Source organism: Oryx dammah, unplaced genomic scaffold (genome assembly GCF_014754425.2).
Source record: "Oryx dammah isolate SB20612 unplaced genomic scaffold, SCBI_Odam_1.1 HiC_scaffold_6, whole genome shotgun sequence".
In the NCBI taxonomy this organism is placed as follows: domain Eukaryota; kingdom Metazoa; phylum Chordata; class Mammalia; order Artiodactyla; family Bovidae; genus Oryx; species Oryx dammah.
The window spans coordinates 7,309,985-7,598,342 of NW_024070190.1; the positions used below are offsets into that span (position 1 = coordinate 7,309,985).

A 288,358-nucleotide genomic window follows, 5' to 3' on the forward strand; every position below is an offset into this window, starting at 1 on the left:
TCAACAGACATTTCTCCAAAGACACACATATGACCAAAAAGCACATGAAAAGAGGCTCAACGTCCGACTCTTTGCGACCCCGTGGACTGTAGCCTGCCAGGTCCTCTGTCCATGGGATTCTCCAGGCAAGAATACTGGAGTGGGTTACCATTTCCTTCTCCAGGGGATCTTCCCAACCCAGGGATCGAACCCAGGTCTCCTGCATTGCAGGCAGACGCTTTATCCTCTGAGCCACCAGGGAAGCACCTCTAATTATTAGAGAACTGCAAATCAAAATTATGAGGTATCACCTCACAGCTATCAGCATGGCTATCAGAGAGTCTACAAACAGGGACTTCCAAGGTGGTCCAGTGCTTAAGAACGGGCCTGGCAAGGCAGGGGACATGGGTTTGATCCCTGGTCTGGGAAGACCCCACAGGCAGCAGAGCAACTAAGTCCATGTGCCACTACTACTAAGCCCATGGGCTGCAACTAATGAGGCCCACACACCCTAGAGGCCATGCTCTGCGACAAGAAAAGCCACTGCAATGAGGTCCATGCACTGCAACTGGAGAAAGCCCACAGGCAGCAACAAAGACTCAGCACAGCCAAAAAATAAATAAATATATATATATTTTTAAAGTCTACATACAGTAAATGCTAGAGAAGGTATGGAGAAAAGGGAACCTCCCGACACTGCTGTTGGGAATGTAAATTGGTACAATTATAGAGAACAGTATGGAGTCTCCTTTAGAAAACTAAAAACAGGCCTATCGTATAATCCAGCAGTCCCACTCCTACAATGTATCTGGCTGTCCTCAGTCGTGTCTCTTTGTGACCCTATGGACTGTATAGCCCACCAGGCTCCTCTGTCCATGGGACTTCCCAAACAAGAATACTGGAATGGGTTGTCATTTCCTCCTCCAGGGGGTTTTCCTGATCCAGGCATTGAACCTGTGTCTCCTGCACTGGCGGCAGATTTTTCACCACTGAGCCTCCTGGGAAGCCATGTATATGGAAAAAACTATAATTTGAAAAGATATATGCACACAATGTTCATAGCAGCACTATTTCAGTTCAGTTGCTCAGTTGTGTCCAACTGTTCATGACCCCACGGACTGCAGCATGCCAGGCTTCCCTGTTCATCACCAACTCCCAGAGCTTGCTCAAACTCATGGCCATTAAGCCAGTGATGCCATCCAACCACTACAGTCGAGACATGGAAGCAACCTAAATGACCACTGACAGAGGAATGGATAAATAAGATGTGGTACATATAGGCAATGGAATATTATTCAGCCATAAAAAAGGATGAGACAACGCCACTTGCAGCAACATGGATGAACCCATATATCATCATCAGTTCAGTTCAGTCGCTCAGTCGTGTCCGACTCTTCGCGACCCCATGAATCGCAGCACGCCAGGCCTCCCTGTCCATCACCAACTCCCGGAGTTCACTCGGACTCACGTCTATCGAGTCAGTGATGCCACCCAGCCATTTCATCCTCTGTCGTCCCCTTCTCCTCCTGCCCCCAATCCCTCCCAGCATCAGAGTGTTTTCCAATGAGTCAACTCTTCTCATGAGGTGGCCAAAGTACTGGAGTTTCAGCTTCAGCATCATTCCTTCCAAAGAAATCCCAGGGCTGATCTCCTTGCAGTCCAAGGGACTCTCAAGAGTCTTCTCCAACACCACAGTTCAAAAGCATCAATTCTTCGGTGCTCAGCCTTCTTCACAGTCCAACTCTCACATCCATACATGACTACTGGAAAAACCATAGCCTTGACTAGACGGACCTTTGTTGGCAAAGTAATGTCTCTGCTTTTGAATATGCTATCTAGGTTGGTCATAACTTTCCTTCCAAGGAGTAAGTGTCTTTTAATTTCATGGCTGAAATCACCATCTGCAGTGATTTTGGAGCCCCCCAAAAAAGTCTGACACTGTTTCCACTGTTTCCCCATCTATTTGCCATGAAGTGATAGGACCAGATGCCATGATCTTTGTTTTCTGAATGTTGAGCTTTAAGCCAACTTTTTCACTCTCCTCTTTCACTTTCATCAAGAGGCTTTTGAGTTCCTCTTCACTTTCTGCCATAAGGGTGGTGTCATCTGCATATCTGAGGTTATTGATATTTCTTCTGGCAATCTTGATTCCAGCTTGTGTTTCTTCCAGCCCAGCGTTTCTCATGATGTACTCTGTATATAAGTTAAATAAGCAGGGTGACAATATACAGCCTTGACGTACTCCTTTTCCTATTTGGAACCAGTCTATATCATCATACTAAGAAATACTATATCCTATAGTCTATGTGGAATCTAAAAATAAAATGATACTAATGAACTTATTTACAAAACAAAAACAGAAATCCAGACTCTGAAAATAAATTTATGGTTACCAGAGGGGAAAGGAAGGGGGAGAGAGAAAGAATCTGAAAAAGGACACATGTATAACTGAATCAGGTGCTATACACCTGAAACTAATGCAACACTGTAAATCAACTAAACTCTTATATAAAATAAAAATTTAATTAAAAAAAAGAATAACAGTAGTTGACACGGGGAAGTCCAATTCCAGTGAGCCTATTCACCCGTAGGTACTGATTCAGTTACCACATCTCGTACTTTGTTTAGCCACGAAGGGATCCAAAAAGATGTTTGATGCCCAACAGAAAAAGTGAGAACACTGGCACTCTGTGAATTAATTTTAGAAAAAAGCTTTTTACTATGTATTGTTACGTTTTTAAACGTATTTTGCTTTATCCTTCCTGCTACTTGTTCAAAATTGTATTAAAATAATTTAGCATGAGGTCTGAAGATTCATTCACACACTGACACTTATCAAGTAGAAAACAACATCAACAGGAAACATGCTTCACTGAGATTCAGGAGCTCTAGGCAGTAATCCTGGCTCAGGCACTTACAAGCTATGAATTCTGACACTCATTAACCTTTCTGTCACCAGGGTTATAAGCAAGTAGAAGACAGTCTCTTGTAAGGAACTTAAGAGTTTAATTAGGAGAGAGAACTAACAGCAAACAATTAAGACCTAGAATTAGTAATGTAAGGATCAAATTCAGTAACTGTGAAGAAGCAGGAGGGTTAAGAGTGAGGCAGACTCCATGTGGAAACCATTCTGATTAAGCTGACAGAAATATGCAGCAGAAATTAAGAGAACAAGCTTTCCAGGTCGTGAAACCTCACAGGGTTTCACTGATTGGACATTCAGGTTGGGAAACCACAGAAAGTGGGAATACAATACCTCTGAATAGTATGGGCAGAAAGGACCACCTAAAATGTAACAACTTCTGAATTTTAATAGCTCAATTTTAAAGAAAGCCACCTGTGGTCCTTTTTAAAAAGAAATTTAATTGTTGTAAAATACACACACCATAGAATTTATTACCTTAACCATTTCTATGTGCACAGTTCAGTGGCATTACACACATTCACCCACCCCTGTGCAACCAATCACCAAAATTCTTTTGTCTTGCAAAACTGAAAATCTATATCCATTAAACAACTTCCATAGCCTCCTCTCTCCAGCTCCCACCTTCCATTTCTATTAACTTACCTACTCTAAACATGTCAGAGACGTCAAAGCATACAGTCATCTTTTGGGGACCAGCTTACTTCACTGAGCATAATGTCCTGCTGTCCTCCATGCACATCACACCTGCTGTCAGAGACCGTGTCAAGGTTCTACAGCCCCACAGTATTCCTTGGCCCTCACACACTGAACTGTCTCACATCATTTTAAGTAGTGCCTCCAAAAAGCTTTAGGTTTTCTGAAGAGGCTGTAGACATGTTTTCTCTCTCAAACACCAATGACTTAAATCCACACCAAACCTACAATTTTTAAGACACAGCTATACAACTATATGAAACTAATAAAATGAATGAACCAGGTTGTGCCTTTTCTCCACATACTTTCAAATACCACCAAATCTTCCATATAACCCTTCCACAAATTCATTCCATCTGCTCCTAATAACCAGCAAACTGTTAAAATTCCCTTTCTGGAAGTCTCTACCTACTTTCTAGGCAATATTCATTTCATAATATTACCTACCATATTTTCTAGTGGACTCTTTTGCACATTTCAGAGCAAAAAGGTAAGGGAGGAAAAGTATTGTATATTTAAAAACAAAACTTTGAGTGCTAAGTATACAGTAAATATTTTATTAATGTATATGACAAATTTAATTTGTAATAAACCAAAAAGGAAAAAAATGAAGACCACCAGAAAATAGTAACAACTACTAGTTTTATTGAACATTTACATCTTACAAAAATAAACACTGAGATGACCCAGGAAGCCTGATAAAAAACCAGTAACTTACAGGTAAAAACAATACGGTTTTGCAAAGCTTTCTGATTAGTTTCAATTATGCACAGTAAAATTAAAATTAACTACATTAATTTTAAACCACAATAAAATTAAAATTAACCACTATAAGAACAGAAATAAAGCATATAGAATAACATATCTTCAAACAAGTAGAAGGAAAAAGAGAAGACAAAACAAAACCTCAATTTAAAAAAACGCAACGCAAGAGAAAGAAAAAGAGCAGGAAGTACAAATTATAAAATGGCAAAAAAAAGGTTTTTCAACAATTATAAACAGCCCACTAAAAGCCAGGTATTGTTTTAGGCACTAGCTGTAAACAAAATACAGAAAAATACCAGCTCTTATAAATAAGATTCTATGGTTGTGGGGTAAACATTGCTGAGCCAGAGAAATAAATGAACCAATCCCACAGCAGGTCATAGGGTGATATGCAGGAGGAGGAGGAGTACAATAGAAATGTAAGGGAAGGCTATGCCAGGGAAGTCCTCACTGAAAAGGTAAAGTTAGACAAGACGGAGGTAAGGGATTAATCTGTGTGGACATTCAAAGGGAACTGCAAGTGTGAATATCTTGAGGTTAGGATGTGCCTGAGGCACCAGAGAAAAGGGGGAGAGGAGCTGGACATTAGATCAGAGATATAGCAAGGGTGGGATCAGAAAGCACCTTGAGGGTCATTCTAAAGAATCTGGTTTTCAATCTGAGTGAAATGGGAAGTCCATGGAGAGTTTTGTGAGAGCGAGATAATCTGATTTTTTTTTTTTTTTTTTTTTTAAGAATCACTCTAGATGTGATGGAAAGGCTGAAATAAGAAAAAGCAGACTGGTTAGGTGCCTCCTGAGGGAATCCAGGTGAAAGATAGCTGCAATTTCAATAAGGGGAGGTGGTGAGAAGGGCTTGGGCCTCTGGATAGATTCTGAAGGCTGAGTTCTTGGATTTGCTGCTGATAGATTAAATGTGTTCGAGAAAGAGATGAGTCAAGGATGACTCAAAAGGTTGTGGCTTGAACACACCTCAGAAATGACTTTGAATATAAGTACAGTAAGGCTGCCAGTCAAAAGGCACAGGCTGTCCACTTAGATTAAAACAAACAAACAAACAAAAAAACCCCAGCAATATGCTATTTTATTATAAAAGTATACAAAAAGGTTAAAACTAAAAAAGATGAAAAAAGCTGAGACAAATAACAAACAACAGTCCTCATGGCTATATTAACGCGAGCCAAAAGAGAAGTCTGTACTCTTAATCTGTCTACTCTTTCTGTAAGTTTGGCATTTGAGTCCGGTTTTCACAACGGGACTGTAGTTTCTTTAGGGACAGGGATACCACACCCTCATTTGGATCCACCCACAACCTAGAACAGTCCTCTTGTCAGTAGTGAACAGTAGGTAAAACTTGTAAATACGTTCTCCACCCACTTAACATTATTTTTCCTACATCATAAATGTTAAAGCATTTAAAAGGTCAGAGTTGGTTCTCTAACCTGACACCAAGTGGGTCGCCTGTACCATTTTCACCTATTTCCAAGTGACAAGTCAACAGGCTTTTCGGTGGAGTGCAATGCAGTGTGCCCCGCTCGCCCGCAGCTGGCCCAGGCCCGAGACCCCGCGCGGCCCCGCGAATGCAGGGGGATTCGGTCAGACTAAGTGCAGATGCATTAGGTCAAAGCCTCAGGAAGCAGACCACGCCCGGCAATCTGAGAAGTTTCTAAGAAAGGGCAAAAAGACCGAGAGCCCTGCAGCGTTGCACTGGTCACGAGCCAGCTAGCAATGCTTGGTTCCTCCGCTATCCAGACTCACCTCAAGCTCACCTGCCTGCAGCCAGCCAGGGTGGTCTGAGCGACAGCCCTGGGCACGCGCTTTGCCGCAAGGCAGCTTCCGGCTCTGCTCGGAAGTGCTCCTTTAGGAAGACAGGAAGTCCCGCCCCCGGGGGTGGGAGCTGCGACAGCTGAATCTCAGCGATCAATTATCAACTCAAGAGTCTGGGTAGCTGGAGGTGTGGTCAGCTCGCCCAAACCCAGCCAAACACTTGGCCCCTGGGCTGACCCCGCGACGCCCCCGAAACTTCGGATGACAGAAGGAAGGAACGCGCTCTTTACAGTTTACTAGTTATCACGGAAGCGAGTTACAAGTCCCGTATGAGATTCAGTTCCATATTCGTGGAGAATTTCCCACATAGGAAGCCTGTGGTGGTCATAGAAAAGAAACTAGTGTTGATACCTCAAACGCTAGGGGAAAAAAATTTAACGTGCTGAATCGTAAGGCAAAATGAAAGTAAACGCAAAAAAGAAAAAAAATAAAAATAAACGCAGTAATAGAAAAAGGAAATTCCATAGACATGTTAATTTCTAACAGTTTTTTTATATCTCAAGAGTTGTGAAGATCAAATGTTGCTGCTGCTGCTAAGTCGCTTTAGTCGTGTCCGACTCTGTGCGACCCCATAGACGGCAGCCCACCCGGCTCCTCCGGCCATGGGATATTCCAGACAAGAGTACTGGAGTGTGGTGCCATTGCCTTCTCGGGAAGATCAAATGAGATGACGGATAAATAAATGTTTCCCCCTCGCGGAGTCTGGTACATGAGTAAAGCGTATCATGTCCATAGTATAGTTATTGCTTTTAAAAGTCCTTTATTCCAACCAAAGAGAAACTGAATAACACTTCAGGGGGGTAGCCTTCAAGCTGAATGTCAAAATTAAACAATTTCAACACATAGAGATGCCCCGTATGAAGCTGTAAAAACTGCTTTTGTTGATTAATGAAAGGACATAGGCTAAGAAACCATGTTCCAAAAACAAACTTTCAGAAGCTTTGTTGTGTGAAATCATATCAGTAATCATGGAATATCGTATGTCTGACTGGCAGAGCTGAGTCCTTGGGGATCATTCTGACACTTTGCCAACCCAGGCATACTACTTCAAATAACGTATTTTCAAATGTAACATTCCACATTTAACTTTATATTAATAGTTTCCGAGAACACATGACCTTGGAGTCAACTTCATAGCTCAGGCTTGGGCCTGCTTAATTCTTATCTACACTCCACTAAGTTCTATGCTATGCCTGCTTCTTGTTTTCCCCCCTCCCCTTTTTTTTTTGAGTTAAACTCCTCCAAGTCCTCTCGTGTGTGGTTTTCCTTATTTCAGCAACTTAATAAATTTTGTTAGACTACAGGTTTGACACAAATGGCTTTATCAGATAGGCTTTATCACTGTTTATTTTGATTAAGCCTCCTGCACTCATGAAAGTTGGAGGATACCATTGACCCCAATTTAGACAAAAACTGAAGCAGAATAAAGATAAGTTATTTACTGACATTCATCTGTGTCCTGAGAAGAGCTGTGCCCTTTTTTAACTTGAGAGTTTTAAGTTGTCTTTTGCTAGAGAATGATCACAGTTTTTGAAAATTATTGGCATCCACCAAATTCAAAACAGCCACATGGATACGAAGCATGCATATTCCTTTTCTTTGTAAAATATTTCCTGTCTCCACTGAGTTGTGACAATAGTTGCCTGGTTTTGCCTAGAATGAAAGAATGACACTTCTCTGCCTTCAGTCCCTTTCTCTAGACAGTGATCCTGTACACTGCTCCCTCAACCATGTTATCTTTTTGAAATGTTTTCTCTGCTAAATTTTCCCCTGAAAGAGATCTCTACATTCTGTCTCATTCCTCACCCTCCTCTCACTTTAATCCTTTTTAGCCTGGCCTTCTGGCTTCTCTTTTCCCTCCAGTTCTTCCACAGTTATCTTTCAAATATCAACACTAACTTCAGGTCATCAAGGTGATTTTTTAGTCCTCATATCCCTTGATTTCTCAATAGAATAGTTTGATAGGGTTACTTACCCACCTTTGCTGTAAATATCATATTTAAAGCACTGTATCAAGAGAGCGCAAACTTAAAATATAAAATCTTTACAGTGCAATTCGAGTGTCATCAGTAAGTGCCAGTTCTGCACCAAACACTATTTTTAGACACTAGAGGTCTAGCAGAGAAAAGGAGATGCAATGTTCCAGTCCTGGAAAAAAATGTATGTCTTAATGGTATGAGGCAGATGACACATAAATAAAAAGAATAAGATAATTTCAGATTGTGTGAGGTGCAATTAAAAAAAATAGATGGTTCAGTGATAATGTTAGCAACTGAAAGTAGGAAAGTAAGGGGAGGATAACTTTCAAGGTGACATTTGAACTGACAACTGCAAGATAAGAAGGATCAAACAAGGTAAAAAAAGAAAAACTGGAAGATCCTTCTACTTCTATAGGATAACAGAAGAGGGAGGCAGCGTTGAGGGAGGGTTAAGAGGGTCATTTATGGGGAATTTCCTTGTGGTCAATGGTTAGGACTCGGTGATTTCACTGCCGGGGCCTGGATTACATCTCGTGATGGAGAACTAAGATCTTGCAAGCTGCATGCCCCCCCCAAAAGGGGGGGAGTCAGTTATGAGCTATTGTAGTCATTTCATCTAGGGCACAAAAGGAAATGGTGGCTTAAGCCAGAAAATGTGAAGCAGACTGGAAGACTATGGAGTCACAGCTACTGAGAAGTCATATAAAATGAGAAGACAGAACTATTCACTAGATTTCACAAAATGTCAGTGTCCTCGACAAGAACAATTTTGGTAGAATAGTGGCCTCAGAAGCAAGACTGCAGTGGAAAGGAGGTTGAGGGAGCACAATTCAATGACTATTCCAAGAAGAGAACTTCTAATTGCCTACTGATCAAACATTTTAAAGTTAATATCCTATTTCGTATCTCTACTGCATTATATCAATACTTTAATGGTTCACTTCTTGAAACCACATAGTTTCTTTCCAGTGGTTATTTTTTCCTTTTTCTTTTCTTTGTTGATGTTGTTGCTGTTGTTGACAGGGAGTGAAGTCACTTTGGAAATCTGATGACAGCTATCCACATACGTGCAAATTTTGTATATAATTTCAGGGAGTTAATTAATCCTTTGAAGATCGTTAATGGGCCCCAGAGAAGACAATGGAGTGCAGATTAAGAATGTCAACTTGCTGTTCTCTTCTTCCTTCATGGTTTCCTCATTCCATTAACTGCTCCCTCCTTGATAACTGTCCTTATGGTACATACTCTCTCAGTGACTACATCTACTTTCTTGATTTTTTTATTGGGACCATGATACCTATTTTACTTAAAAAAAAATTACTGAACTAAAGTTGATTTACAATGTTAATTTCTGTGTACACCAAAGTGATTCAGTTCTACACATATACATTCTTTTTCATATTCTTTTCCATTATGGTTCATCACAGGATATTGAACATAGTTCCCTGTACTATACAGTAGGACTTTGTTGTTTATCAATTCTACATATAATAGTTTGCATCTGCTAATCTCAAACTCCCGATCCAGCCCTCTACCAGCTTCCCTTCTCCTTGGCAACCACAAGTCTGTCCAGTCTGTGAATGTTTCTATGCTGTAGACAAGTTCATTTGCATCATTTTAGATACCACACATGTGATATCATACAGAATTTATCTGTCTCTTTCTGACTTACTTCACTTAGTATGATAATCTATAGACCCATCCATGTTGCTGTAAATACATGGTCCATTCTTTTTTATGACTGGCAATGGCACCCCACTCAAGTACTTTTGCCTGGAAAATCCCATGGACGGAGGAGCCTGGTGGGCTGCAGTCCATGGGGTCACTAAGAGTCGGACACGACTGAGCGCCTTCACTTTGACTTTTCCCTTTCATGCATTGGAGAAGGAAATGGCAACCCACTCCAGTGTTCTTGCCTGGAGAATCCCAGGGATGGGGGGAGCCTGGTGGGCTGCCGTCTATGGGGTCGCACAGAGTCGGACATGACTGAAGCGACTTGCAGCAGCAGTGTTCCATTGTGCACATATACCACATTTTCTATACCCATTAATCTGTTGATTCACACTTAGGTTGCTTCCATGTCTTGGCTATTGAAAACAGTGCTACTATGAACACTGGGTGAACGTATCTTTTTTTCTTTCTTTTTTTGGCCATGCCACAAGCCTTGTGGGATCTTAGTTCCCTGACCAGGGGTTGAACCCTGCTATGGCAGTGAAAGTGCCAAGTCCTAATCATTGCATGCCAGGAAATTCCCAACATTTAGTTTTTGAGGGACCTCTGTACTGTTTTGCAGATTGGCTACACCAATTTACAATCCCACCAAGAGTAGATGAGTTCCCCTTTCTCCACAGCTTCTCTAGCATCTATTATTTTTTGATGATGATTTTAATGATGGCCATTCTGCCCAGAGTGAGGTACCTCACTGTGGTTTTGACTTGCATTTCCCTAATAATTAGTGATGTTTCATGTACCTGCTGGGTATCTATATGCAATGACACCTACTTTAGTACAGAAGCCCCTTGGAGTTGTGGGGTAACTTAACAGAAAATAAAAATCAGTTAAACCCACTCAATAGCCATAGATTTATTTGACTTCACAGTATCTAACTGGACACCACAAGAGTTGAGGCTGTAAGTAATTGCTCATAAGGACATCCTGAAAAAGATTTTTATAAGAAAAATTAAATAAAAGGCTAGTACTTTTGCTGTAACATTTTACACTGTTCTTCCATATCTGTCTTCCTCACAGCTCTATCACAAGAAGTTAGATTTCCACTGGAAACTTCACAGTGGCAGATGTTTACCATGCAAAGTTCCCTCCAGCCTTCTTCCCACCTTCCTTCCTTTGGTACCTTCTAACGTGCAGCTTCTCATCCTAGCAAGTAGTTGTGAAGGTTAATTTTATATGTCCTCTTGGCTAGGCCATTGTACCCATATATTTCTTCTAACACCAGTCTCCATGTTGCTGTGAAGGTATGTTTTAGATGAGATCAACTGTTAAATCAGTACACATTGAGTCAAGCAGACTGCCCTCCATAATGTGGGTGAGCCTCACCCAATCAGTTGAAGAACTTATGTGATGAAGACTAAGCTCCCTCATGTGTGCACGCTAAGCTGCCTCAGTCGTTTCTGACTCTTTGCAACACTACAGTGGTAGCCCACCAGGCTCCTCTACTATGGGATTCTCCAGGCAAGAATACTGGGCTGCCATGTCCTCCTCCAGGGGATCTTCCCAACCCAGGGATCGAACCCGTGTCTCTTATGTCTTCTGCACTGGCAGGTGGGTTCTTTACCACTAGTGCCACCTGGGAAGCCCCCTCAAGGAAGAGAGAACTCTGTTTTCCCTGAAACACATGGCCATGCAACAGGGGGGAAATATCAGGGCTCTTTTCATAAAAGAATTGAGTAATGACTGTTCGGTAGATAAACAACAATATCTGCCATAGATTCAATTCAGCATCTTCTCAGATCTCTACAATGATATTACTTACAGATTATGGTTTGTCTTATTTTGTTTTAAGGTGTTTTCTGTTCCCTTAATTGTTCCTGTTTCCCCTAAATTAAGTTTTCCTGTATTTTTGCTTTGTTTTTGCTTGTTTTGTTTGGCTGCAGACTGCAGCATATGGGATCTTAGTTCCCCACCCAGGTATTGAACCTGCATACCCTGCCTGCATTGCAAGGCAGATTCTTAACTACTGGACCACCAGAAAAGTCCCTTTCTTTTTTTTTACCTTGGTCTTTTTCTGTCATACTGCAGGTATTCTATAAATATGTAGGCCTTTCTGGTTGTCCATTTATGTTTTAGACAGAATGAGGCAGGAGAAATGCTAAACATGAACTAATGGGAGCTCCGCTTACGCAGGCAGGGCTGGCTGGCTGACTAGTTAAGGGTCAATGTCACGTGAGTGGGAAGGGAGCAGCCATCCATCTTGCTCCAGGAAGGCTACCAAATGCCAGGACAGAAGAATGTAGCTCTTTGGCACCAATACCTTCCCTATTTACTCAAATTCTTCCTATAAACTTAACTTGTAGTTCTCTAAAAAGATAAACATCTGGCAGTGATGATACAGTTTGTCCACTGGAGTATAACAAAGAGGTAGTGTAGGGGGATATACCCTTCAATTTACAGACTACCGATTGTTCTCGTCCACATTTATCACTCCAGCAAGTACAGAGTTGTTCCAGTTAGTTTCCTACTACCACAATCTTAGTAGCTTAAAACAACATCTATTTATTATATAGAATTCTGCAGAAGCCCATCACTTCTCAAGGTCTCAGCAAGGCTATGTTCCCTTCTGGAAACTCCAGCGGAGAATCTGCTTCCTTGCCGTTAGTGCCTAGGAGCTGCCTGCATTCTGTGCCTTGTGGTCCCCTTCTTCCATATTCAAAGTCAGTCCTTATCACACCACTCTGTCTTTGGTTCCAACCTCACATCTCATTCTCTGGCTCTCCTCTTCTTCCTCCTTCTTCCACTTTGAAGAAACCTGTAGTTATTGATGGGTCCACCTGAATAACTCAGGATAATCTCCCTATTTTGAGATCATCACTTAGCAACAATAATTTCCCTCCAAACTTATTTCTCCTTTGCCATATAACCTAATATATTCATCAGTTCTGGGGGTGAGGATGTGAACATCACTGGGGAGAGGGACTCTTATTCTGCCAAGCACTTCTGGTTCTCCTGAGCCTGCTGGGTCCACAACCTCTTCTCAAAATAGCCTCAGCTCGGACCATATCCCCACGACTTTCATCAGTCAGCAGTCTTTCTGCTTTCTAAATTCCAGATTTTTTTTTTTAAATTTATCATCCATTAATAAAGTCCTTCCATTCTCAATGTTATTTTGATATTTTAGTCTTTATATTATCTTCCTTTCCTTTCAGTATTCTCCCAAGAGGGAGAAAAGATAACCACATACTCAGTCCAGCATCTTGAAAAGGATGATTGTTCTTTTGGCACTTTCTTCTTGCTGGAAGAAAATTTAGTCTCAGTCAGTGTTGGCACCTCCTTACCTCTCATAGTTAGAGCAGCTTCTAGGAGATTTAAGAGGTGCCTGAGGGCATCTTGACTCCAGGCATCACAGACACCACTGGCAGGTTTATTGTTGAAGCCCATAATGATCCCTCAAAGCCTGGCACCTTTCTGCTGTCCTGTCACAGGAATAGAGGGGGATTGTTATCTAGTTCATCTTTGGTGAAGTATTGTTTAACTACTTGAGTATCGTCAACAACCATGGGAACTTTTGGCTTTTTGTTCCCTTCCCAGGAATCTCTCCTCTCTCCCCTGTTCTGTTTGCCCTTAAAAGTCTCTGCTCCTTTTCTTTGTGTCTCCTTCCAGTATACCTAGCCTAATCTCTTTAACAGGCTCAGGTTGTAGAAAAATTAATTCAGAAAGGGAAGTGTCTTACAAGAGACTTCTTTTAGCTTTATCACCATAATATTTTCCTGAGGCAAGAAAGCACAAAATGGTTTGAGTACCTTCCTACAACTAAAGATTAAAAAATAGAGGGAAATGGTGGTCCAGTGGTTAAGGCTCCATGATTCTTTCATTGCAGGGGGCACAGGTTTGATCCCTGGTCAGGGAACTAAGATCCCACATACCACACAACAAGGCCAAAAAAAAAAAAAAAAAAAAAAACAGAGGGAGGGAAAAAACATCTTAAAAATTAGTTTGCTACTATATACTTACAGTATACAGTTGGTTTTGCTACGTTAAATCACTGAAGTGTGATTTAATCAATTAATTGTTGTTAGTTGCTAAGTCATGTCTGACTCTTCATCCCATGAGCTGCAGCACGCTAGGCTTCCCTGTCCCTCACCATCTCCTTGAGTTTGGCCAAGTTCATGTCCATTGAATCAGTGATGCCATCCAACCATCTTATCCTCTGTTGCCCTCTTCTCCTTCTGCCTTCAATCTTTCCCAGCATCAGGGTCTTTTCCAATAAATCAACTGTTCACATCAGGTGGCCAAAGCACTGGAGCTTCAGCTTCACCATCAGTCCTTCTAAAGAGTAGGCAGGGTTGATTTCCTTCAAGATTGACTGGTTTGGTCTCCCTGCTTTCCAAGGGACTCTCAAAAGTCTTCTCCAGAACCACAGTTCAGCACTCTGGCTTCTTTCTTGTCCAGCTCGCACATCCGCATATGACTACTGGAAAGACCACAGCCCTGACTATATGGACCTTTGATGGCAAAGTGATGTCTTTGCTTTTTAGCACACTGTCTAGGTTTGTTATAGCTTTCCTACCAAAAAGCAATCATCTTCTAATCTCATGGCTGCAGTCACCATTGACAGTGATTTTGGAGCCCAAGAAGAGGAACTCTGTCACTGCTTCCAACTTTTCTCCTTCTATTTGCCATGAAGAGATGGGACCGGATGACATGATGTTAGTTTTTTTAATATTGAGTTTCAAACCAGTTTTTTCACTCTTCTCCTTCACCCTCATCAAGAGGCTCTTTAGTTCCTCTTCACTTTTTGCCATTAGAGTGGTGTCATCCGCATATCTGAGATTGTTGATATTTCTCTCAGCAATCTTGATTCAAGCTTGTAATTCATCCAGCCCGGCCTTTCACATGATGTGCTCTGTGTATAAATAAACAGGGAAACAATAAACAGCCTTGTTACACTCCTTTCTCAATCCTGAACCAGTCAGTTGTTTCATACAGGGTTCTAACTCTCGCTTCTTGACTCGCATACAGGTTTCTTGGGAGACAGTTCGGACGGTCTGGTATTCCCATAAGAGTTATCCACAGTTTGTTATGATCCACAGTCAAAGGCTCTGGTGCAGTCAATGAAACAGAAGTAGATATTTTTTCTGGAATTCCCTTGCTTTCTCTATGATCCAGAAAATGTTGGCCATTTGATCTCTGGTTCCTCTGCCTTTTCTAAACTCAGCTTGAACATCTGAAAGTTGTTGGTTCATATAGTGCTGAAGCATAACTTGGAGGATTTTGAGCATAACTTTACTAGCATGGGAGATGAGCGCAACTGTGCAGAGGTTTGAAGATTCTTTTGTACTGCTCTTCTTGGGAATTGGAATGAGGATTGACCTCTTCCAGTCCTGTGGAACAATGTACCATATGACTCAGCTGAGAGTTTAACTTTCTTAGTTGGCTTGGGTTGCTGTAATAAAATACACAGATTGAGTGGATTTTACAACAGATATTTTTTTTTCTCATAGCATTTTTTCCCCCCCTCTGGACTATGAAATTCCAGAAAAACATCTACTTCTGTTTCATTGACTATGCTAAAGCCTTTCACTGTGTGGATCATAACAAACTGTGGATAACTCTGAGAGAGATGGGAATGCCAGGGGCCTGGTTTCTGGTGAGGGCTCTCTTCCCGGTTTGTGGTGGCTGCCTTCTTTCTGTGTCCTCACATGGTGTAAAGATAGAACAGGGCTCTCTTGAGTCTCTTCTTGTAAGAAAACTAATTCTATTGGATCAGGTCCCCACCCTTATGACCTCATTTAGCCTTAATTACTTACATGAAGATCCTGTCTCCAAATATAGAAATACTGAAGGTTGAGGCTTAAACATATAAATCTGAGGGGGACACAAACTTTCAGTCCATAATATTACCCAAGAGAAATGAAAATATATATCAACAGAAAAACTTGTACACAAATGTTCGTAGCAGCATTATTTATAAAAACCAAAAAGTAAAAATAACTCAAAGGTCCACCAACTGATGAACAGATAAAACAAAATATGGTATTTTCATACAATAAGCTAATTCAGACTTAAAAATGATTGAGGTTGTGATATAGTATGTATGAATCTTGAAAACATTATGCTAAGTGAAAGAAGCCAGTCAACAAAGGCGATATAGTGTATGATTCCATTTATATGAAACATTCAGAACAGGCAACTCTATAGACACAGAAAGTAGATTAGTGGCTGCCTAGTGTGGACATTGGGGCTTCCCTGGTGGCTCAGACAGTACGAATCTGCCTACAGTGTGGGAGACCTGGGTTCAGTCCCTAGGTTGGGAAGATCTGGAGGAGGGCATGCAACCCACTCCAGTATTGTTGCCTGGAGAATCCCTATGGACAAAGGAGGCTGGCAGGCTGGAGTCCATGGGGTCGCAGAGCGATGGACACTACTGAACGACGAAGCACAGCACAGAGTGGGCGTTAGGGACGGAGACAGGGAGATGGGGAGTGAATGCTAATTGTGATGGAGGTTTCTTTTAGGGGAAGCAAAAATGTTATAAAATTAGATTGTGGTGATGGTTGCTTAACCTCATGAATATACTAAAACCCACTGAATTGCATACTTTAAAAAATCTGTGATGTGTGAATCAATACAGCTGTTTCCAAAAAACAGGAGCAGCAGTGCCCAGGGGCCAGTGCTGACCCCCTTCTTTTCCTTATTCACACACTATCCCTAGGTGGTGAGCTTATTCAATCTTATGACTTCATGTCAATGGCTCACAAATCCAGCTTCCAGCCTTTCTTGATCTCCTCTCTGAACCCTATCTAAGTATGTGCCTGCAGATACCTTCTTGACATCTCTCTAGGATATCTCATAGCCATCTCTAATTCCCCTCTAAAAGTTGTTTCTCCCCTGCCTTTCTAAATCTAATTTATGATATCACTATTTATTTAATATCTTAAAAAAATCTAGCAGTCATCCTTGATTCCTCTTTTTATTAACTCTATTTTGCATGCACCAGTGATTCCTATCAGCTCCACTTTCAAAACAGTCCCCTCTTTCAAAACAGCTGACCCTCTTCATACTGTGTCCGGTGCTATCATCCTTATTTCAGCTAACATCAGCTCTCGTGGGATATTCTAACACACTCATCATAGGTCTCTTCACCTCTTCTCCTTCCCCTCTATAAACCCATCCACTACTCAGATGCCAGAACAATCTTTTATAAAGGTAAATTAAATCCAGTTACTCCCTTTCTTGAAACCTTCCACTGGCTTCCCAACTGTACTTAGATTAAAGCCCCAAATCCTTACTCAAGTGCTTTCCTACCTTAAGATCTTTGGATTTCTTTTGTTTCGATTGCTCTTCACCAGGATTGTGGTATAGGTTTTTTTTTTTTTTTTAATCACTCAGAGCTTAACTTACATCTGCTTCCTCAGAGAGGTCATCCTTGAACACTTAATGTTAAGTAGCCACCCTTGAAAAATTATCTGCTTAGAACTTTCTGATATTTCTTGCTTATTGCTTTTATGACTTTAAAAATGTTCAATATTTGAATATGTAATACAGTCCCAAGCTTCAAAAGTCAAAAGCAGTCAGTAGGTGTACAGTGAAAAGTCACTCTTGCTATTCTTTCAGTCTCTGCCCCTCAGTTCCTACCCTATCTATGCAAATACTTTTCTTTTATTCCATTCTTTTTCACACAATTGGTAACTTACTATAGTCTCTTAACAAACTTGTTTTCTTTTCCTATACCTTGGAAAGTTTAGTTGCTCAGACATGTCCAATTCTTTGTGACCCCATGGACTGTAGCTCACCAGGCTCCTCTGCCCTTGGGATTCTCCAGCTAAGAATACTGGAGTGGGTTGCCGTTTCCTTCTCCAGGGATCTTCCTGACTCAGGGATGGAATCCAGGTCTCCTGCATTGCAGGCAGATTCTTTACCATTGGAGCCACCAGGGAAACCCCCATAAGCTGGAGATCCGTCTAATTTAAGAACAAAGGGGATATATTGGGAGGATACTGGATAGCTCACACTGTAACAGGAGGGTTGGAGCACCAGGTTCAGCTTTAGGACAAAGAACCAAGATAGAACTGGAACAAGATAGAACCAAGAACTGGAACAAGACAGAACAAGAACTGGAAAAGAACCAAAACAGCAGGTGCTATTTAGTTGCTTGGTCAGATTCCTAGCAGGTGAATGAACTTCAGCAGTTTTCTCCACTCAAGAATGGAGACAGAATCCAGCTGGTTAAGATTAGGTCATGTTCAATTCAGTTCAGTCACTCAGTCATGTCTGACTCTTTGCGACCCCATGGACTGCAGCATGCCAGGCTTCCCTGTCCATCACCAACTCCTGGAGCTTGCTCAAACTCATGTCCATCAAGTTGGTGATGCCATCCAACCATCTCATCCTCTGTTGTCCCCTTCTCCTGCCTTCAATCTTTCCTAGCATCAGGGTCTTTTCCAATGAGTCATTTCTTCAAATTAGGTGGCCAAAGTATTGGGAGTTTTGGCTTCAGCATCAGTCCGTCCAATGAATACTAAGGACTGATTTCCTTTATGAGTGACTGGTTCGATCTCAATCAAATGGTCATGTATCACCTTTCAACTATAGCCAGGCAGTGGGCAGAAGGAGACAGCAACCTCCTAGGATCCTTTGGCTTCCATATTCAAAGGCAGGGTACCTTGGCTGTTTACATAATTCACCAAAAGGAAACAGGAATATGATCAGGTAGAATTAGGATAGGAGAATGGCTAATTAACAACAAAGGTGTCCCTGGTAGGAGCTTATGATTTTACACACATAACAGTATAACATGCTTCCCTGGTGACTCAGTGGTCCTAAGTCTAATCCTGCCCACAATACAGGATATGGGTCCAGTCCCTGGGTTGGGAAGATCACCTGGAGGAGAAAATGGCAACCCACTCCAGTATTCTGGCCAGGGCAATACCAAGGACAGAGAAGCCTGGCAGGCTAGAGTCCGTGGGGTCACAACGAGTCAGACATGTTTGAGCACAAAAGAGTGTTAACAGAAATAACCTAGGTTGAAAGCAGAGGCCCAGGATAATTTTCCTTTAAAGAAGATGGTACAGTATTCAAGTTGGAGAAACACTTGTTACATATCTCTTTTAAAGAAATGTTTTCCTGCTTCCCCACAGAGAAGTCAGCACCTCACTTACTATAGGAGAGCAATGGGTCTGCTGAGAGTAACAAAAAGACTTTATTGAGTCAATCATACACCATTTAGTGGCTATTTATTAACTTAATGACCATGTTTAAGCTTTGCTTTGGAGGATCTCTACCAAGTACTTGGGTAAGGCCATCCTCTGACTCATTTTTTATCTGAGTGGTGGGAGTGGCTTGTTTCATCTATTTGCATTGTTAATTAGTATAAAGACATTTTGATTTGGAACAAAAATATTGTTACGCTTTAGAGATACAGCAGATTTAATGGGTGGCAGGGGGACATTTCAGAAACAAGTATATGAGTACAAGCATGAAGGTGGGAATGTGTTTAATAGGCAAGAATGAACAGTCAGCTTAACTGAAGGGATGGTGGGAGATAAGATGAGAAACAGAATATTGGGAGCTTTGACTCTGAAACTAAAGTGTTTATCCTATAAGGAAATGACTAATGAAGAGAGGCACAAAATGAAACCAAATTAAGATTACTTTGGCAGTTGTGTGCAACATGGACTGAAAGGGGATTCCAGTAAAACAAGCTGGTAACATTAATTATCCGTATATGCTATAATACTCCAAGGCAAGAGGAAATTATTGATCTTTTGTTTGTTGCAGCATTCACTAGCTGATATTCGTCATGTAACACAGTAAACTTCTCAATCCTCCCGACGACGTCCTCATTAAATTGATAATCATAGGTGACTTGTGGCCTCAATAAATTGAGAATTTCTCCTCAATAACGGTCTTTATGGTGCTGAATCCTTAGTTCCTTCTGAACTATCAGCAATTAAATTCAAAATTTTTCTAAGCCTTGTAAGAGTGTCTAAAATTGTGCATTTTATATCTTTAGTGCTAAGTCATGTACTGAATGCTATTTTCTTTATTCATCTCTAATTCAGAGCTTTGTAAGCTTAAATGGCCAAGTTTCAAGATGCAATAAATTGAACAAACTTTAGAAAACTATACTTTCAGGACTTCCTTGTTGGTTCAGTGGTTGAGACTCCATGCTCCTACTTCAGGGGAGCACGGGTTCTATCCCTGGTAGGCGAACTAAGATCTCACATGTTGCATAGTGCAGCCAAAAAAGAAAAGAAAAAAATTACACTTCCATGTCTGTTATCAAATCACAAATGCATGTTCATAAAATGTATTAGAAAATCTGTTAGTTTGTCTCTTGGAATAGCTAGTTTGCCTTGTTTCAATAATCTTCTGCTTCCTTTCAGGTTCTTTTGGTTTTGTCTAATTCTTTGTGGTTAACTGACTTAATCTGTCAACTTCAATAAATCATTTATTTCTTGTAAAATATGGACAGCTGTTAGAATTTACTAAAGCTAAATCTCTTTACATTTTTTACTTTTCAAATATTTAACTATTCTAATTTTACACTTCATCCTATGTGACTTCACAAGTTTTGTTGAGATTTATAAATTATTTTGGCAGCTTACCATTAGTACTGCTTTGTCCATTGAGATCTAAATATCTTCCAATATTCATTATACCAATTTTCCAATCTTCAGATATATTCTTCTTTGTGTACAGTAACAAATATAGAGCAAAGGTAGCAAACTGGTTATTCTCCTAAAGCACAGAGTGCTTTATATGTGCATGCCATGGCAGGCAGTGCTGCAAATGCTTCCCAGGTATCTCTATGACAAGATGCCCATTAAACATTCTACACAATTAACTTTAACTAATGGGCTAATATCAAAATTTCTATTTCTATTGAAAATTCTAATGGGCTAAATCTTTGCTTATTACACTATTACAATATTTACCAAGAGTATTGTAAAATTCTGCCATGCAACTGTAAGGTCCAATATACTCAATCACATAAAACCTGAGGTTGCATTATTCTAAGACTTAATCAAATAATAAATCTGCAGTTAGCCAACTGGAGGTGGTGGGAGGTTAGGGAGCCAAATGCCAATTGTATTATGTCTGAGTTCATATTATTGGGTTCATCATCAGGAGTTCTTTTCTGTATTCCAACCAACAGATACCAGCATGGCAATAAAGGTTGTTGTAAGTGCCATAGTGAAAATGAAAAGGAAGTGAAAATGTAAAGAGATAGAGAAGAGACATCTCAAAGGACAAGTCTTGGGAGGACTGGATGGGAGGCAAGGTTAAGTAATAAGTCAAAGACATACTACTGGGTCACTTTAAGAATGGCAGTGGTGGACTTGCCTGGCGATTCAGTGGTTAGGATTCCGCACTTACTCTGCAGGTGGCCTAAGTTCAATTCTTGGTGGGGGAACTCAGGCCAAAAAAGCGGGGGCCGGGTGGAGGGTGAGGATATTTAAAAAAAAATGCCAATGGTGACAGAAGAGACAGAGGTAGAAGCAGTTTCATTCCGTCATTTTGGTTGGTAAAGGGATAGGAATAGAGGTCTAAGTTGATTTTAAATATGTTGATTTCAAGCTAACGGAAAACTCAGATGAATAGGTAGTTTAAAAATATAGGACTTGAATATAAGGTCAGGGTTCTGACACAATGGTAAGTATGGAAAAAACTTCAAGTAAACAGTCTAGAAATGCTTTCAGAAGGAAAAACATTCAATAAGAATCATTAGAGGAAGAATTAGAGGTAGAAGAACCACATTAACATAAAAGGTAACATTTGAAGTTTATGGTATCTTTTCACATACATTATATTTAATGGAACCCTTGAGAGGTGGGAGATTAGTTTCAAGTCAAGATTTATTCATTCATAAATATTTACTAAGTGCTACTGAGAATAGGAGTGTGCGTAAGCCACAGTCCTTGCCCTTAATGAGTTTCTAATCCAATGGGAGAAGCAGACATCTAAAGTAATTAAGGGCTCTGATTCCAATACTGTTTAGTAACTGGCTATTTACTTTCCAGTCTCCATTACAGGAAAATCACATGAGGCTAAGTGGTAGTATTTGTCACTCTTCTATCTCCAAAGCCTAACAAAAGATCTAACTCATAGTCACTCAAGAAATGTTCTAAATGAACTGAATGAAAAACAGGAGTATCTCAACAACGATGAGCATTATTTTCTGGCAGAGAACAAGATGTAGGGGAGAGTAAAATATTAGACAATATGGGTAAAGTTGGTTGGAGAGATCAGATTTTGGAAAGCCTTATATGCCAAGGAATTTATAGACGGCAGTATTGGGGATTCAGAGAATTTAATACATGGGAATGATACAATCAGATTTGTTTTGGAAAGACAGCTTTGGAGTGTACTGGATAGACTGGAGTGGGTAGAGGTTACAGTAAGGGAACTGTTTAGTACTTTAATACAATGGATCAGTGCTTTCTAAACTTAAACATATTTACGCGTGCATACAGAATGGGAAGCCAACAGAAGAGCAAAGTGCTTTGATCTGTATTCAAGGCCCTGGTTCTGTTCAATAAATGCTCGAAGAGAAAAACATAAAACAGGGGGTACCTAGTAGAAACTTCACAAATGGACATTTTCTTCCCTCTTGGTATAATGTTTAGAAAAGAGCCAATGGATAAATCTTGAGGATATAAGGCAGGGAATGAAACAGGCCCTCAAGAGACAGAAGAGGAGGGAATGAAGAACAGGAGAGCTTGTTTGGCTGAGGGCAGGAGGACAAACTTTTCTTGAGATGAAGGCAGACTATTTGAAGACAGACCTAAAGTAGTACAGCGGAAGAAAGGCAAGAAGAGTTTACATTTAAACGGGAGAAGAATGCAGAAGCTGGGGTGCTAGATTGGGATTTTAAGTCTTCATCAGGATTAGATGGAAAATAAAAGGGCTCTTGAGGCTTTAATACATTAACTTGCAATGGCGGCAATAGCAGTTTTGAAAACATCCCCCTAGTAGCACTAGGCAACATGGGAAGGGCAAAGCATGTGAACCTTGGATTCATCCTGGGAACTGGCAGGATAGTAGGGCCTAAAGAAAGGAGGAAGGTGATTGAAGAAAGCTCTTGAAAGGGTCCCTGAAGAGAATGACTACCAAGTATAGGTTAGGAAGAGAAGAAGTCAACTCAGGAAGCTGACAGTGAGAACTGATGCATTTAAAACCTTGCTGAGGTCAGAAAGTCATTTCTGTCAACATAACTAGCCTTCATTCTTTTGATTTTGCCAACAAATAAAATCAATTTCCTTTTCTTCTGTGTTAACCACCATGACTACAGTTCAAGTGAAAAAGATTTTTGATTATTTAATACACAACTCTTTGCCAAGCATTTCTGTCACTGAAAAGCAAGATAAAAATGACAAAAGAATTATTAGTTGTACCAGGCCTAAATTAATTTGATTAGGTAAGGAATAACTTACTTAAGCAGTCTTTATACTCACAGGTAATTTGTCAATATAGTTAGCATTAGATCTTTCTGAGTAATCCAGTTTAAGTTATAGGTTCATAAAAATAAAGTTCGAACATCTGTAGGGTAGCACAAATATCTGATTTTCAGAAGAGGCTTCCTTGGATCAATTAAAATGGAAGATTCAAATTTTAAGTTAGTAAAGGCAATACCCAACTTTTTCAAAAAACACTTAGGTTGAGTGCTTTGGTGAGAATCTCTCACAAAAGTATATGGTAATTCGACCTGACATAACATATTGCACTGAGAAATACAAACTTTGGGATGTCAGTGACACCTCTTACTACAGAAAATAAGAGTCTCTTTATCTTCATGACTCTTGGGCCGAAAGATTGCTCCAGGAGCTTAGGGTTTAAAATGAAACAAAGGGATAGTCATGGTTAAGGCACTATAAAGCTAATTGTGCCTGAGTCTAGCTTTTGGATACTTTGGCTCTCAGGTTAACTCTTTTCTTTCCTTTAATCAGAGATTAAAGATGCCTACTTCCTTTTTCCATTCAAGCAACTGATTGCCTTTACGGTGGGCGGGGGTAGGGGGTGGTGGTGGTGGTAGGGTGGTTAGTGATGTGTGTGGGAAGGAAAAGGTTAGTTGCCCCAGCTTTTGACTTGCAGTGAGCCAATCATTCTTTTATGGTTTTTACTACTAAGAAAGGTTTAAAGACTCCTTCCTAAAATACTTTTTGCATATACCTTTTCTTTTTTCCCAAATGGAAAGATACCACTATAACCAGACACTAGTTTTGAGGTGGAAGTTACATTAGGGCTTCCCTGCTGGCTCAGTGGGAAAGAACCTGCTTGCAACGCAGGAAATGCAGGAGACTCAGGTTTGATCCCTGGGTCAGGAAGATCCCTTGAAGAGGAAATGGCAAGCCACTCCAGTATTCTTGCCTGGAAAATTCCATGGGCAGAGAAGCCTGGCAGGCTACAACACAGAGTTGTAGAGTCAAGACACGACAGAGCACTGAGCACGTGAGGGTAGCAAGTTACATTAAGAGGAAAAAAGTATCTGGGCTAGTGTGTAAACTTCATCCAGTGAAGATTCCTTGGTTAAAACAGCAGAATTTGCTGGATAGGGAGGAAGGAAAAAACGAGTTGAAACAAAGGGCCAGAATGCTTACTTTCATGGTCAGCTTCTTCATGGAAGTAAGGGAATTTCCAGGGAGGAGAATGAGTTATTCTAAGCAACAACATTTAGGAAGAAAGAAGAGTTCCTCTGATCTTTGGGCCAGTGAGCTATAGAAACTGGTCCCAAGTAGTTGATGGCACAGAAATGGGGTAGATGAATTGTGAACTGCCCATGTAGTACAGTTAGGAAGTATGTGGATAAAAGTTCCTGGAAGCTGAAGTCTTCTTTTATTGACAGAATCCACAGAACATGTGAGGCAGAGTTGGCCACAAGGTCCCAACATAGCACATTCTGACATTCAAATTAGACTTATTTAAACGTGGCTCCTTTTGATTCCTACAGCTTTGTACTATGATGATTATCTGTACACAGGAATTCTAAATGGAAACAACCTTACTCACATCATCACTCAATATTTGGAGACTAACAGCTTGGTCCAATTTTTTTAAAAGGCCAAAAGACAAAAAAAGTCAACCAAGTATCAGGCCTAGTCGAGAATGGCTTAACATTATTCATTCTCTTCTTTGAACATTTTACTTAAGTGTCTTATTAGAGCTACTAGCTCAGGGTTTCCACCACGAGCATCAATTTGTTTATAGGCTTTAGATTCAAGCTCTTTAAGAGTATTCCGAGTGTATTCAAAGGAACCTACATTCTCAAGGTAATGTACACAGTATTTTTTAATATCTATGTTTTCGGTTCTCTGGCGCAAGATATTCTGCACCTGGGTGCTTTCCGGCCTCGACCAGATAGCATGAATAGTAGGGAATGAGAACTTTCCCTCTGTTAGATCTTCACAAAAGCTTTTGTTTTCACTGTATTCTTTGGAGTGTAGATTAGCGTAATCATCCCTAATTTGGAAAAAGAGCCCAAGTGTATCAAGTAGTGGTTTTAAATCTTCTTTGTAATCAGAGAACAACTGCATGAGACCTACTGCTAATCCAAACAGTCCACCTGTCTTTTGCAGCACCATTGCTTTATATTCTTCTTCTGTGGGACAAGTGTAATTATCCCTCCAGTAGATATCTAGGCCTTGTCCCTGATGGAGTTCTAAAAGCTGGCGGGTAAAGAGCTTTACTGCATCCGGGTGATTGAGGGTTAAGACTTTCTCTAGGCCAAGAAAATATACATAATTGGCAGAATTGATGACAGATGGAATTCCATAGATACTGTGTGCCACTGGAAAGCCACGTCGGAGTTTTGAGTTGTCTTCAATATCATCGATGAGTAAACTGGCATTATGCAACATTTCTGTCACTTCAATGATAATCTAGTAAAAAATAAAATTGAAAAATTTCATTTTATTTGAATTACTCAAAAAGCTTACCAATACTTATGATATAACAGATTATCAGTGTCAGATGTCTTAGTTTTTACAATTAATTACTACCTAGAGACATGAATAGAAATATGATCATTAAACTGAGTTAGAAATATGATCATTAAACTGAGTTAAGAGCTAGGAATATTTTTACACGATCTCTATTAATTTCTTGGGCTTAAAAATGAAGTTAGAGAACTTCCCTGGTGGTCCAGTGGTTAAGAATATTTCAATTCAGGATACGTGTGTTCAGCCCCTAGTAAGGGAAATAGGATCCCATAGGATGCGGGGCAACTAAGCCCGGGCCACAACAGAGCCCACATACTGCAACAAAGACGCTGTGTGCCACAACTAAGGCCTGATGCAGCCGTAAATAAACAGATATATACTAGAAAAACCCCCAAACAAAGAGTGAGGTTATGATTGCCTAAATACCTGTAGCTTGTCTTCCGGAACTTTTAGCCAATGATTAAACGCCTGTGAAAGTTTTGTTCTCACTTGTTTACCTGTATTTAAAGAATACAATTTGGCAATAAATTAATATTTTAATTATAAGAAACACATTCAGAAACAACTTCTAAAACTAATAAGACTTGATAAATCCAGCCCCAACAATTCATTACCTACTACAGAGCTTATCTTCTACTGCTGGGTCCCTACTGCCAAAACTCATATCCTAAAGACACATAACCTTTTAAAATTTAGGCAGGTGAAACAGATTTATAGTACTCCAGTGGCCCATCTGGAGAAGGCAATGGCAACCCACTCCAGTACTCCTGCCTGGAGAATCCCATGGACGGAAGAGCCTGGTAGGCTGCAGTCCATGGGGTCTCGAAGAGTCGGACATGACTGAGCAACTTCACTTTCACTTTTCACTTTCAATCATTGGAGAAGGAACTGGCGACCCACTCCATTGTTCTTGCCTAAGAGAATCCCAGGGACGGGGGAGCCTGGTGGGCTGCTGTCTATGGGGTCACAGAGTCGGACACGACAGAAGCGACTTAGCAGCAGCAGCAGCAGCAACAGTGGCCCCTCAGTGAACCCACTCCTTTCATCTTAACATATCAACAATTTTGGGATGGAATGGCTTTTAAGGAATTATGATCTAATTCATTCCTTTTTTGAAAAGGGAGACAGTCTAGTTAGTGGCAGTTAATTAGCCTATTTCAGAGACTGCAGGTATTTTATTTTTTTTAATTGAAATACAGTGGACTTAAAACGTGTTACCTTTCTATTATACTGCAAAATGATTCAGTTATACATATATACATTCTCTTTTTAACATTCTTTTCCATTATAATTTATCATAGGATACTGAATATAGTTTCCTGAGCTATATAGCAGGACCTTGTTGTTTATCCATTCCATACATATCTATAGGTATTTTTAAGTAAAGGTACTTTGCTACTGAATTACCTTATAAAATGACCTCTTAAAATTATCTACCTTTAAGATTTTAGAGACTGGACAGCTTTGTTTCTTTTCAAGCAAAAAGTAAGATTACTATCCCATGAAGTATTCCTTTTCAACATCCTGAATTTAATCAAAAATTAATTTATTTTGACTGGGGCTATTAGTTTTTCAATATTATCTTTTTCTTACACAGAAAGCTCAAGAGAAGTATTTGGTTAATAGTCACCTCTAGAAGCTGTTTTAGCCCAGATATAAAGAAATGGTAGCTAAAAACCACAATCAGTTCATTTAATAAAAATGTTCTACGAGCTTCCTGCTAAAGTGAATGCACAGTAGCATACTAATTTCAGATTAGGCTTCAGAGAAATAGTTACATAAAAAGTTTCAGTAAACAAAAATAGTATTTTCTGAGTCTTATCTGTTTTTCTCTGCACCGATCATCCAAACAAGTGAATACATACACCCTCATCACATACCCAAATGGAAAAAAGTTTCACTTTCTGTGAGAAGTCTAAAAGGGAAGGCTCTCTTAGGGTTCTGGAAGTAGTGTCCTCTATTAACCCTTAAGGTGAACATGGTCTCAGTAGCAATTATACCCTTAACATCTGATGTATTTTCCAGTTTGACAAAGGTCAATCTGGGCTACAATGAGAATGCACAACTGTGGAAAGTAACTTCATCACTTAAAAACCAAGCTTCATTTTCACTAGAAAATGAAGAACAGAGAAGCAATGTACAGTCACATTTCTGCTTTCATTTCAGGATGTATTTGGAAAACAGTCAAATGAATGGCTTAATATTCACATACTCAGGTTTTAATATTACAATAATGACTGTTTCCTCTTTAAGACCTTAAGATTACCGACTCCCTTTCTGCATGCTTACTTCTTCCTCGGCTTCCAACCGCAAAGGCCTGGGGACCTACCCTTCTGCATAGGTAAATAAACAAACATAAATACAAGTCATTCTATTAATACTTCACTAATTTCAGAACACCCTAATGTCAAAAATTATTATTATAGCCTTTTATTGTAAGAGTAGCTTTACAGTAAGTGGTCTCGCCCACCTTTAAGTCACTTCAGTAACTCTGAAGCTCTCTATGAAAAATATGCATAACAGTTTCCTGCTTCTTTAGGAAAATCTTTTGAGATTATAGTCTACCATGAATGCAAGAATATATTTGATTAAAAAACAAAAAGACAGGATACCTAATGAGTTTTAAATACGTTATCTAAAGGCCTAAAACATTACTTCCGAATAATGAGAATTAAAACAAAGCTACTGGAGTAGTTCATTAGGTAGGTAAGCATTATTATTAAAATGTAATTACAGGCAGTTCTAGCTTTGTATAGTAATGGAGTGGGAGACACTGGGAGATGCTAGCTAAGACTCCTATCATCACTGTTAACTGGCATATTTTACAGTAGCCCAGTTCCAACCAGTGTTTGCCAGCTCGTAATAAAATAAGCCCAGCAACAGGCGAGGAGAGTTCAGAAGAAACAGTGAGACCTTTCTCAATTTGAGACCCTAAAATAAGTGAAGCTACTGGCAGCTGAATAAATTCACCCAAAAGCAGTCTCTTAGCTTTTTCTTGAACAGTTGGCAAAGTTCCCTTGCATTCTCCATTTGTTTCTCCTCCATGCTTCTGAAGCATTGATGGTAGCAAGTGTGTCTCCATTATGGTCTGCTAGAGTAGAAATATCACTAATCATGATGGTTTCCAAGGTGGAGGTAGAGCTACCACTCTCTGGCTTTGGACCACACTTACCCTCCCCCAGCTCATAAAGAATAGAAATGCCCTAATTCCCACCGAGGTATGCTCATCAAGAGAAGTGTGCAGTTTATTCATTTTAAAATGTTTCTTTACTTTTGGCTGTGCTGGGTCTTGGCTGCTGCGTGAGCTTTCCTCCAGTTGTGCTGAGTGGGGGCTACTCTCTAGTTGTGGTGTGCAGGCTTCTCGTTGTGTTGACTGCTCCTGCTGCTGAGCGTGGGCTCTAGGGCACGACGGCTTCCGGAGCTGCAGTTACAGTGCTCCGGAGCACAGGCTCAATAGTTCCGGCACATAGGCTTAGTTGCTCTGCGGCACTCAGTTATCTTCCCAGATCAGGGATCGAACCCACATCTCCTGCACTGGCGAGTGGATTCTCTACCACTGAGCCACTAGGGAAGCCCACATGTGCACTCTGGAACCGAAATAAAAAGTTTTAATTGTGACTGAGTTGAGATCATCACTACACTATAATCGAGACACACTATGACCTAAATAGGTCTTCCTATGGTTGTCAACTCATCATCTTATTTTTTTTTTGGTCACACTGCACGGCTTGTGGGATGTCAGGGATTAAACCCGGGTCCTTGGCAGTGAAAGTGCAGAGTCCTAATGACAGGATTGCCAGGGAATTCCCAACTTTTCACCTGAGTAACTAGTTTGAATTTTTCTTATGAGAAGCCACATTTATCAAATGCATGACTTTTTACTTGCTACTATCACGTCTCAGAAACGCTAAGGAAAATAAATTAGCAAAATAAAACAAGCACATACGTATGATTAAGCCATGTCCAAGTGACTCATCTTTGTAGAGGAATAATTTAGGTTATGCTTCCAAGTAATGTGCTTTGAATGTATTGCTATTCGTCTCTTACAGGAAGTAGTAGTGTTAAAAAATGCTGTCTGGGGTTTCCCTGGTGGTCTGTGGCCAAGGATTCATCTTGCAATGCAGGGAATAATTGGTTCGATCCTTGGTCGGGAAAGATTCCACATGCCGTGGAGCAATTAAACTCATGGGCCACAACTACTGAGCCTGTGCATCTAGAGTCCACGCTCTGCAACGAGAAGCCCCTGCAGAGAGAGGCCTGCACCTCACTGAAGAGCAGCCCCTGCTTGCCACAACCAGAGAAAGCCCACATGCTGCAACGAGGACCCACCACAGCCAAAAACATAAAAAGTTAAGTGTAGCTTTTTGTTGTCACACAAATTGGCATAAAACCCCCTAATATCAAAACAGTAGGGAATAAAAATGTGTCGCATGCATAAAGGATAAAATTTCTAATGAGATACTCAAATGTTTTAAGTATTTTTATTTTTAGTTATAAAATTGGGTATTTTTTAAGAGGTGCCTTAAAAACGTCCCTTTTAAGAAAAAAAAATTGTAAAAGTTTATAATTATTTTTCTTATATGTATCTCCTTATAGAAAGTCTCAAGAGCTGGCAATTCTAACCTTTTCTGTACGCTAATATTTGAATGACCACTGCTGCTAAGTTGCTTCAGTCGTGTCCGACTCTGTGCTACCCCAGAGACTGCAGCCCGCCAGGCTTCCCCGTCCCTGGGATTCTCCAGGCAAGAATACTGGAGTGGGTTGCCATTTCCTTCTCCAATGCATGAAAGTGAAAAGTGAAAATGAAGTCGCTCAGTCGTGTCCGACTCCTAGCGACCCCATGGACTGCAGCCCACCAGGCTTCTCCATCCATGAGATTTTCCAGGCAAGAATACTGGAGTGGGGAAAATGACCCTGTATGTATTATGACTAAACTATTACCTGGTAACTGAAGTAAGTACTTGTAAGGTTCTAGAAGAATTCTTTGGACAGTTTCTTGAGTCTTCTCCATTGTTTTTAAATTTCAAAGCTGATCTGTAAAAAAGGAGAAACATAAACATGATGTAATTGAGTATCAAAGTGGAAAGGAGTTTGTATTTCGAGACGTTTTAGTAAAAGTAAACGTTCAGTTTGGTTTTAAGTGAAAATTCTACACCTATGAGGCCTTACAAATCCACAGAATTAGATACTTCTGTATTTCATTGATCATATAAATTAGAAAACATACTTTTTTTTCTAAGAGCATTAAAATGAGTATGTTTTATAATGTGACCCTTAAACAACACTGGAGTTTGGGGCACCAACACCCTCCCCCTGCAGTTGAAAATCTTGAGTACTATCAATACTTCACAGTTGAACCTCAGTATCCCTGGTTCTACAGACACAGATTTAAGTCTAACCACAGATCATGTAACACTGTAGTATATATTATAAAAAGAAATATGAATATAGGTGGAACCTGAGCAGTTCAAACTCACATTCTTCAAGGGTCAAATGTATATTTAAAACATAAGGAGAATACAAGGAGAAAATTCTTTGATGCATTTTCTTCACAATCCATTTTAGACACTCTGATTAAGACATGCACTCACGAGTGCAATTATAAAAGAAGCTTTTTAAAAAGTAGTTAATTTACTAAGTTTTGGCTGCGTTGGGTCTCTGTTGCTGCACGTGGACTTTCTCTAGCTGTGGTAAGTGGGGCATCCTCATCCTCGTGGTACATGGGCTTCTCACTGTGGTGGCTTCTCTTGTTGTGGAGCACAGGCTCCAGGGCATGTGGGTTTAGTTGTGGCACATGGGCTTAGTTGCCCTCTGGCATGTGTGATCTTCTTGGACCAGGGGTCGAATCAGTGTCCCCTGCACTGGTGGGCAGATTCTTATCCACGTACCACCAGGGAAGTCCCTTGAGTGCAATTATATTATTGAAAATATTCCCCTGAGGTGACTTATTATTCTGAATTTTACATTTACTTCAATATTTCCTAAAATTGCACTCACAATTTTACTAGAATCCTCCTTTACTGTTCAATCTCCACTATCTCTTTGTAAATATCTATTGCTACTTTTGTCCTCTTATTAAGGAATTTTCATTTCTGTTTTTGTTTTTTTCTGTTTCTTTTGTTTGGTGGTGGGGTGGGGGTGGTTGCGGGGAAGTCTTCATTCCCAATTTGGACATTTTAGAAGGTTTCTCACCTTTGTCTACTTTTGTTTTTTGAGACAATGATTTGGTCCCAAGGATCATGCTAAAGGATTGAAAGGTGTGTTTTCTGTAGTCTACTCTTGAATATCTAGGTGACAGGATCATAAAAATCTGCACTTCCCAAAGGAAATCCTTTTAGCGATATGAATCCAAAGAGAAAACTTCCATACAGAAAACTGCTACATCTGCCTTGAACAATTAAGTATGTCCCAAGGTAAAAAAAAAGTTCAGAAAATACTTTGGAATAATCCAAATACCAGTTTGGTAACCTGATGTGTGCTCAGTCATGTCTGATTCTTTGTGACCCCACGGACTGTAGCCCACCAGGCTCCTCTGTCCACAGAATTTTCCAGGCAGGAATACTGGAGTGGTTTGCCATTTCTTTCTCCAGGGGATCTTGCCTACCCAGGGATTTTTTACCCCTGTGTCACCTGGAAGTAACCTAATAAACACCTATACTGAGGCGTAACAAAGATTACCTTATTCTTAAGAGATTAAAAAAGATGATATGCAGGAAGAATAATCACTTAGGTAAAAGATTACTGAACAGAATTAAAAGTAGAATTTAAAAAATGTACCATACATATACTATTTTATTTAAACCAATTAGTAGCCATCTCTTCTCAACTAGGTTGAGAACAAATATTCTGTTTATCTTTTTCACAGCCTCCAGAACACATAATTTAAAAATCAATATGGACTTCCCTAGTGGTCCAGTGGTTAAGAAACCATACTTCCAACGCAGGGGGTAGAGTTTGGATTTCTGGTTGGGGAACTAAAATCCCACATGCCATGCAGTGTGGCCAAAAGAAAAAAAAAACTTGTAAGACCAACTCTGAATAATTCTGTTTTGTCTCTGTCTAGATTAGTAGCAACTATACACTGCTGGATAGATATCAGAGCTAATCTGTTTCAATTCTGTGGGTTTTGTTTGATGTTTTTTTCAACTGAAAATATGAGTTATGAATTTTTAAAAAAACATCTTTTCCTTTGATCATTCAAGAAAGTTTAAGAATACTCACCTAACAAATAGGTCAATTAATGTTCCTTTCCCAAATACGTTTATATGAAGGTATTGTCAACAATGGGGAAACATAGAAGCCTCAATTTTTTTAGGTACTGACAATCAGCCTGTTTCTTGTCTTGTGTAGTTTAACTGTTGCTACATTTCAACCCTGTGGCAATACTTATTACAGTGGCAACACTCTGACTGACCTTTTTCTTTACCCAAAAGACTGCAATTTATCACACCTAGAAATTTTAGCTGTCACATAGGAGGCCTGAATATAAAGAGGCATTACTGTGTTACATGCACTCTACTGATTTTTAAAATATTTTATTGATGTACAGTTCATTACCATGTTGTGCCTAATTTACTTTCAGAGTGAACAACCACCACAGATTGCCTCTGTTCAGAGTCTGAAACTACTCATTTTCAAAACTGAGAAACTGCCTTAAATTTGTTCAAACAATATATTATGAATATTAATTAACACAAAGTCAAATTCTCTTCTCCATGGAGACAATAACCCCCAGGCTGGACTCCCTAGTACCTGCCCCTCTCTTCTAGTCCTCTACTCTTCACCCTGTGACCTTTTCTAAATTCAAATCTGGTCCTATCTTCCCCCTCTGATTGGGAACCCTTATAAACAGAACAAAACTCCCTAACAAAGGGTGTCAGGTTCGCACAGTCAAAACCCCCAGCCCTCCAGCCTCAGTTCTTCATATTTTAAAAAGCTGCCCGCTGGCGTAAGGCTTTCCAACATGATACCGTTTCTGTCTGGAATGCTCTTTCCTTAACTCCTGCTAAACCTTCTGCTCTCAGCTCGATCTTTACTTGCTCGGGAAAGCCTTCCCTCATCTCCCTAAGGCAAATTCCCTATTTCCAATTCTCTTATCACCGTGACACTCTCTTTCGTAGCAATCACACCTGTTGCCATTTCACAATGACGTGTGTGTCCATCCTGTCCGTCTCATGCTCGGATTCAGGAAGGCAGGGGCCACACCAGTTTTTTCACATGGTAGGCGCTCAAATATGTGAAATGAACGACGGAACCAATGGCAAGTGCCTTCCAACGCGTTAGAGGATAAACTCAAGGCACACTCCGGCATGGAAAAGTGATAATATCATACAAAGTGGGTTTCTGTTTTTTTTTTTTTTTTCTTTAAAGGGAAGGATCTGGTTTCAGTATTGCCAAATCGACATACAAATATTAAGGGCGGCTGCGGAGCGCAGAGCGCATCCGTCCAAACTCCAGGAGATGATGGATGGGTCTGAAGAAAATTGCCGGAGAGATACAGGGAGGGAATTTAAATAACTTCGAGTCAGATTTTTAAGACAGGCATGGCAGAAGCGCTTCAGACGTCGACTCCCCTAGCACAGGGCCGGTGAGGTGCCCGCTTCCTCTCCGCCCAGAGGGCCCCTTCCGCCCCGCTGGGTCCCTTGCGGCCCCTCCCCTTCTCCAGCCAGAGGATGGAAAATTCATACACAATCCGGTTCAGCATCCGGGTCCTCACCCTCCTTTCTTTCTTTCCTCTCAGCTCCGCCTCCCAGCCTCCCCCACCCACCTCCCCATCCGGGTTCCCCCCAGCCGCCACCACAGCCACTCACGGTTCGAGGATGATATCACAACTTTCACGCCGCGGGTCCGGGAGTAAGCTGTACCCAGTATCAGCTTCCCACCTTATAGTTCAGAGTAAGGGTCCTTCCGATGCCTACATGAATACTTCCCCCTATTTCACCACAGAACTCTCCGCCCTCCTCGGCCGCCGGCGACCCCGCATTACTCGGTGCAATAAAATGCGCCATCCCGGTCACACTGCGCAGGCGTCGTTGCCACCTCCCCTCTGCTTTGTTGCTCCGCCCCCTTTCGTTCCCCCCCGCCTGTCTCACGGAGGCGCGGGGCATTGCGGGTCTTGCAGTTCTCCGGGGGGAGGCTTCGCGCATTGGCCCGAAAGGCTGGACTACATTTCCCGGGGAGCTTTGAGGCGTAACTTTCTGTTTCCATAGAACTGGTGGGAAAATGGCGTCGTTGTTTGTATCGCGGGGACCAATAGGAACAGGGTATAGGCGGGTTCTAAAGAAGCCTAACCAATCCGAGGTCGTCTAAGAAGCCATCCGGGAAAGAGGTAGGGGAGGGGAAAAAAGTCTAGGGGAGGGGAGAAAGGAGGGAAGGGGGGGGACTTGGGGTGGGGGGGGGAAGCGATGTTTGCCCGTCAGTCGAGTCCGGAGTGAGGAGCTAGGGCGCCGGAGCGGAGGGAGACTCTTCAGCTTAAGCTTGCCGCTGCCACGGCCACCGCCTGGACTTTTGCTCGGAGGGAGTCGCAGAGGGTCTGTCGCCGCCGTCCTCTGGAGGGCAGCGCGATTGGGGGCCCAGACCTCCAGTCCGGGAGAGATTTTTCGTCGTCCCCCCTCCCCCCAGCGAGGGAGCCCGAGCGGCCGCCAAACAAAGGTACCAGTCGCCGCCGCGGGAGGAGGAGGAGCCGGAGCTTCAGCCTCAGCAACCGCTGGACCCGCCGCCCTTCTTCCCCCATCTCTCCCCCGGGCCTGCTGGTTTTGGGGGGGAGCAGGGGAGGGGACTCTGGACGTGCCAGGGTCGGAGCTCGCCTCCGAGGAAGGTAGGGACATTTTCTGAGGCTTTCGCGGTCTCGTAAGGGGGTCTTTAAGGGAGTCACTGGGCCCGGCCGAGGACCCGGGGAAGGTCGCTTTGGTGGTCTCCCCGGGCACGGAAATTCGGGGCCTCGGCCTCCGTGGAGCTCCCCCGCCCCCCGCAGTTGCCGAGTCCGAGTCGCCCCCCAGCCTGGCGGCCGCACACTCAGCGCTTTAGCCGTCCCTCGGCCGCGGTGGGGGGCCCGGGTCGGTGGGGGAGCTCTGCCGCCTCCTGGCCCCCTCGGCGCTCTCGCCGTCCCCTCGGATCCCGCTCCCACTTGTCGGGTGTCCATCTCGGAGCGGGACGTGGGCTGAGGCTCTGCGGCTGGTCGGTGCACCTCGCGGCCCGCCCGGCCCCGTCCGTCGCCCCTGCTGTGCTCCCCCAGGCCCGGCTTGCGCCCGCTTGGACTTGGGGTGCGCGGCCCTTTCGAGGGGGAGCTGCCGGAACGGCGCGGAGGCCCTCGGGCAGGAGGGCGGCCGGCCCCGCGCCGGCCCCCAGGCTTGTTGTGAGTTTCTTCTCTGACAGAAATGGCGTCATTGTCGGAGACGGGAAACTCCGTCGGGTCCCGACAATGGGGACGGGAAGCTGTCGAGCTGTGTAGGTGGCCGGGTTTGCGGGGATGGCGGGGCCAGAGGGGACCCTGGATCGGCGTTTGGTGGTTTCGGGGGCTGACGCCTCCTTGAGCTCCTTTTCGGCGTGCAGGCTTCGCTGGAGTCCCTCCGCCTCCGCCAGTGCAGAGGGGTGCCCGTGATGTTGACGGGGTGTCTTTTGTTTCTTTTCCAGGTGCAGGTGAATCTGGTATTTTCGGGGAGATCGCGGCCCCAGGATCATCATGAAGGTAAGATCTCCAGAAGACGAGCCTCGGGGGCTAGAGAATCTAGGAAGTGGGGGCTTGGATTGAGTTCGGGTAGGGGGCCCCTCCGAGTTTTGCTGAGGAAGGTGTGTGTGGTGGCTTGGTGCCCGAGCTCGTCCCCGGAGACGACGAGGGTCAGCTGGTGTGGATATCGGTGGGCTTTGCTGTGGAGTTGGAGCCGGTTATAGGATATCTCGCTGAGGATGATTTTTCCTTATAGAACCTCTTTTTGCGGGGAATGAGAGAAATAGCTGCGTGAATTTAAGTGTTTTAAAAGCAGGTCAAGTAATCTGATTCTAGAAACTGAACTGTATTGTGGTTCTATCGGTTACACTGCTGAAAGAACATGTCATTTATTGTGTGAACAGTATTGTGAATTTTTAACAGAAGACCTCCTTGCTTAGGAGAATTAAATATAATCTTAATTGAAAGATTTTTTGAAGAGAATGTTGGTGATCTTTTCATAATTCAAAGACAGCAGTTTGTTGTTCCTTGTATTTCCAGGGATATAGGATTATATGGTGTGTTTTCCTCTGCTGATCCATTAGGTCTATAAATTATCAGATGCTGTATTGTATTGTGATAAAACCGATTGCCAGATTCCTTTTAAATGTAAACATGTTAACTGAATGGAGGATATTGTCTAAAAAAGTATGGTTTGCTTAAATGGTTGAAGAAATTATAGTCATAAACTTAGTACAGGTTGTTTTTTCACTTTAAAGAATATGTGATTGAATGCTGCCATATTTTTTAACGCACTTTAGGATGAAAAGCCTTAGATATCTGAAATGTTTAGATTCAACTAGTGGAACTTAGAGACTAGCAGGTAGTTTTCATCCATTACAAACTCAGAAGAGCTTGAAAAGAGTAGAGGGTTTTCACAGGGATAGAAATGCAACAGTTAGTATGTTAAAATGTAAATTCCAGCTACTTTTGACAGTCCTTTGAATTACTTAAAAAAAATCTTTAATTCTCTTCAGAATCAGGACCACTTTTATAGTACTGCATCCAAATTAAGATTTGGAGTACTTGCTCATGGTAGAAAGTGAAAGCTGTGACTACTTAAATATTTATTAGCTATACAAAGTAGTTAAATTCAGTCTTTTTTTTTTTTTAGGTTGTTTTCTTTTTGAGTTTGAGGTGCTATAAACTGCTACATGAAACAGTTTAAATCTGATGAATTACTATTTCACCTTCATGTAAATAAAAAAAACAGTGATGTTTCAGAAATGAATCCCTTTTGTTAACCATGCTAAAAATGCTAGCTCCGTCACCTTCTGTCTGATCTGTGTGAAACAGTGACAAGTAAATTTTTTAGGAAAAAATATCTTCTTTGGCATTGGACAGCAATTTCTATAGAAAAGTGTTGGGTTGAATGATTTAAGTTTATAGGGTGAATAATACAGGAGTTAGTTTGGAATAAATGTTGTAATCTGTCAAAGTTTCCAGTGGAGTGCCTGGCACATCTAGGGTACTATGTTAATTTTTGGTTAAAGGAAATGTACTAAGTTGAAAGTCTTTTAGATTTTCTTTTTCTCTCTTCCTTTCATTTTCTTTTTTTTTTAAACCTTTTTAAAAAATGAAAGTACGTTGGAAACTTCAGCTTGAAAGTTTCATAGTATTAGGCAAATGCAATTTTTATTGTTATTTTAGAACTCATTTTAAAGATTCAGCATTTCTGTTATTACTGCCTTTAAACAAAAAGTTACTAGTAATGTTAAAAAGAAAGAATTGTTAAAATAATCTCCTAATTTTATACAAGAAGAACTTCTGTTTTTATCAGTACAGTAAGTCCTCTCTTTGGGAATCTACTAGTAATCATAAGTTCTAAAAACTTAGCTTATTTCTTTCAACTTAAAAAGTTGAGAGGCTGCCCATGGTTATTTGCTTTAACAGAATTGTAATTCAAAAAGTATGTAGTATTGATTATATTAGACTTTAGATTTTCTCTTTTGTGTGTTCCCAGTCTCTATATTGTAATAACTAAGCCATGGAAGGACTTAGGCCAATTGTCAGATCTACCAAAGAAATTCGTACTTTGTAGCAAGCTTTTAAGTTCCTATTATTTGTCTTCCTAGTCACAGTAAATTTTATTAAGTGACAGCGTATTGAGGTAACTGAAAAAGTGTGGAATACACTTTTTTGGTTGTTGCTTTAGAGTCCCAAGGCAAGGAAAAATATACATATCATTTTAAATGTTGTATGTTTTAGAAGCAATTTTCCTGTAGTACTGCCTTTAAGAATTTATTTAAATAAATAAAGCCCCTTTACCATATCTCGTGGTTCTGCCCGGTGTGTTTTTGAGAAATATGGCTATAACAGCGGTTTTGTGCTTTAACATAGATCATGACGTTGCCGTTATGTTGGGCGTACTTTTCATACTTGTGATAAACCTTTCAATGTCATTGATAGCACATTGTGAGGAAATGATAGATTATTGAAGTCTGTAAATAATTCTAAGACTTAATTATGTCAGTTACATTTTGTGCTTTTTTCTAAATTTCTTTTTTTTTGCTTTTATATCATGCATGTTATTAACATTTCTCATTACACTGCAGTAAATTTTCAAGTGGATGTGGAATAGAGTAGGCATTTCAGAATCTTTAGGGGATAAGTGATTCAGATGGTTGTGCTTAGGATCTGGGGAGATGGGCTTTTTCAGATGTACCATTCACTCCTCAGTAATCACTGTCTGAGACCACATAAAAATCATGGATTGATTGCACATGCCTATTGAAATATCCTTTGTTTGTGTGAGTGTTCTCAGTCCCTCTCCCCACGCCACCCTTCTCCTTTCCTCTCTCTCCCTCCCTCTCTCCCTTCTACCTTTCCTTCCTCTTTTTTTTTTCTTCCTTCCTCTCCTCACTTGTCCTTCTTTTCTCTCTCCCCATTTTATAAATCTTTCACTTAACAACAACCCTTTCCCTGTGTCCGGGAGTGTGACGGGAAGGTAAATGACATCAGTCCTGTTCTCAAGGAGCTCGTAATTTAGTTGAAGACACAGAAGAATAAAACAAATGGTACCTACTGAATTATACAAATGTTTTTTTGCTGTATAGTATTTGTGATGAGTGCAGTGGAAGGACAGAAGAGGACATCTAAAGCAGAGAGCCACGGAAAGTTCTCTGGTAGACTTGGCCTCTAAGCTGAAAGTTAAAGCTTTCGCTAGGTAAGAAGAGTAGAAAAGAGTGTTTCAGAGAGGGAACAACATACTGGAAAATAAAGGAAAAATACAAGATGATGTATCTGGAAACTGTAGGTAGTTCAGTGTGGCTGAGGTTGACATAAAGTGTGATGCATTGGGGGTGGGAATAGGAGGGCAGTGACGGGCGATGAAAATAAGTCAGGGAGCCGAAAAAGTTCTGCAAAGCTACATGGACCCACTGAATGTAAGGATACTGGGCTTATACTAGAGAGAGATCACTTTGGTAGTATTGTAGTGAAATATCTAAAGGGAAATCTGAATGGAAAATCTGGAAATTCCAGGTGATAAGTCAAAGTGAGAAGTGAATAAGGAGCTGACTCATGGGAGACTTAGTTCCAGCTAATTCATGGGAGACTTAGTTCCAGGTGATAAATCAAAGTAAGAAGTGACTAAGGAGCTGATTCCACGGGAGCAGAACCATAGGGAATAGATGTGAAATATCCAGGAAGTGAAATTGAGGACCAGCAACTCACCCTGGGGTAGGAGGAAGAGGGAGGTTTCTGTCTTGGAGTATGAGATAGATGTTATTTTATTTTGAACTATGCTGTGACTGGAGTAAACATGAATAAGGTTTTGAGTATTCAAGGGACCTGTAGGAGGTCCGCATCCAAGTGGACTTAACTAATTAAGATATAAGAGTAAGGGAGCAGGTAGAATGAAGAGAAATCGGAGGCTTGGTTAATCCAGTGTGAGTGTTAACCTCATAGTTAATATTCATGATATTTCAGGGTACTTAGACCCATAATATGGCAAATGTATTATGTGCTATAAACTTGTGATCTTTTTGATGAATAATTTTGTAAAACACTGACTTGTTTCCTGTCCACATTTCTAATCCTTTGCTTATTGTAATTTTTTAAAATGTGGTAGATATTTCACAGAAGAATGTGTTTTTGCTAGCTTACCTTGTAAATTCAGTCACTGAAGAGATACCATGTGCCTTGTTTGTACTAGATGCGACTGTAGGTATTGAGGATACAGCAGTAAACAAAATAAGAATTTTTAACCCTTGTGGACTTCACAGTTGATGCTCAACCTGCACTTGTACGTGAGTTTTTGATAAATATTAGGGATAGCGATAGTGATAGTTAAGTCACTCAGTCGTGTCTGACTCTCTGCAACCCCGTGGACTGTAGCCCACCAGGCTCCTCCGTCCATGGGATTCTCCAGGCAAGAATACTGGAGTGGGTTGCCATTTCCTTCTCCAGGAGATCTTCCCATCACAGGGTTCGAACCCAGGTCTCCGGCATTGTAGGCAGACACTTTACCATTTGAGCCACCAGGGAAGTAAATACAGGTATATGTAGTATAAATGTATTTCCTCTTTCTTATGATCTTAATAATATTTTCTTTTCTCTGGCTTACTTTATTGTAAGAATACCGTGTAAAATACATATACAAAATATGTGTTTATCGACTTTGCATGTTATTGGTAAGGCTTTTGGTTAACATTGAACTATTAGTGGTTAAATGTGGGGGGAGTCTGAAGTTATACATGGATTTTCCCTTGCATGGGGAGAGTAGGGCCCCTAATCTTTGTGTTGTTCAAGGGTCGACTGTATTAGGGTGGATAGACACTAAACCAAAAGAAAAAAGTGGTAAGTTCTATGAAGGGAGATGAAGCAGAATCAGGATAAAAGGGTAGAGTGACCAAGAGTGTGACTTTAGGTTAGATGTTTAATCTTGAAATGTTTAAGGAGCAGGAAGGTGTCCTTTAGGGCTGAAGTGGGAGGAGATGAGGCTTGAGAGCTCACAAGGGCCAGAACAATGTAGGGCCATGTAGGTCATGTAAGGACTTAAAGTCTGAGTGTGCTAGGAAGTCGCTGAAAAGTCTCAAGCCAGACAATGAAGTGGTTGAGTAGGGGGTCAGCTGCAGGGGAGTGGGAGTGGAAGAAGGGAGACGAGCCGCCAGTCAGTTTGATGAGAGATGGAGGTAGACCAGGTGTGGGAAATGGTTGTATTGAAGGTGGGGATATAGGAGTGTAATGAATTGACTATGAGGTTTCTGCTTACTGCTGTTTATAGATGACTAACCCTCCCATCCCCAGTCGCTTTAAAAAAATCTTTTTGCTGTGATTTGTTGGTGGATAGATTCTTGGAACTGAGTACAGCCAAGAAGCCATTCCCAACTCTTTGTTGCTGTTCAGTCGCTCAGTTGGGTCCTGCTCTTTGCGACCCCATGACTGGAGCACCAGGCTTCCCTGTCCTTCACTGTGTCCCAGAGTTTGCTGAGACTCATGTCCGTCGAGTCGGCGATGCCATCCAGCTGTCTCATCCTCTGTCAGCTGTTCTTTTCCTGCCCTCAGCCTTTCTCAGCGTCAGGTCTTCTCCAGTGATTGGGCTCTGCACCACGTGGCCCAAATATTGACACTCCTCATTCTTAGTCTTCCATTGTTAGTGGGCAGTGAACATTGAACTGAGCAGTCCTCCCTGTTGTTTTGTTTTGCTTTTGAATTTTAGGGAATGAGGTAAAATTCACCCTTTTAAAAGGTATGCATTTATAAGTTTTGTTAGGCCAGGTCTCAGCTGTAGCATTGCAGGGTCTTCAGTCGCGGCATGCCATATCTAGTCCCGGACCAGGGGTTGAACCCAGGCCCCCTGCTCTGGTAATGCAGGGTCTTAACCCCTGGACCACCAGGGAAGTCCCGCAATTCATCCTTTTAAAGTACACAGTTCAGTACTTTTCACAGACCGTTTCCGTCACTGCTGTCTAACTCCAGAACATTTTCATCTTCCCCAGAGAGACCTGTTATCCACTAGTAGTCACTCTTTGTTCTCCCTTCCCTCTGTCCTTCCTCTGGCAATCACTAATCTACTTTCTGTCTCTAAGATTAATTTGCCTGTTCTTGACATTTTCTAGCAATGGAATCATATAATACGTGACCTTTTGTGTCTGACTTCTTACACCTCTCATAATAGTCTCAGGATTCATTCATTCTGAGGCCTGTGTCAATATTTCATTCCTTTTAATTGCTGAATAATATTCCATTTCCTTGGATATACCACATTTTGTTGGTTCATTTATTTCTACTTTTGCCTATTATGAGTAATGTTGCTGTTAACATTTGTTTCAGGCTTTAGTGTGAATGTACATTTTCCATTTTGGGGGTTCTTAGGAGTGGACCTTTCAGTTTTCAGAGGAGTGATGCTACCTCTGGTAACCCTATTGAGAGCTGAGTGTTTTGTGTTGTAGAAAGTGGCCACTGAAGAGTTGGCCATTTAAAAAATTCACTCAACATTTATTGAATCCTTGCGTGCTAGTCTCCAGTCTAGCCATTTAGGATATATCCAGTGAGCAAAACAGGTAGAAAGTCCTAGCCCTGTGGATCTTACCTTTTAAGATGAGGTGAGGGGCAGACAAGTAAGAATAAACATAATAAATCAATTCTCTAATTTGTTAGGTGGTCAGTAGTAGAGAAATAAGAGGGGAGCTTGGTAAGGAGGACAGAGAATATGAGGTGGATAGGTTGTAGCATGAAGTAAGGTGGTCAAGTAGGGTTTATCGAGAAGACGTTTGTGCAAATACTTGAGAGAAGGACGTAAGGGAGTTACTCATGTGGCCTCAAAGGCAGTTGGACGTGTTCGGTGACCTGCACAGAGGCTAGGGTAGCTGGAGCGGATGAAGGAAGGAAGGAGATCAGAAGTGGACGGGGTCAGGCAGGTAAAGGGGGCTGCACGGCGGGGATGGAGCACATCAGAGCCGATCACCTGAAGGCCTTTGTGAGGATTTTAACTTTCACTCTGATAGAAATAGGGAGCACTTGTGGGTTTTGAACAGAATGATGCAGTCTCATTACAGAGTGGCTGATTTTCCTTATGTTTTTAAAGGATCACTAACTGCTGTGTTAAAAACAGGCTGTGGGCAAGTCTACAAGACGGAAGCCGACGAGTTAAAAAGCTGTAGTCACAAAGGATGGTGGCTGCTCAACGAGGGAGGTGTGGAATGGTCGGCTTCTAGGTGTGGTTTGAAGATAGAGCCAAAGAGCCGAAAGGAGTTCTTGTCAGGTTGAATGTAGAGGAAAGTCAAGGAGGGTACCAAGATGTAGATGAATAACTGGAAAGCTGGGATTTTATGAGGAAATTAGGGCTGCATAATTTTTGGAAATAAACATTTATATTGAATACATTTATAAAATATATTTTACATTTGTGAAAATTGCTGACTAGTGTATTGCTTGGTGAAATATGACTAAACTCAAAATATGGATATGCTATATCGTGGACCCTTGAATAACATGGGTTTGCACTGCTTGGGTCCACTTATTCAAGAAGTTTTTTCAACAGATACACAGTCATCCTACACAGTGCCTGGGTAGCTGAATCCAAGAATGTGGATCTGCAGATACAGAAGGCAGACTGTAAAGTTACATCAGGATTTCAGCTGCCCCTCCAGTCCCCCCACCAGTGTTGCTTAAGAGTCAGCTCTGTTAGGTGTTTAGTTAAGAATATTTAAAACCATGGCAGACTTTCATTTTGGGTGAGTTGTTTAAACCAGGACTGGTGGCACCTTCATTTGAGTGTCACAGGACAAGGATGTCGCTGCGTTCGTGCAAAGCATGCACCGGTGTTCTGGGTGAGATGACGGCCACAGTCATCTGTGGGCCGGAGAGGGCCAAAATCTTTGTGATACTTAAATACTGCCGATTCTAGAAGGTGTGGATTTTGATAAGGCATATATTGCAAGTAGAATTACTTAAAATTTTTTATTGATACTTCAGTGCAGAGCTCTTTAGCTTGTAACTTATTTTGAATACAGAAGACAAAAGAAAATACTAAAAAGTCTTTTTCTTTCAGAAAAAGAAAGAAAAAGGAAAGAAACTTTGGGGACTTGTTAATACCTAGTGGACGTTAAATGAAACATGAGCTGTAAATAACAAGCTTTTGTTCCCAAGATGACTGAAATATTTTCATTTATTACTTAACATGAAAATAAGTCAGTATATTTGTTACCTCTTAAACTGCTAATTAGTATGTTTAATTTTAAAAGAGAGCTTTTGTTATAAAAATTGAGGAGTGCAGGAAATCTTGATGTTCACATTTCCCATGGAAGATAATGTGTTTCTAGAAATCTGATAATTTTCATACTAAAATTGGAGACAGCATTCAAGTTTGGGGAGGAAAAGTGAGTTTAAAGAAGTATGTAAACAGTTTAGCAGAAGATAAAAGACAAATCTACTAGGGTCCGTTCACAGAGACCGAGAAACCAACTTCTTCTTCACCTCACATACTAACAGTCATGTTTTAGGTTGGTTAATAGGACTAAGGGACAAAATAAAAGAGGCAGAAAAGAAAGTTTTAAACCAACACTTGGCTTACTCTGAGGATAATATCTAACTGTGAATAACTAGATGTACTGAGCATTATGACACTTGAAGATAAAGATACAATTCTACATTACTCTGCCTGGTGTATCTTTCCACCTTAACATTGGTGCTGGCAGTCTGGTGGTAGAGAGATTCTTTGGGGTGATGATTATCATTTGAAGGAAGAAAATCTTTACAGAAAGTAATGGATCACTTTTAAGTTATAAATATAGCTATCACTTGAGAGAATAATAATTTGTACATAGTCTTTTACTATTGCAGTGTGTCAGAAAACAGACTATATGGGACAGTGAGATAGATACTTTATGTAGACTTTTCTTATTTAAGCCATTTTTTCCCCTAATTTATAGATGAGTTTTTGGCAGTGTGACTTAACTAACTATAGGATATTTAAAGTCCGATGTCAAGGTTTTGACGAACAGTGGACTGCTGTCTCCTAGTTTGATAATCTTGCAGGGCATACTTGCTTAGAAGAATGTCATTGGTAACTATTCAGTAAGTTTCACTTAAAGTCACACTGATTTCTGTCATTTTCTTTAATAACAGAAATGAACATTATAAATCATCAAATCTTAGACCAAATGGCATTTAAAGAAAAGACTTACCTTATACTGATAGTAAAAGTTATACTTGAAAATGACTATAAAAACCATCTTTTTTTAGTTAAAAGTGCCCAGTAAATAGTGTAGCTTAGTGATTGAGAGCATATGGCTTGGAAAGAGAGAGGTCTTGTTCCCAGGGCTGTCTTTCTGTGTTCTGGCTGTTGAAGTTTGGGGAAAGTTGTTTATTTTTGAAGTGAAAGTAAACATCAGATTCATTTTCTTGCAAAGTGGGATAGTAATATTGATAGTTACCTTACAAGGTTGTGTAAGTATTAAATGAAATAACATTTAACTTAAACTGTACATGTTCTGAGTAGTCAGTACATGGTAGCTGCATTATTCTGGTAAAAGTTGTCACTTCTTTTATAAATGGGTAGAGTGAGGATTCTTTCATCGAGACTGCTTGGGATTAAATTGGGACTCTCACACTTGCCAAGTTGTGGGCAGTTTTCTTTAACTTTCTAGGAAGGCTGGTGTCCTGTCTTATGAGGAATGGTGGTAACGCTTACCTCATGGGGCTGTTAGGGGTGACTAAGTGTAATGACACGATCTACTCCATAAATTGAAGCTATTATTGTTAGTTCATGGAAAGAAGGTGTAAATGCTTATGAGTTGAAATGCTTTGGGGGTGATACAGTGACTCTAGTCTCTTTTAACTTAAAGGTTGATTTGGAAGTTGGGGGAAGAAGTTACAGTTTTGTGATTAAGATTGAAGCCTGTTATTACTGTCTTTGTGAAATCCTTAAAAAGACTGTTCAAGGGAAGGTGAAAACCAGATTTCTTTATTCTAAGAACTCTGCCTCCATTCAGACCTTTATTTATTCTAGCCCTTCCTGATGCAGAATCTTCTCTTAGTAAATACTTGACCTTTCTTCTAATTTGCTGCTGGCTTGTCTAGATGGGATTCTTTGAAGGGAAAGTAAATTTTACTTCCAAGCCTAGAGGTTTTTTGTTGGATTAGGTGAGCCACTGGAGATGTTCATTTTCTAAGCAAGCATCCACATCCAGCCTTGCTTATAGGAAAAGTCTTTTTTTCTTCTCACCATCTGATCTGATCACTGTTCGGATGTGGCGGTTAGTCACCTGAAGCTGCTCTGGCGAGGCGCGCTGTGGGGGTGGGGTGTACGAGGCCTGGGGCCCTGCCAAGCCTGAGTCTGTCTCTACCCGAGAGAGTAAAAGGAAAACTGAACAGGCTCAATGACAAAGAGCTACTATTGCTCCCAGAGTTTAAATGAGGCAGCTTGGCTTATACCTATTTGGGAGCTTTAAAAAATTTAGTTTTTTATATTTTCAGTTTTATCTTGCTAAGTGTATCTCATCCAAGGTCCCATTTCATTTTTTTAATCTGAATATCCTTGTTGAAAGTTGTTCAGTGATTTCTTTTTTTCTTGTCTGGGCCCCTTGGCTTGTGGCATTAATTCCCGGTCCTGGGATTGAACCCAGGCCTCCTGCAGTGAAAACGCAGCGTCCTAACCACTGGACTGCCAGGGCAGCCGTATGTTCAATGATTTTTTTAAAAAGTTGTTCAGTGTCAGAGGGCTTCACACTTAGTAAGTCACCTAATTTTGCTTTGCCTCAATTTGGAGAAATACTTTTCTAAACTAATCTGTCCTGTTCCTAGCAAAATTAAATATATTTTTTTAAAGTATGAAAGCAATTTCAGTTTGCTGTAAATGTTAAAAAATTACAGAAAGATAATGTATACAGTGAATAGTAAAAGTCATTACCTTCTTCCTGTTGGTAGCTTGATTTAAAAGTTTGGGGTATATTCTTCCATAACTTTTTCCTTGCACGGGTAAACTTATATATTTTTGGATATGTTTGGTTTTGCAAAAATGGGCTTATACTTTGCATATTGTTCTGTGGCTGTTTTTACATCTTTCTATATCAATTTATAGAAGATATATGTCACTCTTTTTTGATGCCCTTAGAAAGATTTTATTTGCATTCAGTATGCTATTTTCTCTACTACCAAATGATTTACTTAGGGCAATGCCATGTATCTTTAGCTTTACGTTAATGGCAGATAAGTATAGGCCTTGCTTAGTGGTGTTCAGCACTCAGTAGACATTCAGTGCATGCATGCTCAGTTGCTCAATTGTGTCCAGCTCTTTGTGACCCCATGGACTACAGCCTGCCAGTCTCCTCTGCCCAAGGGGCTTTCCAGGCAGGAATACTGGAGTGGCTTGCCATTTCCTCCTCCAGAGGGTCTTCTTGATTCAGGGACTGAACCTGCATCTCTTGCATTGATAGATGGATTCTTTAACGTTGAGCCACCTGGGAAGCCCAGGTATTCAATTCAGTTCAGTCACTCAGTCATGTCCGACTCTTTGCGACCCGTAAATCGAAGCACGCCAGGCCTCCCTGTTCATCACCAACTCACGGAGTTCACTCAGACTCATGTCCATCGAGTCCGTGATGCCATCCAGCCATCTCATCCTCGGTCGTCCCCTTCTCCTCCTGCCCCCAATCTCTCCCAGCATCAGAGTTTTTTCCAATGAGTCAACTCTTGTCATGAGGTGGCCAAAGTACTGGAGTTTCAGCTTTAGCATCATTCCCGCCAAAGAAATCCCAGGGCTGATCTCCATTAGGATGGACTGGTTGGATCTCCTTGCAGTCCAAGGGACTCTTAAGAGTCTTCTCCAACACCACAGTTCAAAAGCATCAATTCTTTGGCGCTCAGCCTTCTTCACAGTCCAACTCTCACATCTATACATGACCACAGGAAAAACCATAGCCTTGACTAGACGGACCTTAGTCGGCAAAGTAATGTCTCTGCTTTTGAATACGCTATCTAGGTTGGTCATAACTTTTCTTTCAAGGAGTAAGCGTCTTTTAATTTCATGGCTGCAGTCACCATCTGCAGTGATTTTGGAGCCCCCCAAAATAAAGTCTGACTCTGTTTCCACTGTTTTCCCATCTATTTCCCATGAAGTGATGGGACCAGATGCCATGATCTTTGTTTTCTGAATGTTGAGCTTTAAGCCAACTTTTTTGCTCTCCACTTTCAGTAGGTATTATTAATTTATTTGAATGTCTAGTACTACTAGGTGGTGAATAGACCCAGTCCTCTGTAGCATTTATGATAGTCTCTCATAACTCTATAGATTATTATTACAGCTGCTGTTAGTGAAATCTGATTGCATGAGATTGCTCTTAAAAGGTAAGCCGTGGGAGGTAGTGAGGGAACATCCCGTGCTATATGCCTGTTTCTGAAGAAGCTAATGTTCTTGGGATCTCTAGTAGCGTTTATTAGAAAGGTTACTTTGGGACAGACCACTCTAGGTAATGACCCCAGCAGATGCTTAGTCAGAACATGTGGTTTGTAAAGTATTTTTTTTAAGCACTATAGTTAGGTTTTTAAATGGCACATTACGTTTGTAAAATTTCATAATCATTAATTTCTTATAACGTCCCTTTGAGGCAGGTCAGCAGCATTTTTCCTTTTTTATGGTTGAAGAAGCAGATGCAAAGATGTTGAGTGATTTGCCCACGGGCACACTAAACTTATGGCAGAATCTGTTCTTCTGTTAGTAAATGGAACCATGCCGCTTTCCACTAGTTACCCGTGAGTTAGAAAGGTGTTATCATTCCGTGACCTTTTGATGGGCTTATGGAATAGCAAGTATAGCTTAGAAACCGTTTACCTACTTTCATTGAAAGGGACAGTTTTAAAGCTAAAACTTATTTGCATTGTGATAGTAAATATTTTAGGGGAATTTATCCTATTCTCTTAAATGTAGAAGAAATTATATGAAAATATATTAAAATGAACTACAGTGGACTTAGTTTCTCTGGGAGAACCTATTCTAGCTTGAAATTGTAAGTAAGAGGAAAATAGTACAAGGCTTGAAGATATTTTAAAGTAGGAGAAAAATGAATTGTCAGGGTATATTTTCATGAGTAATTTGAATTGAAACACTATGGCTTATAGAGTCAGAAGAGAATTTTAAAGATCGTTTGGACCTGTGGATTTAGACCCCAACTCTCCTGCCATGTAACAGCATGGAAGGTTATCTAGGCTAAAAAAGTGTCCTACACTTTTCCTTACTCATGCCCACCCAAAAAAAGTATCTATAACTTTGGTAACATTCTTTTAAGTTATAAGTTTACTTGTCTGAAATATCCTCTATTTACTTGTTAGGACTTGATTCTATTGATCTATAAATTGCTGGTATATTTTTATTTTATTTTATTTATTTTTTAAATTGCTGGTATATTTTTTAAAAATATTTTAAAATTCAGGATTAATTCCTATGTACTTTTTTTTTTTTTTAAGATGTAAAGAAACTATTATGTAAGAGTATACAAGTTGAATTTTGAAGCACTGAACAGGACAGAGGAAACAAATCACTGCTAAATTTTACTGCTACTACCTGTGTTGTTCACAAACTTTAGCAAATTCCTGCAGAATGGTGACAGATTTAGGCTGTGTTTGTTTCATATTGCTGCTATAACAAGTTGCCAAATATTTAGTGCTTAAAACAACACAGAGTTATCATTTTATAGTTCTGTATGTCAGAAATGTGAACTGGGTCTCAGTGAACTGAATTCCTTCCTTGGTCTCTCGGGGAGAATGTTCCTTGCTTTTTCAAGCCTCTGGAGGCTGTACACATACTGTTGGTTGTGTTCACTCCTCTGTCTTCAAAGCCAGCAGCTTAGTATCTTCAAATCTCTCTGGCTTTGACACTGCTTCTACCTCCCTCTTTCACTTATATTAGGGCCCTTGTGATCTCATTGGGCCCATTCAGATAATCCAGGATAGTCTTCCCATTTCAGTGTCAGTTGGCTAGTAACCTTAATTCTGTCTGCAACCTTAATTCCCTCTTGCTATTTCACAGATTCAGGGAATTAGGATACAGACATTTTTGGGGAGGCCATTATTCTGCCTACTGCAGACTCCTTAGTTCAGCAGGATCTGTTTAACCTTTTAGGCTGTTCCATAAAATGAGATTAATATTTACTGTTTGCTACAAAGGAATTTTATGGAATTGGAAATTATATGCCATTGCAGACAGACCATGCATAGAATACACTCAGAAATATTAACTGATGCTTTCTGGTTGGTCTTATGTATTAGGTAGATGCTTAACTTGTGGATAGGTCGTCTCCACAGTAAGCAGTGAGTGGGCTTGGTAAACTCCAGTCTGAAAACCTGGAGTTACACTTGGCCTCTGGAAGCAGAACAGGATGTCAGTGACTCACAGGCTTTCCAGAGAATGAGCCTTCTCTACTGTTGTTTACTTTTCATTTGACTCTTATAAAGGCAGGCTTTTGTCTTAGAATTCAGCTTTTCCAGACCTTTGTTTGTTGAGGATAGTGTTAATTTATAGCATAGAGTTGAAAAAAATAGATGACTGCTTAACTGTAATTTGTGTTATGCTTTGACTCTGTTTTAGTCTGAAAGATACAACACATTTTTTAAAGCAGTATGCTTTTCTACTTTCTTTTTCAAAGAAAGTTATGACAATAATTAATGGAGAGGCCTTGAGTAATTGTAGTTTTAAATCTCAACTCCTGATGATTGATTGTTTTGTATGTGCCAACTTCATATTCTTTTTTGAAGTTAAACTTGGAGAATTGCTGTGTTTAGTGTTGTCATTTCCTAAATTTTCTTTTAGTCTTTCAGCTCTCAAAACTGTGGTGCTGTGAGGCAGGATTCACAAACTGGAGTAGTAGATAGTGGAAATGGCTGTTAGAAAACCATTTTCTGAAGTCAAAGGGAATTTTAAGGGTAGATATGTCATCTCTGTTATTTCTGTCTCCAGATTAAAATTTGAGTTATATTTCTCTAGGGGCTCCCCTGGTAGCTCGGCTGGTAAAGAATCCTCCTGCAATGCAGGAGATCCCAGTGCGATTCCTCGGTTGGGAACACCCCCTTGGAGAAGGGACAGGCTACCCCCTCCAGTCTTCTTGGTCCTCCCTGGTGGCTCAGCTGGTAAAGAATCTGCCTGCAGTGTGGGCGACCTGGGTTCGATGCCTGGGTTTGGAAGATCCCCTGGAGGAGAGCATGGCAACCCACTCCGGTATTCTTGCCTGGAGAATCGCCATGGACAGAGCTGCCTAGTGGGCTACGATCCATGGATTTGCAAAGAGTTGGACAGGACTGAGCAACTAACCACACAGCACAGCTCTAGAATAAACATAACAAAACATTCCTGTGTGAGTGTTTGCTAGGTTATCTTGTAGATATAGATGGAAAGAGAAAGCCACTGATTGTCTTATTGCAAATATGTTTCAAGTAAGAAATTGAAATTTTCTCAGTTCTGTGGTAGGAATAAGTTGGCTTTTCTCTGCATTGCATTATCACATACTTCTTTGCACATAGCTGCTGACTATGATTTAAGTTAGAATGTTTCTGAAGATTGAGTTGTAACCAATCATTTGGCTCTTCTAGCATTAGCGGATCCTCTGATTCTGACCCTTCTGTCCTTTTCCTCTAGTTATCCTCTACATAGTTCTAGCAGTGCCCTTATCACACTCGAATGACAGGCAGTAAATCCTGGACAATTATTTTCATACAGCATCAGTACAAAATAAGTTGCACAAAGTTCTGTCTGCCCTGAGTTGTAAATTTATTCTCTCAAGGTTTCTATTTTACATATATCAACTATTTCTGTTTTATATATATCAAATAGTGTTTTGTAAAAGGTAGATAAATGAATGATTCAAGTTTGGTAGCACATATAGTACTGTATTCAAATTATCTAACTTTAAAAAAGTTAAATATCAGCACCTCATTTTAATGAAGGCGATAAATTCAAGCACCACCCTTCATTCCCAGATGTCGTTACAGGTGCATTAGAAGCACACAGGCGTGTGTTTCAGGATGTGCTGTTGCACGCCTCGCCACCCTTATGACGGAGCAGTAGTGGGATGGAGTCTTTAGGGTTGAATTCGGCGCTGCCCCTTGACTAGTCGCAGGACCTTTGGCAGTTACGTAAAATGGGGAGAATAATATTTGTTCCAGACACATTATACATTTAAGAACTGTGAGGGACTCTGAAGACTTCTGCTGGTCCTAAAAGAAGCCTTACACTCCTTTGCAAACTAAGGCTTTGGGCAGCTACCACCCATGGATAAGAATTATGAATTCAAACTGGTATAGACCTGCCTCCTCACTTGGCTCTCCTGACTCATAATCCAGTGTTCCTTTCCATTATATTGTAGAGAACTGCTCTACTTGTACACCAGTGCCAGGATTCGGATCCTCAAATGAAAGGGTGAATGGTGATAGGCAAGAAGTGCTTTTGTTTTGTTTTTTTTAAATGAGAAAATAACTCCTTGATGTATTAGTGTCTGATGTTAATTTTTGACGAGACTGGACGCTCAGGATTTGTTATCGAACGCTCAGGATTTGTTATCGTTATTAGGATATTCAACTTTTAGAAATTTTAAAAACACAGTTTGTCCCCTAGAAAAACACTGAAAGCTTCTTATACATATATACTTGGATTAAGTTCAAACTTTAAGATGTACAGTGAGAGACTTAGAAGACTGTAGTTTTTAATGAATGAAATGCCTCTGTGTGTGGATCAAAGCCAGCTTTCATGGTAAGTATGAACAATGTGGTTTAGTTCCCCATCTCCATGCCCATCCAGTTACAACTTAAATTGCCTTGATTGCATATTAGCTGAATTAAGTGTTGATGAAACAAATATGGGGTCCTAATTAAGCACAATGAAGATCTTACATTAGTGAAGCCAGTCCAGTGGATAGGCACAGTGACTATAATGCAGATAGTAATTTACATGCATGTTTAATATGATGTAGTAATTGGCATTTGGATTCATATAAATATGTTATTTGAAATATAATATTTTTAATTTTTGGAAAGTTGAATGATATTCAAATCTGGGGACTGTAATAAAAACAGATTGTTAGAGATGAATACACTTGAGGGTAGCAAGCACACTGGTGATACACACCTTTAAAACTTTATTATAGAAACTTAAAACATACTAAAATGAAGTTCAGTTAATTTTCCCATCCTTAGCTTCAGCCGTTGTCAACATTTTGCCTTTCTTGTTTTATCCTTTTTACTCTGCTGCTCCTTCTCTCCCCTCCCCATCACCATGTGGGATTTTAAAGCAAATTCCCAGTATTATTTCACAGAGATCTTTATCCAAAACATAGGTACAATGCCATTGTCACAACTAATAATATTAACAATTTCCTATTGATATCCTATCGGAGAAGGCAGTGGCACTCCACTCCAGTACTCTTGCCTGGAAAATCCCATGGACGGAGGAGCCTGGTGGGCTGCAGTCCATGGGGTCGCTAAGAGTTGGACATGACTGAGCGACTTCACTTTCACTTTTCACTTTCATGCACTGGAGAAGGAAATGGCAACCCACTCCAGTGTTCCTGCCTGCAGAATCCCAGGGACCGGGAGCCTGGTAGGCTGCCCTCTATGGGGTCGCACAGAGTCGGACATGACTGAAGCAACTTAGCAGCAGCAGCAGCAATGATATCCTGTAGTTAGAAATGTTTAGATTTTTCTGTCTCCAAAGTGTTTTTCACAGTTGGATTGTTTGCATTAAGTTCCAGATAAAATCCTCATGTTGCAATTGAAAGTTATGTCTCTTAAGCCGAGTCATTTATTCTGTAAAGTCTCCTCCCTGTTCATGCCTTACATTTGATGAAGGATCCATGTCATTTAATCTTTCCCTCATTCTTTGTTTGGCTCATTGCATCTTTTTGATTTTGTTTAACCCCTAACTTTCCTGTAAGCTGGTCATTAGTTCCAGAGGCTTTTTTAGTGAGCATTCTTCATAGTAGGTGAGGCATTCTTTCTACTGCATATCATTAATTCACTGTTACTAATGCTATGACTGGTCAGTGATTTTAGGGGTTGTCAGTCTTATCTGGCTATTACAAACATCCTGTCAACTTTCACTCTGATTTTAGCCCCTACTAGTGATTGTTGCCTGCTTCATTGTATAAGGACTACAAAATAGTTTTTTAATTATATCACTCCCACTACATTTATTAGTTGAAATTCTTTATATTTAATGACTCTGCAATACAGAAATGCAGAATAGATGATTATTTCCCCCCGACTTTGCTGGTGTCTAGAATAATGGGTTGGTGCTACAGGAAGCTCTTAAAATGACCAGTGAAGTCTTTTGTTTGTTTTTGTTTTCGTTGTTTTAGTGTCATGGGTTTTTATGTATTATTTGTGTCTTCATCCGTTGTGGTTGCTGTTGGTGATACTTTAATTGTCTCATCTTTGGGCGTTTGGAGTCTCTTCAAATGGACTCCTATGTTCTTTTGATAACTTCATTACTTTTTGTCACAAGGAATCTCAGGTTCATCTTGTACATTTCTTGTCCCAGACTTGGAATCAGATATTTCTTCAGGAAGCCCTGGTTTCTTCAAGCGAGAAATGGTTTTTAGAAATCACAGTCGGGATATTAGGGGTATTACTTGCTACTGGTTTCGTTATTGCTTCTAGATATTTTTAGTGCTTAGACTCAGGAAATGATTGTTTTTTGTTTTTAAAGAAGAGAAATAAATAGATGACTTTTACTGATATTTCCAATTTCCATAAAAATTACAGAGATTTAAATATATATATTTTTTGTTTTTTTACTTTTGGCTATGTTGGGTTTCTGTTGCTGTGCAGGCTTTTTTCTCTTGCTGTGGCCAACAGGGGCTCCTCTGTTGGGGCCAAGTGGGGTTTGTGGGCTTCTCATTGCAGCATCGTCTTCTGTTGTGGAGTGTGGGCTCTAGGGTGTGTGGGCTTAGTTGCGACTCCTGGCGCTGGAGCACAGGCTCAGTAGTTGCGATACATGGGCTTTGTTGCTTCACAGCATGTGGCATTTTCCTGGGCCAGGAATTGAGCCCACATCTCTGCATTGGCAGGTGGAGTCTTTACCACTGAGCCACCAGGGAAGCCCCAGAGTTTTGATTTTGACTTATTTTCTATTTGTATCTTTTTTATTTTATGCTAAAAATCCTTTATGCTAAAAATACTCCTAACAACTTAAGCATATATTGCATATAACATATATACATTTTGAAATAATACATCCTTACTAGTCATAAGAAGACTAATTAATGCAACTTAAGATTCCTTTATGTTATTTTTGTCCTTAGGCTATATTCCACTAGGGATATAAGAACAGAATACTTATTTTAAATTGGCTTGAAATACTTGTTCCTATGTGCTTATCCTGCCAACTTGAAAAACAGGTCATTTACTTCACTTTGCTTTTGATTTTTCAGGAATACTCTTAATTTTTCCTTATTAATTTTTTGATAAAAAATGTTTACATTGTTTCAAAATGCTAGGGGTATTTTTTTTAAAGATGCTGCTGTTTGACACATCATAATTCTCCCAATATTCTATCACTAACTAAAGCAGTGTATCATTTTACCATATGTTTTAAAATTTAATATCTGCTTGTATGAGTTTTTAAGGTTCAAATTTAAAAGTCCAGTGGATGGCTGCTAGATGGCAGTAAATAGTTCTTGTTTATATATTGCTTCTTAGAATTGCCAGTGTTTTACTGGATTTTGTCATGAGAAGGCAAATGGATATATAATTGCTTAAACGTTGTGATTGTGATGTTTGCAGATAATCAGTAGCTAATTCCACCCTCCTCCCTAGTCAGTTAACAACTATTTAAAGATGTCTTACAAGCTGATGTATTGAAATCACAACACAGAGCCAAACTTTTAGATTATGTGGCTTAAATTTGCCAAATGGGGCACTTTTCTATTGGAGGAGAAAGAAGGAATCTTATCCCAAAAGTTTTTTGTATGTGTAATTTTGCTGAATGCCTGGCTGCCATGGAAATAGATGTTAAAATAAGCTCTTGAGTAGGTAGGCGGTGACGAAACTGGCTGTGCTGCTGTGCTGGGCGCTAGACTTTATTTGGCCCTGCCTTCCTCTCATCCTTCCTCTTTGTTTTGTTTGTTTTTTCAGTATCTATGCTTTTAGAATATTCTGTGTGCTGGCTTACGTAAGTTCCATCAGTGGTTTGCTTTTGCTTACACTGGTACTATTTAGATAAGTAAAATATTTTATCTCATGTGTTATTGAATTGGCTTTTTTTGTTTTGTTTTTTTTTAAGTAAATTCTTACTGATTTAGTATACTTAAGGGGTATAGACTGGTATATTGATGGTGTTGGTTTTTTTTTCCTTTTAAGCAGTTTAATTGAAGTGGGCACATTAGGTGTTAATGCTTCTTGGAAAAGGTCTGGAAGGACCTGTATCAGGTTGTTAATGGTGGTGGGAGTATAGAAAATGTTTAGTGTCTACTTTGTATTGTTAAAATGTTTGGTTTTTTAAAACTCAAATGTGTACTGCTTCATTAACTGTAAAATTTTCCACTTCCAAAAAGTTTGTTAGTGATCAGTAATTCAAATGTATAAAAATCTGAGGAAAAGTAGAAATCCTCTGTTATTGCATATATATATCTTTGGCCTTGACTCTGATATTGAATTGTGTAATGTTGGTCCTTAGTTACTGTACCTAGATACCAAGGCTAACAGTATTTATGTCACAGTGTTGTCATGAGGTTAAATGGGATAATACTCAGTTCAGTTCAGTCCAGTCACTCAGTCGTGTCCAACTCTTTGTGACCCATGAATCGCAGCACGCCAGGCCTCGCTGTCCATCACTGACTCCCAGAGTTCACTCAGACTCACGTCCATCGAGTCAGTGATGCCATCCAGCCACCTCATCCTCTGTCCCCTTCTCCTCCTGCCTCCAGTCCCTCCCAGCATCAGTCTTTTCCAGTGCGTCAACTCTTCGCATGAGGTGGCCAAAGTACTGGAGTTTCAGCTTTAGCATCAGTCCTTCCAAAGAAATCCCAGGACTGATCTCCTTCAGAATGGACTGGTTGGATCTCCTTGCAGTCCAAGGTACTCTCAAGAGTCTTCTCCAACACCATAGTTCAAAAGCATCAGTTCTTCGGCACTCAGCCTTCTTCACAGTCCAACTCTCACATCCATACATGACTACTGGAAAATATTACTAAAGCGTAATGCCTGGCACATGATGAGTGAGCAGGGGAGTCTTTGTAGATGCTCTGTAGGTCTTAGGAGGGTTATAGCTGTGTACATATGAGGAGTGTATTGTGGAATCTTACAAGAGCTTTGTCTTCATTTGAGCTCACTACCTTCTCTTGGCACTTAAACTTTTCTTCCCTGTATGTATATTCCCAGAGGACTCATTTCCAGTTTTTCTGCCCAACAGAGATTTTGGGTCCACTTTATACCTGTTGTGTTACTGTTACCTACAAATTGGTATATTCATTTATCTTGCTCAGTAAAGTATAAGAAGTCAGAATTCAGGTTTTATAGGTATCCTTGATGAATTGACCTCCTCAATATCAAACTGGGTCATGTGATTTTAAAAAAGGATTTTTTGGTTTGTTTCTTCCAGATGTCACTGTAGATATAACCTGGGAAGTTTGGAATTTTCAAGAGCCTATGTCGATACATAAATCAACAGCTTTGGAAATGAATGTTTGGAACTATTCCCAGAATATTATGGATATGAGGTTTTTGTAGGCATATGTCTACAAATACTTCACAAAGGCAGACTCTTGGGGACAATCAGGATGACTGCAAAACTGTGTCACATATAATATGTAATGAAATACAGAAACATATAACTTATTTGTGGATATATTCATATTGTTGCAGTCCAAATATCTGTTTTTTTCATTTAATTTTCCTAATGGTTAAAACACTTATATGGCCGATAAGTTTTTTAAAATACATAAAGTAATATAGTAAAAAAAAAACTTGCATCCCATCTTTTCCCTCCATTTTTTTGAATTTCCTTCTTTGTGCTGGTGTTTATCATGCATCATCATCATTCCGGTATTTCCTGTGCAGAGAAAAACAAACACAGATTTGCCTTCTTATTCCTCTCTCTCTCTTTTTTTTTTTTACCTTCAGTTTTTAAATCATACTTACTATTCTGCGCTCTTCAGATGTGTCACTTAACACATCTGGGAAATGTTTCTATACCAGTACATAGAGAGTGCCTCATTCATGCGTTCTCTTATCACTCTTGTGAGGTATAATTTTTACATCAAAAAATTAAATCATTATAAATGTAAAACCCAATGATTTTAAAATAAATGCATAGAGCTATGCCTTTATCACTGCAGTCCAGTTTTAGAACATTCTTATCACCCCTAAGAAGTTACTTCCTGCCCGTGTGCAGTCAGTGCTGCCTCCCATCTTTAGCCTCAGGTAACCCTGGGGCACCACACTTGTTTCTGCCAGCTCGGTGCTAGTCAGTTTTACGGATGTGATGTAGTTTTTTAAAACCACTCCCCTATTTTTGGATGTTTGGGTTGCTGTTGACCTTTTTCTTTTACAATCAGTTCTGAGGTGAGGTAACTTTATACATACATTATTTCATACGTATGCAAGAGTATCTATAGGATAAGTTTCCAGGAGTAGGGTTACTGATTTAAAGGATGTATATACATTTTTTTAAAATAATTATTTCAGGCTTTTCCTCATATAGGTTATACAGACTTATATTCTCCCCTGCAGCATAATTGTTTGTTTTCCCAAACATAACCAGCCAAGTATGTTACCAGATTTCTGAACTTGTGCCAGTCTGCTAGTGAAAGATGGAATCTTGGAGTCATTTTATTTGCGTTTCTGTTATAAATGACTTTGATCTTCTTTTTATGCATTTAAGGGCCATTTACTTGTATTTATTTTTATGTCAGCTGTCTCTTCTCACGTTCATTTTTCTGTTCAGTAGTTAGTCCTTTTAAAAATGACCCATTTCTAGGTGTTCTTTAAAATCAGAGATTAACTCTTTGTAGAGATACGAATTATAATCCTTTTAGAGTTTGTCATTTGTGTTTCGATTTGCTTCCTTTGTGTAGTTTTTGTTATGTAGTTTTTCATTGCTAAATTTATCGATTTCCTTTTATAGCTTCTGAACTTTGAGTTTATTAATTATTTAAAGTAAGGCCTATATTGAATATCCTTTCAAGGTCATTAACTCATCACCAGTTTGAATTAAGTTAGAGATTTAGCCAGATCTACTGACTTGCATCTGTGACAAACACCTTTGAACATGTTATCTGACACATATACAAGTATATCTGTTGGATGAATTTTGGTGTATATTCTTGGGGCTGTGGATATGCATGTTTTTAATTTTGACAGTTACCATCACAATGAATCCATGTTTTTCCCAAGACCATTAAGATACATAATTGCTAATAACTGGTGAGGAAATCAATGGTGATTTGTGTTCAAGGTGCCAGATTGTGAGACTCCTGCAGTACTACTAGAAAAGCTTTGGTCAAAAATAGAATGTGACAGTGTGAAAGTGTTAGTTGCTCAGTCATGTCTGATTCTTTGCCACCTTATGGACGGACTGTAGCCCACCAGGCTCCTCTGTGCATTGGATTCTCCAGGCCAGAATACTGGAGTGGGTTGCCCTCTTCCCAGGGATCCCGGTGAACTAGGGATCAAACCCCTGTCTCTTACATCAGAGACGTTGGCAGGCAGGTTCTTTACCACTAGTGCCACCTGGAAAGCCCCCCAGAATAGAATACTTGGCTGCAAATAATAACTTTTTTCCATTATGTATTGATCTTCATGGCAACAGAATTAAATTTTAGAAATTCTTGAAGAATTTCCATTATCTCTTAAAGTACCAGTTCTGCATCGTCCTTCTTGACATTTGCCCTAGAGCCCCACTTGTACAGGTGCACGAGGAGGCATGTTCTAATTATGTTTATTGCCGCCTGTTTGTGATATTGAAAAAGTGGACACCACTTACTAGTAGAAAAGTTGAACCATCGTAAATTCCTACAATGATTATATCACAATAGTAATTTGATAGTATTTACTGATTGGAAAGATCTCCAGTACATTTTTTGTGTGAAAGAAACAAATTTGAAGGGCAATGTGTTAAATATAGTACCAATTATGAAAAATATATTCACAGAAATCCTATATATGGACACATAGACATGTATATAAATGGAAAATTCTGGAAAAAAAATCTGGGAAGACATATCCCCGAATGATAAAAGTGATTACCAGTGGGAAGTGGTTTGGGATTGTGTATGGTAATTTAGAACTCTCTTTTAAAGTTTTATTATTTATACAAGGATAAGATATTCATAGATTGTGTAGCTAAAAGCTAATTTTACACGTACTTTGGCAATAAAAGTTTGTGGTATTGTATACATGTATCCTTGTAAATGCAGAGTAAGGGGACTGGAAGGATAGTATGAAAAGAAGATAGTAGTCTTGTTGATGAGTGATGTGAGAAGAGAAATGAAGAAAAACAGCGTGTACTTTTGTGTACTTCTGTATTTCTGTATTTTCATAAAGCACATGATGAATTCATGTATTAATGTCTGTGATGGAAAAAGGAGTAAATTCTCTGAGACCAAGAATTCAATCAGAATATGATTTCATTTTGTCAGGCTCATTTAATAGTTGTTAATGAAAATACTAGCTGCTAGTTGAATCACTAGGTAGAGAATAAAGATAAATTTTACTGGTTTGCTGATTTATTTACTTGATATGATGTGTTTTCATCACTTTAGGGCAAATACAAGAATAAAAATAAGTAAACCTTTTCCCACATACCATCATGAATACTAGCTGTTTCTAATATCATGCAGGATGGTAAATGTAGCGTTGTTCTCTTCACTTACATCCTCATCTGAAATTTTCTCTTCTTCTCCTCTTTTCTTCTACAACTTCTCCTGCAGTCTGGATATCTCTTTAGTTCAGTTTTCTTAGTTTACTGGCCCAGAATCAGATCTATTCTTATGAAATGGGAATTAGCATTGATGTTTCCAGTCAGTCCTTCTTTCTCTATCTACCTTATATTTCGTTCCAGATTATGGCAAGAAATACCTGGAGTAACAGGGAAATTTGGCCTGGGAGTACAGAATGAAGCAGGGCAAAGGATAATAGAGTTTTCCCAAGAGAATGCACTGGTCATAGCAAGCACCTTTTTCCAGCAACACAAGAGAAGACTACACATGGACATCACCAGATGGTCAATACCGAAATTGATTATATTTTTTAAATCCAAAGATGGAGAAGTTCTATACACTCAGCAGAAACAAGACCAGGAGCTGACTGTGGCTCAGATCATGAACTCCTGATTGCCAAATTCAGACTTACATTGAAGAAAGTAGGGAAAACCACTAGACCATTCAGGTATGACCTAAATCAAATCCCTTAGGATTATACAGTGGAGGTGACAAATAGATTCAAGGGATTAGACGTGATAGAGTGCCTGAAGAACTATGGACAGAGTTTTGTGACATTGTACAGGAGACAGGGATCAAGACCATCCCCGAGAAAAAGAAATGTGAAAAGGCAAAATGGTTATCTGAGGAGGCCTTTCAAATAGCTGTGAAAAGAAGAGAAGCGAAAGGCAAAGGAGAAAAGGAAAGATATACCCATTTAAATGCAGAGTTCCAAAGAATAGCAAGGAGAGATAAGAAAGCCTTTCTCAGTGATCAATGCAAAGAAATAGAGGAAAACAACAGAATGGGAATGACTAGAGATCTCTTCAGGAAAATTAAGAGATACCAAGGGAACATTTCACACAAAGATGGACACAATAAAGGACAGAAATGGTATGGACCTAACAGAAGCAGAAGATATTAAGAAGAGGTGGCAAGACTACAGAAGAACTATACAAAAAAGATCTTCAACGACCCAGATAATCACTATGGTATGAAATCTCATCTAAGGCCAGACATCCTGGAATGTGAAGTCAGATGGGCCTTAGGAAGCATCACTACAAACAAAGCTGGTGGAGGTGATAGGATGTTGAGCTATTTCAAATCCTGAAAGATGATGCTGTGAAAGTGCTGCACTCAATATGCCAGCAAATTTGGAAAACTCAGCAGTGGCCCCAGGACTGGAACAGGTCAGTTTTCTTTCCAATCCTAAAGAAAGGCAATGCCAAAGAATGCTTAAACTACCACACAGTTGCACTTATCTCACACACTAGCAAAGTGATCCTCAACATTCTCCAAGCCAGGCTTCAACAGTATGTGAACTGTGAAGTTCCAGGTGTTCAAGCTGGTTTTAGAAAAGGCAGAGGAACCAGAGATCAAATTGCCAACATCTGCTGGATCATCGAAAAAGCAAGAGAGTTCCAGAAAAACATCCACTTCTGCTTTATTCACTACTCCAAAGCCTTTGACTGTGTGGATCACAACAAACTGTGGAAAATTTTAAAGAGATGAGAATACCAGACCACCTGATCTGCCTTCTGAGAAATCTGTTTGCAGGTCAAGAAGCAACAGTTAGAGCTGGACATGAAACAACAAACTGGTTCCAAATCGGGAAAGAAGTACATCAAGACTGTTTATTGTCACCCTGCTTATTTAACTTATATGCAGAGTACATCATGAGAAATGCCAGGCTGGATGAAGCACAAGCTGGAATCAAGATTGCTGGGAGAATTAATCAATCACCTCAGATATGCAGATGACACCACACGTAGAAAACGGAGAACTGAAGAGCCTCTTGATGAAAGTGAAAGAGGAGAGTGAAAAGGGTAGCTTTATAGCTCAACATTCAGAAAACTAAGATCATGGCATTTGGTCCCATCACTTCATGGCAAATAGTTGGGGAAACAGTGGAAGCAGTGAGCGACTTTATTTTGGGGGGCTCCAAAATCAGTGCAGATGGTGGCTACAGCCATGAAATTTAAAAATGCTTGCTTCTTGGAAGAAAAGTTATGACCAACCTAAGACAGCATATTAAAAAGCAGAGACATTATTTTGCCAGCAAAGGTCCATCTAGTCAAGGCTATGGTTTTTCCAGTAGTCATGTATGGATGTGAGAGTTGAACTATAAAGAAAGCTGAGTGCTGAAGAATGGATGCTTTTGAACTGTGGTGTTGGAAAAGACTCTTGAGAGTCCCTTGGACTGCAAGGAGATCCAACTAGTCCATCCTGAATATTCATTGGAAGGACTGATGTTGAAGCCGAAACTCCAATACTTTGGCCACCTGCACTGACTCATTTGAAAAGACCCTGATGCTGGGAAAGATTGAGGGCAGGAGGAGAAGGAGACGACAGAGGATGAGATGGTTGGATGGCATCACTGACACAATGGACGTGAGTTTGAATAAACTCCAGGAGTTGGTGATGGACGGGGAGGCCTGGCGTGCTGCAGTCCAGGGGGTCACAAAGAGAGACACAACTGAACGGCTGAACTGAACTGAAAGGTCTCTCAGTTCTGTGTTGTGTTCTTCTAGTTCTTCCATTTTCCACATGGCAGCCACAGTGACCTAAGACCTACATCAGACTGTGTCAAGCCTACGGACAAAATTCTGTGATGGCTCTGTCGCTGTCAGGTCCTGCTTGTCTGTCGGTGGCCAGAATGCTTCTCAGTATGATCATTGATAAGTGCAGCTGTGGCACTGCCACATTTCCGCTTGCACTCCAGTTCTCCGGAGTGTATTTTTCATTTCAGACTGTCTGAACATCTTGATTCCTTTTCCTTGACCACCTTCCCTGATACCCTGAGACTGATTTATCTCCCTTTATACAGAACGTGGTCACAGTAGTTTTCTATGTATATTGCTCACTTGTTTAACTGACGCCTCCACTAGACTTCATCTCAGATTGTGAACCCCGTTCCTATTCAGTTCCTGTATATTATCAGCTTTAGGTCAAATATGTGAATCAGTGGATAGTTAATCTTATCATGCATGCCCCTCTCAGCCATTTTCTTCTCATCCTTTGCTTGTTCTTTCTCCACCTAGCGATAGAGGGAGTAGAAGAAATCGGGAAACGGGTAGAGGAAAAGGAAACAGGAAAAGAGAAGGAAAGTTTGCTGCTGGGTTCTAGTATTCTATACCTAACCCTTTTTTCCCCCCCTCATACTTCAAGGATAAAATAATTTATTGTCATTATTACAAAGGATGGACAGTTCCTTTTTCAGTTTCAGATTTCTGGGCAAGTGATACGGCTTTTAGTTTGAAAACTAAAAAGGCAATATTTGTATGCTGCAGTATTAAGAGAAATTGCGCTGATACCTGCCATGTATTTTAAAGTCCCTGTCCTATAATTCCAGCATCTGCCACAGCTGAGTCTGGTTATGATACATGGTCTCTTTCTTCAAACCCGGTTAGCGTGCTTTGTAATTTTTATTAAAGGCTGGACATGATGTACTGCGTAAAAGGAACTGAGGCCTTTAATAGGTGGGTTTATGTTTATTGTATGAAAGCTAAGCTTTGTTTACGGTTGGTATAGCTGTTGATGTCAGGCTAAAATTTCCTTTGGTGACCTTGCTTTTGTCTTCGGGTTTTCCTAGAGATTTCTTCAGTGAGTCTGATACGTGCAGTTCTTTCATTTGTAATCCGCTGTTCCTATGCAGGAGTTCTCCGGGTATCAGCCGAGGTGTGGGGGGAGGGGATGCGTTCCATAGCCCTGTGATCAGGTCTTATTCTTTGGTGCAGTGGTGTTCCTTGGCTGTGACCTTCTCAGGTGCTTCTCCTTAGATGAGACTGGAAGGCTTGAGGGGGCTGGAGTTGGGTATTTTACTTAGCCAGGTCAGTTAGCTAGCTAGCTAAGTCACTTCAGTCATGTCCGACTCTGTGCGACCCCATAGTCGGCAGCTCGCCAGGCTCCGCCGTCCCTGGGATTCTCTAGGCAAGAACACTGGAGTGAGTTGCCATTTCCTTCTCCAGTGCATGAAAGTGAAAAGTGAAAGTGAAGTCACTCAGTCTGACTCTTAGCAACCCCATGGACTGCAGCCTACCAGGCTCCTCCGCCCGTGGGATTTTCCAGGCAAGAGCACTGGAGTGGGGTGCCATTGCCTTCTCCAAGCCAGGTCAGTCAGGCTCTAGTAAAACCCCAACAGATTAGGCTCTGATTGTTTCTCTTGAGGACAGGTTTTGTTAAGAAAAATAGAATGCTTTGGCCATGTTTCAAAACGGGTAAAAAAGTTCTCTCTCTCCCAGCCAGAGCATCAGGGAGATTTTTCTCTGATATTCGCTGTGAGAACCTCATTCCTCTGTGAGTCCTCATTTCGAGTGCCTGAAAGCATGGGGGCTCCCTGAATACTGAGTCCCCTTGGATTTTTTAACTCTCACGATGTTCACAGTGAGCCTCCAGCACTTCATCACCGACACCTGACTAGCTCCAGCAGGGGTTTCTTTTCCTGCGCTCCTGCTTCTCTGATAAATTGTGGCTTTCTGTATTTGCCTGTTTGTCTCCAGTTTTGGGGGCAGTGGTTGGTTCTGTAACCTCAGTTCTCTAATAGATCTAAGAAGACTGCTGCTATTTAGTTTGTTTTTTTTTCTTGTGGGAATGGGAGTGATGACTACTGATCTCCTTACAGGCTAGATGGGAAACTGCAAGTCTTAAGCCATTTTCTTTAAATATGAGTGGTTCACAGATAGGTGGAGGGATGGTGGAAAGATATATCATGAAGTAAGTACAGTAAAAACACTGATGGGAGAATCTGTGTGCTCTGACCAACAAAAGGTAAGACCAATACAGAACATTGTCTAGAAACTCAGAAAAGCCTTTATATTTGAGCAAAACTTTGTCAAGTGAATAGGAGTTTGCAGATGGAAAACTAGAAGACAGGATGCTCTGTGGCCAGAGGCCCTCTGTGCTGGGAGAATTGGAAGTGGTGAAAACCTGGCATGGCTGGAGCACAGAGGCTATTCCTGCCTGATTCTTGCTTCTGAATATTTGATTAGAATACGCTTTCCAGTACCCACACCTCTCTAGTTCCTTGCTTCAGGGCCAATACTTGCAGTTGGAGTGCTCATCTTTTACTTTGGCCTAACCCTCAGCCAATGGCACCCCACTCCAGTGCTCTTGCCTGGAAAATCCCATGGACGGAGGAGCCTGGTAGGCTGTAGTCCATGGGGTCTCGAAGAGTCGGACACGACTGAGCGACTTCCCTTTCACTTTTCACTTTCATGCATTGGAGAAGGAAATGGCAACCCACTCCAGTGTTCTTGCCTGGAGAATCCCAGGGACAGGGGAGCCTGGTGGGCTGCCATCTATGGGGTCACACAGGGTTGGACACGACTGAAGCGACGTAGCAGTTAGCAGCAGCCCTCAGCCAGGCATCTTGGTGGGGTTTTCATAAGGAATAAAAAAAGGTTCCAGGGGTATTACAATACAGTATAAAAGTCTTTCAAACTTTTTTTGAACACAAATTTTGTGTAATAGCCCCATATATACACACATAAACAATGGAAACACACATTTCACAAAGTAATAATTACGCCATGTTTATTTTACTCTGGTATTTTCTGATCTGTTCTACTTCATTTTTAAAAACTGCTAGTGAGGACCCACCAGATTCCATTCACAGTCTGTTAAGAGGGTTTGACTCACAGTTTGAAAACTGCTTGTGTAAGGGAATCGTGATACATCAGGTAGTACTCTCAGAGTACTGCCAGAATTATCCCCCAATTTTTTATTCAATTGTAAATGATATCTTAAAATTTTAATTTCTGATTGTTTTGTATATAGGAATACAGTTGATTTAGCCATGTTGATTATGAACCCTGTGATCTTGTTAAAACCACTTAGTATTAGTTAGTTCCATGGGTTTTTTCTGTAGATTATCATGTCTGTTTTAAATGTTTCATAGACTTCACCAGTGAAGCTTTTTGGGTATGGTTTTCTTTGTGAGAAAGTTTTACACTGCAGATTTAATTTTTAAAATAGATCGTCTTTTTCAGTTTTCATTTCTTACTGAATGTGCTGCTGTTGTAGTTTCTTTCAAGGGGTTTGTCCATTTTCTCTAAATTGTTGAATTTATTGGCATGAAATTGATCATAATATTCCTTTATTATCCTTTTAATATTTGTACATTCTGTAGTGATATCACTTCCTTTATTCCTGATAATGGTAACTTGCATCTTTCCTCTTTTTTTCATGATCCATTTGTCTAGATTAGCAATTTTGTTGATCTCAAGAAGTCAGATTTTGTTTCTTGATTTTCTCTATTTTTCTGTTTTCATTAATATTCATGTTAATTTTTATATCTTCTACTTACTTCCGGTTTAATTTGTTGTTTTCTTCCTAGTTTCTTAAGGTACAAGTTGAAGGTCATAGATTTGAAAAGTTCCTTTTTTTATGTACATGTTTAGTGCTATAAATATATGCCTAAGTGCTGCTTTAGCAATGTCCCACACTTTGCACTGCGTTGTATTTTTGTTTTCATTCTGTTCAGAATACTTTTTAATTTTCCGTTTTATTTCTTCATTTACTCATGGGTTATTTTGACATGTGTTACTAAATTTCCAAATGTTTGTAGACTTTTCAGAGATCTTTCTGTTATTGGTTTTTAAATTAATTCCATTTTGGTCATACTTTGTGTAACCTAAATGCTTTCAAACTTATCTGATACTTAATTGTGACTCAGAATATATTCTTGGTAAATGTTTTGTGCACGTTTGAAGAGAATGTATATTTTCTTTGTGTTGGGTTCAGGTTGAGTTTGTTGATAGCGTTATTTACTTTTCCTTGGGATTTGTTGAACTTCTTGGATCCCTGCTGCTGCAAAGTCACTTCAGTCGTGTCCGACTCTCTGTGACCCCATAGATGGCAGCCCACCAGGCTCTCCCGTCCCTGGGATTCTCCAGGCAAGAACATTGGAGTGGGTTGCCATTTCCTTCTCCACTGCATGAAAGTGAAAAGTGAAAGTGAAGTCGCTCAGTCATGTCCGACTCTTCGAGACCCCATGGACTGCAGCCTACCAGGCTCCTCTGTCCATGGGATTTTCCAGGCAAGAATACTGGAGTGGGTTGCTATTCTTGGATCCCTAGCTACATTTATAGTTTTCGTCTAGTTTGGAAACACTTTGGCTATAATTTCTTGAAAAATTCTTTATTTTTTTCTCTTTCCTTAGGGACTCCAGCAACATGTTTGTTAGACTTTTGAAAGTTGTATGGTACCTTCCTCATGCTCCTCTCATTTTTTGTAGAGAGATGGGGGTTCTTCTTTCTGTATATTTTGAATAATTTCTATTACTGTGTCTTCAAGTTCACGGATCTTTTCCTCATCTAGTGTTTTTTAGTCTCAGATTTTGTAGTTTTCATATTTAGAAATTTGAGTCCTTTAAAAATGGTTTCTATCGTTTCTGTTTGACTTTTTGAATATATGGAATACACTTACAAGTAATTGATGTCCTTAGGTGCTAATTCTAACATTTGTGACAGTTCTGGATCAGTTTTGAATGATCAGTTATTCTCACTGTGGATCATGTTTTCCTACCTCTTATGCCTTTTAATCTTTGATCGGATGCCAGATACTGTGAATTTTGCCATTTGGGTACTGGATATTTCTACAATTCTATAAATCTTCCTGGACTTTTTCTTAGGATGTAAAGTTACTTGGATACAGTTTGATCTTTTGGGATCTTACTTTTAAAATTTGTTAGGCAGGTCAGGAGCTCAGACAAGGGCTATTTAATTATTTTCTGCTACTAAGATAAGACCTTTCCCGGGTACACTACCCAGTGTCCCATAAATTATGAGTCTTTTTAGTCTGGCTAGCAGGAACAAACCCTTTTTTTGGCTTCATGTAAACACCAGGCACTGTTCCATTTAATCCTCTCTGGTTGTTCTTTGCATGGCCTTGGTTGGTTTCCGCCCAGGCACGTGCTGGTGAGTCCTCTGCTGAATTGTTGAGGGCAGCTCTTGCCCTTCTCCAGGATTCTCTTTCTGTGCAGCATTCTCCTTCCTGGTAGTCTGTTGTATGAATTCTGGCTACTTTGGCCTCCCTAGACTCTTATCTCTGCTTCTTCAAAGATGTCTTAGACTTTTGCCTCAGTTCCCTCTCATTGTTCCATGGCCTGCTAGCTCTCAGGGCAGTAAAGGAAAAAAGTGAAAGTCGCTCAGTCATGCCGACTCCTTGTGATCCAGGCCAGAATACTGGAGTGGGTAGCCGTAACCTTCTCCAGGGTATCTTCCCAGCCCAGGGATTGAACCTGGGTCTCCTGCATTGCAGGCACATTCTACCGTCTGAGCCACCAGGGAAACTTTTACTCACCTTATTTGTTTTCTGTCTTTTGAAGAATCTCTGTCCTTTTTTGCCTGAGGTTCAGTGACTTGAAAGCAGTGTGTTTAAAGAATTTTGTTTTTTGTTTTAGGCTGGAGAGTGAATCTGGTTGCTTGTTAATCCATTTTGGCTAAAAGAGGAGACTAATAAGTTCTTTAAAAGAAAATATCTTATACACTAAAAAAAAAATCAGTAAGTCAAGATTCCAGAAACCACAGAAATGGTGCATCAAAATTTATGCCGAATGCCTGTTGAAGAAATTATCAGTTTAGGGCATTCTATTCATGGGATTGGGGCTGATAATATTAAGTTTGTGAGTTAGACAAAAGGTCAGGTTGTCATTAAGAGTTTCATTCCTTTATGTATTTATTCCTCTATTTACTTGTACCTTCTTTTACGTTATCTCATTGAGACTATGGAAGCAGGTTAGCGTCATAAATGTTACTTTAGGATTTTATGCTGATGATAGTTAACAGAAGGTTTGCATTTTTTGGTGATAATTTGAATAGCTGACAGAGGATGAGATGGTTGGATGGCATCACCGACTCGATGGACATGAGTTTGAGCAAGCTCTGGGAGTTGGTGATGGACAGGGAGGCCTGGCGTGCTGCAGTCTCTGGGGCTGCAAAGAGTCAGATACGACTGAGGGCTGAACTGTATTGTACTGAATGACTATTACTTGAGGATACTGTAAAACTTAAGTTCTGGGGAACTTTTGGGAAAAGTGAGTCACTTCTAGATACTCAGTACATTTTGTACCTTTTTCTAACATCAGGCCTTAAACTTTTTGACTGGAACTCTTAAATAATGTCTTGGTATTTCAGTATTGTCTAAAAGATTGTTGTAAACTTAATTTGACCCTATTCTTGATGATAGTGACTGTATTATTGACAAACCTTTGTGCCCACTTAAATCCGAGATGTAAGAGTAAATACAGAAGTATTTATACATTGCCTGTTCTCTGGTTAACCAAATACAGCATTTTAATCTTTGTGGAAGAAGTGTAATTACTTTCTTTTGATAACCAGGGTAATGACAATATGGCCTGTTGACAATAAGGTTAATGACAGTAGGTTATGCAGTGAATAGGGAGATTTTGGCAAAGTTAAAAACCAAGTTGAGGTGAACGTGTAAGTCATTTACAACTAAATCACTTAATATTTAGTTAAAATAATGAGCAATAGTCACATATTTTTAAAGATATTCTTGTCATATAAGTATGAAAAGGTGAAAGCCAGTGAAATAACTAATTGAATTTCACTATCATATCATTTTATCACATTGTGCCTTAAGATGATTTTACATTGTACTTGGAGAGTGTTAGGCCTTATAGAATTTTTTTCTTATTTATTTATTTATTTTACTTTATAATATTGTGTTGGTTTTGCCATACATTGACATGAATCCACCATGGGTGTTACATGTGTTCCCCATCCCGAACCCCCCTCCCACCTCCCTCCCCATCCCATCCCGTCCCTCTGGGTCATCCCAGTGCACCAGCCCCGAGTACCCCGTATCATGCATCGAACCTGGACTGGCGATTCGTTTCACATGTGATAATATACATGTTTCAATGCCATTCTCCCAAAGGCCTTACAGAATTAATGGGGGATTCATTTAAAATACAGGAAGAATTTCATTTCCTTAGAGTCTAACTTAATTTTTTTTAAGAAAACAATATTGACAAGAAAATGCATAATTGATAACCTTAAACATCAAATACTAAAGTTTAATATTTATAACTTTATAATAAACATTTCACTTGGTTTCTAGTTATTATAAAAAAACTCATTATAGAAAATATGGAAAATTTAGAAAAGTAGACAGAAAAAAGGAGAAGGCGATGGCACCCCACTCCAGTAGGACGGAGGAGCCTGGTGGGCTGCAGTCCACAGGGTCACGAAGAGGTGGGCACGACTGAGTGACTTCCCTTTCACTTTTCCCTTTCCTGCATTGGAGAAGGAAACGGCAACCCACTCCAGTGTTCTTGCCTGGAGAATCCCAGGGACGGCGGAGCCTGGCTGGCTGCTGTCTATGGGGTCACACACAGTCGGACACGACTGAAGTGACTTAGCAGCAGCAGCAGACAGAAAAAAGATTACTCATAATTCAGACATTGTAGAGATAACTGCTATTAACCTTTTATTATATCCTTTTAAGTCTTTACCTGTGTGTGTGTCTGTGTGTATTTAGAATGGTTGTTACAGTTTTTCTTTTAACCATTTTTGATGGTGACTTCTAAATGAGTATTTTAATTTGTATTTTAGTTACAGATAAATTTTCAAATGGTTATAGATTGTTACTACCTGATAGCACAGAATGACATTGAGTAAAAATCTGAATTTAAGCTCTTTTCCTGCCTCTGATTAGCTGTGACCTTAAAACCACTTAAAGTTCTGCCTCTGTTTGCTTTATTAAACCAGTAGGTAATAGTAATTTTCCTATTTGCCTACATAAAGAAAGTGAAAGCATTAGTCACCCAGTCATGTCTGACTCTTTGTGACCCCATGGACTGTAACCCGCCAGGTTCCTCTATCAATGGAATTTTCCAGGCCAGAATACTGGAGTGGCTAGCCATTTCCTTCTCTAAGGGATCTTTTCAACCCAGGGATCTAACCCAGGTTTCCCGCATTGCAGGCAGATTCTTTACTGTTTGAGGCATCAGGGAAGCTGACATTTGCCTAAGAGGTTTTGTTTTTTGATGGAAATGAAAGTGCTTTTAAAAGATGTGTTGTCAAATGTATTATTTTGTTATAATATTGAATAATATCTAGGTAGTAAATATTTCCATATCTGGTTAAATCTGATTTAACGCTGAGGTTTTCTTGTTCTCTCCCTTTCTCCCATTTTAATTAGGTAATCTTTATGAAAAACCATGCCACAATAGAAATTCGTATTTTTTAGATCTCTTGGAAGCACAAGCTTTACTGTGTTTATGTCTATATATATCTAAATATATATATATACACACATATATATAGGTATATCCATATATCTCTAAAAATTCTGTCTTTAGTTGCAGGGTCTTCAGAGACCTACAGAAACACTTTTGTGACTTTCAGGGTAACTGTCCCTATATATAAAGTAGTCTTCATCCATTGTTTACAGCATCTTTGTTTGCCTACTTGTGCTTTCAAAATCTGACACACTCATTGAACTAATTTTCTGCTGACTAAATTTATATACTGTTATCCCAAAGTCTAAAGAGCAGAACGTTGCTGTTTGCTAGTTGTATCCGCTGGAGTAATCTAGAGCAAAATATTACCTTCTGTGAGTTAGAGACAGCAATGAGGGATAAAATCAGTACAGGGCTAAAGTAAGGCTGTTGAGAATATGAATAAGTAAAGTCAGGGTTGTGAACAGTTTCACGTGATGTCACAGTGTTAAGGGCAGACCCTTGTTACACCATTATGCTTTACTTAGTGATTGTGTTTTTGATGACTTTAATTCCTCATATGCCACCAAATTCTAGTATTTCATTGTTTGTCCTAATTTCATACTGCTGCTGCTAAGTTGCTTCAGTCGTGTCCGACTCTGTGCGACCCCATAGACAGCAGCCCACCAGGCTCCCCCGTCCCTGGGATTCTCCAGACAAGAACACTGGAGTGGGTTGCCATTGCCTTCTCCAGTGCATGAAAGTGAAAAGTGAAAGGGAAGTCGCTCACTCGTTTCTGACTCTTAGCGACCTCATGGACTGCAGCCCACCAGGCTCCTCCGTCCATGGGATTTTCCAGGCAAGAATACTGGAGTGGGGTGCCATTGCCTTCTCTGTTATTTCATACTAGATCCCCTCTTTCCTGAATCATTGTGCATGTCCCAAGGCTATTATTTTACCCAAATAGGAAAGTTTTTTTGTGTGTGTGATGCAAGAATATATATTTTAAAAGGCATTGTAAACTGCAGTACATTGGGAAAATATAAGATAACTGATCTTCAGTAAATAGTAAAACTCAATAAATGGTTTTTAAGTTTCTGATATATGTGGCACAGAGAATCTGCAGTTCCCATGTCAGCTTTACCAGGAATCACACAATATCTAGCTTTATTTTCATCTTGAAGTGTGCACATGAAACCCTTTGGACTTCCCTGGTTGTACTGCCAGTGACTTCTTCAGTCCAGCATGCTCAGGCAGGTTCAGTGGGCGCCGAGTGAAAGGTTTGTTGCCACCTGGAAACAGAGGCTTGGGAATACTGGAGGCCACTGCTGCGATCCCAGTCCCTCTCCAGCTGCCATTACTGCTGCTTGAAATTTCATTTTTACAAACTCGGGTCCCCGTGTGCCATGCCACCACCACTGCTACCAAATAGGAAAGTTTTAAGGATCATTTTTGTGCCTGAGAATTATTCCCTTATTGACAATACTGATACATAGCAGGGTTAGTAATATATTACTTTCTCTTTATTTATGTCTAGCTCTACTATTTAAAACATTTCTCCGTGGTCTTTAAATGATATAAAGAAAAGATTTGTTAGATATCACCCAGCTTTCCTAGAGTTGCTGACCACTGAATTAAATATAAAAAACTCCTGCTCGCTTTGTGGCATGCTGTATAGAGTTGTCTTGGTGAGAAGTAATCTGGTGGCAAGTTATCCCTTCAGTCTGTAGAGTCTGTGACTTTTTATTCTGGGCTCACATTTGAAACCGTATTTTTTTTTTTTTTATCTTAACATGTAAACTAACAATTAGAAGTTACTTAGGGCTCTCTGTAACTTAGTTCAAACTGTGAGAGGTCATGACTGTCCTCCTTGAAGTGCTTTCCCAGTGTCCTTGAAGTAAATTTTGCATGTGCCAAAGAGCCTGATTTTGGTGGTGATCCTTCGTTTGGTAACAGCACACCGCTTTCCCTTAATGCACTGACTGTCAGTGTAGGTGCCCTGCCCTTCATGGGTCAAGGACTCAGCGTGTAATTCAAGTTACACTTACTGGCTGTATTACAAAGAATAAGAAAATGAAGATGTAATAATATTAAAATCTTTTATATTATTAACGGATCAAGTAAGAATAGTATATACATGGCAGATTTGTTGGTCTGGTCAGTGTTTTTAACCCTGTTACGTTACTGTCAGAGAACTCTGAATTGAAGTAAGTGTAGTGGAACTCCTTACGGCCACTCTCAGGTTTGGTAATTGGTTGAGAGAACTCACAGGACTTGGTGTATAGTTGTACTTAGGCTTAAGGATACAAAGCGTAATCAGCAAAAGGAAAGGATGCTTGGGGTGAAGTGTTGGGGAAGCCACCTGCAAGCTTCCAGTCTTCTTTCAGTAGTCACAGGACACAGGTAATTCTTCTAGCAGTGAATTGTGACAACATATTGCAACTGTTGCCAACAGGAAAGCTTGTTAGGGACACAGCACCTAGGGTTTTTACTGGGGACTAGGAGCCTGGTGGGCTGCAGTCCATGGGGTCGCGAAGAGTCAGACACAACTGAGCGACTTCCCTTTCACTTTTCACTTTCATGCATTGGAGAAGGAAATGGCAACCCACTCCAGTGTTCTTGCCTGGAGAATCCCAGGGATGGGGGAGCCTGCTGGGCTGCCATCTGTGGGGTCGCACAGAGTCGGACACGACTGAAGCGACTTAGTAGCAGCCGCAGCAGTCACTTAGAAAGCCCATACCGGGCACATGGTGGAACCAAAGCAGATATTTAGCATAAACTATTATTTGTACATATAGTTTAGGCACAGTGAGCCACTCTTATCAATTAATTGTGAGAACCCTCCCGAAATTCAGGTTCCCACAACCTCCCAGATGCCATCCAAGGGCCAACCTTGAAAATAGGCCAAAAATAGCAGTCAGGCCTGCTGTGTTAACTCTTCTCATAGAGATATCTTAGCTTTCACTTTTCTTAGCTTTTTCTCTTTGTATTGATAACTTTATCTCCGTTTCTCATTTCTTCACTAGAATCTTCTTAAGACATTTTTCTATATTCTATATTCTATTATTTATTTTTTGGCCATGCCATGCCATGCAGCACATGGGATCTTAGTTACCAACCAGGGATCGAACCCATGCCCCCTGCAGTGGAAGGGGGGAGACTTCACCACTGGACCACCAGCGAAGTCCTGATACTATATTATTTTAAATACATATTTTCATTGCGTTATTTCATTCTGTGTCTGTTACCTGTTTTTTTTTTCATTATCACCATCATGGCATCTCTCAAGTCTTTAAAGTTTTAGTTGCTCAGTTGTGTCTGACTTTTTGTGACCCCATGGACTGTAGCCTGCCAGGCTCCTCTGTCCATGGAATTCTGCAGGCAAGAATAGTGGAGTGGGTAGCCATTTCCTTCTCCAAGGATTCTTCCTGATCCAGGGATAGAACCGGGTCTCCTGCATTGCAGGTGGAGTCTTTACCACTGAGCCGCCTGGGAAGCCCCAAGTCTTTAAATGGTAGCTGTGATTTCCCAAATTGCTTTCACCTTGAGTGTTCCTCCCATATTACCTCATACCGTATTAGTCAGGAAACCAAGTAGAGAGTCTGTTACTTGCTGAATATATCTAGTACAAGTTCCTAGAGAAATAGCCTCTATATCATTGGTTTTCAAACTGTGGGACATCTGAGTTCTCTGGAAAATTTGTTAAACCACAGATTGCTGATTCTGCCCCCCAGAGTTTCTGATTCAGGATGCCTAGAGTGGGGCCTGAGACTTTGCGTTTCTGACAAGTTCCTGGGTGGTGTCAGTGATGTTGGTCCTGGTGGCACACTTTAAAAACCTCTTTTCTCGTTTATGATAAAATGTAAACTCATGCACACCAGCATCCTGTGCTCTGTGGAATGTGTGTGTGCGCATGCCTGACACAGTACTGAGAGTGAGCAAACAGTTGATGACACTGTTGCCAACCTGTGTGTGTGTGCACTTTTCTTTCGAGACGTTCGTGGGACACGTGCTCATGTAGATCAGCCTAAGAAATGGTTACTAGAAAAGCATACTTTATCTATTTTTAAGATAAATCATAGAGCCCTCATATTTTTATGTGCTCAGGGAATCTTCCCCACATCACTTGGAATTTATCATGTCACCTGGGTAATTACAGTCCAGTGGATTCTTTCTTCAATATATTCTTGGGGACAGTCGGTTAGCAGGGGAAATGCTAGAATTTAAGAGCTCTATTGGCTTCCCTCTCCAGCTGGGAATGCTTTAAGGAAGGGAGTACCATTGGAATGTTTTTCAGGACTGCAGTTGTGTCTGAGGATCATAAAGTGGCAGTTTAGCTGGTGACAAGATGGGCATGGTCATCATAAAAGACAGCAAGGCGGGTTTGATACTTAAATTCTGAGAATGTACTGATCCACCTGGGGTCTTATTTTCACTGCAGTCTTTCAGGATTGTGAATCAAATTAGTTTGAGGTTTCTGAGATTTTAATTTGAAAGTTTTGACAACTCCCCAGCCCCCGTCCAAATCATGCTATCTGGAGTATATGATATTAAATGTGTCCAGTTAGTCTTCTCACTGTCACAGTCCTTGAAGAGTTACTTTAAAAAAAAAAATTCCTTTTGACAACATTGCTGAACTTGGAGAGCATTGTACTAGGTCAGATAAATCTAACACATATTAGATATTATCACTTAAAGGTTAGAATATTTTTAAAAATAAGTGAATATATAGATTAATTTGAACTTGTAGGGGGGAAATTCTTTTGTCTTTAAACATTGATTTGTTCTTTTGCTTATTATGTCCAATGGGATAATGAATTTTTGAAGACAGGAAAAATATATCTTGTTTTTTGCATATTCTGGGCACCTCACCAGGAACTGCCTACTGGTAGTTCAGTTTTGATCTGGTTTGATTGATTGATTGGTTCATTCATTCACTTAACTAGTGTTTTATTGAGTAGTTATTATTTCTACTTTATTTTTTTTGTACAGCTTGTGGGATCTTAGTTCTCCAACCAAGTATCAAACCCAGGCCCCAGCAGTGAAAGCGCCGAGTCCTGACTGTGGGGCCTCCAGGGATTCTCTGTCCCTTACTTATTCTTGACTAGCACTCTGTTTCTGTCTTCTGATTTGGCAAGATAGTCTAAGTTTTGAAAAATATGACTGGAAAAAGTAGAGAAGTCTGGTGAAAATAGAAACAATTGTTTTTTTAGTATAAATATATTTTAAATAAGTTGATAAGAGTGTAGAGCCAGACCTATAAAGGCCTGTAAGTTGATTTTTAAAAATTGAAGACCAGAAGTTGTATTTTAGTGTTGTTTTCTAATGCTGCTGTAATAATGACTGATGACTTTCAATAACTTCTTAAAAATGTTTTTTTCATAGGAAAGATAACCAAAATGCACATAATAGTTGTTTCCTTGTAGAGGAAGCAGGGTCAGTGGTGTTGGGAGTTTTACAGTTGGTGGTAATCTCAAGAGATGTTTTATTATGATATTTCTTTCACATCTTAAACATTCATGACAAATATTTCACATTAAATAATAAAGTTAAAATGACCATAAAAAAATCTGGTGTTTTACTTTGTGTGTCCATGTTTCATTGTTCCTTATTGGTCTTCTAGAATTTTATATATTGTGACGATTTCACTTAAAATTTGAAACGGGAATTGGTTTCCTATTTGTATGAATAGGATCTAAGTCCTAATTAGCCCAGGACGTTATGGATGCTCAGTAAATGTAGAGTTGATACAATATTTTATGTCTTCTTTCTGATGTGTTTAATTAAGGCTATTTTGGTTACAGTAATAGAAACCATCTCAATTATTGAAAGCCAAAAAGTGAATTTATTTTATGGATACTGAGTACCTGCAAGTAGAGAGTCCAGTCAGGTTTGAGGAGAGATTTAACTTTTGGAAGCTAGCAGAAACTAAGTCTAGTGGTGCTCTCAGTCACTTAACGGACACACACGCTCATATGTGTCCCTTTTTTTCTCTACATGTCTGTCCTTTTTTCTTTATTACTGTTTCTCTTTCTTTGCAGACTGGTTTTCTCTCCTCCCTACACATGCCGGAAAATGGCTAACACAGGTTTTTATCACCTTGCTCTACCAGAATATTGACAAGTCTTTCAGTTTTGAATTCTTAACAGGGAGAACCTGTTTGGCACACTTCATATCAGATTGCTGACAATCTGTATAATCAAATTCTTGATGGCAAAGCATATTGCCAGAACATACCTCTTTGTTAAGAGAAATAATCTTGGTGCTTTTCGCATTAGCAGCTTATTCTTTATAAAACTATATGGACTCTTTTTAACTGTAAAAATTTGATCATCTCATAAGTTAACTGCATTTTAGATTTATCAGCATATGACAATTTTATGTACAGTAGGTAACTTTATTATATGTTTTTTTATATTATATAATTTACTTATATATAAATACCCGTCATATGTTTACTTTATTACTGTTATCAATTCTACTTTGCAAATGTGAAATTAGGCTCAGAGAAGTTAAATAACATGTCCCAAAGGTCACATGCGGGCTTCTCTGGTGGCTCAGTGGTAAGGAATCCACCTGCTAATGCAGGAGACCCAGGTTCGATCCCTGGTCTTGGAAAGATCCTTTGGAGAAGGAAATGGCAACCCACTCCAGTATTCTTGCCTCGGAAATCCCACAGACAGAGGAACCTGGCAGGCTACTGTCCATGGGGCTGCAGAAGAGTTGGACATGACTTAGCAGCTAAACAGCAACAACAAAGGTCACAGAGATGTGGAGTTTGAACCCAGATACTCTTGATTCCAGAGCTCATGCTTTTGACCTCTCGGTATATAAGATTCCTCCCAATTTATCTGACCTTTGTTTTTGAAATGTGAATAATTTTTACCTCAAGGAAAATCCCATTTAGCAAGGCTTAACTAATGTCTAACTTCTGTGGTTCAATAAATGATTCCTGAATTCCTCTTGTATATAGGTACAATTCTAGGACTGGGATATCTGAAGATAGATAAATAAGATGCAGTTTCTGCTTTAAGACAGATACAAATCACTAAAATAGAATGTGAAATGTTCATCTTCACAGAATGTTTGTACCCATTTGGACCAAGCAGAGCTAGTATTGTAGTATGGCAGTGAGTATTGTAGCATTGGTTTACCAAAAGGGTTACCTTGGGCTCTGAAATTAGAGTGCATTCTATGGCTTAGAATTTCTGTTTATTATGTATTATATGGTTCAGTTTCTTTTGCTCACTAGACAAAGAATGGATAGATTTTCAAGCGATCAGAGATTATGGTTTGCTTTTGATGGCTTCTTTCAAGGTCATATCTGTGTATCTGTCTTGTCTGTATATATTTTTTTTGGCTATGCTCTGTGGCTTGTAAAAGCATGCAGTCCTAACCATTGGACTTCCAGGGAATTCCCAAGGTCATATTCTTGAGAATATAAAACCAGACAAAAACGTGGTTGGTGAACAGACAGCCATCAAGTGGGAAAATAGCTGTAGCTTCATTAGTGGTGTAATGAGTCTATCGCTGGTTGGCCCAGGACCCAGATCTCTGTGTGAGGCCCAGTCCTCTGGCAGTAGGAGTTGATATACAGAGGTGGAGTCCTGCAAGCTCCAGAGTGATTCGTCCTGCAAAGCTCTGTCTTGTGCATGGGCAATAGAGCAGAAACTGCATCTGAGCAGATAGTGGAACAGGACTGTTTTGTTTCTTGGGTGTTGGTCTTTGGTTTCCCAGCTGCTTAAAAGAAGTGGAAAAAATCAGTATGAGATTGAAACTAATATAAAATTGCCAATATTTGACCTTTTTGATTTCAGAAAAACAGCAATTTCATGATTTCATCTAATACTTGCTAAGTGTTTTACTCAGGACCTGTCAGTCTCCAAGTTTCTGAACATGCTACCTAATTTAAAACTCTCAAGCACCCTACACTATCAGTCTACAGAGCGGAAACCAAAAATCAAAGTGGTGGGGTGACATACACCCAAAGACATACCCAAAGTTATTCAGTAAATGTATTGCAGTCTCTTGTTCCAAAACCAGAGTGTGTTCAAATTTGCCAGGATCTTAATCTGTACGTTGAGCAGTTCAAGTAGACAGCAGCCAATCTGAAATCAGATAACAAATAAGTGATGGCTTGTATCCAGAGAGCTAGTGAACCAAGACCCAAACCCCAAGTCCACATGGCCAGACATAAATCATTACGGTGCCAGCTTATGGTTTTTCTTTATGCTTCTGAGTTTTGAACTGGCTGTAACCTTCACTTTTGAACTGTGGTGTTGGAGAAGACTCTTGAGAGTCCCTTGAACTGCAAGGAGATCCAATCAGTCCATCCTAAAGGAGATCAGTCCTGGGTGTTCATTGGAAGGACTGATGCTGAAGCTGAAACTCCAATACTTTGGCCACCTCATACGAAGAGCTGACTCATTTGAAAAGACCCTGATGCTGGGAAAGATTGAAGGCAGGAGGAAAAGGGGATGACAGAGGATGGGATGGTTGGATGGCATCACCGACTCAATGGACATGGGTTTGGGTAAACTCCGGGAGTTGGTGATGGACAGGGAGGCCTGGCGTGCTGCAGTTCATGGTGTTGCAAAAAGTCGGACACGACTGAGCGACTGAACTGAACTGAACCTTCGAGATTATTAAAGTTTAAACATTATAAATAAGCATGGTATGTTCTGAGTGATGTTATGCTAAGGTAGATTCATTTGAATAAGGTTTTGATTTCACTAGCAAGATAACAGATAAGTTTAACTTCTCTGAGGGCAAAATAAATCGCCTACCTTTATGTTACCTGGAGAAAGTGCCTTTGCTTTTTGGCGTGTGGAATAATGTCTTAAACACAGGTGGCGCTTGGTCAGTGTCCTTCCAAGTATCTCTCTCGCTTCTTTGCAGATGTTGAGCATTCTAGTTAGAATGTCTTTTCTGAGTTATTTAAGTTTCCAGGAACATGCAGCCAACCCCTCTGTGAATATGTAGGTCTCTCTCTGGTTAATAGACGTGGGTCTAAAATTTACTTATAAATAGTTTGTAGTTCCAGCTCACAAGGTAACTTAAACTTTAGGAAGAAAATTAATAAATACGTACCATCCAGAGAAGATTCTTGTGCTTGGAGGAAAGGGTTTTTTTTTTTTTTAATATGGAAGAACTACAGTTCAGTTTTTTAAAAAATGAGTAACTCTGATAAAGAACACATAATGAGGTGGATGAAACTGCAGCCTATTATACAGAATGAAGTAAGCCAGGAAGAAAAACACCAATAGAGTATACTAATGCATATATATGGAATTTAGAAAGATGGTAATGATAACCCTGTATGCGAGACAGCAAAAGAGACACAGATGTATAGAACAGTCTTTTGGACTCTGTGGGAGAGGACGAGGATGGGATGATATAAGAGAATGGCATTGAAACATGTAAATTATCACATGTGAAATGAATCGCCAGTCCAGGTTCGATGTATGAGACAGGGTGCCTGGGGCTGGTGCACTGGGATGACCAAGAGGGATGGGATGCGGAGGGGGGTTCAGAATGGGGAACACATGTACACCCATGGCAGATTCATGTCAGTGTATGACAAAACCAACACAATATTGTAAAGTAAAATAAATAAAACTGAAAAATAAAACTTAAAAAGAACACATACGAGCAGTTAATAGAAAAAATATACAAATACCCAATAAATACATACTGTTTAAAAATAATTTTTTTCCCTGGAGAAGGAAATGGCAGCCCACTCCAGGATTCTTGCCTCGAGAATCCCATGGATGGAGGAGCCTGGTGGGCTACAGTCCATGGGGTCTCGAAGAGTCGGACACAACTGAGCGACTTAACTAACTAATATATGGTTATGGATATAACTAGACTTACTGTAGTGATCATTTATCAATATACACAAATACATAAACATTATGTTCTACACAGCAAACAATATAATGTTATGTCAATTATATCAATTAAAAACTTTTAATAAAGCAAGTTTGGAAAATAAATAATTTTTTTCATGTATTTCAACTTTATAGTACGCAGAATTCATATAATCTCTATATATGTATACATATATTGGGTTGGCAGAAAAGTTCTTTTGGATTTTTGCATAACATCTTATTGCTGTCTTCAGATTTTGAGAGCAAGCTGCAGACATGATGTCCTTTCATCCCTAAATACTGCAGAGCATGCTGCTGCTAAGTTACTTCAGTCGTGTCTGACTCTGTGCGACCCCACAGATGGCAGCAGACACTCCTCCTTATCATGCATTCAGCTGTCTAAATCGGAAAATCAGCATTGGTATAATACTACCATCCTAGTCTCGAGACTGTTTCAGAGTTCACCAACTTTCCTAATAAGTCTTTCCTTTGCTGGTCCACACTCAGTCCAGGAATACACGTTACATTTGATTATCACATCTCTTCAGAGTGCTTCAATTTGAAAGTCTTTCCCAGTTTTCACTATATTTCATGTCCTTTATTTAGCGTGTTAAGGAATACAGACCTTATATTCTATGCATCTAATTTTTCTCATCGTCAAAATCATTCTTGGCATGTATATCACAGAAAGGATATGCTTTTGTTCTCAGTTTATGGCATCATTCCACTACTGATAATTGAATCATATGCCAGAAATATGTCGATATCCCGTTCTTGATCACACCTTCACTCATCAGTTTAGGATCTATTGACAACTCTATGAAATCAGTCACCTTCATGATGGTTGCTAAAAGATATTCTCTGTTTCCATCATTCTTGCAACATTTATTAACATTTTACTGTAAGGAAGAGCTTTCCTCCTTTTACATTTTTTTTAATTTATTCATTATTCATTCATTCATTTCCTTGTCAATATAGAATCATAGCTGCAAGTTTTACTGAGTGGGTTTTGATTTTTCACCTGAATATAATTTACTTACACACACACATATCTTAAGTCATTCACTTTTGATATATACATATCTCCCTAACAAGATTATGGGACAGCCAATACTTACTTTGATGCTGAAGGTTTCCCTCATTTGGCCAGTAGGAGCCCCTTCAAGGCGGCTCCTATGTCCCTTTGAAATGTTCCGATTATTCATTGAGCATTTCTTTACCTTCTGCCATAAGATATTTTAGATTCTGCTTGTACTTTCTCTGCCCAGCTTTGAAATTAGCTGTTTCTCCAAGGATCCTTGGTACCTTTTGATGTAGTATGGGTTCATCTGTTCGAATTATCTCCATTATTGTTTTAATGTCTCTCTGAGATCGTCGCATATAAAAAGATGGTTTTCATAGATTTATTATCACATTGTGTGTTTAAATACATTTATTTACTGAGAATTTTAGTATCAAATTTAATATCTTGATTCTCTTGGCTACACTGGCATTGCCTTAGTAATCAATTTGAATGATTAATGTTTTTAAAAAATACCTCAATAAAATGTCATCTAGCATGTTTTCCTTTTTGAAAAATATATCTTGAGTAACTGAATATTTCTTAGTGCCAACGTTAGTCATTTGGAGCATTGATTAAACTGTTACCTCTCTTAAACTTGCATATATCGTGTACTGTAGCCCAAGGCACATAAGAGATTATTGTTGATTCATTTGAGTACTTATATATTTCCATGGCATTTTGGCTTCTTGAAGGATTATTATCCACCAATAGCTAATTTAAAATTTGCTTATGCTTTTTAGTGTTTCCATGGAATTTAATGGTTTTTAGGTGCCAGTTAGGACACTTGGTAGATTGAGTAGAAAAATAATTGTTTAAGCAGTGCTGAGATAACTGTGAGGTAGCTGTTGCCTTGACAACTGGAAAACTGTTCTGTTTGCTAAACAAAGGGATGGTAATTTAGTCATTTAATTTCCTTTTTGGCATGGAGGTAGTTTAGAAAAACATTTTATTTTAGCCTCTGAGATGGTCTGTATTTTTTACCAAAAGCAGCAGAACAAAAAAAGAGGGTAAGAGGTTTTTGTTTTTTTTTTTCCTGGTGGTATACACTGCACACCTTACAGGGTTGGTGTTGGTCAAAAGTATCTTGGTAATTCTGACCTGCTTCTTTAAATAGCTCTGCTTTGGATCAAAGTACAGTAGCCTCAAAAGAGAGGTGTATAATCTTGGTAATCTTCCTGCTACACTAAAGGACTCTGATAGACTTTTTCTAGCATCCCCACCAACACTTAACCTCTCCTGCTACTAGAATTCAACATGATTGCTTTATTTCTGAATTGAACAGGGGGATACTATAAAAGATTCCTTATCCGTATACACAGTTATACTGGAATCTGTTTTATTTATGTGGAATCTCTTTTGTATAGGACTTAAACATTTTTTTAAACTCACAATTGTACCTCCAGAATATTGAATAATAACAGCCTTTATTTGGTATTGTATGCTGGGTCCTGTTCTAATAAGCACTTTAAATGTAGCAGTTCAAGCTTCATCCCTGTGAGATAGTCACTATTTATTGTGTCTAGAGGCAAGGTTATCTGGCTGCTCACTGGTAGATTTGAATGTAAGCATCTAATTCAAGAGCCTGTGCTCTTAATTACTATATTATACTGATTCTCATTAATAGAGTCACTCCAAACACACTGGAGAATATAGACAAGTATTACTAGGAATGTTCAAAATAAACCCTCTTCCCAGTGACTAACAGATTATAATATTTTGAGTATTATAATTGATAATTGTGGGAGCCAGATTATAAGGGAGAGTTATCACACAGTTATGTCTTCTTTTTTTAATATGTGTGAAATGTTCCTTAGGTTATATTTTAAAAAGTAAAGAGCTACATGCCAAATGTAAAAAACAAAAAACAAACTTTTTTTTTAGAGCAAAACAGGAAAACATACTTTGAATAAAGTGTTTTCATTTCCACACCCCTCCTTTCCAGTCCCTTTCTGATAGGTTAATCCCTCTTTAATAGTTGTCTTCAGCTTTAATGTGCATGTTTTTCTGTGTGTATACTGTATCAAATGTATCTTTGATTTTTCCTGCATTTCTAGAAGCATAAAAAGTATAACAGTTTAAAGATATGTACATATTACCAATTACTCTGTACTGTGCTCTCATTAGATTTAATCTGAAGAAATACTATTTTCTGAGGAGTAGTGACACTGGTTGAAAAAGTGAGAAAAGTGGTTTAACTTTCTTTTTGCCCTAATTTATGATGAGCAGTCATGTAAAATGAGGTTTTGCCTCTCCCATTTTAAAAAGAAAAACAAGGAGGGGGAGCCAAATTCGAATTTACATTGGTTTAATGACTTTTTTGCCCACACATGCAATGTTTCATAATAGTAATTGTGAATATTTAAATACTTTGGGCATCATAACTGACTACTTTTAATACTAGTCCTATTTTTCTGATATGGTGGACACTGAAGTTTAGGGAGGTTCTGAAGCCTATGAAGATGCACCTAGTTAGCATAATGAATAGAGCTGGGATTAGGACCGTGTCTTCTGCTTTGAGAACCTGTGCTGTTAGTCTCACATTATGCTAATTATAGAGTGATAATTTATGATGTGCTAAAATTACATAGTGGACATGGAACAACAGACTGGTTCCAAATAGGAAAAGGAGTATGTCAAGGCTGTCTATTGTCACCCTGCTTATTTAACTTATATGCAGAGTACATCATGAGAAACGCTGGGCTGGAAGAAGCACAAGCTGGAATCAAGATTGCCGGGACAAATATCAATAACCTCAGATATGCAGATGACACCACCCTTATGGCAGAAAGTGAAGAGGAGCTAAAGAGCCTCTTGATGAAAGTGAAAGAGGAGAGTGAAAAGGTTGGCTTAAAGCTCAACATTCAGAAAACTAAGATCATGGCATCTGGTCCCATCACTTCGTGGAAAGTAGATGGGGAAACAGTGGAAACAGTGTCAGACTTTATTTTAGGGGGGCTTCAAAATCACTGCAGATGGTGACTGCAGCCATGAAATTAAAAGACATTTACTCCTTGGAAGGAAAGTTATGACCAACCTAGATAGCATATTCAAAAGCAGAGACATTACTTAGCCAACAAAGGTCCGTCTAGTCAAGGCTATGGTTTTTCCAATGGTCATGTATGGATGTGACAGTTGGACTGTGAAGAAAGCTGAGTGCTGAAGAATGGATGCTTTTGAACTGTGGTGTTGGAGAAGACTGTTGAGAGTCCCTTGGACTGCAAGGAGATCCAACCAGTCCATTCTGAAGGAGATGAGTCCTGGGTGTTCATTGGAAGGACTGATGCTAAAGCTGAAACTCCAGTACTTTGGCCACCTCATGCGAAGAGTTGACTCATTGGAAAAGATCCTGATGCTGGGAGGGATTGGAGGCAGGAGGAGAAGGGGACGACAGAGGATGAGATGGCTGGATGGCATCACTGACTTGATGGACATGAGTCTGAGTGAACTCCGGGAGTTGGTGTTGGACAGGGATGCCTGGCGTGCTGTGATTCATGGGGTCGCAAAGAGTCAGACACAACTGAGCAACTGAACTGAACTGAAAATTATATACAGGCTTCCCTGGTAGCTCAGTGATAAAGAACCTGCCTGCCAACCAGAGAAGATGCGAGTTTAGTTCCTGGGTTGGAAAGATCCCCTGCAGAAGGAAATGGCAACCCACTCCATACACTTGAATGGGAAATCCCATGGAGAGAGAAAAGCCTGGTGGGCTACAGTCTGTGGGTTCACAAATAGTCAGGCACAACTTAGTGACTAAACAACAACAAAATTATATACACAAATCTGACCATGTATGTTGTGAGTTTCATTTGTTTTTCTGTAGAAATTCATGTTCTGGTTAGCATAGTTTCACTTCCAGACAATTAATGTGTCTCAGTATCCCATTCTGACCATCTGTGTAGCTCCAACTTGTATTAAAATGCAGGCTTGTTAAACAAATGTGTACAGAATTCAGATTATTCATCTGAATAATTAAGAGAAATTAGAGACAAAAAAGTAACTTACCTATGATGATACCAAAAAAAAAAAAGAGAGACAAATTAAAATCAGAGCATAGATCTTTGCTTTTCTTATGCTATTTTGAGAAATTAACACTGTTATAATAATGTATTTAGCAAGTTGTTTTAAACTTCAACTTTCCTTTGCAAGTATTTTCCTAATAGACATTTTCTTTATGTACTTTGCTAATTCCTTTTCTTGTGTTCTAGTGTGAAGGAAGGAAAGTATTACTCCCTGAAAAGTAATAATTTGCCCTCATGAAATCTGAGCTAATTATTACTCTTTTCTATCTACATGGATTTCCATGTTAATTACAATGTGGCTTTGATTTGGAGGAAAAATCACATGTCTCAAATTCAAGTTGAATAAATCTGCTCAGTAAGCATAGTTATTGTTTGCTAATGTTGGACTGTGACCAGTGTTTGATATGAATATTAGTGAAAAGAATACTTAAATAACTTATGTATACTAGTAGTCTAAATAATATTACTGTTCTATTTCACCTCCCGCCCTGCCTTTTTGGTTTATAATTCTCTATAATAAAAGTATCTAAAAAGCGTATCATTTCTTAAATATTTATTTGTTCCTGATTGGGCACGAACATGTACTTTTAGATGACCTCTGATTCTTTTCTGTATTTCACAATTTCTGGTTCCTCATTAATTTTTATTGAACCAGACTATTTATCTATGAAAATAAAATTTTGCTGGATAATGAGGCAGGAAGTATTAATGGGAGAGGTTGTGAGTTATGGAGGTTAGTGGGCCTTATGGTCATGAAGCAGCCCCTTTATCTGGGCTTCTTTAGCAATAACACAAAATTTATCAATTGAATTGATGTCTTTTTGACAATTTTTAGTGAAGTGCTGCAAATTCCTTTTCATATTCTTGCTAAAATAAAGCCACTAGCCTGTCTGGAATTAAATCAAAATTTTGACCAAGAAAGGTGATATTTTAAGAGGGCCCAGCCATAAGGTAGAAATGCATTTATTAAATTTAGGTGCAAAGACTAGTACAGAGTTATCAAATTGTAGTTCATGGTATCAGCATATTAAAAAAATAACAATGCAGAAATGATTATCTTTCTATGACGGTATACTTCTGCTATAGCATAAATTGAAATATAAGCATTTTCTTAAGTAGATTTAAGAAATCATATACTTGATATGTTTTAAGTGTTTATTTTAAAAATATGTGAGGCAAATGGCCATTAAGGAGGATGACCTGATATGTTTAGTTGTAACCCCTTGTTTTGGTTTCTAGTACCTCCCCACCTTTCAAAAAATTATTAAAATTATTTGCTATCTTTATGATAATTTTGTTATACCATTAGAATATTTTTTTAGAGATAGATCGCTTCTATGTGTATTAGCCAGAACTATTAGGAGTAAATTTATTTTAAGATCCAAATGAAATTTATGTTCTCATTAGTTATTACTATATGAGTATTTTTCCACCTTGTATTCTGTGGAATTTCTGCAGGATGTTAATAGATGTTAATTTTAAAAAAGGATTCTTTGGACAAATAGACTGGGAAATAATGAGACAGAATGGGAATTCATTCAATAAACTGATATTCCCAGACTCCCAACTCTTTTTTTTTTTTCTGATGGTGCATCTTGGTATATTAGTTTTTCTTGTAAAACATTTTAGGAGAAGTTACTTGTATAATGTTTCTTTGTCTGTGGAATTGATTAATGTAAGTAGAACCCCTTAGAACTATAGCTCCTGTGCAGAAAAAGAACCTGATTATAAGAAAACAGCTAGATTAGGACTATTAAAATTAAATCACAGTGAAAAAGCTTAGAATAATATTTATTGTAGATGGGAAGTAAACAGTGAATTCATGCCAAAGCAGTTGAGACATTTTGGCTGATTTTTACTTGAGATTTTTCAAATTGGATTTCTTTGTACAGATTTTAACAATAGTTTGAATCTTTGTGGTTTTCCCTACCCTCTTTTATACTGTTTTACCTTAGAGTCATTTTGATAGGGAGCTGTTCTGAATTTGGGTGGCTGCCAAGATAATAGCCTAAATATGAAAAGAAATTTTCTTTGAGCTTTAAGGATGTTCCTTTTCTTTCAGTGGTTATTTAGTAAAGAAAATTTGAATAAAAGAGTGGATAGAATGATACATACTTGTGATTGAGCTAATTCATATCATGGACCATGTGTGTTTTATGTACAGAAAAAAGATGCCTTTGTATCTTCTTTGATGTACATTATGGTACATGTAAATAGACCTTATATATTTTACTTATTTTTAAGTTAGAGTATTTTATAGATTGTTCTTGTTAACAATACATTCATGTATTATAACTTTTATAGCTGTAACAGGATTAGATCGGCCATTCTAAAGTCTGATTGGGGGAAAGAACTTGAAAGTTTAAATCTAATAATAAGTTTTTGCATTTTTAGGCGCTTGATGAACCTCCCTATTTGACAGTGGGCACTGATGTGAGTGCTAAATACAGAGGAGCCTTTTGTGAAGCCAAGATCAAGACAGCAAAAAGACTTGTCAAAGTCAAGGTACAGTATATGTAGATTTCATAATTATATAGTTAGTATTTGATATCTGAACTTTTATTTGGTGAATGTATTAAGAATTCTTTCTTCTGCAAGTTGAGTTCAGTTTCTAAGAGTAAAGATTGTAAAAATAACTGAAAACAAAGCATTATTTGTGATTCTTAAGTGTTCTAATTGGAATGAAATTAGATGATCATAATTGGTACTTTGAATGCCATTTCACTACAGACATGGTAATGTTTGTATTGTTAGCCTTTTAGAACTGGAAAGGACCTTAGAAGTCATGTAGTTTAATTTGTTAATTTTATCCTGAGGAAAATGAGGCTCAATAAAAGGTCAGTGATTTGTCCAGGGCCATTCTGGAAAATTAGTGACAGAATGGGAATTAGAATAGTACATAAATTTTAAGACCCTTCCCCATTTTAACCATGAAACTGAGATGTGGTTTATAACTGATGATAGTGGATCTCGTTGTTGATTCCTTATCTTCTGCTTTTCTTCAGAAAATCTTGCTAATTATTTATTGACTTGCAAACTGTGCAGGTGGAAAGGAGGATGGGGATATGAGAATAACCTTGTCTCTTTTCAAGAGATTTAGAATCCAGGTTAGCAGATACCCCATAAAATATTGTTTTGAACATCACTAGTAAAACAGCCATAGAGGTGTTGTACTTGAGCTGTCATAGCTTCTTCCATGCTTGTATGCCTTGGTTCCTTCCTTATGCATGGATATGTTGAAAAAAGGTTACGGGTGATGCTAATTGACACTGCTAGTTAAGAACCATTGTGACAGGGCCTTTAAATTAACTGTAAGCCTATAGGATGCTGATCTGGTCTCCCTCTCTGCCTTCAGGTTTCACATGCTTGGTGTGCCTAAGCTCCTGTAGTGCCTTTTCCTGTTCTGACTTCACACGCTGGTGTTCTCTGAGCACTCATTTTTGCCATTACTATCTTTTGGATGAAGAGAAAGTTTTTAAAATTGGTTTTCTCACTCTTTCAGGCAGAGCTACTGAGAGCACATGTAATACCTTAGTGTGAATTAGACAGAAATCTCTCCCTTTGGAGAGAAGTGGAACTTCTCCTCAGCAGAACTTGGCCTCCAGATAAGCACCTTCTAACTTGTGCTGGTTAGAAAAGGTGTTCCTTTGGGCAAAGACCCATGTGTTACTCCAGGAACCATGCTTCACTGGAATTTAGCCGTGATTTGTAATCTCACCTGGGTGTCTCTGTGTACTGTATGAATCTGCAGAATGACACACAGCAGTTCTGCCGTTTCTTGCTGCCAGCGAAAGGAGGGAAGCAGCCTGTACTACTTGTGCTGATAGCACAGAGCACCAGCGAGTACCTTGTGTCTTATAAGTAGTGGCTGTCTAAAATCCGTTCTTAGTTCTTTAGACTGCTCTAAAAATGTGTTTATAATTCAAAGCTAATGATTTTCTCAACAGATATGGTAGTATATTTCTGTATCAGTTTGTTTATGATTCAGAGTTAATACATTTTCAACAATTTGTTGATGTACTTCTTCCCTATCAGTTTTTATTTATTGAGCATTTATTACATGCTGAGCATTGTATCAGGTATTGAAACTCTAGTATTAAGACCTTTTTTCAATTCCTAAATGGTTTACTGTCTAAGTGAATGGCACAGATATGTAAACACATAATTTAAATAAAGAATAGTAGTGCCATGTGTGAGACAGAAATGTATGGGATGCTGTGAGTACAGGACAGCTCCTTTCGTAGCTGGTTTGTGAGCCTGTTTCATAACTGATTACCACATATCAGATAAGACCACAGTAATGGTTCAGTCCTTGGAAGCTCTTGTTTTATATAGGGGAAACCACCTTTTCTATATTGAGTATTGCAAAATATTTTGTTTTTACCAACTAATTATGTATTTAAACTTGATCCCTTTATTTTAACTTAACTTTATTTTACCATCTAATGTCCCATTCTCTGATGTCTGTACTGACAAAGTATAGCAAGTTCTGGATCCGGATGGCCTGAGTTTGAATCTCAGCTCTACCATGTACTTGGACCAGTTGCTTACACTTTGTGTTCCTCTGTTTTCTTACCAAAAAAATGAGAATAACCACACCTACCTAATAAAGTTTTTGTGAAGATTATAGGTTCAATGCTTGAGCTTGATGCTTGACACTCGGCAAATGTTTGTCGCTAAGGCTTATTATTTACCGAAGGCTTCACAAAATGGTAGAACACCTAATAAACTAAGATCACCACCTCCTTTTTCCTCATTTTTTAGGAAAACAAGTTATATGATTAAACTCATAACTAATAGTACTGAATAAACTATAATAAGTGAATCAGCAAGTAAATTAGTCTGGGTGTTGTCTGTTAAATAGTAAGTTTTTCAGTTTCTACTTAGGGATTGAGATTTTGTATAAACTAGGCAGCCATTTGTTTAGATTACTTATTTAAAAAAAGAATTAATGCATTAATGAGCTTGTGCTGCTTTTTTTTTCTTTTTTGGTGGCTAATTAAATTTATAATCTCTAGGTAACATTTAGACATGATTCTTCAACAGTGGAAGTTCAAGATGACCATATAAAGGGCCCACTAAAGGTAATTCATTTATTTATTCATAATTACTGTTTCCCACTGAAGCACTAGAAGTAATAATCTTTATCTTTTAAAAAATTCATTGGTTACTTTGCAATTCAGTTGATAAATATGTTCAGTTCAGTTCAGTTGCTCAGTTGTGTCCGACTCTTTGCGACCCCATGAATCACAGAACGCCAGGCCTCCCTGTCCATCACCATCGCCCAGAGTTTACTCAGACTAATGTCCATCGAATCAGTGATGCCATCCAGCCATCTTATCCTCTGTCCTCCTCCTCCTGCCCCCATTCCCTCCCAGCATCAGTCTTTTCCAGTGAGTCAACTCTTCACATGAGGTGGCCATAGTACTGGAGTTTCAGCTTCAGCATCAGTCCTTCCAATGAACACCCAGGACTGGCCTCCTTTAGGATGGACTGGTTGGATCTCCTTGCAGTCCAAGGGACTCTCAAGAGTCTTCTCCAACACCACAGTTCAAAAGCATCAATTCTTTGGTACTCAGCTTTCTTCACAGTCCAACTGTCACATCCATACATGACCACTGGAAAAACGATAGCCTTGACTAGACGGATCTTTGTTGGCAAAGTAATGTCTCTGCTTTTGAATATGCTATCTAGGTTGGTCATAACTTTCCTTCCAAGGAGTAAGTGTCTTTTAATTTCATGGCTGCAGTCACCGTCTGCAGTGATTTTGGAGCCCCCCAAAATAAAGTCTGACTCTGTTTCCACTGTTTTCCCATCTATTTCCCATGAAGTGATGGGACCAGATGCCATGATCTTCATTTTCTGAATGTTGAGCTTTAAGCCAACTTTTTCACTCTATCACTTTCATCAAGAGGCTTTTTAGTTCCTCTTCACTTTCTGCCATAAGGGTGGTGTCATCTGCATATCTGAGGTGATTGATATCTCTCCCGGCAATCTTGATTCCAGCTTGTGCTTCTTCCAGCCCACCGTTTCTCATGATGTACTCTGCATATAAGTTAAATAAGCAGAGTGACAATATACAGCCTTGATGTACTCCTTTTCCTATTTGGACCCAGTTTGTTGTTCCATGTCCAGTTCTAACTGTTGCTTCCTGACCTGCATATAGGTTTCTCAAGAGACAGGTCAGGTGGTCTGGTATTCCCATCTCTTTCAGAATTTTCCACAGTCTATTGTGATCCACACAGTCAAAGGCTTTGGCATAGTCAATAAAGCAGAAATAGATGCTTTTCTGGAGCTCTCTTGCTTTTTCCATGATCCAGCAGATGTTGGCAATTTGATCTCTGGTTCCTCTGCCTTTTCTAAAACCAGCTTGAACATCTGGAAGTTCACAGTTCACGTACTGCTGAAGCCTGGCTTGGAGAATTTTGAGCATTACTTTACTAGCATGTGAGATGAGTGCAATTGTGCGGTAGTTTGAGCATTCTTTGGCATTGCCTTTCTTTGGGATTGGAATGAAAACTGACCTTTTCCAGTCCTGTGGCCACTGCTGAGTTTCCAAATTTGCTGGCATATTGAGTGCAGCACTTTCACAGCATCATCTTTCAGAATTTGAAATAGCTCCACTGGAATTCCATCACCTCCACTAGCTTTGTTCATAGTGATGCTTTCTAAATGCGTAATTCTCTCTAAATAGGAAAAAGATAGACTTAATGTGCCATAAAACCTATATGACAGTAAAGCTTGTGTTCAGAAGTTAATTGAACATCAGGGAAAGATTGATTGCTTTTTATTCACTCATCTGTTTTAGTCTCACCATGTTTCACTTACTAAAAGGGTGGAATTTCCAGAAATATTAAGTGGTAAACGAGCGATCGAGTGATATTGAGTTCCATGATGATGTGAAAAGTGAGAAAAGAAAACATAACAAAACAGATCTTCAGAGCTTTCAATTCTTTGAAGCAACTGCTGGCCTATGAACTTTCTTAAGGGTCATCAGGCATTTATAAGCGATAAACATGTTCATACATACACACAGAGAGTCTACGTTCTTTGCATTGGTTTTCTTCATTGGCCAGTTATGAGTTAAGTGCTACTTTACTTTCCACTAGGGCTTCCCCGGTGACTCAGATGGTAAAGTGTCTGCCTGCAGTGCAGGAGACCCGGGTTCGATCCCTGGGTCGGGAAGATCCCCTGGAGAAGGAAATGGCAACCCACTCCAGTATTTTTGCCTGGAGAATCCCTTGGACGGAGGACCTGGCAGGCTACAGTCCACAGGGTTACAAAGAGTTGGACACGACTGAGTGACCTCACTTCACTTCACTTTTACTTTCCAATGGTAGTTCAGAGGGTAAAGCATCTGCCTGTAATGCGGGAGACTTGGGTTCTATCCCTGGGTCGGGAAGATCCTCTGGAGAAGGAAAAGGTGACCCACTCTGGTACTCTTGCCTGGAAAATCCCATGGATGGAGAAGCCTGGTAGGCTACAGTCCATAGGGTTGCAGAGAGTCGGACACAACTGAGCAAGTTCACTTCACTTACCTTCCACTAGTGAGCAGGCTTAAAGGAAATATGTAGGTAGCCACTATGTGCTGTTTGGCCCTTTTGAATGTCTGAAACAGACATTGGCCTAGCTGGGCAAATTTTAAGAAATGCTAACATAATTGAAGAAACATTTGTAGATGCAAGAAAATTCCTTTCCTAATGAAACAGTACTTTTCAGAGAATTTGATAGATGTCTTTATCTGCCAATTTTTGTTGGTGGTTGATTTGAAAACTTTTAATTGAATCCCCAGGGCATTAGTACCTTTCATGTATAGTAGACACTGTGGAAGACTTAGAGCTTCCCAAATAGCACTAGTGGTAAAGAACCTGCCTGCCAATGCAAGAGATGTGGCTTTGATCCATGCGTTGGGAAGATAGATCCCCTAGAGTAGGAAATGGCAACCCACTCCAGCATTCTTGCCTGGAAAATTCCACTGACAGTGGAGCCCGGTTAATTGCAGTCCGTGGGGTCACAGAGTCAGACATGACTGAGCACATGTGCACGTGGGAGACTAAACCTTGTGAGTTTTTAGTATTGCCTTATGAAACTTATTTCCCTCTTGTTCTGTTTTATAGGTGTCCTCTTTAATGTTGCATGCGCATGTGTATCACTTGTAGGGATAAGAGGACAAAAACATGTGCATGTATAATTTGATGTGGGGCTTTCCTGGTGGCTTAGATGGTAAGGAATCTCTGCAGAGAAGACGTGGTTCGATCCCTGGGTTAGGAAGATCCCCTGGAGAAGGAAATGGCAACCCACTCCAGTACTCTTGACTGGAGAATTCCGTGGACAGAGGAGCCTGGAGGGGCTACAGTCCATGGGGTCACAAAGATTCAGACATAACTGAGCGACTAACACACACACACAATTTGATGTTAACTGCTATTTATTTAGCATTTAGTATGTGTTAGTACTGTGCTAATTCCTCTGCACATAGTATTTTATATAATCCTCATAACAACTCTTTAGAGATGAGGAAGTTGGGGGGGATGGAAGGTAAAGTAATCTGGCCCAAGGTCTTACAGCCAGTAATGGGATGGCAAAAATAAAAATTCTCATGAACTCATAGCCTGTAGTTTTGAAGCATTGTGCCCCCTGGATGATCAGAACACATGCATCTCTATGCCTTATTTGTATTTTTGCCCTATGAGCACACCAGCTAGCTCTTCACTGCCTGACTACCTTATTTACCTGGCACATGCTAGCTGCTACCAGTTAACAAAAAATGCTCAGTGTTGCAGGGATAGGAAAGACAATTTGAATCCTCAAGACATCTTTCCTTTTGGTTAAGCCTGTTTGATTGTGGCATAGTTGGTTTATTTTGCTTGTTTGATTTGTCTTATTAAAATTTTCTTTGGTTTTGATTAGGCTTGTGATCATTTTGAATTTGACATAGAGAAGTGTATTAAATTACAGTCTCAAAATTGTTGAAATATTTCTCTTGCTTATGGATTTTTTTTTGTATGTAGATTTTCAGTTGTTTCCTAATATACTTTGTAGCTTTCTATCAGCTGATAGAGAGTATTAACATTTGGATAAATGTTTCTCCTAGAGAAAATAAAGTTCCTATTTATTTGTGGTTATTTGATTTCAGTATATTTTCAGTGAGTTGACATGAAAATAATACTGGAACATTTGAGTATTATATTTTAAAAAATGCACCATATATTTATTGACGGTAGTCTCTGGTGGTCCAGTGGTTGGGACTGTGCACTTGTACTCCAGGAGGCCTGTGCTTCATCTCTGGTTTGGGAACTAGAAGAGAGAGAGAGAAGAGTTTGCTTCCCTTTTTTGGGCATCATGTGGGGCTGACACTGTCTTCTCTAAACAAGTTTAGTTATCACTGTAAAGATCATATACATTTGCTTTTAACTGAGATGAAACTAATATTATTACTAGTTTCAGTATACAGCATAATGGTTCAATATTTATGGATCACCAAGTTGGCATTTGTCACCATACGTGGTTGCAGAGGGGCTTCCCAGGTGGTGCTAGTGGTAGAGAATCCACCTGCCAGTGCAGGAGACGGAGTCTCGGGTTCGATCCCTGGGTGGAGAAGATGCCCTGGAGGAGGGCATAGCAACCCAGTCCAGTGTTCTTGCCTGGAGAATTCCATGGACAGAGGAGCCTGGAGGGCTACAGTCAGTCGGGTCACAAAGAGTTGGGCACCACTGTATGAAGCAACTCAGCACACACAGTTGTAAAAAATTTTTTCTTGGGGTGAGGACTTTTAAGAGTTAGCCTCTATTTTCGATCTTATTCTCTGTGTCTTATAAAGTTGGCTTTTTGTTTGTTTTGTTTTTTAGACTTCACATATAAGTGATATCATGTGCTAATTGTCTTTTTCTGTATGACTAATTTCACGTGGCATAATGCCCTCAGTGACTGCCCATGTTGTTGCAGATGACAAGATTTCATTCTTTTTAGTGGCTGATTTATGTGAGCATGTGTGCGCGCACACACATATCTTTAGCATCCATTGATGGATACTCAGCTTCTTTTCATATCTTTGCTATTGTAAATAATGGTTCAGTGAACTTGGGGGGTGCATATATCCTTTCAAATTAATGTTTTCATTTCCTTCAGATAAATATCCATTAGTGAAATTATTGGATTATATGATAGTTGTCGGTTTATCTTTTTGAAGACCCTCTATTCTGCTTTCCATAGTGCTGTAACAGTTTACGTCCCAACCAGTGGTGCACAAAGGCTTCCTTCTCCACATCCTGGTCAGCACTTTTATTTCTTGTCTTCTGATGATAATAAGCCATTCTCAGTAGGTGTCAGGAGAAACCTAATTGTTGGTTTAATTTGCATTTCTCTGTTGATTAGTGATACTGAGCATATTTCCATGTACCTGTTTGCTGTCTGTATGTCATCTTGGAAAAATGTCTGTTCAGGCCTTCTGCTCGTTTTTTAAATGGAGCTTTTTGCTTTTCTGGATATTAATTTTGTGAGCTGTTTATATATTTTAGGTTTTAACTCCTTGTCATTTGCATCATTTGCAAATATTTTCTCCCATTCAGTAGATTCTATTTTTGTTTTGTCAATGATTTCCTTTACTATGCAAAAGCTTTTAAGTTTAATTAGGTCCCATTTATTCATTTTTGCTTCTGCTTCCTTTTGGATCTGGAAGACCGATCCGAAAAAACTTACTGCTGCGTTTTATGTCCAAGAGTGCTCTGTGTATGTTTCCTTCTAGCAGGCTTATGGTTTCCAGTTCTACATGCAAGTCTTTAATCCATTTTGAGTTTATTTTTGTGTATGGAATGAGAACCTTTGCCGATTTTTCAATTGGATTGTTTGATTCTTCTTTATTTTGTTACATTGTATGAATTCTTAATATATTTTGGTTTTTAACTCCTTACCAGATATGTGATTTGCAAATGTATTTTCTCCCATTTTGTAGGTAGCCTTTTCAAATTGTTGACAATTTCTTTTGCTGTGTACACACACACACACATACTTATAAACACCATATACATTTATAAACCATATAAATTATCAGCATTTTCTTGATCAGGTGAAAATATTTCGAATAATTTTCATTATTGGTACACTGTAACTTAAGGAGAACCTCAGAATTACTTGTTAATTTCTCCCCAGTATCTTTTAAAGAAGAGTTGTAATATGAGGTGAAGATACGCAATTTCCTAGATAGGGATCCCCAGACCCGTGAGAGTTCCCTCAGAGAGATTGTAAGGACAAAGCTATATATTTTCATAATAATACTTAGATATTATTTGCTTTTTTCATTATGTTGATATTTTCACTGATGATACAGGAACAATCGTGAGTAAAATTGCTGGCACTTTAAGACAAATCAGTAGTTACTTTATTCTTCACCATCACGAAATCAATTTGTCAAAAAAAAAGCCAGTTTTTAGTTTGTTCATTTCTCTTAAGTTTTTCTAACTTTTTTTTTTTAATACTTTAGGTTGGGGCTATTGTGGAAGTGAAGAATCTTGATGGTGCATATCAGGAAGCTGTAATCAATAAGTTAACAGATGCTAGTTGGTACACTGTAGGTAAGGGAATACATATTCTTCTTAAAATGTATTTTCAGTGATAATACAAATAAGGCAGAGTTTTCTCTTGATTTACTTCCTCTCTTAGTTGCCATAGTTGTTACTACTGTTAATAGTTTTTATCTTTCCAGATCTTTAAAAACTTTATTTCATAAATATGTACATAATGTATAATTTGAACTTAGTGTATATATTATACAGTGGATTTCTAGCTTTTCATTTCAAAGTGTATTTTAGAGTATTTTTTTCATCTTAACCATTTTTGAGTGTGCATTTCAATAGCGTTCAGTAAATTCATGTTGTCATGCAACAGATAAATTTTTTAAACTAATATTCATGCTGATGATGTTGCCAATTTTCTTGGTGTTATATAGTAAATTACTATATTATGAATTGGATGTCTTTTGTACATGGACATTATTGTAGTATTTCCCTAGTGTGTGCATTGAGAACTAGGCATAGATTGAAGGGAAATGTCATTTTAAAACTTTAGTAAGTTATGAAAACCACTTTCCTAAAAGACTATTAATTTACACTCCCATAAACAGTAGTGTATGAATGTACTTGTTTTCCCAACCCTTGTCAAATTTGATGTTACTAGTATTTTTAAATTTGTGCCCATCTGGACGCAAAACAGTATCTCAATTTTGTTTTAATTTGCTTCTACCATGATTAGTAGTGAGATTGGACATATTTTCATATATTTATTGAAAGGAACATTATTTCTGTTGTATTTTCTCTTCTTTTGAATTGCCAACGTATAGTGTCTTCCCAGTCCCATCTTTTCCTCTTGGAAAGGTTATCATCTTATTTTTAGGATATGAGTTTATATATTTAAATATATATACAAAGGGATTGTTAAACCTTTTCCTCTTCAGTTGCAAGTATTCTTCTATTGCTTTTCTCTTTCCTCTGCTGTCAGTTTTCATATGATAGTCAGTTTTCCTGTGGTTGCCTTTTCCTTTGTAATTTTAGTTTGAATCTTGTTTAAGAAGGCTTTCCTGCTTCATCTGGCCCCAAATGTTAGTAGTGCTGAGATTGAGATTAGAGTAATTTATAGGGGCAGTCTGAATATATAAATTTATACTCTTGTTTTTTGTTTCTTAAATTTGTTAGCATTTACCGGTAGAAAAGCTTGCTTTTTCTCTACACTATTGAGAAGGGTTAATCAGCATTTAAAAGTTTTCTTTCTGAAATACTAACTTCTTTTCATTTGGTGTTTTCTGTACCAGGGAAGATGTTTTCATTATATTATTTTTTCCCCCAAGAAATTGGATAAGATACTCTGCATTTGAAGTTGTTTGTTAGAAAACTTAAAATGTATAGTTATGTCACATCTAATCTTTTAAAGCAGTAGCTCTCTTTACACTGATAAAATTAAATGATAACTTATGTCATTTTGTTAATCTTTGAAAATCCCTTCAGTAGTTTCCTTTTCTACCACTTCTCGCAGTTTTTGATGATGGTGATGAGAAAACGTTGAGACGATCTTCACTGTGCCTGAAAGGAGAGAGGCATTTTGCTGAGAGTGAAGTAAGTAATCACTTAATGAACAAACATGTCGTATTTTGTATTGGGGGTGGCAAAGTTTTGCTTTCTTATTCAAGCAACTTACTTGTTAATCAGGAAAATTCATTAATATATAAAAGTATTAGCATGTAGTCTGAGAAAACTTTAAGGTCTTGTGTTTGAGTTATCAGGTTCTATATGCTCTTTTTTTAAAAATGTATTTTAGCAATTAGCATTTGTCCATGAAGAAAACACAGTGAAATTGTTCATTATCCTTAGGCGACTTTCATATAGAGTCCTTTAATTTATAAATAATTATAGAATAGAGTTTCCTCATTTGTAACCTATTTGAACCCCATCATCATTGCTAAAGGAACCTCCTAACTACTCTAACTACTGCAAACACCTCCTAACTACTGCTGCTGCCAGCAGCTGACTTTTATTATAGCCTTTCTTTGGAGAAGGCTTGCCTGGCTGCCCTTTCTAAAATGGACACTTCCATTCCTCATAATCTCCTTAGGTTAATTTAATTTTCTTCATAGCACATATCTTTCTCACCACTGTGTTTATGTGCTTATTTATTGTCTGCCTTCCTCACTACAGTGTGTCTCAGTGGCAGAGATTTTGTGTGTCTTTCTCAGTTCCTGCAGCAGTGCCTGGCACAGAGCAGGAGCTGAATAAATGTTAGTTGGATGAATAACTGAAGTGCCCATATCTGCCAGGGACTTTGCTTAGTGCTTTGCATATGTCCTCAAATTTACAGCATTATGAAAGAGATACAGTCCTTATTTTTAGCTTACAGTTGATGAAATTGATGGTCAGAACCATTTCTCAAACCAGCACTTCCTAGTACCAAAATCATGCTCTAAAATTGAAAGATGTTTTAATAAGCCTGCAGGCTTCACACAGTTTTGAAAGTCAATAACTTGCAATTCAAAATTTTTTTAATGGGCACATTGTTACAAATTGTGTTATATTCTATAACACTATAAATATTAGTTAATATACAGTGTGACCAAACCAAGATTTCTTTTTTCTAATAACTATTTAGAATGATGTTATTGTGGAGAATTTTAATATTTCTGTTAAATTATTAGACGTTATTTTTTGTTGTTGTTATTTTTCCTTTCCCTTAAATGCTTGACTTCCCATTTCAATTCCGAATTTGGGACAGATTCTCTGTAGTAATTCTGGCCTACCGTTTCAGTCTCATGCTTCATTATTTCCCTGTACTTCTCCTTTGTAAGACTTTCAGATTATGGTTCATACTTCCTTTTCTTTGCTTCTTCTGAGCCCCATTCCTCTCAAGACCGTGAGAAATGCTTCCTCCTTCATGATGTCTTTCATGAGCTCTCTAACCAAATTTGATCTCAGTATCCTTTGATCCTTTTCCACTTTGCTTACTTTTTTTTTATGGTCTTTTTTTGTTAACGTTTATCATTTCCTCTTTAAAATTGTAAGCTGTTTTGGTGGAATAGCCAAATTTTTGTCATTTTGATGAACTCTCCTTTTCCTAGTAGTGTTTTCTACACAAAAGCCTTCACTAACCATTTGGTGAATTAATTGTTAAGGTTTAAAGATAGGAAATATATGTAACTTTGGGACAAGTACAGTAAATTTGGCTTCTTTCACTGATGACATTAACAGAATTCTGAGTTTATGGAGTTCTTAGAAATAATTTCATTTTCCTTAGAATATGTGGTAATTATAGTGGGTTAATGAGTATGAGAACGTGAACACTTGATTTTTCACCTAAGTGAAGATATGTATATGTCTTATTTATTTATTTCAGTGAAGTATCTTAAGGAACTAATTTTGTCTTTGCCAGGAGAATTTTAAATTGGGATAGTTTATAAGATAGTTGTGGTATGAAGGCCAAAGCAGTGATATCTAGTAGCTCAGTGTATCCACCTTAATTTCAGGAGGGATCAGTTTTACTCTGTGTATCTCTACATGCTAAATTTCATGTTTTGCTAGAGGATATTAGAATATTGGTATATTGTTCCTTACCCATTGCCATATGCAGGTGCTGTACTAGGTACATGGATAAGCTAGATAGACATGGGATTTATCCTTGGCATCTGTTAGAGTGGTAATTTGAATAATATTCCAAAGTAGTTTTATCAGCTGGCATTCTCTTTGTGCAGTTACTACATGCAGTTGAAAACGCTGAAGAAAGTTTAGATGAAATCCCAGCTCCATAGTTCCTGCAGCATGTTAGATAACAGGGCTATCAGCATGTTTCCCCTAGGCCTGTGGAATTTTCTTCAGCCTTTAATACAGCCAGGAGTCTCTGGTTTTGCTCTACAAGTATTTGTTATAGTTGTTTAGTTGCTAAGACATGTCTGAAGGCAGGAGAAGAAGGGGACGACAGAGGATGAGATGGTTGGATGGCATCACCGACTCAATGGACATGAGCTTGGGCAAGCTTGGGGAGTTGGTGATGGACAGGGAAGCCTGGTGTGCTGCAGTCCATGGGGTCGCAGAGTCGGACACTACTGGATGACTGAACTGAAGTCGTGTCTGACTCTTTTGCTACCCCATGGACTGTAGCCTGCCAGGCTCCTCTGTGTATGGAATTTTCCAGGCAAGAATACTGGAGTGGGTAGCCATTTCCTTCTCCAGTTCCTGACCCGGGATCGAACCCACGTCTCCTACATAGGCAGGCAGATTCTTTACTACTGAGCTACCAGACAAGCCCTCTTAACTCTGACTATCCTTTACTCTTTTCTGTGAAGTGAAATAAAAGTGCTCCGGCTTTCCAGGATTGAGGCCAGGGACACAGGCCTGCTTTTAGCAATAAGACAATTGCTTCTTATTGTTCTAATTCTTTTCTCAATACTAGGGAAGGATTGTGGTTTATTTGGGAATTCCTATATGTGATTCCTAGATAACTTTTCAGAAATTCTGGATATTTTCTTTCTTAAACCAAGTAGAATAACTAGCCAATACTTAAAATAGAAATAAAATAGAAAGCTGCTAGTTAAAGTTGCTCAGTGGTTTCCAGCTCTTTGCTACCCCATGGCCTATACAGTTTGTGGAACTCTTCAGGTCAGAATACTGGAGTGGATAGCCTTTCCCTTCTCCAGGGGATCTTTCTCTACCTTTAAGAGAGTGGCCTTAATCTTAGGGGAGGGGCATTTAATTCTTTTGTTAGCTTAGGAGAAACTGAGCCAAAATAATTTATTTTTCCTATTTACCAAACAGAGTGCTTTGAAATATTCACACTTGGGAAGTATAATTAGGAGTTAATGACGGGTTACTTCTGAAAAGATTTGTCTGGCATATTATTGTATTTGGGCAAGCTTTTGCCTTCAAATATTTTTTTAAATGCCCAACTTACAAGCTACATTTGAAAGATTTATAGTTTTAGCCATATAAAAGTTATGATTTTTGTCGGTCATATCAAGGAATCAGTTTTTATTTAATGGCTAGTGCCTTTTTCCTATACTGTATTCTTCATTGTTAGACGTGTGTGTGTGTGTGTGTGTGTGTGTGTGTGTGTGTAGCAGGCTATAGTCCACAGGGTCACAAAGAGTTGGACACAACTGAGCAACTATCACGTGTATGTGTGTGTACCTTAAACATATTTACATATTCTAACAAATTATGTAAAATAAATTAATATGCCTCCTTCTTTCATGTTTTAGTACACTGTTTCAACAAAATTATCCAGTTTTAAGAATAAAAGTTAAATTTTTTCTTTTAAATATTGGCATTAGTTTATATTTAAATATCTGATCTTTAAAGTAATGGACACCCTTTCATATAACATTCTTGTTTGTAACTTTGAGATGTTTTTTATCATAACTAGTTCCTTGCCCTCACTTCTACTTTGACAGTTTTCCTGGGATCTTTTGTTCCCCTTGTGTTCATAAAAGTATCTGAAATAGCAATGATTCTATTGGAGGGATAAAAGGAACAGTAACTGGAAAATCTTTAAGATGCTAAAAAAGCTTGATTATTATCAAAGTGATACTCAGAGAATTAAGTCAGTTGGGATAGCATCTTCAGATTGATACTTTAACTTTTTAGATATAGAAACCTTTTAAGGAATTAATGGCACAAAACAATCCAAGAAGTCTCTGATATGGAGAAACGAAGGAATTTCAAAATCCCTTTTTTCACTGTGCTTTTAACCAACAACCAGTTCCTTCCCTGGAAATCAGTGTTTTTTTTGGGCAAGGTAAGAGACATGAATTGCCAGTTGATAACAAGAAGGAAATGTTCACTTACTGATTGTTGTCTTCATAGCAAGTATTGGATGTTGCTGTATTAAAAAGAAAGGGAAAATAAAAGTACTAACTTTAGAAAAACTAATTTTTACATTTTCTTTAAAAGTAGGATTTATTGCAGGAATTCCCTGGAGGTCCAGTGATTAGGACTTGGTGCTTTCACTGCCAGGGCCTGCGTTTGATCCCTGATTTGGGAAATAAGATCCTACTAAGTACAGGGGGATTGGGGTGTAGGTTGGGGGTTGTTACAGAAAATGTTTGCAGAGTCATAAGGTTGCCTGTCTGAAGCCCTTTTTTCAGGCAGTTGATAGTTATCCTGATAATTTAGTTTCCATTACTTATTAAGAATTCTGTTTTGTAGATTATAATTCCCTATATGCAAAGAAAATTTTGAGATACAGTTGGCCTCAATCTAGGGATTAGGTACTTACACATAGATTTCTCATCTCTCAAATCTGTGTTTCCACTGAGCTGTATTTGTTTTGTTTTATATTTTAATCACTCTTAGAAGTCTGTCAACCCTCAAGTAGATGATGAAATTATCTAGAGAGAACACTGAATTTCTTTTCACTTTTTTCCAGTTGTGAGCTCATTCATCTTCTAATAATTCTTTGAAGTGAAAGTTTTTAATCTTTAGGAAAGTTGTATTTTTGTCTCCCTTGGGAAGTTTTAAATCTAAAAATCTAAGGATATTTTTAAATTGATTTGATTTAAACAGGAAAAAAAGAACTTGCAACTTAATAACTTTTGATGGGTTTATGTTCCTACCCACAGACATTAGACCAGCTCCCACTCACCAACCCTGAACATTTTGGCACTCCCGTCATAGGAAAGAAAACAAATAGAGGAAGAAGATCTAATCATATGTAAGTCCATTTTCATAACTGTTAGTTGAACCTGAATTCATTTCTCCTTCTAGTGTTGTTTTATAGTTGTTAATTTTAACTTGTAATTTTAAATTTAACTGCTAACTGAATCTAAAAGTAACTTCAGACTCTCCTTAGCATGGGTGCTTGCGGTTCTCCATGCTCAGTCAGCCTTAGCTATATTATTTATCTGCCTCCCAGCTCTCCTTACATGTATCTTATGCCAGGGTCAAAATGGATTTAGTCAATATTTCCTGAGTATCCTGAGTAATACACCCTCTGTTTTCCTGATACTGTGTTTTTTATTCATGCTGTTTTTTTCCTGTCTTAAATGCCACCCTTCCATGCCACTGGCTCACTCATTCTTCAGTTCTCAGCCAGAGATGCCCAACCTTTCTGTGAACCGTTTTGTGCCTCCCCTCTCTTTCCTTGGGCTTCCCTGGTGGCTCAGCTGGTAAGAATCCGCCTACAGTGCGGGAGGCCTGGGTTTGACCCGTGGGCTGACAGACGTGTTTTCTTCTCCGCTGAACCCTCTAAATTCTTTGGGTTTATCTAATGTCATAGACGGTATTCCACCTGTTCCTATCATTGTCATCTTTGCTTTTGCTTCCTGATAATTTAAATCCTCCTGGCAACCGAACTATCTTACTTGTTTTTATGTCTTCTTACTGTTGTGACACATACTATACATATTTAACAAATTACCTTTGATGAAATATGCTTAGGCTCTTAAAGGCTTTAAATTAAAAGGGATCACCGGATCAAGGAGTCATGAAACTTCAAGTCATCAGAGATAAACAATCTTCTAACAGTTCCAGAAAGAAAAAACAGTTTATTGCTAAGGACTGAGAAGCAGAATGGCAGGCATCAGACTTCTCAGTGATAACACTAGGTGCCAGTCATCAGTAGACTGGAGAGTGGAGAAAGGAAAATTGCTATTAAAGGGAGGACTTGTTATCACGTATGATGGAACATTAGGGGGAAATTAAAGATAACAGTGGTAACAGATGGGAAAAAATAGCAAAGGCATTTAGTTACTCCTCTCAAAAAATTATATTAGAAACACTGCATTAGTAGGATGGAGGGTAGAGAAGTTACTTAAATATAAAAGTCAAGTCCTTATAACAATGGGAAATCGATAGAATAGCATCTTAAATAGATAAATATAGTGGTGTAAGAATCTTACCAATGAGGTTTTAACTGTCAGAGCTGAAAGAGTTGAAATTAAAAGCAGTTGTCTCTGCAGAAGAAAATGGGAAAGGATGCGGCAGTAAAAAGTAGTTTTTAATTTATTCTATTGGAGGTTAAATTGTTTAAAAACAGTTTTGAATATTTTACTTGGATAAATTTTTTAAAATATTAATGTGCCTGAGCTAAGTATTATCAGAGTAGGTACGGACAATATTTAGTTGAATTATTGAAACTTTTAAATGGAAGTGAATGCTTTCATTCAAAATAGAGTCAGGTATTAAATCTAATAGTGACTAAGCTTTGACAATAAAAATTAGGTAAACATGCTCTCTCATATAGCTTAGTTTCAGCCTGATAGCGAACTCATAAAGGTAGGTATTATTTTTATCCCTATTAAGAATTGGGGAAGTTGGTCTCCGAGACAGTAACTAATCCAAGAAACACAGGAAGGAAAGGACCAGGACTTGAACTCTCCCATGTGGCATAGTCCTTTTCCCATTCAGACTCTTTCTTGTTTAGAGTATCACAGTTAATTTTCCAAATAAATTTTAACAGGAAATGAATAGGGACTCATTTGAGGGAGGGAATGAAAAGACAAATCCTTGCATTGAAAAAATATTTAATATTGATTATATTGCTGCTAATGTTTGGACCATGCATTTCTTTTTCTTCCTTCTTTGAATCTTTTAGAAAATGTTTTCTTAATTAATAGGTGACAGTTTCTCTCACTTGTGATGTAGCTTGCTGGTGACTTGATTATTTTTAGGATACTGAGGTTGTGATTATTATTTACTCTTCTTTGTGTAACATTTAAAATTTGAGTATTCTAGCCAGAAAGAAAAAAACAAGTAAAAAATGTACAATGACATTATCAGTTTAGAAGAGTCCTGTTGTGATTAATAAATGTTATTGTGATCTAATACTGTTTTCAGGTTTTCAGAGGGCCATTATTTGCCATAACATATTCACTGAAGCACTTACAAGTTAAATATTTTGATATCCATTTGAAAATTAAAAATTTCAATTGTGAATTAAAATTTTATCTATCATTGATCATTATATTCTTCCCATAGCTTTAGAGTCAACTCTTAATTGTGATTGATGATGTTGAAATAGTGAGGTGTGGGTGTATTTAATGTAAAATTACTTTTATTAGCAAAGATTTTCCACTTTTCTAGCTCTTAAGAGTGGAAGTGTGGCTGAGTTGAGAGTGTGAACAGTGGAAACTTTCCTGTTAGTCCAGTGGTTAAGACTCCATACTTCCACTGGACGGGGCAAGGGTTCAATGCCTGGTCAGGGAACTGAGATCCAGCATGTCTCGAGGTGTGGCCAAAAAAAAAACAGAGATCTTAAGTGTGAACAGTGAAGCACAGTAGCATGGGTTTGAATCCTGCTTCTGCCACTTCCTTGCTTTGTGACTTTGGGCAGCATGCTCAGTCTTTTCATACCTCAATTTTCTCATCTGTAAAATTGAGGTAATAGTATTCCCTGTCTCTTTAAGAGTTCAGTTTGAAAGAAAGTGAAGTCACTCAGTCATGTGCAACTGTTTGCGACCCCATGGACTGTAGCCTGGCAGGCTCCTCCATCCATGGGATTTTCCAGGCAAGAATACTGGAGTGGGTTGCCATTTCCTTTCCCAGGGGATCTTCCCAACCTGGGGATCTAACCCAGATCTTCTGCACTTCAGGTAGACTGTATGCAGTGTAGACTGTCTGAGCCATCAGGGAAGCCCGTAGAGTTGTTTCAAAGGTGAAATGAATTCATATCCTTAAAAGGTTTATATAAATTACTATTACTAATAATAATCACTTAGTAATCAGTAAGACTTCCCTGTATCTCAGATGGTAAAGAATCCGCCTGCAACACAGGAGACCCAGGTTTGATCCCTGGGTCGGGAAGATCCCCTGGAAAAGGAAATGGCAACCGACTCCACTATTCTTGCTTGGAGAATCCCATGAGAGGAGCCTGGTCAGCTACAGTCCATGGAGTCATAAAGAGTTGGACACAACTAAGTGACTCTTGAGAAATCTGTATGCAGGCCAGGAAGCAACAGTTAGAACTGGACATGGAACAACAGACTGGTTCCAAATAGGAAAAGGAGTACATCAAGGCTGTATATTGTCACCCTGCTTATTTAACTTATATGCAGAGTACATCATGAGAAACGCTGGGCTGGAAGAAACACAAGCTGGAATCAAGATTGCTGGGAGAAATATCAATCACCTCAGATATGCAGATGACACCACCCTTATGGCAGAAAGTGAAGAGGAACTAAAAAGCCTCTTGATGAAAGTGAAAGAGGGGAGTGAAAAGGTTGGCTTAAAGCTCAACATTCAGAAAAGGAAGATCATGGCATCTGCTCCCATCACTTCATGGGAAACAGATGGGGAAACAGTGGAAACAGTGGCAGACTTTATTTTGGGGGCCTCCAAAATCACTGCAGATGGTGATTGCAGCCATGAAATTAAAAGACACTTACTCCTTGGAAGAAAAGTTATGACCAACCTAGATAGCATATTGAAAAGCAGAGACATTACTTTGCCAACTAATGTCCATCTAGTCAAAGCTATGGTTTTTCCTGTGGTCATGTATGGATGTGAGAAAGTGCTGAAGAATTGATGCTTTTGAACTGTGGTGTTGGAGAAGACTCTTGAGAGTCCCTTGGACTGCAAGGAGATCCAACCAGTCCATTCTAAAGGAGATCAGCCCTGGGATTTCTTTGGAAGGAATGATGCTAAAGCTGAAACTCCAGTACTTTGGCCACCTCATGCAAAGAGTTGACTCATTGGAAAAGACTCTGATGCTGGGAGGGATTGGGGGCAGGAGGAGAAGGGGACGACAGAGGATGAGATGGCTGGATGGCATCACTGACTCGATGATGCGAGTCTGAGTGAACTCCGGGAGTTGGTGCTGGACAGGGGGGCCTGGTGTGCTGCGATTCACGGGGTCGCAAAGAGTCGGACACGACTGAGCGACTGAACTGAACTGAAGTGACTAACAGACACACATGTATATGTACTAGATATCATCATCATGTATTGAATGAAAAAACTTGCATGAAATATCAGTATGTAACACGATTTCATTTACAAATAAAATTTAAGTATGTAAAAATTCTGCTTACTAGTGTTTATGTCTGACAGAAAGGACTGTTTGGGGCTCTATTTTGTGAATTTAACATCATTCCTTTGTTTTATATTATGTACATACTCTAGGGAAAACTGTTTTTGAATCAAGAATCCTTTTAATTTTGAAGCAAATTTCATCTAATATATAGACAATATTTTACCTTTCTACAGATGTCATCCAGGAGTGTAAAAATATTTTAAAATAAGGTAATTTATGGATTATCACATAGATTGATCCACAAAAATGACCAAAAAGGAATTCTGAGGGCCCAGATCCAGTTGGGAAACTTCAGATTCCACAAGCTGCGCAGCACACACACACACACACACACACACCCAGCATGCACACACACACACACACACCCAGCACACATACACATACCCAGCATACATACACATACACCCAGCACACACACACACCCCCAGTGTGCACACACACCCAGCACACACTCAGCACACACACACACACACACCCAGCACGCACACACACATAAACACACCCAGAAGACCAAAAATTTTAGTATATTATTTAAAATATCTGTTATGTTTCTTGGCTGAGGTCTCCCTTTCTTGTATATGAGAAGAAAGCATGCAGTTGTCACTGAGCAAATTGATTTTCGTTTTCTAAAGACTCTAGCAGGCACTGAATTAGTGATTTTCCTGTTGAGAATCTGTGTGTACAATGAAAGATTTGCTGTAAATATGTGAAGTGTGAAGGCAGAACAAAGGTCGAGAATCACGCTGTAGGAAATGACGTGCCGCCTGTCTCCAGTCTTCCTTCACTTGCTGCTTCCTCCATCTCACTACTGTGGCCATTCTTGGTGCCTCCTTGGTGCTCTAAGCGTTGGCATGTAAGCGCCACTGGCAAGCACCCCAGCTTAAAATGCCCGTCTCCCTAAATTACACTTCCTCGAAGTTCTTTCTTCCCTTTCTTCAGAGTGATTTTCTGCAACAAAATCTGGGACCTGCGTCTTAAGGTCATTTATCTGACCTTCATTTCCTCTTCCATTACTCAACTTGAAAAGGTCTTCATTATGGTTCTCTGATTGCCATTTAAAATTTCTACAAAGATAAATAAGGTTATCCTTCCCAGGATTCCCGGGACTCCATTGTTGCAGTAATATATCACTACGTTTGTTTTCTTTTAAGAACTGTTAATCCATGGACCAGTTAACTGGCCTCTAGTTATTCCAAAATTGATTATTTTTGACACCTTCCTTTAATTATTTTATTTATAGTCTGCTTTTAATCCTAATGTATTCAGATATGTTTGAAAGATTATCATCCTGTAGCTTAATTTTTTAAAAGCAAGTTATTGATCCTTTTGATAATGTATAACTTGAGTGAATTTTTCCCTTATAATTTATATTGTATGCAAAAGTCTTCTTTGATTCTACCTACATTAAAGAAGAGAATGCTGAAATTACAGAAATTTTTGTGCTCCTCCAAAAGTTTTTTCCAGTAACGTGGCCTAAGTATATATGCAAGACTCTTTGTAAGAAAGCACTCTAGGCTGTTATCCTTCAGAGAAAGGATAAAGCATAATAAGACTTGTAATGATACTTGTTAGGTATTATTTGTGGGTAGTTTCTACCCAGTAACATTGCTAAGATTTACCCAATAAACTAGTGATTTGTACCGGATATTTACAGGTCTACAGATCGATCTTGAATAATATTTTTATTGAGATATAATTCACATATAAAATTCACCCTTTTAAGTATTGTTTTCTTTTTTTTTTTTAGTATATTCACAAAATTTACAACCAGCACCACTACCTAAGTCCAAAAGTTCTTTTTATTATTAACTGCTTTATTTTGATACAAGAATTTGATTCTAGTTTCCTTCTTGATAAAAACTGGGAAAAAATGTTTTACTGGTTAAGTTCATACATGTTCGTATGATCTGTATATTTTAATCTCTTAAGAGGCTACACATTTTTCCTGATAACTAATACAGATTTTGAATTTGCAATACAAAATTTGAAGCTGAGTTAGTTGTTTGAAAGAGTAAGGATCACTGAAGTCCAAATTGCATTTTAAAGATTGAGCCTCTGAAGTTTCTGGCTCAGTTTTCTATTTGTACCTCATCATATGGTATTCTTTGGCACATGTCTAAGTTGCCAAATTCTTCCTTGATTTATAATTAATTTATAATTAATATCGATGTGTGATCAGCTTTAAGTGACTAGCTGTTCGTTTGTTTGGTAAACATTCCCGTGTAATTAGCATTGTTTCCAGTGGCATCATCACATGTCATTTCCGCTACACTAGTTATTTTGTTGTGGCTCTATAAACACATAGCTGGTACCAGAGAAGCAACAGTGCCAGAGGGGAGTAAACACCAAGCATATTCTCTGCTTATTCTGTCTTTGCTCCTTTAAAATATTTCCAATGCTCATTTATTTTGGTTTATCAGTTTATTGAGTACTCGTCTTATATAAACAATTTCGTGGGTACATTCCACTATAAGAAAAAATTACAGGAGTCTTAGGTATAAAGGTATGGTTTAAACTGGTTGTATACATTATGTTGATTGTATACATTGTGTAATTTCAGGAGAAATAGAAATCAGAAGTATCATAGTAGAAAGAAATAAACCTATTTAGTTCACTTATTTAGTCAGCAAATACTTGTTGAGCATCTGTGTTGTGGCAAGCACTGTTCAAGTACATGGGATATATCAGTGAACAAAACAGGCATTCATAAAGTCTCTGGGAGACTTCCTATGTGGTCCAGTGGTTAAGGCTCCATACTTCAAATGCATTGGACATGGATTCCATCCCTGGTCAGAGAAGTAAAATCCTGCATGCCATGCGGTGCAGCCAGAACACCTCCTCTACCTTTAGAGCTGACACTGTCTCATATGGAGAGAGATGGGCAATACAGAAAAAAAGAAGAAGGAAGTAAATTATATAGTATGATAGATTTGTTAGTGCTGTGGAAATAAAATAAGATTGGGGGATTGGGATGGGCAGGTTGTAAATTTGAATAAGCGAGTGAAGTTGCTCAGTTGTGTCCGACTCTTTGTGATCCCGTGGACTGTAGCCCACCGGGCTCCTCTGTCCATGGGATTCTCCAGGCAAGAGTACTGGAGTGGGTTGCCATTTCCTTCTCCTGGGGATCTTCCCAACCCAGGGATCGAACCCAGGTCTCCTGCATTGCAGGCAGACACTTCAACCTCTGAGCCACCAGGGAAGCAAATTTGAATAAGGTGATTGTAATTAAAATGACATTTGAACAGAGACTTAGAGGAGGTGAAAAAGTTTCCAAGTGTCTGGGGATAAAGCATTCCAGGCTGTTTCTCTGCAAAGAGTAGTAGCTGGTAGAGAAAATGAGGTCAAGGGGTCTTTTGTTGTTTTTTTTTAAGTGGAGGAAGTAACAGCATTTTCTTAGAAATAACACAGTACTGCTGCTGCTGCTAAGTTGCCTCAGTCGTGTCTGACTCTGTGCGACCCCATAGACAGCAGCCCACCAGGCTCCCCTGTCCCTGGGATTCTCCAGGCAAGAACACTGGAGTGGGTTGCCATTTCCTTCTCTAATGCATGAAAGTGAAAAGTGAAAGTGAAGTTGCTCAGTCTTGTCCGACTCTTCTCGACCCCATGAACTGCAGCCTACCAGGCTCCTCCGTCCATGGGGTTTTCCAGGCAAGAGTACTGGATTGGGGTGCCATCGCCTTCTCCAAACACAGGGCTAGGAGGACTCAAACTAGTAGAGGTAGAAAAACTGATAGAGGGGAGAGGTAGGAACATTGCTAGAACAAAAGCTTGAGGATGTGAGAGTGGAGAAGGGTGTCTAGTCCATGAGTGGGGAATGGTTTTGGAGTGGAACCTAGACAGTAAAGTGGATGGATGTTCTATGTAGCCAGTCAGTTTATAGTAGATAGATAACTGTCTCGTGTCTGAAGTCTTCACATTCGTTAAGTCTTAGGAAAGAAATTAGAACTTTTATACTATCGCAGATGATTGTGTTAGCCGAGTAAAGCCCAGTTTTCTCTTTCTGTGTTTTACAGATTTGATTAATGTTATTTGTGACATTGTGATTTTGTCTTGCTAATGGTAATGGCATAGAGGGCATCCGTAGCTGAATACGTCCTTTGTGACTATTTTGAAAAAAACAATAATTATGATTTTAAATTTGATTGTGTTCTATAATCATTAGAAAGTGGAGAAATAAAAGTCCTTGTCTTTGAGAAGTTCTTCTAATCAAGTAGAAATCAGACTTGTGAAGGTCTGTCATTACTGTTCCAAGCTGTGTGCCTATTTGTAAGCTTTTCTGCTCCACTAATATGAAAATATGTTGGTTTTTCCTGCTGCCTATTACCTGCTTTCTAAGTAGAGGTTGAACTGCTTTAAGTGCCATTTTGAAGTACAGTGTTCTCAGTAGCAAACTTTGAAGATGTGGTTTGTTCTTTATCAGGGGACAATTTTTAGGTCAATTGAATGATCACTGAAATCAAATCATGATATTCCCCTTATCACTATAAAATGTTTAACAGTGTTATAATAGGTTTTGCTTCCTTTATATTTATGTTGGAATATATAGATATAATGAAGCAGGAAATGGCAACCCACTCCAGTATTCTTGCGGGGAAAATCGCATGGACAGAGGAGCGTGGAGGGCTAGAGTCCATGCGATTGCAGAGTCGGACTCGGCTAAGCACGCAGCACACATAAATACGAGGGGATGACATTTGTGTTGTCAGGCTTTTCATTTTATAAAAATACCATATGTGTTTACTTCTCATTTTGTCGCAGTCTATTTATTCCACATTTCTTAATATCTTTATTCTGGGCATTTTGAACATAGTAATTAGAATAATTTTTTTTAACTGGAGTATAATTATTTTACAATGTTGTGTTAGTTTCTGCTGTGCAACAAAGTGAATCAGCCGTATACATATGTCCCCCTCCCTCCAAGCCTCCTGCACATCCCCCCATTAGAATCCATTTTCTTTAGTACTGACTGTGGGCTTTTTTAAAACCAGATTGAGAACTTTGTTTTGTGTGTTTGTGTTTTTATTTTTCCCCTCTCTTTTTAAGTTTTATTTTTTACTGTACTTACCTCTAACATCAAATGGATGGTTTGAGTTCCTTTTTCTTTTTAATTTATTCAGAATACAGTGTAACCAAAAGGAATTTTTCACATAATACAAAAGAACCATATTGTACATCTTATGAATACTTAGTTTTTATGTATCTGATATTAAGCATAGCAGTGGGGATATCTTATCAGATTGTCTCCTCTCTCTACCTTGACCCTCTGTTAGTAAAGATCTCCTCCCTTCCCCCTTTTAAAATTTGCTTTGTACTGGGAGTGCATTACCATTTCTAGAATTCCTTTAATCTGAGAGGAGAACGTAGTGTATTTTAGTGCAGTCCTCATATACTTAAAACGGGGCCTTCAGGTTTTGAGAATTTGGGAACCAGTGCCATTGTGTTTTGATCTTCCGTGTAATCTTTTAAAATAGTACTAAATAAATTCAGGACATTTTAAGGAAAATGCTGTGCTTTTCCTCTAGTGATAACCTTTTTAAAAAAAATTATTCTTTAGCAATTTAGAAAGCTATTAAAAATTTTAATTTAGCCATTTTGTAGGTTGTAGGAAACAGGATAGGATTTCTAGAAAACCTGTATTTATCAACTTGGCATGCTTATTCTTTGTGATGATAAACAGGAATATCTCATTTTTTCTCTCCCTAGACCAGAGGAAGAGTCTTCTTCATCCTCCAGTGATGAAGATGAGGATGATAGGAAACAGATTGATGAGCTTCTGGGAAAAGTTGTATGTGTAGATTACATTAGTTTGGATAAAAAGAAAGCACTGTGGTTTCCTGCATTGGTGAGTAACTTCAGTATAAGAGTTTAATTTTCAAGTATATAAGTTCATGAAGAAAGCAGTTGATTTTCTTAAAAATCAGTGTTTTTCATAGGTACAGAATGGGAAATGGTTTTAGCATCATTCAGTTCACACAGAATTACTTTGAAAATTCTTTCTGAGTACAAAGAACTTTTGAATTCATCCATGAAAAGCAAAATCATGGTAATTTTAGAGGCTTGGTATATTACACTGCTGAATTTTGGATAGAAAATTCCTTGTGCAAACTTTTAAAGCTTCTAAATGTACCATGCAGAAGACTGCTAAAGAAGAGCGGAATCCTGTTTTCTACTGTTGTCTGCAAATGGTATCTATTTGTCGTCATTTTTGTTGAACGTTTTGTATTCTGTATCCTGAGGATTAAAAGTGTTTTGCACAAAATAAGTGCCCAATAAATGTCAGCTCTTTTAATTTAAACTAATGAGGGCAATTATTTTCATAAATGTGAATGTTGTATAATACCTTTGTACCTCTTCGTATATCCATCTATCCATTCCTCATTTATTGGATGTCTGCTGTGTGTAGGATTGTGCTAAGATCTTTATGAGGATTATGAGGTATGTATTACTTATCCTCATTTAAAGATAAGGAAACTCATTGTTAGAAGGGTTAAATAACCTGTCAAGCTTTGGGTTAATGGTAAGCAGAAAGCTTAAGTCAGTGTATGTGGTCATTTCTTTTTTCATAAAGCACTAAGATTCTTTGTGAGCATTTCTTTTGAAAACGTGTTTTGAAAGAGCTTCGTGTGTCTTTTTCTAAAACAACAGGAACATTAAAATTTTCACTTTGGTATTTTCAATATTAATTTAACATTCTCATCATCATTTCTAAATAGTTTCCTGATGATGAGGAAAAGATTAACAGTACCAAAAGGTTAGTAATCTGCTTAGTCAACATTTCATTATTATTTTTAACATCTTAGCATTATTGATACGTGTTATCCTCCACGCAAATTTGAGATCTCTTGGACAATAATGGATAATTTTTATCAACAAGAGTGTGAAATTGTGTTCTGAATCAAACAACCTTGACATAATCACATAAAATATTTGCATTTTTATTTTTGAAAGTAGTTTATAAATTGAGTAATGTTAACAAGTGCCTGCTAATATCATGTTAGAAAACAGTTGCATACTCTTAGGAACAGTAAATAGCTACCATGTTTTGAGCACTTCCCCTGTGCTAACTTGTTAAGGTAAGTGCACAGTCTCATTTCATCCTAATTGAGGCTGAAACATAGTGGTATTTACCCCCATTTTAAGGGGTGGAAATCTTAGCTTTCCTGATTCACACAGTCCTGTTTTTCAGTTTCAGTCATCATTTTTCCTCTGAGCTTTAACTGTTGTTGTTTAGGGTCCAGAAGATATCACTCTGTTTTTTCAGGGTGATCTCATCCCCTTTAATAACATTGGTTGCAGGGATAATAAACTGAAATGTCTTAAGGACCGAGAAAATCAGATGCATGGGTAAATGGGATAAAATACGGATTTTAGTTCCTGTAGCAGAATGGAGAGTGGACCTGCTTACTTACACACAATGTCAGCAGAGTCTGTCATGTTTGTTTTTCAAAAATCCAATCTCATGAGAAAGAAAAAAATGGGTGATTTGGCTCACAGTTTTAGACCTCTGTTTAGGCTGTTTACTCCCCGGTTTCTATCTTAGCGTTCAGACCTCTGCTCTGAGCTCTGGACCTGAGTATCTGTCTATTCAGTGTCTCCACTTGGTTGTCCTTTAGTCACCTGAAGACTTAACAAGCTTAATAAACCTAAGCATACTCTCTCCTCCCTGTATTCCCAAACTTGACCCCTCTCCATTGTTTCCTTTCCCTGTGAATGACACCATTTGCACAAGGTAGAAATGTAAGCATCCTTTTCTCTCTCACCTCTTCACTTCCCTAATTATCTCTAATATTTCTCATTCCTTTAATTTGCTGTCACCACCACTTTATATCCAGGTCACCATTCTGTTATGACATTGCCTTGCTTCAGATCCTTCTCTGAGAGACTTTAGATTTTTGTCCTCAGAATTACCATGGCTTACAAAATGGTCAAATCTAAGCTCTGCTTATCTTTCTTATTCAGCCCAGGCAGAAAGTTAGCCGTGTTGACCTTTTGCTTCCTAGTTGCCCTGCTTGCTGTGTCAGGCCCTTCCCATAATCCGTTTCCTCTTCTTGCAGCCTGGCCTACAGACATGTGTATTACACATCCATCCTTTGTCAAGTCAGTTCCTCCTCAGTTTTCAAAGCTTAGTGTAAATGTTGTGTCCTCAAGAAAGTGATTTCTGACCACCTAGATAATAGCAGTTAAATAAATGTGCACTTAACTTGTTGAGTGCTTGTCTTCCCAGTTAGAGTACACGCTCACTGTGGGGAGAAACAGTGACTGTCTTGGCCTCTGTGCTCTAGTACACAGTACCTTGATGAAATAGTTTATATTTGTAGAGTGGATGAATGAGTGGACAAATTAAGTATTTACTTCAGTAATCTACTTCCTGTCATTACTTTTGAAATGATAGGAAAGTTTTCCTAGATGCTAATACACATAAAAGCCTTTTCTTAGTGAATTATTTCATGATGCCATCAACATTTAAGCAATGCTAATGCAGTGCAATTACAATTATGGAAATTGTTAACCTTTTAGAGACTGAATTAGGGGAATTTCCTGTGCTATCCAGTGGTTAGGACCAGTGCTTCCACTGAAGGAGGAATATTCAGTCATTGGTGAGAAAGATCCTGTGTAACACACAATCCAGCCAAAACATTAAAAAATAAATTAGAAAAAAATGAATTAAAGACAGAATTAGAACTTATGTATTTCTGGCTCCTCTCAAACCTGTAGTGAGAATACATGCATTTAAGTACTATTGTGGCATTTTTCAGAGCTAATGAGACAGTCCTTAAATCTGTCATACTTATTTAGCCCTTTTTTTTCATTAAAAAACCAAACTATGATGTTGTTCTTGATATAGATAGTAAACTCTCTTGGAATTAAAATAATAAAAAATTTATGGATGTCTTGAATTAATATTATCTTTGAGAAGGCATGCTTTATCCTTACTTTTCAGTAATAGCTGGAGTGACGTCAAATAAAATCTTTTATTTTGGTAGTAGTAAATGTTACGTAGATTCCAGGAAGGTACCCACTCTAAAATCGTTTATTTTTAGAATGAGTAGTGTTATAGAGAAATTTTAGTATTATTAACATACGTGTTTAGATGTAAATAATACCCAGCACATCATCTCTGTCTTTTTTAAGATAGAGGCTGCTCTGGTTAAGATTCTGATACCCCGCCCTGGCCCCTGCAGCCCTGCTGCAGGCCTTCTGTTGGTCTATCTCCCTCTTCCCACCCCTGTGCCACTCTCAGCCAATTTTCTGTTTCTGCCTAGACTTGGTCCATGGCATCAGTCTAGTCACAGCCACAACTGTGCTCTCAACATCATGCCTATGTCAAAAATTAATGTGGATTATCCAGAGAGCTGGAAGGATATAGAAAATAAAATTACTTGTGTGCATTCCCACATATGTATGTGTGTGTTTTAGGATATAAACTTTAAATTACTTGTGTATATTGTTACGCATGTGTATGTGTTTCTACCCTCAAACTAAAATTAGTTTTTTAAATTTCAAGCTGAAACTATTTTTGAAGATTTAAATAATTGATATTTATGTAACTATCTATAAACAGTGCTTTTAGTTATAATAGTTTCATGCTTATTTTTAAAAAAGGTGGTGTGTCCTGACTGTAGTGATGAAATTGCTGTGAAAAAGGATAATATTCTTGTTCGATCTTTCAAAGATGGCAAATTGTAAGTATAATTCACTTGGTCTGAAAAATAAGCTGCTTTTCCAGATTAGGATGATAAATTATAGATTAGTTATTTCCGGTGATGTTCTGCTTTTCCTTTTTATCATCAGAGTGTTTCAAAGCATGATCATCTTTCATATTATCATTAAGTGTAGCAGTCTTAAAATATGTCTTCTTCATTTGGTCTTTTCTAAGCTCTACTCTCAATGCTGTCTAATTGATCAATACTTGCCTATATAATAACTGATGGTTTATTGAAAATTCAACATATCTACCACACCTAATATTTCATAGATATATTAATTGATATATATTTATTGTTTTGAATGTCTAATTAGGATTTTCTAACATTTTAAATTACTTCTAAATGAGTGTGGTAATACCTGTTATGTAACGTTTGAATTTTGCAGTAGTCTTAAGGATTAAAACGAGTTACTGTAAATATATGTTGGGTATTAAGACAATGAATTTTCATGTAGATCTTTTCTAAAACTGAGTTACCATTTTCTATGGGTGTTTTTTCCCTTTAAGAATTGTGTGACTAGAAAATCCATGTGTTTTATGTTGATATTTTGCCTTATTGGGTGACTGCTTTAAAAAGATCATGATACGTTAAGATTGGTTTTTGGATTTTCATGTTCTGAAACATGACTTAAAAATAATCTATATGAAACCCACTTTCACAAAAATGTGAGCATTGAAATTGAATACTAGTTTGTTGATATTAAGAAATTACTATGAATTTTTAAATGTGTGATGATAGGATTATATTTTTAAAAGAATAAAATATTATAAATTAAATTATATAATGTCTGAGATTTGCTTTAGAATAATCCAGTTGGGGTGGGAGGAGGTAGGTAGGGGTATAAATGAGACACTGACTCCGAGTTAATGATTGTTGTAGTTGTATGATGGATTCGTGGGAGTTCATTTTACTGTTATACTTCTGTATATATTTGAAATTTTTAAATTTAAAGTTTAAAAAGAGGCAGACTGAAAAGTGTATTTGGAATAGTTTTTAGACTTCTGTGGATTGGTTGAAACAAACCAAGTGCAGAAAAGCTGAAAGACGATTTATTCATGTAAAGTAAGAAATAAATGTGACATATATGATAAAACGACCTCTCCCAGTTGCTTGCATCCAAACCCTTCTTATAGTTTCTACATGAAAGAACTTCAATTGTATATTAGAAGTTCGCTTTGAACCTAGAATTCAGTTTAAAAAAATTATTGAACATTTTACATTATAAAATAGTACATTTTCTTCCAATCTTAAATTTATTTACTTATTTCTTGAGATTATCTTAAGATGATGGCAGATTCTTGCTGTTTAACTTGTTTTTTAAATTGGATTGATGCATTCTGCTATGTAAACATTTTAATTTATTATTTTCAGGGTTTCAATATTTTTAGTATTGCCTTTAATCAGGTACTCTGAGAATTCCTTGTTTATAAAACATCTATTAAGGTGGGGTCCTTCTTTGGATGATTCCATTTTTAATGTCCTGCCTAGTATTTTGTTTGAGACTTGCAACCCTGTGTGCAGTCATTTGCATCAGTGTTCCCATGTTCTCAGTATCTTTCAGTGGTAGATAATTGGACTCTTAATTAATCTTTATTGTGTTTTTGTGGGTTTTTTCCTTAAAAAAAAAAAATGCAGCACTTCAGTACCAAGGAAGGATGTCCATGAAATTACTAGTGATGCTGTACCAAAGCCTGATGCTGTATTAAAACAAGGTAAGGGTAATTTTGGAACAAATTATACTTAGTTTAAAAACTGATGGGGCATGCCCTGGTGGTACATTGGTGGACTTTGCACTTTTACTGCTGGAGCCCAGCTTCGATTCTGGTCAGGAAACTAAGATCTCATAGGTCGCACAGTGTGGCCAAACAGAGAAGAAAGAAAAACTAAGGAAGTATTTCTGAAGTATTTCTTAAATGTTCTTTTGGTCTTTTAGTGAAGTCTTTGAAGTTACATTTGGTCCTGTGCGACTTCTGCTTTTGTAAACCAATGTGTCTTTTGTTATCATAGTAATCTCTTTTTTTTTTAGTTTATATTTGGGATAGTAATCTAAAAAAGGTCAAGAACAAGATCATTAGCTATCACTGTAGTCTGGCCTAGTAAATATCAGTTCCTGAGGATGGTAAACACAGGAATCAAAGTAGTCTTGATTTTTGTCATTTCTTGTAACAGTAGTTATATTTTATTGGGGAATATGCTGTAATTACATCTTACTTGATTTTTCACACTGCAAATAACTTTATTTTTTTCTTTGCCCATGACTAGTTAAAAATCATCAAGATTTATGGTAGAGAATTTATTTCTCTGTATTGTAAAGTGAGAATAACTGTTATTTATCCAGTTAAATTAATCATTAATATAATTTTAATTTAGAGTTAACTAAAAATGTAGAATACATATTTATAGTATATTTTCAGATACTTGTAAGTTATTATATTGGCTCTGGGCCTATTATATAAACTGTTTAATAATTTTTTGATAAAATGATTATAAAGATTTACTTTAATGTTTACTAGATTTACTTTAATGTTTACTAGACATTCTTAATTTTTGTTTTAAAAGAATATATCTGCCCCTTTTTCTTCTTGTCTTTGTTTGAACCTAAGTCACCTAAGTTTTGCCATCTATAAAATAGATAGCTAATGCCTAAGACGGTTAAGATTATGGGCTGCTACACCGAAAAGCAGTTAGCACAGTGCCTAGCCCATAGCAGCCTCTTCATAAATGTCAATGGTGGCAGCACAATTGTTTTTATTTCTTTTTCCTGTTAATATTTTTAGACAAATCAGTTGTCTTAATTTCTCCAGTTGATAGTTTGTTACCTCTTTCCAGCCTTTGATCAGGCACTTGAATTTCACAAAAGTAGAACTATTCCTGCTAACTGGAAGACTGAATTGAAAGAAGATAGTTCTAGCAGCGAAGCAGAGGAAGAAGAGGAGGAGGAAGATGATGAAAAAGAAAAGGAGGATAACAGCAGCGAAGAAGAGGTGAGTAAAAAGAGTTAATGCCTTTTACAATGAAAAACAGTTGAGTTCCCTTTGGGATTTGGCATAAAGTCATTTATCACTTAAGTATTTTTAGTATTAGAAGTGTTTTATAATACAGTTGTTCTTGTTTATTCATCATAATCAAATAGTTTGCTTACTTAACCTTAAAATAGAAATATGGTTTTGTGAAATTAAAAATATTAAGTATAGTTATCCCTGTATTCTCAAAAATATTTCTTAATCTTCAGTCTGTAATGTATTTAAATGTCAAATCAATATGTCATACACCTGAAATTGATACAGTATTGTGTGTCATCTATAGTTCAATTAAGAAAAGGGAAAAAATGTTTCTTAATACAGCAAAACTCTACTTACCTATGCTTTTTAACATCACATAGACAGCTGTGATCTCATACTATGTTTACATCTGCATATTTTATTACAGTATCTCATAAAGGATAAAATGTCTTTTATCTGATGTTAAAGGAATAATCAGCATAAAAGTAAAGATTAATATCTTTGATTCAAAGAATCAATACAAAGATTTTTGTATTAGATTTTATCTAAGACAAAATAAGACATCTGTGAATTTATATGGATCAAGGAGCTAAATATAGATTTGATTGTAGCTGGTACTTTAGGTCCATCCATGACAAGTACTGAGAAAATTGCCCATAATCTTACTAGTGACAGTGCACCACTGTGCTCTTTAATGGTTTGCTGAATGGCTTTATGAAAATTATTGGGGGAATAATGCAGCAGATAATGATAGCTGCAATACATGACCATTGTATTTAATGTTTTTAGGAAACAAAGATAAGTTAATGTCAATATGTAATATTTTAGGTAAGTTATGAAATTTTGCCATGTAACTATAATACACAACTATTGATGAAGTAGGAACATTTTAAAGTTTATGTTTTATAATATAGTGATCTATAATGACAGTGTGTAGTGTGAAAGTTTCCCTGGCGTCGGTCTTCCCCATTGCTTTCTATTTAAAATGTTAAAAATAAGCCATCAGTCCCTTGCTTAAGGCTTCTCAGGTGGCACAGTGGTAAAGAATCTGCCTGTAGTGCAGGAGACACAAAAGATGCAGGTTCAGTCTCTGGGTCAGGAAGATCCCCTTGGATTAGGAAATGGCAACCCACTCTAGTATTCTTGCCTGAAAATTCCTTGGACTGGTGGGCTACAGTCTGAATGACTTATTACTCTGGAAGTCAGGCTTTACTTTCAGAACCTCCCTTTATAGCTGAACCTGTGCTCTCTTTTTTTCCATCACTACTTCTGGTATATTCTCCTACTTTTATTTTTTTTTGTTTATTTGTTTGTGATGGTACCACGTGGCTTTCCAGATCTTAGTTCCCCAACCAGGTGTTGAACCCCGGGCCCTTGGCAGTGAAAGTGTAAATTTCTAACATTGGCCCTCCAGGGAATTCCCTACCCTCCTACTTTGAACTAGGTTGTAGCAACATTGAATTACAAACCTTTGTTTCTATTCACTTCTGTACAAACCAATACCTTTGTCCACAGTGCCCTTCCCCACCCTGCCCTTTGTCAGCATGAGACACTTCTGTTGAGTTTTTTTAAACCTTACTAACCTATTTTCCCTGTAAAGGAGAGAACCATCACCTTCTGCAAGAAAAGTTAATCACTCCATTTGATGGTCTATAAACAGATACCACTCGTAGAAATTTTTGCATACATATATACATGCGTTACATATGTGCATGTATTATTTTCTGTTTGTTTTTTGCCCTACTAATAAATAGGCTCCTCAAGGGTCAGGAGTCCATCTTACTTGTACTTATACTCATAGTGTCTTGTCATAGTGTGTAACATGGAACAGATGATCAGTAAATACTAGTTACCAAAACTTTTGTTACTTAGATTTATGTTAACCAAATGTGGTTTCCAGTTTAAACAGTTTTTTAAAGTTAAATACAGACTTCACTTAAAATTTTTTGCAGTAAGAATAAATTTGGTGGTTTATGAAAGTCACATATTTATTGTACCATGGGGGCATTTAAGAAAATACCTAGAAAACAGTATTCCCTAGACTTACGTCTGACTACCTTACCAAAATGCAGTGCATGTGGATCATGTTTAGGTTGAGAAAAACAAATTTTATCATAAGCAAACTAATAATTGTCATTTATTCTTCTCTGCCCAATTATTAGCAAGCATAATAGTTTTATCGATACAAGTTTTTATTGTCTTTAACTTCCTTTTTTCTGCTTGCTTTTAAGATAGAGGCCGATCTCACGCCAGCAGTGGTTTTAGACACATGATTTTTAAAATTAGAATGATATATTTAGGCTATCAGTTGAAAAGTATTCTCCTGACTTTTACCACGCGGGATACTTTTGTTTCAACCAGACTAACTGTAAAGCCTCAGTGTGTATTTTGAGTTCCTTCCTCTGCAGTTAGCCCTGACCATGCTCTGTAATGACAGGCACCATCGCTCGTTTCTCTTTTGACTCAGCACCTTGCACAGTGGCTACACTCACTGGTGCTCATTAAATGTTTGTTGATGGTCACTGAATTGATGAGTTCCTCCATCTCACCTACTACCCTGCTCCTTGCAGGTTGCTTCAGGACCAGCTCCCTACTGCCACAGCCCCTGGCCACAGCAGCAAGAAGCTAGTCCCTCCCTTGTAATTGATAAATCGGGGAACTATTTTATTACTTGAAGATTTCCCTAAGTCTGAATCTTCAGGTATTGTAGATCAAGTTTGTTCCCCACTTTACTGATTTTATAAGCTTGAAGTACTATACTGTGGGGCCGAATATAATGAAGGATAATTTTAGTTGCAGCTGATGGGGCCCTCACTTGTTTAGTTCCTGGAGGAGCAAGAGTAGAGCCTGTTTCGATGTTAAGCCCTGACCCAAATTAATATAAGTGAGAGTAGGTCTTCTTGAGCCTGTGACCGTGATTTAAAGACTAGATCTCTGATGTGGTAAAAAGTTCATGAACCATCTTGTTAGTCTCATTTCTTATATGAGCATTTACATTTGGGATTGTCACTACTGAGATAACCTTTTAGGACATAGTTCTCTGTAAAGCATAAAATGTCTAGACTTTCTGGTTTTGAATAGCTTAGTGTTAAGTAATTTTTTTTTTTTGTAAAAAGCCTTTGAAATATTCTAGTGAGTATTAGTCTTTGCTGTTGGTAGGAAATCTGCTTGTGTTATTAAAATGCTTAACTGAGGAAAATAATATTTTATTCTTCTGTGACTAAAATTAGGAAGAAATAGAACCATTTCCAGAGGAAAGGGAGAACTTTCTTCAGCAGTTGTACAAATTTATGGAAGATAGAGGTGAGTGTTTTTTCTTTGATTCATTATTAATGTAGATATCAGATAATATCTTAAAAATAAGAATTCTGTTTATTAAGCTGCATGTCACTGGTAGTCATGGCTATCATTTTGATTACCAGTATCACCAGCACCCTAGTGTTAATGTCTGTCACGTAGTAAGTAGAATGTGGGATTTAACAGTATTTTGATGGATGTTATGGCCATGGACCCGTAAATAACTGTATTTTGTCCTGTCTTTCCCACCACTTCTTTGGGGGAACCCCAAAGAACCTTTACATTAGAAAACAGTAACAGAATGGGAATCATAGTGTCTTTTTATTTGAGCCTCCATGTATGCCTATAGAAAAGCCTCTTCTCTAAAATCACTGCCAGCCCCAAGATGTATGTGTTTGTGTATGTAAGAGAGACACACAGACGGACATGTCATTTATTCTAAGATGGGCCATAAGACTTCTTATGACTTAGCCATATAAAACTAAGAACAAAATTAAACCATCTGTACAGAAAGGTGACCAAGTCTCAAGGTGAGCCTTGTCTTAGCTTTTTGAATCTGCCTTTGTGGTTCAAGAAATATAAGCATGGGTAATTAACACTAACTTTTAACTTGCAGTGATGACCTGGTCATCTAGTAACTGTGGCCCCGTTTCTTTCTTATCTGCTGTTATGAGTATAGTTTTTCCTTTCCTGTAAAGATGCTAGCAAGGTAGAGGGCAGAGGCTGAAAGCTTTATGACTTGAAGAAAAAGACAAAATGAATGAATCATACTTAGAAGTACTACTATGCTCTGTGAATTCATGTTTTTTTAATCCAGTTTTGTATTGTTGATGAGTAGCTGTGGGCTTGGTCTTTTTGCTCTCATAAATCATAGTGGCTACTGTAATGTAGCTATCTTTTTATTCTTCAGTATAAAATGTCCTTGATTTATCTGTTTATTTGTGTTCATGGAGGCTTGGCCTAAGAAGGTGGGCTGATTCTTAAGCTTTTTCTATATAAGCTAAATTAAAAAGAGAAGAAAATGAATAAAATCTAATATTAGAAAAAAATGAAGAGTATGATTATCCCCGTCATATATTTTTTGGAAAGGGCAATAGGTTGTGTATCTCTATCCTGTTACTTTCTCTTAATCACATTCTAACAGTCTGATAGTTTTAGTATCCTTCTACTTTCTTACATCCTAGAATAAACAACACTATAACTTTAGAATTGCTTACTTTGTAGAATAGTAGTAAGTTAGTAAAATACAAAGAAAATAAAAGGTAATTCCCACTGTGAAGCAGTTGCCCATCAATTATCTCAATACTGTTTTCAGCTCTACCAAACATTGTTACCCTATGTTTTAAAATTTTGCTTTGGTATTTTATTTTGCTTCATTTATTGTTTATTCTTTTGCTCATCGGGGGAATGAAAGTGGAATAAAATATAAATAAAGTTTCAAAAATCTGATATAGGAAAAAAGGTTTTGATAAAATGGATTTAAGTAGATATATTTTTGATTAACCAGGGATGTTTTTCTCATATAGACACAGATTGCACTGTGTATATTTGATGGTAATGTTTGAATCTTTTCAAAATTTAAATAAATACGAAGCATGGTTCTGATACATCCGTGTTTTCTTTAATAGGCACACCTATTAATAAACGACCTGTGCTTGGATATCGAAATTTGAATCTCTTTAAGTTATTCAGGCTTGTACACAAACTTGGAGGATTTGATAATGTAAGTATTATGATCAGAAGTGAAACATGTTCTTCATACATGTTTTCTTATCTAAATATTATCTAAAAGTGTCTATTAACAAAAACTTGAGTAAAAGGAAAAGAAAATGGAGAGTACAAGTTAGAAATAGCTAGCTTCCTCAGACCAAATTTAAACTTGAAGATTTTTTAAAATGAGCTTTCCAGTTTACTGTTAAGTTTGTCAAACTTTCATAAGCTATCTGAGTCATAACACAACCATGTTAGTAGAAATTCTGTGTCTCTTTTCCATTAGACTGTAAGATCGGTAAGAGCAGCGATCTGTCTTAATATTCTTTATATCCTTGATCTCTACCACTGTGCCTTACATATAAAGAAAACATTATTTGTATATATATGTGTGCATGTATGCAGAACTGAAGAAATTATCTTAAGGTTGCTATGATGTATGGTACTCATCCAGTTAATACTATTCTGGGGGGAGGAAAGGTACGTTGTGTTACTAGGATTCTTGAAACGACTTTATTAGCTTATAGAATATCATACGTCATTGAAATGTTTTTAATCTGTCATTTCATTAAGATTTTGATTCAGGCATGTAGATGTATTCTTATTTACCATGGCAGGGTTTATTTAAACGACAAACGGGGACTTCCCTGGCTATCTAATGGTTAAGACTCTGAACTTCCCCTGTAGGGGAAGCAAGCTTGATCCCTGGTCAGGGAACTGGAATCCTGCATGCCTTGAAGCATGGCCAAAAGGTAAAACGTCAAATGACCTAGGATTTCAGCATTTATAATTCTCTGAGATTTGTTAGAATACCAAAACTTAACTTAAAAACATTGCTGTAAACCAGATTATTTTATTTAGAACCTATCAAAATTGGTATTTTCCATTCCTTGAGACTAGAAACAACAAATATAGAACTACGTAATACATACGTACACACAAACATACACATTTGGTGTTTATCAAAATTTTATCATATTCCTCACCTTTTAATTTTTAAATATTCATTTTACTCTTTCAGATTGAAAGCGGGGCTGTTTGGAAACAAGTCTACCAAGATCTTGGAATCCCTGTCTTAAATTCAGCTGCAGGATACAATGTTAAATGTGCTTATAAAAAGTAAGTCCATGCACTGGATATAGCTATATTCAACAGGATTTTACCTAGAAAGCAGGATGGAATTTACCATGTAACTGAGGCTAGTAATTTCAAGGAAGGTTTACTAGAGTAATCACTCTATAATAGCATTTTCTAGAGTGTAGCCCATGAATATTCAGTTCAGTTCAGTTGCTCAGTCGTGTCCAACTCTTTGCGACCCCATGGACTGCAGCACACCAGGCCTCCCTGTCCATCACCAGCTCCAGGGGTTTACTCAGACTCATGTCCGTTGAGTCGATGATGCCATCCAACCATCTCCTCCTCTGTCGTTCCCTTCTTCTCCCGCCTTCAATCTTTCCCAGCATCGGGATCTTTTCACATGACTCTGTTCTTCGCATCAGGTGGCCAAAGTATTGGAGTTTCAGCTTCAGCATCAGTCCTTCCAGTGAATATTCAGGACTGATTTCCATGAATACTAGATCTGTGAGATAATCTGTGAAGAAAGTTTTTGTGCTCAGGCAAATTTGCAAAGTATTGTGTAGAAGTTAAAATGCCAAAGTTTTAAAGTCACATAAACCCAGGTTCGAATCCTGGTTCTACCAGTTATTTGTTGTTTATGCCCTTGGGCCACTTATTTGTTCTTTCAGACCTTGATTTTCTTGTTTATAAAATGAGATAATACTATTTGTCTCATACTATTTGTCTCTGATTAGTCTGATCAGCTAGTGAAATTTTACATATACTCAGAGGTCCAGTATCTGGCATATAAATAGATGCTATTAACTTGCTACTATTACTACAGTTACTACATTTAAGATGATGACTTTCTTTTCCCTTTTAGCATTTTTTTAAATGAAGTTTTTTTCTTTGAAAAATATTTCTATTTGTGTAAAAAGATTGTAAAGAACTGAATTAAAATAAGCTAGAATATTAAGGTAGCTCAATATCTGAGAACTTAGAAGTGAACACATATTTTAAAAACCACAACTCTACAATAACATTTCAAAATGTTTTCCCAAATATAACTTCTTTTCATGTTTCCAGATACTTATATGGTTTTGAGGAGTACTGTAGGTCGGCCAATATTGAATTTCAGATGGCACTGCCAGAGAAAGTTGTTAACAAGCCTTGTAAGGAGTGTGAAAATGTAAAAGAAATAAAAGTTAAGGAAGAAAATGAACCAGAAATCAAAGAAATAAAGATTGAAGAGGAAGCGAATATAATACCAAAAGAAGAAAAGCCTCTTGAAGAGGGTGTTGAAAGAAAGGAGAATACTCAGCCCTCTCAGGTAAATAGGATACTGTTAATAGTCCTTCGTTTTCTCTGGTACATTTTCTCCATCCTCTCTAAAGATTCCTTATTTAATTTATCTTATAAATTTTATTATTCTTGCATTTTCTTTATTACATGCTATTTTTGTGTTTGAAATAGCCATTAGCTATTTTTGCCATTATTTTAGGGATGGCAGAAGATTGTTAAAATAACTTTCTCAGTGTTAGTACTGGTTGGTACCTCCTGTGCTAGTAATTAGATAATGGAATTAGGCTGACAGTTTTTACTTTTATTGGTTTAGTTCCTCTGATCTTTTTCTAGGGGAGTAAAAAGAATTTATTAGAATCTATGCCTACACAATCTGAACAGGAAAAAGAAGTTAACATGAAAAAAACAGAAGAAAATGAAAACCTGGAAGATAAAGATGATGATAGAGCTGGAACAGATGAACCCCTCAGCATAAAGGTAGAAGCTGGAGAAGAAAAAGCAAAATCTGGGTAAGAAGTCTGCTTTTGGTTAAGACGCGTTTTATAGCTGAATGAATTCTTGTAATTTGCTCTTTGTGTGTTTTTATGAATCTAAATGTGATTGACAAAATAAATAATTGAGTGATTTTAATTTGTATTTATTATGCAGATAGCATTTGCCTCCTTCAGAGACCCTACTAATGCAAATTTTTAGAAAAAGATCATATTTCTGATCCATTATTCTTGCTCTCATCATGGAAATTAATGAAATCTTGAGCTAGAGAAAAACAGTTCTTACTGCATTAGCCTCTGCTTCATAACTAGATAATACAAATTTGGGAAGATGTCTTTCTCCAGTGTTTTATAGATGGTATGTTGGGTATAGATTTTGAGAGTTGTAATCATTTTTTAAGCAAAAAATAAGAATGGAAAAGTGCTAGTACTTAGTTTATAAAATTGTTATATAGCATTTTATGTGATAGTAGCATTTACTTGGTTTGGTCAGTTTGAGAATTATTTAGCAATGTATCAAGAATACCTATACTGACAGTGGACCTTGCATTTTATAGGTGGTTTTTGGCATTTCATCTTGTTTCTGAGGCTTAAAAAAAGGCTAAACATCCCCATTGTTAGTGATTCTTTTAAATAAGTACAACTATATATTTTTTGATCATTTTCGTATTTTCTAAAATTTGGCCACAGCATGCAGACAAGCAAGGAAGAGGAAAAAAACGATGCTTAGATGACTATAGTAAAATGTGTTTATTACACTTTGTAATATATGTGTCTCTCTGTGTACAAATGTGTATTTCACGTACTCCTTAGTGATACTGGAAATTATTTCTACTTTTAAGAAACTTAGTAAGTATTTTTTGCTTAAAATCTCTTGCTCATTTTGGTGGTGGTTGGTGATTTAGTCACTAAGTTGTGTCCGACTCTTATGACCCCATGGCTGTAGCCTGCCAGACTCCTCTGTCCATGGGATTCTCCAGGCAAGAATACTGGAGTGGGTATTTCTCCTCCAGGGAATCTTCCTGACCCAGGGATTGAACTCCTGTCTCCTGCATTGCAGGCATATTCTTTACTGACTGAGCCATTTTAGTGTTCTTCTAAAATTTTGACCACAACATGCAAATAAACATGGAAAAATGAAACAAAACTGGCTTTAGATGGATATAGTTAAAGTGTTTATGATACTTGGTTATGTTTCTCTGTGTGTTAAATGTATATTTGAAGTACCCTGCTGCTACTTGAAGACTATGTCAGCTATTAAGAAATTTAGTAAGGATTCAGCTTTTTGCCTAAAAATCTGATTTATAAATATGCATCTATTTCTGGAGCATTTACCGTGTGGAAAGCCCTGTAATAAGCCTATATTTTCTCTGTGTGACTAATAATTATCTTAATTATTCACGTTGGTACTTCAGCTTATTTTATGGTATAAACTATTTTGTAGATTTTTTGAATTCTTCAGCTATATGGCTTATGTATTTATTAAATTTTTAACATTTCTATACACTTTTTTTAAAATTTAAGTTTTTATTTCTGACTGTATCAGGTCTTAGTTGTGGCACCCAGGCTTCTCTCTAGCTGCAGTGCCTGGGTTCCAGATCTCGGGCTCAGCAGTTGTGGCACACAAGCAAAATTGCCCCGTGGCATGTGGAGTCTCAGTTCCCTGACCAGGGATTGAACCTGCGTTGCCCATATTGCAAGGTAGATTCTTAACTGCTGGACCACCAGGAAAATTCCTATGGCTTTTTATTTACTGCAGATATTTATAAATGTATCATACCACAAACAAATTTTCCTGATGTGGCTGCTGTAGAAGATTTATGGGTTAGAAATATCCAACACTGATCTCTGGATTTTCTTAGATCAGAGCAACAGAAAATTTTGTGACTGTAAAGAATTAACATATAAATATTTACCTAATATATAAACTTTCTCTAAGTAATTAGCTGGTAAAAGAACTTTCAGTGTCCTTCCTTTGTAGTTCAGGTGTGTAAGATTAAATAACTGAATTTATGTAAAATGTCTGGTTCAGTGCCTGGCCCGTAGTAGGTACTAATAACCTGTAATAGTTATTTCGGTCTTAATTTTGGAATGTGACGTCAAACTTGGGAAATTTGAAATTTGTGAGTTCGGATGAAAAAGTCCTCGTGGATGCATTTGGTTTCCCAAAATGTAAAAGATAACTCATGTAATATGTGTGTGTTTTGTGTTTATGTTTGTGTGTAATACATACATCCGCTTAGTATACTAGCTACATTTTATACTTTGAAAGGCTCTCTTTCTTGACATTCTATGTTCTTTTTGATGTATCTACCTCTGATTTTGCCACTGAGAAGAGAAGGAGGGGGAGAATATTTGCTTCGGCTGATAGCCAGTAATTGTGTTGTTTGCCTCTTTGTAGTTCAGTGTGTTATTGAGTGACTCATTTGGTTTGTGTCTGAGGTTGACATTAAATGAGAAATTCTAATTTTTAATTTTTGATTGCTTTTAAAAATTAATACAGAGTATTAGGTTTTTATTCCAGATTACATAAAAGATTGCCCTGGCTACCACTGAAAGTAGGATTGTACTAGCTATGATTGGCGTTTGCCGGTTGTGTTCAGTGCTTCGTGTGTGTGTGCGCGCAGTCGCACGGTCGTGTCTGACTCTTTGCGACCCCATGGTCTATTGCCCACCAGGCTCCTCTGTCCATGGGATTCTCCAGGCAAGAATACTGGAATGGGTTGCCGTTTCCTCCTCCAGGGGATCTTCCCGACCCAGGGACTGAATCTGTGTCTCCTGCCTTGGCAGGTAGATTCTTTACCCTTGAGCCACCAGGGAAGCCTTTAGTCCTATATAGTTTTGGCTTAATAATGTAATGTACAGTTTAGAGTTAGTTTTTGCTTAAAACGTTTTAAACTTTTAATCATCTATATCTTTTGTGTTTTATATAGTGATTCTGAGATGCATGATAAATCTCTTTGGTGTATGGTCCATCTTTGTCGTATCTACCAGAATATGCTTCCTTTTCTCCCTGATGAGCAATGATATGATCTTCTGATTAAACAAGTAGTATTCTTTCAGAAAAAGCCTTACTGTTTTAATTTTACATGTGTTTATTACATATATATGTCAGTTAAGTTGTTAATAGTTTATCTGATAGTTTCTTAGATATTTCAGCCTTTCTGATAGTTTCTTAGATATTTCAGCTTTACTTACAATTTTTTCATTATAGAAATGTTAATAGATTTTCAGTAGTAGAATTCATATTTTTTATCTCAGGTTACAGCTGGATTCATTTAATTTTTAAGTACCAATTTGACTATAAACAAGTCTTTAAAATAGGAGTAATTCTTAAGAATTTTTGTAGACTTTGTGATGCATTTCAGAGAAAATTGACTCATTTGGTACTTTTGTGAACTCAGACTTAATTTCATAAGTGTATTAAGCTTCCCTTCATCCCTGTTGCCTCACTGTATAGAAGGAATAAAAAAGCTTTACAGTTCTAGTTGTGACACTATTTCTAGTTTATTTTTTGTTGCCTACATAATTGTGTAATTAGGAATGATAAAGTATGTTATCGCTAAGAAAGCTTGCATATAAGAATATAAAACTAAAATTATTAGTGGAGGAAGATTTTTTTATCTACATACTATGCCCATTAACTTTTAAGGGTTAGTTACTTAGCTGTCTTACGGTTCTATTTTATGACATTTATTCATTTGTCAGCTATAAAGTGATGGATTCTTTTTGAGAGCAAACTGTTGTAATAAGGATAGACATACTGCAGAGTAAATAATTGAAGTTTTTAAAAAATAAATCTAGTGCATGGAAAATTTATAATCTAAGATTTTCCTCCAGTTTCTTGAATACAAATTTGTGATCAATATAAAATGAATATGATTGTTTTAGAAAGCATGTGATATTGAGAAGACCAGAATGGTTGCATTGCTGCTTCTAGAATGCAAATGACTTTCAGTTTCATATTTGCAACTGGTCTCTCATATGCCTGTTTCTTCAGAACTTTAAAGTTGAGAGAATTGGTAGAAGAGGACTTTTGGTAAATATGGAGAAAAGAGAGCAGAAATTGTGTTGAAATTTAGAAGAATAGAAAGAAAAAACTTGATGTGATTTAAATGTGAACTTAGGATATTCCTATAAAAGGTGAAATAATATTTCATTTAATACAACTTCAGAAAATCTGGTTGAAATTATTTTAATTATTAAAACTAGCCATTGGCTAGTAAAAACTTGTTTAAACATCTGGAGGTTGGAAATATTTGAATGAAAAAATTTTTTAGTCAGAAAATGGCTATGAGTTACGATGATTTTTGTTTTTGTTAACTGAGTTGTAAAAAACTTCTACAATAAAACATGAGGAAAATGTTAGCGTCGACCTTACTAGCTAGTTTCTTGCTCTTCAGCACAACTTCTGTTCTTCTGCCTGTTGGACATTTTCTTTTAATACACTTACTTTTCAGTTTTCATTTTCTCTGAATATATCTTTCTGTAATCATCCATGGTCATCTCATACAGTTTTAGTTTTTAATATTAAATTGAAACTCAGAGAATATCATACGCTTGGAACCTGCTGTTCCCGGAACAATCACAGCCACGATTTTTATCAATTTATGTGGTTTGGAACTGAAAAGCTTATGAAGTGTCTTTTATTAACTGCAGTTTTTTAAACCTTTCAAGAGATGAAACGAATAAAGAGGAAGAGGAAGATGATGAAGAAGTAGAGGAGGAGGAGGAGGAGGAGGAAGAGGATGAAGAGGATGATGACAACAATGAGGAAGAGGAGTTTGAGTGCTATCCACCAGGCATGAAAGTCCAAGTGCGGTATGGACGAGGGAAAAATCAAAAAATGTATGAAGCTAGTATTAAAGATTCTGATGTCGAAGGTGGAGAGGTCCTTTACTTGGTGCATTACTGCGGATGGAATGTGAGGTAACTTGAGTTTTAGCTAGTGATTACTACCTAAAAAATCTTGTACAGTAATTTTCTATTTTAAAATTTAACGAATTATAGATTTATTAGTATTCCAATTGAGGTCATAGTATACCATATAAAAAACATGGAGTTTTGACTTGTAAATACCTCTCTCAGTGACTTCCTACTTACTGTTTTCAATACTTCAAATACTTTAGTCTAGAAAACTAAAGTCTGTGTAGTTGATTTTAATTTTATGCGTGTAGATTAATAGGGGCAACATTGTTGGTAAAATGATAGAAAAATTTCTTTAAAAGTTAAAAGGGATTTGAGCTTCTTGAGGTCTACAAGCCAATTATGAGGCTTCTGCTCTCTCGCATTTTCATCTACCTTTCCACGGTAACCTCTTGTTTTCTTCTTAAATCATCACATTTTCTTGCCTTTAGTAGGCAGGATTTTAAAGTTGCTATGTCTTAGGAAGCTTTAGCAATTTCAGGAAGGCCTTATATCCGCATTAGCAGCTCTTGTGTGACATCTTGTTCAGAAGCCTCAGAAATTAATTTTTATGTTTGAAACAATGACTGAAATATGAGCAAGTCTGCTTGACTGAAATAGGGTGCATGGTCCAACTCTACTCACCTAGGGAACTGAAAAGCAGGACTGAGTTTTCTTCTTATACAAGTTTCCTTTGGTAATATCTGAATTTTATCCAAAATTGGCAAACTAGTTTTGGGATCTGAGCATCTAGATATCTTTAAGAAAAACCTTATTTATTTTGGAATGTCTGATACTGTATTTGAAGTAGCCTGTGATAAGAGTTGTAGCTTTTGAAAAGGTTGCCATCCTTAGTTTTCAGTGGTGGTGTCAAGGTGTACCTAGTGTTTTCAAGGAGGAATACAGTTCTCATGATTTCTATTTACACTGTATTCTGTGGTTTGGAATGTGATTAAGAAAACATCATCTCCAGAGTGTCTGTTTCTTAAAAAAAATACACTCTCTGTTTCTTAAAAGTACAATTTGTGTTGTCTTTTTGCAGCAGTAGGAAGCTTTGGAAGCATGTCTAATCTGATTACCTTTCCTAATTTGAGAATAGTGCAGTTCTGTTCCATTCTGAAGCTTGGAAGAAAATAGCACTTAAGTCATAAGGAAATGTGTAGGAGTTTTGTTTGGGACTTTTTCCCTTTATTACTTCTAACCAGAAAGATTAACAAAGTTTTGGATTTTAAGAATACCTATCAGTATTGTTCTGATGAAACATAAGCTTCTCCAGATACCACTTTTTAACACTGTGTGTAATTTATCCTTTTGGCTGTCGGTTCTTGTGCTGTCTCTGTGGTGCGTGACTTTCCTCACCTGAAGGGCTATTAGTATCATGTTCAGAGGAAGATACTTGAGATTACAGAGCTGCTATCAGAATATTTTGCTGTCTGTAATATTTAATCATTTTGATTTTATTAAATATAGATGTAGAGGGAGTTCCACTTTGACCCAGGATGTAAATGTTAAATATGTTAGTTTAAAATTAGGAAGGAAAAACTGTACCCGTGAAAATTAATAACTACTATGTAAGACCCACAAGATAGATAATCTGAGATACATCATCTTTTATGTTTTTTTGTTTGTTTTCAATTCTTTCCTTCTAGTTATTCTGCTAGGTTATATAATGAGGCAGTTTTCCTAGTAGTCTTTATAAAATGCTTTAATTCTGTGACCAGTGGGTAGAATTTAAGCATTCTCCAAGTTTAACTGTAACAGACTTGATTATTTTCTGTTAATTATCTCATTAAATAGAGGCATAGATAAAAATTGAAACATTCATGAAATTATTCTGCAGTTAAGTTACAACTTTGTTTGTTAAGAAAAGATTCAATAAAGGAAAGAGTAATCCTATCGTAGCAGCACCTGGATTTTAGAGGATAGGAAGAATGTTCGGTGCTTGTGCTTTGAAGTAGATAGAGGGTTGGGTAGAGAAAGGGAAGATTTTAAATTGAGGCATTCAAGTTTTTAATAACATAGAAAACCAAAATGAGACCTAGTCCAACAAGACAAACTTGAATTAATGAGAAGGATGTCATCTACTCCTGACAACTGATGCATTTGTATGGTACGAACTTTCAAAAGAAGAAAACTTACCATCTTGATGAAGACCTATAGAGTGGATGTCTACAGACTCCAGCATCACAGAGAAAACAATTGTACTTCAGTAGATTAAGCAGTTATTTTTTTATAGTCACTGTTCTAGTATTTCCATTTCTCTCTGGAATAATAAATACCCAAAGAGTCTGTCTTATTGATGAATAAGAAATTGTGAGTTTTGCCGCTCTTTTACATCTGAAGCTAATCTGATGAGGACCTCAACAAATCCTCATCAGCTCTACAACTGTCTTCCTGTTACTTGGGAGAGCTCCAGCTTGATTTCTGAATTTAAACTTGAGTTGTGCAATTAGAAGTGAAGATTTATGCATGAAGTTTCATGAAAATAGTTTTATTTTCACTGGCAGTCATTCATTATAGTAGCAATTTAGGAAATTTTGTATGGAGCTGTTTGAGTTTTGTTTGATAGGAAACATTTTCCAGAAAGCAGATTTTTCTTAAGAAAAATAATATCTATCTTAGTTAGAAAAATACTGTTTTCTTATGATTTCTACATTTTTCTTTTTTATGAAGTTCTATATAAACCTTTATGTTAATTTTCATTTATACCCCTATTTCATAACTGAAAATGTCGCTTTTTTTTTTTAACATAAGATAGTGTTTGGGCCAATTTGTTAATAACTACTACAATGAGAAAAAAGACATTTTAATGTACTCACATCAGGTTTATGAGAAATAGCCAGAATTCTGATCAGTGCTTCAGTGCTAAGTTACTTGAGTTGTGTGAGACTCTTTGTGAGCCCACAGACAGACTGTAGCCCGCCAGGTTCTCTGTCCATGGGATTCTCCAGGCAGGAATACTGTGGTGGCTTGTCAGTCCCTCTTCCAGGGCATCTTCCTGACCCAGGGATCCAACCTCAGTCTCTTAATGTCTCCTGCATTGGCAGCAAGGTTCTTTACCACTAGCGCCACCTGGGAAGCCCAAAATGGTAAAACATAGCTACAGAATTTTTCAGCTGTGATGACCACATGTAAGGCTGCTGTCCAGTGCTATATGGTCTTTACTATTTCACCACATGCTTGTTTACAGAATTTTAAGAACATCCAAAAATCGCATTCAATGGGAAAATACATAAAAGAAAGATAAGATCACTTTTTTGTATTGTAGTGTTCTCTTTTATTCTTTTAAAAAATATATCTCCATACGTTAAAAAAGGTAGTCATACTTCAGTAATTGTAATAGTAGGCTGTCTGTTATATTTGTTTTAATTTCTCAGTGATGTTTATATTTTATTATTAGATACTTTTAGTATGTTTATATTTTATTATTAGATACTTTTAGTATTATTAGCTAGTTGATCCTTTTCACTCTCAGGTTTCTAGGTCATGCCATAAAACATGGGGTTGATGTTTGAAAATAAAGTTACAGTTTGGAATTCATTGGCCATAACTTTGAGTGTGTTGGATTTATCTTTGTTCAGTAGCAAATAGCCTTGTTCAGTTATATTTACAATCTTGTGTGTTAGAACTATCTAGACTGCTTGGCATGGGATTTAAAATACATCAATATTCTATCATGTATTGGTGCTGATTTATTTTTCTCCATTTCCACCTTGACTTTCTATAACCATGGATTTGGGAATTTGACTAGAGAATTTATTTTTTATGTTGATGATTACCAACTACATTAAAGAATACCTCAACTAAAAATAAGAGACACTGTAAATTTCAACTGTAACTCAAATAACAAGTTAGTTCTAGTCCATATTATGTCACAGAAAACTGAAAATAAGGTAAATTATTCTTGAATATATTACTTGAAATGAAAAGGTGTTTCATTTTAAAAATACCGTATTTTTCTAAGCAAATTGGCACTTCCTTGGAGGGAATAGGTGGAATAAAAGGCTTTCAGAAACCAATTGGTTTAATCACATTTTTGTGAGCATGCACCCACTGTTTATCAAACATGTTTCTTTATTTGGCAAACATAAGTTCAACATCTATGAGCCAATATTGCGCTTTGCATTAAGGTACAAAGAAATATTCCCTATTGAGGAATTTGTCCAGGTGAGGGAAGTACCCCACCAGGATTTACAACCCCCTAATGCCCTCAACCTCTCCTTATGTTGCTTACATTCTTCAATCATTTCTTATAATTTTTTTATACCCCTATATTCTTCTGTTGCTCTTATGTTGCTTTGCAACACCTGCTTGACAGAACCACAAGAATCCTGATTAAATCTAACACTCTTCCTCCTCCTCCTCCTCCTTGCCTGCACCTGTGCAGTTGATCAACAACCACAGTGACTGGTCTTGTTTTAAATTTATGACTGTGAACCTCAAGTGGGCACTGTATGTCCTCCCCCCATGCCCTTCCTACTTTCTCAGACTCTTATTTTTTAATGGCATAATCTTTAATTATTACTGTAATTTTTATTGGTATCATTAACATGTAATATTATAGTCAGGTGTACAATAATAACAATTTGATATTTGTATATATTACTCAATGATCACTGCAGTAAGTGTAATTCACTCACATCCATCACTGTACATAGTTACAGAAATCTTTCTTTTTTAATATTTCTTCCCTCCTCAAAGCCCCAGCAACTCTCTCCATGCCCACTTTCAGCTGGTGACCTCATTGAAAGAAGAAAATTTCTACAGAATTCCACTACATGACCTTCTTACCTATATATGCTGCCATATTTTATGCCTTCTTATCTTTCACTTTAGGTGAACAAGCGTGCTTCTATCTAAAACCCATCTTCTAACTGCCATATCTTCTGCCAAAATCAGAGTTATGGGCCCAGAAATTCTCCTCTTTTTTCTGTATATTTTGAGTTTCTTGTTCTCTTCTAAACCATTCCCATCTGTATATAGACCTGCAGTTACTTCTTTCATCTCAAAGAACACTCCTTTGAACTTAACCCTGCATTTTCTACTGTGCTGTTTCTTTGCTCCATTTCCATCCGGCAAAAATGATTTGAGTTATTTACACTTGTTATCCACTTTTTCTATTGTTTTTGTGTAAACCCAACCCAGTAAGGCTCATGCCACAGTGCACCTCCAGAACTGTCAACTGTTCAGCCTTATTTCTTAACTTCTTACTTGCCTTACCTGTGTAACTGACCCAGTTGATCACTCTTTCTGTGATACTTTTTACATGAGTTCCAACTGCTACAGCTGCAGTTACTTTTCTTGTTTATTTTTCTTTTCTGCCTTTCTCAAAATTAAAAAACCACTTCTCAGTTATTTTATCTTTTCTATCTTATTTCTTGTCTTTATGTGTTTTCTCTCTTTTAATTGTTCTCTTCTTTTATTCTTGTATACACTTTAACTTAATTTACACTGTATTTCTGTTTTTCCAGTTCTGATTTGAGTCACTTTTTTGATGTTGAATTTTTTTTTTAATTTTTTGTTTTGCCCATTTTTGAATTGGTTGTTTTTTTGTTGGTGTTAAAGAGTTTTCAGAGTTCTTTATGTATTCTGTATACTAATCCCTTATCAGACATGGAATTTGCATATATTTTCTCCTGTGAACCCACAGAATTGTCTTTTCACCCTTGGTATTGTCATTTGCTGTACAGAAGTTTTTAATTTTGATAAAGTCCAATTTGTCTGTTTTTTTTTCTGTGTTGCTCATGCTTTTGGTTTGTATCCTAGAAAACATTGCCAAGTTCAGTGTTAGGAAAATGTCCCCATTTTCTTATGAGAGTTTTATAGTTTTAGCTTTAATATTTAGCATTTTGGTCCATCTTGTGTTAATTTTCTTTTTTAATGACCTCTTTGGGTCATACACAGAGCCCATCTCCTAATTTGCAGATAACATGGGGTTGAGAGTTAGACTCAAATAGACTAGACGCGCCCACTCCTGTGGCTTCCCTTCCACTCCTGTGACTTTCCTTCCACTCCATGTTAAGCTAAAGAGCTGTAAATGAAGGCCATTTGACAGTGGTCTCCAAGTAAATATCTGTCAGTCTGTTTTAAGGAGAGAGAGGGAACATGGCCCATACCTTTGTCTCTAAGCCTCCTTACCCTCTTTGTGCACAGCTCCTCTTATGTGCCCTTCTTCATATAACTTCCATTTCATACCTCACTGCCATCTCCAAACTCTTGTCTCTATAAACCCTTGTCGTAGCCTGTTCACTTACATTTATGATCCAAAGCATTAAAATGGAAAACTACTATGGAAGTCAAGAGCTGTATGTTACTGCTCATGTGAAAAATTGTTTTGCACCATGTAAAATGCTTTATATTAGACAGTCCTTCATGTAGAGAAATTTAAATGAAAGCTTATAAGCAGTGAGTAAAGTGAACATAAATATAATTTCTCTTTAGAAAAATGACTTTTGAGTTGGTTGGCTTTTCAGCGCAAGTGAAAATAAACATTTCCTTTGTGAAAAAGATGAGTAAACTCAGGTATTTTTGCACTCAGATGGCTTTTCTCTCTCTCGGAGTGCTTATTTAACTGGACCTGTTCCATCAGTATTTATTATAGATTGATAGGTACATTTACTGTAAACCATTAACTTGGACCTGTTCCATTTCATAGCTTTATAGATTGGCAGGTACATCAATATGTTTGTCTAAATGTGCACAAAAATACTAACCCCCTAAACTTATCAAATATTCATAAAACAAACTTTGGGGATTCTTTTAGAAGTCAGTAGCTGCATCACAACATACAATGAGTGCCAGAGTTGTTAACCATTTACAGTGATCTTTATAGTCCTGGTACAATGTTCTGTGATGTGTTGTTAACATTATATTCTACCTCTGCCTGAAGACCTTTGTTTCATTTTACACAGTTAAATTTTCTAGGAAAACAGATCTATAGTATTGTAACGCCATTCTCTTATACTGTTTATGTCTTTCATATGATGATGTGATAATAGTAGTGTTTCTATCACTCTTCTTTTCTCTATTATGATGAAACCATTCCTGCTTTTTTTGGTGTGACTTGAACACTGTTACCTGGGGTGGAAATATGAAATGTTAAGAGCATGCTTAGAATTTTATTTTTTCACTACTGTGCTTTTATTTTTGTTTTGTTTTATCTTTTTAAGTTTATTTTTAAACTTTTTTGGCTGCACAGGCTCTTCATTGTTGTACACGGACTTTCTCTAGTTGTGGTCAGTGTGGTCTCCTGTAGTTGCGGGGCGCAGGCTTCTCACTGTGGTGGCTTCTCTTGTTGCAGAGCACAGGCTCCAGGGTTCACGGGCTCAGTAGTTGCATCACTCGGGCCCCGGAGCTCAGACTCGGTAGCTGTGGTGTACAGGCTTAGTTGCTGTGTAGCATGTGGGATCTTCCTGGACCAGGGATCAAACCCATGTCCCTGCATTGCAAGGCGGATTATTAGTCACTGTACCATCAGGGAAGCCCTGTTTTAAGTTCATGACTAAAGGCATTAAACAGTACTCAGGAGGTCTCTTTATAAATTTTGCTTTAGGTATTTTTTCACATTAAAAATAAATGTCTAAATCAAGATTTTTATAGAAAATTCACAAAGTAGGTAACCTAGTTAAATTGCTTATAAAGTTTGTAATTGATAACTAGTGCTGCTTTTCTCATAACTTGGTCTTTTCTTCTCTTACAACATATTTTCCTCCATATTTTCTTACCCAGTTTAAGTGGGGAAATTCCTTTCCATGCTAAGAGGGCCTAAATTTTCATCTCAGATGTGAGGTTTTTAAAGCTAAGTTAGTTTTATGATGTATGTTATCTTTTTTGCATATAGATAGGCGAGATACAAAATACATAATTGTTCAGCAATTGCTAAATGAGTCTCTCCTTTATAGAAAAAGTACAAATGATTTTAATATTTCACTTACATTAATGGTTGGTTACTAGATTTTTATCTTTTACAATCTGTATGTGTATTTTAAATAATGAGTTTTAAAATATTTTGTCAGTTCAGTTTTGCTTTTGAAGTTATTTGCGCATTATTCTGCATGTAATTATCGTGTAGGTATATGTAAATACATGACTGATAATATTTCTTTGACAGTGATTTAGTTGGGTTTAAAAAAGAGCCAAAATCTGAATCATTGTGGGCACAGTAACCATTTTGGTATCTTATGTCTGGTTGATGAATGCTCTTTTCCATTTTTATTGTTGCTAAATGATTTCTTAGATGATTTGCCAACACATCCAAACAAAAATCAAAACGTTTTCTTTTTAGAACTCTTTATTTTTCTCTGGTGAGAGCAAGTATGCTATGGTCTCTGAATGGTTCCTTTTAGCTTTGTATAAATATTTTAATTCAACACATTAAAATTTCAAATATTCTGTAACTGCTTTTCTGGGAAGGGTTCAGAAGATTTGTATTGCTGCCATGCCATGGCTGACCGCTGTTGTCCTCTGTTAAGCGGTAAGCTCCGTGAGAAGATGCTGTGGTGCATTCACTGCCCAGTGCCTAGTGCAGAGCCTCTCACATGACAGGCACCTCACAAATATTTGTCCAGTGAACAAGCCCTTGTGCAGACTTCTAGTCTGGGGTTTCGTTCGAGTTTTTAACTTGGGGGATCATCTGTTCTCCTTCTCTTCGTTTCATGGAGGTCAGGGAGCCAACTGCTAGAAGGTAAATGAGTTGCCCACGCTCTGTTCTTTCATGTTTATTCCATTAGTTGAACGTTAGATGATACCAACAGATTTTCCCGAGTCAGTATATTCTTTGAAAATATTTTCCTTAGTACTTTAAATATCAGATGAGATACTTATCTAGGCTCCACACATTAATTACAAAGAATTTATTGATAACTGAGTTGAAAAAGTGTGTTCTAATCACTAACAGGTTCAGTCTTCATTTTTGTATTCCGAAGTGTTTGTTCATGTTTGTTTCAGTATTTGTTTTTCTTGGTTTTTTAATATTTGTTGTTTAATGAAAGTATTTAGTAATTTTCGTTTCCTTGTGCTCTTGCAAGCTGTATTTCCTTTTGTCATGAAGAGGCCAGTTGCTTTCTTCAGTTTCTAAATTTAAAGTTTAATTATAGGCAGTACTGGAGAAGGAAGTGGCGACTGACTCCAGTATTCTTGGCTGCAGGATACCATGGACAGAGGAACTTGGCGGGCTACAGTCCGTAGGGTTGCAATGAGTCGGACATGACTGAAGTGACTTAGCATGCATGCATCTAGTCGGTGCAGTTTTTAATAATCTAGAGTACCTGGTTTTCCTCAGACATTCTTATAAAACTCTGATGCTTGAATTAAAGTTGCAAGTCATTTTGTTCATAGGCCAACTGCTTAGCTTCAATTTCTTTACTAGCTTTCAAGCTGCATTATCACAAAACATGATAGCTGACAGCAACAGGCCTGCTGTCCTTGGGGGAAAATCTAGGTATTTAGCAATGAAGTGGTTTCTTGGAATACCTATTGCCCTGAATAGCTGTTAATAGTGTTCTTCATTCACAGTTGAGAGTCCGCATCGGAACATGCATTCTAATATCTTGATTCCCTTTGTGGTATTTAAAGCAGAATCAGGAGTACTGGAGAGCCACTGGGACAGGACGACCACTATGGCTGAGGGATGAAAGAACGTTCATTTATTTGGGAATGTTTGAGAGGAGGAGGAAAGCATCTTAAAACCAGAAAATTTATATTTGACTTAATTTTTAAAATTCCTGTTTTCTTTAAAGAGGTTATTCTTTTTATTTTTAAATTGAAGTATATTTGCTTTATGGAGTTTTATTGTCTTCTGTCAAACCTCAATATGAGTCAGTCATAGGTATACACATATCCCCTCCCTTTTGAACCTCCCTCCCATCTCCCTCCCCATCCCACCCCTCTAGGTTGATACAGAGCTCCTGTTTGAGTTTCCTGAGCCATACAGCAAATTCCCGTTGGTTGTCTATTTTACATATGGTAATGTAAGTTTCCATGTTACTCTTTCCATACATCTCACCCTCTCCTCCCCTCTCCCACGTCCATAAGTCTGTTCTCTATGTCTGTTTCTCCATTGCTGCCCTGTAAATAAATTCTTCAGAACCATTTCTCTAGATTCCATATATATGCGTTAGAATATGATATTTATCTTTCTCTTTCTGACTTACTTCACTCTGTATAATAGGTTCTAAGTTCATCTACCTCATAAAGAGGTTATTTTGAAGGATGAATGAATATCCTACTTGGTATGGTACCCTGAGGAGGAATTGAGACAGGTTTTATGGTCTTTTTTTTAAAGCTACAATTTTCTGCTCTTTGCCACCTCCCCATAATTTCATTTTTTTATGCAAGATATTTAAACTTGAACTAATTTTCCCATATTCTATCTTCTTGGACTATTTACTTATGCCTAAAGTAAATACGTTGCAATCTCTTTTTAATAAATATTAAATATACTATGTAAAAAGTTTTAAGTTGATAGAGAATAAACAGATTCAATGACAGCTTTTTTTGTAGTTCTGATCTTAATTCTCTTTATTTTACTCAAGTCTTTATTCTTGGTATTTTATAGGGAATCAGAGATCTTAATCCATGATTATTACCTCCTTTATTTAAATTAACAAACACTAGTAAAATAAAAATTCATAATTTAATGTCAGTAGTAATTTTGGGGTATATCAGTTTGCTTTTTTCTCCGCGTCAATTTCTTTTGCTCTCCTTTGTGTTCTTTGAAAGTATTCTGTAAAGAATATAGAACTCTTGAATAATACTCTAGTGAGTAATTATATAACAGGCAAGAACATTTCTTTATATTTAAAATACAGTGATTAGTTATGACATCAGTTTATTTTCTGGTCATTTTTTTTCCTTTGTAAGATTAGTCAGGCAACTGAGGTGATATTTAGAACCTCATTACATTCTGAAAGGTTTGTCTGTTAATGTTTACATTGGTGGTCTCAACCTCAGGGCTTCCCTGGTAGCTCAGCTGGTAAAGAATCTGCCTGCAGTGCAGGAGACCCCAGTTTGATTCCTGGGTCAGGAGGATCTGCTGGAGAAGGGGTAGGCCACCCCTCCAGTATTCTTGGGCTCCCTGGTGGCTCAGATGGTAAAGAATGTGCCTGTAACGCGGGAGACCTGGGTTGGGAAGATCCCCTGGAGAAGAGAACGGTTACTCACTCCAGTATTCTGGCCTAGAGAATTCCGTGGACTGTACAGTCCATGGGGTCACAGAGAGTTGGATATGATGCAGCGACTTCTCACTGTCACTTTTCTCAGTCTCTGTGTGGGCAAGGGCATTTGTAATGTGAAGAAGCCGCCCTAACCAGAGTTCTCACACGCTGTGGTCACCCGGCCCCCTCCTCACGGGCTCATTCCCACTTGACATTCCTAAGGAGGCTTTGTAGTTGCTGGTCTGGACTCTTCTGTATACTTGATCGGAATAGGACCTGGCACGTTTTCTCATTCTAGTGTCGCACTGTTTAACAGGCCCATTGCCCATTCTTCTCAGATTCTTCACATAGTACTTTTTGGCAAGCCTGTAGTTTGAACAGTCAGTTCAGTTCCATGGTTTGAGTTTCTTAATCTGTGAAATAAATTTATTGATAGATTTTTTAAGGTGTGTTCTAGTTCTGAAGGATATAAATCATAATAACACTAACAATATTATTATTATTACATTTTATGAAAAGAGCATAAATCTGACTGAAAAGTGAAAGTTGCACAGTCAGGTGACTCTATGCAATGCCATGGACTGTAGCCCACCAGGCTCCTCTCTCCATGGAATTCTCCAGGCAAGAGTACTGGAGTGGGCTGCCACCTCCTTCTCCAAAATCTGACTGAGAAAAGACAAGACCTAAAGGAATAGTATTAGAACAAAGGAATGCCTAAACAGAAAGCATGAAGAAAATGGAATAGAAGGGGGCAAATAATAAGGGAGTCATATAATATTAGCTAATACTTATGGAACCATATTAGTTCAGTTCAGTCGCTCAGTCGTGTCCGACTCTTTGCGACCCCATGAATCGCAGCACGCCAGGCCTCCCTGTCCGTCACCAACTCCCGGAGTTCACTCAAACATCCATTGAGTTGGTGATGCCATCCAGCCATCTCATCCTCTTGTCCCCTTCTCCTCCTGCCCCCAATCCTTCACAGCATCAGAGTCTTTTCCAATGAGTCAACTCTCCGCATGAGGTGGCCAAAGTACTGGAGTTTCAGCTTTTCATCATTCCTTCCAAAGAACACCCAGGACCAACCTCCTTTAGAATGGACTGGTTGGATCTCCTTGCAGTCCAAGGGACTCTCAAGAGTTATCTCCAACACCACAGTTCAAAAGCATCAATTCTTCAGCGCTCAGCTTTCTTCACAGTCCAACTCTCACATCCATACATGAGCACTGGAAGAACCTTGACTAGACGGACCCATATAATTACTCTAGTAGGAAACACATCTAAAGAATTTCTCAAAGAATCTCCTAAAACCATGCAGAATGATCAGTAACTTAAAAAATGAATGTTACACAGTTTAGTTAAGACCATAGGGTTTAATGACTACTATTCAGATATTTTAGAAGCATGTGTAGTTTGTTTCCTCTAATTCCAGAACCTTTCTCTAGCTTTCTTCCTGACTCAACATTGCTTCCACTCCACCCCCATATTCATTACTCAAGATAACCAGTCCTCTGATACCATCCGTAGAGGAGAAGATGTTTACCATATAGCATCTGTACTCTAGTGGTGCTTAGGGTAGCAAGCATCAGCCTGTGCCATATGGAGTAACCATTATTTTATTTATGTATAGGTTCCTCCTGTCTTGTTCCTAAGAAATTTTAGGCAATGTACTGTACCTCTAAGTCGTAAAGAAATCATTTTCACAGTGCACATTGTAACTATGAAGACAGTGACTGTTTCTTGCTTGTTTGATGTATTTGGTGCTCCATATAAAATATACAAGGGTACAGTGTCTTGGTAATATTCTTACACTGAAAGCTGCTGTTTTATCCTAATTTGAATTTTATCCGAACTTGACATATAATTCATGTCAAAAATACAAGTCAAATTAGTAGTACACTTATTGGTTGTCAAAATACCTCGTATTACAAAATTAACTAAACAACAGAATCTTTGGTTCAGTTCAGTTCAGCCACTCAGTTGTGTCCGACTCTTTGCGACCCCATGAATCACAGCACAGGTTAAAATACTATTATATCTTTGTTTAGCTTATGTTGATGGTATGTGTAACCATCATGAACTATTTTTTCTCACAAGAAAACAGTGTGTTGTGTTTTTTCTAAAGTGCATAGCATTAATTTCCATAACTATATTCTAATAAGAGCAACTTCTAGAAGTTCACATCCAACTTTGCAGAGGGTGGAGGTATTTTCCATTTATTCTTTGCTTTCACTGTCTAATATTGTTAGGAGCTAAATTGCTTTCTTCTCAAGCATAATGCAGTTTTTAGCATTAATGAGGAAATTTAAAATATGTAAATATACAGGTAGGTGCTAGTGTGCCAGTATACATACCAGAGGAATGTTTTTACTAGAAGAATAATATTTGTTTTATACCGAATAAACTGAAGTCTGAGGTTGAGAATGTCTTGACCACATAGCTAGTCAGCAGGGATTATGTACAGACTTTTCTAGAACTCATTCCATCCTTTGCTCATCCTAATTATCACTGTGGCCCTCACCAGCTTCCAGCAGACACCAGCCTAGCCCTTGTGGGGTTGAGCTGTCAGTGCTGCTGCAGGCCATAGTTTGCACCAGCAGTCTAGCTCTGCCTGGGAGTCCTTATAGAGACTTGCTAGACCTATTCTGGGCCTTCCCAGGTGGCGCTAGTGGTAAAGAACCTGCCTGCCAGTGCAGGAGATGCAATAGACATGGGTTTGATCCCTGGGTCGGGAAGATCCCCTGGAGGAGGGCAAAGCAACCCACTCCAGTGTTCTTGCCTGGAGAATCCTATGGACATTGGAGCCTGGTGGGCTACAGTCCATTGTGTCAAAAAGAGTTGGACACGATTGAAGGGACTTAGCATGTATGCGTATAGGCCTACTCTAGAGCAAGAATATAATTTACTACTAAGGTAATGACCTAAATCATTGACTTCCTGACTCAGGGTCTTTCTTACTTCACTTAATGCCTCTATTAATGAGGAGATTTTAATTTAAAAGTGCATTTTCAGTTTTTCATGTTCTCGAGTTAAAAATATCAATCAGTTTTCCATTTTCCAGAATAAATGTATGTGATTTTGAAACATAAAAAGAGGTTTATTTTTAATGTTTCTTCTTTCTAGCTGCATTTGTTACAAAATTAAACTTTTTCCCCCCCTTAAACAAATAGATTTATTGCAGTCAGTAGTAACTTGTGCCCTGTGAACTCCCTCAGACAGGCAGCACCGAGTGGAGAACCCATCACAACTGTTGACTCAGCCATCTGTATACGTAGGAAGCAACTCCAGAGCCTGAAAACTTGGCAGTCATGCTTCCCCTTAGCTTCCTGATATGTTTAGGGAAAAATGAACTACTTGCTGCTTAAGAAAAGAACAAAGTAAACCAAAAAACGTATAGGAAATACTGTAAGTGCTCTTAATGGTTATTGTATAGTTTTGGTTTCTCTTTGGTGTAACAGAGGAAGTAGTGCTGTTCCAGGAATCCAGAGACCTAGCTGAGCCTTGGCTCAGCCAGCAGCTGAAAGTGTGTCCTGGGACAGGCCACTACATCTCTCTCTGAGCCTCGGTAGCTTTGTTCCTTAAACCAGAAAGTTGAACTTAGTGGCCCCCAAGGTTTTACAATATTATGATTCTATTTATGAGGTTCTCTTTAATATGGCATAGTTCCTTCTGTAGTATGTGTTTGTATATTAACATTAATTTCCTTTGATTTTAGGTATGATGAATGGATTAAAGCAGATAAAATAGTAAGACCTGCTGATAAAAATGTGCCCAAGATAAAACATCGCAAGAAAATAAAGGTAATAAAAGCAAAATATATTTTGCTGTATATTATAGCTCTTAATTAAGGAACCTTTCCTCCGGAGTGAGGTGAGAGAGAGAGAGACTCTGTGTATGTGTGTGTCTCTGTGTGTGTGACTCTGTGTGTGTGTGTGTTAGTATAGTTGGAAATACTCTCTTGAAATAGCCAGTTTATCAAATACTAAATTTGGGTACAGTTAATATTGTCAGCTTATGGAAAGGCATTTTGAAAACAGTATTAAGTGATCTTTGAGGCTTTTTTAGTTCCAACATTGTATAAGTCCACTCACCCAAGATTTCACTTACCCATTTCAACTGTTTCATGCACCTCTGGTCTCCAACTAGGAGCCATGAAGTAGTGTGTAGCTGGGAACTCTGGGGTTACTGTAATAGCTGTAAACCATTCAGAGGAAGAAAAGAAGGTGCCTGAAGGCACAGGAGAGCCTAGCTGCAGCTCTTTTGTTCTTCATCATCTTTCTGTCACTATAGATAGTGCTTTAGAATGTGTTCACAAGACCCCAAGAGGCACACACTGCATAGATACCATGGGGAATCTGTTAATAATGCACTTGTATGGAAATTAATGTTAGTTTTATATATGATGGGATTAGTCTTGTTCATTCTAAGATTAAATCTTTTTAATGTTTTATTAGAAAGCAGACCATTAACTAGGTTTTAGAATGCCTTTTATCTCTTAATGGCTTTTTACAACTTTGAATGGTATATATAATTGAAGTGTTTAATAGTCCTCCTGAAATTCAATTTTCATTTTAAAAGTGAGGCGCTATTTACTTTCTGGCTAAATGATACCTTCGTGGCCCTACGTACAAAATTTTTCCCCTAAAATTATTACTCTTTTCTCATGATGAAACTGGGTTCATATTTTTAAAGTTTTGGTTTGACAACTCAGTAGCTACAACTCAGGACACTCTTGGTCTTTATTGGAAAGTGTGGAAATCATGCTATTGCTCCTAAGCTACTAGAAGAATTTTGTGTGTGTGGCAGTAAACAGCCTGTTTCCTTGCACGGAGCAAATTTTAGGAGTTGTATTTCTCAGGTAGAGGATAGGGTAGGGGTAGGAGAAGCAATATTAGAATATTACTTGGGGAATTTTTTCTAAATACTTATTTATGTCTCAGTTTAGTTCTAGGTCCCTCCCAGGCATTTAAAATTGTTGGTCATAAGGGAAGAGGCATGTGAATTTTGGAAAAGCTTCCTAGAAATTATTTAATAATAGTATACCCATCCCTTGATCTCATCTGACTCTGAGAAGACAGCCATTAAAAGCCATATTTGAACTTTGCGTGGCGTAGACTATTTCTGCCTTCAGACTGCATGATATATTATGATCTCTGGTATAAAGTGATGAAAAGGCTGGCAAGAATAGGAAAATTAGAGCAGCACTAATCATTGCTAAGCTTTGGTACACATAAGCCTTCTCAGTGCATCCAGAATCTTCAGCTCAGGTGCGCTGAGGAAGTGAATCTCACACCTAGGCGTGCGTCACAGCCACCTGGAGAACATGGGGACACGCAGATTGCTGGCTCCCATCCCCAGTGATTCTGATTCACTGGCTTTGAGTCTGGTTCGAGGAGTTTTCACTTAAATTGCCAGGAGGTGCTAAGGTCTCTGGGCCCACGGTCCATACTTACAGAACCACTATCCTAAACAGAATTAACTTCTGTGTTTCTAGAATGATCCTAGCTCTGTACCATCTATGAGAGAACTGTGAAAATAGTCACTCAGCAATCTATAGAAGTTTCCAGGAAATATATTAGCCCGTGCCCATTTATTCATAAATAGAGAATTTGGGAAATTTTCTCATTTTTTCATGAAACATTAATTTATCGATGCAGGAAGGATGTCCCACTGACTTGACTTTATAGCAAGTCATTTGTTTCTTTCCAGTTGTCAACTGAAGATAACTAAAATTTTATCATTCCCAACCCTCATTTTATATTGAGAATTTTCCAGGTTTTAAAACTACCAGATTAAAATTGTGTCTTTTTTTTAAAAAATGAATATTTAAGCCTATTGTGATTTCATTTTTATAGAGTTTGTAACACCACTTATTAGCAGTATGGAGGTTTGCTTTTCTTAATTGCCTATATGATTGCTAATTTATTTCCATTATTAAAATATAAATATTAGAAACTTTTTTTCTCATCCTATAATATTTGTTAGATAAGTTTGAAAAAACATCTCTGACTGTTTTGTGGGACTTTATATTCTTTTTATGTTTTTTAGTAATGTAGTCTATAGCTTTGAGTTAAAAATGAGTTTTAGCATTGTTACTAATGAATGCTTCATGATAAATTATGACTAACATAGGATACCTTTTTTTCCTTAACTTAGAATAAATTAGACAAAGAAAAAGACAAAGATGAAAAATACTCTCCTAAAAACTGTAAACTCCGGCGCTTGTCAAAACCGCCATTTCAGACAAATCCATCTCCTGAAATGGTATCCAAATTGGATCTTACTGATGCCAAGAACTCTGATACAGCTCATATTAAATCCATAGAAATCACTTCTATCCTTAATGGACTTCAAGGTAAACATAACGAGCATCCTGTTGCATGCAAGTATTTGTTTTAAATGTCTTTGTTTTAATTTTTATAAATCAAATGCTATAAAGGTAATTCATTGACATTATCAAGTTCTATTTTTTAATTGAACCATAACTTTGTTGACTCTTATTACTTGAAATCAGCCATTGATTTTATTTTTTTTACAACTGTATTAAACCTGTGTATACTCCTAAAGAGGATATTATTTACTTTTTTTTAAACTGTGGCAAGCATAAATGTAACTATGTAAAAAAAGACAGTATTTCCACTTTAATGAAGGCTCATCTGAATAGAGTTTCCAGGTCATATTCAGGTTCTTTGTGAGTCTACAAAGACCTCTGTAAGGAAATTCAGTGGGGCAATGTTATTAGGGCCTTCTAGGAAACAAGCTGGTTTTAGAAAAGGCGAGGAACCAGAGATCAAATTGCCAACATCCGCTGGATCATCGAAAAAGCAAGAGAGTTCCAGAAAAACATCTATTTCTGCTTTATTGACTATGCCAAAGCCTTTGACTGTGTGAATCACAATAAACTGGAAAATTCTTCAAGAGATGGGAATGAATACCAGACCACCTGACCTGCCTCTTGAGAAATCTGTAGGCAGGTCAGGAAGCAGCAGTTACAACTGGACATGGAACAACAGACTGGTTCCAAATAGGAAAAGGAGTACATCAAGGCTGTATATTGTCACCCTGCTTATTTAACTTCTATGCAGAGTACATCATGAGAAACGCTGGGCTGGAAGAAGCACAAGCTGGAATCAAGATTCCGGGAGAAATATCAATCACCTCAGATATGCAGATGACACCACCCTTATGGCGGAAAGTGAAGAGGAACTAAAAAGCCTCTTGATGAAAGTGAAAGTGGAGAGTGAAAAGGTTGGCTTAAAGCTCAACATTCAGAAAACGAAGATCATGGCATCCGGTCCCATCTCTTCATGGGAAATAGATGGGGAAGCAGTGGAAACAGTGTCAGACTTTATTTTTTGGGGCTCCAAAATCACTGCAGATGGTGATTGCAGCCATGAAATTAAAAGACGCTTACTCCTTGGAAGAAAAGTTATGACCAACCTAGACAGCTTATTGAAAAGCAGAGATATTACTTTGCCGACTAAGGTCCGTCTCGTCAAGGCTATGGTTTTTCCAGTGGTCATGTATGGATGTGAGAGTTGGACTGTGAAGAAGGCTGAGCGCCAAAGAATTGATGCTTTTGAACTGTGGTGTTGGAGAAGACTCTTGAGAGTCCCTTGGACTGCAAGGAGATCCAACCAGTCCATTCTGAAGGAGATCAGCCCTGGGATTTCTTTGGAAGGAATGATGCTAAAGCTGAAACTCCAGTACTTTGGCCACCTCATGCGAAGAGTTGACTCATTGGAAAAGACTCTGATGCTGGGAGGGATTGGGGCAGGAGGAGAAGGGGACGACGGAGGATGAGATGGCTGGATGGTATCACCGACTCGATGGACATGAATCTGAGTGAACTCCGGGAGTTGGTGATGGACAGGGAGGCCTGGTGTGCTGTGATTCATGGGGTCGCAAAGAGTCAGACACGATGGAGCGACTGAACTGAACTGAGGAAACATCAGGGCTCTCAGGAATATCTGACATAATCTTAGTGGATGACCAAAAGAATTATGCTCAGTGCTATTGATAAGGTGCTCTGTATGTTCTGATTTTAGGCTGCCTAAATATACTCCTAATTTTCAGGTTAGGTCAAAACAAAATGTTCCTGCTGGGTAAGATGATGTCATTGCCTGATCCAGGTAATGGCACAAAAGAGACTGAGCAGAGAGCTGGAATCTTATCACCAACTGGTTGAAACAAGCTAATATACATAGGGAGAATCTAACTGACAGCAAGAGGCATTCTGATGATGATGGAAGTCACGTGAGTTCCTTTGGAAATAGCACCACACGGGTCTGGACTGGTTTCCTTCTGTGTTTGGTGCATAGTTCTCTTCCTCGGAACTTTTTAGAGCTCTCTCTTCAAAGTAGTCCCTAAAATTTTTTTCTTTTGGGTATCTGATTTTTTAAAATATCTTCTTTGGTATACTCACTGTGATGGAACACATTCTCCATTCTCTAGTAGATGTTAAGAACAAGTGACTAAGAGGGAAGATAAGACTATCCATATTTGATAACATTATTTATGGTCTGGCAGGGTTGGAAGTTTTTCCTTAATTATTTTATTGGCATTGTTCAGCTGTATTTTTCCTTCAGTGTTTTCTGTGAAATCCAGAGCTCTTGTCCCTGATTCTTTGTGGATGACGTGTTTTATGGCTTGCTTTTTGCCTTCCCTTTCTCTGAAATCTGGAATCTTTGTTTTGAATGTGTTCAAATTGCACACAGATTATCCCTTTTGTGGATGTATTTTCATCTATTGTAATGTGTACTTGCTAAGCTGCTTCATTCTACAAACTTGTATCTTTCTGTTCTGGATCAGTTTAGTTCAGTTTAGTCGCTCAGTCATGTCCGACTCTTTGCAACCCCATGAATCGCAGCACGCCAGGTCTCCCTGTCCATCACCAAACGCATGTCCATCAAGTTGGTGATGCTGTCCAGCTGTCTCATCCTCTGTCGTCCCCTCCTCCTCCTGCCCACAATCCCTCCCAGCATCAGAGTCTTTTCCAATGAGTCAGCTCGCCACATGAGGTGGCCAAAGTATTGGAGTTTCAGCTTTAGCATCATTCCTTCCAAAGAACACCCAGGGCTGATCTCCTTTAGAATGGACTGGTTGGATCTCCTTGCAGTCCAAGGGACTCTCAAGAGTCTTCTCCAACACCACAGTTCAAAAGCATCAATTCTTTGGCGCTCAGCCTTCTTCACAGTCCAAGTCTCACATCCATACGTGACCACTGGAAAAACCATAGCCTTGACTAGATGGACCTTTGTTAGCAAAGTAATGTCTCTGCTTTTGAATATGCTATCTAGGTTGGTCATAACTTTTCTTCCAAGGAGGAAGCATCTTTTAATTTCATGGCTGCAATCACCATCTGCAGTGATTTTGGAGCCCCCCAAAAATAAAGTCTAGTTTTCTTGAAATATTTTGTTGATTTTTCTCCTGTACACTTCTATATTCTTTCCCCTACCCTTCTCTCCTCCCTTTCTCTCTTTTGAAGTCTGCCATTATATTAATATTGAGCCTTCTGCAGTATATTCTAATATAGTTAACTTTTCTCAGAGACACATTATTGATTTTGTCATCGTCTTCTAGTTTCCTAGAAATTTTCTTGATTTTATCTTTTAATCCTTTCACTGTTTAGTACTGTAGTGCTTATTGACAGCTGTAATGTTTTTACTTTTTAAGAACTCTGTTTTCTGCATGCTTCATATAATTCTGTTATAAAATGAGTGGGTGCAATATCTTGTTTCTGATTTCATTCTTTTTTATTGTAGTAGAGTTGATTAACAATGTTGTGTTAGTTTCTGGTATATAGCAAAGTGGTTCAGTTATATATGTAGTCTTTTTTTCATATTCTTTTCCTTTATGGTTTATTACAAGATTTTGAATATAATTGCCTGTGCTATACAGGACCTCGTTGTTTATTTTACATATAGTAGTTTGTATCTGCTAATCCCAAACCCCTAACTCACCCACTCCACTCCTTTTCCCCTTTGTTAGTCATAAGTTTGTTTTCTATGTCTTCAAGTCTATTTCTTTTTCAAAATAATTTACTTGTGTCATAGTTTAGGTTCCACATGTAAGTGATGGTATATGTTATTTGTCTTTCTGTGATTTAACTTCATTTAGTGTGATAATCTCTAGATCCATCCATGTTGCTTCAAATGGCATTGTTTCCTTCTTTTTTGTATGGCTGAGTAGTATCTCACTGTATATATGTACCACATCTTATTTATCCATTTATCTGTCAGTGGCCATTTAGGGTTGCTTCCATGTCTTGGCTATTGTAAATACTGCTGCTGTGCACATTGGGATACATGTATCTTTTCAAATTATAGTTTTCTCCAGATGTCCCAGGAGTGGGATTGTTGGATCATACAGCAGGAAAGAGTAAAAACTCTGTTTTTAGCTTCTTTAAGGTGCCTACATACTCTTTTTCATAGTGGCTACACCCGTTTACTTTCCCACCAGCAGTGTACGAGGGTTCCCTTTTCTCCACACCTTCTCCAGGATTTGTTATTAGTACACTTTTTAATGATGGCCATTCTGACTGGTGCCTCATTATAGTTTTGATTCGCATTTCTCTGGTACTTAGTGATGTTGAGCATCTTTTCATGGGCCTGTTGGCCATCTGTCTGTCTGCTTTAGAGATAGGTAGGTCTACGTCTTCTGCCCATTTTTTAGTTGGGTTGTTTGTTCTTTTTTTGTTGTTGAGTTGTATGAGCAATTTGTATATTTTGGAAATTAAGCCTTGTTGGTTGCATCGTTTGCAAATATTTTCTCTCAGTCCATAGGTTGTGATTTCCTTTGTAGCAAAATCTTAACTAATTTGATTAGGTCACATTTGTTTATTTTTGCTTTTATTTCTGCTGCTTTGGGAGATGAACCTAAGAAAACATTGGTACAGTTTATGTCAGAGAATGTTTTGTCTGTGATCTCTTCTATGAGTTTTAGGGTGTCATGTCTTAAACTTAACTCTAAACTCTTTTGAGTGTACTTCTGTGTATGGTGTGCGGGTGTGTTCTGACTTCATTGATTTACATTTAGCAGTCCAGCTTTTCCAACACCCCTTGTATACAAAGTGTGGCAGAAGGTGATGGAGGTATCAACAAGAGAATTCTCATTGCTTATATATGTCAACAAATAGTATATTATTGAGAGATGATGATAGTAACTATGAATGGAAATAGTTATAAGATTTTGGAAGCTGGGGAAGGAAGAAAAGAAGAGCTGTTGGTGTTTTGTTATGAGAGTAAATTAGTTTTCACTGTTTATATGTATTTCTTGCTCCTTCATTGATCACAGCCTTACCGTGGTAAGGGGGCTTGTGTAACTCAGTGAAGCTATGAGCCATGCTGTGTAGGGCCATCCAAGATGGACGGGTCATAGTGGAGAGTTCTGAAAAAATGTGGTCCACTGAAGGAGAGAATGGCAAACCACTCCAGTACTCTTCCCATGAACAGTATGAAAAGGCAAAAAGATATGACACCTGAAGATGAGCCACCCAGATCAGAAAGTGTCCAATATGCTACTAAGGAAGAGCAGACAGCAATTATTATTAGCTCCGGAAAGAATGAAGAAGCTATGCCAAAGTGGAAATGACACTCAGTTGTGGATGTGTCTAGTGTGAAAGTAAAGTCCAATGCTGTGCAGAACAGTATGGAATAGGAACCCAGAATGTTAGGTCCATGAATCAAGGTCAATTGGACGTGGTGAAGAAGGAGATGGCAAGAATGAACATTGACATCTTAGGAATCAGTGAACTAAAATGGACAGAAATGGGCAATTTTAATTTAGATGACCTATTATATCTACTACTGTGGACAAGATTCCCTTAGAAGAAATAGAGTAGACCTAACACTGAACAGTAGAGTCTGAAATGCAGTACTTGGAGTCTCAAAAATGACAGAATGATCTCAATTTGTTTCCAAGGCAAACCATTCAACATAACAGTAATCAAGTCTATGCCCCAATCATGAATGCTGAAGTGGCTGAAGTTGACTGATTTATGAAGACCTACAAGACCTTCTAGAACTAACACCCCCCCAACCCCCCCGCCAAAAAATGTCCCTTTCATCATAGGGGATTGGAATGCAAAAGTAGTAGGAAGTCAAGAGATACCCAGAATAACAGACAAGTTTGGTCTTGGAGTAAAAAATGACGCATGGCAAAGGCTAACAGAGTTTTGTTAAGAAAACACTTTGGTCATAGCAAACACCCTTTTCCAACAACACAAGAGACAACTCTGTACATGGACATCCCCAGATGGTCAATACCGAAATCAAATTGATTATATTCTTTGCAGCCAAAAATGGAGAAGCTCTATACAGTCAGCAAAAATGACACCCGGAGCTGACTGTGGCTCAGATCATGAGCTTCTTATTGCAGAATTGAAGCTTAAATTGGTCATGAGTTTCTTATTGCAAAATTGAGGCTTAAATTTAAGAAAGTAGGGAAAACTGCTAGGCCTTTCAGGTATGCCCTAAATCAAATCCCTTGTGATTATACAGTGGAGGTGATGAATAGATTTAAGGGATTAGATCTTGTAGACAGAATGCCTGATGAACTATGGACAGAGATTTGTAACAATTGTACGGAAGGCAGTGACCAGAACCATCCTCAAGAAAAGAAATACAAGAAGCAAAGTGGTTGTCTGAGGAGGCTTTACAAATAGCTGAGAAAAGAAGACAAGTGAAAGACAAGGGAGAACAGGAAAGATACACTCAGCTGAATGCAGAGTTTTAAAGAATAGCAAGGAGAGATAAGAAAGCCTTCCCCAGTAATCAGTGCAAAGAAATAGAGGAATACAATTGAATGAGAATGACTAGAGATCTCTTCAAGAAAACTGGAAATAGCAAGGGAACATTTCATGCAAGAATGGGCATGATAAAGGAGAGAAATGGTAAGAACCTAATAGACGAAGAAGAGATTAAGAAAGGTGGCAACAATATCCAGAACTGTACCAAAAAAAAGTCTTAATGGCCTGTTAGCCATGATGGTATAATCACTCACCTAGAGCCCTACATCCTGGAGTGTGAAGTCAGGTGGGCCTTAGGAAGCATTATTATGGAAAAAGCTAGTGGAGGAGATGAAATTCCAGCTGAACTATCAAATCCTAAAAGATGATGCTGTTAAAGTGCTACATTCAATATGTCAGCAAATTTGGAAACCTCACCAGTGGCCACAGGATTAGAAAAGGTCAGTATTTATCCCAGTCTCAAAGAAGGGCAATGCCATGGAATGTTCCAACTACTGTACTTGTTTCACATGCTAATAAAGATTATATTCAAAATCCTTCAAGCTAGGCTTTAATAGTACATGAACTTCCAAATGTACAAGCTGGGTTTAGAAAAGGCAGAGGAACTAGAGATCAAATAACCAACATTTATTGGCTCATAAGGAAAGCAAGGGAAGTCCAAAAAAAACATCTACTTCTGCTTCCTTGACTATGCTAAAGTCTTTGACTGTATGGATCACAACAAACTGTGCAAAATTCTTAGATGAGAATACCAGACCACCTGACCTGCTTCTTGAGAAACCTGTATGCAGGTCAGGAAGCAACAGTTAGAACTAGACATGATACAACAGACTGGTTCAAAATTGGGAAAGAAGTATGACAAGGCTGCAGATTGTCACCCTGCTTATTTAACTTCTGTACAGTGTGTATGCTAAGTCATTTCAATTGTGTCCAACTCTGTGAGACCCTATGGACTGTAGTCTGCCAGGCTCCTCTGTCCATGGCATTCTCCAGGCAAGAATACTGTTTTGGGTTGCCATGCCCTCCTCCAGGGGATCTTCCCAACCCAGGGATCGAACCCATGTCTCTCTCATTTCCTGCGTTGGCAGGCAGGTTCCTTACCACTCGTGCCGCCTGGGAAGCCCTTTAAACAGAGTACATCATGTGAAATGCTAAGCTGGGTGAATCACAAGCTGGAATCAAGATTGCTGGGAGAAATATCAACAACCTCAAATATACAGATAATACCACTCTTAATGGTAGAAAGTGAAGAGAAATTAAAAGGCTTCTTGTTGAGCATGAAAGAGGAGAGTGAAAAAGCTGGCTTAAAACTCAGCATTCAAAAAATGAAGATCATGGGATCTGATCCCATCACTTCATGATGAATAGATGGGGAAAAAGTGGAAACCGATAGATTTTATTTTCTTGGTCTCCAAAATCACTGCAGACAGTGACATGAAGTTAAAAGATCCTTGCTACTTGATAGAAAAGCTATGACAAACCTAGACAGCATATTAAAAAACAGAGACATCTCTTTGCTGACAAGGTCCATATAGTCAAAGCTGTGATTTTTCCAGTAGTCATGTATGGTTGTGAGAGTTGGACTATAAAGAAAGCTGAGTGCCGGAGAACTGATGCTTTTGAACTGCGGTATTGGGGAAGACTCTTGAGAGTCCCTTGAAGTACAAGGAGATCCAACCTTTCCATCCTAAAGGAAATCAGTCCTGAATATTCATTGGAAGGACTGATGCTGAAGCTGAAATTCCAATATTTTGGCCACCTGATGCGAAGAACTGACTTACTTGAGAAGACCCTGATGCTGGAAAAGATTGAAGGTGGGAGAAGGGATGAGATGGTTGAATGGCATCATTGACACAATGGACATGAGTTTTAACTCTGGGAGTTGGTGATGGACAGGGAGGCCTTGGCATGCTGCAGTCCATGGGGTTGCAAAAAAGTCAGACACGACTGAGTGACTGAACTGAACTGATGTTTGTATAAAGTTAATTGTGTTGTTCTTTAAAGCATCTATGGTAGAAATACATTGCTTACAAAATTTTTGAGTTGTCATTGCTACATTGAAAGTAAGACTACTCTTTTATAAGAATATACACTTTGGAGTTTGAACATCCTGGAACTATATCCTGACTCCACTAAGTTCTGCTCATAAATTTGGAGAAGATTCTTTCTTTTTTTATAATCTACTTTATTGAGGTAAAATTTACAAATGATGAAAGTCAGCAGTTTCATGTTTACAGTATGCTGAGTTTTGGCAAAAGCATGCAGTAGAGTCGCTCGCTCCCACTATAGTCATGATAGATGGCATTTCCATCATGGGGTGAATGTCTTCTCTCTGAAGCTCAGTTTCCTCAGTTCTAAAATGAGGATAAAACCTAGCACCCTGGAGTGGTTATAAGCATATGAGCTAATACTTGTTTATATTAGTGGGGCCAGAGAAGACATCGCTGGTATTCTTATCATACTCATTGTTTTTTTTTCTTTTCTAGCTTCTGAAAGTTCTGCTGAAGACAGTGAGCAAGAGGATGAAACAAGTGTTCAAGACTTAGATAACCATGGCAAAGAAGAATCTAAGATTGATCATTTGACTCACAACAGAAATGATCTTACATCCAAAGAGGAACAAAACAGTTCATCTTTGCTTGAAGAAAACAAAGTCCACGCAGATTTGGTAATAGCCAAACCTTTGTCAAAATCTCCAGAAAGCTTAAGAAAAGATATGGAAGCATTATCTGAAGATACTGACTATGAAGAAGAAGATGAAGTCACAAAAAAGAGAAAAGATGTTAAAAAGGACACCACTGATAAATCTTCAAAGCCACCAGTGAAACGTGGTAAGAGAAGGTACTGCAATACCGAGGAGTGTTTAAAAAGCAGCTCCCCCAGTAAAAAGGAGGATAAGGCCAAGAACAAAGAAGCCCTTTGCATAGAAAACAGTAGCAATAGCTCCTCAGATGAGGACGAAGAAGAAAAGTCCAAAGCCAAGGTGACGCCGACCAAGAAATACAACGGTTTGGAGGAGAAAAGAAAGTCTCTACGGACAACTGGATTCTATTCAGGATTTTCAGAAGTGGCCGAAAAAAGGATAAAACTTCTAAATAACTCTGATGAAAGACTTCAGAACAGCAGAGCAAAAGATCGAAAAGATGTCTGGTCAAGTATTCAGGGTCAGTGGCCTAAAAAAACGCTGAAGGAGCTTTTCTCAGACTCTGACACTGAGGCCGCAGCCTCCCCACCGCATCCTGCCCCAGAAGAGGGGCCGGCTGAGGGGTCCCTGCAGACTGTGGCCGAGGAGGAGAGCTGCTCCCCCAACACCGATCTGGCCGCCCCGCCCTCGGCCGGTGCAGAGGGCAAACCCACTGAGGAGAAGCCAGCTGAGGTCAGTGACAAAAAATCGGAATTTCCGAGCAGCGGCAGCAATTCAGTGCTCAATACCCCTCCCACGACACCCGAGTCCCCTTCCTCAGTCACCGTGACGGAAGCCAGTCGGCAGCCACCTTCTGGAACAGTGTCAGAGCCGCTGGCCCCGAACCATGAAGAAGTCCGCAGCATCAAGAGTGAGACGGACAGCACAATCGAAGTGGACAGTGTTGCTGGGGAGCTGCAGGACCTGCAGTCAGAAGGGAACAGCTCGCCCACGGGCTTCGATGCCAGTGTGAGCTCGAGCAGCAGCAACCAGCCTGAGGCAGAGCATCCCGAGAAAGGTGAGGCCACAGGCCCCAGCATCATGGTTTATGATCTTCCCCCCTGACGGTTTCAGGGGCTTCATGTCCTTCATTACAACATGAGGTGTTTACGTGGAGTACTTGCGTGAGCATGGTGAAAGTGGCAGTGTGAAAGGTAGTTTGGGTAGTGGAGGGTGGGATGCATTTAACAGCTTGAGAATTGAGTGTTTTTTTCACTTCAGCCACCTGTGATGTTTCACAGTGGACCAGATCATGTGCTATTTAATAGAAAATGCACCCAGGCTCAAATCCAGACCTATTTGAAAACATTATATACTGGTTGACTGCATGGCGTGAGCAGCTTAAATATATTTCTTTAACATTTTTTTTGCAGTTGTCCCATGCAGTTTCTCACTAACATTTTGATTTATTGATGGACTCGTCCACCCTTAACCAAAGTACTCTCTGTAGGGATTTGGAGCAAACAACTGTCCAGTCTGTGCTCTCCTCAGATAACCATGTCAAACTGATTTTTGAGCCTGACTACTGTTTGAGAGTTTGTAAAGGAATTTGATGCTTTCTTGGTTGCCTAGCTTCCAGATTGAAGGACCAATGTCTATGTTGTGCTTCGCTGAAGTCTTAGTGCCTTTTTATTGGTGCCATAGCTCTGACACCCTTCTTCTTATAAACCACTTCATTCAGGTGTCTTTAAAAATCAGTATACTGTAAGCTGACACTTGGCTTTGAAACACACTTTTCCAGTGTAAAGCACTAGGGTATGTATGTTGTATAACATACCAGATTTTATTATACTGATTTCAGGTTTTTAGGTAAGCTTAAGGAGATACAATCTAGACCAAATTAGTTAACTTTAAGTTTTCTCTCATAAACCTTTTTTTTTCCCTTTTTTTCGTTTCCCTGAGACCTAATTGACATAACTATCTATTATTTAAGACAAATAATTTTGTCTTAAAACATTTTTCAAAAAATATTAAGTAAAAATATAGTTGCAGTAGATTTCAGTAATCTTTCCTTTTTATTTAAATATTTACACACATGTTTGTGTGTTGTACTGTCTCACAGATTTGAATTATCCAGGCATAAATATCCTCAAGAAGAAAAAAGCATTTATTGCAGATGATTAGAGAAGCTTTCAATAAAATATAATGAACTTTTAATCATAATTCTGAAGAGATTGCATCCTCACCGTGCTCCTCATATCTAATGAAAGATTGAGATGTGTTTTCAACAAGTCTGATAGACTATGTCAGTATTACCCTTTTGAATTTTAATCTTAACCATGTTAAAAAGTAAGCAGTTTTGAGAACTTCATTTAGGATATATCTGTCTTATCAAATCAAAGCATATTACAGAATTTTTTAGAATTTGTATCTCTTTAAAAATAAATTCTTAAGCACCTGTTTCATATGGCCCTTTGTCTGTGAAAGGAGTAAATTTATCTGCAGATATTGAAGACTTGACTTTATATTAAAAGTAAAAATGTGAGTTTTACAATTTAGATTTAAGATTGCCTTCCAGGTTAGCCTACAGTAAGCTTTTTATTTCTTGGAGATGAAAGTTTCAGAATTAAACTCTTTTGGAGAGAAATTTGGCAATTATTGTTAAGATTCTGTACTTTAATATAGGTAATATCTAAATCACTTCCTTTATGGTTCACCTTGTTATATTAAAATAGCCTTAGGAAAAGTTATCAATTAGATGTAACCCATTAAAAAAAACAACTAAAAAGTTGTAAACAAAACATTTAAAATAGCTTGTTCCATTTTTTAACCAACAAAGCCATGTCTTGTATATGTTACCATTGTAACAGGATTAAGAAACATTTTTAGTAACAAACATGGCATAATTTCATCATAGTATTGATTGTATTGTGGTTATATTAATAGCATCTGACACTGCAGTGGAATAGAGATAAGACTTTATAAGTCTCAGGAAAAAGAGATTACTATATAGTCTGAAAAACAATACATATAATTAAACACTAGAAACACAGCAGAGGCTGAGGATCCTATTAGAAGTAGAGAAACTGTAGTTTGGACTAGCAGTTAATCATTGAAGCCTGGACATCAGGGAAGGTAAGACTTGAGCTAATCCTTGAGGAAAGGGGAGACTTTATAATATTTTGAAATAACTTCCTACCAAGATGATGACATATTTTTTAGAACTACTGTACTGGATTTGTAAATGGTATACATGTTAACCATTGCCCAAGAAGGATGTGCATGCTTTATTTGTTTTTCATTTTTAAATTTTTATCTGTTTGTTTATTTTTGGTTGCACTAGGTCTTTGTTGCTGTGCAGGCTTTCCTCTAGTTGCGGTGAGCAGGGCCTGCTCCTTGTTGCTCTGTGCAGGCTTTTCATTCCAGTGGCTCCTCTGGTTGCCCAGCCAGACTCAAGGGCACCAGAGCTTCAGTTGCTGCGACCCCTGCGGTCCAGAGCGTGGGCTCAGTAGCTGCAGCACACAGGCTTAGGTGCTCTGCGGCATGTGGGGTCTCCCCAGACTAGGGATAGGACCCATGTCTCTTGCATTGGCAGGCAGATTCTTTACCACTCAGCCACCAGCGTAGTGCTTTATTTGCTTTTTAAAAAAACTCTAGTTTTATTATGTGTTATAATTCAGCTCATTAATGACTTTTTAAAATTCTAATAATTTCTATGATAACTTATAAATCTCAAAGAACATCTGTAGTTTCAGAATTGGTCTATTCTTCTAAAATGTGGAATTAATTTATACCTGGGGACAAGCTTGATTTTATTTTGTGTTACTTAATAGTTCTTTTCCCCATCAAAGCCTGTACAGGTCAGAAAAGAGTGAAAGAAGCTCAGGGAGGAGGAAATTCGTCAAAAAAGCAGAAACGAAGCCATAAGTCTACAGTGGTAAACAACAAAAAGAAGGGGAAAGGCAGTAAGTGTGAAATCTCTAATGTTTAAATATGAAGATGATGGTGGATGTGTTTTTTTCTCCCTTTAAGAAAAGGGTATTTAGGATATGGGATACTTAATGTTTTGATTGTTGTCTCTACCCCTGCAAAAATCACACAGAAGTCTCTTGACTGCAGGTAGATTCTAGGATTGAGCAATTTGCTGTTATTCAGCAGTGGTATTGATTGCTGATTCAGGTAATCCTTTTAAAAAATAATAGCCAGTGTAATATAAACACCAACATTTTTGTTAGTTTTATGTGCAGATTCTTTTGCATTATATATATATTACATATTATTAAATACTTGAATTATATATTCTTTTTATTACAGTGAAACTGATTGCTTTGTAATCCATTCAGGCAAAATCAGCCTAGAAGAGAACAATCAAGATAGCTTTAGAGCTATGATTCCAATAGCTGCAGCCTAATATCTTTATCTTTGATATCCTGAACTGTGTATTCAAGAGCAGCTCTAAGAATACAGGGGTTAAATATGTTCTAACTAATGACTTTAGCAATGATTCTTATTTATCAGTCTACAGGAATATATATATTGTATTTCTCCTGAGAGCTGCACGTTTTTTTCTCTCTCTCGTAGACAAAGTACGAAGCAGAAAATATGTAAAGAATTTTTTTTCAGGTGCCCCACACTGACCTCCTGCTGCTCTTCCAGGAGATTCCTGCCACCTCCACTGCCTGACCTTTGCTATCGGCCGGCTTGCCTGCACTTCAGTGCAGAAAAGGGTTTTGCGGCCAGCTCCCCGCGGTTCTGCTGAGCCCATATGACTTCCAGGCGGTGAATATGGCATCCTTCGGGGCCCCGGGCGGCTGTGTTCAGCAAGGCCATGAAAGCCGAGCTGAGGCAGACCACTGCATCAGAGTGGGGCCAAGCCTTGGGTGGCTGAGCTAGGAGTTGCCAGGGGTTCCAGAGCAGCACTGGGGGGACTGGGAAGGGATTCTTTTAAGACATGTACAAAAGAGTGGTGGAGTTTCTTTACTCCTGAACACCACAGTGGGGAGGAGTTGTTCTGTGTCTTTCCTATCTGGAATACTTTTCAGTTTTTTAGAGCTGAACTATATTTTTTGGAGGGTAGCTATTGTTAAATGAAGAACTGATAAAAGAAAATGGATTAATTTGATGCCAGATTGATGCCACATTTGGAGTAACTGAAAGGATATTCAAGACTATTTTTTAATGACATTGTAATGTTTTTATCTTTAAGACTTTTAAATGACATTCTCCAAGAGGGCTCATTTTCAACAAGTCAGTTGACATATTCATATAATTTTGAGCTATAGCAGTTGATCATATATTCTTCCATTTTAATTATTGGACTTATATCTTGGTAAATCAGAATGAGGAAACAGTTCTCTGAGAATAATTTAGTCAAATGAATTAACTCTCATAGAATCTACAGTAATGCTTTGTATCCAGAAAGAGGTAATTTATGGAAATAGCAATTCCATCACCTATTCACATGTCAAGATGTTGAAGATTTCCTTTCTGGTATTGAGGCTTTGGGCTTCCCAGGTGACACAGTGATAAAGAACCCATCTACCAGTGCAGGAGATAACAGAGACAGAGGTTCGATTCCTGGGTTGGGAAGATGCCTTGAAGTAGGAAATGGCAACCAACGCCAGTATTGTTGCCTGGGAAATTCCATGTACAGAGGAGCCTGGCAGGCTACAGTCCATAAAGTCACAAAGAGTCGGACACGACTGAGCGCGTGCGCGCGCACACACACACACACTCACACACTTCATTGAGGTTTTAATCAGCAAAGGCAGATTTAACATCATTGCATAGACTTCTGAATTCTTCATAAATTACTGAATATATTTATCAGGGTAAAACCTATGATTTACTTTAGTCAACAGGAGTTTCTTAAGAAATCATTGTATATATTAAAATTTGGAATTTATTTTCAAAGAACTCTTTATTGAATGTAATGATAGTGTGTCATTGATTTGGCCAGAGAAGTAGGAAAGTGTCGCATGTACACAATTTAAAATATGAAATTAAGAAGATTTCATATGATTCATTTTAAAAAATGCTGTATTCTATTATCTATATATATATATTTTAATATAGTAGAGTTAAAAGCTATTTAAATAATTACTGCATATTTGGTAATCACCAGATATAATGAAAGATTACTTGGAGTATTTTTTTAAAAATACATTATTGGTGATTCAGGTAAGAAGAGTTTTTGTTTTCCTTAACTGGTATGCTGCTGTGTTTATACTTGATAATTTTCCAAGTTTTTAGTCAGGGTCTGTAAAGCAAGTTGTTTACTATAGTAGTGAATGGAAATGGTTAATTTTTAAATTGTCCACTAAAATCTGTAACAAATTATGATTACTTTTCTGTTTACTAATGCTTTAAAAATTTTTTCTTTTTCAGCAAATAGTAGTGATAGTGAAGAACTTTCTGCTGGTGAAAGTGTAACTAAGACTCAGCCCATCAAATCAGTTTCCACTGGGATGAAGGCTCATGGTACCAAATCTCCTGCTAGGACACAGTCTCCAGGAAAATGCGGAAAGAATGGCGATAAGGATCCTGACCTCAAGGAACCCAGTAATCGATTACCCAAAGTTTACAAGTGGAGTTTTCAGATGTGTAAGTGACATATGCTAAGTCAGAGGTGAAGCAATAGAAACTTCTTCCCAGTAATTTTTTCCCCCTTGTTGGTTATCCATTTTAAATACAGCAGTGTGTACATGTCCCCCAAATTCCCTAACTATCCCTTCCCGCCATCCTTCTGCCCCCAGCAACCATAAGATTGCTCTCTGTCAGTCTTTTTCTGTTTTATAAGTACATTTGTCATCATTTTCTAGATTCCACATATAAATGATGTCATATGATATTTCCCCTTCTCTGTCTGACTGACTTTACTCAGTATGTTAAGGCATTTGAGGCACATATCAACATTGACTAGATATTTCTGATATAATGTCAGAAATTTACTATAAAAAATCTAGTGTTGCTCCTGGAAAGTGGATTGTGTAGGGTATACATGAGACAGAATTTACAATGAATTGCTAATTATTGAAGCTGGATGAGTATATGTGACTCTGTTATACTACTCTTTGTACCTCTGTATACCTGAAAAATAGCCATTACAAGTTTTTGTTTTTGTTTTCTTTTTATAAAGAAGTTACTTCAGAGTTTCTCATGCAAGGAAATATTCTTAGGAGATTGAAAATTGCTTCAGAGCATTTGAAAATTTTTCTAACAATTTTAAAGTTGTGCATACTTATTAAAAAATCAAAAAAAGAACAAAAAGACAAGAAAAAATTTTGTTCAGAGTTCTAACATTCAAAAATATATGCAATTTAAACATTTTGAAAAAAAAAATTTTTGGTGTCTTTCCAGTCTTATTTCTAAGTATAATTTTAAATGATATACTACAGTGATGCTGTGGATTTTGGGGGGGAGGTGGGCACAAATGTGGAAATTTTAACATCCATGTTTATTTAGGTCATAAGATCTTTAATTCTACACATTCATTCAAAAATTACCTTGCATGTATTAGTGCTGGGCATTTTTTTAGGCTGGGAAGAAAACTTAGGCAAACAATATTTATAAGGCTTTTTTTAAAGTTTGCCTTGACCTCATTCTGCAACCACACTATATATTCTGTAATATATTAAAATTTTGTTCACAAATGCATATTAATGAAAGTTTTAAATTCACAGCGGACCTGGAAAATATGACAAGTGCTGAACGCATCACAATTCTTCAAGAAAAACTGCAAGAAATCAGAAAACATTATCTATCATTAAAATCGGAAGTAGCTTCCATAGATCGGAGGAGAAAGCGTTTAAAGAAGAAAGAAAGAGAAAGTAAGTGTTTTTACCTTACTTTACCTAAACACAAAGGAGTTTTGACTCGACAGTTGGGCTCATGTGAACTGTATCTGTGATTCTTCAGGCAGTAACCGCTCTGGCTTATTTTCTTCATCTATAAAATGGAAAAACTTTATCTAAAACAATTATCTCAAACCATAATATTCTATTTCATGGAGCTTACCATCTGCTTCCCTCCAAAAAACTAGTAATATGTCAGATAGTACAACGCACTGTGAACAGAGTAGAGCAATGCTAAGGCAGTGACTGGGTGGGTTGTGTTAGATTCAGAGTGGCTGTAACATTTTCATTGAACCTGAAGGACCAGAGGGAGTGAGAGAGGTTAAAATCTGAGGGAAGGGGGTTGTTTTAATCTGACAGGGCTGCTGAAACAAGTGCAGGCCTACTTCCAAGATGCTGTCGGTTCGTTTCCATACGGTCACAGAAGAGCAAATGTCACAATAACGTGTGTCATGGGAATGTCTTTGGTTTTCTAGTGTATATGAAAGTTATATTTACACTGTACTGTAGTCTGTTAAGTGTGCGATAGCATCATGTTCCAAAAGAATAATAAATGTACCTCAGTTGAAAGTACTTAATTGCTAAAAATGCTAGCCATCATCTGAGCCTTCATTGTGATCATTTTGCTGGTGGAGGGTTTGCCTCAGTGTTGATGGGTGGTGATTGCTAAAGGTTGGCGTGTCTGTGGCAGTTTTTTAACATAAGACTGCATTGTAGTACTCTGAAGTTTGCTCTACCAATTGGCTTTTCCTGTCATGAATGATTTCTCTGCAATGTTGTTTGATGGCATATTACCCACAGTAGAACTTCTTTCAGAATTGAAGTCAGTTTTCTCAAACCCTGCTGCTGTTCGATCAGCTTAAGTTTTTGTTTTATTCTAAATCCTTTGTTATTATTTTAGTAATCAAAAAGTTCACTGTCTTTTATAATAATGAGCATGGTTCATGACATCCCAAAGCAATTGTGATAGTAACATCAAAACTCACTGCTCCCACCACCATAACAAATATAAGTGAAAAAGTTTGAATTATTGTAAGAATTATCAAAATGCGACACATACAGAAAGTGAGCAATACTGTTGGAAACAATGGTGCCAGTAGGCTTGCTGGATGCAAGATTGCCAAAAACCTTTTGTAAAAAAACAGTATCTTTGAAGCACAGTAAAGCAAAGCACAATAAAATGAAGTAGATGGACCACAGGCCCAATTATCTTGGGAAATGGTTTGACTGTGTCTTTGGACAACTAGCTACCTCCAGTTCTAAGAATGGGTCCCAAGGAAGAATATGTGGCCGCAAAGAAGTTTGTTATGGTAGTATTTATAGTAGAAGGTCGAAATCATTAAACTGTATTCTCTAATAATATATTTAAATACTTAAATTTTTATTTATAATGCTCTTAAGTATTCATTTGTTGTTGGTAACAGCAAAAGGCTAGGAATTAAAGTAGTTGCAGTTCATAAATATAATGGAAAACTATTCAACTTTGAAAAGAAGAAGGTAAATCTGTATATGTAGTGATAAGGAACATCTCACATTGTTAAGTGTAAAAACCTAGTTACACTCTGTACTATGCTTCCACTTGCCTTTTTAAAAACAAAGTTACTAGTGTTTTCATTTTAAAGATGCATGTCATGTGTCTAGATTCTATGATAAAATTCATCTAGAACTGGGGTTGCAAACATTTTCTATAGAGACAGATAATAAATATTTTGGGCTTTGTGAACCTTGTAGTCTCTTTTAGAACTACTGGACCCTATCATCATAGGTATGAAGTCTGCCATAAGCTAGATCTAAACAAATAGACATAGTTGTGTTCCAATCAGATTTTCTTAACAAAAATGGGCAGACCAGATTTGGCCCTGGGGCCAGATTTACCAGTCCCTCTTGTGGCGTTTTAAAGATGGTGGCGCAGTTGTTAACAGTGGGGGTAACAGTGGGGAGGGGAATTTGGAAGATGAGGAGGGTCTTGAATCAGAGGAAAATTCATTTTTCCCCCTTATTTCCCATCTCTGAATGGTTTTTTTTTAACCTTGTGCATATATTCCATAAAAAATAAGTTTCAAACGCTGATTTATAACACTGAGAGAATTTCTTTGAGGAAAATAATAATGTGTCATTTGCTTTGTAAACCAAGTGGAGCAAAAGGCAGTAGCTACGATGTGATGTGTAGTAGCAGTTATTCTCCCCAACTTTAAAAAGCAGTTAGCCTTCGAGTCTCATCACATTGCATTTCGTAAGGAACTCCAGAAGCAGAAGGATACAGGAATTGGAAGGGGGAAAAGATTTGGGGGTAGATGACAGATTTTCCTATTAAATTCCAAGGTCTTTTCGACATTTGTTTCATTATTACTGAAAGTCTGCCTTTATTTTATTTCCATGTCTCCGTGGACGGAGCCCACAGTTACTTTCCTTTGAACAGTGCAGGAGCGCTCCCTGGTCTCTGCCTTGTCATTGCTTCCGGTAGTTCGGCAGTGTCCCCTTACTTGAGGCGCACTAGATTCTCGACTGTGTACATTATGGTATCCTAGAAATCGACTGCTCTCGTAGTAGGCTAAATGATTCTGGAGACTGCAGCAGAATCTCAGTTTAGAGGACTAGCGTGTTGCTTCTTTGTGCAGTTACTAAGCTCTCGGCTTCCCTTCCGCGCAGGTGCTGCCACCTCCTCGTCGTCGTCCTCGCCTTCATCCAGCTCCATAACGGCTGCCGTCATGCTGGCGCTGGCTGAACCGCCCCTGTCCGGTGCGCCCCAGAACGGAGTGTCGGTGGAGTGCAGGTGACGGCGGGCTGGCCAGGCACTCTGCACTTCCGGCTCCGGGCCGCGCCTTTTTATACTGCACAGCGGCACAAACAAATCAGACAAGCACTATTTTATATTTAAAATTGTTTCTTGACAAGCTGACTTGGCACTTAAGTGCACTTTTTTTATGAAGAAAAAGTACAATGGACTGCTTTTCCTCAAGCAATAATTGTTTCCAACTTGTCTGGGAATTGTGTCTGGTAACTTGAAGGCCTTCCACTGTGGCAAATGGAGGCTTTTCACTGCCTGTAGAGACAATACAGTAAGCGTAGTCGTTGGGTGGCCAGAACATGTTAAGAAAACTTACTGTATATGTATTCCCTTGTATTTTGTTAAAGCTGGAACATTTGATATTTTTCCATTTATTTATGAAAAAATATGAACCTATTTTCATTTGTACAAGCTAATTGTTTTTTAAAGCAAGTCACCTTAGGGTGGCTTTAATTGTATAAGTCAAGCACATGTAATAAATTCAAAACCTGCAGTTAACAGGATGTTAGACATCAGTCCTGATAACCAAATATTAAAGATTCTCTTTAAAAAAGACTGAACATGTTTACAGGTTTGAATTAGGCTAAAAGGTCTTGCAGTGGCTTTTCATGCCCCTTCAAATTGGAATGGAACTACTGTACTTTGCCATTTTTCTATAAATCAGTATTTTTTTTTAATTTTGATATAATACATTGTGTGAAAAAAGAAAATGGCTAATAAACTGTATTAAATCTTAAACAATGTATAAAGATTGTACTTAGCCAGTTCAAAGTGTATATTTATTCATAATGAATTATAACAGTTATATTTTTGTGTTTTCTTGTAAATGTTTCTTTTTCCTTAAATACAGATAATTCATTTGTATTGCTTATTTTATTATGAGCTACAACAAGAGGACTTCAGGAACAAGTAAACTTTATTAGTATGGTTCAAGGCTGTTGCTACAAACTGTCTCAAAAGGATGGTTGTTATTTTAAGTATAAATAGCTAATTGGGGTGGTAGGCCTATAAAAATTAAATGCCTTGTATAAAATCCAAAATGAACGCAAAATTGTTTTCACTTGTGTTGACTTTATGTTGTATGATTCCAATCTCTGTTCTGTTTGGCACTTGTATTTAATTCTACACCTTTGTAAGACATTTGTATATTGCGGATGTGTTCATTCAACCTATTTAATACCTGGCACTGTTAATACACAGTACTTTACTGTACAGACTGTTTTACTGTTTTAATTGTACTTCTGTGTACTTTTTTTGGATGGAGCTGGCATGTTTTATTTGTTTTCTGGCAATACGACATGTGAGAATTTCGAAGCGTTTTGTTGTAGATGCTAACGTGTCAGAATCCTTTACATTCAACTTTTCTAAGAAAAGCATTTTCAGTCTTGTAGTGTGTGCTTACAGTAACTAATTTTGTTGAAAATGGTTTCAAGTTATTCAAATTTGTACAGGACTGTAAAGATTTGTTGACAGCAAAACCTTGAAGAAAAGCTTATAGAATAAAAGCTATAAAGTATATATTAGGATCTGCAAACAATGAAGAATTATGTAATATATTGTACAAATGTAAGCAAAGGCTCTGAAATAAAATGCCATAGTTTGTGAATCCTTGATTTTGTTTCTAAAAGATTAAGTAATTTTAGTTCATTTCTGTATGATGACTGACTGAAATATACTTTTCCAGCATATATGATCAGAAAGGATTAATTTTTTTAAAAAGGGAATATTCTGCCTGCAGGAATTGAAAGTCCATTAACAAGATTTATGTACAGGAGTTATTAGGCATTCTTATATCTTTGCATACACTGTTTAGCTTGAGTCTGAACATGAATACTTATGACTTGGAGGTTTATCTAAAGAAAAATCAAAAAGGCTTTTACTTTTAACACTTGAAACCATTACTAACAGCTTTTTTTTTTTTCCTTGTCTTTTAATGTTATTAGACCTTTGTGACTCCCTTAAGCTTTTAGTGTACTCTACCCCATTAGTACACCTTGGAGTCATCTGGGGATTGTTAAAACAATAGTCAATGCCCAGGGTCCACTCTCAAAAAGTCATATTTAATTGGTCTGGGATGATACCTGGTTATTGATTTTTTTTTTTTTTAAGGTGGTGGACAGTGACTTTAATATGCATCTAGGTTGAGAACCACTGTATTGCTCCAAACCTTTAAAATCAGTAATTAGGGTTTTTCACCCCATTTAATGACCTTTCCACTAAGAGAAAATCCTTTCTTTAGAACAAAAACTTTTTTTAAGGCCCCCAAAGCCCAAATGTTTATTTTTGACTCACTTTTGTGATGACCCTTTTCACAGAAGTTAGTTTAACATTTAAGGGATGAGTTTTTAAATCTATAGAACAGTGCTTCTCAAAAATGAGATTCTGGAATACCAGTCCCTGGTATTCCTGGTATTTCCTTGGAAATGCTCTGGGAATTTATCAAATATATTTTGGAAATGCTTCTATATAGCACATTCCCTTCTTAGAGCTTCAGTGTGTGTGTGCTTAATCACTCAGTCATAGCCACCTGTTTTAGACCCCATGGACTGTAGCCCTCCGGGCTCCTCTGTCCATGGGATTCTCCAGGCAAGAAAACTGAAGTGTGTTGCCATTTCCTCCTCCAGGCAATCTTCCCAGCCCAAGGATGGAACCCAGGTCTCTTGGGTCTCCTGCATTAGCAGGTAGATTCTTTACTATTGTGCCACCTGGGAAGCCTCTTAGAGCTATAATATTAGCATATTTTAAACTTTAAGAAAGTTTTTTCCTTAACCTACTGTTTTTAGTTTTACCTGATCATGAAACCCTGTTTTTCAAGGAACTCCCAATATCATCTACTTGGTGTGTTATAGAGAGTGCTCTAAAGGACAGTGATGATCAGCTTTGGAGTTCAGGTTTTATACCGTTGGGTTTTTCTGCCCTCTTGCTTGCCTATTTCTTCCCAGCTTCTCCAGAGAGTTTGAGAATTTCCTGGTATTTCTGGAATTTGACTTTTTTTTCCCTGATCACCTAAACTACATTTTACCAAACTAGTTTACAATCTCAGATAAAATTAAGATGGTATGTTTTTCAGTGTTCTCCAAAACCTTTTTTTCCTACTAAAATAATCTGAGGGTGAGATCTTGTTAATTTTAATAACCTGGGGAGATTAGAGACAGTGGAGTAGATTTCATGAAACCCCTAACGTTTTTTACAAAATGTATTTGTACTTTTTTATGAAAAGAGCGCTTATAAGTTTAAGAAACTAGTCAAAGGCATTGGTGATCTCTAAATGGTTAAAAAACAGTTCTTAATAGCAGTGTGGATCATTTTTTAACTGTCTCCAACCAATGTCTGTCTCATACTTAACCATTTTCCTTCTGAAGTGTGGGCTGCCTTTCATTCTTGTTGAAATTCAAAAGGCCATTTCTCCACCTTTTGTCTAAACTTAAGCTATTATTTAGGGAATTTTGTCTAACATCGTATGATGGGTTTTATATGTATAAGAGGTAAATCTCCCAGAGGAATAGTTTCATGGTTTAATTGTGGAAGATGTTGTTTAGTCCCTAAGTCATGTCCGACCCTGAGACCCCATGGACTGTAGCCCGCCATGGGATTTCCCAGGCAAGGATAGTGGATCAGTTTGCCATTTCTTTCTCCAGGGAATCTTCCCGACACAGGGATTAAACCTGTGTCTCCAGCTTGGCAGGTGGATTCTTTACCATTGGCCACCTGGGAAGCCTCTCTCTCTCTCTCTCATATATATATATATATATATATATATATATATATATATATGATCATAAAATTAAGCACTAAATTATATGGTTGAGGAAAAAGTGCATAAGAGCTTTAACGAGGGCAGTGTATGAGCATACAAGAAACGCGATGATCATTGGGATGGTAACAGAGGAGATGCAAATCTTAATTTAGCATTAACAGATTCATCTGGAAGTGGAATGCAGTAGGCTAGTGTGGAGAGGAAGTGTCAGGAAAGCCAGATTCAATGAGGTTACCATGCTTTAGCTAGGAAGTGATTCTTGGAATGTTGGAGTGAGGAAGGAATCTGACTGGAAGACATTCTGAAAGAAAACTGAACAGAATATCTTCATTGGATGGTATAGTATAGATGGAGATGCTTGAGTTGCAGATACGGACAGTTTTTCTCTGTGAGATACCACAAGGTCATAATTACGGGAAGTCAAACTGAGGGACTCAAAGCAAAATCAGGGCCAAGCAAATAAATAATGGGTTTCCATCATGTTATCTGATGTGGACTATAAAAAAAGTCACATACATCCCCAGTGACTTGTTAAGCAGCTCTCCAAAAATAGCAAGTCTGTCCCCAAAGATTGAAGGTCGCTTGCTTTCACCACCCAAACTACTGAGTCAATGACTTACCTAATGATTATCTAATATTTATCTTTTATTACTTTAAAGTCCGTTTACCACATATTCACTAGGTATGGTGAGTGGGGATACAGAATACAGACATCAATTTGTATCTAGAGACACTATTTCATCTCTATTGTAAATAGCAGGGAATTTTACCAAGTGAGTTGGGCTTGAAGGATGGGTACAATTTTGCTGGTGACAATGAGGGGTAAAGGGGAGGATAATAGTGGAGGAAGGCATAACAAAAATAAGGAATGACAGGTTATGAAATAACGAGGTGGTGGGAAAAAAGCAGGCTTTGGAGGCTTGGACCTTGGAGGTGGAGGCTTCCCAGGTGGCGCTAGTGGTAAAAGAACTCACTTGCCAATGCAGCTGACTTAAAGACGTGTGTTCGACCCCTGGGTAGGGAAGATCCCTTGGAGGAGGGCATGGCAACTCACTCCAATATTCTTGCCTGGAGAGTCCCATGGACAGAGAAGCCTGGCGGGTTACAGTCCATAGGATGGCAGAGTCGGACACGACTGAAGCGACTTAGCACGCACGCTGAGTAGGTTGAGAAAATCGTATTCGCTTTGAGAGCCAATACAGTGTGCTTAGTCGCGCAATTGTGTCCGACTCTGCGGCCCCAAAGAGTCGGACACGACCGAGCGACTGACCTGAACTGAACTGCGACCCTAAGGAATGTAACCCGCCAGTTTCCTCTGACCATGGGGATTCTTCAGGCTTTGAGAGCCAAGGTTCTCCTTTTTCTGGTATAATAGCGCAGGGCAGGTTAGAGCTGTGCGTGTGCTCTGCTTAGTCGCTCAGTCCTGTCCGACTCTTGAGACTCCATGTACTGTAGCCCGCCAGGCTCCCGCCGTCCATGGTAAGAGTACTGGAGTGGGTAGCCGTGCCCTCCTCCAGGGGATCTCCTCAACCCAGGGATCGAACCGAGGTCTCCCGCGTTGCAGGCAGATTCTTTACCGTCTGAGCCACAGGGGAAGCCCAGGTTGCAGCTGTGGTCTACCACAATTTCTTCTCAATTTTACTTTGAAATAATGTCAGATTTCAGAAAAGTTGCAAGAGCAGCACTAAGGAGCCCCGTGTATCCTTCACACCGATTCATCATTTGTTAATACTGTGTGACGTACATCTTTGTAACCTCATTTCCTGACAAACCTCCTCTTGTCTTCGACAACGCAGAGATTCTCGTACGTGTTTTACCTCTGCTTGGATTGATAGCTCACTCACAGCCTGGCTGATTCTTATTCCTACTTCAGACCTGAACTACTCTCGGAAGACTCGGTCTCAGCCAAACAGATTTAAGTGCGATCCGATTCGAAAGTCTCGCTTCGACCGGCGGGCTCGCTGTGTCCGCCCTCATCCGCTATCTCCGCCCCTTCGCCCGCTGTCTCCGCCCCTTCGCCCGCTGTCTCCGCCCCTAGCGCGTCCACAGAGACTCCTGGGGCGGAAGGGGCGTGGCTCCAAGAGCAGAGCAGCCGAGAACGGGAAGTGCGTGTTCACGTGCTGCTGCTGCAGGCTGGGAGGCTTTTAGGTGAAGAATGACCCTGGAAGGGAAGAACAAACGGGAGAAAAAGCAGAGTGCGAAGGAGGGGTGAGTGGCTCGTGGCTCTTCTGCCTGGGCGGGAAGTCGTTTGGGAGCTCGGGGCGCGAGGGGTGGGGCGTGGAATCATGTCGTTGAGTCTCTGGCGTCCGTGTCTAGAGAGAACCCGGATGATGGCGCTTGTGGGAATCTGGAAGGAGACTATGAGGTTGGACAAGTCGCCAATAGTTTATTCCGCGGCAAGCAACCCTCCAGGGGCAGTACCGGTCGGCTGGCTTCCCTCTTTCGTTCTGTGAACCCTCAGCTTCAACCCGTGTACGTGCCTGTGCCTAAAGTAAGTCACTGCGTTCTACTCCGAATGGCCCATTAGAACAACTTTAAAACAAACCTACCTTGCAGGGGATGCTTTGTAAACTGGGGCAGATAGGATCAATTTTCAGTAACCTTTCATTATTGGATGTACCAGTGAGAGAGAAAAGATGCTACTTTAGAAAGACCAGTAAGTGATGAGGTCTCAAACATAACTTTAAACTTTTAAAAGGAAGCCATCAAAAAAAGGAAACGAGATGAGGAGGAAGAAAGTTCACCCCAAATCCAAAGGCCGCTTTTGCAAGAACCTGCCAAAAAGATGAAAATGAAGAAGAAACTTTCTGATGCAGAGAAGAAGTTGGCAAACAGGTTGGTAAAATTCTTTTAAGTTGATAGTAAAGAAATCAGATGGTAACAAAATTGAGATTCTTACACTGGTAATATTCATTTTAGTTTTTTTCCTTCATAGTTCTCTTTAAAATTTTTTATTATGTTAAGTCCCATACATATTCAAAAATTGAAAAGAGTACCCAGCATCAGCAGTAATTAATACTTGGTAAAGCTTGTTTCATCTTTATCCTGTTAATATCTTCCTCATTGTTTGGAAGCAAACCTAAGACTTAGATTTCATCTATAAATGTTACTGCATGTATATAAAAGATGAGTTTGGTTTTTTTAAACTTATTCAGAGATCAGATTCCTCCATTAGCTCAATTTTTTTTAAACAGTTTATTTTTTAAACACTATACGTTTCTAGTTAACTTTCCTCTGTTTCTAGGCCACTTTCTTCACGCTCTTTATATTCCTGTTCTCTGTTGGCAGGTGGTCTTGTTACTTGTTCTGAGAGTCATGAATTGCTAACAGTTGTGAATTACGTCCTTCTTCTGATTGCAGCTATGCACGTTTTTAGTTTCTTCCCCTTTCAGAGAAGGGTGTCTTACTCCCTGTCCAAGATTACTGCAGTCACCTGTACTGTTTATATATATCACGTACCTCTTCTGTCTTCTCAGAGGTTATGCCATCAGATACCTATATCCATTTCTGCTTTTTCCTGTATCTTTGATCTGTCCACTCAAGATTCTGTTAAAGATTCTCATCTTAAAGAAATCCAACTGTCCACAAGCATATGTGACCCCCAAATCTTTCTTTTATCATTGAGCTTTTAGAAATCTCCACTAGCTCTTTCTTCCTTTTCTTGATCTATCTTCTCTCCCACACACTGGCACTCTGGTTGTTAATTTTTTATTTGATCTGACCATACTTCTGAAACAGTGCTCAGGGAAGCCATTCTGACCTAGGTGCTGCATTTAATAGGGAGCATTGCCTCTAATTGTAGCCCTCTCTTTTACATGTCACGTGGTTGCTATTCTTCTCGAAGCTATTGCATTCTTTGATGTCAACCTCTTCCGAGTTTCCAGTTCTCTCTCTGTTCCTTCTCACTGTTATCTCAGGCACCTTTCCTTCTGACTGTTCCTTAAATGTCCATTTCGCTTAGGATTCTGTCCTTGGTCATCTCATGATTCTTTTTTATACCCATCAATCTGGGCAGTCTCCCAGTCTTTGTGGCTCTAGCATTCTGATCTCGCTCTCTCTTTCTAAAACATAGATTTATTTGCCTGCGCCAGGTCTTAGTTGTGACATGAGGGATCTTTTAGTTGCAGCACGTGGGATATAATTCCCTGACCAGGGATGGAAAACGGGTCCCCTGCCTTGGGAGCGCAGAGTCTTAGCCACTGGTGAAAGTGAAAGTGTTAGTTGCTCAGACGTGTCCGACTTCTTGCAACTACGTGGACTGTAACCCTCCAGGCTCCACTGTCCGTGGGATTTTCCAGGCGAGAATACTGGAGTAGGTTGCCATTTCCTTCTCCAGGGGATCTTCCCAACCCAGGGATCAAACCCAGATCTCCCACATTGACGGCAGATTTTTTACTGTCTGAGCCAGGAGGGAAGCCCACTGGACCATCAGGGTAATCCCCTGATCTCTGTTGCTTGATCTGTCAGCCTATTCATTGTTCTTGTTGTTCAGTTGCTCAGTCATGTCCGACTCTTTGCAACCTCACGGACTGCAGCATGCCAGCTTCCCTGTCTTTTACCATCTTCTAGAGTTTGCTCAATCATGTCCATTGAGTTGGTGATGCCATCCATCATCTCGTCCTCTGTCATCCCCTTCTGCCCTCAATCTTTCCAAGCACCAGGGTCTTTTCCAGTGAGTGGGCTCTTTGCATCAGATGGCCAATATGTTGGAGCTTCAGCCTCAGCATCAGTCCTTCCAATGAATATTGAGAGTTGATTTCCTTTAGGATTGACTGGTTGGATCCTTGCAGTCCAAGGGACTCTCAAGAGTCTTGTCCAGCACCACAGTTCCAAAGCATCAGTTCTTTGGCAGTGTCCTCTCATGTGATGTTCTGCTGCCCATTGGCTTATTCATATACACATCAAATTCAGGATGCTTCAAACTGATCTCATTATCCTCGTCATACCTGTTCCTCTGCATGAGTGGTGCCATCAGCCTTCCAGTTGCCTGAGCCTGTGACTTGGGAGTCATCTTAGATTCTTTCTTTTCCCCACATTTCTCATACATTGCCAAGTCCTAATGATGCTGTCTTAATTCTCTCTATGATATGCTTTCCCTTTCCATCACCTCTCTTGCTCTGGTAGGTTTGTGGTCTTCTGAGATGCCTGCAGTTGTAACTGTCTCCTTACTGGTCTCCCTTACCCAGCCTTTCCGCATTCATAACTCTGTTCTAGAGTTATCTTCTGCTCTGCTGCCCATAGTGTGAAATGCCAGGCTGAATGAATCACAGGCTGGAAGCAAGACTGTCGGGAGAAATATGCAGAAATATGCAACCTCAGATATGCAGATACCATTCAAATGGCAGAAAGTGAAGAGAAACTAAAGAGCCTCTTGATGAGGGTGAAAGAGGAGAGTAAAAAAGCTCGCTTAAACCTTAGTATTCAAAAAACTAAGATTGTGGCATCTGGTCCCATCACTTCATGGCAAATAGAAGGAGGATAAGTGGAACCAGTGACAGACTTTTTTTTCTTGGGCTTCAAACACTGCAGACGTGACTGCAGCCATGAAATTAAAATTGACTGCTCCTCGGAAGAAAAGCTGTGATAAATGTAGATAGAGTATTAAAAATCAGACATCACTTTGCTCTGCTTTAGTCAAAGCTGTGGTGTTTCCAGTAGTCATGTGCAGATGTGAGAGTTGGACCATAAAGAAGGCTGTGTGGTGAAGAATTGATGCCTTCAAACTATGGTGCTGGAAAAGACTCTTGAGAGTCCCTTGGACTGCAAGGAGATCCAAACAGTCCATCCTAAAGGAAGTCAGTCCTGGGTGTTCATTGGAAGGATTGATGCTGAAGCTCCAATACTTTGGCTACCTGATGTGAAGAACCAATTCATTGGAAAAGACCCTATGCTGGGAAAGATTGAAGGCAGGAGGAGAAGGGCACGACAGAGAATGAGCTGTTTGGACGGCATCACCGACTCAATGCACGTGAATTTAAGCAAACTCCAGGAGACAGTAAAGGACAGGGAAACCTCCTGGCATGCTGCAGTCCATGGGGTCCCAAAGAGTCGACACGACTGAGTGACTAAACAGCAGCTGCTGCCCAAATGACCTCTTTCAGGCACCGTCAGGGTCTTCAGGAACTCCTCGTCTTCTGTGGGATAAAGTCTAAGCACTTCTGCATAACAGGCCTGGTCCTTCTTGATCTGGTTCCTGTCTTCCTGTTGCATCTCATTTCATCTCACTCCTGCTAGGTGCCTTAAATGCCATAGTAAATGGAAAAACTAGGCATACACCCTCTCCTTAGTGGAGCTTGTGGTCTAGTGGAGGGATGATAATGGTCATCATTCACTGATACTGACCACGTGCTGTACACTGCCTTATGTCTCTTGTTTCTTTTATGTTTCTACACCAGGTATTATACATGTTACTATTTTATGGTGAACCTTGCCTGTCTCCTCAGAGACTAGACTGTTAATGGTCTGCTTTTAATGGTCTGCTTATCTTTGTATCCTCAGAGGCTAGAACTGAGTAGTAAATATTGAGCAAATGAATGAATGAGTTTGATGATGCCTACTACTCATTCTTCCCCCTCACTCCTAAGTTCCTGGTCCAGTTCTCTTTCTAGACTGGTGTGCTTATCCAAGTGCACCAATACTTGACAATACTGGCAGAATTTATTGGGTTGGCCAAAAAGTTCATTCAGGTTTTTCTATAACATCTTACAGAAAGACCCAAATGACTTTTTTGGCCAAGCCAATAATTTTGATAAGCAGTCCTTTAAATATTGCAGTAGGAAATCTGGTTTCTCCTGTTAGTCAGATTGGTTTTGCAGAGTTAAGTACTTTGCTGGTCTATTAACCTTAGTAGAGCCCCTGGGAGTGCTGCAGCAAGTCTAGAATTCTAGAGCAGAGAATAAAATTAGGCACTGGTAGAAGGTAAACTCGGAGAAGGCGATGGCAACCCACTCCAGTACTCTTGCCTGGAAAATCCCATGGACAGAGGAGCCTGGTAGGCTGCAGTCCATGGGGTCGCAAAGAGTCGGACACGACTGAGCGACTTCCCTTTCACTTTTCACTTTCATGCATTGAGAATCCCAGGGATGAGGGAGCCTGGTGGGCTGCCCGTCTATGGGGTCGCACAGAGTCGGACACGACTGAAGCAACGCAGCAGCAGCAGCAGGTAAACTAAATCCCCAAGAACTTCAAGTGAACCAGCTTTTGTTTGAGTGAACTTTTGTTGCTTAATTAGTTGGCAGTTTTAAACTATTTTCAGAAATTGACCTTAACTTTTGCTAACTCTTGAGTTTCCTAAAGATATGAGTCACATTTTGATAATGCTACTTAAATGTAGATGTATTTATGAATGGTAAGTTTATAGGAAAGCCAGGAGGTGGGAAGCATTCATAATCTGTGCTTTGTCAAATGCTAGACCTGACTTCCATGCCCTCTTTTTTTTTTTTTTGGCTTAAAAAGAGAAGATGCGTTAGCAAGTGCTGATTTAGAAGAAATTCACCAGAAACAAGGGCAGAAAAGGAAAAATTCTCAACCTGGTGTTACAGTTGCAGATAAAGAATTATTTGATGATGTAGAAGAGACGGTTGTAAATCAAAGAAAGAAAATTCAAATCAACCAAGAAGAAGAGAGATTAAAGAATGAGAGAACTGTGTTTGTTGGGAATTTGCCTGTCACCTGTAAGAAGAAGGTGAGTGTATAGTCTGTATATTATAAACATGCAGAGAAATTATTAATTCATAATTTTGTGTTTGTGTTTGTGTGTTAGTTGCTCAATCATGTCTGACTTTGCAAACCCATGGACTGCAGTCCACCAGGTTCCTCTGTCTGTGGAATTTTCCAGGCAAGAATACTGGAGAGGGTTGCTGTTTCCTCCTCCAGGAAATCTTCTCAACCCAGGGATTGAACCCAGGTCTCCCACATTGCAGGCAGGTTCTTTACTGTTTGAGCCGCCCGGGAAGGCCATATCACTTGATTGAATAAGTACATAATTAATAAGTCCTTAATACATAATTTCATTATAAATGACTGTCTAAATCATTTGATAGATTCATTCCAGCATCCACCTGCTCCTTTCTGTTCCCAGAGTCTCTGCTCTAATTCGGGCTTTTGCAAATCTTGTCTGAACTGTCGCAGTGGTCTTCTCTGTTTTTTCCCTCCAGCTTTCTCTTCTGTTACATGCCACGAGAACAGAAGCACGGTGTTTGCAGGGATGTGTATTTTTCTTCTTCACGTCTCTGTCACTAGCATCGAAACAGTGCCTGATGTGTAGTAGAGGCTTGATAAATATTTGTCATGTAAATGAATCCATCCTTGCCGAGTTTCCTCCATTATGTGGAGTTCGATCAACCAAGACAGGCCTTTCTCTCTGTGTGTTCATATGATAGCCACCCTGATGGCAATCCCTTGGGTCAAAATCCTGCTTATCTTTCAAGGAACAATTTCAGTTCCACTTTCTTAAAACAGTACAAGAAGCTTACTTTCTGGTTTTTCCCTTTGCCCTTTGGCCTTTTGTCTCCTAGCTTTTGATGGGTGATTATTTTGTAGAACATAATCCATTTTCCGTAGTAGCTAGCTTCAGTTTGGTTACTTATCTTCGTGTTAGATTATAAGGGCTCAAGGGAAGGGAGTGTTTGTGGAGCTTTACATGTTTAATAAGTTATTTTTGAATTAAAGTTGCTTATAGACATTTATTGTGTGAGCTGTCAAATATACACATTTGTCACATCCTGAGCCAGTCATAAGCATAATGTATACAATTCACCCAAAGATGTTTCTTGAATCTGATGGTCTCAGTTCCAGACAATTGGGAAATTTCCCATAGTGACATAAGCATCCTTAAAATCCATTTCTGGTTTAAATAAGCCAGTGTGGAAAGATGACAGAATCTATGACACATATAGTACTAGTTTACATGCAGTAAAAGATTTTGAAAGGCAGAAATGTATATTTCAGGGATAGTAACATGAATGTGTTGTTTTTTTTTTTTTACATAAGTTTCAGTAAAAACTTTTGTCTTCTAACTGAATAGTTACATACTTTTCCTGAAATATTCTTGAAACGTGGCAGGAAAAGATTATCCAACCATTTTACTTAATTCTGTTTTGTGGTACTTAGTTGATGTTCTTAAAATGGACTAAAATATATGTATCTTCTTTTTTCTTTTTTTTAGAGGCTGAAGTCATTTTTTAAAGAGTATGGACAGATAGAATCTGTACGATTTCGTTCTCTGGTATGTTTTCCTTCCTTGAAAGTACGTCATCTGAAAATGTATTGCATGTAAATCAGACTTTTTCATGTGTTGGTTTTAGTGAGATGAAGGAGCCCTTGACTTTAACCTTTAGAATCAACAGGCTCAAATCTAGCACCAAAGCAGAGTCACACCTGCTGTCTATTACTGACCCTTTGACTTTGTTGGGTAATTTAATGAGTTCACATAGTAAAATGATATCCTTCGTAAGTATATTTTGGAGGGTGGATCTGTGATTTTTGTTTGTGAGTCAGTTGAACAGGTGGAGATGTTCAACCTATTGAGTAGCATTTCTGGAATCACAGCTGTTCATATGGGGGATTTGCCTGACTCTGCAGAGCAGTGCTTATGCTCTGACATAGAAAGATAAAGTATGTGTAATCAGTTTAATGTTAAAATTTGATGGAAGTGAATGGAATCAGATTTCACCAATTGAGTGCTCTGTAGACCAGTTACAGCCATGTTCCTTGAAGCATGAAGAAGCCGCATTCATAGATTTTTTAAAAATATAATTAATATGTATTAGAATATAAGAAATGTTTATTCCTTGTTTCAAACTGCTTTTTCTCAACGTGAGTCTCTAAAATGGGGTTTCTCAGCCTTGATGCCATTGACATTTGATGCTGGATAATCGTGTGTTGTTGGACACTGACCTTTGTAATGCAGCATCCCTGGCTTCTGCCCACTAGGTACTGGTAGCATCCTTCCCACCCCAGTCGTAACAACCAACTGCCAAACGTCCCCAGCAGGCAAAACTGCCCACTTCTCTAAAAGTAGGCCTTTCTCAAGGTTTTGGCGCAGTCTCCATATTACTACATGGTGTCAGATTCTTCCGTTCATCACGTGCATCTTCCGTCAGCCCTTCTGAGGCCTGTTTCCTCGTATCAGACCCTTGCCTGACACATCCACAGGGCTGCCCTGCCAGCCCCTCTGTGCTCACCTCACCTGCATCTGTCCCTGACCCCGTCCCATGCCATCTGCTGATTACCTGTTCTTTAGTACCCCTCAGACTGCCAGCCGTGGACTCTTTTTCTTTAGCCCACCCAGCCTGTCGCTTGTCATCCCTGCCTGGTTTTCAACTGTGGTTTCTTCCTTCCCTTCTGCATTGTCCCACCTAAGTTTTCACTTCTTGCCAAAATAGTTGCAGAGGCCTGTTACAGTTCCTGCTTTCAGTCTGCCTCACATGTAGCCAACACACCTCTGTCTACTTAATCTTCCTAAAGCACTTCTTCCTGGAACTCCCAACCCGAAATCCCTCTCCTCCACCTCCCCTCCCGTGAACATTACACGCACACAAACACACATACACGCACTTGGCTTGGTGTTCTCCTTGAGGAGCCATCCCTGATTCTTCCGTATCCCTGAATTACTGGTGCGTGGGGTGACCCTGCCGTCTGCCCTCCAGCAGTTGGCACTCACTGTGGTCCTTAGGGGGCGGCTGGGACGTGGTGATGCCGCGCCCGCCCCGCGGCAGCCGGCACTCACTGTGGTCCTTAGGGGGCGGCTGGGACATGGTGATGCTGCTCCTCTGTGCCACCAGACTGTGAGCCTGGCTGCCCGCTGGGTCACCAGTACCTGCACCTGGTTCACACCAAATATGTACGGAGGTGCCCAAATCTTGTCATGTTTCTAGCTGTTTGTTTGTCCTGACATCCTGACGGTCTGTGCAGGGCGGCCCTGGGGCCCTGGACTCTTCCACACATGACTGTCCTGCAGCCTGGGCGCTGCGCTTGTAGCAGATCATACACGTGGACCCCCCCACCCGCACCCTTTTGCCCAGTTCTCTGTTTTTTTAACTTAGATAAAATTGGTGTGTAACATTACATTAATTTCAGGTGTTCAGTGTAACAGTCCAGCGTTTGTTCACACTACAGAGTGGTCACCACCATGGGGCTAGTCACCATCTGTCACTGTGCACTTGAGCCCCTTCACTCATTTTGCCTACTCTCTACCCCCTGCTCTCTAGGTCACCACCAATCTGTTCTCTGTATCTCTTGACTTTTATTTTGTTTTTTTATTTAGTCATATTGTGAGGCTTGTAGGATTTTAGTTTCCCAACCAGATTTCAAACCTGGGCCCCCAGCAGTGAGAGCACAGAGTGCTAACCACTGGACTACCCAGGGAATTCCCTGTTTTGGTTTTCAGATTGCATGTATAAGTGACATCATAGGGTATTTGTCTTTATTTCCCTTAGCATACCCTCGGCATGTATCCATGTTGTTGCAAATGGCAAGATTTCCTTCTTTTTTATGGCAGAGTAGTATTTTACTGTATGTATATTCTGGGAATCCTTAAATTCTCATTTTGCTCATTAAGATAATATGTATTTTTCAGAAGGCACTTAAGATGTCACTTATTCAACGCTTTTTGATACTATATAACACCAAGTGGTATTTTTTTCCCTCTGAATCCTTTTTGTAATTTATTGTCTTATGCTATATCTGTTCCTTCTTATCTTTAATAGCAGGGCACAGGTCCTTGAGAGCTCCTAGAAAGCCTCGTAGATGTGTTTTGATGCCTGGCATTCACATGTTGATTACTCATGTGGGCATTTCTCATGTCTTGGACTGTATTTCTGTCTATATTCTGAGAGCTTTACCATTTGTTAGTTTAAGCAAGACAGACTAAGAAGTAGTTCAAATTTCTTACTTTTACTATGTAAACTATCAAATGACTAAAAGACAGGTTTTCCAGAGGAGATTTATAGTGACTGCCCTAAATGAGATTGGTGTTTATAGATACTCCTGGACTGTGAACTTGGCAATTTGTATCTTTTACCTTCCTAGTCACAGTACCTGGTGGTATTTGGAACATTGCTGTTAGTCACCATTGTTGACTTGAATTTCCACCTTCGCCATAAAGTTTTCCCTACCTGTTTCCGTCACTCTTAGCTACACTATATGACTGAAAATAGCATGATCCTGAAAAAAGGGAGATTCCATTATTTGTCCGAGGACAGATACTGAAGGGTTCTGTTTTGTTTTTGCCAGTTGACATGTATAAACTCATAGAGATATGAGTGAAATCATGTTTTCTTATATTAATTATCAATTAAGTTCAGTTCAGTCGCTCAGTCGTGTCCGACTCTTTGCGACCCCACGAATTGCAGCACGCCAGGCCTCCCTGTCTATCACCAACTCCCAGAGTTCACTCAAACTCATGTCCATCAAGTTGGTGATGCTATCCAGCCGTCTCATCCTCTGTCATCCCCTTCTCCTCCTGCCCACAATCTCTCCCAGCATCAGAGTCTTTTCCAGTGAGTCAACTCTCCGCATGAGATGGCCAAAGTATTGGAGTTTCAGCTTTACCATCATTCCTTCCAATGAACACCCAGGACTGATCTCCTTTAGGATGGACTGGTTGGATCTCCTTGCAGTCCAGGGGATTCTCAAGAGTCTTCTCCAACACCACAGTTCAAAAGCATCAGTCCTTCGGTGTTCAGCTTTCTTCACAGTCCACCTCTCACATCCATACATGACTACTGGAAAAACCATAGCCTTGACTAGATGGACCTTTGTTGGCAAAGTAATGTCTCTGCTTTTCAATATGCTGTCTAGGTTGGTCATAACTTTCCTTCCAAGGAGTAAGCGTCTTTTAATTTCATGGCTGCAGTCACCATCTGCGGTGATTTTGGAGCCCAAAAAAATAAAGTCTGACACTGTTTCCCATCTATTTCCCATGAAGTGATGGGACCAGAAGCCATGATCTTTGTTTTCTGAATGTTGAGCTTTAAGCCAACTTTTTCACTCTCCTCTTCATTTTCATCAAGAGACTTTTTAGTTCCTCTTCACTTTCTGCCATAAGGGTGGTGTCATCTGCATATCTGAGGTTATTGATATTTCTCCCGGCAATCTTGATTCCAGCTTGTGCTTCTTCCAGCCCAGCGTTTCTCATGATGTACTCTGCATATAAGTTAAATAATCAGGGTGACAGTAGACAGCCTTGACATACTCCTTTTCAATAAAGTTAGACATATTTAAAAGCATATAGCATATTCAATAAAATGCCAACTTAGAAGTGTCCCCTTTTTCCATGCTCATTTTATAAAACAATTTTCCTTAACACTCTTCACATGTGTCTTCAACAACATTGTCTCCTCACATGGCCAGCAACCCCTTCGAGTCATCCGTTATTCCCGCCTAGTTTGAGAGTTGCTGCCTGTGAAATCGGAATATAGCACTGTCACTGGAAATGTTTGTCCTCAGCCACAAGGTCCCATTCATACAACAATAGGACAGTTGTTTCTGATTCAGTATTTCCTTCGTTTTTATTCCATATTGGAGTTAGGTATTTATAATTCGATTAATTAAAATATAATTATTTTGAAATAATGTCAAATGATGACTTTGCTGTAATACTTTTTTTTTCTCTTAAAGATTCCGGCAGAGGGAACTTTGTCCAAAAAGTTGGCGGCAATAAAGTAAGTTTATAATTAGAGAAAGGGAGTACTTGTAAATTCTCTTCCATTTTGGTGAAAAATGAGATAATTTCTTAACCTCACAAATGTTTATATTTGGATGAACCATCATGGTTTATTGTTTCTGATGCCTATGATAACTTATAAATTTGTCAGATGTTTGTCTTCAAGCTTCAACATAAGCTGTAGAGTCACAGAAAGAATTGCAGAATAACTTAAAACATGCCATGAAAAATGAGAAATTTCAGACGTTTAATCAGACATACTGTGTGAAGAGAATAAGAAAGTTTTACATCTAAATATTCTATTATAAATCACAAGTATCACATTTCATCAGTTCTAAGGCACACATTTCCTATACCTAACATTTTTAAGCTCAAAGTTCAGTTCAGTCGCTCAGTCGTGTCCAACTCTTCGCAACCCAACAAATTGCAGCATGCCAAGCCTCCCTGTCCATCACCAACTCCCGGAGTTCACTCAAACCCATGTCCATCGAGTCGGTGGTGCCAACCAACCATCTCATCCTCTGTCATCCCCTTCTCTTCCTGCCCACAATCCCTCCCAGCATCAGAGTCTTTTCCAGTGAGTCAACTCTTCGCATGAGGTGGCCAAAGTACTGGAGTTTCAGCTTTAGCATCATTCCTTCCAAAGAACACCCAGGACTGATCTCCTTTAGGATGGACTGGTTGGATCTCCTTGCAGTCCAGGGGATTCTCAAGAGTCTTGTCCAACACCACAGTTCAAAAGCATCAATTCTTCAGTGTTCAGCTTTCTTCACAGTCCACCTCTCACATCCATACATGACTACTGAAAAGCCATAGCCTTGACTAGACGGACCTTTGTTGGCAAAGTAATGTCTCTGCTTTTGAATATACTATCTAGTTTGGTCATAACTTTCCTTCTAAGGGGTAAGCATCTTTTAATTTCATGGCTGCAGTCACCATCTGCAGTGATTTTGGAGCCCCCAAAAATAAAGTCTGACACTGTTTCCACTGTTTCCCCAGCTATTTCCCCATGAAGTGATGGGACCAGATGCCATGATCTTAGTTTTCTGAATGTTGAGCTTTAAGCCAACTTTTTCGCTCTCCTCTTTCACTTTCATCAAGAGGCTTTTTAGCTCCTCTTCACTTTCTGCCATAAGGGTGGTGTCATCTGCATATCTGAGGTGATTGATATTTCTCCCGGAATCTTGATTCCAGCTTGTGCTTCTTCCAGCCCAGCGTTTCTCATGATGTACTCTGCATAGAAGTTAGATAAGCAGGGTGACAATATACAGCCTTGACGTACTCCTTTTCCTATTTGGAACCAGTCTATTGTTCTGTGTCCAGTTCTAACTGTTGCTTCCTGACCTACATATAGGTTTCTCAAGAGGCAGGTCAGGTGGTCTGGTATTCCCATCTCTTTCAGAATTTTCCACAGTTTATTGTGGTCCACACAGTCAGAGGCTTTGGCATAGTCAATAAAGCAGAAATAGATGTTTTTCTGGAACTCTCTTGCTTTTTCCGTGATCCAGAGGATGTTGGCAATTTGATCTCTGGTTCCTCTGCCAAAATGCATCTTCAAATCAGAAATGCCTCATGATTGCTGTTGGCTGGTCAGTTTTTTCCAGGGAAATTCTTTAGGTCAAACTATAAGATAGATAAATGGTGAATCAGATTAAACAGGATTCTAGAGACTTTTCAAGTGGAAAACTGAACAAGACCAAAGTATGTCTCACGGTAGACACTTGGGTGATAAAACCACATAGACATGCAGGGAAGTAGTTCCTATAACGGTGGGAGTGGTGGTTGCCTTTGAAGGAGGAGAGGAAGAGCTGCAGTTGTTGGGGCCCCAGAGAGGCTACAAGGGTGCTAAGTGCTACGTTGCTTCAGTCGTGTCCAACTCTCTGCAACCCCCATGGACTGTAGCCTGCCAGCCTCCTCTGTCCATGGGATTCTCCAGGCAAGAATACTGGAGTGGGTTGCTATTTGGGTATTACCCTGTTGATAATTTCCTTAGCTGTACATGTTTACAGGTTTGTATAGGTTTTAGTTTATAGTAAAAAGAAAAAAGCACGTTTTTCCCATCTATGTGTGTATTAGATACAGAGCTGCAGTGAAGGTGACAGTTTATGTGGTGGGGTCGCCTGGGGTGGCCTCCTGCTTTCTCACAGTGATGACTGGGAAGAGGGCGTAGGTCACATGTTTCACCATTGTCTGTACAAGTGCTTCCCTGGTGGCTCAGAGGTTAAAGCGTCTGCCTGCAATGTGGGAGACCCAGCTTCGATCCCTGGGTCGGGAAGATCCCCTGGAGAAGGCAATGGCACCCCAATCCAGTACTCTTGCCTGGAGAATCCCATGGAGGGAGGAGCCTGGTAGGTTATAGTCCATGGGGTCACAAAGAGTTGGACACGACTGAGCGACAAACTACTACAAGTTGTGTGTTATTTTTTGGGTTATTACTAAATGGTTATGAAAAGAATGTGTGAAAATCCACCCAGAAGTTCTTGTCATAGGTGTTGATTGAGAGTGTAAAACAAGCTGTATTTATTTTAGTGACTTTGGGATTAGCAAATTTTACAGTCTTTTTTTTTTTTTTGATGTAGGCGTAAAATTCATCCTGATCAGAAAAATATTAATGCTTATGTTGTGTTTAAGGACGAGAGTGCTGCTACAAAAGCACTGGAAAGGTAATTTTGTCTCTTTGATGTTTGAACAGAATTATTCCACGTATGAGTCCAGCTGTCTTTTATTCTTTGGGTTCACTTCAGATTAAATACCCCAGTAGCTCAGTGCCTGTTTTTAACAGCCATTTTCCCTTCATATTTATAACAGAAATGGGGCCCAATTTGCAGAAGGATTTCGTGTTAGAGTGGATCTTGCAACTGAGACCTCTTCCGTAAGTAGTCCTTGCGCTATCTGAAGAATTTCGCTGGAGTAGTGTAGAGAAGAATGTTTTCTTCTGAGTGTGTGCTGGGAGAGGAGTTGGGTTAGCCGGGAGCACGAGGGAATTAGAGGAAAGCACCTCTGCCCTTTGTGGCCTCAGCGTGGGCGCCGGGGATGGGCGAGGGCTTAAGTCAGCATTGCTCATTGTTCACTGCAGTCGTGGCCAACTCTTTGCAACCCCAGGGGCTGTCCGCCAGGCTCCTCTGTCCACAGGATTTCCCAGGCAAGAATCCTGGAGTGGGTTGCCACTTCTCCTCCAGGGCATCTTCCCAAGCTTTGGATTAAACCCACGTCTCCTGCATCGCCAGGTGGATTCTTTACCACTAAACCACCTGGGAAGGCTCTAGCTTTTGATTTTTTTTTCTTGTTGGTTGTGCCATGCGGCATGTAGGATCTTAGTTCCCCAAACCAGGGATTGAACCTGCACTCCCTACATTGAAAGCATAGAGTCTTAACCATTGGACTACCAGGGAAGTTCAAGTCAGTATTAGCTTCAAGAAAGTGTTTCCCCAGACTTCTGGACTCAGTGGGAGAAGGCGAGGGTGGGATGATTTGAGACAATAGCATTGAAACATGTATATTACCATATGTGAAATGGATCGCCAGTCCAGGTTCAATGCATGAGACAGGGTGCTCGGGGCTGGGAGGACACAGAGGGATGGGGTGAGGAGGGAGGCAGGAGGGGGTTCAGGATGGGGGACACATGTGCACCCGTGGCTGACCCATGCCAGTGTATGGCAAACCCACTACAGTATTGGAAAGTAATTAGCCTCCAATTAAAATGTTTTTTTTTAAAAAAAGTAGTTCCCACTCCTACATCAGATCCAGTAATCTTAGAGAGTGTGGCTGAAAGGTATATTAAAGAGCGCTGGAGCCAGCACCTTATTTATTGACTAAGGTCTCGAGTTACATTGCTCATCAGCAGTGTCTCGTCCCTGCTCTGGGTCACGTGTGTGGTGCTGAGACACAGGCTCAGCTGTCTAGGAGTTTGCAGTGTAAAGGTAAAGATGAGCAGATGGGCTGACCACGGCACTGTTTTATGATAAATTCTGTCATAAACATCAGCTCAGGAATGGGCCACGCAGTGTGGGAGGTTGCCAGCAAGAAGGGACAAAGGAGGGTTTCCTGGAGAACAGGTGTCCTATCAGTGTTATACGGACAAAAAAATTTTGAACACTGAATGGTGGGACCAAAACCTAATCCTTTGTGGGGGTTCCAAGAGCTTGGTACAGTTATTAGCGGGTAGAGTGTGAGGAGAGGCCACAGTCAGAGTTGCTGTTGGAGAAATAGGTGGAGGGCAGTCATGATGACCCCGGCCTGCCATGTCGAGGAGTCTGGGTTTTGTTCAGAAGCTTTTCCTTGGGGTCTCTTGAAATGAATGAAGCATGAGTTGGTAAGAACTCACTGCAGAGGCAGAATGTGTTACTATTGGTGTCGGGGTAGCGAGGTGAGAACTGACCAAGGCCTGGCTGACTGTCCTGACCTGGCACCAAATAGTGAACTGGCCTGAGGGCCCAATGTTTGCTCCCCGTTTTTGTGAATAAAGTTTTATTGCTATACAACGATACCCATTACGTGCTCAGCCATGTCCGACTCTTTGCAACCCCATGGACACTAGTGGGTTGCCATTTCCTCCTCCGGGGGATCTTTCTGACCCAGGAATCAAACCCAAGTCTCTTGCATTGGCAGGTGGATTCTTTACCACTGATCTACCGGGGAAGCCCATTAGTTTCATGTTATTTTGCTTTAACAGCAGAGGCAAGGGGAACAGCAGAGACTGCCTGGCCCACAAATACTTGCTTTCTGGCCCTTTATAGAAAAAGTGTGCCCACCTTTAAAGCAGCAGGCCTTTCTTGAGCACGGCCATGTTGTCAGTGCGAGCTGTGAACAGAAGCCACTCCTCACTCTGGGGCTCACAGTCCTGCGGGAAAAATGGCAGAGGCCAAATCCAGCAGGGGCCTGATAGGCAGGGGAATCAGGAGATGGAGCCCCGTCAGACGTGTGCGGTGAGGGAAAGAGTGGACTTCAGGGTGACTTCCGTTTTCTCTTTCATGAGTGATTTTTTTTATTTTGTGTTTCAGAGGGACAAGAGATCTGTATTTGTGGGAAATCTCCCATACAGTAAGTTTGTTTAAATAAAAAACTATCTGTTTGTCACTGAAGTAATGCAAATAACATCCAAGTGGTCACTCAGTGTTTTGCTTTAAGACTAACTTTGAAAAGTGTGGAGTGTAACTTGACTAATTACTTCAAGGCTATGCTTACCTTGATATGTGATTAAACATCTCTAACTTCCTGAGGCGATTCAAAGTCCTCACTTCCCCTTTGGTTGAACCTGTTTTTAGAAGTTGAAGAATCTGCAGTTGAGAAGCACTTTTTGGCCTGTGGGAACGTTGTGGCTGTGAGGATTGTGCGGGATCAAGTTACTGGAGTCGGCAGAGGCTTTGGCTACGTGCTCTTTGAGGTACGGAGGTTAATGTGTCGTCACTGTCCTTGAAGTGTGTTGGGGGAGGCTGTCCCTGCTGTCCCATCGTTCAGCCATAACTCTCGCTGTCTCCCTCAAATTGCACCTTAAGTAAATTCATAACCTGCCATAATAGAGCACTGTTCCTACTGTGCTTTATTATGCATCTAACCATGCAATGTCTTGATTGTTTCTCCACATTAATGTCATGAAATAATGTTTTATTTATTCATTTCTACTTCTGTATCCTTCTTATTTATTCTTAATTGGAGGATAATTGCTTTACAGTATTCTGTTGGTTTCTGCCATTCATCAACATGAATCAGTCATAGGTGTACATGTCCCCTCCTTCCTGAACTTCACTCCCACCTCCGACCCCATCCACCCCTTTGGGTTTTCAGAGCGCCCAGTTTGTGCTCCCTGCGTCATATAGCAGATTCCCACTGGCTGGCTGTTTTGCATATGTCAGTATGTTTCCATGTTACTCTGTCAGTGCAGGCCCTGTCTTTCCCCCACTGTGTCCATAACTCTGTTCTCTGCGTCTGCATCTCCACTGCTGCCCAGCAGATAGGTTCATCAGTACTGTCTTCCTAGATTCCATATATATGCTTTAAAATACTCTGTTGTTTTTCTCTTTCTGACTTACTTTACTCTGTATAATAGACTCTATTTGAATCCACCTCATTAAAACTGACTCAAATGGCTTTCTATGGCTGAGTAATATTCCACTGTGTATATGTACCACAGTTTCTTTATCCATTCATCTGTCGACGGACATCTAGGTTGCTTCCCTGTCCTAGCTATTGGAAATAGTGCCGCAGTGAGCATTAGGGTACGTGCGTCTTTTTCAGTTATGGTTTCCTCGGGGCTTATGCCCAGTGGTGGGATTGTTGGGTCAAATGGTAGGTTTATTCCTAGTTTTTCAAGGAATCTCCGTATCATTCTCCATAGCGGCTGCATCAATTTACATTCCAACCAACAATGCAAAAAGGTTGCCATTTCTCCACACCCTGTCCAACATTTATTGTTTGTAGATTTTTTGATGATGACCATTCTGACCAGTTGAGGTGATAGCTCATTGTGGTTTGATTTGCATTTCTCTAATAGTGAGCAATGTTGAGCATCTCTTCATGCATTTATTAGCCATCTGTATGTCTTTGGAGAAATGTGTGCTAGGTCTTCTGCTTACTTTTTGATTGGGTGGTTTTTCTGGTATTGAACTGTATGAGCTGCTTGTATGTTTTGGAAATTAATCCTTTGTCAGTTGTTTCATTAAATAATGTTTTAGATGCTAGCTTTTAAAAGTATTGGGCTTCCCTGGTGGCTCAGCAGGAAAGAATCTACCTGACTGTCCAGGAGATGCAGGTTCGATCCCTGGGTTGGGGAAAATCCCCTGGAGAAGGAAATGGCAACCCACTCTAGTATTTTGCCTGGGAATTCCCATAGACAGAGGAGCCTGGTGGGCTACAGTTCATGGGGTCTCCAAGAGTCAGACACAACTTAATGACTAAACGACAACATTAGAGGTACTAAATCTCCAAATCTCTACCTACTGTAAAAGGAGAAAATTGACTGTTCACTCAGCTAGAAGAAAATTTTAGTTTTTGTTACACAATTTATATTTAGTTCGCTAAATATTAACCAGTATCTTGTGTCTAAAATTACTGGAATACACGTACAACCCAGAGGCACTTAAGTTTTTCTTCCCTCTACAGTCACCCCATCACATGTGTCCTCTCAGTTTCTGCCTCTGCCTTTTTGTGGGCACACTTAGTATTGTGAACACAAGCTTCTGTAGCTTGCCTCTGTGTTGTTCTGTGTTGTGTAAATATGTTCCATTGAGGGATGTAACATCATTCATACTGTCTTTTACCCCAGTGTTTCCCAAATGTCACACATGTGTGCTGTTTTCTCTCTTTCCCTATAATAATGCAATTGGAGTGGTTGTTTTTTCCTTCAAATGTTTGCCTCCATTTTTGGATTACTTCTTTAGGAACGTTCCCCAGTGGGTTATCACTAACCAGATTAAGACCTGCGACGGTTTTTAAGGCTCTTCGTATGTAGGACCAGATGGGTTTGAAGGAAGGGACTCACATCCTGATGCTTCCATCCATGACTGTGGTGTAACAATCTCATTGTCTCTCTGCTCTGTCTTCTGACTACTGATAAGTTTGTAAACCCCTATAACAAACACGTCATGAATATTTAGAGTTGTTAACACTGAGTTAGAATAAAAGAGTAACCGTATTTGGGGTTTAAATGGCACCCTGAAGGCATCTAGTCTGACATCTCAAGTATTGTAATAGAGTTCTCTGTTCTCAAAGCAACCAGTACAGCGGGGGCTTTGCAGGAAGAGACTCGTGAGGAGGAGCTTCATTGGTTTAAAAGGCCACCTAGGATTGATCTCCTTAGTTGAAAGTTCATTTTACATTGAGAAAAAATGAAGCCTCTTTGATTGTGGGCTTACCTGGTCATTTGACAAGCCAGCCTAAGTGCTTCCTGGGGAGAAACGCATGAGGGTGCATGATTAGAACTGCAAGCGCCCGCTGCTGGAACCCTGGGGCTTGGACTTCCTACCTGTGGAAATGAGCGGGGTTTCTGCTTTTTCTTTCTTTGGCCACACCGAGGCAGGTGGGATCTTTGTTCCCCAACAAGAGATGGAACCTGTGACCCCTGCAGTGGAAACACAGAATTCTAACCACTGAACTGCCAGGGACTACCCGACAGGGGTTTCTGTATTACAAGCTTGAAAACTATTCTAATCCATAAAAGTTGTAATTTTGCTAGATTCTTTGCAGATGAGTTTCTGTAAAATTTAATATATTGATTTTTATTACAGAATACAGATGCTGTTCATCTTGCTCTGAAATTAAATAATTCTGAACTGATGGGAAGAAAACTCAGAGTCATGCGTTCTGTACATAAAGAAAAGTTAAAACAAAATTCAAATCCTAGTTTGAAGAATGTCAGTAAACCTAAGCAGGGACTTAACTTTGCTTCAAAAAGTGCACAGAATTCTAAAGGTTTGTTTATTGGAGAGAAAGCTGTTCTCATGAAGAAGAAAAAGAAAGGACAGAAGAAAAGCAGACGAAGTAAGACACAGAAAAAGCAGAAGTAACAACCTGAAGCTTTTATTTTCCCTGACTGACTACTGGTAATAAAATTGAGATAAATCCATGTACTGAGTTTCAGAATTTTTTATATATGTGAAGCATGGATACTTTTTCAGTTATTCATGTTGTAATACTACCTTTGAAGCAACTATTTTAAGATGTAGTCATCATGTAATACTGTTGATTGTAGGAGAGATGATTTTAAGTGTAGGGTGAACATTTAGGATTTTAGTGGTTATGTATTATTTTACCATATGTTGCAAATATACCTGTAATTTTTAAGAATTACTTGTTGCTCTTGTTACTAAGTAGCTTCAGTCGTGTTGGACTCTGTGTGACCCCATAGACGGCAGCCCACCAGGCTCCCCTGTCCCTGGGATTCTCCAGACAAGAACACTGGAGTGGGTTGCCATTTCCTTCTCCAATGCATGAAAATGAAAAGTGAAAGTGAAGTCGCTCAGTTGTGTCTGACTTGTAGAGACCCCATGGACTGCAGCCCACCAGGCTCCTCCATCCAAAGAATTACTTGGGATGAGACTAAATTTAAAAATGAGTAAATTTAAACAAAAGTGAAACAACCTTAATACTTATTGTACCTAGACAAAGTATCTGAATAAAAGTGGGAATACTGATTGATCTGAGGTCAAGTGATAATCCCTAAGAAGTAAAGTTGTAAGGGCTGGTATATGATAGCTAGTCATTTTTCTTCCTTTCTTTTGTACTTATGATAAGTGGAGTTCCAGGTTTTAATTTTATTTCATCAACCTAATAATGAATTTTATATCAAATGTAGGTCTGATTTCTTATTCTTAATTGGTGATTAGATTGGTTATTGCAGTCCTTGGTAAATTTGCTATAAGGCAGATTTTTACTTTTCAATTTTGTTTTTTAATTTTATTTATATATTTTTGGCTGCACGGAGTCTTGGTCTTTTCTCTAGTTGCAGCAAGCAGGTTGTGGAGCGCAGGCTAAAGGGCGCATTGACTCAGTAGTTGTGGCGCATGGGATCAGTTGCCCCACAACATATGGGATCATCCTGGAGCAGGGATCAAACCCGTGTCCCCTGCATTGGCAGGTGGATTCTTAACTACTGGACAGTCCCACCTCTATTTTTAATTTGAAGAATATTCTCCCAGGAAAACTTGTGATACTTAATGTCACCCAATAGAATGAAACTTTAAAAAAAATCATATTTAGGGACTTACCAAGGACTGTTGGACTTCTTTGGTGGCAAGTTAAAGAATCTGCCTGCAGTAGGGAGACCTGGTTTTGATCCCTGGGTGGGGAAGATTCCCTGGAGAGGGGAATGGCTACCCATTCCGGTATTCTTGCCTGGAGAATCCCATGGGCAGAGGAGCCTGGTAGGCTATGGTCCATGGGATTGCAGAGTCAGACGTGACTGAGCGACTAACACTTTCACTTTTTACTCTCTGAACTGGAAGCCATCTGATGTGAAGAGCTGACTCATCGGAAAAGACTCAGATGCTGGGAAAGATAGAAGGCAAGAGGAGAAGGGGGTGGCAGAGGATGAGATGGTTAGACAGCCTCACTGACTCAGTGGACACGAATCTGAGCAAACTCTGGGAGATAGTGGAGGACAGAGGAGCCTGGTGTGCTACAGTCGGAGTCTCAAAGAGTCAGACTTAACTTTAGTGACTAAAAAAACAACAAAAACCAGCGGTCTGGGGTTAAGACCACCTTCCAATGCTGGGGGCACAGGTTTTGACCCCTGCTCAGGGAGCCAAGACTACATGCCACACATTGTGGCCAAGAAATAAGTTCAAAAAAGTCATGGAAACAATTTTCTGAAAAAGTATGGTACTGAAGTCACAAAGTGTAAAGTTAACCGGGGGAAAGAAGAGCATTGCATTCCGTTGAGATTTACCCTTACGACATACAGCTGGCGCCCCTGCTCACAAGACTTAGCAAGCTGAAGCTGTGTCCTGGAGGGAGGAATGGGCGTGAGCCAGGGGGGCTGATCTGAGGCAGGCTCATCTGTGATACATGCAACTGATTACTTACAGGTGGGTAAGGGAATTGCAGGACAGTGAGTTATTACTCATTATTTTGAAAATGTTGTCTTTAGGGATTGCACAGGGAAAACCTAAATAGGTCTTTAAAATGTAGCTAGGGGCAGGGATGGGCTTCTTGAATGTTTGGAAAATGAGTTTAAAGTGTTTGTTACCCAAAATTTTGTACATTTGTAAACTCAATTACACATGTGAATGTTAATACTCTGAATTATTTATTGTTTGCACAAGTGCACTGGGCAGTATTATGATAAATTCTTTAGGGTATAAGTCATTAACATATCTTAATATAAACAGAGTATAAACTAAATTCTCACCTTTTAAAAGTTAAAAAAATTTTTTTAAAAAATGTAGCTCTGTAGAAAGCAAAAAGAGCTCCATTTTCATGTATCCAAAGACTGGATATTTTATGCTTAGGATCTTCTATGGCACTTTGAACCTTGTTTTTCAATATTTATTTATTTGATTGTGCCAGGTCTTAGTTGTGGCTTGTGGGATCTAGTTTCCTGACCAGGGGTTGAACCTGGTTCCCCTGCATTGGGAGTGCAGAGTCTTAGCCACTGGACCATTAGGGAAGTTCATTTGTTTTTCATAAGTATGGTTCAGTTAATATTTATCCCTTGATAGCTCTTGAACATTTCTGCATATATTTTCAGTTAAATTTATATAAAGATGCCTTATCTGTAGACTACATACACTTACCTCTTTAACTGCACTGTGTGTATTTTCTTTAAAGTATATATTTTATTGTATATGCTTTTTAATATATATAAATTTATATAATTTTAGTGTCCTTAACATAGAGTGTGGGTTTTTAGGTTTTCATGTAAGGAGCCCTAGACTAGGGTGTAGGGACATCTGATCCTTGACCCAGTTCTCTGGCTGTATATGCATGACGTTGGACAAACCTCAACCTCTTTATCTAAATATCTTGACTGGGAAAATAAGGGGCTTGGACTAGATCAGTGGTTTCCCACTTTTTTTGACTATGATCTGCGATAGTCTTTAATTTCTCACTGTGATCAGGACAGTCATACGTCTATTTATCTGACATACAAGTCTCACGTGACAATACCAGTCCTTACTACCCATGTTGCCCTCGGATACTTTTCATTCTGTTTACAACACTGGTGATGATTCACTAAGGTCAGTCCACAGCCCAATAACGATACCACTTTCAAGCAACATGCCCCAGGGATTTACAGTCTGCTTCTGTTTGAGGATTCTCGATGGTTTACAAGTGGGAAAAAAAAAAATGAATAACTGTAGAGTGGTTGAGAAATTCAGAGGCACAGGAGTTGCACCAACTGTTCTTTGTATCAACAGGTTGCTTGGTTTATCTTCTCATAGCAATGACCTCCTACTTGCATGGCATCCTATGATGCACAACAGAAAGAACAGCCTGTTCTTTCCTTAGTGTCATAAGGTAATGGACACATAGTCTCAGATTGCCCTGGGTCAAGTTCTAGGCCTCAGGTCATCTGTGCGGCCTTACAAGTCTTCTGTTCCACCTGTGGCTCAGGACATACCTCTGTCAACTGATAGAGTTGCGCTGTTAAGGCTAGGAAGAATCTGTATGTGTGCATGACATAAGGAAAAGCTTTTTTTCTGTTGTGTGCAACCCCCTGATATCAGTCATTTGCTTTGCTGTGATATATATGCACCTTCGCATCTCACCCCAGTCCAGGCAATGTACATGTACCTTTGATCAAATTTCCAGTCTTATAGGATCTCAGGTTCCCAGGTGGCACAAGTGGTAAAGAAACTGCCTGCCAATGCAGGAGGCATAAGAGACTCAGGTTCGATCCCTGGGTTGGGAAGATGCTCTGGAAGAGTGCAGGGCAGCTCAGTCCAGTACTCTGTTTGCCTGGAGAATCCCATAGACAGAGGAGCCTGGAGGGTTCATATGGTCACAGAGAGTCAGACACGACCGAAGTGACTTAGCAGGCACACTTGCACAGGTTCATGATCACTCAAAAGGGCTTTCCCAAGCTCTTGGACTAGGTTAGGAATGTCAGCTAAATGTTTCCATAAGTACCCTGCAACAACTTGACACCACCTATCCTAGAGTTGAGCCAGACTTTGTGTTATGAGGACAGTATTGCTGTATGACAAGATGGCTGTATGAGAATACACCAGTCACAAATACAGGGGGAGATGTGTCTCCAGGCCACTCTTCTGACCGACCAGCTAGTAATTTGGAGGCTCCTACTCCCTCTCTCAGGTTCACCATAAGGAATCACAGAACTCAAGAACATGTTCTACTTATGATCACAGTTTTATTACAGCAAAGGGATATAAATAAAATGCAGCCAGGGAATGCCCTGGTAGTCCAGTGGTTAGGACTCGGCACTTCCACTGCTTAAGTCCTGGGTTCAACCTTTGGTCAGGGAACTAAGATTTCACAAACCTTGCTGTGCAGCCAAAAAAAGAATTAACCAAAACCAGCCAAAGGGAAAGAGAAGAGGCACACAACAAGGGAAAGGTATGAGAGAGTCCCAAATTCAAAGCTTCTGTTGTTCCCTCCCTGAACACCTCCCAGAAGACAGAACACCTCACCCTCCGTGCGCATGGCACGTTGATTCCTAAGTAAAGAGTACTGCCAACCTCAGAAGGGCACATGCTTCCGTGTCCAGAGCCTTCATTGGGCTTCCCTATGGGGATCATAACCTACCTTCCCTGGTGGCTCAGACGGTAAAGCGTCTGCCTACAATGTGGGAGACCCGGGTTCGATCCCTGGGTCAGGAAGATCTCCTGGAGAAGGAAATGGCAACCCACTCCAGTATTCTTGCCTGGAAAATCCCATGAACGGTGGAACCTGGTAGGCTACAGTCCATGGGGTCGCAAAGAGTTGGACACGACTGAGCAACTTCACTTCACTTATGTAGGTCATGAAGTTGAACTCCATAAAGTTATTCTCCAGCCTCCTTCCCCTCCTTTCCCCCAGAAATAGGGCTGATACCACCCAGATCAAAGTCCCAACTGCCTAATCACAACCCTGGTCTTTCAAGTCTTGCTGGGTAGCCCCATCATGAACCATCTCTTTCGCATAAACTGTCAGGACACTACAGTCTATAATAAACATTCCTATCACTCCAAAGGTTTCAGAGGATCCCGTCTATGTCTTTTCAAATTTAAACTACACACATAATGTCTTCAGTGGGTATGACAACTTGACAACTCAATGTTTACTATTTTTTTCCATTGTGTCTCGTACCCGTTATCCTTTTCCAGGAATCGCTCCATTTAATTTTCTTCCACTCCTGAGACTATACCGTAACAATCTTTCGAAATCGAATCACTAGATTATGGTCCTTGCGGCAAAACGGATTGTGACTGAGCTTGAAACCAAATGAAACTGAATTCAAACAAGAGTTACAGGGTGCCTGTGTAACATAAAATGATGCAGCATTTGTGACCAGTGACCTTCCATCTTTGACACAAGCAAGGAAGTCAGCTACACACACTTTGGAGTGTGCGCACGACGGCCACGGGCCACCCTCATTACGTCAAGCTCAAAGGCTCTTAAGGACGTGCGCGACCTCGCGCAGTATCTCGACTCCGTAGCGAGCTTAAGCACCTGCGCAGGCGCAGAAGCGGCGCGGGTGCCTCCCCTCAGGCACTGCTGCGGACATCCCCAGGGGCCTCGGCGACGGGGGCCGGAAGTGACGCATGTTCCGCCTTTCCGCGTCCCTCGCGGCGGGCGGCGGGCGTCGGGACGCAGCCGCGCACTCGGGTCCGGGTCTTCGCGGTCAACGGCTTCTTTGAGGGCCCCGCCGCAGCCGACCCGGCTCCTCGGTGGAGAGAAGATGGTGGGCCGGAACAGCGCCATCGCCGCCGGCGTGTGCGGGGCCCTTTTCATCGGTTACTGCATTTACTTCGACCGCAAGAGACGGAGTGACCCCAACTTCAAGAACAGGCTGCGAGAACGTGAGTGGGTCTCCGGTTCCCTGGGCCTCCCTCCCCCTCCCCCCGCGGCGCCCTCGTCCCCTCCTTCCCGCCGGCCGACCCGCCGCGCGCTGGGCGGCCGCGTGGTGCTGCAGGGTCTGGGCCCTGGAGCGCACACGCCACAGAAAGGTGATGGCGCCGCTTCCAGGGTTGCTCCCGGCTCGTGTGCCAACGAAAGCGTCCCTCCATTTTGGAGGAACGATTTTTCCCATTTTGTTTTCCCTAAACATGTACTGTGTAAGTGCAGATTCGTTTGTATTATAATTTAGGGGGTTGTGGCTCTTTTTTGCTGTTTATCTTTTTTCACCTCTTCCGAACTCGAAAGTCGGGTTTTTTGTGGTTTTTTTTTTTGTATTTTACGAATTTGTGCTTAGACTGAACCTGCAAATCCATCTTAGTATCATTCTCAAACGATAAGGTTGCATGCATTCTTAAACCCTCTTGGTAGCTCCACTGTAAAGGCTTCCAAGATATGAGTGAATGCTATAGAAATCGCAGGGGCGTCCAAAAGGCTGCACGTTTTCTGTGGCTCAGTCTTATTTCATACCTGCGACATCTTTGAAGAGAGATTTACAAGAAGGAAATCGTGTCGCCAAAACCTTTCGTGTTGTTTGAATTTCGGAGGTATGCTCGTTCGCAGCAACAGAAGAGCAAATTTGTTGCATTAAGAAATAATTTTGTAATCTTACCTAGGTTGCTCAGTCAGAATAGTTCTTGAAACTAGAATGTATAGGTAAATTACTAAAGCCCAGAAAAATACGAAAAAGTGATTAGCGTTTCACGTGTCCTTGGGTCACACGTGGCTGGGACTACCTTACTGGAAACTGCCACTCAGACCATCTGCAATATGATACCTGATTCTGGCTCTAGTGTCTCAGGAAGAAAGGGATATAGAGATGATTTTTTTTATTTATAGTCAGGTAAACTAATGGAAATAATGCTGCTTTGGATTCAGACACTGAGTTTCCTGACCCAGGTTAGTCACAGATGAGCAGTATGATCTTGGGTTTTCTGAGTCTTAATTACTTTCTTAGCTTGCAAATCAGGTATTGCCTCTTGTTGGTTTTGTGAAGATTAAAATGTTTGATGTGCTCACCACCATTCTTGACATGGAGAACATCCTATAAATTCCTGCTGTAAATGTAATGATTGGAATTTTTATCATTTTCCTGTAGCTTCCAAGAAATAGTTGGGCAGTGGTGGTGTGGAAGTAGATCTCTGTAAAGAATGGATTAACCCTTCCTTTGGAATCACTGCAGTCCTATTGTTGAAAACCTTGAGAAAACTAATTTTTGGTTGAAGAAATAATAAAAGCTGTGATTTTGAACAAATTGAGAAATCTGTTATTTTCACTTTTTTTTTTTTTCTTCCATAAATTTCTTCCTAGTTTCAGTAGTAGCCTAATGACTTAAGTGTCAGGCTTGAATTAGTAGCTGAATAACCTTGGGCAACAAATTTCAAGCTTTAGTTTCCTTCTTTTTTTGTAAAACATTATAATGTAGAATTTAGTGCGGTACCTGCACATGATAATTAATGAATGCTAAAGTCCTGGGTGTTCATTGGAAGGACTGATGCTAAAGCTGAAACTTCAACGCTTTGGCCACCTCATGCGAAGAGTTGACTCACTGGAAAAGATCCTGATGCTGGGAGGGATTGGGGGCAGGAGGAGAAGGGGACGACAGAGGATGAGATGGCAGGATGGCATCACCGACTTGATGGACATGAGTTTGAGTGAACTCCTGGAGTTGGTGATGGACAGGGAAGCCTGGTGTGCTGTGATTCATGGGTCCCAAAGAGTCAGACAGGACTGAGCAACCAAACTGAAAGGTTGTTTATCAATATAATTGTTATTTTGTATTTTCTTAAGCAAGTAAAACATGCTCAGAGTAATTTTGAAGTCCTTTTGTATGGTTGACTGATTTTAAGAACTTGAGGGTGTTTTGTATTTGTGGGGTGTAATTGATTTCAGTTTAGTTAATTTTTCATTTTCTTAGCTTAATTTCTAATAGAATATTTATATCTGTAATACTGTTCATGGGGTTCTCAAGGCAAGAATACTGAAGTGGTTTGCCATATCCTTCTCCAGTGGACCACATTTTGTCAAAACTCTTTACCATGGCCCTATGGCTCATAGTTTCATTGAGTTGGACAAGGCTGTGATCCAGTTTGTTGCAAGATCAGTTTGGTTAGTTTTCTGTAATTGTGGTTTCCATTCTGTCTGCCCTCTAGATAAGGATAAAAGGCTTGTGGAAGCTTCCTGATGAGAGAGACTAACTGGGGGGAATCTGGGTCTTGTTCAGTAAATCTTTAACCCAGTTTTCTGTTGATGGGTGGGGCTGTGTTCCCTCCAGGTAGTTTGGCCTGTGGTAGGGATAATGAAGACCTCCTTCAAAAGGACTTATGCCAGAACCCTTGTATTCAGTACCCTGGCCACGCCTCCATGGGAGACTCCTGGACAACACGGGCAAGTCTGGCTCAGTCTCCTGGGGGGCCACTGCTCGTTTCTCCTGCGTCCTGGTGAGCACAAGGACCTTTGTTTGTGCCTTCCAAGAGTCTGTTTCCCCAGTGGTGTGGAAGTTCTATAATCAAATCCCACTGGCCTCCAGAGTTAAATTCCCTGGGGGTTCTCAGTTCCTTTGCAGGATCTCCACATTGGGAAATCTGTTGTGGACCCTAGAACTTTCACAACAGTACAAGAGCTTCTTTGGTATGATTGTTCTCCAGTTTGTGGGTTGTCTGCTCAGTGGCTCTGTGGTGGGGCTTATACATCCTACCTTCATTGGAAGGACTGATGCTGAAGGTCCAGCTCCAATACTTTGGCCACCTGGTGCGAAGAACTGACTCGTGGGAAAAGACCCTGATGCTGGGAAATACTGAAGAAAGGAGAAGGGGAGAACAGAGGATAAGATGGTTGGATGGCATCACCAACTGGATGGACAACGAGTTTGAGCAAGCTCTGGGAGTTGGTGATAGACAGGGAAGCCTGGTGTGCTGCCATTTATGGGGTCTCAAAGAGTTGGACTGAGCCACTGAATTGACTCATCTGTAATAAAAGGGCAGAGTTTTTCAAATCAGTGTTTCTGAAGGTTTTTTGGTTTTGTTTTTAGGAAAAGAGAATTAGGCTGTTTAAAATAGGTTTGAAGTTAAATCAAGACTAATTTATTCAATTTTTTTCTTACCTTCCATTAATGTGAGATTACCAGAAACTCCTACAGCATAATTTTTATCTAAATAATCATTAATAAATGATAATTAACCTACAAAGTACCAACTACAGATGTTTTTCATTTTACAGCACTGTATGAAATGATTCTTTTTTTTTTAAATGATTCATTTTAAAATAAAGTAATTAAAATGATTGCTTTAGATTCGGGACTTTTTGTATTTTATGTGTATTTTTTTTAGTCTAACTTGTTCGGTTTACGCAGAGACACTTTGGACTGATTTCTAGCAAATACTGTGTCAGTCTGCTGATTGAATATGTAGTAGCTCCTTGATTTTTCAGTTTGTTATCTGCCCATTTGTCAGAGATACTGTTTGATAAATAAGTTGATGTAACAAGTTAGTTGTCTTACAAAAGTAAAGTGAGAATTTTAATCTTACTGCTGTAAATTTAAAGCAGCTAAGCAAGCTTAAAATTTGGTAACTACCAAACATTCAGCAACAATCACACATTCTTCTCCACTCCGTTAAAAAACCACATATGTATGTATGTTTGGAAATCAGGCTTCTTTCTACTATTATCACTTTTGTCATTTTCTGCAAATTTTGACGTAACAAATTTTATCTCTGTTTATTCCACAAACTTGCTGTGTTTATTTCTGAGATGCCTTTTATATTGATGGGCATATCTTCACTTATCTGCAGTGTAGAGTAATGTCTGAGTGAAATTCTGCTTCCTGAGTGTTTGGATTGCCACTCCACCACCCATTAGTTGTGATCTTGGTAAATTATCTCTGTGATAACATGGTGATGATATTAGTACCTGTCTTCCTGTTGCTGTGAGGATAAATAAGCAGGATAGGATAGTGTAGGATAGTGTCTCTTGAATCTAAAACAAGTGCTTATCCTTAACATCAAGTGCTCCATGTCCAATCCTAGTACTCTTCCCAGCACATTGGTATCATGATCTTTTAATAACTAGTTAATATAGTCTGGTGTCATTCTGCCAAAAGAGAGCGGAACCTTAATTGAGGTTATATATTCTGTTTCTCCACAGTTGCCTAATGATGAAACCCTAAGAAAGGTAGTTAGGAAAAATAGGCAGTCTTCAAATTAATAGTAAGATCAGCTTTAACCTATATGTATATTTTTGAAAATGCTAAGGCCTTAGAGTTGTAGCACTTTATGTAATCTGGGCGCTAGAATTGGCTAAAGATACTGGTGGTAAACCTAGTTTGTAAATGCAAGTTAGAAAAGGTTCCCTGACCAGAGTAAATTAACCATTTGTGTGCGCTTAGGTCACAGCCTCTCTATTCATGCATTGAAAATTTGATTTATAGAATTTTGTTTCTCAGTAATAAAGCATGTCTGATCTTTTTTGAGAGTTGATATTTATTTGCTGACCCAGTCATAAGTATTAGAGCTTTACCTTTCTTAGCCACATGGTGCCTTTGGTAATTTTAACTGGTTAATGAAACTAACTTAACTACCTAGCATAGTACAACTCCTTAGCTGAGGAGTTGGTTGCTATTGAGCTCCTGAATGCTTATATCTCAATAGTGCCAACCAGGCACTGAAAAATACAGTAACTAATTTAATCCTCATATCAGCTCTGTGAAGCAGATATTGTTCTTAAACCAGGTTTACATAAGGAGAAAGAGAGGCATAGTAAGTTAACTGTAACTTGCCCAAGATCACACTGCTAGTCAGTGGAAGATCTGGGGTATAAAGGAAACCCAAGCTTCCTTGTGCCAGCACCCTTTCTCATGGAGTATACAATTAAAGTGAAAGTCACTCAGTTGTGTCTGACTCTTAACCCAGAGATCAAAGCCAGGTTTCCCGCATTGCAGGCAGATTCTTCACCAGGTGAGCCACCAGGGACGCCCAGGAACACTGGAGTGGGGAGCCTGTTCCTTTCTCCAGGGGATCTTCCCAACCCAGGATTTGAACCAGGATCTTCTGCATTGCAGGCGGATTCTTTACCAGCTGAACTACCAGGGAGGCCCATGCAATTAAACAGCAGCTTAAAATATTGTTAGTGTCCTACTACTGATTTGATTTTAAAGGTTGACTAGTTGATTTAAACAATGCCACTTACTCCTGAGTTTGTACTATCACTATTTCATGTCAGAAACAAAAGCAACCTACAGACTGCAGGGCGAGCGTTTTTTCCCTTAACTGGCAGTAATTATTTGAGTGCTGCCTTTCTTCACTCTTATTTTTGCCAAATGCATAAATACTGTGCTTCTTTTCTCAAGAAAGCTTTTTCAAATGCTGTTTTTTAAATTGTTTTCTTATTTAATAATGCCAGATAGTTTTCAAAATTTAGTAAAGACAGAGTCAGTTATATTTCAGTAATAAAATTCCATCACAACAACAGAGGCTTGATTCTTGGTCATGTGTCTGTCCTGTGGAGGTGGGGGAGAGAGACTTTCTCTACTCAGGATGCTTCCAACAGCTGAGTCTCTTAATTATCTCCATGTTGCAAACTGCTGATCCTGGTACCCCAGAGGGAAGGACAAAGCTTCTGTCCAGGAATGTCCCATTGCCGGTCACTGACCTGAACTATTTTTATGTCTCTGACAAATCACAAGAAAAAAAGCCTGAGTTGGTCATGTTTTGCAAATAGAATGAGTACCACAGCAATCAGACTTTTGATTCCCATTTTAATAATAAAATGAAAATATTCCCTTTCTTGCAGGAAGAAAAAAACAAAAGCTTGCCAAGGAGAGAGCTGGGCTTTCCAAGGTAATAATCTTTTTTTATAGTCCACTTCAAATGTATATTTTGAGAAAGCTAATTGGTATCAGACACTGATTTTATGTTTTAAAGTAGAATTTCTAAGAACAGTTACTAACTCTGTTCCCCTGCAGATTTTTCAGTCCTTCTTATTTCCCCTTTGTCAGCCTTCTAGCCGACAGCTTACTGTGCGAACAGTGTTTGAGGGTGGTAAGATGATAGGCTCTGAAGACACTTACCAAAAAGTTCAAACTTTTTCACTTAGCTGCTCCAAAATAACAAAACATTTATTACTAATTCCTTTAGAAGAACCATGTTACTCATTTTGAAAGTTACATAAGATTATTCACACCCACTGATCCACAATCCCACTGCCTGTCAGATTTTTACCTTGTAATATGTAAATGTAGACTTAAGTCTTATTCATTTTTTTACTTTTCATAGATCCTATGTTCAAGATTATTTTTAATGACTAGATTTATTTATCTGTTTTATAAAGAGCATTATGTATAGGTAAATGTTAATCACTGGGCATATAGCTTTTTTTTTTTTTTTTTTTTTAATTGAAATTAGTTCCACCATCTGGATATCCAGTACTTCGACCTACTGGATCAGTAGTAGTTCTTTTTAAAGCAAGTTGAAGCAGTGAAAAAATTAGATCCATTAATGTTACATTTGAGTAATTAACACACCTAACTGACTGGATATGATAATAGCAAGATGAAACTGGGAGGCAGTCCCTTTGTTTCCCTGTTATGTCCAAGCTACCTTTCTGAAATATGTAATATATTCATTATGTTTTCAGAAGTCTTGTCTTTCTAAGGATATAGAAAATGGATGTGTTACAGGTATAATTCAAAGATATTTCTGGTTTGGTTCCAGACCACTGTCGTAAAGAGACTGAATTTTTTGGTTTCCTGGTCCATGTAATAGTTGTATTTACAGTACACTGTGTACATAGCATTGCCTGCTGTCTGATAACTGTACCCACCTGTAGTAGGAGTGTATATGATAATACTCAAGAACTTCTATTAGTAGTCTAGGTTTTTAAATAAAAAGGGACTTTTTAAAGACTTGGTTTACATTTTTTACAAAGATAATGCATGATCATTTGATTTGGTAATATATAACAAGCCTAAAACAAAAACACAGAAAGGCAAAGTTAATTAAATAAGGCTGCTTGTTTGAAATAGCAAAAAAAAAAAAAAAAAATCAGAAGCAGCTCAAATGCCCAACAAATAGATCATGATTATACAGTTATATATTCCTCAATATAGTTATATAAAAATCTATGAGAATGGCCATCAAAAAATGTCAGTTTTAAAGTTCATATTTTGTGGTAAAGATATATCTGTACTCTCTTTTTACTTGAGGTTTGATTCACAGCTTTCTAAGAACTGTTCAAACACTAGTTTTATCAAAAAGGATTTTTTTTCTTGCATTTATTTTAAAGTAGATATTAAACTCCTATCCTTGAGTGTTGTTGAGTAAATTTCTTTTTATCAGCTTTCATAATGAGCTGATTTTTTTTAATAATTTTTTGTATTGTGTATATCCCTGGAGTAAACCAGCCGGTTACTAAATATTCTATTTTTAAACAGTTACCTGACCTTAAAGATGCTGAAGCCGTTCAGAAATTCTTTCTAGAAGAAATACAGCTTGGTGAAGAATTACTAGCTCAAGGTAATTAATAGTCATTGAAAGACTAGGAAACTAGATAGGTAATAAGGGGCTTTTTTGTGCAGTGTGGCTTTGTTTTAAAAAGGTATTCTTAAAATTTCTGGGATGGGGGATAATTAGGGAGTTTGGGTTGGACATGTTCACACTGCTATGTTAAAAATGGATAACTGACAACCTACTGTATAACACATGGAACTCCGCTCATGTTATGTGGCAGCCTGGATTGGAGGGGAGTTTTGGGGGGAGTGAATACGTGTGTTTGTGTGGCTGAGTCCCTTTGCTGTTCACTTGGAATAATCACAACATTGTTAGTCAGCTATACTCCAATACAAAACAATTTTTAAGGGATATTCTAAATATTTCAAAAATTAGGCATTTAATAATATGAGGCATTTAATTTAATAATGTAAGGAAAATAAGTAATTTTACAAATGAGGTTGCTTTTAAAGTAGTTTAAAAGAATATAGCCAATTGTAATATGTAAACAGTAACTGAGAGAAATATCTGGGAATATAATTTCCTCAACTCCTTCACCTGATCTTCAGATCTTTCCCAGTACCTATAGGAAGGAATGACTAATAGAATACATCCCAGAGAAGGTTAGTTTACCTGTTCAAGGTTACACAGTTAATGGCATATGGTTTTCAGAAACAGTGATCTAAATCTCATCTAGAATTTAGGCTTTGTGCTTTGTGTATTCCATCAATAGAATTAAGAATTCTTTCTAAAAAATTACTATTATGAAATTAAAATGATCATTTTTCAAATTTGAGAACCATAATTCATTCAATAATTGAGTTTCTTAAATGTATTTATATTTTTATTGTCAAAATAGCTTTTATCACAAAAGTAGCTTTGAAATAGTTGCTGTCGTTAGTAGAAATGGTATCAAGTGTTGTTTTTCTTATAGATTTGACATTATTGAACTACATGATGCAGGTCATTTGTGGATTTTTAATCATTGGGCAAAGTAAAGCACTTAAGGCCTCATAAAGATCATTTGAGAGACTATAATTTCATTACTTTAATATTGAAAGAAAAGTAAAGCATGTATAGTATCTATTTCTAAGGAAAGAGATTGTAATATTTCAACCTATGCAAAGATGATGTCAGTATTTGTTCATAAAGATGTCAGTATTTGTTCATACTCATAAAGATGTCAGTTTATGACAATCAAATTTCCCTTCTAGCCTCCAAAATAAACATAATGTAAAAAAATTTATCTCAGATACTGTAGTGCTCTCCCAGTTACTTGATTATCTTAGAGATCACTTACTGTGGCCGTTTCTCTTTGACTTGAGCTGTTAGATATATATTGACAAGAACAGTTAACTCATGAGGGGAGTGAAGGGGTCAGGAAAGGATAGGGAAGCGTTTTTTATTTTTTATTCCCTTATATTACACATTTCAGCCTAGCACACCCCAAGAGTTATGTAACTCAGCTGCTAAGCCGCCTTTATTCTGGTGGAATCCACCAGACCAGCCTGAGGTTGGAATTAGGGAAAGGTAAGCCATGAGGAAGCATGAGCAGTTTAGGCAGTGAGTCTCATTGCTTGACACGGCCTCCCACCTGCAGGTGTCTTCGTCTGTGATAACTGAGCGGTATCTCGGGATAAGTGAGTAGGATCAAGGCTGCAGTGTGGAGAGGAAATGGTTTCATTTCTACACTAAATTGCTGTGATTGTTTGCAAACAGTTTCCAGTGTGTTTAGAAGTTTTAGGAGGTGTGTCAGCCAAAGACCCCCTGTGTTCTACACATACCACTCTGGTAACAGCTCTATTTATTTCCATATAATAATTAGAATTAATATTCGCAGACAATACTGTGAGCCCCTCCGTTGCCTGTAAACTCTGTGGCCTGAGGACTCAGTGGCCATCGTGGCGTTGCAATTTCCAAGCCAGTGGAGCCTTGTGGCCCTGCTGGGGGTCCAGGCCTGTGTGGGAGGCCTGCACCTTATAGTTCCCTTTTTAATGCTGCTTTGTAGAATTGAAGCTTTCTTCAATTTGAGTAGTTTAAATAAAAATGTTATGTAGCAGGCAGTTCCTCATTTACCAGTCCCTTATTTGGTCCCATTTGTACTCAGGGTTGGAAAACTTTCGTGTTTATTGGTTTATTATAAATAATACTATTCAGGAGTAACCAGCTGTAGGAGATGCACAGGGTTAGGGGGTGGAGAACTTTCATGCCTTCTCTGGAGGTGCCACCCTTCTAGTCTTTGATATATTTACCAACCCAGAATCCTAAGAAATAATTTTTTGACAGAATTTCTTCATTTTCCCCTGAAGAGTTACAAATGGTCCAGTCCCTACATTAAATTGCTTAGCAAGCCTAGAAAAATCAACACTAAGTGAAAAAGAGAATCAGTGAAACTGTATAACAAGTGTAGGAGAACATGAGATAAACCAGGGAAACATTTTCAGGTCTCCTTCAGGCTGCACCTTGAATTTCCTGAGAGAGAAGGCCTAGGCACTGAGGAAAGGGAGAGCATTCTGCCCAGCAGAGGAGTGGATGGTGACTTCCATCTTGTAACACTTGGTTTGATCTTGCTCTGCTATGTCCTAAGTGGATTATATGCTGCTTTCTAAGCTGTTTCTCAAGGTACCACTTGAGATCTGGCCATTCAGTCAGCAAAAGTTTTATGAAAGTTGTAGCAACATTCCATGTGAAGGAAGCTCAAGATGACAGGTTGACCACTCTTGAGGTTGTGTCATTGTGTATGTGTATCCTGGATCTACAGGATTCTTAGGCATTGCTTGCTGTTGGATCTGCAGAGAGGATAACTGCTGGTGATGACTAGGTTCAGAAGAGATTAAAGGCCTGTAGGTGTCTACTTGCGTGTGGTGATATTCACATAGTGTGAGGGGTTTAAAGTGAAAGTGGGCTTGTCCACCTCAGTCCTCCAATCTTCCAGTTCTCTCTTCTCGTAAAAAAAATGTTTCATTGTTAGCAACTTCTTAAGTAATCTTTGAGAAATACTCAGTATATAACTAGTAATAAACTTAGACATTTCTGTACCTTAATTTCCCCCCCTTTGAAAGTGTTACTGGAGTCCCTTCATACATATAATCTGACTTACTCCTGTTGGTGGCTTCTTAGTTATACGAGTGTACTATATTTTCTAGATTTTTACCTGCGTGATGTTTTTGGTCATTATCATTTGGAGAAATAGTGAAGACTGGAGGGTTGAAATTTGGACAAAGGCAAAGGCTTTGAAAATATTGGTATCTTTCTGTAAATCCTGCAGGTGAATATGAGAAGGGTGTGGACCATCTGACAAACGCGATTGCTGTGTGTGGACAGCCGCAGCAGTTACTGCAAGTGTTGCAGCAGACTCTCCCACCACCAGTGTTCCAGATGCTTCTGACTAAGCTCCCGACAATTAGTCAGGTAAAGATCTGAACTGTACGTAAGTGAGTAGAGTCTGAGAGTTCGGCATTTAAAAACGAGCCTCATGAGCATGGTGACATGAGACTCCTCCGTATAGTGGGAATAGTGCTAGAGACACCAGTGCTTGACTGATAGAAGCACACCCAGACGAAGGGGCAGAGAACCTAGCGATCACGCCCAGGAGCGTGACCGGAAGGAAGTCTCTCTAGCGCTAAATCTCAGGCCTTGGTGTTCATATCCCCAAATTGAGATCACTCCCAGCTGAGAGATCTTCTAAACCTAGCTTTCTGCCACCTCTTTTGCGAGACCTCTTGGTTAAGTGGCAGAGGACAAAGGAGCCAAGACGGCACAGCCTAGAAATCAGACCTTTGAAGGCCTGTGGCTTCCTCAGACCTTACTTATCTGAAGGCCTCAGTGTCTCTGCTAATGCTGAGTTGGGCTTTGAGTTTGGAGCTGTTCGATACATCCTCATTGATACAGTAGGTTAAGCATAACTTACAAGTTGATTAAAATGCATCCCATTCATTTTAAATACTCAAGGAGCCCCAAATGAATCTACTTTTTAGAATATTATGTCTATTAAATGAATTTTCATGGTTGATATAATTGAAAATTAATAAAAATGACTGGTTAATTCTTTAAACTAAGCTTTTACTCATCTGGATTGGAAAAAGACAAGAAAAGTTTCCAAAGATCTAAAGCAAAGAATTGAAAGAGCAAGAAGCTGGATTTTGATCCTTCTTATTTTATTTTTTGATCCTAATGAATGTGGTTCCCAGTCTCTTGTCAAAATCCTCTAACATTACTCACCTTTTGAAAGACAGCATAGCATAGTGCTTTTGGAAAATTGACCTGAGGATGATGTCTTTTGAAATATGGATGATTTCAGGATGAAGCTTGAATTCCTCAGTAAGAATGGCCTTTTTTACTTTGTTCACTTGTGCCATGTTACGTGGAAATATTTTCAAAATACTAATATTTCAGAATACTGTATTCCTTCTTTGTATAATGACAGACCATTTACAGGCCAATAAGGAAATGTTTGGAGGATAGAATGGTCACTAAAACACTAATCATTATTTTTAGTTCATATGGGAGTGAATAGAGATCTTAAATTCATTTTGATTTTAGTTAAAAAATTGACTAACATAACACAATATAATGTTACGCTTCCTTTATTTTATTGACTTGAATTTTGAGGTGGGGCTGACAGATTATTTTCTTAAATAAAAATGGTGTATGAGATGTTAACTATTGACATTTCAATATGAATAAATTTCACGGAGATTGGAATCAGAGATCAGAAAAGCATTTTATATTGAACTTAGAATCCTGATTAAATGCTTATACTTTTTAAAATTTATAAGTATTTATAAATATTTTCTCTTTCAGAGAATTGTAAGTGCTCAGAGCTTGGCTGAAGATGATGTGGAATGAGAAACAAATGTCAACATAATGATCTCAATTAAAACATATTTTTAAAATCTTAACTCAGAAGGTGATCAGCTCTGGGGGAGTAAGGGCAGATAAGCTTGTTATGGACTGTCCTCCACAGTGAAGTCTACCAAAGTTAATTTTTACTTTGTGTAGATCCATTTGTCTGTTTTATTTATTTTTCCCAGTGAAAAGTGTATTTTGATAGAGAGCTTTTCATTTTATAAATACACTATGAATTACTGAAATATGCATTTTGTTTATTCCTAAATGTGTAATTAGAATGTACATATAACATCCCATTACATTAAAAATACTCAGTGCTCGGTTTTGAAAGGCCCAAAAAAAGGTAGAAGAAAACTGAAGAATATACTTGTTTTGCTCTACATCAGAAAGTTGGCTAGAAACTTGTGTTGATCAAAACTGAGCATTAAAATAAGAGATTATTTCTTTCCATTTAATCTCTTAAATATGTGTAATGTGCTGCTATGCTATAATAACAACTTCACCCCCTCCCTTGAAATGTTTTCTTTAAATCAATAGGTTTGATGTATTCTGGATATTTATCTCCTTGTATTTTAGATACATGTAGTTGCGGATAGCACCAGGAATTAGATGCTATACATTCTTAATCTGGCTGAGTAAGCTTTACCAGTTAATGTCTGCCCACTTGCCTCATATATAGACTGAGGAAATGGGTCTGCTAATTCAGCTTCTAATTCCTTTGGTTCTGTGCAGCATTTTCAAATCCCTCTTTCTGAGGAAAATACCTGTTTGGGCAGCCAGCCCTTGCATTTTTTTATACTCTAAATTTTGCATGCTTGCCTGACTTAGTATTTCTGAATTGGTTTTTTTAAAGGTATAACGTGTTGATTTTCACTGAAATCATGGTTCTGTCACTACTTTGGTAAATTAACCTGAAACGTAACCTTCACGGTAACTGGGACGATATGCTTGTAAAAGTGTTTGCTCCCTTTTGCTTTTATCCTCAGTGTACCTCTTTAATACCCTACCAACCCTTATCTTGTATGAGAATAAGGTGTAACTTTGTGGCTGAAGACTTGAATGAAGATAATGGGACCTTTTATTCTCTAAATAGTGACATACTATCTGCAGCCACAGATTAAATACCAGACCTAAGAATAAAGATCCTTGGTACTTAGTGGTGTCTGTTGAGTGGCATTTCTCATTGTACAGATTGCCTTTATTCTGTCTGAAAGTCTGTGGAGAGACCTTTTCTATGTACATATTTTCTTAATAGGGTTTTGTGGTGGTTGTGATGTAGTGGGAAGAGTTTGGAGGATGGTTTTAGTTTCCGCCTCTGGATAATCACCTAGCCTTGGGCAAGGCCATGTTACATCTCTGGACTCCAGTATTCTCATCTGTACAATAAGAACATCAGACTAGGCCACTCACACTTCCTGGTGACTCTTCCTCAGGAACCTTTCAGGTTTGTGATCCTGAGCCCTTAAACAGTGTGCTTTTTTCCAGTGACAACCCTACAGGCTCTTTAGGGGGTGAGGTGGGATGAGACGAACACTACAATCATGTTGATCGGTTCATTTTCCTAGTAGGATCCCAAATCCAAAGTAGTGCACTGGTGCCCAGTCCGTGATTGGCCATGCAACTAGGAAGCAGTCTTCGTTCCTGCGTTTGCCAAATGGGGACGGACTGGGACAGTTGGGGATTGCAGGCGAGGAAAGAGCAAGGGGCAGGCAGCTGGCCAAGAGAGGAGGAGGGGTCAGCCTAGGATTTATTTTAGGAGGGGATGCTTACTGTGTGCCCTTGTGAACTCTAATGCAGTCCAAGCTGGGTGTCACTTGGCTTTATGGAAAATAATCGCTTTGCTTTAATGCTTACTGAAGAGGCAGTGAAGTGCTTATAGTAGAGTTGATTTTGCCCAGTACATATTACTTGAATGACAGTTTCGGTGCTTTAAAAATTGTTCAGTCACTAAGTTGTGTCCAACTCTTTGTGACTCCATGGACTACAGCATGCCAGACTTCCCTGTCTTTCACTATCTCCCGGAGTTTGTGCAAACTCACGTCCATTGAGTCAGTGATGCTATCTAACCATCTCATCCTCTGCCTCCCCCTTCTTTTGCCTTCGGTCTTTCCCAGCATCAGGGTCTTTTCCAGTAGTCGGCTCTTCGCATCAGATGGCCAAAGTAGTAGAACTTCAGCTTCATTCAGCATTGGTCCTACAAATGCATATTCAGGGCTGATTTCCTCTAGGATTGATTGGTTTGAACTCCCTGCCGTCCAGTGGACTCTGAAGAGTCTTCTCCAGTACCACAATTCAAAAGTATCAGTTCTTTGGTGCTCAGCCTTCTTTATGGTCCAATTCTCACATCTGTACATGACTACTGGGAAAAATAGGCCTTTGTTGGCAAAGTGATATCTCTGCTTTTTAGTACACTGTCTAGGTTTGCCATAGTTTTCCTTCCACAGACCAAGTGTCTTTTAATTTCATGGCTGCAGTCACTGTCCATGGTGATTATGAAGCCCAAGAAATTGAGTCATTTACCACTTTTACCCCTTCTGTTTGCCATGAAAAATTAGATACCACTTTCGAAAACTATAGCAATATCACTAGAGGTATATTGTGTTAAAAATTACTGCTGGTACCAAAACTTTTTTTGCTTCTAGACACATAATTGCTGAACACTCACATAGTGATGGAACCAGGCAATGGTGGGGATGCTGGCCAAATGGGGCTCAACCCAAGACTTAAGTCAAGTGGAATAGCTTGGATGTTGTCATTTGTTAAAGTTGCACTTACATCTTTGGAAATGAAAATGTTAGTGCACATTGGCATGCTTCCTTGAACAAAGATCTGCTGTTTGGTTCCACAGTTTGTGCTTAGAGTCTTCAACTCTTATTTGGTTGCTCTGTATATTTTCTCTTTGCTGAAAACTTGAAATCTCACTGTGCATCCATTTCCCAAGTTCGTGGATTACAAACATTACTCTGAATGCTTTCTGGTAGGTTGGCCACTGACCACCTCCACTTCATGAAGTTCTTTGGGGATTTTATCTTGTTCCTTCATCTGGAACCTACTGTGTGGCCATCTCATTTTTAAGTTTCTATTTGTATTTATATCTGTGTAGTAGCGTAGTTAAACGTTTCTTGAAGAAGCGGCCCTCTGTAGATGTTCTGTGTCCCAGCAGTACGTTTCCCTCTTGTCACCAGGGGCCAAGGACCTGGGTAGGTTCTGTGATCTGTGATTGCCATTTTCCTTGCTTCTGGTGTTTGCCCCTTGGTGGGCAAGGCTGGTCTAGAGGTCTGTTTCAGGCTTCCTGGTGGGAGGCGCTGGTCCACGCCCACTCGTGGGTGGAGCTTGGTCTTGGCCCTCTAGTGGGCAGGGACACGTCTAAAGGTACGGGGCTCTATTCTGCCCTCTGGGTTGTTTGGCCTGTGAGTCCCAGCATAGGAGCCTGCAGGCTGTCAGGTGGGGCCAGGTCTCACAGCCAAAGATGGAAAAAATGCCTGCTGCCAACTGGAGTTAACATAGGTCCCAGCTGCGTCTGCCACCAGCTTACATGACCCCGGAGAGCCACGGCTGCTCCCCACCTGCCCAGGGGACCCTTGAGGAGCAGCAGATAGGTCTGACTCAGTCTTCTTTGTCCTGTGCTGGACCCTGTGTGCACCCTCCTGGAGTGAAATCTCCTTTTCCCTCAGTCTTGGGGGTTCCTGCGACCAAGCCCTACTGGCCTTCAAAGCCAAATGCTGCGGGGGTTCCTCCTAATGCTGGGCCCCGGGTCTGGGGAGCCTGGTATGGGGCTCATCATGTCTTTGACTGGAGAGTATCTTTTTGTAGACTCCAGCCTTTTAAATTGACAGATCAGCAGTTGTGATTTTGGTGTACTCATGCGAGAAGGTACGCTCGGATTCTCCACCATTGTCTCCACAGTTTACTTGAAGAGCATTTAAAACGGGGGCTTCCCTGGTAGGATCAGTGCTGTTCTGTCATCAGATAGATAGAACTTAGGTTCACGTCTCACATAGTGTGTGAAACCTGGTTCCATGTGTGTGATAGGCAGTCAGTAAACATTTGAATCCTTTTACTCCTCAGTTAAGTTCAGGAATTTATCATTTATCTGCCTTTCTCACCTTGTTGAATTAGCCTGTAGACCAGAGTGTGTGTTAATGTTACTGCAAGAGATTTTTGAGAAAATTGGTCTACTATTGGTCTATTATTTTTGTAACAAAAAATGGAGTTTTTATTATTGCTTGTGCCTCAACTGTTTAAGTGCTTTTAAGTGGTATTAAGGCTTGGAGAATATCTTGGCTTGGCGTATATTTGCAGAAGTGAATTCTGCTGAGTTTGGTGATTCAGAGCAGAATGAAGTCTCTTGGTCACCACTGCTTTGAGACAGTTGACAGCTGTGCAGCTTCTCCCCAGGTGACATCTGCGTTCAACTTCAGAGCTTTCACAGATCCAGGCTAGAAGCCCTCCCTGCTTTCCTGTCAGCTGGTGAGGGTTCGGCAGTAATAATGTTTTCCCAACTTGAGATGTATCAGAATCACATAGAAGCCTTGTTAACAGCAAATTGCTGGGCAGGAACACGTGTCCATCAGCATTTCTAGCAGGTTCCCTGGTTTTGGTGATACTGCTGGTGTCGGAGTCATGAGTATGATACAGAAAGTGATGCTCAGTGGTGAGGTGGAAAATGAATAGGAAATGGACACAGAGAGGAGCTTGAGCTGTGTCAAGGTCACAGACGATGTCCTATAGCACTCTAAAAATCATATATGTGCTTAAACCTGCCCCCTGTAGTGGAACGTGATGGGAGCCCCCCATACAGGCCATCAGTTAGCAGACTACGTTCAAGATAGGCCAGGCCACTAGATGTATTTTAGGAATTTTTGGAGGGAAATAAATTCAACTAAGCAGAAGTTACATCCTCTAAACATTTTAGCTGTGCATTTTTAAGTTTTTACTCCACATTTATATCTTTGAGTGAATCAGATGGATTTTCCCCCCTTTGTAGATTCAGGTTGTCTGGAACATTATACATACAGTGTTTAAATAATTATATTAACTAAGTTATGTTTATGTAATGAATTGCACCATATAATTTTTGAGGTAGTAAATCCTGGTTTAATTTCTGCTAATACCTGATAAGGGAGTCAAGTACTTTGATGTGACACTGACAAGCTAGAGGTCGGGGGAGAAGTGGGGGAAAGGGCAGAGAGGCCGTGGCTGGCCTGGGGCGTGATGTGAGAAACGGCGCGGTGCCTGACGGTCTGCACGCTCAGGGACAGCAGCGAGGTCCCGCTGGAGCTCCACACAAGTCCGCACATCCCACGCACCCTGCCTTCCATCCCATCAGAAAGTAGACATATTGCACTGGCCTGTCCGTTTTTCCCTTGGTTGAGCGGGCACCTTTGAAGTTTTAAAATCAGAGCACGTCTCAGTTTACCCCGAGTTGACACAGCCCTGGTCCCCACAGAGGCTGAAAGCGCTACTCTGACCTCCGTGCGGTGTTGACATCACACAGAGTTGCTCTCCCTACTTACTGTTTGAAGAGGATAACTTTGTAGCTGTCAGCAGAGACTGACTGTTTTATAGACCATCTTTCTGTCTTTCTCGGGGGTGTGGGGGAGACATGGAGCGAGGCTTGTGGGATCTTTGTTCCCCTACGGGGGTCACACTTGGGCCCTCGGCAGTGAAAGCATGGAGTCCTCACCGAACCATCAGGAAATTTCTTGCAGAACAGTTTGATCCACATCCCATTCCTGTGGAGCACTGCAGTGGTTTGCAAAGGCTTCCTTTGCAGTTCCCTGTATGAATTAGGACCCTATGGCACCCCACTCTAGTACTCTTGCCTGGAAAATCCCATGGATGGAGAAGCCTGGTGGGCTGCAGTCCATGGAGTCACGAAGAGTTGGACACAACTGAGTGGCTTCTCTTTCACTTTTCACTTTCACGCATTGGAGAAGGAAATAGCAACCCACTCCAGTGTTCTTTCCTGGAGAATCCCAGGGACGGGGGAGCCTGGTGGGCTGCTGTCTCTGGGGTCGCAGAGTCGGACACGACTGAAGCGACTTAGCAGCAGCAGCAGGGAAACTTAGGATTAGAACCTGAATTACCACACCTGGACAGCTCCTTCCATCTCTGCTTCTCAGTGTGCCTGTTTCATTTTGACAAAGAGGAGGCTGGAGCTCTGGGCTCTGGCGGCTGCAGATGTGTGTGTGGTGACAGTCACACTTGCTGATTTCTGGTGGTGGTGCTTTAGTCATTCAATCGTGTCTGACTCTTGCAACCGTAGGCTGCTCTGTCCATGGGGTTTCCCAGGCCAGAAAAATGGGAGTGGGTTGCCATTTCCTTCTCCAGTGGATCTTCCCAACCCAGGGATTAAACCTGGGTCTCCTGCATTGGCACGCGGATTCTTTACCACTAACACCACCTGGGAAGCCCTTTCTGAGCTCTAGAATGAGTGAATTTACGAATGAATCCTCACAGTTTTACAAGGTATGCCCAGTGTTGCAGGGTAAGTGGGAGATTGAGGGATCTTTTTCCCCCCTGGTCTTAATTGAGATATGATTCACAAATGAAAATTGTATATGTATTTTGAATTAAATATATGTGCAGTGTGGCATCTGATGTGTGTGGCCACTGTGAAACTGAGTGAGATCATGCGGTATTCGTCTTTCTGTGTCTGGCTGGCTTCTGTTGGCATAGTGTTCCCAGCTCATCCATGTTGTTGGAGATGGCAGACTTCCCTTTTATAAAGGTGACTGACTGTGGGTGTGTCACACTGATCCATTCACCCACTGACAGGTGATTTCCGTGTCTCGAGTCGTGGGTAACGTGGCAGTGAACATGCGGATGCAGGTGCCGTTTTGAGATGCAGTTTCATCTCCTCTGGGTGTGTACCTGGTGGGGGTCACGATCGTCCCATGCAATTTTTAGCTTTTGAGGAAGCTCCACGCTGTTTTCTGTATGGCTGCACCAGTTTACATTCCCACGAGCAGTGCATGGGGTCCCCTTTGTCCACACCCTCACCAGCATAGCTTGATGACATTCCCACCAACAGTGCATGAAATTACCAAGACTGATGTCAGGGATCTTCTCCCCTAATTTACTTCTAGGAGTTTTATAGTTTCAGATGTATATGTAAGTCCTTAATCCCTTCTGTGTTAGTTTTTGCATCTGGTGTAAGGTAAGGGTGTGATTTCATTCTTCTACATGTGAATATCCTGTTTTCCTAACGCCCTTTATTAAAGAGACTCTTCTCATTGTGTATTCTTGCACTTTTGTTGAAGGTTAGTTGACTGTAAGATTTTGGACTTGAATTAAGAAGGGTACCTTGCGCTATACTTGGCTACCTTACCTATTTGATAGGATGAAGGCATTAGGGATATTTTTGTTGATGTTTTTAAAGATGAGAGACAAAATGGTCACTATATAACTCAAGTTGCACATAGAATGCATGCCCATTTCTAGTGAGAACGGAGTCTGAGAAGTTAAAAACATGACGCATCATTGAAATCTTACATCTTTTGAAAAAATTTCATTTATCTTTTTCTTTGGCTCTACTGCTGCACACAGGCTTTCTCTAGTTGTGGTGAGCGGGGGCTACTCTTCACTGTGGTGTGGTGACTTCTCATCGTGATGACTCTCTCTCTCTTCATTGCCACAACTTGTTTTGGAGCAAGGGCTCTAGAATTGTCACAGCATGTGGGATCTTCCCAGACCAGGGGTCAAACCTGTGTCCCCTGCATTGGGCAGGCGAATTCCCAACCACTGGACCACCAGGGAAGGCCCTTATACCTTTTGTAAAATGAGACTTTTTGTGTGCTTTTGGCTTTATAATTTTGCAATGTCTAAGAAAAATCTCCCAAGTTAGTGAAATAAAGGTAATGCTTCAGGAATGAACGTTGCTGTGACTTCTAAGCTACTGTCACAGACTGGACCAGATAAATGGGACCTGAAGTTGGAGGGCAGATCAGTTAGGGGGCTGAGGACCGGGCTGAAGCTGGGTGAGAGCCAGAGGCCACAGGAGCTGGCGCTCAGGGCAGGTGGTGAACCTCTGCCGGAACTTGCTCCTCTCGAGTCTCCTTCTGGAAGTTCTCCCCAGTTTTTCCATCCCTCCCGGGTGATCTTACCCTTTGTGGCTTCAATGGCACTGGCACCTGATGATCCCTCCTGAGCTCAGGTGGGCCTGGCTCTCTGCGCAGCATCATGCCAATGTCCACAGGCGCCTCCGGTGACATGCGGATGATTAAATCCATTCCCTTGAACCTGCCTCCTTAACTGGCCTCTCCCCGGCTGTGTCCACTTGCCCCTCTTCTTACCATGTCCCTAATCCATTCACTCCTCTCAGGCCTCACTGTCACTCCTGTGGGCCATTTATCTAAACGCACAGCCTCATCCCCTCGGATCCATTCTGCTGCCTAAAGAATTGTTTGGAAACATTTTGTCCCTCGTGTAGTGCCCAAGCCCCTTATACTCTGACCTGATTAACTCACTAACAGTTTTCCTCTGGGAAATCCCATGGACAGAGGGGCTGATGGGCTACAGTCAGTGGGGTCATGAGAGTTGAACACCATTTAGTGATTAAACCACCATCACATTATTCCTCAGATGTCCTCCTCCCTGCCCAAACAGAAACCCAAGTTCTGGTCAGTTCAGTTCAGTCGCTCAGTCTTGTCCGACTCTACGACCCCACGAATGGCAGCACACCAGCCTCCCTGTCCATCACCAACTCCAGAGTTCACTCAAACTCATGTCCATCAAGTCAGTGATGCCATCCAACCATCTCATCCTCTGTTGTCCCCTTCTCCTCCTGCCCCCAATCCCTCCCAGCATCAGAGTCTTTTCCAATGAGTCAACTCTCCACATGAGGTGGCCAAAGTACTGGAGTTTCAGCTTTAGCATCATTTCTTCCAAAGAATACCCAGGACACTGATCTTTAGAATGGATTGGTTGAACCTCCTTGCAGCCCAAGGGACTCTCGAGAGTCCTTTCCAACACCACAGTTCAAAAGCATCAATTCTTCAGCGCTCAGCTTTCTTCACAGTCCAACTCCCACATCCATGCATGACCACTGGGAAAACCATAGCCTTGACTAGACCGACATTTGTTGGCAAAGTAATGTACCTGCTTTTGAATGTGCTATCTAGGTTGGTCATAACTTTCCTTCTAAGGAGTAAGCATCTTTTAATTTCATGGCTGCCATCACCATCTGCAGTGATTTTGGAGCCCCCCAAAATAAAGTCTGACACTGTTTCCACTATTTCCCCATCTATTTCCCATGAAGTGATGGGACCAGATGCCATGATCTTAGTTTTCTGAATGTTGAGCTTTAAGCCAACTTTTTCACTCTCCTCTTTCACTTTCATCAAGAGGCTTTTGAGTTCTTCACTTTCTGCCATAAGGGTGGTGTCATCTGCATATCTGAGGTGATTGATATATCTCCCGGCAATCTTGATTCCAGCTTGTGCTTCTTCCAGCCCAGCGTTTCTCATGATGTACTCTGCATAGAAGTTAAATAAGCAGGGTGACAATAGACAGCTTTGACGTCCTCCTTTTGCTATTTGGAACCAGTTTGTTGTTCCATGTCCAGTTCTAACTGTTGCTTCCTGACCTGCATACACGTTTCTCAAGAGGCAGGTCAGGTGCTCTGGTATTCCCATCTCTTTCAGAATTTTCCACAGTTTATTGTGATCCACACAGTCAAAGGCTTTGGCATAGTTGATAAAGTAGAAATAGATGTTTTTCTGGAACTCTCTTGCTTTTTCGATGATCCAGCGGATGTTGGCAATTTGATCTCTGGTTCCTCTGCCTTTTCTAAAACCAGCTTGAAAATCTGGAAGTTCACGGTTCACGTATTGCTGAAGCCTGCCTGGCTTGGAGAATTTTGAGTGTTACTTTACTAGCATGTGAGATGAGTGCAATTGTGCGGTAGTTTGAGCATTCTTTGGCATTGCCTTTCTTTGGGATTGGAATGAAAACTGACCTTTTCCAGTCCTGTGGCCACTGTTGAGTTTTAGACCAAACTAATTCCCCCAGAAGTGCCTTCCTCTCCAGCTTTGATCCTGTCTGTGGCCTCATGGCTTCTGCATGTGACAGGTGTCCTACGCTATGGGCCAGAGACTATGGCAGACACCACCAAAGATCTCTGGACAGACAAAATATTCCTTGGCCCCCGATTTTACAATGGGGTTGAAAAAAGCCTTCCTGGGTGCCAGAGTAGGTGCCCTTTGTTGGCGATTCTTTAGGACCCAGGAATGTTCTAACCATGGCACCGACCAAAGTTGCTGTAATTTCTTGGTAACTTGTCCCTCTTTCCTACTAGACCACTTCTAAGCACATGTCTTATTTTTTTTAAGCACTTAATCTGAAAAAATCCTTTAATTCTTTATCTTTAGTACTACTATTATCACTTCTGTTTCTGGCTGTGCTGCCTCTAGGTGTGCTGAGCGGGGCCACTCTAGCAGCGATGCGCAGGCTTCGCAGTGTGGTGGCTCCTCCTGCTGCTGAGCACAGGCTCAGTAGCTGTGGTGCAAGGGAGCCCCCACACACCGGAATCTCCCCGGACCAGGGATCGAACCCATGTCTCCTGCACTGGCAGGCAGACTCCCCATCACTGGATCGCCGGTGACATCCAGAACATAGGTCTTACTGACCATTGGATTTCCCAGCATAAAGCATACTCGAATGCTGAGTAAGTAAATAATGGATGAATGGAGATTCAAATGGGCAAAAGTCAGTTGGGAATTTTTCACAATGAAATTAAAGATTCTTTGACATGACACGCAGGATAAATGGAAGGAAAAAAGTATGATTGTGAGGAGTCAAGAGGTCTGTTTTAAAAGCTGCTTACTAAGTCGCTGGATTAGAAATAACAGTTTGAAAATAGATGGAAACTAGTTTTTTCATATTTCTTGACAGCCTCCTGGCTTAAGAAAAGGCCAAAAAAAAAATTGAAAAGCAAATCTGGCAGACATTGAAGTAGCATTTATAAGAATAAAAAAGGTAACTAAGAGTCATTCCAAACTATTTGTCCTTTTGTTGAAATCTTATCAAATGTGGGGTGAATTATGTGGAGTCATCACTTGAATCTGCTGTTCTGTGGACAGTCCAAACTCTGCCCAGTGCCTTAGAAAGGACAGGATTTTTTTTTTTTAACCGATCCTTAGAGTAAGAAGAACTTTACACAGCAGTCCAGAGTTGCACCTCGTACAGAACTTGGAAGACTTGAAATCTAACCTGCTTTAATAGATGACTCATTTTGAAATTCACTTTATATTCAGGAAAAGTTACTAGCTAAAATGACCATGTCTTCACTAAATATTTGATGACAAATGACGTTACAAATTTTCTTTAACTTCCTAGGTACTACATTAGATATTCAGCAAGCTCAGTTTAAATAATAATTACGAATATTTTTAGTGACTGTAGGCTCCATATCACATACTGGCTGTCTGATCTTGGATGCTTCATTACTTAGAAATACTTTCTTAGCCTTGGGAACAGAAATCAGGGCAAATGGACCTGTTAACTTGGCCTGAACTAAAATATTCTAACACCTGACAAAAGATGGCTTTCCTTTCTGGGCTAGGCCTTACGGTGATTCCTTTAATTAAACAGAGACAGAAGTTTCAGGATGGGATGAAGAAGTCAGCCAAAATGTTTTTACTGCCCCCTTAATTTTACCGAAGAGAATGCCAAGCAAAATTTAGATATTTCTGTTAATCTTCTCAGGTCTCTGTTAAACTTGAGATTTCTTCCCAATGTCCTTGGACCCAAAGTTTCTTTGATTTTGAGAGTAGACACAGTTATTTATCTTAGGCTCACACCAAACTTGCATTGAGTAGAGGAGATGGAAGGGGAGGTGTCCTAATGTTTACTTTCCTTGCAGAGAAATTGTTGGCCCACAGTCCTTTCATTTGGGCCTGTGAGGAGTGGGTGGGTGGTGTGTATATTCTCCTGTTTGTCAGTCGAAACAGAATGGCCAGCCAGCCTGCTTTCTAAATAAAGGACTTTGACCTGGAAATATGCAGGATTTATAGGCTCTTTCTTTTGCCACGTGTAAGTTCTCTTCTGCAAAAGGGCATACAGAGTGTTCTGTGCTCAAGAAAAATAGAATTAATATTCTGTTTCCTATGAAAAAAGAAAACTCAGTCCCTGTGAAGCCTGTCGTTGGTGGGCTTAACTGTCAGGACGCATGGGGAGGGGAGGAAGCTGAGAGCTCGGAATCCTGTCGGGGGTGGGCGCGGGGGTGGGGCTGTCACTCAGCTCCACCGGGTCTTCTTTCGGTGGGCCGCACCGCAGCCTCCACAGCCGTAGACACCACGTCTTCAGGATCCATCTCCTCTTCTCTGTGCATCTCACATTCACCGCAGCTGCTGAGAGGCTCTGGGCTGTCCGGTGTTGGAGAGTCCCCCAAAGGCAAGAGGCCATCCACAGTGGACTTGAGCTTGGTCAGATCAGCGCTGTTGGGGCTGGCAAGGCTGGTTTTCATTCTCCATGTTTGGGCAAGCCAGCCTTTTCTGCAGATCTGCCTAAAGCCACTCTCCAAGGGAGTCTGCCTGCCTGCTAGGAGGACACCTAAAACTCATGGGTTTAAAAAACAAAAAAAAAAAAGCTCATGGGTTTCTTTTCAGGGCTGACAACTGCCTCAACTCTGATCCCTTTAAGAGAGATTGATAAGAGCTGAAAGTAAATGATACCTTCTGTTGGAGGGAGTTCTGGCCTAATGTCACAAGTCTTTTGACTGATTTTAAGAATCACCAGTTTAAAAAATCACTAGTAATCAAGTGTTCCCTTATTTTAGCTTATCTTATGCTCTCTTTAAATACTGTGTCATAACATAAACCTGTATTTGTGTAATGTTCTTACAGCTCTAGATGTTTGTTGTATCACTGAAGTCTGAAAGCTATGAGGAAGGCAGGATATTACCAGAGGATATTAATTGAGGCCTAGAGCTGTGAAGGGCGTTGTTCTGAATTACCTGAATTAGTGGTTAAAATGAATTCAGGCTTATCTTCCTGGTTTGTACCTGAGCCGTGTGAACCACGAACCGTGCTATGTCATGATGCTTTGAGGACAGTAAGTTAGTAAGTATCTTATCTTGACAGGATACATGGTTAAAAACTTGGTGGTCTCCTCTCCTAGGAGAAGAGCACAGCACTAATTTTTTTTTTAAACTATTTTTGTTCATTGCTATATCCCCAGTACTTAGAATAGTTTCTGGCACAAGAGGGACACCTCAATAAAAGCTAAATGAGTTCATTAAAAAGACATAGGTTCCACACACAAAAATGTATGGGGTTGGAGAGAAAAGGCTGTTATTAGTAAATAATAATAACAGGGAACTTACTGATAGGTTCCCACGGGTACTAATCAATATGAAATAGTTTTCATAGTAAAGGTGACATCTCAATTACACTATACCCTTTTACCTCTGCTATCATTTCCCAAAGCAGATACTCAGATCAACTCCTTCCTCAGAGTGACTTAAGGTAAGTGATAAAAATTATTCCGGGAAACATCTAAGCCAGCCCTGCACACATCAGCTCTAGATCCACAGTATGCCTGGAAGACTCCTATCATAAATAATATACTCTGGCTTTTAAAACAGTTTATGATGAAAATTTCTTAGTTTATTCCATGCTGAAAAGCACTTGGCCGATACCCTCTCGAGTCAAGAAAAAGCATTTCCTTTAACCAGTTGTCAAAGGGGTCTGAAAAAGTGTAAGTTGCGCTCACTCCTATTGGACTCTGTGACCCCACGAACTGTACATTCCTTGGAATTCTCCAGGCCAGAATACTAGAGTGGGTAGCCTTTCACTTCACAGGATCTTCCCAACCCAGGGGTCGAACCCAGGTCTCCTGCATAGCAGGTGGATTTTTTTACCATCTGAGCCACAAGGGAAGCCCAAGAATAGTAGGGTGGGTTGTCTGTCCCTTTCTCAGTGAATCTTCCCAAGCTAGGAATCGAACCGGGGTCTCCTGCATTGCAGGTGGATTCTTTACCACCTGAGCTATGAGGGAAGCCCTCTGGGTTGTGGGTGTGGGAGTGTGTGTGTTGGGGGGGTCTGGGTTGGTTTAATTGTAGAAAATATTCATCAGATAGGGAGCTCTTTCACCTAACTTGTCTCAGGGACGAGTTTTTCAAGGATGGACTTGTCAACCACAGACTGCTGTTTCAAGTATCTGTAAACTGGTCTTGTTTCATGCCGTGGTGGCGTGTCACCATGGAACAAAAGAAGGAACAGGTGAGCTCATCTGAAGACGATTTAAAGCCATCAGCTGCTCCACAGGGGAAATTCCATCTCCATCCCACAGGGTGAAGGCAGCTGAATTGGCTTTGTGGAGGACACTAGAGCAGGCTCTGTGAGAAGGAATCGTCGGCAAAGGATGTGTCCAGTAGTATTTTCACAAATACCTCTTCCTGCCTTCTCCCTGCATCCGAGTCTTGCGCTGCTCTTGGCCGAGTGATCTGGGTCGCAGAGGACGCCGGCCTGATCGACTCAGGACGAGGGAGAGGACCACGGGCGGCGCGCTCGGGGTCCCCGCCGGGGCGGGGGCGTTGGACACGGGGTAGGAGGCGATCCGTGCGGCCTGTGAGGGCTGAGTGATGCGCAGCCCCCCGTGAGAATCCCGTGGAGGTGGAAGCGGAGGCGAAGGAGAGCTCTGGCGCCACCTGGTGGCCGCGTCTCTACCGGCGGCCAAAGCACTCGGCCCTGCCCTGTCCCGGGCCCGGTGCTCCTCCGAGGCCATTGTGCCATCTGCTAGCCGGCGTCTGGGCTCGGGCCCTCGGCCTCCCCTTGCACGGAAATGTGATTCCATAATGTATGTGCCATGCTTAGTCGCTCAGTCGTGTCCGACTCTGCGACCCCATGGACCATAGCCCGCCAGGCTCCTCTGTTCATGGAATTCTCCAGGCAAGAATATTGGAGTGGGTTGCCATGCCCTCCTCCAGGGGATCTTCCCAACCCAGGAATGGAATCAGGGTCTCCTGCATTGCAGGCGGATTCTTTACCATCTGAGCTACCAGGGAAGCCCTCCATAATGTATACTGATCACCAAGAGCGAAAGGAAAATGCTAGGACATTTAGACGGGGAAGAGTTCATCCTGGAAAATGTACCAGGATGACATTCTGTCAAGTCTTGGTTTAGATCCCTATAAGTTAAATTTTATATGGGAACATGCCAAGTGAATAAAATGAGACAGATTTTCTTAAACTTCTCCCAATTCTGTATAATCAATGTGCAGAAACATAGATTTTAGAGTCAGAGACCTGGGCTTGAGTGGCAGATCTGCCACTTACTAGGGACCTTACCTTCTTTGAGGCTCAGTTGCCTCATTTCTTTAAAAACTTGTTTATGTGGCTGCTCCAGTCTTAGTTGTGGCACTCAGCACCTTTAGTTGCAACAAACTCCTAGCTCCCTTATCAGGGATCGAACCTGGGTCCCCTGCATTGAAACTATGGAGTCTTAGCCAGTGGACCACCAGGGAGGTCTCTCAGTTGCCTCCTCCTCCTCCTCCTCAGTTGTATCCGCCAAAGGATGATAGTGTCTTCTCAAAAGGAGAATTTAAAAAGAGAATTAAAACTATGGTGTCTGTGCTCATACTATTGCCTTCCCCCTCTTCCTAGAGGTAAGCTGTCCACACTGCTCTCATGTCCATTTCTCTGGATCACTCGTGGACCTTACCCAGCAGGATTTCTGCATCCTCAGTTTCCCCTCTCCACTCCTTAACTTGATTGGCACACAGACATGGTATAATTTCTCTCATCTTACAAAAAATCTGACTCCTCATGCCCTGCAGCCAGCTCCCCATTTTTCTTTTCACATTTATATCATAGAAAAACATCTCTAAAGTGCTACCCTTACCCACTGCCTCTGCTTCTCCTGTCCTGGTGACTATCAGACTTCTCCTCCTGGCCCATTCACCGAGACTGCTCTTGCCAAGGAAAGCAGTGGCCGTCTCATGCTGAATATTGATGTCGGTTCTCAGTCTTTATCTCTGCTTCCCATCGACAGTATTTGACGCGCTCATTCCCTACTCCCTTTGTCCTCCTGGCCATGAGACACTGTACTCTCTTTTCTCCTGCACCAGCAGTTTCCCAGTCTCTAGGGCTCAGTTCTTGGATGTCTTTTCTAGCTAACGAACTTCACTGATGTCATCCAGTCTCAAGGCTGAAAATGCTATCTATATATTCTGAATGTTTTTGAGCAGCACCACCAGCCTGGACTTCACCCCTGACCTTTTTTTTTTTTTTTTTTTTAAATTTTTGGCCACACCCTGTGGTATGTGGGAGCTTAGTTTCCCGACCATGCGTAGAACCCATGCTCCTTGAGTTGGAAAGTGAAGTCTTAACCACAGGACTGTGGGGAAGTCCCCGCATTGAACTTTTGACCCTCCCTTCCAGGTCTGTTCTCCTTGGGATCATCTCTACTCTAGTTAATAGTTTCTTCAGCCATCTGGTTGCTTAGGCCAAATGTTTTGGAACCATGCTTGAGCCCTCTTTTTCTCTCACACCTCACATCCCATCTGTCAGGAAATCCTATTGGCTCTCTCTTCCTCCACAAAAATATAAACTCCGTGAGGGCTGGCTTCCGCTTGCACCTTAGTTTGATTCATTGCTATATCCCCAGGTTTCAAACCTAATTGTGTGTGTGCTCAGCCACTCAGTCGTGCCTGAGTCTTTGCGACCCCATAGCCTATAGCCCGCCAGGCTCCTCTGTCTGTGGGATTTCCCAAGCTGCCATCGCCCTCTCCAGGGGATCTTCCCGACCCGGGGATCGAATGTGAGCCTCCTGTGCCTTCTGCACTGGCAGGTGGATTCTTTACACCGTACCCCTTGGGAAGCCCTCAAGCCTAATTGGTCCTCAATAAATATTTGCAAATAAGTGAATGAATGAAGCCTCTGGCAAACAGCAAGTGTTTAATAAATGAATAAATGGTGGTGGTGATAGTTATTTAGTCGTGTCTGACTCTTGGGACCCTGTGGACTGTAGCCCACTGGGCTCCTCTGTCCATAGGATTTCCCAGGCAAGAATACTGGAGTGGGTTGCCATTTCTTTCTCCAGGGGATCATCCTGACCCAAGGATGGAACCCAGGTCTCCTGCATTGTAGCTGGATTTTTTGCCAACTGAACTACCAGGGCTCTAAGTGGATAAATGGTAGCCATTATTTTACATCAGCCTTCTTAGATGTCTAATGTGAACAGGAAATTAAAAGAATAAAATGTACTCTGAAGGAGCCATCAGACACATCCAGAGATGAGATATTTTACTCGACCAATTTCTTCAAATAGTCAATATCTTTAAGAAAGAGGCTGGATGGAGAGGGGACTGTCCTGGATGAAAATATATTTAAGAATTATTATATGTGAAATAGATCGCCAGTCCAGGTTCGATGCATGAGGCAGCGTGCTCAGGGCTGGTGCACTGGGATGACCCTGAGGGATGGGGTGGGGAGGGAGGTGGGAGGAGGGTTCAGGATGGGGAACACATGTACACTCATGACTGATTCATGTCAGTGTATGGCAGAAACCACCACAATATCGTAATTAGCCTCCAATTAAAATGTTTTAAAAAAGGAAATATATTTAAGAGATGGAATTCCCTGGTAGTCTAGTGATTAGGACCCTGTGCTTCCACTGCAGTGGAGAGGGGTTCAATCTCGGATCCCACAAGGAGCGTGGCATGGTCATAAAAAGAAAAAGAAGAGATAAAATACCAAATACATTGTGTGGTTCTTGATTATTTGAACAAAGCAGCTTTAAAAGAAAATGTACTATTTGGAGAAATTTGCATATGAACTGGGTATTTGACAATGTTGAAAATTATTTTTATTAGCTGTTTTAATACATAATTGGGATTATTATAACCATTCATTTTATATAAATATATTCATATATATGAAATTTAATTTTTAGAGGCGAAATAGGATGTTTATAATTTACTTCAGCAAGAAGAGAAACAGGTGAAGCACAGTTGGCACAATGTTAACTGAAACTGAAGCAGGGCACACATGAGTGTCTGTTACACTATTCTCTCTATTCTCTCTGTACATTGAAAATCTTAATAATAACAGACTTCCCGGGTGGTCCTATGGTTAAAATTCGCTTTGCAAAGCAGGGGATGTGAGTTTGATCCCTGCTTGGGAAACTAAGCTCCCACATCCCTGGGGCAACTAAGCCTGCGCCCTGCAACTAGAGAAAGCCCAGCACTAGTTATCGCAATAACTAGTTGCAGCAGGACTTTGATGGTGTTATTGATTCAAAGTCACCTGGGCCTGGACTCCTGGCAAGGGTTCCACAGCTTACCTCCCAGGGCTGTGCAAAGATGCATCACAGCAGCTTGGCAAGCTCAGCACTGCCTCCACGCTGATTCCAAAGGAAGCCAGCTGCTGCCGGGAGGCAGGCAGCCCTCAATCACCTCAGCTGTTGTAGCAAAATGCCTTTGGAGCCAGGCCAAGCCAGAGTCGGGAGCATCTCCGACACCATGTGTCTGGTTTCTAGGAGCACAGATTTATGGCTTTTGGATTTGGAAGGTGGAAATATTTCTTAAATCCAAGTCAAAAGCCTGCTACAACAACCCTCTAAAGCTAAACAGAGCTGGACAAAAATCTCTCCTGTATGACTCTTCTTTTTTGGCCAGGCGGTGCATGGGGTCTTAGCTCCCACACCAGGGATACAACTCGTGCCCCCTGTTGTCTAAGTGCAGAATCCTAACCACTGCACCACCAGGGAAGTCCCATCCCTGTGTGCGGTTTAAGTGTGATAACTCCATGCATGCATGGTAAGCAGTTACAGTCGTGTGACCCCAAGCTTGACTCTTTGTGACCCCATGGATGGTAGCTTGCCAGACTCCTGTCCATGGAATTTTCCAGGCAAGAATACTGGAGTGGGTTGCCATGCCCTCCTCCAGGGAATCTTCCCAACCCAGGGATTGAACCTGGGTCTCCTGCATTGCAGGCAGATTCTTTACTGCTGAGCCACCAGGGAAGCTTGAAGATGCTCAGGGATGGTGGCTTTTCCCTGTCTTCAAAGTAAATTTGGAGGATAGTCCATTATCTCATCATCTCTAAGTTATGGGGTTTGGCGTGATTTTTCTTCTTATTTATACTCCTTGTGATCCCCATGGATGGTAGCCCGCCAGACTTGTCTGTCCATGGGATTCTCCAGGCAAGAATACTGGAGTGGGTTGCCATGCCCTCCTCCAGGGCATCTTCCCGACCTGTTCTGCAGTGACTAATAAGTCCAGATCACACTGCGGTGCATGGAGAATTTGTGGCTTCCCCAGTGGGGGTGGGCGCTGGGCACTGACGGGCCTGGGGGCCTTTCTGTCTCTCATCCCGCAGGTCTCCCTCTTGAGTTGGCTCCACTTTCAGGCAGATGCTCCCTGATGCTCCCGCCACAGCTGTGGCGGCTTCAGGTTTGCATCTTTCCGACATCAGCTCTAGTGGGAACAATTTCTGATCCAGGATTCCTGGCAAAATGTTCTTTGCATCTTCTTGGCTCACACACTCCCCTCAAACCAAAGCTGGGGTGAGAAGGATAGAGCAGCTGCTCAGTTCATGTTCCCTGAGATGGAGGTGGGAACCAAGCAGACGGGTTGGAGGAGAGGTGGTTTCTGAGAGGTAATTTGGTGCCTGTTTAACAGTAGAGGGGAATAGATGGATCATAACCAGAAAATCATCTGTGCTCTGCCCTTCTCCTCTCAGGAAGCATTAGCAATGATGCAGGAAGCAGGATGCTTCAGCTGAAGAAAGCTGCTCTCATTAAACCCAGATTTTCGTTCTGAGTTTCCTGGCAGCCAAAGCAAAAAGGGACAGGTTAACTCATTAGGATTTAACAGCAAGTTAGAATCAACAACTCTGATGATAAAACTTTCCTGAGGGTCCAATGCTCAGTTTAAACTGTCTTCTTCCACTCTTTTCTCTCTCCACCTCCAATATTTCTTACTGTTTCACTTTTTTTTTTGGCCACATTGTGCAGCTTGTGGGATCTTATTTCCCTGACCAGGGATTGAACCTGGGCACTTGGCAGTGAGAAGCTCAGAGTTCTAATCTCTGAACCACCAGGGAATCCCCTGTTTCACTTTGTGTGTTTCTTGGGCAACCTTTACCTTTTTTCTCATGCTGCTAAGACCTGTCCTTCCTTTTCCCTGTCCCTGCCTGAAGCCACCATATGGGCTGTTGACCTTTCTTCATATGTCGGTTGAATTGGAAACCATCGGGACCTCCAGGGGCTTGGATAATGCTGTGATAACATTTCTATATGCTGATGGAGAGAGGGGTTAACCTTAAAACTAAAGGCTGAAAATCCACCACCCTCGGAGGGCCAACCAGAGGCGAAGGGTCAAAAGACCCGGAGTTTAGTCCAGTTTCTCTTTCGAGCCATCTACCCTCCCTGGACTTTTACAAAGGGACACACTGGATAGGACGCCAACATTCCCTCCTGACTTTGCAGAAAGCACTGGACACGGTGGGAAAGGAGAATTCTCCTCACTGAACCCCACTGCCCAATGTCTTTTGCATCAAAACGGTTTTCAGGGCTTTTCTGCCCAGACCACATAGTTTCTCACAGATCCTGAGCATTTCACACTCCATCCTTTTTCCTGTGCTGACAGCCGGAGGAAGACCATCTGCTCGGGGTGGGCGTGGTGCTGGCGCCCTGCGCCCTGTTCCCCCAGGGCCGCCACAGCTGCAGATGTGCGGGGTGGGGGGGGCGGCCCGGATAACCAAGGCGCCCGCGGTGCTCTGCTTCGCGTTCCTAGGCTTCAGGTTTGCAGAGTAGCGCCACGGGGGGCAGAGAGGGCCTCCTTTGGGTCTTACTCCCGCTCGGGCTCTTGTCTCTCCTAGACGTGGCCTTTCCAGTTTGTTGTTATTATTTATTCGAGCTACTGATTGATTTATTTTTGGCTGTGCTGTGTCTTTGTCGCTGCTCAGCCTTTTCTCTGGTTGCGGCGAATGGGGACGCTCTCTTGTGGGATGCGGGCTTCTCATCACCGCGGCCTGTCTTGCTGCAGAGCACGGGCTCTAGAACGTAGGCTCAGAAGTAGACGCTTGCCTGAAGAATCCCGTGGGCAGAGGGACCTGGTGGGCTACAGTTCATGGGGAGGCAGAGTTGGACAGGACTGAGCAACTAGCACTTTCAGGGGCTGAATTGCTTCAACACGTGTCTCCTGCACTGGCAGGTGGATCTTTTGCCACTGAGCCACCAGGGAAGCCTTCGCACCTTTTTAATTGCCAGTTGTTTTTTTTTTTTTTCCTGGAAAAGCCAGATAGGGGAACAATTTGACAATGAAAATGGAATGATTTGGAACCATTCCTGGATAATCTGGCAAGTGTGTTGCTCTTTTTTAAAAAACATTTATTTATTTGGCTGTGCTGAGTTGTAGTTGCGGCAAGTGGGATCTTTAGCTGTGGCATGCAGGAACTAGCTCCCTGACCAGGGATCAAACCCAAGCCCCCCTGCACTGGTAGCATGGAGTCTTAGCTACTGGACCACAGGGAAGTCCTTGAGTTATTATTATAGTCTGGATTTTAGTATTTTAGCTTGGAGTTGTATGCTCTGTTGAGGATCTATTCATTTTACTTCAGAGAATGGGTATGATAGGGCAATAGCCACCTTCACCTCCAAGGAGAGAACCATTGCTCAGAACTGCTCTCAGCCTTATTTCAGTCTTTATCGTCTGTTTTTTACAAGCCCAGACTCCCAGTCCATCCTCTCCCCCATCCCCCTTAACCACAAATCTGTTCTCTATGTCTGTAAGTCTGCATTCATAGATAAGTTTATTTGTGTGCTATTTTAGATTCCACATATAAGTGATATCATATAGCATTTGTCTTTTTCTGACTGATTTCACTTAGTATGATAATCTCTCATTGCATCTGTATTGCTGCAAATGGCATTATTTCATCCATTTTTATGGCTGAGTAGTATTCCATGTATATATGTACCCCTTCTTTATCCAGTCCTTCGTGGATGGACACTTAACTTACTTCCATGTTTTGGTTATTGCAGTAAACGTTGGGGTGCATGTATCTTTTCGAATTATCTATCTTTTCTCTGGATATATGCCCAGGAGTGGGATTGCTGGATGATATGGCAATTCAGTGGACATAAATTTGGGCAAACTCTGGGAATGGTGAAGGACAGGGAAGCCTGGCATGCTGCAGTCCCTGGGGTCACAAAGAGTTGGACACGCCTGAGCGGCTGAACAACAAACAACAAATGGCAACTCTATTTTTAGTCTTCTGAGGAACCTCCCTACTGTTCCATAGTGTATTTCAGTCTTTTCTTGGGGCATCGGATATGGCCTAATAACACCGTGCCTAGGTTGTGTGTTGTGATAGAAGGGCATCCCCACCATATAGAACCTTGTCTGCTGTGCTGTCCATTCATCCTCACCCAGGTGGACCAAGGGACAGGCCACAGTGGCTTTCTTTCAAGACAGAAGCCCCACTAGCTCACTAATGGTATCTGTCAGAAGTCTTATTTTAAAAACTGGATTGCAAAGTAAGAGTTTATCTCATTTGATTTAACATGGTTTTTTACCCCAGTGATTTTTAATGAGTCTATTGCAAATGGGAAATTTTCACTTTAAATAAAATATCTTTTATTGTGCTGACAATGTATAAACACGAGTTTTTCCTGAGAAGGATTGTGTAAAAATACCAATACAGAAGGGTCATGAGTGATTTTACTGATGGCAGAACCATTTGCAGTTTTATGGTGAAAGAAAATAATTTTGCAGCTAAAGCAAGTTTGTGTCTCACCTAACAAGGGGTCATTTATGAAACTGCTGAGCCTGGGTCTCCACCCTGCACTTTCCTTCAGTAGAGAGGTTGTAACAATCACACTGAACACAGGAGACTTCCTTTAAACAAGCAAGTTTCCAGTTGACAATAGGAAGGTAAAGGTGACTCCATTTAGTGAATTTGCTCATAGAGCTTTGAGCAGCTGAGAGGGGATGTTAGCTTTGAGCAGCTGAGAGAGTGAACTTTCTCCTTGGTCTTCCCACTTACTCATCTCCAATTAAATTTCTTACAATCAATTCACAGGCTTTTAGGGATTATCAACTAATTCTTAAACCTTGACTAAAATTTTTCAAACGGTATACTCAAGCCCCATAGGTTAGGATGGTGCCCCCAGAAAGGTAGCTTATAACCACTGTCATGGTTCATATCCCGTGCATTGCTTTCTCCAGAGGGGTAGGGTCCCGGCAGGAAAAACACATTGATCAATCTAAACTTTGGATTTGGGGAGGAGAGGAACCACTAGCACTTTGCATTCATTAAGAGAGAATGCAAGGTCACAGCCACTCTGGACCAACAGCTCAAAGGGTATTATGTGGTGATTAACTTTATGTGTCAGTTGGAAGGTGTTTTCGGATGAGATTAGCATTTAAATGGGTGAACTTTGAGGAAAGCAGATTGCCCTCTCTAAAGTGGGTGGGCCACACCCAATCAGTTGAAGTCCTGGGTAGAACAAGAAGACCCGACTCCCCAAGCTGGAGGGAATGTCCACTTGGTGCCTTGAGAAATATACATATTTATTCATGTAGCTCCTCCAGGTCTCAGTTGGGACATGCAGGCTCTTTTAGTTGTGGCATGTGACCTCTTAGCAGCAGCATGTGGGATCTAGTTCCCTGACCAGGGATGGAACCCGGGCTCCCTGCATTGAGAACAAGGAGTCTTGGCCTCTGGACTACCAGACAAGTCCTCAGCTGATGGCCTTTGAACTTCATCTGCACCTTTGGCTCTCCTGGGTCTTCAGCTTGTCAGCCCACATTGCAGATTTTGGACTTGTCAACCTCTATAGTTGCAGGAGCCAGTTTCTTATAAGAAATCCATTTCTATACATAGCTATTGGTTCTGTTTCTCTGGAGAACCCTGATTAATACAGTACGTCCTGCTGAGTCTGGATCATTTGTGCAAGCTAACTGCTATTCAGTTAAGGGGACCTGCCATAGTCTTGTTTAAAACCCCTGGACCAGGCTTCCCTGGTGGCTTAGTGGTGAAGAATTCATCTGCCAGTGCCGGGGACATGAGTTTGATCCCTGGTCTGGAAAGCTCCCACATCGGGCAGGACAGCTAAGCCTATGTGCCACAACTACTGAGCCAGTGCTCTAGAGCCTGTTAGCCACAGCTGCTGAAGCCCAGGCACCTAGAGCCCATGCTCTGCAACAGGAGCAATGACGGCAATGAGAAGCCCATACACACAATTAGAGATCAGCCCCCGCTTGCCACGACTAGAGAAAGCCTGTGCGCAGTAGCAAAGACCCAGTGCGGCTGTAAATAAACAAATGAATGATTTCTAAAAAAAAAAAAAAAGAAAGAAAAAAAAAAGGAATACATCAAAAAAAGAAACAAACAAAAAAAATCTCTCCACCAAAAAAAAAAAAAAAAACCCAAAACCCCACACCTCCTTCCTGTCTCAGAAGCAACTTCTTGGTGTGCTTGGATTCCATCTAGTGCCAAATGTAGGTACTGCACCTTCATCACCGATTTAGGTAATGAATTTGCCTGCCAATGTAGGAGGAGGCTCAGGAGACGCAGTTTCAATCCCTGGTTCGGAAAGATCCCCTGAAGGAGGAAACGGCAACCCACACCAGTATACTAGCCTGACAAATCCCATGGACAGAGGAGCCTGGCGGGCTACAGTCCATGGACTCGCAGAGTTGGACGTGGCTGAGCACACACACACTTATTAATAGACTTCTATACTCATGTACATCACTCCTTGTTTTATTCACTTAAACATTTAGAGAAGCCTTGCTTGTACCCAAGACACTGCAGCGAGTGGTCTCTCTCCTTCACGGGGCTCAGACCCCAGCTGGAGAAATGGGATAGAAGCAGATGATGGTAGTCACATGTGCTCAGGGCCAAGAGAGGAGCGTGCGCAAGGAGCTAAGGGACGAGCAAGGAAGAGTTGAGGGTCACCACTGTGAGAAGGAGGGCTGGCTCTGGACAGACCGGCTCACGGCCACTTCCCTCCAGCAGCTGTGGGCCTTCTGGACCATTTCCTCCCCTGCTGGCTTCCTTCACCACGGCTGCGTCCTCTGGCGGGCGTGACTGTGATTCAGCTGCAGTCTCCTTACTTGACACTTGAGGCAAGGTGGCCGCAGAGAGGCCCCTAGTCCCACAGGGAGGACAGCAGGCTTCGGAGACAGAAGGTCTAGCAGCAGATCTGACTCTGGAGACCTTGCCTTCATTTGCTTATGTGTGAAATGCAAAAAGTAGTATTGTCCATGTAGGCTTGTTGTGGGAGCTTGTTATGGGAATCCAGTGTGGTAACGTGCTTGACTTGTCTGAGTTTTTCGTTGTGAACATCAAAAATCAAACCTGGTTAACGTAAATGGAAAAAGGAGTTTCTTGGGAAAACATCAGAAAGCTCACAGAGGTGGGGGTGGATGTAGAAGTGTTTCTATGACTTTTTGTTCTCTCTCTCGGCTCATTTTTTAAAAACTTGAAGTATAGTTGATTTACAATATTGTATTACTTTCAGGTATACAACAAAGTGATTCTGTTATGCATATATATATATACAGATATATATTCTTTTTCAGATTCTTTTCCATTATAGATTGTTACAAGATACTGGTTATTGTTACCCATACTGTACAGTAGGTCCTTATTGTTTACCTGCTTTATATATAGTAGTATGTATCTGTTAATCCCAAACTCCTAATTTATCCCCCTACCAGTGGTAACCATAAGTTTGTTTTCTATGGTTGTGAATCTATTTCTGTTTTGTAAATGAGTTCGTTTGTATCATTTTTTTAGCATCCACGTATTAGTGATATTGTATGGTATTTGTCTTTCTCTGTCTGACTTACTTCACTTGGTATGATAATCTCTAGATCCACTCATATTGATACAAAATGCATTATTTCATTCTTATTTATGGCCGAGTAGTATTCCACCCCTCAGCTCTTATGCACGCACCAGCTTTGTTCCGGCCTGTCCCTGCAGAAAGACTGTCGGTTCCACAGTCTCCAGCGAGGATGGCAGGACTGCTCACAGCTTCAAGTTCATACGCTGTCTGTTGGTCCTCTAGGGAGAGACCACATCTCTCAGCAAGTTGGGTTCGTGGGCAGGGATGCTGAGCAGCCCAGCTCTGATCAGGTGTGGGCTCCCTATGGTGAGGCTGGACAGAAGGGCAGGGCTGCAGAGGGGACTCCTCAGGGGTGGCCCTGGTGCCAGTCAGAGTGCCGAGAGCATGGGACTCCCCTCGGTGTTGATGGTGGTCCCTTTGGGCCAGTTCTGGAAGTCCACCCTGAGACAAGGCAGCTGGGCATCGTGGAGAGTTTGCTCTGCTTCCCGGCAGGGACCCGAGTCTCTCTGGAAGTCTCCATGGCTGTTGGCAGCTTCTTCCCCCCTTTGCCCATCAGAACCTCCCTCTGGGCCATACAGGCCTGCCTCCGAGTCTCCTTCCTCAGCGGCAGGCCTTGGAGCCCTGGTCCCGCGGGGGGCCGCTCTGCCTTGCCCCTGATGGTGACCTTCCTGCTGACGTGTGACTACTGCTCCCCGCAGGCCTGGCCTCCGCCCTGCTTGGACTTGACGTCCTGTAAACAGAGGACACGTGGGGCTGTCCTCCAGGCGCTGGGCTGACTTCCTTGCATCTGCCAGCGTGTGGCAGTGGTTCTGTAAAGATCGGTCCCTGCACTCCTGAGTGCCCACAATAAGGGGGAGCTCTCGGGAAGTGGGGGGATGTCCCTGAGGAATCAGGATGTGGGGTGGGTGGGGGCTGGACCCAAGGTGGGCAACCCTTGCCCCCCTCCTCATCCGCTCTGGGCAGGATGCATGGCGAGGGGGCCAGAGGAAGCCTCCTGTGTTCTCTGCTCCGTGGCAGGGTCCCTGCCTCCACCCCCTCCTCAGACCGCCCGAGGTCACCCCCTCTCCCTCGCACAGCACCCCCACCTCCTGCAGTGAACTCACAGGTGCTGACTGAGTGTCCCTGAGGCTGCAGGGGCGCCCTTTCAAGCAAGACATGTCGGCATCGCTTCACTGGAGAAAGCACCTTAAGCCGCTAGTAATTCATTAATTAAATTTTATTTTTGGGTGCCTTGGGTCTTCATCGCTTAGAGGGCTTTCTCTAGTTGGGGAGAGGGGCTGCTCTTTGTTGTGATTCTCAGTGCCCCCTGCGGGGGTGTCTCTGCTTGTGGAGCACAGGGCCCTTGGGCTTCCATGGTCGCAGCTCCCGGGCTCCAGAGCACAGGTTCAGTAGTTGCAGCGCACGGGCTTAGTTGTTCCATGGCAGGTGGGATCTTCCCCAGAAATGGAACTTGTGTCTCCCACCTCGGTAGGCAGATTCTTAACCACTGGACCACCAGGCAGTGCAGTGGTGAACACTTACTGAGCACCTGTTGATTGCAGGAAGCTGTGAGGCGTGCTTTCCCTATGGTGATGTTGTCTCCAATGTCCTGGGCACTTGCTGGGTGCTCTTGTCATTTTACAGATGTGGCAGCTGGTACACAGTGTGGGGCTTGTTCTCTGAGGCCAGATGAGTGTGAGCAGCAGGCCGAGGCTCACCTGGTCCCAGGCTCATCTCATTTGTCTACCTGCTGCTGGAGAACCCCAGATAAATTCAGGCATCATAGGCTGGTCCCCCAGCAAGCGGTCATGGGGGTGAGGGAGGTGGGGCTCCCGAGCCCATGCTCCCCTCTTCGGAGATCCACTCTCCGCCCCAGGGCAGGATAGCTTGCCCAACTCTTTCATTGTCTCAGGCCTAACGAGGGGCCTGTGCCCGCCTCGCCCATCCATTCCCTACTCAGACTGACTGCCAGATGCTGAGCCTCCCAGCAGGAAGATGCTGTCATCTGTTGACCTGTGGTCTGGGGGGACCCAGGTGGCACCCTCGCACTCAGCCTTGTTCAGGGGATGGACCCGTCTCTCGCAGGCAGCTGAGGGCTGCCAGCCTGCCAGCCGCCCATGAGTGCTAGGTACCAGACCCTGAAGAGTACAATGTATCCTCATCTCACTCCTCATGTTGTTCTTGCTAAGATGACTTTTCAGTGGATTCATTGGGAAACCTGACTTTGGGAGAGCCAGAGGTCTGGAGATGATCTGGACTCGGCCGCGTGTGGGTCTGGGCCGAGGAGAGACGGGCCACGGAGAGACCAGCCGTGGACCTCACTCAGGGCAGGCAACTGAACCGAGCTCAGCTTATATTCTGAACGAGTGTTCAGCCCCTTTTCCTGGGAAACTCGTCCCCAGGCCACGTGCATTGAACGATTCGTTTGCCACACTGCTTCTCCTAGACGGGGACCCATGACTTCCTGAGAGCCAGGAGTGGGTGGTCCCCGATCTCTGTGGCTTTGCTCCAGAGAGTCTACTCTGCTGTGGCTGCTTGCTGCTGCTTTTTAATAGTTAATATTTATTTGGCTGCTCTTGGTCTTAGTTGAGGCATGCGGAATCTAGTTCTCTGACCAGGGAGGCAGGCAGAGTGGGGCTGGATCCCTGGCCTCCCCGCTGTGGTCCACAGGGCACCTCCACCCAGGGGATGAAGGGCTCTGAGAGGCCAGAGCGGCCCTTGTTCTCTGGAGGGGCCGATGTGGGTGGTGGAATCGAGTGACAAAGCTGGCCTTCCATGTGGGGAACTACAGTCATGGGGCCCCCTGCTCTGAGCAAGGCTGGGGTGTCCTCAGATCGGGACCCCAGGTCTGGGTCAGCTGCGGCGATGGGGCGCCTTGCTCTGCCACGTCCTTGGTGCAGGTCAGCAGCTCCTGCCCGTCCCCAGGCCCAGACAGTAGATATTCTGTGAATCAGTGACATGCGCCCAGCTATCCCCGCCGGGACTGCATAAATCTTCTCGTTTTTGCCGTATCACTGGCTCTCGTGACAGCTCAAGATGTTTCTCTGCTTCTGAGTATCCCTTTTATTAAAAAGACGCTGGAGCCTTGCAGACGTGTTAACCAGTGGCCCCTCTGGCCCCCCTGGCCTCTCATTTCTCAGCTCGGCTTTCCCTCTTCGCTGCTCCCACAAGTCTTTCACATCATTCATTTTGACATTTAAAAGTTTCCAAGCTTGATCTGAGATGCCACAAACACTGCCATTGTTATTTGGTGGGCTCTGGAATGCTGAGAATCCCAGGACTGGGGCGGGGGGTGGGGGAAGGGCGAGCCTGCCTGCCTTGTCTGGATGCAGGGAGCTCAGTCCTTGCTGGGAGGTGGGCTTCCGCCCTGGGGTCATGGCCGCTCCCGCCTTCTGCAGGCTCTGCTTGCCTTTCGGGCTTCCTTCCTTCTCACCAGGCCAGTCCCTCCTTTTGTTTTTTTCGAGGATCCTAGAATCTTAATGTTCCACTTTTTCAGGAAAGTCGCTCCTATTACCCAAGGGTGATTCCGTCACCTTCTCCCTGGCTCCTGCTCCTAACAGGCCCTCCATATTTCAGGAGAGGCTGTCAGAGAGAGCAAAGCTGGCCACGCTGGGTCTCGGGCCACGTGGCGCCATCTCTGATGGTTCTTGGTGGTGATGCTTTAGTTGCCAAGTAGAGTCCGAACTTGCGACCCCATGAACTGAAGCCCGCCAGGCTCCCTGTCTGTGGGATTCTCCAGGCAAGAATACTGGAGTGGACTGCCGTGCCCTCCTCCAGGGGATACTTGAGTGGACTGCCATGCCCTCCTCCAGGGGACCTTCTCGACCCAGGACTCAAAGCTTCATCTCTTGTACCCCCTGCATCTCTTGTACCCCCTGCGTTGGTAGGTGGGTTCTTTACCGCGAGCGCCTGAGAAGTTCCTGATGGTTCTTGTGCTGTGCTTACACACTCAGTCTTGTCTGGCTCTTTGCGACCCCATGAAATGTAGCCCGCCAGGCTCTTCTGTTCTTGGGATTTCCCAGGCACGAATACTGGAGTGGGGTGCCATTTCCTACTCCAGGGGATCTTCCTTACCCAGGGATCGAACCAGCATCTCTTGCGTCTCCTGCGTTGGCAGGCAGATTCTTTACCACTAGCGCCACCTTGGGTTCATGGGGTAGGAAAAGCGGTGACAAAAAGGCAGGCCTCATTACCCAAGTTTTACTTTTGTCTGCTAAACACATGAAACAAAATAGAACTACATCAACCATCACAATCACCTTCATTTCCTAAAGCACTTTTGACGCCTAAAACGTAGTAGGAAGGGAACAAAATCAGAGTGAAACCCAGTTTTTGCCAACAAAGGACAAACTTCACACTGACATTTTTACATGGACCAGTGAAAATTCTACCAAAGCCGAGTGTCAGTTAAAGGGGACCAGTATTTTCAAATTAGAGCTCCTCAAACTTTAAATGCATGCACAGGGGGCTTCCCTAGTAGTTGAGGGGTTAAGACTCTGTGCTTTCGACACAGGGATTGGGTTCCATCCCTGGTCAGGGAACTAAGATCCCACATGCCTCTTGGCAAGGCCAAAAGTAAAAAAAAAAAAAAAAAAAAAAATTAGACATATGCACAAATCTCCAGGCCCTTGTTAAAATGCAGATTCTTATTTATTAAGTTGGAATGGGGCTTGGAAGTCTTTTTAATAAGTTCTCAAGTGAGGCCCAGCTCCCAGTGCCAGGTCTTGAGTAGTAAGGGTCTGCCTTGTATAGAGCCCCAAACAAAACTGAGGTTCTATCACCCTTTTGAAGAATAAAATTAGATAAAGTGTTGGTTTGTACCACGTAAACCGAAACATCACTTAACAACTAGATTCTCTGCTATGGCCTGTCCATAGCATCTCCCACAGACTGCTGTCTGGCTGTAAGTTCCACAAATAAAGTCAGAGGACTGAATCATGGCTACTGGACAGCTTCAGTCATCCAGGCCAAGCATCAGCTGGACCAAAGTGAGCAGGGCTTTCAAGCCTGCCAATCCCTCTGGCCACCTGCCCCATCCTCCACCCCCAACCCACAGTGAGAGGTGCGTTTGGCATCATCACCCTGCGCTGAAATCAGGTTTTCCATAATAATACTTTGCCTTATTGCATATGATACATTCTAATTTTAAAAATATATAAAATGCTCATTCCTATAGACTCAATGGATTTTAGGGTCCACCATTAGGTTGTGACCCAGAGTTTGACAAATACATGTGCTCCTTGAAAGCCTTTTTACAAATTGATGTTACATGAGTTTTTGATCTGTTATGGAGGAAGGCACAGGTCTTCTGTAGCTTAAGAAGACCTAATTTAGGAAATACTGACTTAAAGTTATAGTCAAAGCTATGGTTTTTCCAGTAGTCATGTACGAATATGAGGGTTGGACCATAAAAATGACTGAGCGCTGAAGAATTGATTCTTTCAAACTGTGGTGCTGGAGAAGACTCTTGAGAGTCCCTTGGACAGCAAGGAGATCAAACCAGTCAATCCTGAAAAAAATCAGCCCTGAATATTCACTGGAGATATATATATATATATTATATATATATCATATTCAGAATAATATCAGCTTCACTGATGCTGAAGCTGAAACTCCAATACTTTGGCCACCTGATCTGAAGAGCCGACACATTGGGGAAGACCCTGATGCTGGAAAAGATTGAAGGCAGAAGAAGAGAGCAACAGAGAATGGAACGGTTTTGCATGACATCACTGACTCAATGGAAATGAATTTGAGCAAACTCTGGGAGATGGTGAAGGACAGGGAAGCCTGGTGTGCTGCAGTCTGTGGGGCTGCAAAGAGTTGGACATGAGTTAGTGACTGAAGAAAAACACAGCACTGAAAATGATGATTTCTTCATATTATATACCCTGTCAGCTCTGTTTTTAAATATTTTCTTACTTTTTTAATCCAACAATTTTTTTTTAAGTTTAAATTTTATTTATTTTATGTATGTATGTACGTACTTATCTGGTTGTGCTGGGTTTTGATTGTGGCATGTGGGATCTAGTTCCTCGATCAGGGGTTGAACCCAGAACCCTGTATTGGGAGTGTGGAGTCTTAGCTGTGGACCACCAGGGAACTCCCTCTTATTTTATTAAATTTAATTTTTATTTTATATTGGAGTATGGTTGATTTACAGTGTTGTGTTAGTTTCAGGTGTACAGCCAGGTCAATCAGTTACACGTACACATGCATCCACTCTTTTTCTGATTCTCTTCCTATTTAGGTTATTGCAGAATATTGAGTAGAGTTCCCTGTGTTACACAGTAAGTCCTTGTTGGCTACCTATTTTATATATGCTGCTGCTGCTAAGTCGCTTCAGTCGTGTCCGACTCTGGGCGACCCCATAGATGGCAGCCCACCAGGCTCTCCCATCCCTGGGATTCTCCAGGCAAGAACACTGGAGTGGGTTGCCATTTCCTTCTCCAATGATTTTATATATAGTAGTGTGTAAATGTTAATCCAAAACTCCTAAATTTATCCTTCCCCCCCACATTTCCCTTTTGGTGACCATACGTTTTTTTAAAGTCTGTTATGTGGTGAGCCAAGGATAAAAGAGCAGATAAAACCAAGGAAGGTCTTGGAATGCAGGAACAGAAAAACCTGACCCTTATCGTCCTTCCCTCCCCCGTGCTGTAACTATTATGGAACAGTACAACCCGTCTCCCCGCCTACCCCACAGGCAGAAGGCATCTGCCCTCCTCTTCCCCATCCCACTCCTTGTGCCCTGGGTGTAAAAGTGGACTGAAGACCCTGCTCAATGTTGCTTCTCCCTTGACCTGGCCTGCTGTTCTCAGAGCGTCTTCCTCTCATAAACTTAATTTCCGTCTCATTCTGCCTCATGTCTGGAAATTCTTTACCAACCTGAGCATGGACCACAACATGTTATTCTGTTTCTGTTTTGTAAATAAGTTTATTTTTATCATTTTTAAAATAAAGTTTCCACATATAAGTGATATCATATGGTATTTGTCTTTGTCTGACTGACTTAGTATAATAATCTCTAGGTCCATCCGCATTGCTGAAAATGACATTATTTCATTTCTACCCTATAAGCTCCTACTGAAGAGATTTTTGCCATCTATTTCTTTGGTAAATCTCAGAGTAAACTCATCTTGAATTTCATCTTGGTAAATTCATCTAAGAAAATGGATGGATGAATGAATTAGCATATTTATAGATACATAAGTCCTTGGATGGAAGATTTCAGGACTAATAAATTTTGAAATGTGTTACCAGTAATGTGGTCTGAGAACATAGGAACAACAAAATGTTTTTCAAATTAAAATGTATCGCAGCAGAAAAATGATTGATTTATAAATGGCTTTTGAATATACTAATCACAGAGGCAATGATAATGTTGCTTTGTACTGAGTCATTATATGCCTACTGCAGTTAACATTTTAGTTCGTAAAATTACAAAGTCTATTTAGAATCTGCCCTTTTTTCTCTTTTTGCTTTGTCTCATGGCATGTGGAATCTTACCTCCCTGACCAGGAATAGAACCTGCTTCTCCTGCAGCGGAGGCACAGAATCTTAACCACTGGACCACCAGGGAAGTCCCGGAAACTGCACTTGAAAAAGAAAAAAAGAAAAACCAGAATGTGGCTCCAGGGAGATGAGGTGTACTGCACTGGGCTGGGTGATCTCGCTTTTTCTTAGAGACAGGAAGAAGCTTTTAGAGGATCCTGTCTAGAGCTTTTAAAGCTTTTAATAGGGGATGTTTACTGAAGGGGAACATGGCAGCTTTTAACAGGTGACCTTGTTTACTGAAGGGGGACATGCGGGGAGGGGGTTGGGGAAACCCCACGGGGAGAATAAAGCTGCTCAGGACTCCTCCCTCCTCTAATCCCAGACACCCATTCCCTGTTGGCCACCTCAGCTCTGACGGGAGACTGGCTTGGACCCAGCCTGACCCACTTTCAAATTCTGGGGAGGAAGAACCAGATTGGGTCGCCTGGTACAGCTGTCCATCTCTTGGGTAGTCAGTCGTCATCTGGGTATGCAGTGACGACGTACAGACGTGGTGTTAGGGCGTCTGCTGGCTCGGTGGGGCGTCACGAGAACTGTGGTCCGGGCAAGTACCTCAGAAGTGCCCATGAAGAGACTTCTCTGGTGGTGGCTGGGACTCTGGGCTCCCAACATAGAGAGTCCGGGTTTGATCCTAGGTTGCAGAACTCGATTCCCCATCCCACAATTAAGAATTGGTGCAGCCAAATAAAACAAGAAATAAAGTAAAATAAAATGAAAATTAAAAAAAAATTGGCTATGGCACTGCCGAAGCCTTTGTTCATATAAGATCTTTTTTTTTTCAATTGTAGAAGACGTTTATTCGTTTTCACAATCGATAGCCAGACAAAACATAAAAATTCATTACAGATGCAAGCCATAATGGAAACATGATTAAACTAACAATATAAAATAATTACATACTATTTGGGGGCCCAGCAGAGTGATGTGGTAAGTGGAAGGGCATCCATGCCCATGTTTTCATCTGCCCAGTCATTCTATGTCTTTTATGCATTTAATCCATTTACATTTAAGGTAATTATCGATATGTAGGATCCTATTACCATTTCCTTAATTGTTTTGGGTTTATTTTGTGTAGGTTTTTTTTTTCCCTTCTCTTGTGTTTCCTGCTTAGAGAAGTTCCTTTAGCATTTGTTGTAAAGCTGATTTAGTGGTGCTGAATTCTCCTAACTTTTGCTTGTCTGTAAGATCTTGCCTAGCAGCCAATTATGAAAAAAAATGGACAAAGGCCAAATTGTTCTGGTGAAGGAGATGGTAACCAAAGTCCCACCAAATTGATATCCCTCTGCTAGTGCTGAGGAGTGAGTTTTGAAAACTGTGGATCTAACTGTATCTCCTGGTTTTATAGAACAGGTTCAGACGGTAAAGAATCTGCCTGCAATGTAGGAGAGCTGGGTTCGATCCCTGAGTGTGGAAGATCCCCTGGAAGAGGGCATGGTATCCCACTCCAGTATTCATGCCTGGAGAACCCATGGACAGAGGAGCCTGGCGTGTTACAGTCTATGGGGTCACAAGAGCTGGATACAGCTGAGCACAGAAGCTAGCGCATGAGGTCACTGCCTCAGGGGTTCCCAGCAGCTCAGCGTCAGGGTGTGATGAACATCAAGAGCCCGGACTCCTGGGGGAACGTTCTTACAGACTTCCACTTGCTCCTTGATTCCAGGTACCACACACACAACGGCTGGCAAAGTCTCCTATTTTAGTAAAATGCCTCTCTTTGGAAAGAAAGCTATTGGAGTTCTAAGCCAAATTGATTTTGATTTACAGGGTTGAAAATAGAAAAGAAAGCAACTACAGTTAAGTGAAATGCCAGATTTGCGTCCTGAGCTGGAAGTTTAGCCTGATTAGGTTTCCGTAGGTGTGCTTACCTTGCCTCGTCTCGCTCAGCATCCTTCTGCCCTCGCTCTCCCTTGAACATAGACGAGGGTCTGATGGCCCAGAAAGGCTTGCTCTGGTCACTGACCACTTTTCTGGTTGCAAATGTGCTTTGGTGTCTCTCATGGGATAACGCCTCCAGGCGACGCCTGTGTGTGTGTAGGCAGAAGCTAAACGAAGCAGGAACCTGGTAAGCTTGGTCACCCTTATCCATTTGAGTTATTTTATTTTTTAAAAAGAAGCTCATCTTATTTGTCCTTGGGGAAACACAATTTATATTTTATCTATTTATTTATTTGGCTGCATCGCAGCATACTGGATCTCTGATCTTCCTTGTGGCATGTGAGATCTCATTCCCTGACCAGGATCGAAGCCGGGACCCCTGCACTGAGACTGCAGAGTCTTAGCCACTGGACCACCAGGGAAGTCCCTCCACTGGGGTTTTTAAGGGTGCACTTGGGAAGCCCTCTTGGCTGTGTCCTTGCAAACCATTCTAGGGAAAAGAGTTTGGCTATGCGGCTGGAGGCTGGCCCCCGGCCATCAGCTGGGCACCCTTTGACAGTCCCGCAGCTGTCCAGAGGCTCTGCCCTGCGCCTCTGCCCTGCACCTGCTCGCTCAGCCACTGGATGGCACTGTTAGAACTGGAGAAAAGAGGCTTCCTCCCCTGAAACCGTTTTCCGTCATTCCAATCCTCTCCAAACTGTCATTTCCACCCACCTCTTCCAAACAGAACAGAACAAAATCATTTCATAGCCTGTTTCTGCTGCTCTGCCCCCAATCCAGTCTGCCCTGTCCATCCCTGGCTGCCTGCAAAGATGAGTAGCCCCGCTGCCTCCTTTTCTGCCCTCAGGGTCCCCTCTGTCCATCCTATTTTTGCATCTTTATCATTCTGTGTGTGGTGGGGGGGGGGCCCTCTAGAATTTCAGGCAATCTAGGGAAGTAGCAAGGGCCATGAAAGACTTATATGGACCTGGGGGCCTAAAAGAGAAAGCAGAAGTGCCTGCAATCCTTCTGGTCGCATGACTTGTGTTCTAGAAGGAAAAAGAAACTAGGGCTGCAAGCACAGAGGCAGCGTGGAGCAGGGTCACTGGGAGAAGGTGCTGGAAGGGGGAACGGGGCGGGGGAAGAATGTGCAGAGTGCAGGAAACGGGCTCTCGGCAGTGGAATCTTGGCGTTAACTTGGCCACTCAAAGGCTTTCTGTTCCTGGCTTCTGAGCTGCCGCTATGTCAAAACCCCCTCCGCCGGGTCAAGGGTGGGTGGGGGTGCGGGCCTGAGCAGCCCTCGCCCTCATGCACTGGTTTTGACCCTTGCCTCCCAGTTCTGGCTGCCACTTCCTCTTCCTGTGAGATGTGAGCGGGGAGCAGACTGAGAGGACCAAGAGCTGGAGGAGAGAAAACATAGCTGTCCCCCACCTTTGCACACCTATCTCAGGTCCCCCAGACTGCCCGTCGCTGCTGCTTCAGCTCGCTTCCCTCTCAGGGGAGGCGAAAACAACATTTCTTGGGAGGAATTCGCTCTGAGAAAAGCATTTTCCCCTAACAATGACCAGGAAATCCTGTCTTGACTGATATTCTCAAGGTGTGCTGGCCTCTTGGCAGAGTCATTTGAAGGCTTATTCAACCATGCAAACGCCCATGAGACATGGTTCCCAAACTCCGTGGAGGCGTGCTGGCCACACCCCTCCCCTTGGCCAACCCTGACCTTGAGCAGGGAGCCCGGCCAGCTCGCCCAGCCTGCCTGCAGGTGGGAGGTCTCTCTGCTGACTCAGGCCCAGACTGGGTCAGGTGCCTGCCTTCAGTCCCATGAGTAATACCCTGCCTGTCCTCTGCAAAGGGCCTTCCCAGGATTAACGAATTAGTCACCCCCCGGGAGAGCAAGGGAGCAGGTTATGGTCATCCTCATTAAGGCTGTGCCTCATAAGGCCTGCCTCAGGCCAGCGAGCGTCTGGATGTGGGTGCAGGCAGACAGGGGCTCAGGGCGTCCCAGGGAGAGGCCCCTCCAGGGCGCAGGGGAGGCTGGAGCTTCTCACTGGGCAGCTGGGGGCTTCACCCACTGAGGGCCGAGGGGAGGGGAATGGAGAGTCTCAGGTCCACGTGAGAAGATGCAGATAGTTTGACAGAGACTCAGCCACGCAGTTCCACAGTCTGCTCTGAACAATTCAGAAACTGACGCCGATGGGCCTCCCACCATTCTGCCCCTCCAAGCAAGTCGTCCAGATATTTATGAAATGCGCCTCAGAACCCTTTCCTTTCTGTGTCTGCGTGGGGATTTCAAATGACTAAAAGTGATAAAGCACAGGTCATTATAGGACCTTGCAAAACAAAAGCATGTTGTGAATGCCTAGGAGAGTAGGGGCCCCATGTCCCTCTGGGTCACGGGGCCCCCAAAGAGGTTCGTCTTCTTTCGGGAGCAGGACACAGGTGAGAGAGCTTTAGGAGGTAAGAATGTGTACTAATGACAGAGCTAGGACCCAAGCACCTTCTGGAAGCCAGACAGCAGAGCAATCCTTTTGGTCAACCCTGTCTGCAGCTGCTTTTTATAAACTTGGCATAAATACGTGCTTGGAAATGCCCGGGCAGTGTATCTGGAAAATATTTTCTACCATTTGAAAATACACACACACACATATACATGCTTAGAAAGGGGAAAAAAAAAAAAAACACACAACAGAAATTGTGCATTTTACAGAGTGGCTTCACTTGCGGTTTTTTTCCATTACTTCCTCAGTTCATTTTTCTGCTGCCAATTTTAGAAGGCCATAAGTCATAGTTGTTGTTAAACTTTGTCAGTTAAAATGTAACTCTAAGAACAAGTCATATGATACATTGGAGCCAAATGGCCTTTTGGAAAGCGTGGTGGTGGGAGGTAGGAGAGCCAGTCCTGGCGTCTTGGCTCTTCGCTGCTGTGTATTATGTGTCCTGCCCACGAGAAAACAGAGTCCCCCGTTGCTGGCCTCAGCCCCCAAAGGCCACTGATCCGAGGGAGGGAGGCTTTTCAACATTTATTCGGTGTGACCCAGGCATGGAACATAATCTTGTTTTTTGAAGTGCTCGTGTGTGCTAAGCCGCTTCAGTCGTGTCCAGCTCTTTATGACCCTATTGACCGTAGCCCGCCAGGCTCCTCTGTTCATGGGATTCTCCAGGCAAGAATACTGGAGTGAGTTGCCGAGCCCTCCTCCAGGGGATCTTCTGGACCCGGGGATTGAACCTGCGTCTCTTGCGTGTCCTACATTGGCAGGCGGGTTCTTTACCACTAGCACCACCTGGGGAGTCCTCAGTCTTACACAATGGTGAAATTCTCAGTTGTTGAGAGAGACTTGTGTATGTAACAGCTTTTTTTTTTTTAAATATAGACATTTACTTATTTATTTTATTTATGGCTGTGCTGGGTCTTATTAACAGTTGCAGCATGCAGGCTCTTCTACCTTTATTGTAGAATGTGAGATTTAGTTCCCTGACCAGGGGTCGAACCTGGGCCCTCTGCATCAGGAGTGTGGAGTCTTAACCACTGGACTACCAGGGAAGTCCCTTCCTCATGGAGTTTTATTCTAGTGGGACAGACAGACACGGGCTGACTCACCCCTACAGTGCCGTTTGCACATGAGGCTAGCTACAGCCCTGAAGCAGAGGGACAGATGGCTAAGAGCCACCAGGAAAGACGGCTTTATCACAGGCAGAGTGGGGTACCCTTGGGTCTCTCATGTACTGTCCAGAGCCTGCCCGCCTTCCCTGTGGAGTGGGCACAATGCCACTGCTCATGGGGTGAAATAACAAATGTGAAAGCACGTTTGTTGTTGTTGTTAAGTCACTAAGTCATGTCCGATTCTTTGCGACCGCGTGAACTGCAGAACAACTGACTGGTTCAGAATTGGGAAAGGAGTACGGTAGGGCTGTATGTTGTCACCCTGCTTATTTAGCTGACATGCAGAGTACATCATGTGAAATGCTGGGCTGGATGAATCACAAGCTGGAATCAAGATTGCCAGGAAAAATATCAATAACCTCAGGTATGCAGATGATACCACTCTAATGGCAGAAAGCAAAGAGGAGCTGAAGAGCCTCTTGATGAGGATGAATGAGGAGAGTGAAAAAGCTGACCTGAAAGTCAAATTTAAAAACTAAGATCATATCACTTCATGGTAAATAGAAAGGGAAAAAGGAGAAGCAGTGGCAGATTTTGTTTTCTTGGGTTCCAAAATCACTGTGGACGGTGACAGGTATTGGCAGCTCCCATAACCCTCTCCTGGGTCCCTGATGATCAGGTCCATTTTCTGCCTTCTCCTTTGAATAAACTGATGGAATCATCCAACCTTCCCTGGACAAACAGACCCTTTCCAAAACAGCTGGTCTGAATGACATTTATCAGGACCTGCGCCCCCGGGTCCTTTCATGGCCCCTCGGTGCTGAGTCCAGCTTCCCCGCCACTGGCTCTTAATGAACATGGGTGGGACCAAACTCCTCTCTGCGCCCCACGTGTGCTACGGGCCTGCGCGCGCTCTACCTGGAGCTGCAGCTTCTCGATGCTCTGTCTACGGAGGAGAAACGGAGAAACGTTTCAAAGACTCAGGAAATGAACTCACTTGTTTTCCCCCTCCCCCTCCTTTTCCAAAACAGTGCCGCCTTCCTGGAAGAAAACAAACAAAACAAGTGTGACTATTTAAAAAATTATTGGAAAACGCCTTTTTCATGAATGCTACCGCTCCTCTGGGGCAGGTGTGTCACCCTGGGTTCCCTTTGCTGCTCAGCCCCTGGTGCATGTAGAGGGGAGGGCCAGGGCAGCCTTGGAGGAGGAGGAGGAGCTGATGGGGCCTGGGAAACAGGCTCCTCTAAAGGCCCACATGCACCTCGCGCACTCGCATGTGGAGATGAGTGCACCTGGGCCTGCGGACCCCACGTCCAGCTGAAATTAGCCCAGTGGTCTGCCTTCCTCCCAAGTGGGGACTGGCTTCTGCCAGGCGTGGGGCTATTTTGGGTTTCTAGGTGTTGTTATAAATAACATCATGGGCTGAACAGGGGATTGAAGATGAAGCCTTTTCCTTTCGGCCATCTGGGCAGGATGCTTTTCCTTTGATGAGGGAAAAAAAAAACGTAGCTGTGTTTTTCAACTGGAAAATTGCCTCCCAATTAAGGTGACAGCAGACACTGAATGATCCTGTCTTTGCAGGAAGGAGAGCAGGCTCTGTTCAGGGCCGGGGGCAGGGCGGGGAAGGCCCTTCAGTTGCTCAGGTCCTGACTTGAGGGGACCCGGGGCCAGGAGAGCCCCCTTGAGGTGTTCAGCAGCGTGGTTCTCTTGGCCCAGGTTTTTCCATTATCAGGCTGTGACAGCCACGCATGACAGACACCCTCCAGAGATATCTCTCTGCTTTCATAACACTGAAGGATTTTTTTTTCTGACTCATCTTCAGAAGATCCCCCTCCCCCTCGTCGTTTGAAAATAAATATAATTAGTAACAGGCAGACATACTGTATATAGCCAGCCCTTCCTATCCGGGAGAGTTATAATTAAATGTACATGCTGTCTGTTGTTCACTGTCTGCTAAATGCTTCGCCACCCGCTTTAGGGAAGCGGCAGCCCCCCAGGTGGATTTGCAGGGAGAGAGAGCGGGTGGGGCTGAGTTCAGTGCCCCGTGGAGCGTGAAGGCTGGAGTGCTGGCGGAGTGGCAGGTATGCCCCCTGTCCCTCGCACTGCCCGCCTCTCTGCCTTTCTCCATTGTCTGCCTTGAGTGGCTCCAGGAAATGCCTGGTCAGTTCTGGGGACCGTCCCCTCCTGGGAGGCAGAGAGATGGTTGCCAAGCTTGGTTGTCATGGCAACACAGTGGCTGCTGCTCCTGCAGCATGCAGGTTGGTGAGATCTGCTCTCCCCAGGCCAGGGGCCAAGACCGTCGTGTTCGTCTATTCCCAGCTCCTGGCCTGCGAGGTTATCCCCAGGCAACCCTCGACTCTCCTTCCTGACACCAGGGTGGGCTGGGTGCTCGGCAGCCGCTGCCCAGGCTCCGGGAGAGGTCATATTCTGCTGAAATCAGTGGGTCAGGTGGCTCTGGGAATGCGCACGCACCTCGTGGGTATATTCTGGGAGCATAGCACAGCCAGCAGGCTTGGTGACACCGGGCCTGGCGACACAGCAGAGGCGGGTGTCCCTCCTGTCCCTCGGGCAGCTGAGGCGGTCACCGGATGACGAGTTGGCCTGGCCCTCCCTGGCCTGGACTGAATACAGCAGCGTCATCCGAGCCACGGGCACCTTCACCCGAGTTGCTCTCAGAGAGTTTTCCAAGCAAATAGTAGTTTCACAACACCCGTGAGAAGTAGGTGCGGTGACAAAGCATTCTTTGTCCCTGCTTATAGATGGGGAAATGGCAGGGCTGGCCTGGCCAGCTGGTGAGGCCAAGAAGGGGAGGCGGGCGCCCTCCCCTCCCCTGGGACTCTGGATCGCGAGGGGCCAGGGTCTGCTGGCTCGTGGTCTCAAGTCCAGCTCCTGGGGGGAAGGGGGAGACCCCTCAGAGATGGAGGCCAGGGGTGGAGGCAGTGCAGGGCTTCTCGGGACTGATGAGCTCGGTGGCCAAACCAGGAACTCAGTCACAGCCCTGTGGTCTGAGGTGCTGACCCCAGCAAGTGTCAGCATGCTCTACCAAGCCCAGTCTGCTTAAAGTCACTGGACTCTTGGAAGTGGTGATTAAGTGCTTTTTGAGCAGCTGTGCTGGTAATGCTTCCAGGTGCCAGGGCTATGGTGGTGAATGAGGCAGACGTGGCCCCTGTGGCTTGTGGGGCTCGCAGGAGGCAGACAGTTACCACATCAAATGAAGAGAAAAATAAAGATGCACAATGTAGCAGGGGTGGGCTAGAGGGGAGGCTGGGGGAGGGGGCCAACTTTAGGTAGGGGAGCAGAGCAGGAGTCTGTAGGAGCTAATTCCAAATGACGGGGAGAAGCTGGACTGGGCCGAGCATGCCAGAGGGAAGGGGCAGTGGTGCAGAGGCCGGGACAGAGGAATGAAGGTGGCCTGATCAAAGGTTAGGGAGAAGGACGTTGCAAGAGATGACGTTGGGAGTAAGCAAGCAGTATGTGACCCTGGGTTTCTTGGAGAGGCGGTACCGACATACTTTTCTGATGGACTGGATGTGGGGCGTGAAGGAGGGGAGAGTTAAGGGTGACTTCTGAGTGTTTGCTTGAGTTGGAGAGTAGAGTGGCAGATTGAGATGGGGAGGACTTAGAGCACGCAGAGACGGGAAGTGAAGAGGATGGTCTCGGACGCGGGTGTTTGAGATGCTGCCTTCTAGCCGGCTGCAAATGGGGCTTGAGTATCAGCCTTTCTTATGCTCTCCTTCTGAGATCATGGAGAAGAAAGATGGAAAGTTGGGACTACCCTGGTGGCCCAGTGGTTAAGACTCTGCGCTTCCAATGCAGAGGGCAGGTTCGATCCCTGCTTGGGGAAATAAGATCCTACATGATGCATAGCCAAAAAAAAAAAAAAAAAAGTGGTGAGTTCTACGCCAGTTGGGTTTTGAATTCACTGGGGCCTTCCAGGGGAAGCCTCACATCCTATATTTTCCAAAGAGGATTATACTCCTGCTTTCTGGGTTGGGGGAGGTCTCTTCTACTGTAGGGGAAGGAGACCAGCCAAGCTGGGCTTGTGCCATATGGTAAACAGCCTTCTGCAGACCCAGCCTGCTTGTCCCTTCCTGTTCAGAGCCCAATCCTCGGTCATTTGTCCTTGGGCATCGCAGTTAGACTGATCTCATCGCCTGTGGGTGAGGAAGAACTGGAGCCTTGTCTCTCATTTGGTTGATTTAAATGGAATGGTGACAGTTTAGCCATTTCTTCTGAGAAGAGGCATTTGAAGAGCTATGAGCAGCAGCGTCATTGGCCAGAGAGGGATCTGCTGAGTAGCAGGGCTGGGATCCTTTGTGCCTCTTCAAAGCATGTACCTTAGAAGAACCTGTTCATTCTTTTGTAGCATAAATTGGAAACTATAAAAAGACTTGATATTGGGCTCACCTACTATATGTCACTGCAAGGCCAACTTATAGCCAGTAGTGCCATGGAAGCTCCAATTCTGGGTCTCCAGGGAATTATTTTAGAGCAAAGGACTTATTGTGATAATTACATATATGGGAATCTCCTGACATCTTATCATAGAGCTTTACAATGTGGCATGGGGTGTATATTTTGGATTTTACCCTGGAAGTTTACTTGCTGGTGTACTATAAACATTGAAGTGGATTTGGGGATATCAGTTCTCATACCCCAAGAACTCCTTGGGTAAGAAGTCAGAAGTTCGTCTATTAGGATCAGTTTTTCAACCAGACAGAATGACTATCATTGGTGTTGTGCTCTCCAACTCACAAAGTGCTTTCACGGCCTGTTCCTCATCCAGTTCTCCCCACAACTCATATGTGGATACGGAGGCAGCAGCTCAGAGAGGGTGAGTCATTTGTCTCAAGTCACACAGCAAAGGGAGAGCTGGGAATGAGCCCCAGTCCTCCGGCCTCTACCTGCCCAAGGCCCTGGTGTTGCATCTTTGGTGGAAAAGGGCCAGGGTGGTTCTGGCACCTGGACCGACCGTGTGACAGTGAGTTTGGTAAGCCCAGCCTGGGAGGTGTTTGAAATTCCCTGAGCTGGCACCTGGGAACTAATTCTTCTTTCCAGAAGGCTGTGTTGCAATGTAACCAAGAAGGTTGAGACTGAAAGGCATTACTTCACCCATGTGAGTGAGGGTCACTCATCACCCCAGGAAGTGCATGGAGGTGCGACGTTTAGGAGGGAGGTGAGCTGCTTCTGAGTGAAGCCTTGGTGTGGCCTAGCACCCTTCCACATGGTGGGGAGAAGGGGAGCTTCTGGAAGGGAGGATGTACTAGGCAGCTCGGCCCAGGAGCCCAGGACCCTGGCCATACCCGAACCAGCCCCTCTTCTGAGAATGCTAGGTGGGGGTTGCACCCACAAACAGGAGGGACGCTGGTTCACAGGAGCCGGCTGAGGCTTTTTGCATCCTGTGATGCGCATGACTGAGGGTCATCTGGGGAAGTCTGAGCGACTGCAAGCTACCTGAGTGTCCTTGCACGGCTGGCCTCTCTTCCTAGTTGAGCAGGCCATGCTTGCTTTCTTGTCTGAGGAGTCCAGAGTGTCCCACCTGCACTGGTGTTCATGGAAGTCCTGTCCCTCAGAGTTGGGTGGGGGGACAGAGTCCTGGACACATTTGTACTTGTTCCTGCAGTGAGCGCCTATATATATTTTGGCCACGGGATCTTTCTTCCCTGGCCAGGAATCGAATTCATGACTCCTGCAGTGGAAGCTTGGGGTCTAACCACTGGACTAGCAAGGGAAGTCCCGGGCACCTGTAACTGATGAACGAGGGTAGTGCCAGGGCCTTCTGCCTCACACTTGTGACCTGGCTCTCCATCACGGCTCCCTATTAGCCTCTCCTGATGAGGGCCCAGGGCTGAAATGTCCTTGAAAGTCACCACTCAGGCCTCAGGTTGGTGTCCCTTCTTCAGAGAGGCTTTCCTGACGTTAACACCTGTGCCGCCAACAACTTGCTGCTTCCCATGGCACATGTCTCCACCAGAAACTGGTTTTTTTATTTGTTTGCTTCTCACATCTCTTCTCACCCAAACGTAAACTCCATCAGAGATTGTATTGTACCTGGTCCGCCTCCTGTCACACCCTCAGCACCTGGCAGAGCCTGGTGCTGGCACACGCAATATCAATACCCCGAATGAGTGAAGGCAACCGAGTAGCTGACACGGAGGTGGGCTGGAGTGGGGGGCAGGTTCATCTGAGCCCATGCCCCACGAGCACCCTCAAGGATGCTCTGGGCTCCAACAGCAGGCAAACTTTGTTCTCCTGGACCCCTGCAACGCTCTCTCCGGGGCCGAGCTGGAGGAGCGTCCTAAGAGCATGGTTACTCCCTGATGGCTGAGTGGGTTGTACGGAGGAGTAAACCCAGGGACTGGCCAGAGGTCAGGGGTCATTCAGCCTCAGAAACTGCACATGTCAATAGCATCGAGGCTCCCAGGAATGTGGTTTTGGTTGATGTAAACTTGCTGCAATAGACCACACCTGCTTCTCAGCCCAGGGACGTGGGAAAGAGAAAGACACAGCTTGTTTTGGTGGTGGCGGAGGGACCGGTAATAGTAGAAGCATGCCCTTCGTCTGACTCAGAATGGATGCCCTGCCATCGCCTAAGGACCTCAGGGAGGTCGGCCCAGGGCTTCTTGCCCTGCCTCGTCAGCGCTCGGCAAGCCACGTGTTCCAACAAGTACTGGCTTAGGGGATGGAACAGCCTGCCTTTTGTCCAAATTTTTCCTTTGAACTTAAGATGTACAAAACACCTTTTGAAGAGGAACATAATGGGATTGGGACGGGAAGACTGCCTCATCTGGACACTCATGTCCTCAGCTCTGCCCAGAGGGCTTCTGTCATCTGCTCCTCTGGCGCCTGCAATCACACCCAGTCTTTGGGCTCCCAGGCTGGTCAGCGCGTGGTCTCCTTCCTGGGAGGCAGTCACATTCCCCGAATCTTCTTCTTTTCCTCTCCCCACCCCCAGTTATTCTGCTAAGAGGATGTGGCAATTGAAGAGTGAGCTTCTGGAGCCGGAAGCCTGCCTGCAGACCCTGTGTTTATCCCCAGAACTCTTGAGGCAGAGAAAGCAGGACAGGTGAAGAGCACAGCTAGACAGTGACTCGCGGGAAGGTCTAGGTTTCGCTCCAGGGGATTCTCCTGGTGCCAGGGAACACGCTCAGCCCTCTCCCCTCCAATCTTCTCTCTTGCCCAAGAGCTGCTGGTGGGAGGTATGAACTCCTTTTCTCAGGCAGTGGAGGGCCTGCCTTGCTCGTCAGGACCACAGCCGTTATCCCTCACAGCGCCCCTGTGTGGCAGATGCTGTAATTGCCTTGTAATTCATCCTGGAGTGTGACCCCCGGGTGCTGGGACCTGAGACTGAATGGAGCCTGCATCGTGCTATGCAGAGAGGGTCATTTGACAGATGGGGCCAAAATGTGGACCCGACACCCACCCACTCACACACCTTATACCTTCTGCAGGAATCCTGTTCTCAGCAAGTGGTGGTTTAAAAGCCCTTAGCCATGGCGATCCACTTTGGATTCAAGCTACATCCCGAGGCTTTTGTAAGTCTCCCCTTGGTCAAATGAGCAGTTTGATGCCTTGGTTTTCTTTAAAATGCTGGAAAGGTTTATTTCTTCTTGTCTCTTGTTCTTTCAAGCTTGAAATTTCTCTGCACATCAAAGTCTTCAAAATGCCCTCAAACTTGTCTCCAAAGGCATTTTCACTTGGCTCTGGGTGATGGCAGACGTTCTTCCTTTGGGAGGTTGAAGCTTGTGTTCTGTTCTCCAGTTCAGTGATGTTTAGAAGGCCAGATACCAAGACAGACAGCCTTTTTCATAGATGAGCAGAAATTTGTGTTATGTTTTCATAGGTTTTGATTATTCTAAGTCGGGGTAGCTGAAGTCTACATGGCATTTGAAGTGCAGTGGTCTTACCTGCTACAATCTGTGTTTTTTATGGTTTTACAGCATCTTAGTACAATACATCAGTGTTGCCATATCCAACAGGATTTTTTTCCACCATCACATTTGGTATATCGTGAATGGATGTGTATATCCTATGGACAGCTCTGACCATATTTCACTCAGAATTCGTTTATAGTTCTAAAGATTTTCTTACCTAGTCATTAAAAGAAGCAATCTATTTACCTAGGTAACTTTTTCATTAAGCCCATTAAAAAATGTATTTATTTATTTGGCTGCGCCGGGTCTTAGTTACGGCACATGGCATCTTCGATCTTCGTTACAGCAGGCAGAATCTTTAGCTGTGGCACGCGGGATCTAGTTCCCTGATCAGGGATCGAACCCAGGCCCCCTGCATTGGGAGCTCAAAGTCTTAGCCACTGGACCACCAGGGAAGTGCCAAGCCCATTTGTGTGTTTGTTTAAATAGAGGAGAACAACAACAACAACATTATAGTTCTTGATTTCTTGTCCCTCTTTGTCCCAACTTACCAAGTGATATCTGTCCTCACGCGTCTGTCTGTCTCTTGCTCTGTCCAGGAACTGGAAATAAACCGCCCTTTCCTATTCCTGGCCACCCATCTGCATGTCTGCCTGCATCCTGGCCCCACAGCCCACCCCTCACTCCCTACAGCTCTCTCGCATCCTAGGGAAGTCAATTCTGTTACCCTGCAGAGTTCTGATTTTCCTGCTCTTTATCCTTAGCTTCATTCATTCAGGACTTGTCTATACTCTTGCTTTCACTTCCTCATGACTCCTTACGAACCTACTGAAAACACGCTTGCTAAGGTCATTCATCTGCACTCTTTCACACTTACATGTCCAGGTGCACAGGGGTACATTGAGGGAACGGTCCCACAGATGTCTCAAGCTCAAGATGGCCAGGAATGAATGTGTCATCCTCCTTTCCAAGTCTGCTTAGCTCCTGATATTTCCCATGTCAGCTGGGGATGCAGACTCATCCAGGAACACCTGGGGGTCATCCTCACTCCACCTCACCTCCCCTGTTCTAGTCTATGGGTTGAGTTGACTTTCTGACTCCTGTCTCCTGGACAGTGTGCCCTTCAGCACTTGGCACCCCACTGGGCCCACATTCCCTCTTGCCTGGACTATGACAATAGCTGATCTATTCATCTCTTTGCTTCTTGAAACTCTCTCCAAACTAAGTAGAGTAGCCATTGGCAGTGGGAATATGGCCATGCACTCCTGGTCTTTTTTTCCCATATGTTTTACCACAGGATATTGAATATAGTTCCCTGTGCTATATCATAGGACCTGTTTGTTTATCCATCCTACATATAATAGATTGTATCTACTAATCCTAACCCTTCAATCCAACCTTCCTCCACCTCCCTTCCCACTTGGTCTCTTCTCTGTCGGTGAGTCTGTTTCTGTTTCATAGATAAATTCATTTATTTCATATTTTAGATTCCACATGTAAGTGATATCATATGGTCTTGGTCTTTCTTTTTAAAAACTTTATTATGTATTTATTTATTTGGCTGGGCTGGGTCTTAGTTGTGACATGCAGGATTGCCACACGCCATATCTAGTTTCCTGACCAGGGACTGAACCCAGGACCCTTGCATTGTGAGTGTGGAATCTTAACTGTTGGACCACCAGGGAAGTTCCTGTCTTTCTCTTTCTGACTTATGTTGCTTAATATGATAATCTCTAGGTTCATCCATGTTGCCGCAAATGGCATAGCTTCATTCTTTTTTATGGCTGATATTCCATTGTCTATATGTATTTATGTGCTTCCATGACTGCTGATTAGCTGTGGGGCACACACAAGCTCTTAGCCTGGCATGCAAACCTGGACCCTGTTTATATTTTTGGCCTCATTTCCTGATACCCTGTGCTCTAGAAGTTCTGAGCAACTCGTAGCATGCTGGTCATGCCTACTGGGGCTTTCCAGGTGGCTGAATGGTAAAGAAGCCACCAGCCAATGCAGGAGATGCGGGTTCGATCCCTGGGTCAGGAAGACCCCCCATAGAAGGAAATGGCAACCCACTCCAGTATTCTTGCCGGGAAAATCCCATGGACAGAGGAGCCTGGTGGGCTACAGTCCATAGGCTCGCAAAAGAGTTGGACACAACTGAGCGACTAAACAACAGCAACATGCCCATGGTCTTACTAAGTATGATTCTCTTTGCCACGTTTCCTGGCAAACTCCTATTCATCCTGCAAGATCCTCACTCAGGATCACCACCGCTTCCTCCTACCTAAGGCAGGATCACTGCGAGGGGACCCCTCTCCTTCTCCCGCGCTCTGTTGTCATTATCTGCCTTCCTGCTGCCACTCTCATCTGTGGGACTGTAACCGTTCTGAGAGCAGGACCTGTTTTGCTACAACCCAGTTTCTAGCACAACACACAGCATGTTAAATTCTCAGTAAACATATTGAGCTGAGACTGCAAATATTCCTGTTGTCGTGCAGTTGCTCAGTCGTGTCTCTTTGTGACCCCACGGACTGTAGCAGGCCAGGTTTCCCTGTCCTCCACAATCTCCCAGAATTTGTTCAAACTCATGTCCATTGAGTCAGTGATGCCATCCAACCATCTCACCCTATGCCTCCTTCTTCTACTGCCTTCAATCTTTCCCAACATCAGGGCTTTTTCCAATGAGTCAGCTCTTCACATTAGGTGGCCAAAGTATTGGAACTTCACCTTCAGCATCAGTCCTTCCAATGACTATTCAGGATTGATTTCCTTTAGGATGGACTGGCTTGGTCTCCTTGCTGTCCAAGGGAATCTTGGACAAGAGTCTTCTCCAGAACCACAGTTTGAAGGCCTCAATTCTTTGGTGCTCAGCCTTTTTTATTGTCCCTCTCTCACATCTGTACATGACTACCATAGCTTTGACTATATGGACCTTTGTCACAAAGCAACGCAGACCTTTGTTGGCAAATATTCTAGGAAAGTACAAAGAAAAGTCCTTGGTCCTGGTCCTTAGGCCTCTTCACGGCTAATACAGCTCAAAGAGAAACACCTGGCAGGGCCCAAGAGACATCACAGAACTCGTCTCTCCCGTCTGGGGTGGCCGACTGCTCTCACATTGCCTTTTTTGGTCAGAAGACTTGAGCCTGATTTGGCTTTGTCATTTACTGATGCTGAAACTCTCTGAGCTTCAGTGTGCTAAAGGAGACAAGGATTTGCTAGGATAACGCAGCCCAGAGCCTGCTGTGAACCTGGGGGCTGCTACAGAGTTCTCTTCCTGCCACCAGGAATCTGGGCTTGCATCTCATCTACAAGCACAAGGGGCACGTGTGCCCCCAGCCTGTGCCCAACGCTGTTTATAAAGGTCGATGCGCTGGCAGGGACATGGCTTCAGCTGACAACGGTCTAGTACATTAGCAGCTGTGTTCCTTTACGGGGTGACGGCTGGGGAAGGTATTATAACAGCGCTGTTTGGGGTCACCTAAGGTTGGACAATGTGATGGAGCCGCAGCGTTGAGGCTGTGGAGTGGCTCTGTTTTGACTCAGCACGTTTATTAGCAGCTCCTGGGTGGGAATGGCTGGTGGGGATTTGGTGGGAGTGCGTGGGAATGGGGGATGGGACATGGGCGTGAGTGGGAGGGGAGGTGGGGATTGAGAGGGGGCCGGCAGGTGCAGGCAGCGTCACACGAGGGGAGCCCAGTGATGGTCACAGCCATCAGCTGTGGGCACAAGCCCCCCCTGAGCTGCCCCCTGGCGCCCTGGGTGCCGCGGCTCACGTGGCCCCCTGGGCAGCATTTGACACACACGCCCATCAGTGAGGGGACTTGAGCCCCACACTGTGGTTGGCCTTCATTATCCCGGTCCTGAGTGACACCTTCGTAGACTAGACCTTGGCGCCAGTGTAACTCCTGGCATTAGCTAACCAGGCGGGGCGTTGCTGACACTTTCCGAGTCCTCCTTTTTTGCCCTAGGAAGATCCCTAGATTCTAATCATACAAGATGCCACATGTTTTGTGCTGGATTCCTCAGCAGATAGATATCTGCCTCTCCCTGCACTGTTCAGGTGGCCACAGGCAGCGGCCCCCTTCTGCTGACTGTCCTTACCTAGCGGGGTTTCCCTGGTGGCCACAGCCTCCTCCCATGACTGGCTCTCTCTTAACGAGCTAGACTTTGGTTTTCTGCCCATTCCTACACACCTTCACCCACTCACTTCTGCCCCAGTGCCACCGTGTGCACGTGTGAGTCACTCAGTCGTGTCCAACTCTTTGCGACCCGACCCCATGGGCTGTAGCCCACCAGGCTCCTCTGTCCATGGGATTTCCTAGGCAAGAATACTGGAGCAGGTTGCCATTGCCTCCTCCAGGGGATCTTCCCGACCCAGGAATGGAACCCGAGTCTCCTGCATTGGCAGGTGGATTCTTTACCCCAAGCCACCTGGGAAGCACCCTGCCCCAGTGCTACTGAGCATCCTCTAAGCCAGCTGCCCCACTCAGCCCAGGTATAGATACAGGACAGGCTCAGTTCTGCTCTCCAGAGCTTGTGAGAACCAACGACAGAGAGTGAACTAAGCGCTCTGAGATCAGATCCTGGACCCTCAGCAGGGTTATCAGCACAGAGTTGCTCAGCACCTTTCGGGGAGAAGTGGCATCTATAAATACAGAATAAATGCTTCTTATGTATGAACATGTGTGATCAGTCTGTCTGACTCTTTGTGATCCCGTGGACTGTAGCCCATCAGGCTCCTCTGCCTATGGAGTTTTCCAGGCAAGAGTACTGGAGTCGGTTGTCATTCCCTTCTCCAGGGGAATCTTTCTGACCCATGGGTCAAACCCATGTCTCCTGCATTGGCAGGCAGATTCTTTACTACTGACCCACCTGGGAGTGTGAACTATATATGAACATAGTTAGCACCATCAAGAATCTTCCAGGACAGGTGCTCTCTAGATATGGAACTCTTGGTGCCCTTATTATAATCAAATCACTCAGTGACAATCCACATGTATGAAGGGCTTCCCATGTGGCACTGCTGGTAAAGAACCCCTCTGCTAATGTAGGAGACTAAGAGACATGGGTTCGATCCCTGGGTTGGGAAGATCCCCTGGAGGAGGGCATGGCAATCCATTCCAGTATTCTTGCCTGGAGAATCCCATAGACAGAGAAACCTGGTGGGCTACAGTCCATAGCATTGCAAAGAGTTGGATATGACTGAAGTGACTTAGCATGCACGTACACACACATGTGAATGCAGACATAATTAGCTTTGAGGGGGTTAAAACACAGCTCAGAGAAAGATTTTTGGAGATGGGCCATGTCTGCAAGCAGAACTTTCTTTCAAAAGCCTCTTGGGCAGCGGCCTGACACAGGAATCCAGGGATAAAGGTGAAGCTCAGAATGGGAACCTACACCAGGTGCGTCTCTCACAATGCACCTCACCTGGGTAAACACATATTTGCATGTCAATATATGGATTACGATGCTTTCTTTTCTCAGAACTAGTCAGTGCTGTGTTGCACACAGAGGCAAACAGGCAGTGATCTTTCAAAATTCTTTGCAATATGAGTAGAGGACTCAGGTCTTCAGAGCCCCAGAGGCCTGAGCCATTTAGTGATTTCCTTACACTCTCCCTGAATGCGAGTGATGGTCCTGCCTTCAGAAACGGGCCTGGCCTGCACTGTGCTGTGCTGTCCCTTAGCGTCTGACTCTGTGACCCTATGGGCTGTAGCCCACCAGGCTTCTCTGTCCATGGGATTCTCCAGGCAAGAATATGGGAGTGGGTTGCCATGCCCTTCTTCAGGGAATCTTCACCCAAGGATCGAACCCTTATGTCTCCTGCATTGGCAGGAGGGTTCTTTACCACTAGCGCCACCTGGGAGGCCCTGACCTGCACTAGCCAGCCAAAAATTGAAATTCCACTGGAAGCCAGTCATTATAGGAAGCCTGGAACTTGCAGAGGAAGAAAGGTGGCTTTGATGGTTATTGATGAGTTCACTAGGTACACATGGAAGTTTTCAAAGAGACCGAATGAAGTACCAGGTCCTGAGCTTGGGTCCTCATGTTGCCGCTGCCACGAGAACAGGTGGGAAGGTTTCAGAGTATCAGCTGCGTCAAGTCCAGGTAAACCGTAACTGGATCACCGCAGGGCCCTGAGGCGGCCAGGGCACCTCCTGTGATCCATCAAGGGAAGCGGTGTCCTGGGGGCAAGGCTGAGTCCCTCCCACCTGTCAGCTGTGGGACTCATAGGCTAACCTGAGCCTGTTCCCACAGGACTGACATTGACTGGTTCCAGTCGATGGAAGCTGATGCAAATCAGTGCTATTTCCTCTGCAGCAATAATTAACCCGCCGCAACCTTGTAGGAGCAGGTAGTTTTGGGAGAATGGTGGGGAGATGCTGGAGGCAGATTAGCATTTTTCAGCTCTCGTGGTGATTTGTGCTGAATTTCAGTGTGCGTGCACGCGGTTCCAACTCATTACCATAAAAGAACCTCATAAATTCAATTGCTAGGCAGGGAAAATCGACTGTTTAGACAGAGGGCCTGGGATGCTAGACTGCTGAGGGACTGTGGGAGGCCTGGTCCCCACCTGAGTGTCCTCAATTTCCTGATCTGACCTCTAGAATTCGTCCAGCCCAGGGACCTACGATCCTATTCATTGTAAAGAGTGAGAGGCCTGCCTGGGGCCCGAGGAAGCATCTAGCCTGCCTGCCTGAGCAGTTGCCAACAGACGACACGTGATCTTCATTTCCAGTCACTTGGAAGACAGCACTGCCTCCTTGGGCCCTCTGCACATCAGCAGCTGCCCTGTGATTACAGGTGGTGGGCTTATTTTGGGGGGATCAGGTGGCCCAGTGTGGAGAAGGAAATGGCAACCCACTCCAGTGTTCTTGCCTGAAGAATCCCAGGATGGTGGAGCCTGGTGGGCTGCCATCTGTGGGGTCACACAGAGTCGGACACAACTGAAGCGACTTAGCAGCAGCAGCAGCAGCAGGTGGCCCAGTGAACTGATTACTTGCAGGGGGTGGGGCTCTCTGTTTTGGTCATTTTGATCCCAGCACAAGGCACTCATTTTGATCCCAGCACAAGGTACTCAAGATCCGAGAACCATTCATGGAAAGAGGGAAGAAAGACCAGAGGGAAGAACATTTCCCCGGAAATCCTTCCTTATGTTGGAACCAAATCCTACCACCATCAGCTCAAGTCACGTTCTCTGTAGCTTACTCTTTTTTCCATCAAGCATTTAGACACATCTTTAATTGGTTCTTAACACTTCTCAAGAATACCAATGAGAGACATCAAGTCTGTTATCCGCATTTCATTGATTAGGCGGGCACAGAGCAGAGGCAGCTGCTCTGTCATCCCCCGTGGCAGTGGGGTCTGGATGGGAGCTCGGTTTACCCATGTGCCCTTCCCCTTCTTGGAGGCTGTGCTTGGAAGGGCTCAGTTAGGCCAATCCTGAGGGCCCACTCTCCCTGGTCAGGCTTCTAGAAATCTGGCACTGACTCTGGTTTCCAGAATGGTGAGTGTGCATTTCCTTTCGGAGTCCTCTGGCTGTGAGTGTGATGAGCATACATCAAGGTGCCTAAAGACACAAAAACAGATGCCATGTGTCACTATTATCTTTTAGTTACTTTGAGGTTGAGTTTCATAGGAAAAGAGTGTTGTTTCATTTGCATTTAAACCTATGTTTAACCGTGGGACGAAAGGCTGGCTTTCCTTTACAGGAATTTCAAGTGGCAGAGGTCAGCTGGTCCTATGGGCTGCACGTGTGTGTCTCCCGAAATTCATATATTGAAACTTAACCTCCAGTGAGATGGTATTAGTGGCAGGGACCTTTGGGAGGTAATCAGGTCAAGAGGGTAGAGCCCTGTTAAACAGGAGACCCTGGAAGCTCCCTCAGCCCTTCTGCCCTGTGAGGACGCCTTGAGAAGGTGTCTGTGAGCCAGGAAGCAGGCCTTCATCAGACACTGATCCTGCTGGTGCCTTGATCTTGGACTTCCACCCTCTTCTGCTGTGAGCAATTAATGCTGGTCGTTAATAAACCACATAGTTTATGATAATTTTGTTATAGTAGCCTGAGTGGAGTAAGATACAGCCCTCGGAAACTGATGCAATGTTTCTAAGAGATGTGGATTTAAACAAATGCTCACAGAGGCCATTAACGTGTGTGTGCGTGCACGTGTGTGGCGGTGGCATCTCTGTGTGTCAACGGAAAACATACTTTGTCATCCTCTGTGTAGTCTGGGAAAGGAATTTGATAAAATACAGAAGAACTTCAAGAGCATTCCCTGGTGGTCCAGTGGTTAGGACTCTGGACAGTTGGCTCCCTGGTCAGGGAAATAAGATCCGGCATGCTGTGAGGCATGGCCAAAAAAATAAACACATCAACATTTTAAAAAGAGAGAGAGAGAAAAAGAACTTTATCCTCTTGTTTCTGTTTTTTGCCTCAGAATGCTTGAAGACCTTCCCAGCTGTTCTGTGTTTGGGTCTGGCTCTTAGGCCTGAACACAGAGGGTACAGAGGGTGGCTGGAACCAGTCCTAGGTTTCTCTGAGCACCTCAAAGAACATTCTGAGTACATAAGAAACCATCTGTATACTACCTGCAGCAGTAGCTGTGCTGCTGAAGAATAGTAGCTGTGCTGCTGAAGAACAGTAGCATGAATTAAGAAGGAAAATTATGAGCTTAAAGTTAACCCCACTCTCTACCAGCATATACAGTTAACTAATATTTGACAGGAAAGCCAAGAACACCCAATGAAGAAAGGATGGTCTCTTCAACAATGATGTTGAGAATAGCGGATAAACACATGTAGAAAAATGAAACTGGACCTCTATCTTATACCATTTACAAACATTAACTCAAAATGGATCAAAAAGACTTAAATGTAAGACTCGATACTCCTAAAACAAAACAGAAAAGAAGCTCCTTGAACTTGGCATTAGCAAAGATTTTTTGGATGTGATACCAAAAGCACAAAAAACAAAAGCAAAAGTCAACAGATGGGACCACATCAGACTTAAAAGCCTCTGCCCAGCAACAGAAAAAAAATCAACAAAATGAAAAGGCAACGTATAGGACAGGAGAAATATTTGCAAACCATGTATCTGATAAGAGGTTAATATCCAAGATAACAAAAACCTCAAACAATTTGATTTAAAAAAAAATAGGCAGAGGAAACAAATAGACATTTTTTTTCCCAAAGAAAATCCAAATGGCCAATGGGTACCTGAAAAGATGCTCAGCATCACTAATCCTCAGGGAAATGCAAATCAAAGCCAAAATGAGGTGTTAGAATGGCTTTCATTAAGAAGACGAGACAAGTGTTGGTGAGGAGATGGAAAAAAGGGAACCCTTGTATACTGTTGGTAAAATGTAAATTGCTATAGCCACAACTGAAAACAATATAGAAGTTCCTCAAAAAATCAAAAATAGAACTGCCATATGACCCAGCAAATTCATTTCTCAGTATATGACCAAGGGAAATGAAATAAAAAACAGGATAGTGAAGAGTGATATAAACTCCCATGGGTATTGCAGCATTATTCACAAAAGCTAAGATATGGAAACAACTGAAGCATTCATCGAGAGCTGAATGCATAAGAAGATGTTGTGTATATATACAGTGGAATATTATTCAGCCACGAGAAAGAAGGACATCCTGCCATTTGGAGCAACATGGATGGACCTTGAGGACATTAAGCTAAATGAGTCAGACAGAGAGAGACAAATACCGTGTATCACTTATATGTGGAACCTATTATTAAAAAGCCAAGCTTGCACAAAGAGTGAGTAAAACAGTGGTTTCCATGGTTAGGGTATGGGGGACTATGAGCGTTATTTAAGGATATGAGCTTGCAACTAGTAGATAAATGAGCTTTGGAGGTCTAATACACAGTATAGTGAATATATATAGCAATATTGTATTCATCAAATTTGCTAAGAGACTATATCTTAATTATTCCCACCACAAAAAGCAATGATAAGGGCTTCCCTGCTGGTCTAGTGTCTAAGGTTCCGTGCTTCCAATACAGGGGGTGCAAGAGCGTCCAAGTGTGGGGCTCAGTAGTTACGGTATGCGGATTTAGTTGTTCCGGGGCAGGTGGGATCTTATTTCCCTGACCAGGGACCAAACCTGTGCCACCTCCGTCCTAGGCAGACTCTTAACTGCTAGACCAACCAGGGAAGTCCCAGCTTTGCTCTTTACCTTTGCTCGCTCTCCAAAGCTCTTTCTGAAATCAGCCTCAGCGTTTATAGCAGAAGTTTCAAGCCAGCAACTTGGGCAGAATCTAACTGTCCATGTTTTGTTTGGCTGGCATGATGTTAATAAAAACAATTTAGTTAATTAAAAAAAATCAGGAGCTCTCACAAAGAAATCTAAACTTTTTTTTTTTCTCACTTAAAACAAATTATTTTGGCTGCGCTGGGTCTGGCGTTGCGTTGTGGCCAACAGGGGCTACTCTCTAACTGCGGCTTGAGGGCTTCTCTTGTCGCAGAGTATGTCTAGAGCCAGTGGGCTCAGTAATTGTGGCCCGCTTGCTTAGTTGCTATGTGGCACATGTGATTTTAGTTCCCCCACCAGGGATTGAACCTGTATCCCCAGCACTGGGGCTGGACCGCTGGACCACTAGGGAAGTCCCTAAATTTCCAACATTCTTTAAAAGTCTTAGGGAGGACATACACTCACCAGTTTGTCCTGTCCTCATGATTCCTGGTGTTTACATCCATCCCACTTATTCACTCCTACCTACCCAGCCCCTGCAGACATTGAGTTTTTGTCCTTTGATCTATGCATACCATGTGCCAGCAAGTTTCCTTCTTCTTGCAAAGAAAGCAAAAGTACCAAGAGTATTATTGAGTGCACTGGCTCCACCCATTTCTCCATTTTACTGCGTCTCCCTCCCTGAACCCTTATTCCATGGACTGATGCTCATACAGTGGTTGCCAATCATGTCCTCTCCCCATGGCTCACGGTGTCTCTTCCCTCAGAAATGAATGCCAACCTGACTTCTGAAGGCCAACTCATGGTCATGGTTTCCTTCAGGATGGTGCCAGGGAGCCTTCCTCCACTCCTAAAGCCCTCTGAAGCACACTCAGGATCACATTGCCATTTGGCTAAATTTTTTCTCTTCCATTATGGTTTGTCACAGAATTTTGAATATAGTTTCCTGTGCTGTACAGTAGGATCTTGTTGTTTATCCATCCAGTATGTAATTGTTTGCATCTGCTAACCCCAAACTCCCAATCCATCTCTTCTTTACGACCCTTCCCCCTTGGCAATGTGAGTCTGTTCTCTGTGTCTGTGAGCCTGTTTCTGTTTTATAGATAAGTTCATTCAGGTCATATTTTAGATTCTACATATAAGTGATATCATATGGTATTTGTCTTTCTCTGTCTGGCTTACTTAGTATGCTAATATCTGTGTCCATTCATATTGCTGCAAATGGCATTATTTCATTCTTTTTTATGACTGAGTAGTATTCCATTGTGTGTGTCTATGTGTGCATGTATGTATGTCCATACATGCTGTGAACACTAGGGCCTACATGTCTTTTTGAATTAGAGTTTTCTTCCGATGTGTGCTCAGGAGTGGGATTGCTGGATCATATGCCAACTCTATTTTTAGTTTTTTGAGGAACCGCCATACTGTTTTCCATAGCGACTGTACCAATTTACATTCCTGCCAACAGGGTAGGAGGGTTCCCTTTTCTCCACACCCTCGCTTGGCTGAATTTCTTTACTGTGCAGATTAAGAAATGGAAAATGTGACTCTCAAGGATTGTGCACAAGCACAACTGTGTAAAACTGTGAGTAGAATGCAGGCGACTGGAAAGGGGAACTTTCTCACCAAACCACGTGCTCTTCCTGCAGATCCAGCCTCAGTGATCTCAGTGTCTCCAGCATCATGTGCTTAGCGAATTTTCTCTGACTGATTGATTGATTACTAAAACACTCAGTGCTCCTGGCAAAGCAATTCTCACTCTGTGGAACACATTATCTTGACATATGACTGTCTCTAGAGCTTAGATTGGGGGAGCTCAGTATAATCTTCAGATCATTTAGCAATGTCTTGGAGCTACTGGACATGAGATAAAGATCTAGGAAAAGTGCCCGCTATTGACAAGTGGAAAGGAGGGCGGGGGGCTTGCTTTAGGGCATTTCAGGTTTGTTTTCTAATCTAAAGCAAAAGTGGGCAAATTACTACCTGCAGATCAAATCTTGCCCACTGCTTGTTTTTATAAATAAAGTTTTATTGGGACATAACTGTCCTCATGTCATTATGGTCTATGGATGCTCTCACACTACATTGGCAGGGTTGAGTAGTTGCAATAGGAACTGCATGGCTGTAACTGTAACCCAAAAATATTTACTGTCTGGTTCTTTAGAGGAAAATTTTCTGATCCTCCTGCATGTAAACCATTCAAGAGCGCTCCAGGTTGGATGTTATTATTCCCAATTGCTTGCTCCCCTGGATCCCCAGTCTCACTTCTCACAGTATGTGCGGGGGATGGAACTAAACCATTTGACTCCCAAACCCATTGTCCTTTAACTGAATGCCCACAGGACAAAGTCCCAATTCCCTAGCATGGAACACACTCATCCAACGCTTCCCTCCCGTAAGTCCCTCAGACCGATGGCTTTGAACTCCTTGCTGGTTTCCAAACATATCTTGCATGTACGTATGTATTGAGATCTTTGTGCTTTTGAATTGTGCTGCTGGAGAAGACTCTTCAGAGTCCCTTGGACAGCAAGGAGATCAAACCATTCAATCCTAAAGGAAATCAACCCTGCATATTCATTGGAAGAACTGATGCTGAAGCTCCAATACTTTGGCCACCTGAGGTGAAGAGCTAACTCATTGGAAAAGACCATGATACTGGGAAATATTGAGGACAAGAGAAGAGGGCAGCAGAGCATGAGATGGCTGGATGGAATCACCGAATCAATGGATATGAGTTTGAGCAAACTCCAGGAGATAGTGGAAGACAGAGGAGCCTGGCGAGCTACAGTCCACGGGGTTGCAAAGAATTGGACATGACTTAGTGATAGAACAACAAAATGAGATCTTTGATATTTTTTGGATGTGAACCATTTTTAGAGTCTTTATTGAATTTGTTGAATTTGTTACAATATCATTTCTATTTTATATGTTTTATTTATTTTTTTGCTCCAAGGCATGTGGGATCTTAGTTCCTCAAGCAGGGACAGAACACGTACCCACACCCCTCTGCACTGGGAGGCCAAGTCTTAACCACTGGACCACCAGGGAAGTCCTAGTCCTGATACATCTAAAATCTTACCTCCTCTGTGGCAATTTCTCTGATTTTGTCACTTGAGTGAATAAGAATGAAAGCTAATATTACTGAGAGTGTCTCTGGTGGCTCAGGTGGTAAAGAATCTGCCTGCAATGCAGGAGACCTGAGTTTGATCCCTGGGTCAGGAAGATCCCCTGCAGAAGGGAACGGTTACCCACTTCAGTACTTTTGCCTGGAGAATTCCATGGGTAGAGGAGCCTGTCTATGGCGTCGCAGAGTCTCACATGACTGAATGGCTAACACTTTCAACTGGGTATTTTCTTCAAGTTGTGGACCAGGCTGTATGTTCTATTTGATTGTTTTAGCATGGCCCTCAGAAGTGGACACTGATATTCTCATTTCAAAGGGGCATGAACAGGTTGAGACAGCTTAAGTAACTTGACCACAGTCCCAGAGTCAACAAGGTTCCATTCCAGGGCTTGGCCCTGGTCTGCTTGGTGTTTGAGTTGAGCTGTTACCACCAGACTCCATCTGCATCCCCTTTCTGCTCCCCCTGCTCCTCCAGCCCCGTCTATATAGCATTTGCTCAGTCTGGGGTGACGGCATCTGGAAGCTGGGAACTTCTGGGGGACAGTGAGCCCATCCCCTTACAGTTGTGACCCCCTACACATGAAATGACTCAGTAAAGTGTTTGCTGAGGGAATGACAGCATCGTGACCTCATCATGCCAACCTTGAATTTCATCTAATTGCTCCGTGGGTAGTATTTCAATAGCATGTAGCAGTTTGGGGGAGATAAGTTCCCTGCATTCCTTCCCGTTAGTGCCACCATCTCCCTGCCTTGGGTTGGATCATGCTCAGTGAACAACCCCGGCCTCTTCCCCACTCGGTGTTTCATTTTCACTGTGGTCACTTGGTACCCACTCCTTTCTGAGCATTTCAAAAAGGTTCTTATGTTTCATCCATAATTGAGTAAAGGTTTGCAGCTGTGAATAAAGGATTGATTAAAAGTAACAACAGCAAAAATAACTCCCTTTTCAGTCCGCCTTCCTCCAGAATATCCCCCAACTCCGATGAGACAATGCAGACAGTCTGTGATGTAAATCTACAGCATCTTATGGGTTTACTCAGATTCCAGAAAGGGAAACATGGCTATTTATCATAACAGTCAGTCCTCCACATATGAATGAGTTCCATTCCAAGAGCGAGTTCGTAAGTCCAGTTTGTTCGTAAGTCCAATGAAGTTAGCCTATGTAGCCAACTAATGCAATCGGCTATGTAGTACTGTACAATAATAGGTTTATAATACTTTTCACACAAATGATACATAAAAAACAAACACAAGAAATAAAACAGTTTTAATCTTGCAGTAGAGCACCTTGAAAACACAGTAGTACAGTGCAGCAGCTGGCATACAGGGACTGGCATTGAGTGAACAGGCAAGAAGAGTTACTGCCGGGAGGAGGGAGAGGGGGTGGGAGATGGTAGAGCTGAAGGATTGTCGGCAATAGGAGACAGAAGACAAGCTGCAGGGTCACTCATGCCTGATATTGATGGAATGCGTGTTTGCACCTTTGAAAGTTTGCAACTAGAAGGTTTGCAGGTAAGGAACTCACTGTACTCGATGAATAACAACAATAACATCTTGACTCTTTCTGAGGTTGGCACATTTCATTTTGCATTTTATGTGTTGGGTTTAGAGGGGCATGGTCCCTGTGGTCCCATGACTCACAGCCAATGGGGAAATGCCACAGCCCCCCTGCAGCCAATTGTGATTAGGGAGGTGATCTCAGATGAAGGGTCCCACCCATCCTGGGGTGGGAGGCACAGGGGAGACTCCCCTCCGCCTCTCTGGGAGAGGGTAGAGGGAAGGGAGCAGAGGTTGGACCTCCAGTGTTGGTTGGAGCTTGGCGCAGCGGCTGGACCAAAGCTGCTGTGTGTAGAATAAGAGATGGAGTGGGGAAGATTCCAACTGAGGTCTCTGATGGCTCTGAATTCAGAGGGATGGTGGAGGGGGGATAACCTCGGACACACCAGGTCCCTGCTGAGGGCATCTGAAGGCCACAGAGAGGTGTGACCATGCATTCCAGCCCCCACCCCCGCCAGCCCCCGCTTCCTGCTCTCACATACCTTCTCTCAGCCAGCTCACTGTCTTAGTTGATCTTGCTCGCTCAATCATGTCTGACTCTTTGTGACCCTATGGACTGTAGCCCACCAGGCGCCTCTGTTCATGGGATTCTCCAGGCAAGAATACTGGAGTGGGTTGCCATGCCCTCCTCCAGAGGATCTTCCCGACCCAGGGACTGAACCTGTCTCTCCTGCATTGCAGGCAGATTCCTTATTGCTGAACCACTGGGGAAGCCCCACTGCCCTACGGAAGATCATATCTTCTTGTGTGTGTTAGTCGCTCAGTGGTGTCTGACTCTTTGTGATCCAATGGACTATGGTCTGCCGGGCTCCTCCATCCGTGGGGCTTTCCAGGCAAGAATACTGGAGTGGGTTGCCATTTCCTTCTCCAGGGGATCTTCCTGACCCATGAATTGAAACTGTGTCTCCTGCACTGCAGGCAGATTCTTTACCACTGAGGCACCAGGGAAGCCTATGTCTTCCTGTGACTAAACAAGTGAAAGGCATAAAGAATCTACTTGCCTCTGTTGCATTTTAATGGAGGCTCCAAACCACCGTTACCTAAAGGATGTGTCTGGGTAGCACAACGGAAGATGTGGGATTATGTTGGGCTTTGTCTGCCCGAGTCTTCACCTGGGTGCTGGAAAGGGCCAGAAAGTTCAAGATAGAGAGTCAAGATCTTGGCTGCAGTTTCGGCGGGAGGGGAGGGTGGGGGCATATGACGATCAGCCTTGCCACCATAAACATCAGCCCTGCCACAACCCTGTGAAGAGCCAGGGAGCTGGTTTCACATTTTGCTTTGCTGGTATTTTGTCATTAGACCGGAGGCAAGGGGTCCTCTTCCAGGGGTAGGTAGCCCTGTCTCACTCACATGTGTAAGGACAAAGCATGTTGGTGCACATGACCATGATTTGAAGTGTGTTATAGATCCTTTGCCTCTTGTTTCAGGAGAAAGGAAAGGATGCAATGACCCAGGTCTGGGCTGGGTCCCAGCTGATGCGTCATCCTGCGTCTGGCCTCCCTCTGGGGTTTTCTCCTTGGTTTGGAGAGGGGACTAAGCATTTTTTGTTCAGTGTTCCTGGTCCCAGTGATAACAGGGTCTGTGAATTATGGACTCAGCAGCAAATGTTTTTAATCTTCCATGAAACAAAACCAGCGTGTGTTCTGCACCAGGGGCCGAGGCTGAGGGAGGAAGCCAACAGCTGCTCGGATCTGGCTAACTCGGGCTGACGTCAATGCGAGTCCGTCAAGGCCAAGGGCTCCACGCAGGAAGCTTCACAGTGATACCGAAAACAAATTTGCATTTTTTCCTTTCACGGGAACTCAGCGATGCTCTGTTCCACTGAGATGTTTTCACCAGCCCTTGCAACTAGTGTGTTGAATAAACCTGGCTTGAGGTGGACTGGGGGCTGCAAATTCAGGGTCTGTTTGCTCTTGCCGCTGTAAAATGTGATCAGCGGGATTAATGTATCCTGGCTTGGGATGAAAACGTTGGCAGTCGCTGCCTTTTCTGCTCCTCTTAGGAAATAGTCTGTCCTAAGGTCGCTTTAAATGGAAAACAGTCTCAATTTGGAATTTGAAGGTCCAGGCCAAGATATTAGTCAAAACTCTCAACTTTGACATCCCATTCTTTTCCTGGCTCCAGTTTAGCTTGCTTAGGCCTGGAGGCTTGCTTTGGAAAGGGAGCTCCTCTGCTGGACTTCTGTGCCCCCACACCACACCTCCCCGAGGTGGAAGCTGGGGTTCGGGGCAAGTAGCAGGCACAGGAGAACTCTTACTTGAGTGGATGCTGTGGGAGCCCAGTATGGTTTGAGCTGACCTTTCTCCTGGTGGAATTCTTTTAAGGCTCTGTACCTCTTTGACTTTAGAAGAGGGGAGATGTCCCTCTTCTGAGTGGTCCCTTGGGATATTTCCCTTAGGCTTTACCTCCAACTTCTTGCTGCTGGGGTCTCTGCCAGATGAGTTTGGAATGAGGCCATCCTGGTTCCCTCCCTGTGTGGTCCACACCTGGCTCTAACCTTCACACGTCATCTGCCCTGACAAACTCTTGAGGTGGAGGATGACCCCAACCCAGGTGCCTGCTGCCACTACCTAAGCAGAAGTCACTTTGCCTACTCATTAGTTCTCGATGGGTGCCGTAAAGACTTACCACAAACCTGATGGCTTAAAAGAAACGTGATCTTCCACAATTCTGAGGACAGAGGTCTGAAGTCAGTGTGTGTGGGGGCATGCTCAGTTGCTTTAGCTGTGTCTGACTCTTTGCGACCCTGTGGACTATAGTCAGCCAGGCTCCTCTGTCCAAGGGATTCTCCAGGCATGAATACTGGAGTGGGTGCCATGTCCTCCTCCAGGGATCTTCCTGACCCAGGGATCGAACCCAGGTCTCCCGCATTGCAGGCAGATTCTTTACCACTGAGCCACTAGGGAAGTCCCTGAAGTCAGTTTACCGAGCTGAAATCCAGTGTCAGGAAGGCTGAGCTCTTTCTGGAAGCTCTGGGAGAACATTTGCTCCTTGCCTCCCTGGGTATCTGGCAGCTGCCAGCATTCCATGGCTTGTGGCCCCAGCACACCAATCTCGGCTTCTTTGATCACATGACCTTCTTTGTGTGCAATTACGTTTCCCTCTGCTCTCTATTATAAGGATACATGTAATTGCATTCGGGCTCATCTGAATAATACAGATTCACCTTTCCAGCTCAAGAGCCTTAACTTAATCACACCTGCAAAGACTTTTTCCAAATAAGGTCACAGTTATAGGTTCCAAGAATTAGACCTGACATCTGAGAGGGACTCACATGGTAAGCTCACCAAGTAGTTGGTGGAAACCCCCAACATGTTTGAAATGAGGAGCAGGTCCCCACCTGACCTTCAAGAAACACTTTGTGCTTTCTCCAAAGTTACACTTCTCAGAAAACCCTCTCTTCAAAATCCTGTCTCTCAATGAGCTGATGGGTTGTATTCTCAGGGTCAGTAGGCTCACATGCTGTGAACCTTGAGTGTTTCCTGTGAACACTTCTTGCTTTGGAATTTTACAGCAAAAGTAGTTTGACCTTCAAAGTGTCACTTTTAACATTCTGTTACCTTTGAGATGGAATGACTAGTTGTTGTTGCTGCCTGGGCCCGTGGCCTTCAAGGCTGTCCAATGGGGCTAGAATCTAGCCTGTGCTCTGCCTGACAAGCCTGGCATGGATGCCTCCACCTGTGGGGAGCTCGGGGCTCTCTTTGCCAGTTCACATGGCCGTGCAGTCCATGTTCAGCTGTCAAACAGTCCAGGGACTTGCCAGTGGGAGGCGCAGAGATGCCGGGGCTGCTACGTGGCATGGAACTCTGGTGACAAATGACACAGGCCACTTCCATCTTTGGGTTTCCAACTTGCAACTGTTGTGCTGAGCTAGAAATTTCCTATTCTGTGGGTTAGCAGATTGTCATTTGATAAGGGTTTCATGTTTGTGTGAACTAAGCTGAGATGGACAAGCTGGTCTGGAAAGAAAATGTATTACTCCTCAGCTCTGAGAAAGTGGGTTCAGCTTTTAGGGAAGACAGTGGAACAGATGTGTTTGGAAGGTTCTGGAATGTTTAGGTCATAAATACTTTTATGGCCTTCTTCCACCTTAGCAATGAGGACAAGCAGCCTGCCTCTTGGCTGCTAGAATAGGGGATGGAAAATCAGAAGTCCTGGGCTAAATTCCTAAAGACTTGGGTTGGCTGGTTAACATGAAACCAGTTGGTTCACAGAGTTACCTGGGAAAACTGCAATTAATAGAAGAAGGTGACAGAGATCCCTGAAGATCTTGTTTCAAGATTTCCCTTGAGGTCCAGTGGTTAAGACTCTGTGCTTCCACTCCAGAAGGTGGGGGTTCAATCTGTAGTCGGGGAACTAAGATCCCACATGCTGTGCAGTGAGGCCAAAAAGGAAAAAAAAAGATATTGTTTAAAATGACAAAGACAGTAAAGGTCAAGCTTGCTCAAGGATTGATCGGTGTGCCTTTTTTTTCCTATTAGTAAATATTTCTTTCTCCTTTCTCTTCTTTAACCACTGAACCCCTCACCCCACCCCCCTTCACCCCCCACTGATGATGGTAGAGAATTTGAGTCTTTTCATATTCTCTCCCAGCTGACCTTATTCTTGATTCTCAGAGGCTCAGAGGAGGGTCTGTTCTGAGCAAGTCCATCTCTTTGGAAAATCCTGGGGGGAAGCTGAGGAAGATTTGGGGCAGCCTTGGTAGCCAAGCTTTCGCCAGTGTTATGAGACCTGTTACCTGGTACCTTAGTCTGCCTGGGCTGCCAGAACAAAGTACCACAGGCTGGGCGGGCTTAAAGTATGGAAATTCATTGTCTCATAACTCCAGAGGCTGGAAGTTTGTGATCAAGGAGTCAGCTGGGCTGCTTCCTGTCGAGGCCTCTCTCCTTGGTTGGCAGGTGGCCGTCTCCTTCCTCTGTCCTCATATGATCTTCCCTCTGTGTGTGTCTGTGTCCTAATCTCTTCTTTTTTAATATTTTATTTTTATCTGTTTATTTGGCTGCACCAGGTCTTAGTTGCAGCACATGGGGTCTTTTAGTTGCGGCATGTAGGATCTGGCTCTCTAACCAAGGATTGAACCCAGTCCCCCGCACTGGGAGCACAGTCTTAGCCACTGGACCACCAGGCAAGTCCTCTGATCTCTTCTTATAAAGACACTGTTCATATGGGATTAGGGCCTACCTTAAAGACCTCATTTAACCTAATTACGTCTTTCTAAAAAAAGTTATTTATTTTTAATTGACAGATAATTACTTTACAATATTGTGTTGGTTTCTGCCATACATCAACATGAATCAGCCCAAATTACCTCCTTAAAGATCCCATTTCCAAATAGAATCATTTTCTGACCTACCAGCTGTTAAGGCATCAACATATCAATGTTGGGGGACACAAATCAGCTCATAACACTTGGGAACCTCTGGACTCAGCCACTCTAGACCAGACTGGGATTGAATTCCTGAGAAGAAAGGGGTAAGGCCATACAACTCCATTCCTACTCACAGCAGAATTCCACAGGCTTTTTCCTGATTCCTGCTCCAGCCTCCAAGCGGTTCCCAACAGCAGCCCCAAGTCAGAAACAGGCCTTTCTGATGCTGTGCACCCTTCTCCACCCCCTATAGACCCACCTTTTCCATAGAGGCCCCCTCCTTCTTAGGAAGAGGGAATCTCTGCAATTCCTGCCAATAGTCACAGTCAAGTAAAGAATAAATATGAGGGCTGACCTAGGGGGCAAGGAAACACATAGGGCACTGGACAGGGATGTGAGAGGAAAGATTAGGGCTGACTACACATAGGCATGTGGGCCTCTGTGCAGTATTTTTAGTGCCAGCTTATAATATACCGCCGCCTCTAGCCCTCGTGACTTGTAGCCACCTGGTCCCAGTGGGCAGTGTGGTGCAACGGCCACAGGCCTGGGGGCAGTCAGACCTGGTTTGACTCATTTCTCTGCCATTGACTAGTTGTGTGACCTTGGCCAGTTTACCTAATCTTCTTGGGCCTCGGTTTTATCATATATGAGTGCGAAAGGAATGTTGGCCTCATAGCTTTGCTGGAAGGATTACTTGAAAACCATGCCTGAAAGCTGTTGGTATGTACTGAATTGGATCCCCCCAAATTCATACATTGACACCTTAACCCCAGCAGCTCAGAATGTAACTGTATTTGGAGATGGAGCTTTTTAAAGAGGTGATAAAGGTAAAATAAGGTCCTTGTGCTGGGCCCTAATCCAACATTAATGATGTCCTTATAAGAAGAAGAAGAGATAAGGACAAAGACACAGAGGGAAGCCATGTGAACACTCGGGGAGAAGCTGGCCATCTATAAGCCAAGGAGCGAGGTCTCAGAAAGAACCAACTGTGCTGCCCCTGGGTCCCAGACATCCAGCCTCCAGAACTGTGAGGAAATGAGTGTCTATTGTTTAGGCCACCTAGTCTGGTCCTCGGTTATTGCAGCCCTAGCAGACTAATATTTCTGGTGTATAAACCACTTTCTTCCTTTTCTTCTGGTCTCTGCCCCCACTGCCCCCAATTGAGCAGTCTTGGACTAATTCTATCTGCTTTGACTGTATACTTTGTAAACTGTAGATGGGATACACATGGACAAAGGCTCAACGTAGAATGAAAGGCACAGACCAAGGGGAAATAGAGGACTGCGTTAGAGAAACATCTGGCACCTTAGACAAAAACCACTTTAAAAATCACCTAAAAATTGGCTCCTTAAAAAAAGATGAAAGCTGTCTGTCGTGGTTGCTTTCTTGGGTTTTTTCAGAAGTTCCCTGCTGAGCCCCTCTGCCTATAGTTCTTTGGATCTGGGGTCCCTGTGGACTAATTCAGGAAAAATAATCTTTGCAATATTGATTCTCCTAATTCAGGGACATGACACCTCTCTTCATTTGTTTAGTTCTTTAATATCTTTCAATGAAGTCTTAGAATTTTCTTCCCTAAAGACTTACACATCTTTTTATGTCATACTTCTAAGCATTTTATTTTTTCATACTTTTGGAATTTTTAAAAACTGCATTTTCTTTTTTGCTGGAGTATAAAAACACACCTGGCTTTTATATTTAGATGTTGTGTCTAGGATTCTTATTATACTCATTAATTCTAGTAACTTAAATGTAAATTTTTTAGTGAGATGCTTCTGTAAAAACCATATCATCTGCAAATAATAACAGAAAGGCTTCCTTTCTAAACCTCTTGCCTTTTATTTCTTTTTCTTGCCTTATTGTGTTGTCTAACATTTCCCACAAATGTTGAAAACAAGTGGAGTTATCAGGCATCTTTGTCTTATTCCTAGTCTCAGAGGTAAAGCCTTCCACATTTTAGTTTCTTGTGTCTGCTGTAGGTTTTTTGTAAATATACTCTATTAGGTTAAGGATGTCACTTCTATTTGTAGTTTGCTGAGAATATTTCTATTTAAAAATCATGAACAGATTTTGAATTTTAAATTATACTTTTCCTGCATCTATAGAGATAATCAAGATTTTTCCTCCTTTGACTTGCTAATACAGTGAACTACACCAAACTTGCATTTTTCATTTAAATCCATCTTGGTTATCCTATGTTAGAATTTTCATACATTGTTAGATTTAATTTGCTACTTTATTTTTTATCTGCTTATTTGTTTTAGATATTTATTTATTTGACTGTGCCGGGGCTTAGCTGTGGCACAGAGGATGTTCGATCTTTGTTGCAGCATGCAGGGTCTTCAGTTGTGGCCTATAGGATCTGGTTCCCTACCAGTGGTTGATCCTAGGACCCCTGCACTGAGAATGAGGGGTCTTAGCCACTGGAGCATCAGGAAAGTCCCTACTTTGCTAATTTTAAAAAAAGGTTTAAAATTGAAATTCATGAGCAAGTTTGGCTTGTGATTTGGAGATTTTCTGTTTGCCTTTGCAGATGGGTTCACTGCCAAGTGGGATTGCCAGGTATGAGGATGTGAGTGTCTTCAGTAACTCTCTGGTTTACAGTTGGGCTGGGCCAAAGAGGAGCCCTGGCAGGAGGTGGGGGAGGAAAGTGAGGTCACTACAGACCGGTCGTATCCTCTGATGGAAGGTCCTCTCAAAGCGGCCTACTCTTCTCCATGCTTTATCTTTTGGGGTTCTGATAACGTCTCTCTTCCCTGTTTCCTATGCCAGGTACAGATGCCTTGTTTCCCTTCGACCACATGCTGTAAATACGTCCTCCCCAGATCATCTTATTTCCTGCTGGGGCTTTTACTGATGCAGTTTTATAATCAAGTTTTACAATCAAGGCTATGATAGCTTAATAAAAGAAGGTGAGGGCTCTTCCTTCTCTGTCTATACTCTGGAATAGAACTGGTTCCTTGGTAGAAAGTGTTAAAAGTTTGGTAGAACTTGCTGGTGAAACCATCTGGGCCTAGTCCTTTCAATTGGAAGAAGAGTTTTACCTACTCAGTTCAATGTCATTAGCGGTTGTTGAACTATTAACACTTTTCCCCCTCTGGGGTCAGTTTGGTAAGTTGGAAATGCATTCATTTGCAAACTTACTGGCCTTTATTTTTTACATTATCTTCTTATTAACCTTTTTTTTTTTAATATATAACATTTTAGTTGTCACTTTAAAAATAATAAACTTTATTATTTTTTAGAGCAGTTTTAGGTTCACAGCAAAATAAAGCCAAAAGTACAAAGTGAAAGTGAAGTCGCTCAGTCGTGTCCGACTCTTTGCGACCCTGTGGACTGTAGCCCACCAGGCTCCTTCATCCATGGGATTCTCCAGGCAAGAATACTGGAGTGGGGTGCCATTTCCTTCTCCAGGGGATCTTCCTGACCCAGGGATCGAACCCAGGTCTCCTGCATTGCAGGCAGACGTTTTAACCTCTGAGCCACCAGGGAAGCCAAAAGTACAAAGGGTTCCTATATATCCACTCTCCCCACATTGGCACAGCCTCCCTTCTTATCAACATCCCTCACCACAGTGGTAGGTTTGTTATAGCTGATGAACCTGCATGGCATCATTGCCACCCGAAGTCTGTAGTTTACAATACAATTCAGTCTTGATGTTGTCCCTTCTATATGTTTTGACAAATGTATAATTACATGTATCCACCTTTACAGTAACCCACAGAGTATTTTCATTGCTCTACAAATCCTCTATATTCTGCCTATTTATTACCACACCTTTCCCCTGCCCAAGCCCCTAGCAACTTCATCACTTTTCATTCTTAATCTTTTTATTTGTATCCTTTCTTTCTTAAGTTTGTCAATTTTATTATTCTTTATAAAACCCAACTATCAGCTTTTAAAATCCTATTGTAATTTGTTTTTTATTTCATTAACTTCTCTTTATTATCTTTTTCTTTTTATTTCTTAGGGTTTATTTTTAACTCTTTTTCCCCTAAGTTTCAAACTTGATTAGTTTTTCCGCCTTCTTTCCTAAGGCAAGCATTTAAGACTACAAATTTCTATTTAAGTGGCATTTTAGCTGTGTCTTGCAAAACGTCTTATATTTCTATATGGTATTTACATTATAGTTTGAATGGAAATATCTCCTAATCTCAGTTTTGATTTCTTTTTTGATCTATGAGTTATTTAGAAGAACTTCTAAATATTTTAACTTTTCTATTTATCTTTTTATTATTGATTTTTAACTTCATTGCATTCTAGTTAAAGAATATGGTTTGTAAAATATTAAACTGTTATAATTTGTTGAAATTGGCTCTCTGGCTGAGTATGTCATAGATTTTCATAAATGTCATATGTGCTTGAAAAATTGTGTAATATGTAGTTGTTATATATAGGTTTTCTTTACAGATCCTTTAGATCAAGCTTGTTAATTGTGCTGTTAAAATACATGTTATGTTTTCTGACTTCTCACTTTTTTATTCTATGAAAGGATGTGCTAAACCTTCCTACTGTGTTGGTGGTTTTGT

At 40.9% G+C, this 288,358-nt stretch overlaps 5 protein-coding genes and 2 non-coding genes across 18 annotated transcripts in view; 4 read left to right on the plus strand and 3 right to left on the minus strand.

The window, feature by feature from the left end:
* The window catches only part of LOC120865420 (tubulin-specific chaperone E), a 96,670-nt gene extending 87,190 nt beyond the window's left edge, over window positions 1-9,480 (minus strand). For 4 of the 6 annotated variants that reach the window (XM_040242702.1, XM_040242698.1, XM_040242696.1 and 1 more), the window contains exon 1: window positions 6,132-9,480. The gene's annotated coding sequence lies outside the window, so the exon portion shown is untranslated. Of the gene's footprint in view, window positions 1-6,120 lie in introns of all 6 variants that reach the window. The other 2 variants (XM_040242697.1, XM_040242701.1) reach the window with 1 other exon arrangement.
* A 12,127-nt stretch (window positions 9,481-21,607) lies between these two features.
* On the minus strand, window positions 21,608-34,809 carry GGPS1 (geranylgeranyl diphosphate synthase 1). Its single transcript, XM_040242707.1, has 4 exons — window positions 34,591-34,809; window positions 30,722-30,814; window positions 26,207-26,277; window positions 21,608-25,720 (listed from the first exon to the last, which is right to left on the minus strand). Exons 2-4 carry the CDS (start codon window positions 30,789-30,791, stop codon window positions 24,959-24,961), a joined length of 903 nt encoding a protein of 300 aa, XP_040098641.1. The 5' UTR covers window positions 30,792-30,814; window positions 34,591-34,809; the 3' UTR covers window positions 21,608-24,958.
* Window positions 34,810-35,137: 328 nt separating this feature from the next.
* On the plus strand, window positions 35,138-172,792 carry ARID4B (AT-rich interaction domain 4B). 5 transcript variants are annotated; one of them, XM_040242709.1, is made up of 24 exons: window positions 35,138-35,597; window positions 36,413-36,467; window positions 89,858-89,968; window positions 92,482-92,547; window positions 98,943-99,033; window positions 100,487-100,566; window positions 105,552-105,643; window positions 115,664-115,802; window positions 119,564-119,643; window positions 121,303-121,379; window positions 122,497-122,651; window positions 125,900-125,972; window positions 127,595-127,689; window positions 128,698-128,795; window positions 129,819-130,062; window positions 130,368-130,543; window positions 135,203-135,454; window positions 150,296-150,380; window positions 152,737-152,935; window positions 161,815-163,029; window positions 165,803-165,916; window positions 168,339-168,554; window positions 169,634-169,780; window positions 172,454-172,792. In XM_040242709.1, the coding sequence occupies exons 2-24, from the start codon at window positions 36,462-36,464 to the stop codon at window positions 172,579-172,581; spliced, it is 3,939 nt and encodes a 1,312-aa protein (XP_040098643.1). In that variant the 5' UTR covers window positions 35,138-35,597; window positions 36,413-36,461; the 3' UTR covers window positions 172,582-172,792. The 5 variants fall into 5 exon arrangements, with proteins under 5 accessions (XP_040098643.1, XP_040098645.1, XP_040098647.1 ...); XM_040242710.1 differs by having other exon boundaries at window positions 35,162-35,431; XM_040242711.1 differs by lacking the exon at window positions 135,203-135,454.
* Window positions 172,793-178,416: 5,624 nt separating this feature from the next.
* On the plus strand, window positions 178,417-198,796 carry RBM34 (RNA binding motif protein 34). 3 transcript variants are annotated; one of them, XM_040242715.1, is made up of 11 exons: window positions 178,417-178,557; window positions 178,666-178,840; window positions 179,048-179,184; window positions 183,805-184,033; window positions 185,516-185,575; window positions 189,970-190,013; window positions 192,595-192,678; window positions 192,824-192,887; window positions 195,016-195,055; window positions 195,280-195,398; window positions 198,238-198,796. In XM_040242715.1, the coding sequence occupies exons 1-11, from the start codon at window positions 178,505-178,507 to the stop codon at window positions 198,514-198,516; spliced, it is 1,284 nt and encodes a 427-aa protein (XP_040098649.1). In that variant the 5' UTR covers window positions 178,417-178,504; the 3' UTR covers window positions 198,517-198,796. The 3 variants fall into 3 exon arrangements, with proteins under 3 accessions (XP_040098649.1, XP_040098648.1, XP_040098650.1); XM_040242714.1 differs by lacking the exon at window positions 189,970-190,013 and having other exon boundaries at window positions 185,516-185,622; XM_040242716.1 differs by lacking the exons at window positions 189,970-190,013; window positions 195,016-195,055; window positions 195,280-195,398 and having other exon boundaries at window positions 185,516-185,622.
* Window positions 198,797-204,185: 5,389 nt separating this feature from the next.
* Window positions 204,186-218,052, plus strand: TOMM20 (translocase of outer mitochondrial membrane 20). Its single transcript, XM_040242717.1, has 5 exons — window positions 204,186-204,471; window positions 210,353-210,399; window positions 211,992-212,073; window positions 215,315-215,457; window positions 216,850-218,052. Exons 1-5 carry the CDS (start codon window positions 204,351-204,353, stop codon window positions 216,892-216,894), a joined length of 438 nt encoding a protein of 145 aa, XP_040098651.1. The 5' UTR covers window positions 204,186-204,350; the 3' UTR covers window positions 216,895-218,052.
* On the plus strand, window positions 204,913-205,047 carry LOC120865540. Its single transcript, XR_005721448.1, has one exon. It is a non-coding gene; the product is annotated as a small nucleolar RNA SNORA14 (small nucleolar RNA).
* Window positions 218,053-255,564: 37,512 nt separating the features above from the next.
* TRNAR-CCU lies at window positions 255,565-255,637 on the minus strand. The gene has a single exon. It is a non-coding gene; the product is annotated as a tRNA-Arg (tRNA).
* Between the last annotated feature and the right edge of the window lie 32,721 nt (window positions 255,638-288,358).

Excerpts from the sequence above, each read along its gene's own strand:
- GGPS1 (XM_040242707.1), bottom strand. The coding sequence starts at position 30,791 with ATGGAGAAGACTCAAGAAACTGTCCAAAGAATTCTTCTAGAACCTTAC. Across the intron at positions 26,278-30,721 it reads GTACTTACTTCAGTTACCAG|GTAAACAAGTGAGAACAAAA; the intron begins GTAATAGTTTAG and ends CTTTAAATACAG. Across the intron at positions 25,721-26,206 it reads TTCCGGAAGACAAGCTACAG|ATTATCATTGAAGTGACAGA; the intron begins GTATTTAGGCAA and ends ATTTTTTACTAG.
- ARID4B (XM_040242709.1), top strand. Across the intron at positions 89,969-92,481 it reads AAAGACTTGTCAAAGTCAAG|GTAACATTTAGACATGATTC; the intron begins GTACAGTATATG and ends TATAATCTCTAG. Across the intron at positions 128,796-129,818 it reads GTTAAATGTGCTTATAAAAA|ATACTTATATGGTTTTGAGG; the intron begins GTAAGTCCATGC and ends TCATGTTTCCAG.
- RBM34 (XM_040242714.1), top strand. The coding sequence starts at position 178,505 with ATGACCCTGGAAGGGAAGAACAAACGGGAGAAAAAGCAGAGTGCGAAG. Across the intron at positions 192,888-195,015 it reads TTGCAACTGAGACCTCTTCC|AGGGACAAGAGATCTGTATT; the intron begins GTAAGTAGTCCT and ends TTTGTGTTTCAG. Across the intron at positions 195,399-198,237 it reads TTGGCTACGTGCTCTTTGAG|AATACAGATGCTGTTCATCT; the intron begins GTACGGAGGTTA and ends TTTTTATTACAG.
- TOMM20 (XM_040242717.1), top strand. The coding sequence starts at position 204,351 with ATGGTGGGCCGGAACAGCGCCATCGCCGCCGGCGTGTGCGGGGCCCTT. Across the intron at positions 204,472-210,352 it reads CAAGAACAGGCTGCGAGAAC|GAAGAAAAAAACAAAAGCTT; the intron begins GTGAGTGGGTCT and ends CCTTTCTTGCAG. Across the intron at positions 215,458-216,849 it reads AGCTCCCGACAATTAGTCAG|AGAATTGTAAGTGCTCAGAG; the intron begins GTAAAGATCTGA and ends TTTCTCTTTCAG.